This window comes from Grampus griseus, assembly GCF_964374135.1.
Source record: "Grampus griseus genome assembly, chromosome: X".
NCBI classification, from domain to species: Eukaryota; Metazoa; Chordata; class Mammalia; order Artiodactyla; family Delphinidae; genus Grampus; species Grampus griseus.
In genome coordinates this window covers 96229768-96518125 of record NC_138999.1, presented here as the reverse complement: position 1 = coordinate 96518125, position 288358 = coordinate 96229768, and the positions used below count along the sequence as shown (strand labels likewise).

Here is a 288358-nt window from a genome sequence, read left to right as displayed (position 1 = left end):
GTTGCTTTTTCAAAATACTACCTTCCTTTTTTTTCAAAATACCACCCACCTGGCCCTGCTCCCTTCCTTCCAGCCAGCTCATGGATAGGAGGCCAGTGGCACACTCAACCCTCCCTGGAGGAGCCTGGCATGCTGAAGGAGCTCAGCACGGCCAAAGGGAGGCCGACGTGCGGAACAGAATGCTCCTTGAGATTCCACGAGCCTCCGACCGACGGCAACGGGCTGTTTCATAGAGCTGATCTCTGTCATCATGACACCTGCAACCCTTTCATTATAAAAATATATGCATATCCCACAGGGCCCTACCACTTCCACCTTCCTTGAGTGGCTGCTGGGTTTTACACCCACCAGATTAGATACATTCTGACTTGTTCAGACACCGGTAGTTTAGGTCCCTTGGTCCCGGAAGCCAAGGGGATTAAGGGCCGCTGAATCAAAGGAGAAATTGGAGGCACCTTCCCAGGTGGAGGTTTCCCAAAGGCAGCCTCATCTCAGCTGATGTTAGAATCAGATTCATCGTTTTCCCCCCACTGCCTCCTTAGACGGAGCCTGTCTTTTACCCTCGTCAAATTGGGGACAGTGGCACATCCCTGCTGTAGAGGACTAAGGCCACTCTGTTTCCAGCCTGGACACTCTTCATGCTCTCCCCTGAGGGAAGTGGGTGGCTGGCTGGCCCTCTCCCAGGTAGGAAGTTTGGCTGCCAGGCTTCTCTGGTTCCACGTTTATTTCACAAACATTTATGTAACACTCACCATGTGGCAGGCGCTGTTCTAGGCGCTATGCACATAGTAACGCATCCATTATTCTCATAACAACCCTGTGCAATCTGTAGAGTTATTAAACCCATTTTACAGATGAGGAACCTGAGGCACAGAAAGATGATGTAACCCACCCAAGGTCACAGAGCTGGTAAGTGGGAGAGCTGAGATTCAACCAGGCAGTCTGGCTCCACAGCCTACTCCCTGAACTACTAGAATATCATGCCTCTGGAAGTAAGACCTTTCTAAGGGGTGAATTGGGGCAGAGGGAAGGTCAGAGGTCTTACTTAAAGGTACAGCCACTTGCAGTAAGGCTTGCGTTGGGGGGCACTAAAGACATCTGCTCTAAAATATCTCCCGCTTGCCCTGCTGAGTCAGAGTTCATACTCTGATCCCTCTTCTGAGGTATCCAAAGCCCTTCCTGAGTTGTGAATAAAACTTGGCAGGGGTTATATAGTCACCATTGGTCATGAACACCCAGGCCCAAAGCACGTTATCATAGCCAAAGCAGAGTCCCGAGAGTTTGGCTCCCTAAACAGGCAAGTTGTGAAGGTGAGGGAGGGAGTTTAGGAACTGTCTATGGCTGCCAGAGTTGCCCAGGAGAGACAGGCCTGAGAATGACCATGAGGAGGACCCCTAAGTAGCCAGGGATTTCATGTGAAAATACGGGCTACCTGGGGGCGGCAAGGCCCCACAAGAACAAACAAGCCTACATTGAAGATAGTCGTTACCTCCTCCCTGGTTTGGCCCCCAATCTGACTTCTTTAACCCCAAGTCAAAGCTGATGGGCAGCAGCAAGGCCCTCTTCCGCCAGAGCAGAGGCTCCCCCATTAACGAGCGAGGCCCCTGGTGAGTGGGTGTCCAGACTCAAAGTTGCCCCCATCGTGGCTCTGACACCAGTCAGTGAAGTCTGTGTTCAGCTCACCCACCTTGCGGCATCACTTGAGAGAACAAGGTGACAGCAAAGCATCCAGATCGGAAGGAACAAGAAAGCCCTTTAAAGGTCTGAATGAGCCAAGGCCATTGACTGTGGCAGTGACAGGCAGGTCCCCTGGGAAGGCTTACAGCCCAGACTCTCAGCTTGTGGTGGCTGTACTAAGCACACACCCTAACCACGCAGCTTCTATCATTAACATGAAGATGAATCTCCCCTTTATCAAACATCTGATTTGTACCGGACGCCATTATAGGTGTTTTACATGTATTAACTCATTTAATCTTCATAGTGACTTTATTATGTATTTATTATTATGAAGAAAACTGAGACTCCGAGAAGTTAAGTAACTGCTTAAAGGTCACATAACCACTAAGTGGCAAATGGGGGACTTTCTGTTTGTCCCCAAAGCTATCTTCTCTGTACCTAAAATACAGTGGGGTCCATGCAAAAGGAGGTGACTTTTGCATGTCCCCATCAATCTTTTATCTCTCATTTGGAAGTAGGTATAAAGGATTGTGAGTTACTTGGCAGGCCAAGGACCTAGCAGGTTGGGGATCACGGAGGAGGTGGGCTACTGCCACTCACATCATCACCAAGACACCCATCTCCTCACTTATGTCCAACCCAGGCCCTCCTCACCAGGATAAACTCATACACGACCATGTGTTTGGTGGGTTTCACCTTGGATGGAGTGGAGGGCCTACTTTCTTTGTAGGGTACCATTTGCCAGACACTTCATGAACAGGAGACAGGCAGGGAATGAATAGTAGGACGTACAGTGGCTATTTGTTGAAATTCCTCTCCCCTTAGGTCTCCCTACCACCCAGATGATTAGGCCATGTTGAGTGGACTCCTCCATTCTGGTTCTTTAATGTGGAGCTGCCCGAGCACTAGTCAACAAGTAAACCTGCCAGGCTACATTGAGACTGAGACCTCTCTCATTTCTGTGGATCCAGACTGTCCCTTGGTCAGAGTGACTTGGTTGGAGAGCAAGGCTACCAGCTATGGAACCATTCAAAGGCTTTCATTTGGGACAAGGATCACCTAGAGTGCCTCTGTGTCCTAAGGGGCAGAATAAGGGGAACAGGGCCAAGTAAATGCTGAGAACATAGGGGATGCTGTGCGTCAAGGTCACAAATCTTACACTGCCTCATCCTCTTGTACTTGGAATGACCTTCAGGATCCACGCAGACTCTTAGGCATGGAAGGAGGGAGAAGTTCTGCTGTGTACCCTCTCACTCTAATCCATGTAGGAACTCCCTTTCTAGTCCCAAGAAAGCAGACTGGAGGAGAGTTTACTTTGCCCACCTCTAGCTCCCAGGAACAAACTTTAAATAAATCTCTCTCAGGAGGGAAGCAAAACATAGCTTCATGACTCAGCGAGAAACCAAGTCCCTTATGGGACAACATCTAGCGTGAATTAAGAACATTCATACTCACCTAAACACCAAGCGTGCAGGTGGAACTGCGTAGGTTTCCAATTTCTGTCTCAAATCAGCTCCTCTATCCTGATCCTTCCATTCAGTCATCCAGACTTGATGTCAGAGTTGTCACTGAATATGGGGGGGTGAAAGAGAGAGGACCATTCATGAAATTGTGTTGCTTCTCCTTCCTAATGAGGCTTGCACTCGTTCTTTTCTTTCTATCCCCTCTACCACCACCCCAGTCCCTGACTTTATCCATACCCCGCCCCCTCTGCTATGCACTACCTTCTTGACTATCTTCCCATCTCCAGGGCTGGCCTCATGAGCATGCTACCTGTACGCTTTCATTCTGCAGTGGGCCTGCCAATTAAGTAGCCAGTCCTGTCTGTCTCTCCCCATCTAAACGCATCTCACACAGAATATTTATTGCCAGAGATTTTTTGCTAATATCAATAATAATGCCTTAATATGTCTACTGGCTCTCCAGTGTCTCTAGAATCAGACTCAAACTCCTCAGCCTGGCCTACTGTTATCTGGCCTCTGTCTAAGCGTCCATACATCCCATACAAATTCCACCCATTCCAGAATTGGGGATGGCTTTACCATTAACTAACTGTAGCAGAATGGTTAACAGCTCACATTTTAGAGTCAGACAGGCCTGGCTTAGGGTCCTGATTCTATACTTACTGGCTGTATGACTCTGGGCAAATGTCTTAACCTCTCTGATCCTCAGTATACTCATCTGTAAAGAGCGAATACCAACAGTGCCTGTCTCATAAGGCCGGCGTAAGAACTAAATGAGATAATAGAAACAAATCTCTAAGCACAGTGCCTGGCCTAAAGCTCTCAATCAATACTAGCTACTAATGTTGTTTGTTGTAATTATTACAGACAGAGCTGAGTGGTTCTAGAAGTCACCATGCCTTTGTTCCAGTCTACTCAGCCATATTGCTGACTGGGTTTCAGGTATCTCACAGTGACCTGCCGTGTTCTTCTTCCTCCCGCTATGTACACTTCCATTACCCTCCTCTGGTTGTAGATCATCATAATCTGCATGCTGTCAGTCACTAAACTCTGACGCTGCATTTTCTCATCTGTAATATATGAATCTCATAACACTTTGCAGGGTTATCACAAAGAATGAAATAAAATAATGTATGTAAATCATAAACCTGGCATGTATTAAGTGCTCAATAAATAGTTGCTATTACAAATGCATTCAAACTTTACTATTAATATCTGGTGAGATCTTGCCCAATTATCCCCTCTACCACCCACCCCAGGCAGCCTTTGCATTCTAACAACAACCTTGTCAGAGGGGGTCTCTGGGAAAACCCTCCATTTTTGGCACTTCAGCCAGAATAATCTTCTGTTTTTAAAGGGACTGACTTTCTCCTTTTAAATCCCAAGTGTATATCTGAATCAAATCTTCATGTCCTACCTTCAGTATTATGACAGTGATTCTCTGGGCTTCCTTTGCTTTTTTTAAAAAAAAATAGACTTTATTTTTTAAAGCAGTTTTAGGTTCACGTCAAAATTGAGTGGAAGGTACGAAGATTTCCCATACGCCCCTGACTCACGTACAGCCTCCCCTATAACCAACATCCCCCAATTGATGACCCTACATTGACACATTATAACCACCCAAGTCCATAGTTTACATTAGGGTTCACTCTCAGTGTTGTACATTCTGTAGATTTAGACAAATGTATAATAACGTGTACCTACCATTATATTATCATACGAAAAATCTTGTGTTCTGTTGAAACACTCCCCACTAACCTCTGGCAATCACTGATCTTTTTACTATCTCGAGTTCTGTCTTTTCGAGAATGCCATATAGCTGGAATTATACCGGAGGTAGCCTTTTCAGATTGGCTACTTTCACTTAGTAATATGCATTTACAGAATGATCTTTTCAGAATATAAATGGAATCACTTTCGTTTCTTCCTCTGCTTAAACTGTTTCCCATTGTTTTCCCCTTGCTTGTAGGACAAAACCCTAAATCCTTAAATGATCGAGAAGGCCCTTCATTCAGCAGTTCTTAACTAGGAGGTGTTTGGAAGTTTAGGGAATTTGGGGTTGTCATAAATACCAAGGGGACAGTTTGGCATTTAGTAGGCAGGGACCAGGGAGGCTAAACTTCCTGCAACCTTGCATATGCAAACTAGCACCTCCCACCCCCATGTAGAATTGTCCTGCCCCAAAGCCAATGGCATCTCCATTGAGAAACAGCCCCATCAAACTCTCCAGCTTCATCTCCCACCTCTCCCTTGCAGTCTGGACTGCAGCCACCCTGACCTCGTTTCTAGTCCACCACAGCACCTTGAGCCTGGTATTCTTTCTATTGGAATACAATTTTTTTCTGTCTCATTCGTGCCGACGGACCCTTCAAATCTCAGTTTAAGCGCTATTTCTTCAAGGAGGCCTTCATTAACTCCCTGCTAGAGTGTATATTTCCTCAGAACTGTGTTTCTAGCCTTCAGAATATTTATCTCAGTTTATAATTATATACTCATTTATGTAATTATGTAATTAATGTCTATCTCACCCGTGAGATCAGAAGCTCCAAGAAAGCAGGCCTCACATCTGTTTTTGCTCCCCATTATATGCCAGCACCTTGCCCAGTGCTTGCTTGACTAATAGTAGGCACCCATACACTCTCTCTGAAATGAACGTGCACATAATTAGTCCCTAGTCTCACTCATGTCCTAAGGGAGACGGAGCAGCTATCAACATCCTCTGTTTGTAGGGGTCTTAGAACAACTGGTTCCCACTGAGCTCTTTGCAGTAGAGGAATTATTATGCTTGCTTTCAAGCTGATTAGAATGGAGTCACAATGGTTCTATTTCCAATTTCTTCCTGCTTCCAAAATGCTACACATAGACACTCTGATTGACTGCTGGCTCCCAAACCTAATTATATTAAAACAAATGAAGGAGTATTTAAAGCATGTTGTCTACTCACTTTTTGACGTTTTCAAGACATGCCGTGTACCTGTCTAATTGGGGGAAGATTTGAAAAACACGCTGACAAGAGTCTAAGAGTCTTGAAACATGGTACTACAAGTAGTGGAGCCACGTACACCTCAACTCTCTAGTGAGCCTTGTGTTGAAAATCAAAGCAACAGGCGGCTTCAAAGCTAAGTGGTTTGGGTTGGTTTGTTTGTCTTTTTAATTCCATGGTCTAGGCAATCAGAAAGAAAGAGCAGGAGGTATATTTGGGTGTACAATGGGAAAGGAGCTGCTGAGAAGAGCAGAAACACACTTTATAGGCACTGGGCCTAAAGAACAGTGGTGCCAATCAGTGGAGAAAATGGTGACACAAGGCACACTGGCAGTCTTGCCGGATGCAGGGGAAGCTGTATCTGCGTTATGGGATGTCTACTACTCAAGGACACTTCCTGGACATCTAGGAAGTAGCATTCAGGTGAGGTCAGGTTTAGAAAACAGTTGGCCCTATTTGCTTTCCCCATCCTCACCCCCAAGCCTGAGTTCTGGGCAGCCGCCTTGCCTCTCCTCCTCAGTAGTTACAATTTGGGTCAAAAGCAAAGAAGCTGAAGGCTCTGCCCTGAATTGCTCAGTCTGGCAGCTTAGCGCTGCTCCCTGACTGTTAGCCACTGTGTGCAAAACCCCAAGAAGAGGCTCAGAGAGTTCTGGTGGACTTGTGCTTTGTAAAAGCAGAGAGCTTCCCCCTTCTCCCCACAGCTCATTGTGACTCATATGACTATATGGATTTAACATAGATGGGAAGACCAGAGACTTCCTAATTTTTAAGTCCCCTCCTCTCCAGAGCATAAATTCACAGCCCCAGGCAAAGATCTATGAATCAAACATTTTATTTGAAGCTGCAACAAACTTAAATAATCTGAAGCTTCAATAACCTTGCCAACAGCTTTTAGGTTTAAAATTTTCCTGCCGCTTGCCCACCATAAAGATTTTTTTTAAGTTAGAATGCCATCAATTTTTTAAAATACAATAGAAAGAGTTGTCATCAATTGTTATTTTCCAAGGTTTCACCCCCAAGGGGAAAAAAGTCAGAATAGAAAAGCATTCTTGTTTAAAAAGCTAATTGTTGCTCTATGTAATTAGTAATACAGAGTTATATACACGCCTGCTTGTCCCTTCCCTTGCACCCATACTCCTCTGTCAAAAAAAAAAAAAATTTCCCAGAAAGCACCATTAACAGTTTGAGTCTTTTGAAAGATGTTATTTTATAAAAATAATGGAACAGACTCTTCAGAATGATTTTTAAATACAGCCAAAGGGAGCTGACCCTCAGTACTTCTGGCCTCATGCTGGCAAGGTTTTAACTAGGCTCATAGTTAGGAAGAGTGATGCCACAATAGGATCATTGCCCCTCCAAATTTTCATCCCCAAGGCCTTTTGTTAATATTTCCTCCCCCCATGAACCCCATGTTTTCCTATATTTTGCCTACCAAACTGATCTTATCAAGAAAAGATTTATTTTTCCCACTCTCCAGTAATCAAAGGCAAATATAGCTGGCCCTGGAATGAGGTTATATAGAATATAAACTGTTCCTTAGAGTAAGAAGACTCCAGCGAGAGGCATTACTTTTTAGAGACCATTTATCCATTCATTCAACAAATAATTATTGAAGAATCAAAATATTCCAAGCACTGTCCAGGCACTGGTGATGTAGCAGTGAACAAAACTGTCCAAGTACCTTCCATGTTAGAGATGACATTTTGATGAGGCGAGACAGACAATGACTAATCAACACATACTAAATATGTCAGGTGATGATAAATGCTATGGAGAAAACTAAATCAGAGTAAGGTGGTTAGGGCATGCTAGGGATTGGGATGCTGTTTTATATAGAATGATCAGAAATGGTCTCTCTAGTGGCAATATTTAAGCAGAGAGCTGAAGGAAGTGAGGAACTAAACTAAGGGCATATCTTGGAGAAGAGCATTCCTGGCAGGACGAACAGCAAGTATGAGGATGCTGAGGCAGGAGCATGTGCCTGGTGTGTTACAGAAATTCTATTCTATTGAAATGTGCCTGGAATACTACAAGCAAGAGGGAAAGTAGTAGAAGATGAGATCAGAGAGGTAGGTAAGAGCAGATCAGGTAAAAATTTTGCCCTTTGCTGTGAATGAACTGGGAGTCACGGGAGGGTTTTGAGGAGAGGAGCAGCATGTTTAAAAGGGATCACATTGAGTGCTGTTTGAAGACAAGATTCTGGGCAGGGAGCAAGGAGGCAGGTTTTGGAGGGTAAAGAAAAAAAAAGTGAATTAGAATGCTGTTAGAATTCAAGTTAGAATGCTGTTGTGATCATTCAAGTGAAAGGAGGTGGAAGATATTAACCAGATGGTAGCAGAGAAGGCAGTGAAAACTGGTTAAATTGTAGCTGTATTATGAAAGTAGAACTAATAGATTGAATATGAGGCGTGAAAGAAAGGAAGTAAAAATTTATTCATTTATTCAACAAATATTTACCGAGCACCTTCTATGTACCAGGTGCTGTTCGGTGTGCTTGAGACAGAGCAGTGAACAAAGCAAAAAAAAAAATCCCTACCTTCGTGGAGGTTGCCTTCTTATTATTTTTTTTTAATTTTATTTATTTTTTTATACAGCAGGTTCTTATTAGTCATCCATTTTATACACATCAGTGTATACATGTCAATCCCAATCGCCCAATTCATCACACCTCCACCACCACCCCACCGCGGCTCTCCCTTGTTAGTGTCCATACGTTTGTTCACTACATCTGTGTCTCAATTTCTGCTCTGCAAACTGGTTCATCTGTACCATTTCGAGGTTCCACATATATGCGTTAATATACGATATTTGTTTTTCTCTTTCTGACTTACTTCACTCTATATGACAGTCTCTAGATCCATCCATGTCTCAACAAATGACCCAATTTCATTCCTTTTTACGGCTGAGTAATACTCCATTGTATATATGTACCACATCTTCTTTATCCATTCATCTGTCAGTGTGCATTTAGGTTGCTTCTATGACCTGGCTTTTGTAAATAGTGCTACACTGAACATTGGGGTGCATGTATCTTTTCGAATTATGGTTTTCTCTGGGCATATGCCCAGCAGTGGGATTGCTGGGTCATATGGTAATTCTATTTTAAGTTTTTTAAGGTACCTCCGTACTGTTCTCCATAGTGGCTGTATCAATTTACATTCCCACAAACAGTGCAAGAGGGTTCCCTTTTCTCCACACCCTCTCCAGCATTTGTTGTTTGTAGATTTTTTGATGAGGGCCATTCTGACTGGTGTGAGGTGATACCTCATTGTAGTTTTGATTTGCATATCTCTAATGATTAGTGATGTTGAGCAGCTTTCCATGTGCTTCTTGGCCATCTGTATGTCTTCTTTGGAGAAATGTCTATTTAGGACTTCTGCCCATTTTTGGATTGGGTTATTTGTTTTTTTAAATATTGACCTGCATGAGCTCTTTATATATTTAGGAGACGAATCCTTTGTCCATTGATTAGTTGGCAAATATTTTCTCCCATTCTGAGGGTTGTCTTTTGGTCTTGTTTATGGTTTCCATTGCTGTGCAAAAGCCTTGAAGTTTCATTAGGTCCCATTTGTTCATTTTTGTTTTTATTTCCATTACTCTAGGAGGTGGATCAAAAAAGATCTTCCTGTGATTTATGTCAGAGAGTGTTCTTCCTATGTTTTCCTCTAAGAGTTTTATGGTGTCCAGTCTTACATTTAGGTCTTTAACCAATTTTGAATTTATTTTTGTGTATGGTATTAGGGAGTGTTCTAATTTCATTCTTTTACATGTAGCTGTCCAGTTTCCCCAGCACCACTTATTAAAGAGACTGTCTTTTCTCCATTGTATATCCTTGCCTCCTTTTCATAGATTACTTGACAATAGATGTGTGGGTTTATCTCTGGGCTTTCTATCCTTTTCCATTGATCTATATTTCTGTTTTTGTGCCAGTACATTATTGTCTTGATTACTGTAGCTTTGTAGTATAGTCTGAAGTCAGGGAGTCTCATTCCTCCAGCTCTGCTTTTCTCCCTCAAGACTGCTTTGGCTATTGGGGGTCTTTTGTGTCTCCATATAAATTTTAAGATTTTTTGTTCTAGTTCCGTAAAAAATGCAATTGGTAATTTGATAGGGATTGCATTGAATCGGTAGATTGCTTTGGGTAGTATAGTCATTTTCACAATATTGATTCTTCCAATCCAAGAACATGGTATATCTCTCCATCTGTTGGTATCATCTTTAATTTCTTTCATCAGTGTCTTATAGTTTTCTGCATACAGGTCTTTTGTCTCCCTAGGTAGATTTATTCCTAGGTATTTTATTATTTTTCTGGCAATGGTAAATGGAAGTGTTTCCTTAATTTCTCTTTCATATTTTTCATCATTAGTGTATAGGAATGCAAGAGATTTCTGTGCATTAATTTTGTATCCTGCAACTTTCCCAAATTCATTGATTAGCTCTAGGCATCTTTAGGATTCTCTGTGTATAGTATCATGTCATCTGCAAACAGTGATAGTTTTACTTCTTCTTTTCCGATTTGTATTCCTTTTATTTCTTTTTCTTCTCTGATTGCCGTGGCTAGGACTTCCAAAACTATGTTGAATAATAGTGGTGAGAGTGGACCTCCTTGTCTTGTTCCTGATCTCAGAGGAAATACTTTCAGTTTTTCACCATTGAGAATGATGTTTGCTGTGGGTTTGTCATATATGGCCTTTATTATGTTGAGGTAAGTTGCCTCTATGCCCACTATCTGGAGAGTTTTTATCATAAATGGGTGTTGAATTTTGTCAAAAGCTTTTTCTGCATGTATTGAGATGATCATGTGGTTTTGATTCTTCAATTTGTTAATATGGTATATCACACTGATTGATTTGCATATATTGAAGAATCTTTGCATCCCTGGGATAAATTCCACTTGATCATGGTGTATGATCCTTTTAATGTGTTGTTGGATTCCATTTGCTAGTATTTTGTTGAGGATTTTTGCATCTATATTCATCAGTGATATTGGTCTGTAACTTTCTTTTTTTGTAGTATCTTTGTCTGGTTTTGGTATCAGATCAGGGTGATGGTGGCCTCATAAAAAGAGTTTGGGAGTTTTCCTTCCTCTGCTATATTTTGGAAGAGTTTGAGAAGGATGGGTGTTAGCTCTTCTCTAAATGTTTGATAGAATTCACCTGTGAAGCCATCTGGTGCTGGACTTTGTTGGAAGATTTTTAATCACAGTTTCAATTTCATTACTTGTGATTTCTCTGTTCCTATTTTCTATTTCTTCTTGGTTCAGTCTTGGAAGGTTACACCTTTCTAAGAGTTTGTCCATTTCTTCCAGGTTGTCCATTTTATTGACATAGAGTTGCTTGTAGTAGTCTCTTAGGATGCTTTGTATTTCTGCAGTGTCTGTTGTAACTTTTCCTTTTTCATTTCTAATTTTATTGATTTGAGTCCTCTCCCTCTTTTTCTGATCAGTCTGGCTAATGGTTTATCAATTTTGTTTATCTTCTCAAAGAATCAGCTTTTAGTTTTATTGATCTTTGCTATTGTTCTCTTTGTTTCTATTTCATTTATTTCTGCTCTGATCTTCATCATTTCTTTCCTTCTGCTAACTTTGGGTTTTGTTTGTTCTTCTTTCTCTACTTCCTTTAGGTGTAAGGTTAGATTGTTTATTTGAGATTTTTCTTGTTTCTTGAGGTAGGCTTGTATGGCTATAAACTTCCCTCTTAGAACTGCTTTTGCTGCATCCCATAGGTTTTGGATCGTCGTGTTTTCATTGTCATTTGTCTCTAGGTATTTTTTGACTTCCTCTTCGATTTTCTCAGTGATCTCTTGGTTATTTAGTAACGTATTGTTTAGCCTCCATGTGTTTGTGTTATTTACGTTTTTTTCCATGTAATTCACTTCTAATCTCATAGTGCTGTGGTCAGAAAAGATGCTTGATATGATTTCAATTTTCGTAAATTTACTGAGGCTTGATTTGTGACCCAAGATGTGATCTATCCTGGGGAATGTTCCGTGTGCACTTGAGAAGAAAGTGTAATCTGATGTTTTTGGATGGAATGCCCTATAAACATCCATTAAATCTATCTGGTCTATTGTGTCATTTAAAGCTTGTGTTTCCTTATTAATTTTCTGTTTGGATGATCTGTCCATTGGTGTAATGAGGTGTCATAGTCTCCCACTATTATTTTGTTACTGTCGATTTCCTCTTTTAGACTGTTAGCAGTTGCCTTATGTATTGAGGTGCTCCTATGTTGGGTGCCTAAATATTTACAATTGTTATATCTTCTTCTTGGATTGATCCCTTGATCATTATGTAGTGTCCTTCCTTGTCTCTTGTAACATTCTTTATTTTAAAGTCTACTTTATCTGATATGAATATTGCTACTCCAGCTTTCTTTTGATTTCCATTTGCATGGAATATCTTTATCCATCACTTCACTTTCAGTTTGTATGTGTCCCTAGGTCTGAAGTGGGTCTCTTGTAGACAGCATATATATGGGTCTTGTTTTGTATCCATTCAGGAAACCTGTGTCTTTTGGTTGGAGCATTTAATCCATTCACGTTTAAGGTAATTATTGATATGTATGTTCCTATGACCATTTTCTTAATTGTTTTGGTGTTTTTTTGTAGGTCCTTTTATTCTCTTGTGTTTCCCACTTAGAGAAGTTCCTTCAGCATTTGTTGTAGAGCTGGTTTGGTAGTGCTGAATTCTCTTAGCTTTTGCTTATCTGTAAAGCTTTTGATTTCTCCATCGAATCTGAATGAGATCCTTGCCAGGTATAGTAATCTTGGTTGTAGGTTCTTCCCTTTCATCACTTTAAGTATATCATGCCATTCCCTTCTGGCTTGTAGAGTTTCTGCTGAGAAATCAGCTGTTAACCTTATGGGAGTTCCCTTTTATGTTATTTGTTGTTTTTCCCTTGCTGCTTTCAATAATTTTTCTTCATCTTTAATTTTTACCAATTTGATTACTATGTGTTTCAGCATGTTTCTCCTTGGGTTTACCCTGCCTGGGACTCTCTGTGCTTCCTGGACTTGGGTGGCTATTTCCTTTCCCATGTTAGGGTAGTTTTCGTCTATCTTCTCTTCAAATATTTTCTCGGGTCCTTTCTCTCTCTTCTTCTTCTTCTGGGACCCCTATAATGCGAATGTTGCTACATTTAATGTTGTCCCAGAGGTCTCTTAGGCTGTCTTCATTTCTTTTCATTCTTTCTTTATTCTGTTGCGCAGCAGTGAATTCCACCATCTGTCTTCCCAGTCACTTATCAGTTCTTCTGCCTCAGTTATTCTGCTATTGAGTCCTTCTAGTGTAGTTTTCATTTCAGTTATTGTATTGTTCATCTTTGATTGTTTGTTCTTTAATTCTTCTAGGCCTTTGTTAAACATTTCTTGCATATTCTCCATCTTCGACTCCATTCTTTTTCCGAGATCCTGGATCATCTTCACTATCATTATTCTGAATTCTTTTTCTGGAAGATTGCCTATCTCCGCTTCATTTAGTTGTTTTTCTGGGGTTTTATCTTGTTCCTTCATCTGGTAATAGCCCTCTGCCTTCATCTTGTCTTATCTATCTCTCTGTGTATGTGGGGTTTTTTCCACAGGCTGTGGGATTTTAGTGCTTCCTGCTTCTGCCTTCTGCCCTCTCGTGGATGAGGCTATCTAAGAGGCTTGTGCAAGTTTCCTGATGGGGATGACTGGTGGTGGGTAGAGCTGGCTGTTGCTCTCAAGGTTGCCTTCTAATGGATAAGAATAGCTAACATTTATGAAATACTTCCTATGTTCTAAGCTCTTCACTTTCTGAACTCATTGAATCCTCACCACAATCCAATAAGATATGTTTGTATGGTATTATCTCCATCCCACAGATGAGTAAACAGAGGGGATAATTAAGTTCTTTGAAGTCTCACAGCTGATAAGTAGCAAAGCTATATTTCAAACTCAGGAAGTTCTGCTCAAGAGTCTGAGCTCAAACCGCTCCACTCCACAGCCTCTCTACCAGGCCAGTATTCCAACACCAAGAGTCAAAGCTGGACCACATGCATGCAAAGCAGGAATCCTAACTGCTAGATGACTCAAAGATTTGGCCCAGAAAACCTGCAAGATTGCTCTTTCCATTTACTTGATACTGAACATAAATTGGTAGCCTGGTGCTATGGACAGAACTGTGCCCCCCCCAAATTCATATATTGAAGCCCTAACCCCCACTGTGATATTTGGAGATGAGGCATTTAGGAGGTGATTAAGGTTAGATGAGATCATGAAGGGGTAACCCTCATGACAGGACTACTGTCCTTATGAGAGGAGATACTGGAGAGCTTGCTTCCTTTCTCCATTATGTGAGGACCCAGTGAGAAGGTGGCTGCCTAGAAAATCAGGGAGAGGGTCCTCACCAGGAACTGAATCAGCCAGCATCTTGATCTTGGACTTCCAGTCTCCAGAAATTTGAGAGAATAAATGTCTATTGTTTAAGCCACCCAATCTGTGGTATTATGTTATAGCAGCCCAAGCTAATACACCCAGGCACAGCAAGATTTGGGGCAGGGAGTACTCTCTAAAATGTCCTGTATTGTTTGACACAAAGTATTGTGTTATAAGCACCATGTAAGTGTTAGGTCTAATTACCCACTAGAATGGTTAAGCGGAATTCAAAAGGGCAGAAATCATCAGGACTGCTGAGAACCTGACACACTGCCAGGCAAATCAGGAGCATTTTGGTTAGTGAAATTGCCCTAGGATTCTTCTATGGAAATCTCCCATCGATATAGTGGAAAGAAATGTGTGGGAACAAAAGCAAAAAAGAACCCTGAGATTTAGAGATCTAACGATAGAACTTGCTTACATTTTTGTTCAATGCTTACTATATTGTAAAAATGCATTATCTCATCTAATCTTTGGTACAATCTCATTCAAGCACGTATCCCATCTCTCCCATTCATTGTATCAGCTCACTGAGGTCAGGGGGCCTGATTTGATTACCTTTTCACTTCCCAGCAGTTTCATTTATGAGGATCTGCCCACAAGTGAGGATCTAATAAAAGTAGCTGATCGACTGCCATCAATAAACTGCTTTAGGAATCTGTTGGTGATTTTGTATGCTTTCACCCAAGACCAGATTAATATCACATTTACAGGTAAACTAACCATTGTCATTTCTTTAAGGCTTAATTAATGCTCAATACTGTATTAAATGTTTTCCGTGCATTATCTCATTTAATCCTTAAAGTATGAATTAAATGCTCTCATTACAATCTGTATTTTTCAGATGGGAAACTGAGACTCAGAGAGGTTTAGAAAAACTCCTCAAAGTCACTCAGCTAATAAATGACAAAGCCACAGGCCTCTCCAACTCCAAAGCCAACTTTATTAACCATAGGGGTTAAAGTGGAAATTATGCCCTATAAGAATTTATCTCAATGAGTGTACAATTTTTAAAAATTTATTATCATCAAATTATCTTTAACAGCTTTATTGAAGTATAATTTAAATACAGTAAATACCACATATTTAAAGTGTACAACTAGATTAGTTTTGACATATGCATGCACATGTGAAACCATCACCACAATGAAGATAATGAACATATCCATCACCCCCTAAAGTTTCCATGCCCTTTGTAAGCCTTCATCCCAACTCCTATCAGCCCTCTACCCCATCCCCAAGCACAAATTATTTTTTGAATGTTCAAGGCAGTAACTTAGGAAAGGCTCTCCTTGCCCAATGATCATACTATCTCTGTCCCTAATATACTAGGTTAATTTGATTAGTGTCGCAATTTGCTGACCTGTGACTTGGGATTCTCAATGCTCAACTTCAACTTCAGGCTGACATCCAGGCTAACTAAACTAAGAAGAGTTATGGTAAATTCTCTGAGTTAGACAGCTAATCTAAGAAATCAGCTGTATTGATTGATTTCTTCTTTTTTAGACCCAAAAGATGCAGATTATTCATCAGATAGACAGAAACCCTAGGTATCCTTTTGGGCTTCTGTGTATTAGGAAAAATAAGTTTGGCATTTATAAGCTTTTGAAAAATCTCTAATTTACCCAGTAGAGACATTCCTAGGCTATGACAAAGGTAGCAGAGCCAGTCAGCAGCTAAATTCACTTTTTAAATAAAACATACCCTACCTATTTATTTGATGAATGAATCTAGAAGTGATAGATTGCCACCAAGTTCTTAGAAAATGATGCATAGTAGCCCTAAAGGGCTTTTCTTTATCAACTCGACTTATCTATCAGCTTTGCTCATTTGCTCATGTGTGTCCTCCACCCATATGTTAACCTAACATTTCCACTCTAAATGGGAAGAAAATACTGGGAGTGATGGAGGATTATGTGAACGTCTGGGCCCTAATAGACCACTGCCCTTGTTCACTATCACCCATCCATCCAATTCCCAGCCCTATTGATGAAATGGGATGATGAGCAAAGAAGATTAATAAATATTGTTTAAGTGGTGAGATAATTCGAAACAGTGTAACATAAGGATTAATTTAAATAGTACAGCTGTTATGCCACAGGAGTACAGGAAAGAGAGGTCACTGTGCACTGAAGTGGTCAGAAAAGGCTTTTTGAAGGAGCAACTGGGCATGGGCCCAGAGAAGGAAGAAGTATTCCAAAGGCATCTAGTCGCTGGGATGACTACTGGGTTAGAGGCAGGAATGAGTGTAGCAAATTCAGTAGGTATACAGGAAAAGAGAGTATCCCCAGTGTTCAGGGTTGAAGATATCTAACGGCCCTGCATTTCTGACCTAGAAGAGATAGAGACACAAGAAAGAGGAAAGAGACAGACAACTGATGGGAGTGAGAGAGTAGTTGCCAATTAGTTCTTCTGTCTTTTTACCACAATAAGTGGCAATCAGATGTCTGGGTCTTTTAATTTCAGACAAGCCCTCGTCTACTCATCAAAGATAAAGAAATTCAGCTTAGAGCAGTTTCTATTAGCAGCAACAGTTAGTGTAAAAGAAAAAGTAAGCAAAAGAAGGAAATTGTGCAGGGAAAACATTTTCCCTTGATTTTCCTTTCAAAAGATAGAAGTATTCCATGGTGGGGAAATATCCAAGACAATTTGACCTCTCTGTAACAGGACATCTGGTAGTCAAGCACTTCTGATCCTCAACTCCTACATTAAAGGCAGGACATAGTTTATGCAGGAGTCCAGAAAGCGATGAATCATTTAAGAGAGCTGAGTCCATCTTCACTTGTTTTCATAGATACTCAGTGTTGGAATAAATCTTAAAGGTGGTCTGCTCTGATCTCCCAGGGGAAATTTTAGCTAAAGTGAGGTCCGAGAGGTCATCTTGTTTATCTCCCTGTCTCAGGGCCATTTAAATATAAACCATTTATCCCAGAGAAAAGTGTGAAGCCCCATCCCATGAGAATTTTGAGTGTTGCAACCTTCCACTACTGAATTCCTCCTTTTATCTTACAGCCACAGAATTTAGAGCTTAAATGGACCTTAGGGACTACCTAGTCTAACCCTCTCCACTTAAAATATATATATATATATATTTTTTTATTTCAGAAAATTATTTAGCAAATATAAAAAATTAATAATTAATTTTTTTTAAATTTAGAGAACATTACAGATAAAACTGATGACCTCCTCCCAATCTGGGACACCTCCTTGTGCCCTCCCTTTCCCCTCAAAGGAATGAACTATTACTAGTTTATGGATTTTCCTTTCAGACCATTTTTGATACTTCTACATACATAAAAACATGTAGTATTATTTTTGTGTGTTTTAACTTGTTTAAAAAGTATCATACAGTATGCATCTGACTTTCTTCATTCAGCATTGTTTTGAGATCTACATCATTCCTCTTAACTGCAGTTCAATATTCCATTGTGTGAAAGTACCTCATGTTCTTTATCTACTTCCCTCTTGATGGACATTTACAAGTCTTCTTTATACAGAGAGAACTGAGGGTCAGAGAAGTTAGAAGATTGGCCCAATATATGTTTCTGCACAATTGGAACGAGAAGCCACGTCTTAGGTGAGGGGCAGATGAATTTCTCAACAGTTGTCTGTCCAGGCTCATTGATGACAGTCTTAGTTTGGATAGTTTTATTGCTGTGTATTCAATTTAACTAATGTTTTCTTCTTCATAATCTTATCTCTTCTTCTTCACTATTTATCTCATACAGTATAGTACTCACCTGAGACACTGTACTTCTCATTGCTAGAAGTTCAATTTCTTTTTTATATCTGCAATATCTATACTTAACTTATATCTTAAAATAGCTTTACTGAGATATAATTAATATATGGTATGCATACAAATCGCTCATTTAAAGTATTCAATTAACTGTTTTTTAATATATTCACAAATATGTACAACCATCACTACAGTAAATTTTAGAATATTTTCTTCACTTCAAAAAGCAACCACATATAATTTAGCTATCATCTGCCAAGTCCCCCATCTCTCTCAGCCCTAAGCAACCATTAATCTACTTTCTGGCTCTGTAGATTTGCCTCTTCGGAACATTTCATAAAAATGGGATCATATATTATGTGGTATTTTTTGACTGGGTTCTTTTGCTTGGCATAATGTTTCAAGGTTCATCCATGTTGTTGCATGTATCAGTACTTCATTCATTTTATGGCCGAATAATATTTTATAGTACAGCTATAACCATATTTTGTTTATCCACTCATTAGTTGATGGACATGTAGGTGGTTTCCACATTTCAGCTATGATGAGTAATGCGGCTATGAATGTTCGTGTACAAGTTTTTGTGTGAACATATGTTTTCATTTTTCTTGAGTATATACCTGGGAGTAAAATTGCTAGATCATATGGTAACTCTATTTTTAACCCTTTGAGGAACTGTCAGATTGTTTTCCAAAGTGGCTGCTCCATTTTACATTCCCAACAGCAGTGTATGAAGATTCTGAATTTTCCACATCCTCATCAACACTTCTTATTATATTACTTTTTGATTATAGCCATCATAGTGGATGGGAAGTGGTATCTCATTGTTCTTTTGATTTGCATTTCCTGATGACTAGTGATGTTGAGCATCTATTCATGTGCTTATTGGCCATTTGCATGTCCTCTTTGGAGAAATATCTATTTAACTCTTTTGCCCATTTTTTAAATGGGTTATTTGTCTTTTTATTAGTGAGTTTTGTGGTCTATATATTTTAGATACAAATCACTTAATCAGATATATGATTTACAAATATTTTCTCCCATTCTGTGGGTTATCTTTTCACTTTCTTGGTAGCAGCCTTTGAAGCATAGAAATTTTCAACTTTGACAAAGTCTAACTTATCTATTTTTCCTGCTGTTGCTTGTTCTGCAATCCTTTGCCAAATTCGAGGCTATGTAGATTTACCCCTATTTTATGTTCTGTGAATTTTATGCTTTTAGCCTTTACATTTAGGTCTTTGGTTCATTTTGAGCTTGTATTTTTTTAATTTCCAGTTGTCCCAGAGTCATTTTAAAAAAGACTATTCTATCCATATAGAATGGTCTTGACATCTCTGTCAAAAATTAATTTACCAGAGACACATGGTTTATTTCTGGAGTTACAACTATTTTCCATTGATTTATATGTCCATCCTTTTGCTGGTACCACAATTATGGTAACAATAATTCTAATTATCGTTGCCTGGTAGTAAGGCTTGAAATAAAGAAGAGTGAGTCCTCAAACTTTGTTCTTCTTTTTCAAGATGTTTTTGGGTATTCTAGGTCCCTTGCAATTCCACATAAACTTCAGAATGAGTTCACCATTTTCTACAAAGAGCCAACTGGGATTGGATAGGCATTGCATTGAATCTGTTGATCATTTTGGGAAGCATTGGCATCTTAATATAAAGTTTTCTTGTCTATAAACATGGTCTATATTTCCTTTCATGTAGGTCTTTATTTCAGAGGTGTTTTTTAGTGTACACTTCTTGAGGTTTTGTTAAATTATTCCTAAGTATTTTATTATTTTGATGTTATTATAAATGAAATTGTGTTCTTAATTTCATTTTTCAGAATGTTCATTGCTAATGTATAGAAATACAATTGATTTTGTGTATTGATCTTATATCCTGCAGACTTGCAGGTTTTGTTTATTAGTTCTAATAATTTTGTGTGTGTGAGGCTTCCTTATGAGTTTTTTTATATAAGATCATGTCATCTATGAATATAGATAGTTTTACATTTTCCTTTACAATCTATTTTTTCTTTTTCTTGCTTAATTAATTTCCCTGGCTGGAACCTCCAGTATGATGTGGAATAGAAGTGAAAAAAAATCTTGTCTTCTTTCTGACCTTAGGGAGAAAGCCATTAGCGTTTCATCATTAAATGTGGTGTTAGCCATGGTTGGTTTGTTTTTGTAGACACCCAATCCAAGCTGAGTACATTCTATTCTATTCCTAGTTTGTTGAGTGTTGTTATCATAAGAGTGTGTTGGATTTTGTCAAATGCTTTTTCTGCAACTAATGAGATGTTCATTTGCCTTTTGATCTTCATTTTATTAATATGGTATACTACATTTATTGATTTTTATATGTTAGACTAACCTTACATTCCTGGGATAAATCCCATTTGGTTATGGTATATAATCCTTTTTCTATGTTGCTGAATTCACTTTCTTAGTATTTCATATTCCTAAGGGATATTATTATGTAGTGTTCTTTCTTGTGATGTTTTTGTCTGGTGTTGGTATCAGGTTAATACTGACCTCATAAAATGAGTTGTAAAGTGTTCCCTCTTCTATTTTTGTGAAGAATTGGTGTTAATTATTCTCAAAATGTTTGGTTTGTCAATTTTGTTAAAGTTTTCATGGAATCAACTTTTGGTTTTGTTTGTTTTCTCAATGGATTTTCCATTGTCTATTTATATCCACTCTAATATTTATTATTCTCTTCCTTCTGCTTCCTTTGTGTTTATTTCCTCTTATTTTTCTAGTTCCTATGGTAGAAGTTTAGGTTATTGATTTGAGATCTTTCTTCTTTTATAATATTGTTGCTTATAGCTATAAATTTCCTTTGAGTATTACATTTATCTCAGCATGTTATATTTTCATTTTCATTCATTTCAAGATATTTTATTGCCCTTATGATTTATTCTTTGACCCATAGGTTACTTAGGAATGTTTTGTTAAGTATCAACATATTTGTGAATTTCCCAAATTTCCTTTTCTATTGATGTCTAATTGAATTCCATTGTGCTTGGAGAACATAGGTTTTATGATTTCAATCCTTTTAAATCTATTGAGTCTTGTTTTATGGTCAAGTATATGGTCTGTCCTGGATAATGCTCCATACGCATTTGTGAAAATGTGCATTCTGCTGTTGTTGTTATTTTAGGTCTAGTTTGTTTTTAGGCTTATTCAAATGTTCTATTTCTCTGTTGATATTCTTCCTCCTTGACCTATTCATCATTGAACGTGGGGTATAGTATTAATAACTCTATGATTGTTGAATTTTATATTTCTCTCTTCATTTCTGACAGTTGTTATTTCACGTATTTTGGTGCTCTGTTATTAGGCATATGTATGTTTATAATTGCTCTATCTTTATGACCCTTTCATTATAAAATGTCCCGCTTTCTCTCTAGTAACATGTTTTGTTTTAAAGCCTATTTTATCTAATATAAGTAAAACCATTCCAGCTGGTTTTCATAATTATTTGCAATGGTATATCTTTTTTAACCCTTTATTTTTCATCTATTTGTGTCTTTGAATCTAAAATGTCTCTTATAGACAGCATATAGTTAGATTTTTTCCATTCTTCCAATCACTGCCTTTTATTTGAAATATTTAATGCATTTACATTTAATGTATTTACTGATAAAGTAGAGTTTATGTCCGTCATTTTTCTATTTGTTTTCCACATGTCATACCTTTTTTATTCCTCTATTCCTCCAGTATTGCCTTTTCTGTGTTAAATAGATATTTTCTAGTCTACCACTTAAATTCTCTTTTGTGTCTTTTACTATATTTTTGAGTTATTTTATTGGTGGCTGCTATAAGGGATTTAAATCTTAACTTTAAAAAATTAACGTGGATTAGTAGCAACTTAATTTCAACAGTAATACAAACTTTCTTCCAACATACTTCTGTTCCCTCCACTCTCCTTTTCATTATTATTGTCAAACAAATTACATATGTATATGTTATTAGGCCATGGACACATTTGTGTGTGTGTGTGTGTGTGTGTGTGTGTGTGTGTATGTTAGTTTCTGCTTTATAACAAAGTCAATCAGTTATACATATACAAATGTTCCCATATCTCTTCCCTCTTGCATCTCCCTCCCTCCCACCCTCCCTATCCCACCCCTCTAGGTGGTCACAAAGCACCGAGCTGATCTCCCTGTGCTATGCGGCTGCTTCCCACTAGCTATCTACCTTACGTTTGGTAGTGTATATATGTCCATGCCACTCTCTCATTTTGTCACAACTTACCCTTCCCCCTCCCCATATCCTCAAGTCCATTCTCTAGTAGGTCTGTGTCTTTATTCCCGTCTTACCCCAGGTTCTTCATGACCTTTATTTTTTTTTCTTAAATTCTATATATATGTTAGCATACAGTATTTGTTTTTCTCTTTCTGACTTACTTCACTCTATATGACACACTCTAGGTCCATACACCTCACTACAAATAACTCAATTTCGTTTCTTTTTATGGCTGAGTAATATTCCATTGTATATATGTGTCACAACTTCTTTATCCATTCATCCGATGATGGGCACTTAGGTTGTTTCCATCTCCGGGCTATTGTAAATAGAGCTGCAATGAACATTTTGGTACATGACTCTTTTTGAATTATGGTTTTCTCAGGGTTTATGCCCAGTAGTGGGATTGCTGGGTCGTATGGTAGTTCTATTTGTAGTTTTTTAAGGAACCTTCACACTGTTCTCCATAGTGGCTGTATCAATCTACATTCCCACCAACAGTGCAAGAGGGTTCCCTTTTCTCCATACCCTCTCCAGCATTTATTGTCTCTAGATTTTTTTATGATGGCCATTCTGACTGGTGTGAGATGATATCTCATTGTAGTTTTGATTTGCATTTCTCTAATGATTAATGATGTTGAGCATTCTTTCATGTGTTTGTTGGCAATCTGTATATCTTCCTTGGAGAAATGTTTATTAAGGTCTTCTGCCCATTTTTGGATTGGGTTGTTTGATTTTTTGTTATTGAGCTGCATGAGCTGCTTGTATATTTTAGAGATAATCCTTTGTCAGTTGCTTCATTTGCAAATATTTTCTACCATTCTGAGGGTTGTCTTTTGGTCTTGTTTATGGTTTCCTTTGCTGTGCAAAAGCTTTGAAGTTTCATTACATCCCATTTGTTTATTTTTGGTTTTATTTCCATTTCTCTAGGAGGTGGGTCAAAAAGGATCTTGCTGTGACTTATATCATAGAGGGTTCTGCTTATGTTTTCCTCTAAGAGTTTGATACTTTCTGGCCTTACATTTAGGTCTTTAATCCATTTTGAGCTTATTTTTGTGTATGGTGTTAGGAAGTGTTCTAATTTCATACTTTTACATGTAGCTGTCCAGTTTTCCCAGCACCACTTATCGAAGAGGCTGTCTTTTCTCCACTGTATATTCTTGCCTCCTTTATCAAAGATAAAGGGACCATATGTGCATGGGTTTATCTCTGGGCTTTCTATTCTGTTCCATTGATCTATATTTCTGGTTTTGTGCCAGTACCATACTGTGTTGATTACTGTAACTTTGTAGTATAGTCCAAAGTCAGGGAGCCTGATACCTCCAGCTCCATTTTTCATTTTCAAGATTGCTTTGGCTATTCAGGGTCTTTTGTGTTTGCATACAAATTGTGAAATTTTTTGTTCTAGTTCTGTGAAAAATGACAGTGGTAGTTTGATAGGGATTGCATTGAATCTGTAGATTGCTTTGGGTAGTAGAGTCATTTTCACAATGTTGATTCTTCCAATCCAAGAACATGGTATATCTCTCCATCTATTTGTATCATCTTTAATTTCTTTCATCAGTGTCTTATAATTTTCTGCATACAGGTCTTTTGTCTCCTTAGGTAGGTTTATTCCTAGATATTTTATTCTTTTTGTTGCAATGGTAAATGGGAGTGTTTTCTTGATTTCACTTTCAGATTTTTCATCATTAGTGTATAGGAATGCCAGAGATTTCTGTGCATTAATTTTGTATCCTGCTACTTTACCAAATTCATTGATTAGCTCTAGTAGTTTTCTGGTAGCATCTTTAGGATTCTCTATGTATAGTATCATGTCATCTGCAAACAGTGACAGCTTTACTTCTTCTTTCCGATTTGGATTCCTTTTATTTCTTTTTCTTCTCTGATTGTTGTGGCTAAAACTTCCAAAACTATCTTGAGTAAGATTGGTGAGAGTGGGCAACCTTGTCTTGTTCCTGATCTTAGTGGAAATGCTTTCAGTTTTTCACCATTGAGGACGATGTTGGCTGTGGGTTTGTCATATATGGCCTTTATTATGTTGAGGAAAATTTCCTCTATGACTACTTTCTGCAGGGTTTTTATCATAAATGAGTGTTGAATTTTGTTGAAAGCTTTCTCTGCATCTATTGAGATGATCATATGGTTTTTCTCCTTCAATTTGTTAATATGGTGTATCACGTTGATTGATTTGCATATATTGAATAATCCTTGCATTCCTGGAATAAACCTCACTTGATCGTGGTGTATGATCCTTTTAATGTGCTGTTGGATTCTGTTTCCTAGTATTTTGTTGAGGATTTTTGCATCTATTTTCATCAGTGACATTGGCCTGTAGTTTTCTTTCTTTGTGACGTCTTCGTCTGGTTTTGGTATTAGGGTGATGGTGGCCTTGTAGAATGAGTTTGGGAGTGTTCCTCACTCTGCTGTATTTTGGAAGAGTTTGAGAAGGATAGGTGTTAGCTCTTCTCTAAATGTTTTATAGAATTCTCCTGTGAAGCCATCTGGTCCTGGGCTTTTGTTTGTTGGAAGATTTTTAATCACAGTTTCCATTTCAGTGCTTGTGATTGGTCTGTTCATATTTTCTATTTCTTCCTGGTTCAGTCTTGGCAGGTTGTGCATTTCTAAGAATTTGTCCATTTTATTGGCATAGAGTTGCTTGTAGTAATCTCTAATGATCTTTTGTATTTCTGCAGTGTCAGTTGTTACTTCTCCTTTTTCATTTCTAATTCTATTGATTTGAGTCTTCTCTCTTTTTTTCTTGATGAGTCTGGCTAATGGTTTATAAATTTTGTTTATTTTCTCAAAGAACGAGCTTTTAGTTTTATTGATCTTTGCTATCATTTCCTTTATTTCTTTTTCATTTATTTCTGATCTGATCTTTATGATTTCTTTCCTTCTGCTAACTTTGGGTTTTTTTGTTCTTCTTTCTCTAATTGCTTTAGGTGCAAGGTTAGGTTGTTTATTTGAGATGTTTCCTGTTTCTTAAGGTAGGATTGTGTTGCTATAAACTTCCGTCTTAGAACTGCTTTTTCTGCATCCCATAGGTTTTGGGTCGTCGTGTCTCCATTGTCATTTGTTTCTCGGTATTTTTTGATTTCCTCTTTGATTTCTTCAGTGATCACTTCGTTATTAAGTAGTGTATTGTTTAGCCTTCATGTGTTTGTATTTTTTACAGATCTTTTCCTGTAATTGATATCTAGTCTCATAGCGTTGTGGTCGGAAAAGATACTTGATACAATTTCAATTTTCTTAAACTTACCAAGGCTTGATTTTTGACCCAAGATAGATGTATCCTGGAGTACGTTCATGGACACATTTTTAAATCATTGATTTATGAACTTATGTTATAAATCAAAAAGGAGAAGAAAAGAGTTACAACCAACCTACATTTGTAGTATCTTTTTAAGTTACCTATATAGTTCCTTTACTGGTGTTCTTTATTTTTTTCATAAGCATTCAAGTTATTGTGTAGTATCCTTTTATTTCAGCCTGAAAGAATCCCTTTATTACTTCTTCTAGAGCAAGTCTAGTCAGTCTTTGTTCATCTGGGAATGTCTTCATATCTCCTTCATTTTTGAAGGATAGTTTTGCCGTATATAGCATTCTTTGTTGACAGTCTTTTTCTTTCAGCACCTTGAGTATATCTCCCACTACCTTCTGACCTCAACTCTTTTTTTTTTTTTTTTTTTTTTTGGCTGTGTCGAGTCTTCATTGCTGTGTGCACGCTTTCTCTAGTTGCAGTGAGCGGGGGCTACTCTTCGTTGCGGTGCGTGGGCTTCTCAGTGCGGTGGCTTCTATTGTTGCAGCACGTGGGCTCTAGGGCACATGGGCTTCAGTAGTTGTGGCATGCAGGCTCAGTAGTCATGGCTTGCAGTCTCTAGAGCGCAGGCTCAGTAGTTGCGGTACACAGGCTTAGTTGCTCCATGGCACATGGGATCTTCCTGGACCAGAGATTGAACCCATGTCCCCTGCATTGGCAGGTGGATTCTTAACCACTGTGCCACCAGGGAAGTCCCTCAGTTCTTTCTGATGATACTTTAGTTGTTAATCCTATTGAGGGAACTTTATATAATGGATTGCTTCTCTCTTGTAGCTTTCAAGATTCTCTTTGTTTTTTGATCTCTGACTGTGGTGTGTCTAGGTTCTTTCCGTTTATTCTATGTGAATTTTGTTGAGGTTCTTGGATATGTGGGTGATGTTTTCCCATAAAATTTCTGAAATTTTTGGTCATTATTTTAAAATATTTCTTCTGCCCCTTTCTCTCTCTTCTCTTTCTGAGACTATCATTATGTGTAAGTTGGTGCACTGGATGGTGTCCCACAAGTCTCTGAGGCTCTGTTCACTTTTCCACATGTTTTATTTTCTTTCTGTTCTCCATACTGGATAATTTCAATTGACCTATCCTTCAAGTTCACTGATTCTTCTTTGGTCAGCTCAAAATCTGCTGTTAAGCCCCTCTAGTGGACTTTTCATTTCAGTTAACTACACTTTTCAACTTCAAATTTTCTGGGTTTTTTTTTTAAATTTCTATCTCATTATTGATATTCATTGTTTGGTAAGACAGTGTTATCATACTTTAATTTTTAGACATGGTTTCCTTGAGTGTATTTAACATGTTTATAATAGCCAACTTAAGTCTGTGTCTAGGAGTCCAATTATGGGGCTTCCTTTGGGACATTTTCTATTGACTAGTTTTTTTTCCTATATATGGGCCATACTGTCCTGTTCCTGTGCGTGTCTAGAAATTTTTGTTGAAAACAGGACATTTCAAATAATATTTTTCGGCAGCTGTGAAAATTATATTACTCCCCTATCCAGTGTCTGATGCTGTTGTTTTTTGTTGTTTTTTTTGTTGCTGTTGTTTGTTTATTTCGTGAATTTCCTGGACTAATTCTGTAAAGTTTGTATTCTATGTTGTATGTGTCCACTGAAGTCTATGCTCAGTTAGCTTAGTGGTCAGTTAATAATTAGAGGTTTCCTTAAATGCTTTGAACTACTAATTCTCCCAGCTTTTGCCATAGGGCTCTGTGTGTGCTGGGGCAAGCCTTCAATGCCATGGGAGGCAGTTAACAATTATGCCTTAACCTTTACTTCCTAGTTGTGCAGGGCCTCAAGGTCAGTCTTATGTGAGTGGGTAGGCTTTTCTCAGGTCTTTTCTGGGCATACACACATCACTGAATGTGTATCACCTTTTAGAGTCTGAGAAAATTTTCAGAGATCTTCAAAGACCCCGATGGACATCTCATTCCCCGTATTTTACATTTGAGTTTTTGATCAGTCTTTTGTTTGCCCGAACTAACTCAGGGAAATATAGTGTTAAACAATCGCAGCTGATTTCTTTTTGACAGCCTGGGGATAGGGCTTTCCTCACTGAGAAAGCCCTGAAGTAAGGTCAAATAAAGGCAAATCCTGAGAATGGAGTTTTTCCAGAGATTTGCCAGGCAGATCAAATAGTGACAATTCTCTGGGGATGGTCATTTGGTGAGCTCCAAACCCCTTCTGTCATCTGTAATGACTACTATGCTGCTGACTTTTTCAGTTACTGCAGTTCTGAGGTTGCAGGTTTTCAAGGCTACTGTAAATGTGGAGAATGGGCAATGGGACTAGAACAAGTAAAATGCTCTCTGTTCCTATTGAGATTTAGCTGTTTTTCTGGAATAAATGCTCCTCAAATTGTTGCAAGCCTTTGATTAATTTCCAGAGCATGTCACTTTTAACATTTTTTTTTTGCCAGTGTTCTCATTGATTTTATGGATGATCATATTTTCAGAGGTTCTTACACCATCATGCCAGAAGTGCTTCGCCCATGCTAGCTACTATCATACTCCTATAAATATTCTTCAGCTTTGTTAGGGACACAGGTAGTATACACCGAAACAGAATGATCCTTTCCAGTCCTGCTTTTAAAATTTGTTATATGGTATCAGAGACTTGTTTAGTCTAGGGCTAATTATTTCTCATTACCAAGGTAAGACCTTTCTCCTCAGTGCCCCATAATATATGAAGGTTTCCAGTCTGGATAGTAGCAATAGGATCTATTCCCCTCTCTGTGTGAACACCAGGTAATGTTCCATCAACCTTTCAGGTGGTTCTTTCTCCAGCCTTGAATTGTCTTCTTATATACATGTACTGATCAGTGTTCTCCTCAATACCTATGGAGAACCCTATGCATATATTTGAAGTTCTCCTTCTCTGGAACTCTCTCTCTTGACCAGTACTCTATCCTGTGATCTCTAGCTGCCTTGCTTTCCCTGTACTCTTATCTCTATCTCATCACAGGGAGTCTACCAGGCTCTGCCTCAGTTTCCTCTCCCTATACTATGGACTGGAAACTCTCTGAAGGCAGTAATCTTGGACAATCATAGAATTCTCCTCACTTGTTTCTTATCTTCAGAGATAACTGTCCTTCACTGCTGATGTCCAGAGACCTGAAAACCATTGTGTCATATGTTTCATCTCATCTTTTGGTTGCTTCAACTGCAAGGTCAAATTCAGCCCCTGTTATTACATTTTGGCCAGAAGTAGATGTCCCTGCATGACGTATTTTTAAGTTTAACCTGCATTATTAACATTTTCTCCATCATTTCTTTTTCTTTCCAGTTATTTGAAGTATAATTAGTTATCATTTAAGTTTAGACCATCAACAAAACAATAAATCTAGCCCTGATTTATAGCATTTTGCCAATTTGCGTGGTGGTGTAAATACTCTCACTATGGCCAATTTTAAGCTACTAACGTGTAATAGTTCCACCATTGAGATAAAATAGATATAAATATCCTCAAGAGTATAGATTACACTAAAATATAGTAAAGTAACTAAGAAGTGATGAGTTTTAAGTAATAATTTGTTTTTAAAATAACTTATTTAATTGTAAGTTGATATAATTTAACTTTTAATAATAGCTATATTTAAAAACCAGCTTTCAAAATTCCTGATAATTTAACAATCAGTTCTAGTGAGATAGTATGAGCCATCTGCAGTACACTACTGCCTCTATCACTATGAAAGAGACAGATTAGAATCACTGTGAAAGCATCACTATAAAGCGGTGTGCAAGGAGCAGAATTCATCTACCTAGGAACAGGTATGCAACCTCCCTGCTCACCAAGGGTGTTAGGCCACCCTAACAAATATTGTACATAAAGCAAACCTTTTCCTCTCAAGAACAAAAATAGCTATCCTCAAAATTACATCATTAAAAGTTCATTAGTATGGGTCTTAAAGTCTTTTCAATTTCTAAGAATCCCCTTTTAAAATGGCAAGGTATTTCCTGTTAGTGGTAATGCATTAAGCCTTTTAATCAGCTAACACCTTTATGGATGTCAGGCAGCTAAGTGAGAAAAAGGCTCTGTGACATTGGCCCATAGGCTCTGTGCTTAGCACAGGTAGTGGGGTTAGATTTGAGAGAGAAATAAAAAAGGGAAAGTACAAATACCCTCCCAAACTGCCTTTTTCAGTCTTTCAGAAGGTCAGCTCCAGTGTGTCTGCATGTGGGACTGCATAAAAGACTAGCCAGTAGCTTCTCCTATCTTGGACTGACTACCTACAATACTAGCAGAGAACACTATATGAGCTGCTGACCAGTCTGTATTGCCCATCCCCTAAAGAACATTCTTATATTAGGGAAAACAAATGAAAGAAGAAAATGACAACAAAACCATCCATAAACTTCAAAGGTTTAAAATACCTTTACAAAATAAAATAAAATACCTTTACAATAGTAACCATATATCAAAGCTAGGAATGTCCAGTGGTTCATGTAAGTGAAGAAAAGAAATACTGTAATGAGAAGCCAGAGAAAAATGAGGAAGAATTTGCTATCAGAAACCAGGTTTGTCATGAAATTATCATTTTTTATTTCAGTTCAAAATAATATTTTTTCTCAGGATTAAAAAATAAAATTATAAATTATTGATGTACAATAGCTCACTAATAAACATGTAGAATATATGCAACCTTTTTAACACCTTTGAGGAGGAAGAGTACTAAGAGCAGAGGTTCAATCAAGTTGGCAGAGTAAGAGGATATGGAGCTCACCTCCCACCCTTGAACATATCAAAACTATATGCACATGTGGAACAATTCTCAATGAAAGCTAACTGGAAACTGGCAAAAACACTCCTGTACAACCAAATGTGTATAAGGATGATCCCACATAGGACCACAATAGGTAACTGTTTTACCTAAATTCATAGAGGCAGAGAAACTTAAGCAAAATGAAAAGACAGAAGAACTGCTCTTAAATGAAGGAGCAAGAGAAAAACTCCCTGAAAATATAAATAATGAAACAGAAACAAACAATTTACCTGATAAAGAATTCAAAGCATTGGTAATATGAATGTTAACTGAATTAGGAAAAAGAATAGATGAACACAGTGAGAATTTTAACAAGAAACTAGAAACTATAAAAAAGAGCCAATCAGAAATGAAGAATTCAATAACCAAAAAAAAACACATTAGAAGGAATGAATAGCACACTAAGTGATACAGCAGAATGCATAAGTGATCTGGAAGACAGAATGATGGAAATCACCTGATCAGAACAGCAAAAAGAAAAAAACAAATCTTAAAAATGAAAACAGTTTAAGAAATCTCTGGGAAAAATTGAGCCTACCAACATTCACCTTATAGGGGTCCCAAAGGAGAAGAGAGAGAGAAGGGGATTAAAATGTATTTGAGGAAATTATGTGTGAAAACTCCCCAAACCTGAAGAAGGAAACAGATATCCAGGTACAGGAATCACAGAGAGTCCCAAACAAGATGAACCCAAACAGACCCACACCAAGACATATCATAATTAAAATGGCAACATTAAAGATATAGAAAGGATTCTAAAGGCAGCAAGAGAAACACAGTCATATACAAGGGAATTCCCATAAGGTTATCAGCTGATTTTTTTCTGCAGAAGCTTTTCAGGATGGAAGGGAGTGGCATGATATATGTAAAGTGTTGAAAGGGAAAAACCTACAACTTGGGAATCTCTACCCAGCATGATTAAAATTTAGAATTGAAAGAGAGATAAAGAACTTCTCAGAGAAACAAAAACTAAGAGTTAATATTAACCTACTCTAAAAGAAATGTTAGAGTCTTCACTACATGGAAAAGAAAAGGCTATAATAAGAAGAGACTATAGGGCCTTCCCTGGTGGTGCAGTGGTTAAGAATCCGCCTGCCAATGCAGGGGACACGGGTTCGAGCCCTGGTCCGGGAAGATCCCACATGCCGCAGAGCAATGAAGCCCATGTGCCACAACTACTGAGCCTGCACTCTAGAGCCCATGAGCCACAACTACTGAAGCCTACGTGCCACAACTACTGAGCCCGTACGCCTAGAGCCCATGCTCCTCAACAAGAGAAGCCACTGCAATGAGAAGCCCGCAAACCACAATGAAGAGTAGCCCCTGCTCGCTGCAACTAGAGAAAGCCACTGTGCAGCAATGAAGACCCAATGCAGCCAAAAGTAAATAAATTAAATAAATTAATTTTAAAAAAAGTAAGAGACTATAGGAAAGGAAAAATCCCACTCATAAAGACAAATATAAAGGCTGAGGATCAACTGCTTAAATATGGCAGTAGGAAGACTAAAGGAAAAATTGTAAAGCATCTATAACTACAATAAAGAGTGAAGGAACAGACATGAAGATGTAAAATATGGTACCAAAACCAGACCTGAAACCCTGAAACTCCTAGAGGAGAACATAGGCAGAACACTCTTTGACATAAATCGTAGCAATATTTTTTGAATCTGTTTCCTAAGGCAAAAGAAATAAAAGCAAAAATAAACAAATGGGGCTGAATTAAACTTAAAAGCTTTTGCACAGGAAAGAAGACCATCGACAAAATGAAAAGATGACCTAGGGAATGGAAGAAAATATTTGCAAATGATATGACCAAAAAGGGGTTAATATCCAAAACACATAAACAAGGGAGATGCAAGAGGGAGGAAATATGGGGATATATGTATAGCTGATTCATTTTGTTATAAAGCAGAAACTAACACACCAATGTAAAGCAATTATACTCCAATAAAGATGTTAAAAAAATACATAAACAGCTCATACAATTCAACATCAAGGAAACAAAACAACCCAATTTAAAAATGGGCAGAAAACCTGAACAGACATTTTTCCAAAGAACACATACATATGGCCAACATGTACATGAAAAGATGTTCAACATTGCTATTAATCAGAGAAATGCAAATTAAAATCATAATGAGATACCACCCCACACCTGTCAGAATGGCTATCATCAAAAAGACCACAAATAACAAATGTCAGTGAGGATGTAGAAACAGCAAAACCCTTGTACACTGTTGGTAGGAATGTAAAGTGCTGCAGCCAATGTGGAAAACAGTATGGAGTTCCTAAAAAAACTAAAGATAGAACTACCATATGATCCAGAAATTCCACTCCTGGGTATATATCCAAAGAAAACAAAAACATTAATTCAAAAAGATATATGTACCCCAATGTTCATAGCAGCACTATTTACAATAGCCAAGACATGGAAGCAACCCAAGTGCCCATCAACAGATGAATGGATAAAGAAGATGTGAGATATATATATATATATATATATATATATATATATATAATGGAATATTACTCAGCCATAAAAAATAATGACATTCTACCATTTGCAGCAACATGGATGGACTTAGAGAATATTATGCTCAGTTAAATAAGTCAGACAGAGAAAGACAAATACTGTATGATATCACTTATATGTGGAATCTAAAAAATAAAACAAACAAATGTATATAGGAAACAGAAACAGACTCACAGGTATAGAAAACAAGCTAGAGGTTACCATCAGGGAGAGGGAAAGGGAAAGGGGCAAGATAGGGGTATGGGATTAAGAGATACACTATTATGTATAAGATAGATAAGCAACAAGGATATATTGTACAGCACAGGAAATTATAGCCATTATTTTGTTATAATAACTTTTAATGGAATATAATCTATAAAAATACTGAATCACTAAGTTATATACCTGAAACTAATATAATATTGTACCTCAACTATACTTTAATTTTTTAAAAAAGTGCTGAAAGCAAGATCAAGCCCCTCTCACTATAAATCAACAATTCCTGTACAAAGCTATTAGGCCCACCCACCAAGCATGCCTTGCAAATTCCCAGTCAACTACATGGAGTTTCAAGGGACAGACAGTACTGACTCCCTCCCACAATAAAAAAAATAAAGTATCACTCCCCCAAGTCACCCAATAAAGCCTCCTCATTTCCTCCTAACCCTATACCCAGGGCAACTTGTCAATGCCTACCATGAGTGGAGTCTAGTGTTAGATGTATGACTCCAGAAAGAAATACGTAGAATCTACCTATCCCCATCTGCACAGCTATTGGAATGTGAATGTCTTTTTGAGATTTTTAAATTTTTTCCGAGTTAAGAAGAAACCAAAGTGGATGTCTTAGTCAGCTCGGGCAGCCATAACAAAATACCACAGACTGGGTGACTTAAACAACAGAAATTTATTTCTCACAGCTTTGGAGGCTGAGAAGTCCAAGATCAAGGGGTTGGCCAGTTGGGTGTCTGGCAAAAGCTTTCTTTTTGGCTTGCAGGTGGTGCCTTCTCACTGTATCCTGACAGTGGAGACAGCAAGAGAACTCCCTGATGTCTCTTGTTATAAGGGCACCAATCCTATCAGGGTCCCACCCTCATGACCTCATTTAACCTGAACTACTTCCTTACTCCAAATACAGTCACCTTGGGGGTTAGGGCTTCAATATACGAATTTGGGGGAACATAATTCAGTCCACAGCAAAGAGGAAGGTTTCTGTCACTAAAAAGGTTTATAAACATGGTCCAACTTGATAAAGAGCCCAAGGGCAGAATCCTCTCTGAAGCTCAACTGAAACATGGTGGCTCTGTTCTCAAAAACAATGTGAAGTACAGCCCTGGGATGGAATGCAGAGGTAAAATTCACATGAAGGGTCTTGCTTTAATCAATGTATTTCATAGAGTATTCCTTCATTTCTCCATTTTACACTGAATGGACCAAGAAGTGGGAAAAGCACAGAACATGGAATCAGAGGACTTGGGTTATAATCCTGTCTCTGCCATTTACTAATCCTTGGGTTTTAGAGCAAATTATTAATTTCTGTGGTGTTAGAAAATATTCATCTAGTTAAAAAGGTAACAGCTCTGTGAAATAGGCAAGGGTAAGTGAAAGAATTGAATGAGATAATGTATGTAAAAGAACTTTGTAATCATAAAACCTTAGATAGATGTCAGGGACCATTAAACTAAAGGGAGAGCTTAAAAGCCTCCTGACTCAGAGACACATTTCATCTCAGAGAGATAATGCCAAGAGGGACCTTTGTAATCAGGATACTAGTATTAGAGGAAATTTGAGGATAAATAAAAGTCCCACACTGCACAGTAAGTTGAAAATATAACTTACAGAACTGCTTAGTATAAGTAGTATAGGATGACTAGTTACACAAATAACACTAAAAAAGTGTTCTGATCAACTGATGTTCATCACACTATGGTTCCACAAATCACTGATGTTCTTTAGGTGGCACCAAGGTGTTATGCTACAAAAATCAATCTGTGGCAGTCATTTATTGATTTGCAGAAACAATTTAATCCATGGGGAGAATTTTCTCCATTTCAGGTTTTTCAGTCACAAATTCCTCTTAATCCTTTACTGACTGCTGGCAGATAGCATAACAAATTAACCTGTAGCAAAAGAACACCTAGGAAAGCATATCAGGTGTCATCAATGGCTTGCTTTTATCCATTTGTGCTCATATAATTAGGTCTGCACTTTAAACTGCTAGCAAAAATTCCCTGTAGTCATATGATGGTATGAAGCACACTGTCTCAATCCCACCTGTAAAAGCCACTTTCCCACTAGGGAAATAGGTGGGGGAAAGGGCAGGAGATGCAAGACAGGGTAATTGCAACCTGAGGCAGTCTTGGAGGCAGAAAATTCTGAAAAGAAGTTGGCAGCCAAAAAGAACACAGTTCACATTAGCATTTAATCCAGAGAGCAAGGTGTGGATAGAATGGGTAGCTGGGAGAAGAGACAGCACGAGAGAACAGGGCTTGAGCTGAGTAAGGAGATGAAGGATTTGCTGAGCAGAGCTTTTGTATGTGTTAGCATGTTCCTCTATTTACATGGTGCTCAGAGCATCTTGAGGTAATGGATGCAAATTCTTAAAGAAGTTAGATTAAAGTTATGGCAATATTTTATAGGGTTCACAGAGAGCATCCTGATTTCCAGGTGATCTGCTATCCAGATCTGAGGAGCACTAAGGTTAAATTGTAAATGACAAAGCCATAGGGGATCATTAACAGGCAATAGAGATACTCTGGCAATAGTCAGTTCTTGGAAGGGGCACAATGGAGGAAAACCCTCTTCTAACAACACAGTCTTTGGAATCTCTATTAGAAGAACGGTCTTGGGCTGGTTCCCTTATGATGGAAACAATGAGGACTCATTAAGATGGCTCTCAGCAGTATAACTGTTATTTCTGGGAATCAGCCCTCAAGAGGCTGTGGGCACAGACCTCAGAAAATCAGAGGAACCCCATCTTTGGGTCCTATTCTATTCTACCTTAGGCATACAGACATATAGTATTGGGCTGACCCGAATGTCAAAGGAAGAGGTGATTCAATCTGGATTATCTAGTTTATTTCATCTATAAAAACAGACCAAACCAGTAATTTTCTCAAACTTCCTTTCTTTTAGCCTGAATCATCCTCTTGTCCTATCTTTATGGAGTAAACACATGGTTAACTGATAAATGTGCCCCTCACTTGATGCTGTATCTAACCCAGTGGTCTCTAAGTATCATGTGGCTAATACTATGTAAACATTTATTGTTTTAATACATAGTTGATTTTAGGGCTGGCATTGATCTTAGAAATCACTTTTTTTGTCTTCCTCATTTCACAGAAAAGGAAACAGACACAAAGAAGAGGAAATGTGACTTGTTCAAGTTCATACTTCAAATTAGTGGAAGAGCTGAGATTAGAATCCAGGTCTCCTAATTCCCAGGACACTACTCTTTAAACGGCACCATTTTACGCATATAGGTATGTACCATTATTTCCAGGTAAGTTCCCTGACAATTTTCATCTTTTGTTTTGAAATTGTACTCTTGTAACGTTTCAAGTCCTAATCTTGTGTGCTGGGACAAGCAGGGAGGTGGAGAACTAATCAACTTTTCAGGAAATAGATCCTTGTACAAAAGTAAAACCCTCTCAGTAACAACAAGGGTGACTTGGTCTTATAGATCCCAATATGCAAAAGGAGAAAGTTACAAAACAGTCACACTGGAGGAGATTGCATTATAAGGGGATACTCAGCAGAACTTCTTGAGTACATTTATGCACTTAAGATTACTTGGCAAAACCTTCTGGGACAGAGAAAGTTAAAATAAGAGCCAGTGCCAGATGAAGACCAAGAAGAAGGCAAAATAAGCATCTTTGAAGTAAAATGGAAGTCATGAAGAAATAGGATATGTTTGACAGAAACTCAGTTTACCATGAAAATATCATGGCCCTAGTAACCAGCCTAGTGAAAAGCCTTCCTCAATCACATGGATAGCAGCACTGCCACTTTTCTGGTCACTAAGGCTTAAACTTGGATATCATCTTGAGGTTTTTCTACACCTCACCTCCTGAAGTCTATCCATTACCAAGTCCTGTTTTTCCTTCCTTTGAAATAACTCTAAAATTCTTCTCTTCTTCTCCATTTGACTGCCAGCAATCTATTGATACATGGGACTCCATTATCTTATGGAAATACTCCCATTCTCTCCTACTCTAATTTACCATTTGTACAGCCATAGGAGTCACCTTATAACATACAGCTTTCTTGATCACATTCTGTTTAAGAACCTAGACTGACTCCCCAATGCCCATAAGATCAAGTCCTAGCTTCTCAACCATATATTCATATCCACCAACAAACGAGTCCAGTTTACCTACTCTTACATACTTCTTTCTCCTCCCAAATACTGCCATGCCCAAGACAGTGCCAATTCCCACCCTTGGCTTCTATCCCCACCCGATATGTAACAGAGGTATTCTCCCGCCTCCCACATCTGCCTGTCTAAATCCCACCCAGCCTTTAAGATTCAGCTCAGGTTCTACCTCTTCTGCATATCTTTCCTAACCACCTCACAATAATTCCAGTTAAACTTGATCTTTACAATTTTAATTAGTACCAGCTATACTCAAGGCACTGATCTCCTCGCTTCTTAAGAAATGAAAAAAAAAAAAAACTAACAGGTAAAATTTGGACCCATTTAATAAAGTCCTGCTCTGAAACAGAGAGATGGACAAATGTTCATATAGCCTTTGATGTCTGTTACTATGGAGAATGCCAAACCATCAGTTGAAGGGTTCCCCAAACTTTCTTCCTTCCAAGATGAAAGTAACATCTATTGGAACATCCAAACTGCACTTCATTCATGACACATTACCCATTTGTTACACTATGTGAGAATTTTAGAATATGTGAGAGGTAACTTTGGATCATCAATTATACATGAGAAATCTGAGGTCCATTTCTATTTCTTGTGCTTTCTGATGTTTTCTTTCCCTTTGGAAAACCACTGATGATAAATTACTAAAACAATTTTAGAAAGAAGTTCAGCAGTATGTATCTTTAAAAATGCTCCTGGCTTTTGACCCAGTAATTTGACTTCTGAGAAGTTGAGCAAATAACCTTGAATATATATATAAAAATCTTTATGTACAAAAGTATCTATCACCACTTTATTCATAACAGTAGAGATAAATGGAAAAAACCTAAGTATCCCCAACTGGAGACTATGGTATACCTGATCTGACCCAATGAAATATTATGTAGCCATTTAACATGATATTTTAACATATGATGGCATGAAACATACTGTGTCAGTGTCACCTAGCAGAGCCCCTTCCCCATGAGGGAAATTGGTGGTGGGAAGGGCAGGAGTTTTAAAAAGTGTTATTACAGATAATGATGTGTGGGGAATTCTTACAAAATATTAACTGAAGAAAACTGGATAGAAAATGTACATAAAAGATGAACTCATTTAAAATGCATGAGGGGGAAGACTGGAAATTTTTCCTTATCTTAAGCCACATTGTTTGATTTTTTATGAGAATTCATGATTTGCTGGTTTAAGTAAATTTTTTGCAATTTCTATTTTAAAATAATTTCAGACACATAGAAAAGTTGTAAGAACAGTCCAATGAACTCCTGTGTACTCTTCACCTATATTCCCTAATTGTTAGCATAAAAAACTTGTAAAGAAGTCCCTCTGCCCCATTTTAAGAGGATTTGGTCAATAAGCTCCTATGTGAACATTGCCACTTTAGATTCCAAAGTGCAGGGGTAACAGAAAGGGGACACTCATTTCTCATAGCCTATGGGATCTGGGATGAAAGCCAACCCCAAGACTAATAATCAGATGCAAGACTTTTAACCAATTACGCTGCATATTATTTGCTGTAATCAGTGTCATCCCATTCTTCCTTTCCCTTGACTACTTCAAGGAACATCATGCAGACAATGTGATAGAGTGTTGAACAACAGATTTAAACTCTCCCATGTAGCTCAGTGACTTGAGGGAGACAAATATATATTTTTCGCTTGTGTCTTCACTCTAGAGAAAATGAAAAGCATTGATTTAATCCAGCTGCCAGCGGATCTACATAACTTGCCTGGACTTTGAAGAGAAGTGAAAAAGAGTTGAAGACCTTACAAAAATAAAAACACCATGTGCCCATAGCCATCAAAATGCATTATGCAAATGAAAGTACCCATATTTTAACATAGATATTGTATATTTCTACCCAGAATTTGGAAGAATTCTCTGTATTACAGATATTTTAGAGGTGGAAGAGATATTTGGGTCATCCAGCACTGTGCAATAGAACTTCCTGTAATGATGAAGATGTTCTATATCTGTGCTGTCCAATATGGTAGCCATGAGTCACCTCTGGTTATTAAGTGCTCGAAATGTACCTGATGCAACTATAGAACTGAATTTTAATTTTATTTCATTTTAATTCATCTAAATTTAAAGAGCCACATGTAGCTAGTGACTACTGTACCAGACAGTGGAGATCTAGACCCTTTATCACTCTAAGTAGTTCCCCTCATCTTAGTGCACTTTCCCTGATAATCACATCCACTCCTAACAGCTCCAGTTACCACTTATAATGATGGTACTCAATCTTGGCTGCATGTTGCATTCACCTGGGGATCTGTTTTAAATGTCAGTGTGTATGTGGGGAGAGGTGGGGGGTATTGTGACCAAAGCATGAGTGGTTTTTAAAAGCTCCTCAAGTGATTCTAATGTGCAGCCAGTGTGGAGAACCTTTGATCAATATGCTGATGACTCCCAATTCTATATCACCAGATCCCAATGCTGTGCTCCACATGCTGACTGGATCTCTCCTTCCTGATGTCCAGAAAAATAATAAACACCTCAAACACCAACATATCAAAATAGGACACCATTACGTCCATTGCCCTCCCCCAAATCCTTCAAACTATAATTACTGGACTTACTTCTGACATTTTGCTATTTGTTTTCCATATGCCTTATATATAGTTTTTGTTCCTCAATTCATTATGGCCTTTTTTTGTGTCTGATTTTTTGTAGTGTATCATTTTGATTCACTTCTCATTTCTTATTCTATATATGTTTTTAGTTATTTTCTTAGTGGTTTGGGGATTACAATTAACATCTTCAGTTTATAGCAAGCTAGTTTGAATTAATAATAACTTAGCTTCAATAATATAAAAAATTCTTTTCCTATGCAGCTCCATCCCTCCTCCTCTATGTTGTTATTGTCACAACTTACATCTCTATATATTGTGTGCCCATTAATATGGAATTATGATTTTTGTTCTATGTATTTGTATTCTAAATCATAAAGAAAAAAAAGAAAACTTCCAAACCAAAAGTACAATAATAGTGGCTTTTATACTTAGCTATGTAGTTACCTCTACCCGTGTTCTTTATTTCTTCATATGACTTTGAATTACTATCTAGCCTGAAGGATTCCATTTAGGATTTCTTATAAGACAGGTTTACTGGCAATGAACTTCCCCAGCTTTTGTTTATCTGGGAATGTCTTAAGTTCACCTTAATTTTTAAAGGGTAGTTTTGCAGGATATCAAATTTTGGTTGAGAGGTTTTTCTTTTTTTCTTTCAACACTTTAAATATATCAACCCACTGCCTCCTGGACTCCATGGTTTCTGAAGAGAAATTGGCTGTTAATTTTTATTAGGATCCCTTGTCTGTGACCAGTTGCTTCTCTCTCTACTTTCCTGATTCTCTCTTTATCTTTGTCATTTGACAGTTTGATTATGTGTCTTGGTGTGGAATTTCTTTGAGTTTAACCTTCTTGGAATTTGTTCACCTTCTTTGAGATGTAGATTCATGTATTTCCTCAAATTTTGGAAGTATTTGGCCATTATTTCCTCAAATATATTTTCTGCCACTTTCTCTTTCTCCTCTCCCTCTAGGACTCCCATTATGCATCTGTTGGTATACTTGATAGTGTCTCACATACTTATGATGTCCTATTCATTTCTCTTCATTCTTTTTTATTTTCTGATCCTCAGAATAGAAAATTTCAATGTATATATCTTCAGTTTCATTAATTCTTTCTTCTACTTTCTCAAATCTGCTGTTCTGCATTTGGCTAACACTGCTGGGGAGGCTACTCCAACTCTGAGAAAATTCCAAGAGGTGTAAAAAAAAAAAGGCAATCCTCTGAGCTGATTCCTCTTTTTCCACAAAGAAATTCAATAACTATGTACTGACCAGTCAAAACATACAATCACAATTCTTTGAGAACAAAATCCATATTTTCCCCCTCCCAGCACCAGCAAGCCACACTAGGAATATATTGAGCCACTGTCCCCATGGCTATCCCCAAGCTAAGGAGTGGGGGATGGTAGGCAGTTCAGTAAAAATGCCACAAAACTCTCTTACCAAAATGTAGTAGCTTCTTTCTTCATTAAGCACTACTTATTATAAGTTTTTATTAGATTCCAGAGTTCAGAAAAGGTTGATTTGAACTGATGGGTTTTGCTAGGTTAATCGTTGCATTAGTGGAGAGATGGGTTTTTGAAGTTCCCTACTCTGCCAAGTTTTATAATGTTCCTTTTTTCTTAATCAAAATTTTTGTAGAATTTTTTATACATTTATCCTTTCATTTAACTCTAATTTTTTCCCAAGTGCATATAAAACCCAAATGGGATAGTTTTTGTAATTTATCTCTTAATTTGGGAAGAAGTTATACTTTTATTAGGTTGAGCCTTTCTATTCAGCAACATAGTGTACTTCCCCATTCTCTCCTTCATTAACTTCTTTTACGTGAATCCTATTCCTTTCTAGGTAAATTTACTCCTGGATGTCTTAAGATGTTGTCACTATTCTGCACTGAATTTTTCCTTTTTACTTTCTGAGTGATGATGATTATTACTGCTATAAAATTTTAAAGCTATTGATATTTGTATTTTTTTCTTGCATTATGTGACCTTACCAAAGTCTCTTCTTAGTTTTAACAGGTTTTTGTAAACTTTCTTGGGTGTTCTATTATACAATTATATTATCTGCATATAAAGGTAATTTTGTCTCCTGTATTAAATGTTTATAATATTTTCACATCCTTCTCTTATTACATTAGTCATAACCTTAAAACTGAATAATAGAGCTGATAATGGCATTCTTGATTTTAATGGTAGTGGGTCCAGTATTTCACAATTTATTATGATATTTATTATTGATTTGAGGTAAATAGTCTTTTGTGTATAGGTAGTTTACTTCTGTTCCAATTTTACTTAGTTTTTTAAATAAATAGGTGCTGAATTATATCAATTTTTTTCATCTGCTGATATAATCATGTTTTCTTTCCTTTAAGTGGTTGACTTATTTACTAAATGTATTGGAAATTTTCTCATATTGAACCCTGCTTGCACGCTTAGGATAAGTTCCACTTGGTCATAATGTATTATTCTTCAATTCACTTCTGCTTTTCATTTGCTAATATTTTATTTAGAATTTTTAGAATTATTTTCAGGGTTGAAATTGGTCTATAGTTTTCATTTTGGAGTATCATTATCAGGTTTTGGCATTAAGATTATGCTACGAGTAAAGTAAGTCATAAAGAGAAAGACAAATACCGTATGCTAACACATATATATGAAATCTAAGAAAAAAAATGTCATGAAGAACCTAGGGGTAAGACGGGAATAAAGACACAGACCCTACTGGAGAATGGACATGAGGATATGGGGAGGGGGAAGGGTAAGCTGGGACAAAGTGAGAGAGTGGCGTGGACATATATACACTACCAAACGTAAAATAGATAGCTAGTGGGAAGCAGCTGCATAGCACAGGGAGATCAGCTCGGTGCTTTGTGACCACCTAGAGGGGTGGGATAGGGAGGGTAGGAGGGAGACGCAAGAGGGATGAGATATGCGAACATATGTATATATATAACTGATTCACTTTGTTATAAAGCAGAAACTAACACACCATTGTAAAGCAATTATACTCCAATAAAGATGTAAAAAATAAAAGATTATGCTAGCTCTGTAGAATTAATTGAGGAGTGTTCTTTCTTTTTCTGTAATCTGAAAATAGTTTTAATATCAAGATAACCATTTACATTTTTTAAATTCTATATACAAATATGAAACCACTTGAGGTGAATGACTTTTACGTAATTTTTTTTAACTTATGTTTTTTACAGCAGGTTCTTATTAGTCATTCATTTTATACACATCAGTGTATACATGTCAATCCCAATCTCCCAATTCATCACACCACCACCACCCACGACTGCCACTTTCCCCCCTTGGTGTCCATAAGTTTTTCTCTACTTCTGTGTCTCAATTTCTGTTCTGCAAACCAGTTCATCTGTACCATTTTCTAGGTTCCACATATATGCATTAATATACGATATTTGTTTTTCTCTTTCTGACTTAATTCACTCTGTATGACAGTCTCTAGATGCATCCACGTCTCTACAAATGACCCAATTTCGTTCATTTTTATGGCTGAGTAATATTCCATTGTATATATGTACCACATCCTCTTTACCATTCATCTGTCGATGCGCATTTAGGTTGCTTCCATGAACTGGCTATTGTAAATAGTGCTGCAATGAATATTGGGGTGCCTGTATCTTTCTGAATTATGGTTTTCTCTGGGTATATGCCGAATAGTGGGATTGCTGGGTAATATGGTAATTCTATTTTAAGTTTTTTAAGGTACCTCCGTACTGTTCTCCATAGTGGCTGTATCAATTTACATTCCCACCAACAGTGCAAGAGGATTCCCTTTTCTCCACACCCTCTCCAGGATTTGTTGTTTGTAGATTTTCTGATGACACCCATTCTAACCGGTATAAGGTGATACCTCATTGTAGTTTTGATTTGCATATCTCTAATAATTAGTGATGTTGAGCAGCTTTCCATGTGCTTCTTGGCCATCTGTATGTCTTCTTGGAGAAATGTCTATTTAGGTCTTCTGCCCATTTTTGGATTAGGTTGTTTGTTTCTTTAATATTGACCTGCATGAGCTGTGTATATATTTTGCAGATTAATCCTTTGTCCATTGATTCGTTTGCAAATATTTTCTCCCATTCTGAGGGTTGTCTTTTCGTCTTGTTTATGGTTTCCTTTGCTGTGCAAAAGCTTTGAAGTTTCATTAGGTCCCATTTGTTTATTTTTGTTTTTATTTCCATTACTCTAGGAGATGGATGAAAAAAGAACTTGCTGTGATTTATGTCAAAGAGTGTTCCTCCTATGTTTTCCTCTAAGAGTTTTACAGTGCCCGGTCTTATATTTAGGTCTCTAATCCATTTTGTCTTTATTTTTGTGTATGGTGTTAGGGAGTGTTCTAATTTCATTCTTCTACATGTAGCTGTCCAGTTTTCCCAGCACCACTTATTGAAGAGACTGTCTTTTCTCCATTTTATATCCTTGCCTCCATTTTATATCTCCATTTTATATCCTTGTCATAGATTAGTTGACCATAGGTGCATGGGTTTATCTCTGGGCTTTCTATCCTTTTCCACTGAACTATATTTCTGTTTTTGTGCCAGTACCATATTGTCTTGATTACTGTAGCTTTGTAGTATAGTCTGAAGTCAGGGAGTCTCATTCCTCCAGTTCCGTTTTTTTCCCTCAATACTGCTTTGGCTATTCAGGGTCTTTTGTGTCTCTATACAAATTTTAAGATTTTTTGTTCTAGTTCCGTAAAAAATGCCATTGCTAATTTGATATGGATTGCATTGAATCGGTAGATTGCTTTGGGTAGTATAGTCATTTTCACAATATTGATTCTTCCAATCCAAGAACATGGTATATCTCTCCATCTGTTGGTATCATCTTTAATTTCTTTCATCAGTGTCTTATAGTTTTCTGCATACAGGTCTTTTGTCTCCCTAGGTAGGTTTACTCCTAGGTATTTTATTATTTTTTTGGCAATGGTAAATGGAAGTGTTTCCTTAATTTCCCTTTCAGATTTTTCATCATTAGTGTACAGGAATGCAAGAGATTTCTGTGCATTAATTTTGTATCCTGAAACTTTCCCAAATTCATTGATTAGCTCTAGTAGTTTTCTGGTGGCATCTTTACGATTCTCTATGTATAGTATCATGTCATTTGCAAACAGTGACAGTTTTACTTCTTCTTTTCCGATTTGTATTCCTTTTATTTCTTTTTCTTCTCTGATTGCCATGGCTAGGACTTCCAAAACTATGTTGAATAATAGTGGTGAGAGTGGACCTCCTTGTCTTGTTCCTGATCTTAGAGGAAATACTTTCAGTTTTTCACCATTGAGAAAGATGTTTGCTGTGGGTTTGTCGTATATGGCCTTTATTATGTTGAGGTAGGTTGCCTCTATGCCCACTATCTGGAGAGTTTTTATCATAAATGGTGTTGAATTTTGTCAAAAGCTTTTTCTGCATGTATTGAGGTGATCATGTGGTTTTGATTCTTCAATTTGTTAATATGGTGTATCACATTGATTGACTTGCATATATTGAAGAATCTTTGCATCTCTGAGATAAATCCCACTTGATCGTGGTGTATGATCCTTTTAATGTGTTGTTGGATTCTGTTTGCTAGTATTTTGTTGAGGATTTTGTTGCTAGTATTTTGTTGAGGATTTCAGTGATATTGGTCTGTAATTTTCTTTTTTTGTAGTATCTTTGGTTTTGGTATTCAGGGTGATGGTGGCCTCACAGAATGAGTTTGGGAGTTTTCCTTCCTCTGCAATTTTTTGGAAGAGTTTGAGAAGGATGGGTGTTAGCTCTTCTCTAAATGTTTGATAGAATTCACCTGTAAAGCCATCTGGTCCTGGACTTTTGTTTGTTGGAAGATTTTTAATCACAGTTTCAATTTCATTACCTGTGATTTGTCTGTTCATATTTTCTATTTCTTCCTGGTTCAGTCTTGGAAGGTTATACCTTTCTAAGAATTTGTTCATTTCTTCCAGGTTGTCCATTTTATTGGCATAGAGTTGCTTGTAGCAGTCTCTTAGGATGCTTTGTATTTCTGCGGTTTCTGTTGTAACTTTTCCTTTTTCATTTCTAATTTTATTGATTTGAGTCCTCTCCCTCTTTTTCTTGATCCGTCTGGCTAATTGTTTATCAGTTTTGTTTATCTTCTCAAAGAATCAGCTTTTAGTTTTATTGTTCTTTGCTATTGTTTTCTTTGTTTCTATTTCATTTATTTCTGCTCTGATCTTGATGATTTCTTTCCTTCTGCTAACTTTGGGTTTTGTTTGTTCTTCTTTCTCTAGTTCCTTTAGGTGTAAGGTTAGATTGTTTACTTGAGATTTTTCTTGTTTCTTGAGGTAGGCTTGTATGGCTGTAAACTTCCCTCTTAGAACTGCTTTCCTGCAACCCATCAGTTTTGGGTCATGGTGCTTTCATTGTCCTTTGTCTCTAGGTATTTTTTGATTTCCTCTTTGATTTCCTCAGTGATCTCTTGGTTATTCAGTAATGTACTGTTTAAACTCCATGTGTTTGTGTGTTTTTTATGTTTTTTTCCCTGTAATTCATTTCTAATCTCATGGCGTTGTGGTCAGAAAAGATGCTTGGTATAATTTCAATTTTCTTAAATATACTGAGGCTTGATTTGTGACCCAAGATGTGATCTATCATGGAGAATGTTCCATGCACACTTGAGAAGAAAGTGTAATCTGATGTTTTTGGATGGAATGCCCTATAAATATCAATTAAGTCTATCTGGTCTCTTGTGTCATTTAAAGCTTGTATTTCCTTACTAATTTTCTGTTTGGATGATCTGTCCATTGGTGTTAATGAGGTGTTAAAGTCCCCCATTATTATTGTGTTACTGTTGATTTCCTCTTTTAGAGCTGTTAGCAGTTGCCTTATGTATTGAGGTGCTCCTATGTTGGTTGCATATATATTTATAATTGTTATATCTTCTTCTTAGATTGATCCCTTGATCATTACATAATGTCCTTCCTTGTCTCTTGTAACATTCTTTATTTTAAAGTCTATTTTATCTGATACGAGTATTGCTACTCCAGCTTTCTTTTGATTTCCATTTGCATGGAATATCTTTTTCCATCCCCTCACTTTCAGTCTGTATTGTCCCTAGGTCTGAAGTGGGTCTCTTGTAGTCAGCATATATATGGGCCTTGTTTTTGTATCCATTCAGCAAGCCTGTATCTTTTGGTTGGAGCATTTAATCCATTCACGTTTAAGGTAATTATCAATATGTATGTTCCTATGACCATTTTCCTAATTGTTTTGGTTTTGTTTTTGTAGGGCCTTTTCTTCTCTTGTGTTTCCCACTTAGAGAAGTTCCTTTAGCATTTGTTGTAGAGCTGGTTTGGTGGTGCTGAATTCTCTTATCTTTGGCTTGTCTGTAAAGCTTTTAGTTTCTCCATTGAATCTGAATGAGAACCTTGCCTGGTAGAGTAATCTTGGTTGTAGGTTCTTCCCTTTCATCACTTTAAGTATATCATGCCACTCCCTTCTGGCTTGTAGAGTTTCTGCTGAGAAATCAGCTGTTAACTTTATGGGAGTTCCCTTGTATGTTATTTGTTGTTTTTCCCTTGTTGCTTTCAATAATTTTCCTTTGTCTTTAATTTTTGCCAATTTGATTACTGTGTGTCTCAGTGTGTTTCTCCTTGGGTTTGTCCTGTATGGGACTCTCTGTGCTTTCTGTACTTGGGTGCCTATTTCCTCTCCCATGTTAGGGAAGTTTTTGTCTATCATCTCTTCAAATATTTTCTCGGGTCCCTTCTCTCTCTCTTCTGCTTCTGGGACCCCTATAATGTGAACGTTGTTGAGTTTAATGTTGTCCCAGAGGTCTCTTAGGCTGTCTTCATTTCTTATGATTCTTTTTTCTTTATTCTGTTGCGCAGCAGTGAATTCCACCATTCTGTCTTCCAGGTCACTTACCCATTCTTCTGCCTCAGTTATTCTGCTATTGATTCCTTCTAGTGTAGTTTTCATTTCAGTTATTGTATTGTTCATCTGTGTTTGTTTGTTCTTTAAGTCTTCTAGGTCTTTGTTAAACATTTCTTGCATCTTCTCGATCTTTGGTTCCGTTGTTTTTCCGAGGTCCTGGATCATATTCACTCTCATAATTCTCAATTCTCTTTCTGGAAGATTGCCTATCTCCATTTCATTTAGTTGTTTTTCTGGGGTTTTATCTTGTACCTTCATCTGGTACATAGCCCTCTGCCTTTACGTCTTGTCTATCTTTCTGTGAATGTGGTTTTTGTTCCACAGGCTGCAGGATTGTAGTTCTTCTTGCTTCTGCTGTCTGCCCTCTCGTGGATGAGGCTAAGAGGCTTGTGGAAGTTTCCTGATGGGAGGAACTGGTGGTGGGCAGAGCTCAGTAAAACTTTAATCCGCTTGTCTGCTGATGGGTGGGGCTGGGTTCCCTCCCTGTTGGTTGTTTGGCCTGAGGCAACCCAACACTGGAGCCTAGCTGGGCTCTTTGGTGGAGCTAATGGTGGACTTTGGGAGGGCTCATGCCAAGGAGTACTTCCCAGAACTTCTGCTGCCAATGTCCTTGTCCTCACGGCGAGGCACAGCCACCCCCCACCTCTGCAGGAGACCCTCCAACACTAGTAGGTAGATCTGGTTCAGTCTCCTATGGGGTCACTGCTCCTTCCCCTGGGTCTCAATGCACACACTACTTTGTGTGTGCCCTCCAGGAGCGGAGTCTCTGTTTCCCCCAGTCCTGTTGAAGTCCTGCAGTCAAATCCTGCTAGCCTTCGAAGTCTGAATCTCTAGGAATTCCTCCTCCCATTGCCAGAGCCCCAGGCTCAGAAGCCTGACATGGGGTTCAGAAACTTCACTCCAGTGGGTGGACTTCTGTGGTATAAGTGTTCTCCAGTTTCTGAGTCACCCACCCAGCAGTTATGGGATTTGATATTATTGTAATTGCGCCCCTCCTACTGTCTCACTGAAGCCTCTCCTTTGTCTTTGCATGTGGGGTATCTTTTTTGGTGAGTTCCAGTGTCTTCCTGTTGATGATTGTTCAGCAGTTAGTTGTGATTCCGGTGTTCTCGAAAGAGGGAGTTCTACTTTGCCATCTTGAACCAACCTCCAGTCATTAGTCCACAGGTCCTACATTTGCTTACTCTTCTCAAGGCTTAAGGTCTCATCTCTTCAGTATCTTTTATTGCAATATTCGTTTTACTGTGGAAGCCTGGAACCAAACCCACAATATCTCCAAAGTATGCATGAATGAGAAGTCCACAGGCTGACTGGCTTCAGGTGAAGCTTGATCCTACAACACAATATGTCATCAAGGACCCGTTTATTTCCTTCCCTCTGCTGTGCTTTCCTTGGTGTGTCTTGAGGTGAATGACTTTTAATTGGTAGATATTTCAAACTATTTTAATATCCTCTATGATTATTAATATGCTCAGGTTTTCTATTTGTTTGTGGTTTAATTTTGGTAATTTTCCAGAAAATGCTATCACTTAGGTCGTGTTCACCTTCTTGTAACAGAAAAGCATGCCTAAAAGTGGGTTAACAAAAGGGGTTTTCATCTCACACAACTAGAAGTCTAGAGGTTGAGCAGCTCCCAGATTGGTTAATTCAATAGCTCAAAGACATCACAAAGGACCCAATTTATGCCATTCTCAATGTGGAGGCTGCATCTTTTAGGTTGGCTCTCTTCATAGTCCCCAGATGGCTACCAAAGTCTTTGGTGTCACATGCAAATGACAACATTCAGAGGCAAAAAGGGGAAATATTTCTTTTTTTTACATCTCTTTTTAAGAACAAAGTAACTTTTCCCAGAAGCCCTCTAGTACATCTCATTGGGTAGAATTGTACCAACTGCTCAAATCTAGGTAAATCACTGCCCAAAGAAATGGAATTACCAATATTGATTTAGTCTTAGACTAATTAAGACTCTTTCCTTGAGGTGAAAGGGTGGCTTCTTGCCTAAGCACTTGGCTGCATGGAGGGGAGGAGGTTAAACATACAAGAAAAAGTAGAGCTTGGGACTTCTCTGGCGGTCCAGTGGTTAAGACTTCATGCTTCCAACGCAGTGGGTATGGGTTCAGTCCTTGGTCAGGGAACTAAGATCCCGCATGCCGTGTGTTGTGGCAAAAAAAAAACACAGAAAAGAAAAAGCAGAGCTCTACTGACAGAGCATTCCCCCATCTCTATCCTTACCACTGTTTCATGTAGTAATTTAATACGTATCTATTGAGAGCCTACTACGTGCCAGGTTTTGTATATAGAGTAGTAAACATGACAGATAAGGTTCTTGCTACTATGGAGTTTACATTTTGTTTGGGGGAACTAGATGTTAAAACAATAAACAAAAATGTGAGTATTTCAAATAGTAATAAGTTCTTCAAGAAAATCAACTCTGTATAATAAGAAGAGGGTGACATGAAGGGACTTGCTCCATTAGAAATGTGTTCTTGGGAAGCTTACTGAAAAGATGACATTTGATCTGAAATCTACATGATAAGAAGGAAACTGAAGGTCTAGTAGAAGAGTATTATAGGCAGTGAACCAACCACATGAGCTAAGGTCCCAAGGTGATCACATGCTTGAGAGTTTTGAAGAATAGAAAGACAGCCAATGTTCTATTAAAATGAGGTGGATGGACCTAGAAACCATCATACAGAGTGAAGTAAGTCAGAAAGAGAAAAACAAATACCGTATGCCAACACATATATATGGAATCTAAAAAAAAAAAATGGTTCTGAAGAACCTAGGGGCAGGACAGGAATAAAGACGCAGACGTAGAGAACGGACTTGAGGACACAGGGAGGGGGAAGGGTAAGCTGGGACGATGTGAGTGGCATGGACTTATATACACTACCAAATGTAAAACAGATAGCTAGTGGGAAGCAGCCACATAGCACAGGGAGATCAACTCAGTGCTTCGTGTCCACCTAGAGGGGTGGGATAGGGAGGGTGGGAGGGAGACGCAAGAGGGAGGAGATATGGGGATATATGTTTACCTGATTCACTTTGTTATACAGCAGAAACTAACACACCATTGTAAAGCAATTATACTCCAATACAAATAAAATACCATTGTGTTTTATATACCCACACCTGAGCACCTGCTGTGTCCGTCATCTAGAACGACCATCCTTACGTTGCTGTCTAGCAAACTCTTACCAACCCTTTAAGACATAGCTCAAATATTTCTCTTCAATTTTCTCCCCAGGTAGAGTTAAACACTTCCTCCTACTATATAGTGTGCCTACTATATATTAGACTCCGTATCAGACCATAGTACATTTAACTTATTTTCATTTTTATCCCTCCCTCTGGATTTGGAAATGTTTGAAGACAAGGGCTATGTCATTTATATATGTATATTTGTATTCCCTACCGCCAAGTGTTCTGGCCATGACAAATACTAGTTGCATAACAAGTATTAAACTGAAACATCGAATATCTACTATTCTTGGCACTATTATAAGCATCATGGAGCATACAAAAGAATCTACCTTCATTGAAGCAGTTCAGAATGTAGACTCTAGAGTCAGAGCTTGGCTCTTAACCCCTTCCCAACACTTCCTAGCTATGTGAACTTAAGCAAATTACTTAACCTCTCTGTGCCCCAGGTTCCTTATCTGTGAGGTGGGAGATAATAATGGTAACTGCCTGAAAGTGAGGAATAATTTAAATAATGTATGTGAAGCATTTAGCACACACAATATCTGGCACATGATAAGTGCTTCATGTTAATTTATTATTTCTAAATTAATGAAATTATTGGATTGATAAGATTTATACAAATGAAAAGCATAATACTACAAACACACCACTACGCAGGATGGTCTAAAGTGCCTTTTGAAACAAGATATTATGGTGTCTTGATCTTGCTGAATGAGAAATGAAGAAAAAATCAGCGACAGTGTAATCTGTCTTGGCCTGACCATTCTAGAGAACTGTGTTCATTTCTGAGCAGCAAACTTTAAGAAAAACAAAGCACAGTATAACTAGAATCAGACCACTAGGATGCTTGTAATTCTAGAGAAGGGGAGATTCCTGGGGGCAGAGAGAAACCTGAGAGCTGAAATCAAACACGTGAAGGATTGTTATATAGAAGAAAGGAGAGCTTTGCTCAATACTGCTCTAGAGAGCAGATCTAGGGCCATGGAATAGAAGCTGTAGGTGGGTGATTTCAGCGGGACATAAACCAGCGTTTGCTGAATGTCAGCACTCACCATGAAGGTGAGAAAGTGGTGAGTTTCTCATCAGTGGAGGTGCTCATTAAGTGAACAATCACTTAACAAGGATATTGTCAAGGGGGTTTTTTCACAGGACAGGGGATTATTCTAGATGACCTTTGAGGTCCCTTGCAGGAGGCTCAAGATCTGGACCTTTCTGGGAAAGATTAGTGTTACTACATTAAAATTAGGAAGTTCTAAAAGTGGTATTCTTAAAGGAGTCAAAATGCTCTCGAAATCAACACACACACACACACACACACACGTACCTACACATAATCTTCCTCCGAGCAGCCCACCCCTGTGGCTATGTGCATGAAGTTTCCACTTTAGTCACTCATTGGATTGGGCATTCAAGGTTCTTGTTCAAATGGAATTTTTTACTAGATGAGGTATGGCTTTAAGCAACCTAGCTGTTATCATCGTCTTCTATCACAGTGCCTGGTACATATTCATTGAATGTTTATTATCCACTTGAGATTGTACAAGTTTATCAAATTAAACTGACTTTCCTTAAAGGACTCTGAAGAGATGGACAAGTAGACAGATAAGCTTGGATAAGGGCAAGACGTCACAAGGGTTTCACCATTCAAACTCAATCCTCATGGCACAGAGGGCAAGCCACACACAGATCCCATGTCCATTTTTTTAGTTACATGGGAAGCCAGGCTTTCCTTCTCACAGACAAAGTCCTGAGCTGGGCAACGATCTGGGCTGGGATTTGGTGAGAATACTTTGCATCCTGGACTTCTGCCCGGCCCATTGATGTAGCTCTTTAAATCGCATCATTTAAAACCACAAATGTCACAGATCCCATTAGACAAACTCCTCTGGCTAGCAGCACAGAAAGGAAGGAACACGATAAGCCCCCTGAGGCAGCCTGATTGACCATTCCTAATCTCTCATGCTTGGGGGACTACACTGCGAGTAGGGTTCACTCGTAGAATGGCACGAAGTGCTGGCTGGTTTCATTTCATTCAGTTAAGCATACACCTCAAGGCCAGTGCATAATGATGGGAAAGCCAGCCTCACCTCCTGGCTTAGGTTAATGGCAGATGAGTGCAGTCTGCCAAGTAGAAAGGTAAAGGCTGATGGAGGGGAAACTTCCCTATAATCCATCTTCAAGAGATGCCAGAAATTCCATCATTAGTTACTTATTCCCAGAATAATGACAGAGTAGGACTAATAGCAAGCATATGGAGAAAGAATTAGCCTCAGAGCTTGCAGCAAGGCTAAAGCCGTAAGTGAGGGTCAAATGGCGCCAGCTTTGGGGATTGGCAGAGGGCAGGAAACTAGGCAAAGTCGTTAGACATTTAAAGAAGCCTGCATGTAGACAAACTGTATAGGGAACCCATTTTTACATCACTCTCAGCGTGTAGTGTAGAGGTGGGCATGAAAACATAAAAGGCCTCTCCTTTCCCCTCCATCACATCTTTCATGTCCTACTAAACATACATCTCTTTACTCCCAAGGCCACAGCAACTTTCCTAATCAAGGAATCCACATTAAGGTGCTATTAGCTATTGGCCACATGATATATTTTTCCTTCCAGGGGTAGTTTTAGAGATGTAGTGCCTTAAAGCAAAGGAGTGACTCTCTAATAGTACATCTCAGGCAAACTTCTGGAGGAAAGATTTTTCTTCTCTACAGAGGAATACCATGAGGCTTCTCATAACACAGCCCGCTGGACACGCAATGGACCAGATTAATTTCAAATGCAAGAGGTGAAAAGTGACACTAGACTCTGAATTGACTATATATCATCCAATCATACTTACTTCAAGTCACAAATTTACAGTGATTTTACTGTCCTCTCTCTTTGCTACTGTAACCCACACATCTGGCATAGAGTGAGAGTTCAATGAATGGTACTTTTTGTTGCTTTCATTATTATTACTATTAGAAGCAGTAGTAGTATTAGTGCTGCCCCAGTACCTGGCACAGTGCCCAGGACATATTAATTATTCAGAACTGTAATAATTATTTTATTGCACTGGCTCCTGGCATAGTGCCTGGCACACAATAGGGCACCGACTGAGTTAGTTCCCTTTGTTCTCACCTTTCCCTGGGATACATTTGTCTCTGGTTTCCCCCCAAGCCGCACCTTGCTAAAGTGGGCACAGACCTTCCTGTAGCAATAATGCTTAGCCCAGCACCACAAGTGACACCATATGAGAAGACATCTAGCCTTCTCTTCCATGTTAGCCCCTTAAGTGGCAAATGGGCAACAGGTGCCTAAGGTCATTTTTTTTTATATGGGGAAAGTGAGGTTTTGAGCTATTGCCTTATAATTTTAGTTTACCTCTAGTCCCTGTATCCTATTATAGCCTTAAAAATATGCCCCCACCACTATCTCCCAACTAGGCTATGATCAATCTCACCACCTTTGTTCGTGTGGTACCTGAACTACCCTCATATTTTTACACGAAATTCATCCTCCAAGGACTGGGTAACAGCTACCTTCTCCATGAAACCTTCTCTGAGACTTCCAGCCTCACAGAGCCCTTTCTGAAATTCCAAAGCATCAAATCAGTAGCACACAATTTAGCCCTTCATTCTGCACCAACCTCCTCAGCTAGATTGTATTTGCTCGTCAAACATCCATCTGTTGAGCACCCGTCATGTTCCAGAGCCTGTGTAAGTGCTAGGAAGGCAGGAATCAAGGTACTCCTACCCGAATGGCAGGAAGACAAACACGCAGTTGAGTGACATTGGAGAAACGTGATCTGAGTGCCAGTGGGGAACTCAGAGGGAGATTGGCTAACTTTCTGAGGGTCTTGGGGGAAGGCTTCACGGAGAAGGGGACCTATGAGCAAGGTGCTGAAGTAGAGAGAAGTTAGTTAAGTGGAGAAGGTGGGATGAAGCCACATGCAAACGCATGGTCATGAAAGGGCAACTCAGAGAACATGACTCAGTACGGCTAGAACTTGGGGAGAGATGGAGAGAGATGAGAGAATATCATGGAAGGTTTACTCATTCATTCATCAAATATGTATCCAGGGTGTGGAAAACAGGACAGATGCAACTGCACTTGAGCTTTAAAGCAAATTGGGCTGAACAGACGATTACCCAGGAAGACAAAGAAATATGTCTATGTAACTAGAAATTCTGATTAGCATCAAGAAGGAAGAGAAAAGGCTCCAATGGAGAGAAGAATATGAAGGAACTACTTTATAATACAGGGTAGTTAATTAGGGCTTCTCTGAAGAGGTGGCATTTTGTTGAGGCTTGAAAGATGAAAAGAGCTGGAGAAGAGTATTCCAGGAGGTGATCCAAGGTCTTGAGGTGGGAGAAAGCTTGACATATTGGAAGAACCAAAAGAAGCTCCACAGGGCTAAAGAATAGTGGATAAGGGTGTAAGAGTGGCTTAAGATGACATTGGAGAGGCAAGCACAAGCCAAGACCTAGTAGAGCTCAGAAAGGAGTGTTGATTTCATCACAAGAGCAGCAGGATACTAACCAAGGAGAGTGAAACGGGATCAGATTTGTGGTTCACAGGATAACTTGGGGGTGGTGTGGAAGACGATCTGGACAGGGAGAGAATGGAGTCAGGATAACTAATTATAAGGAGGTGGAATGGTCCAGGTGAGAGAGAATGAAGGCAGGGACCTTTTCTTTCTTCTGTTCCAAAAGTGACTAGCTCAGTGCTAGGCACATGGAAGGCTTCCACTGTGTTCATATTGATTAATTAAATAAATATAAACTGAATTGGGTTGTTGAGTCTCTTTTCAGGAGGTCACACTGTCCCTTCTTTCTCCTCCCTTTTTTCTTTATAACGGAGACAAGGAGGCATTCTACAATTAGTATCATTAAAGTAATTTGCTGTTTAGTGACAAATGCTTCCTCTAAACGCCACTTTCCTTTAGTCATTGCTGAGTTACTTCAAAGTAGCACAAGAAAATATCAGTGCTTCTCAAGACAGCCAAGCAGCACTCTGCTCTCCTGAGAGTTGGATGTAGAGAGAAATTTGTCATTTGGGCCTGTTCAGGGCAAGAGGCAACACTAACCTTCAAATACCAACTTCCCAGAAGATCACAAGCACATGAATTGCAAATGCCACTTGGTATAATATATGCCTCTCACTCTGCCTAAGCAGAGATATAATTACCTGGAAGAGTAAGGCAAATGTTTGTGGAAGCTGCATGTCTTCATCTGCTCTTATATCCAGAAGATGAGACAAGAGGCCATTTATCACATTTCCATCTCTTTTTGCTGGCAAAACAGTTCGGTAATGAAAGACACTTAAATGGGTTCATCCAAACTCAGCCTCCAGAGGGTTCTGGAGGTCCCAAGGATGGTAGGGAAAGGAGAGTCAATCACCTAATGGGTCTGAGCCGCATCTTCTCCCATGGGGAGGGTAACCATTCCCATCTTATAGGGCTAGTAAGAGGAGTCAATGAGGAATGTGCATGAATTTAATCTGCAACCTGCAAGGCAAGAGCTCTATACTGTGATTCATCCTATGCAATTAATGGCAAAGTCTGTCTTTTATTCTTGGTCTCCCAGAGAAAGTTAAACATATTGTAGGAACTCAATAATAGGTTTTGCTTTGAAATCACTTCTGTTAAAATCTGGCTTTAGATGTGGTACATGTAAAACAGGCCGTTCACTTCTCATAATTGAATCAGACAGATTCTCATATCTGTCAGCTGCCTGGTTTAGAATCATGGAGGAGCAAAATCATGAGTGAGCAGAGGGGGTAGTGGCTTAATCTGTTGGAGTCAATACCCCTTCCCCAGTGAGCAGCAATAAGAAGAATGTTTCAGTTAGCACTACAACAGTGTTTCAGTCCAGGATCTGCATCTGGGGCAGCTGCAAATGTAATTCTACAAACTAGCACAGGCCCACAGGCCCGGGGTCCAAAGGAAACTGGCCAAAGATGAGGTCCAACTTTGCATCACCAGTCAGAAGTATTATCACGAGTATTTCCAGACAGCAGAAGGGAAGGAAGAAACTAACTTGTGCCATGTCTCAGGAGGTTTCCTCTGGGCCAGTTGCTTTAATCAGTCATTGTCTCATTTAACTCCCACAGTAGCCTTGAGATGGGAATTAGTGTTTAGTGTGGAGCCTGGCACAATTAGTATTATTAATATCGATAAGCTTAATAATAATAAACTGAAACACCATGAGCTTGAGTAACTTACCTAAGGTCGCAGACCTGGAAAAGCCAGGATTTGAACCCATGTCTTTCTGACCCAGAAGCCAGGGCTTTTTCTGCTATGCTCCTTTGTAAGAGGAGAAAGATTGTGGCTTTAAAACAGGTGAGGATTTTCCAAGTCATTAGCAAGGCTGCCTCCATAACTGGCCACTTGAGACCTGCAGGTATCTAAGAATATCTTTGGTCTCCCTCTCTCTCCTCATTCAGGTTTCTAAATTGCTATGAACCATGGCCCAGCTGTACTACAAAAGGGTCAACTACTCACCCTACAGAGACCGAATCCCCCTGCAAATTGTGAGGGCTGAGACGGAGCTCTCTGCAGAGGAGAAGGCCTTCCTCAGTGCCGTGGAGAAGGGGGACTACGCCACTGTGAAGCAGGCCCTCCAGGAGGCCGAGATCTACTACAATGTCAACATCAACTGCATGGACCCACTGGGCCGGAGCGCCCTGCTCATTGCCATTGAGAATGAGAACCTGGAGATCATGGAGCTACTGCTGAACCACAGCGTGTACGTCGGTGACGCATTGCTCTACGCCATCCGCAAGGAAGTGGTGGGCGCTGTGGAGCTTCTGCTCAGCTACAGGCGGCCCAGTGGAGAGAAGCAGGTAAGAAGCCCCTACAGCCGGGGAGGTAGCCAGGGACAACAGAGCACCGCAGGGTCAGAAGCCTTGAAACTAAGGAAGGTTATAGGCGGGCTGCAGTTGAGAAGCCCTATCATGGCAGCCCTCTGCTCTCAAGAATAGCATCAGTGATCTCAGGTGGGATCTTAGAACTACCCCGCATGGCCCACACTGAGTTTTACTCATTTGCTTTTTCCTTATTAGTACTTGCCCATATACCTTCAACACTCGACCTAAAAGCGTCTTCTCTGTTTCCAGAACAGTCAAGCTCCTTCTACCCTCCCTACCCCCTGCTCCACATCTTCATTTCCTTCCTCACTGAAAGGGGGGACAAGGAGAAACCAAACACAGACCTGAGCTTTCCCCTGCTCACCCACTCTCTCCTGAAGAAGGACAGGAGGCCTTTCAACTCGAGTGCCATGGCACAGATGCAAATGGATACAGGGGCCTACACACCTCTCCAGTTCCACTCATGTGAATGCATTCCACCCCCAGACGTTCAGGGGTTTGCCTCTGTGATTCTCCTGTCCTCTGAGGCACCTAGGTTTAACACTCTGGAGTCATCTCCGAGTCCTTCCTCTGCCCTGTCTCCATGCTCCATCCCCAAGCCCTGCGAGTTCTTCCTTCCCAATATCTTGTATTGATACATACATTCTTTCCTCTCTAGCCCAGCTCCCCAGTGACTCCAATGTCTCTTCATTAGAAGAGAAACCAGCCCATGAAGCCTAGCACTCAATACCCTTCATTAATGGTCTTTTCTAGTCCTGTCTCCCCCTTAGTCCCTTCTAAACCCCTCAAGTTAGACGGGTCTCCACTGTCTCTCTTCCTTTGGAGCACAGTAGGCGCATGTAGTAGGAACAAAGAAAATACAGCCATCAAACATGGAATACCACGATACATTAAAAAGTAGAAATAGTACAAACCAAAACCAAAATTGCAAAGTGCTTAAAAAATACCGATAATGAAAACACTCAACATCAAATCGTATGGGACATGACCAAAGCTGGGTTTAAAGGGAATTAATAGCTTTAATACTTGCCTAGTTAAACAAGAAGGAATGAAAATAAGCTAGCTGATAACTCGCAGACTAGGAATTGGAATTGATAGAGCAGAAAGCAAGGTACTAGATTAAAAGTTCCTTGGGTAAAGGGCCTGAGTCAACATTTAACACAGTGCCAAGAGAGAAGAGACCTTATCTCTCTTCTTCACTGCTGTATCCCAGCACTGGGAAAGTGCCTGCAATATCAAAGGCACTCAGTAAATATTTATTTTATGAATGAATAGTATGCATCCGCACTGTGCTAAGCATTTTACACGATTTAATCCTCTCAGCTACTCTGTTAGGCAGGCACTGTTATTACTGTCCCCATGATACTGATGAGACAAATTGAGCCACTGGATGGTTAAGTCAGTTGTTCAAGGTCACAATAAATGTCAGAGCCAGAGTTCAAACCCAGGCAGCCTAGCTCCTAACCCCACCCGCTTAACCACTAGGCTATCCTGCTCTCCTGGAAGTCTGAGTTAAGTCTGAGAACTCCCAGCACAGGAGTTCCGAGACAGGATAGATGAGTGGAGGATGGATGACCTCTCTGGAAAGGACATGCCTATAGGATTTGGATATATAGCTAAGCAGAGAGGTGTAAGCATGTTCCCTACCTAGTCCACGTCTCCATCCCCATCACAACTGATTTGTTCTGGGCCCCTTTTCCCTAGAGCCCTGCTAAGTGTCTGAGTGATTTCATGTGCTAATCTGAACTAAGGCTTACCCAGCTACTCTGCTCCATGATCTTGTCCACCTCAGATTATGTAGCCATTGGCTCTGCCCTTCACTTGACATCAATCACACACTAATACACACTACTGGTCAGCCTTACTTGTATAAATGTTTAGTCTCTGTAACTAGATTGTTTCTTAAATGTGACGCATACTCTAATGGCCAACTGTTTCCATGCATCCCCCATCAGCACCTGACCCAGCACCTAGTATATAATGGGTGATAAATTCTTGCTGATGAACAAAAAGGAGTCAAGTGTATCTCCCAGAAAAGCACATAGCTAGCTGCTTGAACAAGACATCCTGGACTTTCACATTCAATCGCATTTAGCTTCATAACTGTTTTGAAAGAGGGGAGAGCACAGAGGAAATTTGCAAAGAGGGGACTAGCAATGGCAGCCCTATCTGAGCTTTGAAAGGAGGCCAAGTCCTTATTTGATGGCCAACCCTTTCTCCCATCTTTCCCCATTGCTCTGGCAAACCCTGAGGAAGAAAGGCGCCAGGTAAAGTCACTCGAAAGTACAATCTAAGGCATGACCTCCCCTGGATAGAAGCAGTGCTTACCTCACAGAAATGAAGCATCACTGGTAGAATGTCAGGCAGATGAAACCTGGGTGAAGCTACTGGGGACAGGCTGTTTTGCACCAAGGGCCTTTCAGACTCACTGCCTCCTTTGTCCACCGTACATCATACTGAAGTCTCTTCAGCAGCCTTCTCCTCCCTTTCTCCTCTCTCCTCTCTCCTCAACTCCACCACCGGCCGCTACTAAATTGCATTTTCTTCCATTGCTCTGACAATTGCTGTGGTAAGTCATATATCAGTAACTATAACAACAGGCTGCCACAGTGCTGGAGCCCTGCCTCTCTGGGAGATAGAAACAAGATTTGTTTACCTGGGAGCAGTCAGGGATGTGAGCAAACACAGGACTCCTGAAGGACCTTGGGTCCAGCTGGGCAGGCTACTCCCAGGAAGGCACTCTTCACACACACAGAATCCAAACACCTGTCCCTTTTCATGGAGGCCCTCCCCCAGCTCGCCAAAGGATCGGGCACAGCTGACCTCCATCAATCTTGGGTGGATAAACTAGTCCCCTCTTTGGCTTTATTGAGCAAGGAGTTTGGCTTCAGGTTGGCAGTAAGACCCCCTCTGCCGTACCCTTACCCCAGCCCATCATGCTTTTCTTCCTCTTCTAGCCTATCAAAACTGCTCTCAGATAAAGACTAGAGGCTGGGTGTACATGGCTGACCCTGGCTTCAAGTATCATCACTCACATGGACACCTGCATTTTTAATAGGTACCAAATCTTAAAGTAAAAAGGGTGATGCTCTATCAGATAGAATTTCCTGCACCAGACAACAAGTAGAAGACTCCGTGCGTGTGTGCACATGTGTGTTATTCTGTGGTCTTCTTGCTACTCCAGAAAACCGACCCTCTTGGAAGCACCCACTCCCTAACCACTACAGCCTATTTCCTTAGGGTTAGATGTTGGCCACCTGTGGGATTTGTGATTCCTTGGGGAAAACACTCAAATAGTTCTCATTATTCTCTGTAGTCTCTCAAAAAATTTTGGACTACAGAAGGTTTAATACCAGCCTATTGCTTGTCCATGAAACCTACCGCCTTTGGCCCATTGACTCTTGGAAGCACTAGAGGAGCATCGTCAGCAGGGGGCGCAAATCCAGCTCCAATCCAGAGAGGAGTCTTGTGTCTGTCTATGGTCAAAACCAGCTCAAAGATGAAGCTTTGTGCATATGGAGAACTTGTCAAAATACAGATTCCTGAGCCCCAATCCATACCTACAGAATTAGAATCTTGGGGTTTGGGCCTGGAATCAGCATGTTAATAAGCCCACCCCCAACCCGTTTCTAGGTAAGAGGTCTATGTGACTCTCTGTATTCATTTCCTAGGGCTGCCATAACAAAGTACGGCGAACGGGGTGGCTTAAAAGAAATGTATTCTCACAGTTCAAGAGGCCAGAAGTCCGAAATGCAGGTGTTGACGGGCCTGGTTCCTTCTGGAGGCTCTAAGAATCTGTTCCATGCCGTGGCTTGTAGCTGCGTCACTTCATTCTCTGCCTCCGTCATTATATGGGGTTCTCCTCTGTGCCTTTCATCTGTGTGGTTGTGTCCAAATCTCCCTCTCCTATCTCTTATAAAGACACGAGCTGTTTGATTTAGGGCCCACCCTAATCCAGGACTAACTCATTTCAACTTGATTACATCTGCAAAGACCCTTTTTCCATATAAGGTCACATTCACAGGTACCAGGTGTCAAGACTTGAACATATCTTTTGTGGGGATACAGTTCAACCCACTACACTCTCGATGAGAAATACTAGCCTAGACAAGTAGTTTTCAAACATTTTCAGTAGCGGAGTCTTTCATTCAATGAAATCCTACGGAGACGTAAGACAAACAGACCCAAGCAGAGCTGCCCTAGTTTAAGTGCAGGTCAGGGCCAAAAGCCCCACTTCTTCTCACACACACACACACACACACACACACACACACACCCATAACTCCTTGGCCCTGAGAAGAAAGCATAACTGGAAAACCACTGGTCTAGAAGACAGAATGACAGACTCTAATTTGGAGTTTGAGGTGCTAGCCAGTTTGTAGCTAACAGGGTGACCTTGGGCAAGTCATAAGGTCTTTTACAAGTGTCCAGTTATAGCATCACCCTACAACTCAATTTCCTCATCTATAAAACGAAGCTCACAATGCCCACCCCTACCTAACATAGAGGGCTGTTGTGAGGAAGAAGTAAGATAAAGATATAGTAAAGTCTTCTGCAACAGAAGTTAATGCTAGACAGAGTTCAATGACTATTATCTTCAGCTCCACTCCATCAGTTTGACTTAGCCTGTCATATTGTGTGGAGAGACCAGCTGGTAAGTGGTGCTCACCACAAGGCACCGCCAGTACGGTGACGGGGAGAGCCTCTTCTCCTGCCATGACCCCACATTCATCCCTCCTTGTTCACTGGAGTCTAAGGATTTGAGCAACAGGGAGGTAGAGCTGCTGGCCTCTGCATCAACAGCCCACCCAAGGAATTTTCTTTCTTGGTCACTTGCGTCAATGCAGGGAGGTGGCAAGAGGCTAAGCCAACCTTCTCCCCATGGCCCGCCCCTCTGGGCTCTGCCGTAATTACTCATTTGTCTGTGGCAGATGGCTCCAAATTAAAATTGGTCTAACAGATGAGCTAGCGAGATTAAGTCTCAACAACACCGATAAGTGTTTGTGTTGAGATTGCAGAAAATCAGCAACAAAGCACTCCACTTACCCCTTCCCCTATCTGATCCTTGGTCCCAGGGAGAGATGGCACAGTGTAGAGGGGACACTGAGGGCCTAGGAAAAGGTGACTGGTGCAAAAAATGGGGCCTACAGTGTCTAGCCTATAAATCTCAAGTACTCAGCAAGAGAGCAGAAAGTAAGGAACAGAACTGCACAAGTCACTCTATTTACAGGCAGCCTGGAGTAGTAGAAAGAACAGAGACTTTGGAGTCTTAGCAGTTTTAGTAGATGTGCTTCCTTGCACAAGCCACTTAATCTCTCCAAACCTCAGTTTCTTCATCTGTAAATGTCAACAATAATGGAGCCTACCTCATAGAGTTCTAGTGAAAATTAAATGAAATAATCCATGTATATTACTTAGAACGGGTGCCTGACATAGTGAATACTCAATACATGGGAGGCAGTACTGTTCCTGTTCCTACTAGTTGAAGCCATGCTGAGAACTCCTGCTGGCTAATCTCATTTATTCATTTTTAAATATGTATTAAGCACCCACTAGCACATAGTGGCTAAGAGTTCAGACTGCATGACCTTAGGAAAGTTGTTTGCCCTGATTGAGCATCAGTTTCCTTATCTGTATAATGGGGTTAATATTACCCACATCATAAGTGGTTGCGAGGTTTAAATGAGAATTATTTTTTAACATTTGGTATAATTTGTGGCACATAGCATTCAATAATGATACTCATATCATTAGAATTAATACAAAATATTATTAAGTCTTTGTTACCTGAATTGCCCAATATAACAATAGGTATTTATCGCTATAGTAATCTGAGTCACAGCTTTGATTCTATGAGTTTCGTTCCAAAGTCAAAGTTCTAGGCCAAAAACATGGGTTGTGTCAATCAAGTCAAGAAAATAAATCAGCCACTTCATTGGAAGAAAATGTCAGAATGACCGCACGGCATCATATTGGCCAAACTGATAAAGTGAATTCTCTCCTCTCCTGTACCTGGGCTGACTTTTTGTAGACATGGGCTGCTTCACTCACAGAGCAGAATCATAGGGTCTAGAGATCATTTGGTCTGAAATGACATGTCCAGGGTCGCTCACCTGAGCTCGAACTGGCACAAATGCTTCCTGTCTCCCGAGCCACTATTTCTACCACCCCACACTGCCTCTGAGGAATCATCAGAAGCAGTAACACTTACAACAAAGCTGAAAATCAACAAAGCAACTACAAGTAGTGTCTATCTAAAACAACTCATTCATAACAAAGTTCCAGCAAATGATTCATTCTGTTCGGTTCTCTAAGTATGTGTGAGTACTAATCATATATATGCCTCGTGATAAAAATGAAAGATACAGTGAGTGTGCTCAAGACATTGATAGTCTCATGGGGAGAAAAGACATGCACAGGCTGTCCAACCAGTCCGCCCCCTCAGTGGGCCTGGCCTCCTGTGCTCCCAAGGGACACAAAAAACCTAAGCTAGTGATGCTTACCTTTCAGAAAGAAAAATATAATTATTTAAACTTGGTCCCAAGTAGACCAAGGGAGCTAGCTGCATAATACTTCACAAGGAGGAGACTATGAAATAATCTCAAAAGCAGGTCACTAAATAAAAACACATGAGGTTTTTTAGCCATGACTGACCCCCCCCTCCCCCTTCAGGGTTCCCACCAGCACAGGGCTTCCTTTCTGTAGCCTCATGCTTATGGTTGTATACGGCCCTGACCCACATACACATGTCCAGTTAGGGAGTTTCCTGTTCTCCTCTCCTCTGGGTAGGTGGATCACAGCTGTGTATAACAGACCCCCTCCTCCTTCACCTCACATGCGCAGTTATATAGAGGACAGCCATCTTCTGTCTCCTTTTCACCCCAGGCTGCTCATCATACTGGTTTTTTTCAACTTATGGTTCTTGTTGCAAACTCCGTTCAAGTGTGAAATATCAGTGCAAAACTCAGCACTCTCCTCCCATCTCTCCTTCCAGCTGTCCTACCCCAGAGCACCAAATGTTGCCTTGTACTGATTCCTTTCCATATGCCAACAACAAACATGGGACAGAAATAGAACGGTGCAAGGAAATATGTGTTACATTATCCAAAACGTGTGATGTGGACAATATAGAAGGCCACTCTGGTTACAAGTAGACAAAGAGCTTTCAGGGGAGGAATATTTGAGAAAAGAAATAAACTTTGAGCTGGAAAGGAAGAAAGAAGGGGACGGGACATTTGTCAGATGGAAGTGAATGAGCAATGACATGGGTAGTGGGAATGGTGGTGGCCTGTTCACAGTAGGTGCTGGAGTGAAGGGCTGGTGATGAAAGCAATGCCTGGGACTCTTGTTACCCTCATGAGGTTAACCTCATGGAGGAAGGCCCCAGATACCTGACTCAGAGTCAGGACACTGGGTGAGGTGGGCCCTGAGTCTTATCAGAAACAGTAGTTCTTGGGCTCCTGTGCTCATCTGCCCTCCCTCTTTATCCTCTGATCCCAGCTGTAGTAAAGGAGAATGAGTGTATGGCCACTGGCTGAGCAGCTCCTTAGGTGGGACCTTGGTGAACACTCTCCACTATCCCAGCTGGTTGCTACTGGTCCTCTGATTGGCAGTTGGGACAGAGAGGAGTGATGTGGGATGAAAGAAAGAAGCTGGACCCACTGATCACCCAGGGGCCTTTTGGACAGGTCTGCCCCTCAAAAAATATTTGTGAGGAGCTGACCATATTGATCTTTGACTCTCTCTCCTTTTATCTATCTTCTTCCCCAAATGGTACTCTCTCTCTCCTCTCTTCCAACACCTCCCCATACTCACGGGTACAATGTCTGTGTCCCATTTTAATCTCATTGGTTGACAACTCTCTTGGATTCCAGGATATCAAGGCTACCTGATTCCTCCTCCCTCTCTGACCACTGCCTCTTAGTCTCTTTTGTAAAATCCTTATCTTTTCTCTTGCTTCAATATCCATGCTGTCCAGAGTTCTGTGACTTTTCCTTTTCTAGCCCAATATCTATCAGAAGATCCATAATTTATTTTCAAAATTTCAGAATACATTTTAAATGTACCTCAAACATTGAAATTCCCTGTGTCAAACACTAACAAACACTAATTTAGCACTTACTAGGTGCCAGGCACCAGTACATAAACCTACATTAATTTATTCAATATTCACAACCATCCTGTGATGCAGGACATTACATTGGCCAAACAGTTCATTCGGGTTTTTCTGTACCATCTTATGGACAAACTTGAATGAAAATTTTGGCCAACCCAATACTATTATCCATTCTTACAAATGGGGACATCAAGGCACAAAGAGGTTAAATGATTTCCCCAAGCTCATACAGCTAGTAAGTGGACAAACTGGGATTCAAACCTAGGCAGTCTGGCAGCAGAGTCTGTGTTGTTAATCCTCGTGCCAGCCTCGTTTTGCCCTCCAAATCCTCTTCCTCATCCGGTGTATCCTTTCTCAGGTGATAGCACCTTTACCCTTCCATTTATCCTTTCAATTATGTAGATTTGAAACCTTACAGATGTCTTCATCTTCACTCTCTCCTTCAGCCACCCACACCCAGTTGGATACCAACTCCCTTTGAATAACTTAATTGAAGTGAAGAGGCAAACATACAATGAGTCCAAGTGTAATGCTGTGAGCGATAAGAAAGTGCTGTATATGTGGGAGCATAGGTATCTGATCACGTCACTCAAACGACCACAGTTGCTCCTTATTTCCTGTAGAATAGAGTTCAAAATACAGGCACAGGGTTGATAGTTTGAGGAAAGAGGGTTGGTTAATGACCCCTCAAACCATGCTGAATTGTCACTGATAAATCAAGCCTAGGATTGGAAGGATAGTGAAGCCACCAGACAAGACAGGATGAAAGAAGTGGCTTTTTGTATCTGCAGAAAGTCTATGGAGTCAGAAGGAAAGCCACCTTAGTGAGGGCCATCCCAGATTCAGGGACCTACCGATAAATGCACACTTTGTTACCTCTGGCAGGATTAAGTGACCCCACTCCAGCAGCCAGTCTATTCTAAGAAGTATGTCAGCCCTCTGAAGTCCTCGGTAGAGGGAAGGTAATCAGCACATGATTACCAGGGGCTTGAATGAGGCAAATTTTCCTGGTTCACCTTGCTATCAAGTGGATTGCTATTGTCTGTCCATTAGTAAAGGAGGGCTGCGAGCCAGATATTAAAAAGGCATTGAAAGAACCTTCCAAAGAAATCCAAATCAGAGAAGGAAATGAAGCCGGTCCCATGACGAATCTCTCGTGAGTCTGCCACCTTTGCCTCCTCCCCAAGAGAAGGGGAGTGATGACCCATAAAAAATACCTCTAAAGCTGGAGAGTGTCATTTCCAAATACCCCTCTGCTCTTCAAGGGCAACCTGAAGTGATTTGATGTTTGGGACATCATCAGCTCCATTATCTGTATCAGAATAGTGGATAGAACTTTGGGGCTAAAAATGACCTCTAGAAATCCTCCAATCCATACTGTCGTCATCAAATAGGCAGATAGTTGTCTCCCCACGTTCTAGTGGGCCTGCAGCGGGAAGGCTTCTATCCCCACTGAGACACCTGGTGTCTAAGACAGTTTGGGCTTTGTCTACCCAACCAAAACGAATATTTGTCATATTTACTTTCTCCCCTCCCTTATTTCTTAACTCTTAAACTGAGGTATGAAATTATTCAAGTATCAGGGTCCAAGGTCACCACCACCCTGCTCCACATCCATTTGTTTATTTTGGAGTTTTTTCTATAAAAGTAATACTATAAGAATTAAAAGAGTATAAAAGCATGTGAAGAAAAACATCCCATTTCCACTCTCACAAGTCATCACTATTAATGATATAGGTACGCCCTCCTAGGTATTTTCTATGCATATTCAAGCAGAAACAAATATACACAAACACGCACACACGGACATCTCTTCACAGATGTTCTGCAACTTGTTTTATTTTCCCTAGCAATACATTGTGGACATCGTTCCCTGTGAGGATACTCATATGTATTTTATTCTTTTTAATGACAATACTGTATTATATCATATAAATGTGCCTTATTTATTTAACCCATCCTCTATTAATGAACATTTAAATTGTTTCAAGGATATTTAGGTTTTGGTTTTTGTTTTTCTAAACAATGCTGTGATGAATATCCTTGTATATATGTCTTTGAACACTTGTGTGATTATTATCTGTAAATTCGTAGTAATAAGATTATGGAATCACAGAGTATGTGCATTATTTAATTTTGATATATATTGCCAAACTGTTCTCCTACCAACAGTATGTGAAAGTGCCTGTTTCTCACATCCTTGCAATCACAGACTGCAAAAAAAATCAATTTTAAAACATCTCTGTCAATCTGACAGGTAAAAAATACTATCTCATTATTGTTTTACATTTGAATTTCTTTTATTATAAGTGGTATTTCACATCTTTTCATATGATAAGTAATTTGTTTTATTTTTCTGTGAATCAACTGTTAATTTTTAATTAATTTTTATTGGAGTATAGTTGCTTTACAGTGTTCTGTTAGTTTCTGGTGTATAGCAAAGTGAATCAGCTATAGGTATACATGTATCCCCTCTTTTTTGGATATCCTTCCTATTTAGGTCACCACAGAGCACTGAGTAGAGTTCCCTGTGCTATACAGTAGGTCCTCATTAGTTATCTATTGTATACATAGTGGTGTATATATGTCAATCCCAATCTCCCAATTCATCCCACCACTCACTTCCCCCCTTGGTATCCATACATTTGTTCTCTACATCTGTGTCTCTACTTCTGCTTTGCAAATAAGTTCATCTGTATCATTTTTCTGGATTCCACATATAAGCAATATTATATGATATTTGTTTTCCTCTTTCTGGCTTACTTCACTATGTATGACAGCCACTAGGTCCATCCACGCCTCTGCAAATAGCACAATTTTGTTCCTGTCTATGGCTGAGTAATATTCCATTGAACATATGTACCACATCTTCTTTATCCATTCCTCTGTTGATGGACATTTAGGTTGCTTCCATATCCTGGCTATTGTAAATAGTGCTGCAATGAACATTTGGGGTGCATGTATCTTTTTGAATTATGGTTTTCTCAGGGTATATGCCCAGTAGTGGGATTGCTGGGTCGTATGGTAGTTCTATTTTTAGTTTTTTAAGGAAACCTCCATATTGTTCTCCATAGTGGCTGTATCAATTTACATTCCCACCAACAGGGCAAGAGGGTTCCCTTTTCTCCACACGCTCTCCAGCATTTACTGTTTGTAGAGTTTTTGATGATGGCCATTCTGACTGGTGTGAGATGATACCTCACTGCAGTTTGGATTTGCATTTCTCTAATGATTAGTGATGTTGAGCATCCTTTCATGTGTTTGTTGGCAATCTGTATATCTTCTTTGGAGAAATGTCTATTTAGGTCTTCTGCCCAGTTTTGGATTGGGTTGTTTTTTTAATATTGAGCTGCATGAGCTGCTTGTAAATTTTGGAGATTAATCCTTTGTCAGTTGCCTCATTTGCAAATATTTTCTCCCATTCTGAGGGTTGTCTTTTGGTCTTATTTATGGTTTCCTTTGCTGTGCAAAAGCTTTGAAGTTTCATTAGGTCCCATTTGTTTATTTTTGGTTTTATTTCCATTTCTCTAGGAGGCGAGTCGAAAAGGATCTTGCTGTGATTTATGCCATAGAGTGTTCTGCCTATGTTTTCTGCTAAGAGTTTGATAGTGTCTGGACTCACATTTAGGTCTTTAATCCATTTTGAGTTTATTTTTGTGTATGGTGTTGGGGAGTGTTCTGATTTCATTCTTTTACATGTAGCTGCCCAGTTTTCCCAGCACCACTTATTGAAGAGGCTGTCTTTTCTCCATTGTATCTACTGTTAATTTTTTACCCGTTCTTCTACTAGAATCTCCATCTTTTTCTTACAGTTTGTCTACTCTTTGTATATTAAGGTCATTAGCACTTTGTTCATTCTTTAAAAAGGTTCACCCTGATGTATTAAAAAAAACCAATGATTTACCCTGAGTTTTACAGCAAGTCTGCAGCAAAGAGCAAAGTTCATTTGTATTCTAAATCTTTTAACTTCTCTGCATAAAAGTACAGGGTTGTTTTAAGTGATGCTTTAAATGTCTTAGTGTCTCTCTCTGATGTAAGAGAGCTTGGGTGAAAGAGTATTCATGCTTCGTCATTCTTTTATCTTTAAGTTTCCAGTTTAGTGCTTAAGTATCTTCGTTAGAAGGAAAGAAAGTCTATATGGCTGTTTTAGCTAGAGTTTGCCAATGTGAAGACACATTTGTGTCTAAAAACCAAACCTATTTAGTTTGTAACCAACAGCCCCTGGCTGTTATTATGTGGTCATAATTCACAGCTTTTGCTAGCCAAATAGCCTTCCCTTGGCCTACGGAGCGGGTACGCAGTGGTAAGCCCTGACTTGACCTTGCTGTCATTAGTTTTCTACCTTCCCTGTTGGGAACATGATTTCTTTCTTCCAGTGTTAAAGTCTCCATCATTTTAATAAGAGACTGCTGATTTCTAAATTAGCTGGTTCCCACTTGTAAACCAGGAAGCCCAACAAAGTGGGCTTGCATATTCTGCCGTCATTGCTAAGCTTTTCTGGGTAATAGCTTGTCTGATTAGAATGGAAAGTGTTCTCTGGATCCTGGAACTTACTTGGGAGAAAATGCCATAGGTCTTATTTGGGGGCAGCTACTCGAATGAGCTAAGCTATCTTTAACTGGAGATCGTTCTTTGGCCATTCCCACTACTTTTACATTTAAACTACCTAGGAGGAAGCCTGAATTAATAGATTCAACTAAACAGTTCAGGTGGTAGTATCATTTCCATGCCCCTTGGTCTTCAGGATTGGAGAATTCAATCTAGCAACCAGACCGAAGACTATGGTCTAACGAGAACACTGAGCTAGCACTCTCAATCCTGAGCTGCTTCTTTAGAACCAGATTTAAATATTTCCTGAAAGACCCTTGAGCATCCGTAAGCTGGTCAGAGGAGCAAGGACACATCTGGTACCTAGAGGGAATGAACTGTAAGATAGGAAAGTATTCTTTTAACCGCACCAAGTGGCTTTGTTAGGAAAAAAAAACGGTGTCACAAAGGATTTAAGAGTTAGCATTGGCACACCCTTCTTCTTGCCAAAAGTGGGTACAACATTGATGAAGCGACAGTTGTACTACATCTGCCACTTGACCCAGCCCATCAGCATCTCCTTCTCCTCTCACCTCCCCTCCTTTTCATACTTTTTGGCCACTTTGAGAGTCTTGCTTCTCACTTTCCCAGCACAGGCCAGGGTACAATGGACTTTACCTCCAAGCACATGGCTAGCTACTTCCAGGGTGGTCAAGGTCTCCACCCCATGCTGGCCAAGGGTAGCTTCCATAGGCATGCCTGCCTGGAGCACCATTTGATTTTCCAGGGTGATGCCCTTCAGTGAGCCTCCAAGAGCCTTGATCTGAGTAACTGTCTCCTGGCTAGTCGGCTATAGGGCGTGTAGCTCCTGGACACGAACAAAGAACTGTATGTTGGCTACTGAATCCACTGCAGCCTCCACTGCCGTTGCCGCAAAGACGGAGTCAAGAAATAGGAGGGAGTACATCCTCTTAGCCTGCTGTGTACCACATCGCTACCTAGGAAAGCATTCTCGATAAAGAATTTCATACTAGAGAGAGCAGCCCAAAGGTGCTGAGGAGCGTTTGATGGGGAAGAAGGAAATGTGGCCACCCAATTTCAAAACCATGATTTCAGCAGTGGAGAGAAATGAAAACTGTTTTGAAATTGTTTTAAAACTATAAACCCACATTAAATAGGTGCTGTGCCTGACACATAACTGGTTTAGTAGAGAGGCAAGAATACAGAGCCCCAGTATATACAGAAACCACAGGGGAGTTCACTAATAACTCCACAGGGAGTGAGGCCATTGATGCATTTCTAGAATAAAACCTCTGGAGTTCTGGTAGATATCTGTTTGGCTGTGGTCCACATAATCATAGAATCATCAGGATTAATTGAAACGTAGTGGCAATCTAGTCATTCTTCTGTCACTGCAACCAATCCGAGGTATTAATCTCTAGCCTCTAAAAGAGTTCAACACCCCCATGTTAATTTGATGGAACGGAAGCTTGGCAAGGTATGAAAGAAGTCCCAACACAATTCTGTGCAAGGGTCAGTTGCCCCAAATTCTCAAATGTGTGTCTGGGGCCTCCAGAGAGTCTCGAGTTTATGAATGAACAGTATCATGAGACCACAGATGAAGGAGAGTTTGCTGGAATTAAGCCTCCTCCTTGCATACCAGATCTACTTTGCTGCTCTTTTCTGACAATAGACAAACAATCCCCTGTGTCTGCGAAGCCCTCTAAGAGCTGAGTGCTGTTTCCTCCCCAAGTAGAAATCGGGGGTAGAATAACCAAGCATCTGGGAGCCTTGACCACTACCACTCTTGCAACTTTTCGTCACTCTTTGAGATTCTTAACCCCTATTGACTGAATATGAAGGAGAAAATTAAGCAGTAGTGAATTTAGTTTGGAACTCTGTCCCTTCCAAGGCCTCCTTTCCATTAGCCCTGGCCTGCATTCCTGAAAAGGTGCTACAGAGGAAAAGACTTCCTTGCAGCACTAAGGTATCTGGTTACATGTGTCTTTCAAAGAGAGGGAAATGTTTTGCAAGTGGTTGAAAGGTTTTTTGTTTTTTTTTTTGCGGTACGCGGGTCTCTCACTTCTGCGGCCTCTCCCGATGCGGAGCACAGGCTCCGGACGCGCAGGCTCAGCGGCCATGGCTCACGGGCCCAGCCCCTCCGCGGCACGTGGGATCTTCCCGGACCGGGGCACGAACCCGTATCCCCTGCATCGGCAGGTGGACTGTCAACCACTGCGCCACCAGGGAAGCCCTGAAAGGTCATATTTACGTTGAAAATATCTTTGCCTTTCCAAGTTTCAGATTTGGGGCCTGTTTGACTTCAGGGAAATAAGGACAAGATAGCTGATGTTTTCCTAATTCAGCAGAGAGCAGCACATAGCTTACTGTTCTCAAGGGAAGATAGCAGCCCACACTTAGCATGCAAGCATACTGGGAGAAAAAGAGGCAAGAGGCAGTAGCAGTAGGGTTAGAAACCCAGAGTTGCTCTCCCTTCTCCCATCTCCAGCCAGAGGCAACCAAGCTGCTTCTCCTTTCCTTTAACACTTGGTCTGTTCTGACAAGAACAAAAGGCAATCCGCTCCAGAAGGCACGATTGACAACACAGCTGCCAGTTCAAAGGAATACAATTAAAAGTAATGTGTGAAAGAGGGAGAAATTATGGGGGGGGGGCATTTTTCTTAAGTTTTTCCTCTCGAAATGTAATAGAGGGAAAATATATGAGTAAATGCATTACATTACATGGATATTAGTAAACTTTGTCAAAGACTGTGTTTGGAAAAAAATCTTGCTTGCACTTGATGATGTCCACGTGATAGTCACGGTTTCAATCACAAAATGATTTAAGCTACTTTTCCTGTCAATCAAAAGTTACGTATTCTTTTTTAAATATGCCCCCATTTATTACTATGACCCAGGTATTTAATCCTGGCCGTTGAATACCAAAAAATCAACTTCTCATTATGATGTGTGCTGTCATGGTGCCTGCTTTTCCGCTAAAGAAGAAAGAGTCCTGCTGAGATGTCTGTGCTAGTTCAGCTTAAGCTTCTTGGCATTATCCAGGCTCAAGCTTCTTTTCTCAAAGGCTTCCCAGCTCTAGCCAAGCCCTGCTGCAGAGCAAGGGGCTCCTTGTTGCATGGGTGTTTCTGAGAGAAGCCACTCAGAAATTCCGGGTAGAGAGTTCAAGAAGAAAGAACCTAAATACAAAACTCCCCCAAGGTGCCTCCAGCAGTACCAACCAATAAAACAAGTTTCCCGCCATGAGTGTTCATTGTCGGTTTGTCTCACGTTTTCCCAAAACATCCATAACTCATGGAGTTTCCATTCTGATGATAACCAAGGGAGCTATGTTACTTCCATGAGATGCATGTGCCTTGACCCCTTTTCAGTGGTGCTGAAGATAATAGAATCATAGCACCATGCCATGGAAAGGTCATCTCCATAATGACCTGCCCAGTTTCCTGCCACTGTAGCCCTTCAGTACCACCACCCCCAGATGAAGACCCTTCATTCCCATGGGTGACTCTTCTAGTACAGGCTCTGGGACTAATCCTGTTCCTAGTCACAGAGACTCTCAGAACTGGAGGCCAGCAGCTCAGCACTTCAGTACCCAGTCAGCTAAGCTGCTGGTCCCCTCTGAATCTTGTATTTTTGGTAGCTATGCCTGAGCCCTTGCCTTGCTGCCATGTAACCAAGCCTCTGCTTTACATTCTACTTTAATGGTTCTAAACTGTGGGCAATTTTGCGCCCCAGGAGGACCGTTTGGCAATGTCTAGAGATGTTTCTGGCAACCAGCAAGGCCAGATATGCAAAATTCAACCCTGCAGATAGATGCTTTACCTCTATTTGGAGACTTGCAAAATGGAAGATAGTTGATGACCTTATAATGTTTCCTTTGCTGAAAAGATCAAGGATAGTCATGTAAAGAAAAATTAACTTCCTCCCTCCTCAGTGACTATGCCCACATTTTAAATAGCTGTTGACAATCCCACTACTGGACATATACCCAGAGAAGACCATAATTCAAAAAGACACATGCACCCCATTGTTCACTGCAGCACTATTTACAATAGCCAGGTCATGGAAGCAACCTAAATGCCCATCGACAGACGAATGGATAAAGAAGATGTGGTACAATATATACAATGGAATATTACTCAGCCATAAAAAGGAACGAAATTGGGTCATTTGTAGAGACGTGGATGGACCTAGAGACTGTCATACAGAGTGAAGTAAGTCAGAAAGAAAAAAAAACAAATATTGTATACTAACACATATATGGGAAATCTAGAAAAATGGTACAGATGAACCTGTTTGCAAGGCAGAAATAGAGACACGGATGTAGAGGACAAACGTATGGACACCAAGGGGGGAAAGGGGTGGGTGGGATGAATTGGGAGATTGGGATTGACATATATACACTAACTAATATGTATAAAATAGATAACTAGTGAGAAAAAAAGTCTAACAATTGCTAATTGTGTTTAAAGAATAAAATAAATAAATAAATAAATAAATAGCTGTTGAGCAGTAGGTAGTATTCTACTTCTGGAGGTTGGTGCCAGTTGCCTGGCTTGCCTCGGGTGTGGATAACTGAGAGAAGCAGGAAGATGGGGCTCAATAATTACTTCATGAATGTGACACAGTCTCCTCTCTCAAGCTCGTCCTCCAATCATATAACGCTTCAGTTCGATGCCTGCATATAAACTGAGCAACTTTAAAACAAAGCATCATTTCGCATGTGTATGGAGCATGAAATGAAAATCATGATTGGCAAAGGGAATACTCTTGACATTATTTAACATGAATTCTAGATTTCTGGTCTGGTTTTCTTTATACCTTTCTAAAATGTCTCTCACCTACCACTAGCTGACTTTAGGTCATTTTCTTTATTCACGTTTATCCCACACAGCTTTTGAGAATAATGGTGAAAATTACCCTTTTATAATCCTTTACAGTCTGAGAACCAACTGAGCTTAATTTGTATCACTCAAGCTCTTCTAGGCCTAAACCGGGTCTCCTGGTGATATCTACCAATTTTCAATTTACGGCAATGAACATACTTTTCAATCCTATGGCTATGAACTACTTAAAACAAAAGAGAGGTTCCCGACTCCTCTTTTTGCATGAAATACCCTCTTTGTTAATTCTGATCTTGTGTTGCTGGCAAATGTGCTCCTATCAAGATTGTTACCCACTGGAAAAAGTATACAATAATAGACCTTTATTTGTATTGAATCCTGCGATATATCTGATGTCAATCTGGTTACCCTAGCCCTCACATGGTCCTGTGCCCTGGTTGGATCACCAAGGTTTCTGCACCTGGGTTCTCAGCGCTTTCCAGAAATCTTTATCAAACTTCCACTAGTCAGGTGATAAGCAATGACATGGAAAACTCTAAATCAGCTTGGCAGCATCCTCTTTCCAGTAAAGCAATCTACAAGAGAAATTTAATTTAAAAATTACATGATGACCTATAAAAAAATGAATCAAGAACAATGGCTTTCCTAAACAGCTATATGTTTCAAGCTCCACCAGAGGGCTACCTGCAAAGCTAACTACACTCACATTGGCACACTGGGGCTCCATTCCTCTGTGCAGCCCTAGAGACACAACGACCAGACCTTTACTTCTGACATTTTTCCCATCTCCGTAATAACCTATATCCTCTGGTTTATTGTTTTTCAACTCATTGCATCATTTTCACAATTTCCTGGGAAATGGCATATCTTAACAGTACAAAGGGATCCTTCAGAGAGGGTTGGCTCCCTAAAAGCTACCCATAACGTATCCCCTTCCTACCTTGGTTTCTTTTACCTCTTCCGTTATTTCTAATAACCATCCAAACACTCACCTTACTTTTGGAGTTGATGCCCTCACCATTCATTATAACCCGTATTTTGCAAAAGAAAATGTATGGAATGGTTCATTTAATTCTTTGTGACAATCTAGATTTGAGAAAGATGGCTTTCCAGGTTTCCTACAACTAGAACTCTGAAATTATAAACCCTCACAACCTATGGAGTTAGCTATGTATTATTTTTTCATAGATTTAGCTGCTGTCTTTTGAAAAATTAAGAGCCCCCATCTGATGAGAAATCAAGAATAGTTTTGTGGGCTCCCAAACCTTGAGCTATACTATATAATATTTATCTGGGTTTAAGGTAGAACATTACCTGATGAGGTTAATTAATATCCAATATAACCTGTGATTTAATATGTCTGAATATTCAATGTTGGGACTGTAGATTTGTTTGCTGATGTAATAAATCAAATGGTTGGTCTTTTGTTGGTTGGGGGTGAAGTAGTATAGTGGTTAACAGGACAGGCTTTGGAGCCAAACTGCCTGGGTTCAAGTTCTGGTCACCCTACTTCCTAGCCATGTGACCTTGGACAAGGCACTAAGCTTCTCTATGGCTGAGTTTCCTCAGGTGTAAAGTGAGGGTAATTATTATGCCTATAGCACGGAGCCATGGTGAGGACTAAATGAGATACTCCCGCATGATGCCTAGCATATGGAAAGTGCTCAATAACCAGTAGCCATTTGTATTATATTCACCCCTGCTAATCAGGCTAATGCTGGCCATTGTTACATACATTATTTATTTTTACATGTAAATATTGACTTTTTTAAAACATCAGGTGCATTCTGTGACATTGCCCGCAAATAAGTTCTGTCCATTTTAGTCTTCCAATCTAAATTATATACACTTTGACCTTGAAATCAGCTGAGATGATCCAGGGAATCCTGATTATAATGGTTCTCTTTTTACCATAGTCTGGGAAACAAATTATTTCCCATCTGACACCAATGGCTGCTCCAAAGTATCTCATGCACCACTACTAGCTAACTGACCTTGTGGGTACAGCAGAGTGGGCAGCTGGTCATGTGACGTGATTAGATGCTAGTGTTCTTCATTTCTGAGTAATACAGAGAAATGAAATTCATTTCCAACAGTCCCTTGGACTGATGAAAAAGACTGAACATTGATTTTTATCTGGCATGTTAGGGTGGGAAGAGGAGACCCAGTAGGTGGAAAAGAGGTATTGAAATTTCACTAAATCTTGGCACAAGATGGGAGATTCATTTCCAACATGATGCTATCAGGCTAGCTGTGTGAGGAAGTACCACTCGGAGAGGTTCAGCCTATGATCAGACAGCATTGTGGGTATGAATGAGGTGGCTCCTGATAAGGGTCTGCCCATTAATTACAAATGGGGGGCTTAATTTCAGAAGCCAGTGATAAACTCCAGCAAGTGCATCTGCCTAAAGCTGGTAACAATAGGGTTCAGGAGAATTCCAATTAGCAGATTGTGTCCAATGATGAGGTTAACGGAAGTGAATGTGTCATTCGGGCCCCTTGAGAACAGTAACCTTGCAAAAGCCCTAGCCAGTCCTGGGAGTGGAAGTAGAGCATCATCTGGTCCTCTGTTGTGTCCTCTGGCAATGGAATTTAGCTGAAAATATGAAGAAGCGGGCTTTCGCTCAGTGTTCACTGTACTGCAGGTGTTTTATGCAATGAGCTCTGAGCCGAGTGACTCTGTCTCATTTTCATTAATCCAAAAGGATCCTAGCATATAAGGCCAGCTTTTCAACAGGGAGACCTAGGGCAGATCCAGGAGCAAACTCATTAAGGCCTGAATGCAAAGCCCCAGGAAGAGGCAGGCAGTGTAACTTCTTTAGTGGCCATGCACTAAGCCCACATCATTTCAAATTAAAAAATTCAATCAAGTCGGTTCATGTACCAGGTTTGTTTAGAAGTACAGTTGTAGATAATATGAACCAAATCTAATTTATTGGTGTGTTGATTTCATTCCCTTTTCTCCCCCTACCCTCACCCTTTTTTTTTTTTTTTTTTTTTTTTTTGCAGTACGCGGGACTCTCACTGTTGTGGCCGCTCCCGCTGCGGAGCACAGGCTCCGGACGCGCAGGCTCAGCGGCCATGGCTCACGGGCCCAGCCGCTCCACGGCATCCGGGATCCTCCCGGACCGGGACACGAACCCGCGTCCCCTGCATCGGCAGGCGAACTCTCAACCACTGCGCCAAAAGGGAAGCCCACCCCCACCCTTTTTTACCCTTTAAAAAAACATGATTTTTAATGGGAAGCTCAGATCGTTCAGTATAATTTTGGAGTTCAAAGTGAAGGCAAAACTTGGTAAGAAAAGAATAAAATTCAGTTTGCCACCTGTCCTCGATCTGAACACAAAATGGCTGTTGAAGGATAATTTAAAAATAAAAAAGTGGGCTTCCCTGGTGGCGCAGTGGTTGAGAGTCCGCCTGCCGATGCAGGGGACGCGGGTTCGTGCTCCGGTCCGGGAGGATCCCGCATGCCGCGGAGCGGCTGGGCCCGTGAGCCATGGCCGCTGGGCCTGCGCGTCCGGAGCCTGTGCTCCGCAACGGGAGAGGCCACAGTGGTGAGAGCCCCGCGTACCGCAAAAAATAAAAAAAAATACAAAAAATAAAAAAGTTAAATCCTGATCCTCATACAGATTTAAAGTTAACACAGGTGGATACATGTCTAATATTTTATTTCACTCATTAATTAGTGAGGAAACCAGGAGGCCAGAAGTCTGCAAACTATGACCTGCAAACCAAATCCAGCCTGTCACCTGTTTTTGTGAATAAATTTTATGGAGTACAGCCACACCCATTCCTTTTCATATTGCCTTTGACTGCTTTCTTGCTACAGTGGCAGCATTGTAAGGTCCACAAAGCGTAACATATTTACCATCTAGCCTTTTACTGAAAAAGCTTGCTAACCCTTGATATAGGCCATCAGGAATGCTGAAAGAAATTTACAAATAGATGCAAAGAAATTTGCATATAGATGCACAAATCAATCGCATTTTGCCAGGCAAGAAATATTTTCATTACAATTTGCAGAGTTGTAAAACAACTCAAAGATAATCAAAGGCATGGACAATCCAGAAAATATACTAGACCTGGGCTGTTAGGCCAGTTGTGTGAACAGAAACTCAAGACTAGGGATCCAGGGAGAAATCTTGTTTTATGAACCAGGGCACAGGTAGGGAAGAAGCTGGAATTCAGAAACTATTCAAAAGGGTAAAGTACCCTAATGCAGAGCCTTAAAGATTGGAATTTGGAATGGAGGAGGCTGAGGCTGGTCATTTGGGTACTTCCTACCTCAAGCCTTGATTGCTCTGGAAACTGGGGCAGGGCTGAGTCCTTGAGGCAGAGCGTGTGGGAGCCAAGGTGGGCAGAGGCTGACCCCGTACACTCTCTTGGTTTCAACCTACTGTTATAGGCTGAAGACGGTCATATCTATTGATACATTTTCAGCCCTGACCTTTTTCCTTCAACATTCATGCTAGAGTTATACAATTTCCTGCTACTCTCCCAATAGGTACTTCAAACTCAACATGTCTAAAATTGAACTTCTTTTAAACCCTAAACCTGCTCTTCCTCCTGTATTCACTATCTCCAACGGCGACACCACCGTTCAATCAGGCATGCGATGCAGAAACCTGACATCCTTGATTTCTTCTCCCTGCAGTACTACCTGACACATCCAATGAATGTCTTAAATCTGTTCCTTTCTATCTCTAGAATCATTGTCTAGTTTAAGATCTTGCCATCTTTTCACCTGGACTATTGATATCTTTTAAGTAGTTTTATCTTTCTGAAACTCATCCAATGGTGTGCTGGAGCTGGCTTACATCAGCTGGTGAGAACTGGTTGTGTGCATCTCTTCCCAGCTCTGTGTTCCAGCATGTCATATTGGTAGCTTGAAATTGGCCACAGTGGGAGTATTTACACCACAGAAATTGGCAAACACTACAAATCAAGGTTGTTGTTTTTGTTTTGTTTTGTTTAATGGAAAGCTGCTTGTTAAACATTTATCAGCACATATACCACTGCCAATTCTCCACACTTCGGCCAAACTGATCTTTGTAAAACACTTGTTCAGCCACACTACTCTCCTGATTAAAATTCTTCAGTGGCTCCCTATGGCCAACAGATCACATTAAGTTCCTTCTCATGGCATATGAGGCCTTTTATTACCTGGCCCCTGCCTAAATGTCCAGCTTCCTCTCCCATCCCTCCTAGCAACTTCTGTGCTAGTTCGAAGGTCACACAGTGGCCCACTCAAGCCTCAATTGCCTCATATATATACTTTGTTTGGCATGCACACTATCTTTAACTCTTTTGAGCCAACATTGAAGACTTTAGGAAATTCTACCTCCAAATCCATATTTCTGACTTTTCTTGAAAGATGACAACACTGGGTCCTCATTCATGCACATAACAGCAATTTGATCACAACAAGGGGCTGAGCAGCAGATGCCCCCTTTGAGACGGTATGTGCTCCACAGCTCACCAACGCCTACCATTTACTCATCCAAACTATGCATATGTCCCCACAGGTAGCTTTTATTTCTGTGACCTGTTATCTGTTTGGACCCTGTTGTAGACCATATTACAAAGTCCTGATTATTATCAGAAACCTCTGACCCTAATGATAGACTCTTTCTTTGGCAGTGAAGTGGCAGTGAAGTGGGGATCCACACAGGATATGCCACAAGGATATACATACAGAGAGCAGTGAATGAGGCGGGTGTGGCAATCTGTGAATGATAAGGCTGACTGGAAGAGAAAAGGTGGTCTTGGTAGGAGGACATGGTTGGGCACTGCCAACCAGTTTCTTTTGAAAAGATTTACTCTCTGGTGTCATGTATCCAGAAAGACAAATGGAGAATCAGAGGCTCCTTGTTGAGCACCAAGTCAAAGACAACAGAATCAGATGGCTCTGGAAAGCATGTCATACTCTAGGCATAGACAGCAACCTTTCAGCTCCATGACACAAATGGGGCTGAGCATTATTCACAAGTACCATTGTGTGTCTTGGACAGGTCTGTCAGCATTGACATAGAGGAGAAGAAAGAAAGAGCAGGAAAAGAAAGAGCAAGGAAGTGGGTAGAGAGAGTGGACAGGAAGAGCATCATGGTAGGGAGCAGACATGTACCTCCAGTCTAACCCAGGGAATCCTGTGCCATAAGCCATCTTCCCTCCACCCACCACCTCCGCCTCTAGATCATGACAGAGATTAAGAAATGGGGCTTCCCTGGTGGCGCAGTGGTTGAGAGTCCGCCTGCCGATGCAGGGGACACGGGTTCGTGCCCCGGTCCGGGAAGATCCCACATGCCGCAGAGCGGCTGGGCCCGTGAGCCATGGCCGCTGAGCCTGCGCGTCCGGAGCCTGCGCTCCGCAACGGGAGAGGCCACAACAATGAGAGGCCCGCGTACCGCAAAAAAAAAAAAAAAAAAAAAAAAAGAAATGCTCCTGCCCACCAAGGAGGGGCAGATTCCGGATCTGAGCTCCTTTCTTCCCAGACTATGATACATTGTTCACTTGCCATCTCTCCCACCTCTAGGCTTTATGCCGGTTGCTGTGTTTATGTTCATTACCAGGCCCACTCAGACCTACTTCTTCCTTAGCCTGCAGGTTTATGTTAATTTCTGAGATGATTCTTTCCTGTGTCCGATTTACTTTATGAGTCACTTGCTCACCTCCTGCTGCTTGTTTGTAGCTGCTCCCTCTAAATGTTTAACAGTGTTTACTCCCTGCTCCATCCAAGCAATTGATGACCAGTGTGTAGTGAACTCTCAACTATTCAGAGGATGATGTAACCACCCCGAGAAGGAAACAGATTTCTTGCAAACTTCTCCACTTTCTTCTCCTCTGCCTTTTTCCCACTCCCTGTTTTCTGGCCACTTCCCTGCTTGGGAATCCCTCATCCGAGATGGGAAGGAGGCAAAGATGATGAAAACTGTAGCTCATCCCTCCGTCAATTCACCAGCAACTGTGGGTTTCCAAAATAATTTTTTTAAGAGTAAAAAGAAACTAGCGATTAAAACAGTATTTGTCTATTCCATGAGAATCTCCATCATCCACGTTCTGCTCTCCCCAGTTAAACTGAGTATTTGGAGGTTTATTAAAAAATGTATTAAGATCAATATTTCACAGTTTCCTGGAATTTTATCCATGCTTTGAATCCTCAGCTCCACCCTCCATGAAGACTCTTCAGACTATTCCAGTTCTCCTTGTTGTCTAGCTCCAGATTCTATCACACTGAGATTCTTCTGTTGGGTGTAGCGTGTCCCAAAGGACACATTTTAAAGTCAAAAGATTTGTTTTTAATTCATTGATCAGAGTCTGCTCACTCACCCAGAACTGTATGCTCCTGCACACCCAAAGAACCCCATACCTTTCACCTACAGCTGCTGTTTACACCAAGCATTACATCATGGACATACCCATTTTTTTTTGAGTGTCAAGAGTCAATTGTTTGTGTATTTGTTACAGAGTTCAAACTCCACAGCTGAAAGTGAGCCAGTCTTTATTTGCATAATATTTATCTTGGAACAAAGTTTAGAAATAGAAACTTGAACATACCAATTTTATCAGAGGTCTTTTTGCTGTTGGTAACCTCAAGCCTGGAGGTCCTCATTTACAGAGCAATTCTTCCTGACAATAACAGATTCTCTCTACCTTGCTGGGATCTACAGGAAGTTGGAGGAACACTGTCTGGCTTTGGTCTTTGGTCCCCTGAAGTTACAGTGTCACAATTTGGGAATGTCTTCTCTTCAGCCCCCAGGGCCTGATTTAGTGGCATGGGCTTTAAGATTACCGGTTGTCTTTAGCCTTTCAAACAAATATTTCTGCAGTCTCTACTGCTCATTTGGAACTGAACACATACTCCTACTTACCAATTTATAGAAGTCTGATATACCCAACCAGATTCCAGGAAAAATGCCCTTTACTTCTCTGTACAACCCCTCATTGTGCCTCAGACAGAACTGGCATAATTTAAGGGCCAAGCTCCAGAGTCATATTGTCTGAGTTTGAATCTTGGCTCTGCACCTAAAGCTGAGTAACCTTAGGTATGTTCTTTAAACTCTGTGTGCCTCAGCTTCTTCATTTGGGGAGAATATTTACCTCATGAGGTTGTTGTGGGGATTAAGTGAGTAACTATATGTAAAGTGCTGTATGCCTGGTGTACAGTAAGCATTTCACAACTAGCTATTCTGATAAGGAGAAGAATTGACAAAAAAACTGGTGACCCCAGTTCCTGAATCATTAACATTTGATGGGCTCTATGCTCCAAGCCTTAATCCTGCCCTTTTATGTGTTTTTCATTTTCTTGTACCTAGGTCCCCACTCTGATGATGGACACCCAGTTCTCTGAGTTCACACCGGACATTACTCCCATCATGCTTGCTGCCCACACCAACAACTACGAAATCATCAAATTGCTCGTCCAAAAACGGGTCACTATCCCCCGGCCCCACCAGATCCGCTGCAACTGTGTGGAGTGTGTGTCCAGTTCAGAGGTAGACAGCCTGCGCCACTCCCGCTCCCGGTTGAACATCTATAAAGCGCTGGCAAGCCCCTCACTCATCGCCTTATCAAGCGAGGACCCCATCCTAACTGCCTTCCGCCTGGGCTGGGAGCTCAAGGAGCTCAGCAAGATGGAGAATGAGTTCAAGGCTGAGTATGAGGAGCTCTCCCAGCAGTGCAAGCTCTTTGCCAAAGACCTGCTGGACCAGGCTCGGAGCTCCCGGGAACTGGAGATCATCCTCAACCATCGAGATGACCACAGTGAAGAGCTTGACCCTCAAAAGTACCATGACCTAGCCAAGCTGAAGGTGGCCATCAAATACCATCAGAAAGAGGTAAGCTGAGCTCTTCTCTGCTTTTGGGGAAGCTTAAGCCCTCCAGAGTCCAGAGCAGGAGACCAAGAGTCAGCATTTTCCTACCACTTAGCTCTCCACCAAACAAATGGTTAGACAGGCTTCAAAAACAGTGAGGCCCATGTTTATCCAAGGCACATACAACCTCTGCGTATTTTCTTTATGGCCAGATAAGTAGGGAAAAATCTGATTCTATGATGGGAAAGCACTCATTCATTGAGCAAATCCTTATTTAGCACTGTTTTAGGGGTTTGGGATACAGAAAACAAGTATAACCCTGCCTTCACAGAGCTTACAAGCTAGTGGTGGACAGTAAGTAAATGATCACATTAGTGAATATATAATTACAAACTAACATCAGGCTCTGAGGAAGAACTTCTGAGAACACATAAAAAGGATCCTACCCTATATACCGGGGCCATGGCAATAGTGATCACAAAGGGCTTGCTGTCTGGATGCTGGTAGTTGTTGACAGAACTAAGTCCTTGGTAGTCCCTCAGCAAGAAAGCTGAGACGTACATTTGAAAGATGGAGTCACACAGAGGGTGTGTGGTTCTGCAGAAGGCTGAGTCCCCTGCATTGGCAGGCAGATTCTCAACCACTGCGCCACCAGGGAAGCCCTGTTCTATGCCGTCTTATCAAACAATTTGGGGGAGCCTTCTAGCAGGCCTCATTTAGCTCTTTAAGGAGGAAGCATGGTAGAAAGAGCAGGGACTTTGGAACCAGAGCAACTGAGGATGGAACAGCCTTCAGCTGTACGACCTGAAGAAAGTCCCTCAAATTTCAGGACATTAGTCTTCTCATAAAATGGAGATGACAATAGTTCCTCCATTTCATAGGACTATTATGAAAATAAATGTACTTTAATGTCCATTTCCATCTCTCTTCCAATGCTACCTGGAGTCAGATTCAAATGGGTTGAACCGAGAAGTGCTTGCTGTCTGAAGGGCAACGAGCAGCGCCATCCCTTCATGGGTCCAGGCTCTGAGGCAAATCACATGTGTGCTCACCTGGTCCCTTTCTCTCAGACAAGAAAAAAAAAAACTACCCCTCTGAAATGAGGCAGAAATGAGTACTGGGGCAACCTCGAAGGGGATAAAATATGACAAAAGAGCAACATGGAGATTTAACGGCTCCACTTTACATAAATTGTTATAATACTGTAAGAAAAAAAATAACAAGTATGTTTAGAATATGAATTGCTTCCAGATGACAAAATGGTTAATGGGAATAGAAGTGTTAAAAACGGATATTGCAGAATACAACTAAAGTTTGCATTCCTTCCCTCACTAGACAGCAGATAAACTCCATAATTATAGGGCCTCATCCCCCTGAAAACTGACAAAGTATTTATTTTCAAACAGTTTCATTACAATATTTCATCAATTTTGCATTGGGAGATCATCTACCAGTTACTTTATCACTTGATCCCTTCTGCTCCTATAATCATCATTTGCCAGTTTCAGTTTCTGCTCCATTTGGAAACCACTGTGATGACTTCCTCACTCTCCTGGGGATCTGCTTAGCATACGACCATGGAGTCATCCTTGGGTTCTACATTCACTGCCCTCCAGCCCTCATTAAGCTTCTCATCATTTTTTCCCTCATGTTTTAGCCCTTTTACTTTTCTAAAATTTTGTCCTCCATGTCCCTTATTTCATAATTTCTCTTATTACTGTTATTACAGAATATCTCCATGTTTCTATATGTTCATGTGATATATTTCTTATCTATCATTAGACCAACCTGAATGTTGCAAAGGTTTATATTTCCTTTTGCTCTCTCAATTAAACATCAGAGATTCCAAAGTTGGTCTCAGAGTCTATTTGCTGCGTACATTAAAGTGGAAAGGATCATTTGTTTTATTGTGGTAAACTATACATAACACAAAATTTACCATTTTAACCATTTTTAAAATATACAGTTCAGTGCCATTAAGTACATTCATGTTGTGCAATCATGACCACTATGAGTCATTTTTTTGAAGACGGGCAAGTTTTGGGGTGTCTACTTTTTCTTTCAGTAGTGAGCCCATACAATTAGAGTTTCATATTTTGCAGACCACATTATTTTCAATCCATAACACTGGCAAAGTAGCATCTTTTAGCTATTAAAATTATGGATATTCAGCAGTAATACAAAGGTAATCCAAAAAGCACTGTATTTATGCAGAGATCAACAATTTTAGGTCTGGTGGTACTCACTCATCATTGTGAATCAAATCAATGAGAACTTTGGAATTTGACAGACTGAACTGTTTCAGTCAGACCACATCAAACTTCAACTCCAGGTTTGCAGCAAATGCAGCAAGGATAATGAGTGACTGTCAACTTCAATGTCAATGATTTCATGAAAAATAGTATACCCTCATAGAGTCACATAAACTCAAATATGGCACAAAGTTTAGTCCCATGGCCAGAGACTTCAGAATTATTTTAGAATTTACATATTTAGCTCCACATTTCCTAAGACAAGTTATCTCTTTTTGTTGTTCTTGTTTTTTGTTTTTTTTGTTGTTGGTGATTATTAATATACTTTATTATTTGTTTAACATCTTTATTGGAGTATAATTGCTTTACAATGATGTGTTAGTTTCTGCTTTATAACAAAGTGAATCAGCTATACATATACCTATATCACCAAATCTCCTCCCTCTTGCGTCTCCCTCCCACCCTCCCTATCCCACCCCTTTAGGTGGTCACAAAGCACCTAGCTGATCTCCCTGTGCTATGCGGCTGCTTCCCACTAGCTATCTGTTTTACATTTGGTAGTATATATAAGTCCATGCCACTCTAACTTCGTCCCAGCTTACCCTTCCCCCTCCCCGTGTCCTCAAGTCCATTCTCTATGTCTGCATCTTTATTCCTGTCCTGCCCTTAGGTTCTTCAGAACCTTTTTTTTTTAATTCCATATATATGTGTTAGCATACGGTATTTATTTTTCTCTTTCTGACTTACTTCACTCTTTATGACAGTCTGTAGGAACAGTATGGAGGTTCCTTAAGAAACTAAAAACAGAACTACCGTACGACCCAGCAATCCCACTACTGGGCATATACCCTGAGAAAACCATAATTCAAAAAGAGTCATGTACCACAATGTTCATTAGCTCTACTTACAATAGCCAGGATATGGAAGCAACCTAAGTGTCCATCGACAGATGAATGGATAAAGAAGATGTGGTGCATATATACAATGGAATATTACCCAGCCATAAAAAGAAAAGAAATTGGGTTATTTGTAGTGAGGTGGATGGACCTAGACAAGTTATCTTAACAATGACCACAGATAAATTTTAGTTTAGTTTCTCTTCTGAATTGTAACTTCATTTCTGCTAAAGAACTCTGTAATCCTTCCCAACCTGTGAATTATAGATTTTTTAAATCTGTGGTTCCATTGAGTCTCAAATGAGTATAGTCTCTAATTTTCTCTATTCAAATCCACATGTCAAGTTTAAGACTGAATACTCTCACCTTGAACAAATCAGCAATGTCCTTATTTTAGGGGTGTTTTTGTTGTTTCAAGTTTAGTGTGTTTGGATAAGAAGCAGAGTCCTGTGAGTTACTGAGGTTCTAATAATTCAGGTATCTCTGAGCACTTCATTCTCAGAAGCTCTTGATCTAAGGAAGCAGACTGATAAGTTTTTTCAATAAATATCCATAATCTAGCCATTAAAAAAGTGAAACATACACACAGTGCTTAAGGCCACAAGCATAAAAAAGGTCATGAGCATTGATCATCAATTCTCATCATACAAACTCCTTTTGCAGAATGTGATGGACACAAATAAACAAATGAAAACTAACTTTATCCTTCTATTATATCTATAGCAAATGAACTCAGCTTTGCTACGTTAGATAAAATTCCTCAGATTCCTTGAAGGCATATACTTTATGTGTGCTTACTCATCAAGAAACATATATTCACATCTTAAGTGAGTCACACTCCAGGGTCTGGTGGAACACATTCAATTTGAGGGTTGCATGTTACGAGCCCCTAAAAAGTTGGAGACACTTTCTTAAAGGTGTCTAGACTTTTCTAGATGACCTTCAGGCCCTTAAGAAGGCTAGACAAGAATTATCTCCCAGGACCAGAATTATTCAAAGGAGAAACAACCTGTAGATGGGAATGGGACAACTAAGCAAAAACAGAAATTTTGTCTTCTTTTTCATACTTGATTACATGCTTGATTCCAGTTGGACCATGGGGGTCTATCTTCAAGAATAGATAGGTTTCTTCTCAGTGTCTATACTCAGAGCAGGAAAAAGCAGATACACCACTTCTCCACTTTCTAGTGTCATGTCTGCTGACACCCTGTTCAGTCTTCTTTCAAAGCTTGCTGTGATTCCAACAGGGCAGAAATTCCCAGTACAAAGCGAAATTTTCTCAACAGGTGGAGATATTATAAGGGAGGAACATTAGAGACTCCTTCATCAGGTGAAAGTACCCAAAGATAAGCCTGCTCACATCAAAAGTTGCAAACAGACAATATGTCTCTACGTCTCTTAAACCTTGAGCTAAAAAGCTTTATTCAAAAAAACAAAATATTTTTCTCTATAAAATGAGCTGCAACACAACTGATTTTCCAAAACTGGAAGTTAGGAGTTGCCAATATTAAAAATTTAGAAGATAATGGTTTCAAGAAAAGCCAATGTTTCCCCAAGTTTAAGTAAGAATAAAACTATTTAAAAATGATTAGTATTGCCAGAATTTATCATCTAGAGGCATGTGTATTTATGTGTTTTCAACAACAGATTTTGTTAATGGCATCTTTGATTAAAGGAATCTGAAACACTGAAGTTGTGTTTCCTACCTGTGACTCCCTAGTCTACTTTACATGAATACTTGTGTTAAATTAAAAAATACCTCTTGAGATGCTTTCAGCATTTTACTAGGGTCTTTAAGACGAAATTGTGACAAGGGGTAAAGAGTTCAGTGGTTTTCCTTACCTTGCTAAAATGCAGTTTCATTCTTCAGAGGTATAAATGGAGATCACCTTCAAAGACTCTTTATTACCCTGAAGAGATGTGACACTTGAGACCCATGTATGTTGTATCTGTCAATACAAATAGCTCCCAAATAACTTCAGGAACTAAAGGTTATTTTTTCTTTTTTTTTTTAGGGTTTTTTTGTTGGTTGGTTGGTTGGTTTGTGAGCTAAGGATTACATAGTCAGAAGAAAAACAAGTTTTAAATGAGGGGTAGGGTCCTTGAAAAAAATAAGACGTATACCCTAGGTGAAATGGCTAAATACCACTAGTCTATTAAGATATGGCTGTCAATACAAGAACACAATAGTCAGCTTTGCTGTAAAAAATAAATCTAGTTGGATAATAGTGGGTTAATAATGTGCAGAGTTACATAACTTCCTCAGGAACAAAATCTTAGCCTTAAATGGAATATAATTCACTATTTCTTGAAAGGTGGCTTTTTCATTGTTGTTTTTTCCTCATTATTATTCCTAGAAGAACTGAGTAGGCTCCCAAGAAGAAGTTAACTTGGTGGGGAAAAAAAAGCTCAAAAGAATGAAACAAAAACTGATTCCAACTATAAGTTCGACATCGAGTAAAATAAGGAAGCTCTAATCTCTTAGAAAACAGGTATAAAACTATTGGATAATCCTTACACGTCACATAGATTTTCAGGTATTTTCATATAGACATTTTTCAGCTATTCCTAAAAAGTTCTGATTTCATGTATTCTTTCCCATTGTCAGATACATCAACCAAAGTCTTTGAAAACTATATCATTTTGTGTGTTCCTTATTACCATTGAAGGTAGGCAAAAAAGTTATAACTATCATTTGACAAACAGGAAAGAACTATATTTCAGAGATGTGTTAAGACTATCTATCTGACAAAGCCAGAAGAACTTCAGATTCCTGGTATAATACTTTCTCTGAGTATATTCCACCTTCTGTTGAGAGGAGTTCTTTTATGCTGGTTTGGTAGCCTCCAAATTCACCACCAGGTAATTTAAGATGACCCCAAGTTCTTTGATTTGTGAATGAAAGTTTATTAGTTAAAATTTGTTAAAACACGTAACAATAAAATGGTATGGACCAATAGCTAATAAGGACTATATTCAGTTATAATCTAATAACTAGCAGTAATCGTCATACATAAGAATACAACTAAAAAATAATAAAAAATAAAAAAAGAATGCAACTTATGTAGTTACAACTTCCCACACATTTAGCCAAAGCACACAGGGATGAAGAATTAGATGCTTCCTAATTCACTGCAATCTACCAGCCTATCTCCCTTAGTTTTCACACCTTAAATTTGTCTTTGAATGGTGAGCCTATCCCCCTCTCTATCCCTCCATGCCATACAAGAATTGACTTTGGTGTTGTTCTCAGGAAGATCCAGAAAAGTTTGGATAAAGGACTGGAGGGGAGACACAGGATTCCAATCAGAGGTATCCAATCAGTGGACTGCCAAGTTAGTTAATCCATCTTCCTCTAACTGGGCTTTTAAGTGCATGACCTGTGTCAATTGCCAACCAATTATTTCTATCAATATTAACAACTTAGGGTTGTCTAATTTGCGTATGACAAAAACAAGGCTTGGTTCATAAATGCGATTAGGAACTAACTCTATACCATGGTTTTCCACCATAAACTGCATAACTGTTGACGACTTGTTACTTTTCTTCTCTCTCCTAAAAATACCTTCCCTACTAGCTCTTATTCCTAAGTATGTTCTTACTTCCTGCACTTATTTCTTATCACTATTAACTTTACTTTTAATTCTGTTCTGTAAGAGCAAACATACTTAATACAACAATCCATTGCTTGGAGCAAGGTAACAATCTTAACAATTCAAAAACATATAATCACACAATCAAAGCAAACATTGCAATATATTTTATCTAATCCCAAGGTGCCATTATAGTATAATCTTTCCAGGTGAACCCATCTAGCCAAGAGGCTAGATAGTTCCACATATTACACTGTTGTAGCACCTTCCCGTTTGACACCTAAGGACCATGTTGACTATTATGTGTTTTATAGGCTGGTTCAAGCTTTATCTTGTTTCAATGTCTGGAGTAGTCTCACAGATTTCTTTTGATGTATTTTGATGACTTGCTTGAGTAAGTATGGTTGATTGTGTTCTCTCATTACTACTAACAATTTTAACAGGCTCACTAATCTGTTGTGGAATTGTTATGAAGTCCATATTCTAGAGTTCTACTTGGAAGAATAGCTACCCTTCAGTATCCATCTTATTTGAGGTGTACCAGATCTTTCCATTTACAGTTAAATTGCTCATCAAATAGAATTCACAGCAGATTGATGTTCTCTCCTTGGATATGTTTCCTGATCTTGCACAAGTATTTATGCCTTGAGTTTCATTTTGACACAAAGTTATAGCCCAATTTCCTGAAGTCCAAATTTCTAGTGGAGAGTGTATATCTTCCCTGACTGTTTCTAAACCTTTAATTAAAGCATAGATTCTATCTTTTAACTTTTATCCAGGTACTCTGTTATTCTTCTTCTTGGTTGCTACATATATAGATTTCCTTATTTAACTCTAATCACTATTTTTCCTTATAAAACTGCTCCTATTGGAATGGTGGGATAAATGGTTACTTCTTGTTTTCCCACTGCTCTATTTAGGTTAATCGGCATAGTTCCTTTGCACTGCATCTATTATTTACCACTTTGGACATAGTGTACAGAGTGGCCTACCCTGGGCAAGTAAGGCCCAGTTTGTCCAGTTATTGCAGCAGTAAAGTCCCTCAATCTGCTGTCTGGTATGGCTTGTAATTATCCACAGTAGTTGCTTGTAATATAACTTTTATTTCTACTCTTTGTGTCTTTGTTCACCCCTCTAAGTCTCCTGGATCCTCACCTACTCTATCAATCTTCCCACGTAGCAGTGTACTGTGAAACTTTCTCATACTAATATTTTTCAGTAGCTCCATAAGTTCTTCTGATTTTCAAAATGGTCTCTAAAAATACAACAAACTAGTGAATATAAAAAAACAGAAGCAGACTCACAGATATAGAGTGGTTACCAGTGGGGAGATGGGAGAGGGAAGGGGCAAGATAGTGGTAGAAGAGTAAGAGGTATAAACCATTAGGTGTAAAATAAGCTACAAGGATATATTGTACAGCACAGGGAATATAGCCAATATTTTATAATATCTATAAATGGAGTATAACCTTTAAAAATTGGGAATCACTATATTGTATACCTGTAACATATAATATTGTACAGCAACTATATTTCAATTAAAAAAAATTTAAGAGTGTGTAAAAAAAAAGTAAAAAAAGGAGTCTGTAGCTTTTCTTGATACAGCAATCTTTTTTTAACTTTTATTGAAGTATAGTTGCTTTACAATGTTGTGTTAGTTTCTGGTGTACAGCAAACTGATTCAGTAATACATATATATTCTTTTTCATTACAGGTCATTACAAGATACTGAATATACTTCTCTGTTCCCTGTGCTATACAGTAGGACCTTGTTGTTTATCCATCCTATATGTAATAGTTTACATATACTAATCCCAAACTCCTAGTCCTTCCCTCCCTCATCCCCCTCCCACCACATCTTCTTTATTCATTCATCTGTCGATGGACATTTAGGTTGCTTCCATGCCTTGGCTATTAGCTATCTCTTTCTTAAATTTGTTAAATAAACTTATCCTGAAATTCAGTGGCAAAACTGACTTATGTTTCTCCTGCTACTGCTCATCCAAATAAGACCTGGTTATACAGTCTATAATTTTCCCCATTTACCTTTAAAGGTAGCTAATAATCTGTGTATGCAGAGCTCACTTAGTATTAGATGCAGCATCTGTCATGTTGGTTAGCTCTGAATCCATCTGTATTAAAAGTCTTTTTAATCCCTTTGACTATAATATACTTTAGGACTCTATGTAAATTGGTATAATCTGGTTTCCCACGAATGTGGATTGACTTCTACATGTCATTTCTTCACAATTTTCATATATCACTTTGTCTAATGGTATACTTCTATGTCTTTACCTAGTTGTTGCCCATATTGTAAGATGCAAAGGCCATTCTCTAGGAAGAAGGACCGTAATGTCCACAGGCTTGTATGAAAGGTAGCTATTCTTCCAAATGGAAGTAAGGGTACCCTATGGCATGCAATTAGTATGATCAGTGAATTTCCTGAATGTGTATTTAGTCCCTCTCTGTTTTGATATGGGGGTCTTCCAACTATTGCATTTCCCCCCTCTGGTAGCTGTAGAATTACTGTGGGTATAACCAGTCCACATTTTGTTTAAAATCATTATTGCTCCCATTTCTCAGTAGTAAAGATTTCTGTCAAGGTTGAAGCAGTTTCCCTTATAATAAGCCTATCAGCTATTCTTTATAAATGTAGTTATACCCAAGAAGGTGTACTTTATCTGCTTCTACTTGTGGACCATCATCTCTAAGCCTATGCCATAAGTGTTTGACTTTTCCATAGGCAAATAGTCCTTGTTAGGGCTTTGTCTAGCCCTTCTAGTACTAGTACTTCTCTCCGGTTGTTATTTGGTGTAACTTGCCATTTCCATTTGAGCAACAATGTTGCAGAGTAGTTGTGATATGGGTCAGCATTTGAGGGAACAGTCCTGTATTGGAACTTCCTGGCCTCAGCTTTTTCAAAGGTTTCTCCCAGGCAAAAGTTATCTGTAAAGCTTTCTGCAGTTTTATTATCTGGTAGATGGCTGATTTTTAGAATTATTTCCCCCAGTCTACTACAGCATCCTTTGGCTGACACATTCTGTCCGAAAGGCCTAGTAAGTAGTTCTATCTTTTCAAGTAAAAGTGCCCCAATATTGTCCTATTAATGTGACTGTATTCACTATACTGCCATCCTGGAGGATATTCCCCTTTTAGTTTCCACTCATTGTAGAATGGTGAAATTGGGTCCCAAGATGTGATAGAGTTCATCAGGTCTTCACTCTATTGTTAGGTAAGGAGTTTCTTTTCTTTGCTAGTGTTTGCTCCTATTATCAGGAATCCTAACAGGAGAACAAGTACAGGTAAAGAAAGAACCCTACTGCTAAAGTCAGAGCTTTTCGTATAAATAAATACAAAGAAGAAAAGAGACCAGCCTCTGCCAGAAGCCAATCAAATAGTGCTTGTTCTATAATAGATTAGTAATGAACCTGGGCAAAACTTGGAGAAAAACTGTTATTGCTAACATCCCGAAAAATTAGAATATATTTGACACAGAGAAATGATCAGTTTTCACATGCTGGTGGAGGCAAACGAGGTTTTATCTACTTAAGTCATTGTTAATACTAGAGAGTGCTTCTTCATATAATTCTGTGTCTAACATAGGTTGATCTGTATCAAAGGTTAAGTCTTCGTCTTCTCTTTGTGTAAGTATCGATTCTAAGTCTGGGAGATCAGCAAGGTCTGGTAGTGAAGCTTCCTCGGAAAGAGGTGCATCTGTTTCTATCTGTTCTGCTCTGTCATCTTGCTCTTCACAAGGAACTGGTTCTTGTGAAATCAACCGTAGAAGCTCTTCAGCTATTCTAACTAACTGGGCTACACAATCAACAAGTCCACCAACTAGTACAGGGGTTGACACAGACTCCATTCCTCTGTGCTTTCCTCAGTAGATAAAATATTACTAAAAGTTGTAGTAAATGGGCTCTTGGTGACAATGGATCCTATGGAGCTGGCAATGGTTCTGTGGTTGGTTTGGTTGAGAAATGAGGCTGTTGATATGATGATGATGATGATGATGAAGTACAGAATGAGGCCAGTGGTCCTACAGTACCTTTTGATAAATTTGGTGAACCTTCCACAAAATTTACATGTGGTTCTCTTGTTTGTGTTGGTAGTGAACTGCTATTATAATGACCATCAGACAGATTGCCACAGCCAAGAGAAAACAGAAAAGCAGATCTAATAATAGAAAAGAGAAATATAAAGTTAGTATCCTTGAGCCTTTCTCCATCATACAGTTTCTGGCTATAGGATAACGTTGAAAATGTACCCCTAGCTATTGCTCCTCGTTTTTTTCTTTTTTTTTTCTTTTTTCAGTACGCGGGCCTCTCACTGTTGTGGCCTCTCCCGTTGCGGAGCACAGGCTCCAGACGCGCAGGCTCAGCGGCCATGGCTCACAGGCCCAGCTGCTCCGCGGCATGTGGGATCCTCCGGGACCGGGGCACGAACCCGCATCCCCTGCATCGGCAGGTGGACTCTCAACCACTGCGCCACCAGGGAAGCCCTACTCCTCGTTTTTTGATGGCCTTATGAGGCTCTACTACTCATAGTCCCCTTTACACTTCTCATGGTCTTTACCTCTTATGGGATTTGAGAACAAAGTGAGCATAGGTAGTTTGTCTATCTTTCTTGAACATCTCTATTAAGGAGGATACATACACTCAGAGTCTTTCAATTAATCCTGTTTTATTAGTACCTTTGCCTCATTTCCATTTATATCTGGTGCTGCTAAGTTCTTTCTGTGTTTTTAATAATTCATTCATTAAAGTTTCCGATTGCCCCTGCAGTCTGGGGAATTTATGGTAAATGAAAGTCCCACATTCTCTGTCTTTTCCCAAATTTTATATAACTTCTGTTATAAAATTAGTTCTTTGGTCATTTCCTATCACTGCCAATATTCCATATCTAGCAGCTATTTCTCCTAAATTTGTCTAAAGCCATGGTCATACTATTCTCATCTGTATGTCTGTGTGCTCTACAAGCCCTATTCCTAAGTTTATACCTCTTTAAGGTAATATTCCTTGTTTAAAAATCTAGAGAATGGCCCAATATAATCTGCCTATCACATTTGTCTGGTTTACCATCCCCCATTCCCCTTAAAAATGAGTTTGTTGAGGCTTCAAGATTTTAGTAATTCAACATAGCTCATATTGCTTACTCATTTCTTTGATTCATAGTTTTTTTTGTCCACTCTTTCTCCTCTGCTTACCTAGAATATTCATGTCCACATGCCCTGAGCTTTCACATGCCCAGTCTGCAACCTTAAATTGAACTGAAAAGGGACCTGAGTTGAGACTTGGAGTTCCCAAGACTGCAGAGTCTGTATTAGTTTTGGCGGGGGTCAAGATTGTCTCCTCTCTTATTCTAAATAGATTATTCTGTCTTTCCATTCTGATGAGCTCGTACATGTCCTACATGAATTGCTAAATTTCTTTCATTGATTTCTTTTCATATCTCCCTTCACCAGATTGTTTTTTCCTGCAGTAAATTTCTGTAATTTTCTGTAATTCTGTAATCCTGTAATTTTCTGTTTATTAGAATATATATCTCAAGTCCACAGCTGATTAGTGTAGCTATGTTCTTTTGGCCAGTTGTTTTCTTGGGCATATATACACATTAAATTTCTAGCTAGCAGTCCTGCAAATTGAGCTGGTTTCCTCTCTCCAGCCTCAGTCAAGTTTTTCCCAGTGGAGAGTACTAGGAAGCAACCATCCACCTCCCTCTTTTAGGATACTGCCAAATCTATCTTTGCCCTGTTTCCAGCAGTTCTGACCAGAGTGGGGCCCAGCAAGCCACAAGCTTCACCACAGCGACTTGTACTCCTTAGGCCTTTACTGGAGTAGAGCAAATCATCCGCCAGATGGTCTGTGATTTTCACATGGAGCTTGCTAGTTTCCACAGGGTATGGTTTGACCCACTCAGTTATATACTATCTTCACCTAGCATAAGTCCTATCAGAACCTCACTTTTTTTTTTTCGCCCAAAATCCTGACAGTAGACATGGGGTTTGCCCTGATGATAAGGGTCCTAACCATAATAACCAGAAGGCATGATTTTGGCTGGAGGCAACTTCCATCTGAAATATGGGAGAATCGGTACTAGATGCATGGCAGTTCATTAACTCACAGGATCTCTGTTTTTGATTAGAGAAAAAGCAATCTAGTGGAAGGAAATAATGGTAAAAAATCACGAGAGGAATTTGGCATTAATGTAGAGCATGAATCAGCTCATCAGAAGAAAGACACAGAAGTAAGGTGTGTGTTAAATAGTAGTAGAGATGAGCACCATCAAACTTTTCAAAGGAAGCAATAAACTACTACAGTGCCCACAGCCCAAGGGCACAAGAGGGTAATAGGAACATACTCACACAAAACCTATTTAACTTCTGGCTTCCCTTTCACCCAGTTTCTTTTCTCAGCTTCTCTACCTCCCTCTAGGACTCTGTTATTAATCTTCTTTGTCAATACACCTCCATTTATTCACCTATGTGTTTCATTCTATTCCATTCTCTCTGTATCTCCATCTTACACTACCCCTTCCCATCATCTTTTCTTCCATCTCTCCCTAAGCTGGCCAAAATTTAGAAACAAATTATAGTCCATTAATCAAATAGATGTATTTACAGAGTTTTACAAGACACAATCTAAATGTAAAAAGCGGAGAGGTAGAACACTTCATATGTTGCTATCTTATAAAGACAAATGTAGTTATCTATTATTTATGCAACCCTTGGTTTATTTTTTCTATCTCTTGGTCACCTTTGATGGGAAAAAAACATTCCTGACCTAGCCTTAACCCTGTTGACCACTGTGTTAGCTAATCCACAATTCCTATCTTCAAAGCATCTTGGAACCTAGGAGCTGGGGATGGGGCGAGGGCAGGGAGGGTGTTGAGAAATTAGCGAGTACTGCAGTGCTAGGAAATAGTAAGAGTATAGCATCAGCTTATTCCAGTTACGATAATTTCCAAAGCAACCAAACCCTGAACCTAAGTTGTTTGCTTAAAGGTGTATTTTGGATAGTTTGCACCTAGCCCCAACTCACCTTAAGGGCCCTTTTATTAGCTGTTCCTTCTGCCTAGAATCCCTTTCCCCCAGAAAAAAAAAATGGCTTCTTGTCATTCTGGTCTCAGCTTAAATATCATCTCCTCAGATTTCAGACCCTCCAACCTGAAAAAGCCTCTTAGTCATCCCTTTCTTGTTTTGCATACAGCACATTTTTACATTATAGCACCTATAATCACCTCATATTTTCTTGTTTATTCATTTGTTTTTCTGTCTGTCACCCCACCCCACATATATATAGACTAAAATGAAGTTCCATGAGATTAGGAAGCGTGTCTGTTTTGTTTTCTGCGGTATATCCAAGGCATAGAAGAAAGGCTGCTGCATAGTAGGTAACTGGTAAGTATTGTTAAAGAAAGAAAGGAAGGGAAGAAGGGAGGGAGGAACAACTTTTAACTCTTTCATTCAGTAAATATTATCGTGTCAAATATTCACGCATAGGGCTTTCCTGGTGGCGCAGTGGTTGAGAGTCCGCCTGCCGATGCAGGGGACATGGGTTCGTGTCCCGGTCCGGGAAGATCCCACATGCCTCGGAGCAGCTAGGCCCGTGAGCCATGGCCGCTGAGCCTGCGCGTCCAGAGCCTGTGCTCTGCAACAGGAGAGGCCACAACAGTGAGAGGCCCGCATACCACACAGACACACAAAAAAAACAAAAACAAAAACAAAATATTCATGGATAGCAGGGGGTACAAAGATAAAACAATTCATCAAAACACATGGTTAATAAAATGAGCAGGCAATGCACAGACAGAGAAAATACTCACAAAAAATATATCTGACAAAGAACTTGTAACCAGAATATATAAAGAGCTCCTACAACTCAATAATAAAAAGACAAACAAACCAATTAAAAATGGGCAAAAGAGTTGAACAAACATTTCACAAAGGAAGAAAAATAAATAGCTAATAAACACATGAAAACATATTCAATATCATTAGTCATCAGGGAAATGCAAATTAACAACACAATGAGATACCACAATACACTCACTGGACTGGTTAAAATTAAAGACTGACAACATCAAAGGTTGACAAAGAGGTAGAGGAACCAGAATTCTCACACATGCTTATGGGAGTATAAAATGATACAACCTCTTTGAAAACGTCTGGCAGTTTCTTATAAAACCAGGCAAGCACCTATCCAGTCCCGGCAATTCTACTCTGAGGCATTTACCCAAGAGAAATGAAAGCTCACAGAAAGATTTTTATAAGAATGGTTATAGCAGCTTCATGCATAATAGCCAAAAAAAGTGGAAAGAGCCCAGATGTCAATCAAAAGGAGAATGGATAAACAAACTGTGATATATTCATACAATATGATACTAATCAGCAATAAAAAGAAAGCCACTACTGATAGGGATAACAACATGGATGGATATCAAAAACATTGTACTTAATGAAAGAAGCCAGACACAAAAGAATATATATTGTACGATTCTATTCATATGCAATTCTAGAAAATGCAAAATGATCTACGGTGGAAAAATCCAAATAGCAATTGCATCTAGGGGAGTGGAAACTGACTGGAAGAGGCTAAGAGAACTTTCTGAGGTGATGGTTTATACAAGATTACGCATTTTTCAAAACTCACTGAATGGTACTCTTAATATTTGTGCATCCCGCTGTATGTAAATTTTACTCACCCCCAAAAGGTGACCAAGCATGATCCCCAGCCTCAAAAACTATATATCAGATGAGATGACATGGCCTAAGTATTCTAATAAATGTTCACATTTATTGAAGATCTATTACACTTCGGGTACTTTCTTTTTTAATATTAGAACATTTAATCTACTTGATAATCCTGTGACATTACAGATGAAAAAACTGAGGAACAGAGAAATTAAATAAATTGCCCACCGCCACATGGTAAGTGAAGACACAGAATTGGAAGTCAGCCCAGGTATGATTCCTAAAGTCCTGTGCCAGAGGGCACAAATTCAGGTGCCTATAGGAGGAAAATTTGCCTTATTCAGGCCAGAGCTGACATCGCATTCTAAGCAGGAATAGAACTCAAAATGTTAATCTCATTTCCCATCCCTGGAAACTGGCTGAATTCCAAGTTGACTGTGAGTCCCAAAGCAGAGGAATGGAGAGAGCCAGCTCAGTCCCCTCAGCAATCTCCATCATCTGTGACAGGAATGTTGTGTCCATTTTACCTGCCCTTCCCCTGACCTACTGAATTGGCCCACTCATAAACTACTCACCTGTGATAGAGCCAAGATGGATGAGAGGGTCAAGGTTATGCCTATCAAATGTTTACTGGACTTTCGCTTTCAAATGGGATGTGAATGCTCCTGTCACAACTAAAAAACAACAACAAAATGATCAACTACAAAATCAATAGGTTTTAAAGATATCTGCGATCTGTGGAAACAAGGACAAGATGAACTAAAATTTCAGAGAGTGAAGAGTCTTTCGTAAGAATGCTGATAATCACAGACTTTTTTTCTTCACTGAGACATTTGCTAATTCTGGGCACAAGTTGAAGATGAGGTTTGGCACCGAGGCAGAGGGAGTCTACTGAGGAAAATGAGAAATCTGCATAAAGGTTGAGGCTAGCATAATGGATTGGAAATTTGAGAAGCCTGAAATGCAGGGCTAATTTTCCTCACCTGAAGTTAGCTGAGTTCTAGCCTAGCACATGCGTGGAAAAGTCTGAGTGAAGTCTCCCAAGCCTCGCGGTACTCTGGAGACAAATTCTCACTAGAGGGAGGGAGACTGCCACAAATACACTACTGGTCTCTCCCTCAAACAATTTTGAAGTTGAGAAGACATGGGGAGGCTAATGAATTAATAAGCTCAAAACCATCCCCAAAGGGCATTTTAGGCAAAGTGATTCTAAAATGTATAAGGATATATAAAGGGCTTAGTATAGCCAAAACATCTTAAGGAAGAACAAAATTGGAGGACATATACTACCAGATATCAAGGCTAGCTATGCAGCTACAGTTATACAACAGCATGGTACTGACACAAGAACAAACAAATAAATCAGTGGAACCATGACGCTTACCTCACACTGGATATAATAATAATAATAATAATAATAATGATAATAATTTGGAATGGACCATAGACCTAAACATGAAAGGCAAAACAGTAAATCTTCTAAATCAAACCATTGGCAAATATCTTCGTGACCTTCAGTAGTTAAAGATTTCTTATTCAACACAAAAGCATTAACTATGAAAAAAGATTGATAAATTGGATTTCATTAAAATTAAGAGCTTCAATTTATCAAAAGACACCTTAAGAGGGTGAAAAGGCCAACTACAGATTGGGAGAAAATATTCACAATACATATATTTAACAAAGGACTTGTATCTAATATGTACATATATTTTAAACTCCTTCAAATCAATAAGAAAAAAACAGTCCAGTTTTTAAAAATAGAACAAAGAATCGAATAGCACTTCACAGATGAGAACTTTCAAGTGGCCTACAAACATATGAATAGAGTTTCATCATTATTGCTCATGAGGAAAATGCAAATTACACACAAAACCCCACCAGAATAGCTAAAATTGAAAAAACAGAAAAAAAACTGACAATACCAAGCACTGAGAAGAACATGGAGCAACTGGAACTCTCATACATTATTGGTGAAAGTGTTAACTGGTACAACTTCCTTGGAACTGTTAGGCAGTATCTACTAAAACTAAACATACCTCTATTGAATGGCCTTGTCATTCTACTCCTAAGTATATAAAATAAAAGATTACAAATGTCCACAAAAATACACGTACGAGAATGTTGAAAGAAGCCAGATGCCTAAAAGTACATACCATATAATTCCATTTATATGAAATTTAAGATCAGGCAAATGTATCTGTAGAACAAAGGTGAATGTAGTAGTTACCTCTTGTGGGGGGCGGGTGGTTATTGACTGGGAAGAAATGTGAGGAAGCCTTCTGGGATGCTGGAAATATTCTGTCAGTATAATTACGTATGTTTTTTTTTTAAAGCATTCAGCTGTACCCTCAAAATTGATGTATTTCACCTTACGTATGCTATAGCTCAAAAAATTGTTCTTTTTTTAATTTTGGGTTTCCTTCCTATAAAACCAGTAAGGACAGCAAGACAGTGATGAGAGTCTTGTCAGGGTTCAGCAAGCTGGTCATCACAGAATGGAAATGGAATGGAGTCTGAAGGTACAGAGAAGGGTCCTTGGCCTACTTCATGGCAGAGCTAAGTAAAGCAAGAGACCCTTCTAGCTGGATGCAGTTGTAAATTGACAGATGAGATAAGCCACATCTTATAAGTAGCTCAGAAAGACGGCTGGGGCAGAGGCCATGCTGTCTATCTGATAACTAGAATCTTTAACCCCATAGACTTTTATTAATCTCACTCTTATAACATTTTTGTCAGCACAACTAATCAAAAGCCACCAGTTTTCTTTTAGCAGACAGTCCTACCCTGCTATTTTGTGATGCTCGTAGCTGGCAAACTGGCAATAAGTGTCTAACAGTAGGGTGGAAAAGGAGCAAAGGAATCCAAATCCTCTGGGTCTATGTTTATAGTTGATAAGTTTCTCTGCATCAGGCAAGGTAAATTAGTTCATATCCAACGGGAAGAGAGGCAGTTATATGGGAGAGATTAAAATGTGCCTTTGGTGAGTATAGGTGCCAGCTTCCTATTTACAAACAGCAAATTTTTTAACAATGCCCCATTTCTAATGCTGCAGTACCATTTGGATACATGCATTCAACACAGGTTTTTTTTAAAACACCCCCAACAATACTGTAAAGTAATTATACTACAATAAAGATATTAAATAAATAAATAAAATAAAAACACCCCCCAGACGCTACTTCTCATTGCCCTCCCCACTCCTGAGGAAACATCAAAAGGGCCTTGTTCCCAAAGGGCAAATTTTGACACAGCAGGAGCTCTCTGAGGGGCTACAATGAACAAAGCAACAGGATCCACCCTTTAAACTCTTTTTTTTTAAAGAAAAATAAAAGCTACCATCCTTTACGTTAAAAAAAATTTTTAAAACTGTGTGCAATAAGGCATTTGCCTGTTATAGGATCTGACATTTAAAATCCCCATGAACCATATTTAATTTATCAAGAAAGAAAGGAAAGAATTGTGTGGCTGAAGAGCTAAACATGGCCCCTTCTTGAAAATATATGAAAAATTCAAAACAGAAACTGAAAAAATGGAGGGTAGGAAATGTCCTTATGGTCAATTTAGACCAGATTCTACTGAATTACTTTCTTCCTCCTCCAAAGTTGTTCACTGCTGCAGAAAGAATCACAGATTCTTGCTTACCCTTCAGAAAAACAACTTCGTCACTGGAGAAAAACAGCCACTTTTGAAAATATATCTCTTGGTTATTTTCCTAGACAGACAAATAGTTTCCTCAGTCTTCAAACATGAGGACAGCAACCCCATCTTGACTTGGTGGGACTCTGCACCGGCTTGTCCCTGAATCTCGGCTATTATGAGAAACCCACAGGCTCCCAGAGAGCCTGAAAAGAGCTGTAATGCTTCCAGAAAGATTCTTGGCTTTTAAATATTACCAGTGCAGAAGGTGAGGTCTAATATAAGGGAAATAAAAACAAAACTTCGGGGCTCCCCTGGTGGCGCAGTGGTTGAGAGTCCGCCTGCCGATGCAGGGGACACGGGTTCGTGCCCCGGTCTGGGAGGATCCCACATGCGGCTGGGCCCGTGGGCCATGGCCGCTGAGCCTGCGCGTCCGGAGCCTGTGCTCCGCAACGGGAGAGGCCACAACAGTGAGAGGCCCGCGTAATGCAAAAAAAAAAAAAAAACTTCGAGGTAAAAGGAAAAGGGATTTTATTCCCGAGTCTTCCCTCAGCTTTCTGAGAGGGAAAAAGAAAATTGTTTTTGTTTGTTTGTATATTTTCTTTGGGAGACACGGTAAAATGATGCTAGTGGTTGTAATAGTAGGATCTGTGTCAAACAGATCTATATTTGAATTATAAATTTTTCACTTACTAACTAGACGTTTGCTAAACTACTCTGCCTCAGTTTCCTCATCTGTAAAATGAAGATAATAAAAGTTGTGAGAATTACGTGAGTTAACACATGCAACGAGTTTAGAATGGTGCCTGGTATATAATAAGTTCTTCATAAATGCTAGCTAATATAATTGTTCTGGAGAAAATTCTGGGATCCAGGAGACAGTGTGTGGTGCATCCTGGGTACTGACTAGTGATCCCTGGAAGGTGGAGGGGGCAGTCAGGGTGAGACAACTGCAGGCATTACAGAAACTGGAAGGAAGTACCAGAGATATGTCATCTCATAGTTAGAACCAACATGACTATACACTTGGATAAAGATGTGAGGGAGCAAGACTGTCTTGTGGCTCTAATTCACACATAACCCTTTCGGAAGACGTAAGACCAATCACGTAGGGACTCCTTGAGGATTAGTGGATCTTCCTGGCCTACTTCACTCTCCCCTTTGAAGCCCTTGCTCACTCTGGTCTGAGCTCTGGCAGGTGAAAACTGACTACACTTCAGGCTGCCCATTGGTTATTCCTCCCACACATTGCAAGCTGCATGGAGAAGGCCCTCCACTTGGTATTATGGCAAGGAATCTTTCAAAGCATTAACTAGCTATTCCTTGGAAACATCCCCCGTTGACCCTTGAACAACACTGGGGTTAATCCACCTATAACTTACAGGTGGCCCTCCACATCCGTGGTTCCTCCACATATGGCGATTCAACCAACCACAGCCCATGTAGTTCTGTAGTGTTTATAATACTATTGAAAAAATCCGCATATAAGTGAACTGTTCAAGGATCAACCGTACCTGGAAAGTAACTGGCAAGATAATGAAGGCCATGACCTCGTGTCTAGAAAGGCTTCACCTGAACCAGCCCAGATTCTCAGCTCTTCCTATGTGAATCATTTGGGTAAGAAAGGAAGCATCATACAAATACCATTGTATACTTTGTATCCCTTACCATCCTAGCCCAGATTTAGTACTGAGCTTCAAGAATACCTCTCAGAAATTTGACAAGAGCAAGACAAAGCACCTGTAGTGGCCTCCCCTCGGTTTCTGTGGCAAATGCCAGCTTGCCAGGAGAGACCCAGTTCATTTATTTTACCACCTGGAAAGAAGATCAGAAGTCATACATTTCTTCCTTCTGCCTGCAAATGTACTTACTGCTTATCCACCAAAAGAAAACTGCTTCTGTTTTTAATGGTCTCAAAATAAGATTCCATAACCTCCCTTGGTAGCTCATTCCAGTGTTTCATAGCTTCCTCCTTCTGCTAATTATATCCTCAAGTACCCTCACATACATTAACTTATTTAATCCCATAACAATCCCGCACAGCAAGGATTATCCCTATTTTACAGCTGAGGAAGTGAAGAACCAAAGAGGGTAAGAGATGTGCCAAGATTACATATCTGGTTAGTAGCAGAGCAAGAGTAAGAATCTGATTCTTCAGCCTCTCAGCCCTCTGTGCTCTCCCTTACACTGTGGTCTGCCTAGTGATGCTCTGGGAGTTCCAAATCACCAGCAGAATATGAAGCAGTGTTAAGATGTCAACAAGAACACAATACAGCTGTGGTGGGTGGCTTACCAAGTGGATTGTAGGCCACAGGCCCCCTTGAGGATAACCATTTCATTGTCCTCATCCCTCAATACTATTGTTCTCAGAGTGTACCTACAGTTAGAACGTTCTAGTAAAAAGAAAAGATACCAAAAACCTAAACGAACATTCAAATCACCTTAAGACCATATGCTGACCTATGAAAATTAAAAATAAGACAAGAGTACTTGGTCTCCTGTTTTCAAACTTCTCCATTTTTGACCTCTGAGATAAACATAATCAGAATAAATTGGAGGGAGTGAGGTAGAAAAAAATCTTTCCTAATATCCCAAAAAGAAAAATGCTTTGCCCTTGGGCATGAATTTATTGTTTCCTCTCCCTCTGAAGACTTCATTCTTTTACCTCTCAAGGTTCATAAAGAGGCCAACAGTTAGCATTTTAAGCATGGGTAAAGAGCGAACCCCATCCCCTATATGCTTAACACTCAGAAAAGCACACCAGGTTGAGGGCTTCCCTGGTGGCTCAGTGGTTGAGAGTCCGCCTACCAATGCAGGGGACACGGGTTCATGCCCCAGGCCAGGAAGATCCCACATGCCGCAGAGCGGCTGGGCCCGTGAGCAGTGGCCACTGAACCTGCGCGTCCGGAGCCTGTGCTCTGCAACGGGAGAGGCCACAACAGTGAGAGGCCCGCGTACCGCAAAAAAAAGAAAAGCACACTAGGGCCACAGCCCTGTCCTCTGGCAAGAGCCCTCCCAATAGCAGACCAGCATGCTGCTCAAGCAAAGGACTGGATGGAGTTGTCCTGATAGGATTCCTTACAGGGTTTCCTTTTTAGTATTACCTAGAGGCAGGGGATTCTCAAGGCAGTTTTGCTCAACAAGAACAAAATCTCTCATCTTTTGTGACTGATATTACCAGGTTAAATATTTCTGCTCTAAAAAATACGGTTTGTTTTTGTTTTTTTTGTTTTTTGTTTTTGCGGTACGCGGGCCTCTCACTGTTGTGGCCTCTCCCGTTGCGGAGCACAGGCTCCGGACGCGCAGGCCCAGCGGCCATGGCTCACGGGCCCAGCCGCTCCGCGGCGTGTGGGATCCTCCTGGACCGGGGCACGAACCCATGTCCCCTGCATCGGCAGGCAGACTCTCAACCACTGTGCCACCAAGGAAGCCCAAACATACGTTTAATTAAATATAATGGCCACTCCACCTAACTACCCTTGCTTGTCAAAGTTGCCAGTGACTTCCACACTACTAAATTCAGTGGTTAATTCCCAGTTCTCATCTTGCTTGTCCTACAGGCAGCATCTGACATGACCACTCTCCAAGTCCTCTTCTTTTTTGGTCTATAGTCGCTTCCTTGATGATTTCATACAGGCTGTAAATAACACCTATCTACCAATGAATCCCAAATTTATTTAGCTAGCTCAGACCCTTCTCCAGAATCTCATACTTGTGTATCTAAGTGCCTTCACAATGATTTCTGATATCTAAAACTCAGTATTTCCAAAACTGGGTCCTTGGTCTTCCCTCCAAAACCTACTCCACCTATAACCTTCTCCATCTGAAGTAGATAGCAACTCTGTCCTTCTAACTACTCAGGCTATACAAGCTTGAGTTTATCTTTGACTCTTTTCTTTTTCCCACAATCCACACCCAATCCACCAGGATACCCTGTTGGCTTTGCCTTCAGAATATATCCAAAATCTAACAACCTGTCATTGTGAGCCACCATCATCCACCTGTCACTTTAATTATTTCAACAGCCTCCTAACAGGATTCTCTTTGCCTCACTCCAGTCTCTTCTCAATACAACAGCCAGAGTGATCCCTTTAGACTGTGAGTCAGATCATGTCACTCCTCCTGTACTGTCTCTGCATTTCCTTCAGAGTAAAACCTAGATCCTTATAATGGCCTACATGGCACCCCGTGATATAATCTGCAACTTCATCTTCTACTTCTCTCTCCCTCCGTCCATTCCAGCCACCCTGGCCTCTGTCATTCCCCAAACTCAACAGGCACATTTCCTCCTTAGGTGCTTTGCACTGGCAATTCCTTCTGCCCGGAATGTTCTTTACTCAGATATCTGGATGGCTAAATCCCTCACCAACTTCAAACCCTTTCTTACATCTCACCTTTTCAATGAGAGCTACACTTAGCACAGTTTCAAAAATTGAACCTCCCCCTCCCAACCTGGCACTCCTAGGCTTCCTTATTCTGCTCTACTTTTTCAATTTTCTTGGAACTTGTCACCTTATGTACATATTATATGGTTTACTTGTTTATTATGATTATTATTTATTTTATGTCTCCCCTCTCTAGAAGGTAAGCTCCATGAAAGCAGTGATCTCTATTTTGTTCAAGTGTAAGAAGAGTGTCTGGCATGTAGTAGGTACTCAATAAATATTTGTTGAACGAATAACAGGACTAATAACTCCTTACATTTTTTATAGTGTTTTATACTTTAGTGTTTTCACATTGTATCTCATCTGATCTTCACAATTACCACATAACATGGGTAGGGCAACCCAGAGTTTATCATCTCCATTCTACATTTAGGAAAATTAACATCTAGAAAGGCAAAAAGATCTACCCAAAATCACACAGCTGGAATGTGGTAGAACCTGGAACCTAGTTCTGTGCATTCTTCCCAGAGCTGCCAACATTCTACTGCAAAGCCCGCAGTCCTTGAGGAAAGGCCTTCCAGATTTTTTGTTAGGACAGAGACACGCCTTGCTTCTGCCATTAACCCAGTGCCTTGAAGCTGAATGTGTTGCACCTGCTCATGGGAATACAAACACGTGAAGTTATCTAAAGACCTGAGTTTATGTGGGGAATAGCCATGTGAATGTCAGAGAAAATGATTCCATTTCCAAATGGTGCTCTCTCCAAGAAAGAAAGCAACATTTGACTATACCAGCTGCTCAGTGGAATAAATCATTTGTTTCTTCCTAACCAGCTCTGCCTTCCTCTTGCATTCCACACTAAACCAAATAGTTCTCCAAAGCAACTTAACCGCACAAAGGGGGAAATTACAGTCTAAGATGGCATCTGCCACGGAAGGTGCATCCTGGTGACCGCTTCCACTGCGCCACCATCTAAGCCGCTGACTGCCCATGGCGAAAGCTCTCCCCCGCTGCCGTTGCCGCACAAGAAGAGTGCAGACTGTCCCTTTAAATGTACCACTGAAGAGGAAGCTGGTGTTTACTTGGCAGGAGAGAAACAGGATACTTCATGCTTGGCATACTGCTACCATTGGCATCCAATCCAGAAGCTGCTACATTCTGCAGGGGTGGCAACTATTTTGTCCTCAGGATAACATAGTGGAAGATACAGCTATATTTACATACAGGCTTTTTAACAGAGATGCCTGTCACCCCTGGTAAGCTCACAGGAGGCAACAGAAATGGCACAGCCAGGAAAAGGCAAGCCAAGTCCTCAGTGCCTTCTGGCAGGTGAATACACGGTACCAGCGAGGGAGGCCTGGTCTCTTTCCCTGGTCCCCAGAATGTCATTATGACAGGGATGTATGTATCCCATAACCCTTCCAAGAATTACTAAGTAGATCAAGTTTGTCTTCAGTGCCCTTTTCCTTTGATCACAGCAAATCAAGAGGTTGAGGCTTGACCCTACTACCAAGTCGGCTTTGCTTCCAGGCTCAACAAACAACCCCTAATGAAACAGCAACCATCAATATAGAAACCTCAGACGGAAAACAGAAGCATCCGCTCAAGCATAGTTTACCAAATGCTTGATGGACTTCAGATAATAAATGGACACAAGCATCACTGAAACATGAAAACATACAACCTCAGCCACACAGGCATGTGCTGAAGTATTTGACACTGGGGAAGTAGGAAGGATGAAGAAAAGAGGTTATTTTTAAGGGGAAAAATATGAGATTTGGAGGCAGAGTAACTGGGTTCAAGTTTAAAAGTTTTCTTACCTTGGGCAGGTCGCTTAAGCTCACTGTGACTCACTGTGACTCACTTTCCTGATCTGAAAATAGGATGATGATAATTTCTTAAGCAAGTATTACTTTTCTGATTTAGACAATGTTTAATTATGGGGAGATGCCTGTTTAGTTTAAAAAATAGGAGCATGGCTCGTGGATTCAAACATAGATATAAACTCTACCTCTGATACTTATTCACTATATGCCATTGAGGAAGGCACTTATTCTCTCTAAACCTGAGTTTATTCGTCTATATAATGGGGATGATGATGACACCTATCTCAAATGGATGCTGCAATAATCAAATACTGTTGAAATAATGCTTTATAAACTATAAACTCCAAGGCAAAGAAAAGTTTTCTTTAAAAAGTCTTGACTAGAGTGACCAACCAATCTGGTTTGCCAGGGACCAAAGGATTTTCCAGGGCCTAGCACTTTCAGCACTAAATATGGAAAATCTTGGGCAAATTGGAAAGAGTTGGTTACCCTAAGTCTCGATTAGCCCTTAACAAAGTCAAGGGCCTGAATAGGCCTTAACTGGGAAGACTAGGCCTTAACTAGACTTAGGCCCTGGCTTAGCCTCAGCTATACTCTGACTAGGCATTAACTAGGCTTACCCCTGGTTAAGCTGTAATTACACTCTAACTAGGACATAACTAAGTTTAGCCCCTTATGGGACTTAACTGGGCTAAATAGGCTTTAAAAAGGCTCAGGCCCTTGCTACACCTTAAATGAGACTCTGATTATGCCTCCTCTAGACTTAGGTCCCAGCTAGGCCTTAAATAGTCTCTGAATAGATGTAAACTAGGCTTAGTCCCTGAGTAGGCTAAATAGGCTGTGACTAGGACTTAACTAAGCTTATGCCTGATTAGACCTTAACTGGACTGGCTAAACTTTAACTAGGATGAATAAGCCTTAAGTAAGCTTAGGCCTTGGCTATAGCTTGACAAGACTCTGGCTAAACCTTAACTCGGCTCTGACTAGGCTCTAACATGCTTAGGCCCTGGATTCTACCCCTGACTAGTTTCTGACGAAAACTTAAGTAGATTTAGGCCCTAACTGGGCTCTGACTACACGTAAACTAGGTTTGGGCCATGGCTAGTCCTTAACATACTCTGAGGCGATCTTCACCATGTTGGTTACCTTAACTGGGTTTAGGGCCTGGCTGTATTTTAAAAAGACTCTGGCTAAGCCTTAACTCAGCTCTGACTAGGCTTTAAAATGCTTAGGCTCTGGATTCTACCTCAGCTGTTTCTGACTAAAACTTAGGTGGATTTAGGCCCTAACGGCTCTGACTAAACATAAGCTAGGCTTAGGCCATGGCTAGTCCTAAACATACTCTGAACAGATTTTAACCATGCTAAGTTTTAAATGGGTTTAGGCCCTGGCTATAACTTGACAAAACTCTGGCTAAAACTTAACTTGGATCTGACTAGGTTCTAATAAGCATAGGCCCTGATTTGTACCCCAGTAAGTTTCTAAAACTTAACTATATTTAGGCCCTACCTTGCTTCTAAAAAACTAGGCTTTAAAATACTTAGGCCCTAATTTGCACCTCAGTTAGTTTCTGACTAAAACTTTACATTTAGGCTCTACCTGGCTTCTGAATAACTAGGTTTTAAAATGCTTAGGCCCTGGATTCTACCTCAGCCAGTTTCTGACTAAAACTGAAGTGGATTTAGCCCCTACCTGGCTTCTGAATAACTAGGTTTTTTTTCCTTGCTTTTTATTTTTATAATTAATTATTTTTAATTGACATTTATTATGCATTTATTTCCCAATTATACTTTCTTGGAGTCTTTTATTTATTTTTTTTTTACATCTTTATTGGAGTATAATTGCTTTACAATGGTGTGTTAGTTTCTGCTTTATAACAAAGTGAATCAGTTATACATATACATGTTTAATGTATCATTTAAAGCTTGTGTTTCCTTATTTATTTTCATTTTGGATGATCTGTCCATTGGTGAAAGTAGGGTGTTAAAGTCCCCTACTGTGAATGTGTTACTGTCGATTTCCCCTTTTATGGCTGTTAGTATTTGCCTCATGTATTGAGGTGCCCCTATGTGGGGTCCATAAATATTTACAATTGTTATATCTTCTTCTTGGATCAATCCCTTGATCATTATGTAGTTTCCTTCTTTGTCTCTTCTAATAGTCTTTAAAGCCTATTTTGTCTGATATGAGAGTTGCTACTCCAGCTTTCTTTTGGTTTCCATTTGCATGAAATATCTTTTTCCATCCCCTTACTTTCAGTCTGTATGTGTCTCTAGGTCTGAAGTGGGTCTCTTGTAGACAGCAAATATATGGGTCTTGTTTTTGTATCCATTCAGCCAATCTGTGTCTTTTGGTGGGAGCATTTAATCCATTTACATTTAAGGTAATTATCGATATGTATGTTCCTATTCCCATTTTCTTAATTGTTTTGGGTTTGTTATTGTAGGTCTTTTCCTTCTCCTTGTGTTTCTTGCCTAGAGAAGTTCCTTTAGCAGTTGTTGTAAAGCTGGTTTGGTGGTGCTGAACTCTCACAGCTTTTGCTTGTCTGTAAAGGTTTTAATTTCTCCATCAAATCTGAATGAGATCCTTGCTGGGTAGAGTAATCTTGGTTGCACGTTGTTCTCCTTCATCACTTTCAATATGTCCTGCCAGTCCCTTCTGGCTTGCAGAGTTTCTGCTGAAAGATCAGCTGTTAACCTTATGGGGATTCCCTTGTGTGTTATTTGTTGTTTTTCCCTTGGTGCTTTTAATATGTTTTCTTTGTATTTAATTTTTGACAGTTTGATTAATATGTGTCTTGGCGTATTTCTCCTTGGATTTATCCTGTATGGGACTCTCTGTGCTTCCTCGACTTGATTAACTATTTCCTTTCCCATATTAGGGAAGTTTTCAACTATAATCTCTTCAAATATTTTCTCAGTCCCTTTCTTTTTCTCTTCTTCTTCTGGAACCCCCATAATTCGAATGTTGGGGCATTTAATGTTGTCCCAGAGGTCTCTGAGACTGTCCTCAGTTCTTTTCATTCTTTTTTCTTTATTCTGCTCTGCAGTAGTTATTTCCACTATTTTATCTTCCAGGTCACTTATCCGTTCTTCTGCCTCAGTTATTCTGCTATTGATCCCATCTAGAGTATTTTTCATTTCATTTATTGTGTTGTTCTTCATTGTTTGTTTCATCTTTAGTTCTTCTAGGTCCTTGTTAAATGTTTCTTGCATTTTGTCCATTCTATTTCCAAGATTTTGGATCACCTTTACTATCATTATTCTGAATTCTTTTTCAGGTAGACTGCCTATTTCCTCTTCATTTGTTAAGTCTGATGGGTTTTTATCTTGCTCCTTCATCTGCTGTGTGTTTTTCTGTCTTCTCATTTTGCTTATCTTACTGCGTTTGGGGTCTCCTTTTTGCAGGCTGCAGGTTCGTAGTTCCTGTTGTTTTTGGTGTCTGTCCCCAGTGGCTAATGTTGGTTCAGTGGGTTGTGTAGGCTTTCTGGTGGAGGGGACTAGTGCCTGTGTCCTGGTGGATGAGGCTGGATCTTGTCTTTCTGGTGGGCAGGTCCACGTCTGGTGGTGTGTTTTGGGGTGTCTGTGGACTTATGATTTTAGGCAGCCTCTCTGCTAATGGGTGGGGGTGTGTTCCTGTCTTGCTAGTTGTTTGGCATAGGATGTCCAGCACTGTAGCTTGCTGGTCGTTGAGTGAAGCTGGGTGCTGGTGTTGAGATGGAGATCTCTGGGAGATTTTTGCCATTTGATATTATGTGGAGCTGGGAGGTCTCTTGTGGACCAGTGTCCTGAAGTTATCTCTCCCACCTCAGAGGCACAGCACTGACTCCTGACTGCAGCACCAAGAGCCTTTCATCCACATGGCTCAGAATAAAAGGGAGATAAAGTAGAAAGAAAGCATTAGTAGAAGTAGAAAGAAAGAAAGAAAGAAAGAAAGAAGGAAGGAAGGAAGGAAGAAAGAAAGAAAGAAAGAAAGAAAGAAAGAAAGGAAGGAAGGAAGGAAGGAAGGAGGGAGGGAGGGAGGGAGGAAGGAAGGAAGGAGGAAATGAAGAAAAAAAGAAAGAAAGAAGATAAAGTAAAATAAAGTAAGATAAAATATAATAAAGTTATTAAAATAAAAAATAATTATTAAGAAAAAAAACGGACGGATAGAACCCTAGGACAAATGGTGGAAGCAAAGCTATACAGACAAAATCTCACACAGAAGCATACACATACACACTCACAAAAAGAGGAAAAGGGGAAAAAATCATAAATCTTGCTCTCAAAGTCCACCTCCTCAATTTGGGATGATTCGTTGTCTATTCATGTATTCCACAGATGCAGGTACATCAAGTTGACTGTGGAGCTTTAATCCGCTGCTTCTGAGGCTGCTGGGAGAGATTTCCCTTTCTCTTCTTTGTTTTCACAGCTCCCGGGGCTCAGCTTTGGATTTGGCCCCGCCTCTGCGTGTAGGTCGCCGGAGGGCGTCTGTTGTTCGCTCGGACAGGACGGGGTTAAAGGAGCAGCTGCTTCTGGGGCTCTGGCTCACTCAGGCCGGGGCGGGGGGGTGGGGGTGGGGGGGAGGGAGGGGCACGGAGTGCGGGGCGAGCCTGCGGCGGCATTGGCCGGCGTGACGTTGCACCAGCCTGAGGCGTGCCGTGCGTTCTCCCGGGGAAGTTGTCCCTGGGTCCCGGGACCCTGGCAGTGGCGGGCTGTACAGGCTCCCCACAAGGGGGGTGTGGAGAGTGACCTGTGTTCGCACACAGGGTGGCAGCAGCAGCAGCCTTAGCGTCTCACGCCCATCTCTGGGGTCCGCGCTTTTAGCCGCGGCTCGCGCCCGTCTCTGTAGCTCCTTTAAGCAGCGCTCTTAATCCCCTCTCCTCGCGCACCAGGAAACAAAGAGGGAAGGAAAAGTCTCTTACCTCTTCGGCAGGTCCAGACTTTTCCCTGGACTCCCTCCCGGCCAGCCGTGGCGCACTAACCCCTTCAGGCTGTGTTCACGCCGCCAACCCCAGGCGTCTCCCTGCGCTCGCTCCGACCGAAGCCCGAGCCTCAGCTCCCAGCCCCGCCCACCCCGGCGGGCGAGCAGACACGCCTCTCGGGCTGGTGAGTGCCGGTCGGCCCTGATCCTCTGTGCGGAAATCTCTCGGTTTTGCCGTCTGCACGCCTGTGGCTGCGCTCTCCTCCGCGGCTCCGAAGCTTCCCCCCCTCCGCCACCCGCAGTCTCCACCCGCGAAGGGGCTTCCTAGTGTGTGTAAACCTTTCCTCCTTCACAGCTCCCTCCCACTGGTGCAGGTCCCGTCCCTATTCTTTTGTCTCTGTTTATTTTTTTCTTTTGCCCTACCCAGGTACCTGGGGGTTTTCTTGCCTTTTGGGAGGTCTGAGGTCTTCTGCCAGCGTCCAGTAGGTGTTCTGTAGGAGTTGTTCCACGTGTAGATGTATTTCTGGTGTATCTGTGGGGAGGAAGGTGATCTCCGCGTCTTACTCGTCCGCCATCTTCCTGGAAGTCCCCCTCAACTGAGTAACTAGACTTTATATAGCTTAGGCACTGGATTCTGCCTCACCCAGTTTCTGACTAAAACTGAAGTGGATTTAGCCCCTACCTGGCTTCTGAATAACTGGGCTTTAAAATGCTTAGGCCAGGGCTTCCCTGGTGGCGCAGTGGTTGGGCGTCCGCCTGCCGATGCAGGGGACACGGGTTCGTGCCCCGGTCCTGGAGGATCCCACGTGCCGCGGAGCGGCTGCGCCCGTGAGCCATGGCCGCTGAGCCTGCGCGTCCGGAGCGTGTGCTCAGCAATGGGAGAGGCCACAACAGTGAGAGGCCCGCGTACTGCAAAAAAAAAAGAATATCCTGCATTTGTAATGCAGGAGCCTCAGTTTACAATTGATAAATCTCAGTGGACGCAAAAGGTAGGCTAGGTCCATGGCTATTCCTTAACATGCTCTGAGGAGATTTTAACAATTTTGGTTAGTTAACTGGGTTTAGAGCCTGGCTGTACCCTAATAAGACTGTGGCTAAGCGTTAACTCTGCTTTGAATAGGTTTTAATAAGCTTACGCTCTGGATTCTACCTCAGCTGATTTGTGACTAGAACTTAATTAGGTTTAGGCCCTAACTGGGCTCTGACCAAACATAAGCTTAGGCTTAGGCCATGGCTAGGTGTAACGGAGTTGTAACACTTAACTAGGCTGAGGTTCTGACTTGACCTACTAGGCTTCAATTACATTTTAACTAGGCTGAGGTTCTGACTTGACCTACTAGGCTTCAATTACATTTTAACTAGGTTTAGGCCCTGCCTAAGTCTTAACTAAGCTCTGACTAGGACTAAATTTTTTTTATCCTCCTATTAGGACTTCACTAGACTATGACAGCGACTTATTTAGGCTTTGGCCCTATCTAGACCTTTACTGGGCTCTGACTTGACCTAAGGTAGGCTATGGCACTCTTTACGCTTTAACAATACCCTAATGAGGCCTTAACCAAGATAACCAGCTTTTAACTAGGCTTACATCTTGGCTCCACCTTAATAAGGTTCTGACAAGTCTAGCTATGCTTAGGCTCTGGGCAGGCCTAACTATGTCCTTGCTAGTACTTAACTACACTTAGGCCCTGACTACACCTTAACTAGACTCTGACTAGACCTTAACTATGTTTAGGCTAGGCCTTATCTGGGTTATCTAGAGTTTAACTGAGCAACTAGGCCATAAGCAGGCTCTGGCCCTGGCTGCCTCTTAACTGGGCTTACTAGCCCTTAAATAGGCTTAGCCCTAGTTTAGCCTTAACTGGGCTTTGAACCTGGCTACACTCCTGTTAGGTGTAACTAGGACTAGGCCATGGCTATAAGTTAACTGAACTTAAGCCCCAGCTAGGCCTTATCTAGCCTGACGTCCTGGATAGACTCTGGCCTTGCCTTAATTACTGTTTAGGCCTTGGCTAAATCTCAGTTACTCTTTACTAAGAGTAACCTCAATCATATATTCCTTTCAGCCTTTAGCTCACTTAGTTTGCATCTGCCATTACCTCACTTTTCCTGTAGTTTCAGGCTGCCCTCTGAGTCATAAAAAGGAAACAGACATGACCCCACTGTATCCTCACTGCAACAGGAAATAGACTACTTCTAGCTTCGTTGCAGCCAGATGTATTTATAATGTAACACAGGAAGCAACCACTGAATTCACCTCCCCCCAAGAAACCGGGGGATACTTTTTTAGGTAACACACCACCTGGAAGTACATTTCCTTTTCACCCAGTCAAGATGGTTTATATAACTCTTTCCAGGACACCTACATTTTGTAACCAGTTTTTAATAGCTAGAGAAGAAAGTGTTCCCAAGTACAGGAGCTGTACCCACAGCTTTTGCCTATAATGTGCAATTGGCAGTTAAGAAGAGAGAGAGCTGACACACTACAATTGCAGTAAAGGGAGTGTAAGCTTCACAAGGCTGAACTCTGAGCATGTGTAGACCCTGTGAACTCTCCACAGTTAGCTTATCAGGCCTAATGTGAAGAAGTAGCCAGTTTGGTGTATACTGGCTTGGACTATTAAAGGATACTGAAGTCCTCAGTTGATGACTTAAGAACAGGATGATGAATGCAGCTCAGAGCATGAACCATGAATTCCTGTCTAATGGTTTCATCAATACCCTAGAGACAAGAGACTGGTTATTGGTTCCAAAACCCTGCTATATTATTTGGTTTGGGAGTATGTGTTTGTATAATTCAATTTTTAGTAAAATACTTTTGATTCTTTCCTCATTGGGAGGTCACTTCGGCCAACTAATCATTTTTGTCATCCTTATCAGGTTCTAAGTTAAACTTAAATAGGCCTGTATAGTCCTATTAACCCCTTCAGTACAGGGTGACTCAGTATCAGCCCTGAATGAACCAAATGAAATTTGTAGGTACTATCCAGGGCAAAGCGAGTAAGTAGCCCTGCTCACTGGATAGTGCCCGAACAGGACCTGTTCCTGTAGGATGAAACCACTCCTTACATCAGGCTGTGTGCAGCCTTATGGCAATGGGGCTGATCTGGGCACCGGGACCAGGGAGTTTATGCATTCATTCACTCATCCCACAAATTTTATTTATCACCTGCTATGTGCTAGATATGGTCCTAGGTACTGGAAATATGATAGTAAGCACAAATAATCGCAGCCCTTGCCCTCATGGAGTTTTCATTCCACAAACAAAACAAAGAGAGGGTCTGCACAGTCATGAATTGAAGCCTAGATTACAACAATCTATACCCTATGGATATCACAGGGCAAAGTCAAATATAATGGGCAAAGCTCAAAAATGACAGAATAGCTTAGCAAGTAGGAGGAAAGCCTTAGGTGAATGGCCATGAGGTCGGAAAAATAGACAGCTGCAACAAATGAGTTGTTATCCTCACTTTATAAGTATGAAAACAGAGTTGCTGAAGATCACCTGGCTAGTGAGTGACAGAGATACGATATCAACCTAGAACTAATTGACTCCAGAACCCCCGTGCTTTCCAGAGCCATCACACTACAGGACTGATTTCTGGCCCTGAAAATCTCAGGAAATGAGCAAAGAGCTTTAAGCATCCTTAGATGCTGACTAAACCACTCCTCATCAGCTCAGTCCTTATTCCTCAGTTCTGCCTGCTTCTCAACACTGGGGTAGGCATAAATCAACTATATTCCAATAATTTTTTTTTAAAAAGTCATCAAAAAAAACCCAATGGAGCAGGCATATGGTTTTTTTTTACATCTTTATTGGAGTATAATTGCTTTACAATGGTGTGCTAGTTTCTGCTTTATATCAAAGTGAATCAGTTATACATACACATATGTTCCCATATCTCTTCCCTCTTGAGTCTCCCTCCCTCCCACCCCTCTAGGTGGTCACAAGGCACCGAGCTGATCTCCCTGTGCTATGCGGCTGCTTCCCACTAGCTATCGATTTTACATTTGGTAGTGTAGGCATATGGTTTTGATGGGGAGGGAGGCATGAAAATCTGGTGACAGGCCTCCAGGAGTGTGGTGTGGGCAATGGCTGAAAAGAAAGAGATGGTTACAACTGTATAAAACCTCTGGGCTATGACCACTTTTGTGGGAAAACAAACAAACAAAAAAGACTACTTCATGAGGATTCTTTTACAGTAAATTATTGAGAGGGGGTGAAAATAACCAGGAGGTTTAGGACTTATCCAATGTAACAAAATTCTCTGAGGATTTACAGTAATCCCTGGGGTTGTAAGGAATGCTAATGCTTAATAGTCCGTAGTCTGCCAATAAAACAGCAAATTCTTGCATGTAAATAGACTGTCTATATCAGGCAAAAGTAAAATTTAGTTTCTTGGAAGCAAGAGACTAGCCCCATCCCTCTGATTAGTCACCTTGATCCAATGACGGGAGGGAGTTCATTGCACAATGGTATCTAGGGGAAGTCCTGTTGAGAATAGGAAGCCAATCTGCTTCAAGGCCAAGGAACTCCCAAGGTTGTTCAGTACTGCCACCATCACTCAGTTAAATCTTGGAAAATACCAATTAGTTCTGCATCTCTTCTCATACCCCCCCTCAAAGTGTCTCAGAAGCAACTTAGTAATGCTATAGCAAGCTTCTTTTTTATGGCAGCTGGATTCTCTAGCCCAGTTCCCTGGTCAAAGCATATATATTCTTTGGTCTCCTCCATCTCCCTGGAAGATCCCACAGGGATGCAGTGTACTCCCCACTCAAAGCCTGCTGGCAGGCTAAGTATGACTAATGGTCTTCAATGTCCATTGGGAAAGAAAATGGCTCTATCGTTTGATTTGTCTGTACCACAGAATCCAGAAATTCAATATCACACAATTAATGACAGACTGCTTTTTCTAGTTCTTCAATTATTTCCCAGAATGAGAAGTATCTTGTCTTCTGAACTAGAAAGAATGTGGTAGGTAGAAAAAACATGCAGTATAAGGAAGGAAGTGTGTTTTCTAGCTTCTCCCTCTGCTCTTTACGCCTACCATCGCCACTACCACCACCACACCATCCTAAGCAAGTCATTTATACTTTCTGGTCCTCAGTTCTTCTTTCTATAAAATGCAGTAAATTACCCACTTGAAAAAGGGGGAAAGTGGACTAGATAAATGAATCATATCAGCATAGTGGATAAGAGCACAGGGTGTGGAGTTATACAGATCAGGGTCTGAATCACAGCTCTGTCACCTTGTCGCTGTAAGCCCTTGGCATGGCATTTAACCTCGCTGAGCTTCACACTTCCTTCTCTGTAAAAAGGGGGTGGAGAGTAATAATACCTATTTCACGGGCTGTTATGGGGCCAAAATCCAAGACTACTTGGAAGATGCTTAGTTCAATAAATAAACATGACCCTTGTGCAACCTCACTCCTTTTATTTGCATCACTTTTGGGTGTCTTAAGAGTATTTAGCAGGCACTTGATTAAAATGTACTGACTGGTATATCGGACTTGCCCGTAGGGCACTAGGGAGGTTCGTAGGGCACTACCAAGGAACCTCAGAAGCCTGGAACAGGGTGAAAGAACAGGACGAGATATTAGTTTTTCTTTATCCTCACCGCCCCCCCCCCCCCAGCTGAGCTCAACCCACATATAGTCATTGCTTTGAACTACAACAAAGAAGTGTCTTCCCGGAACCATAGGCCCCACTGGGATAACTAAAAGTGTCAGGGAGACACTTCAGGTTTAGCCTAAAGAATGAGAGCCAAGGACTCCTGGGTTCTTTGCTCTGCTGGGGCACTGAAACCTTCTGTACCTTTATTTTATACATTCCCTCTTTCTCTGATTTCTCCAACCTCTGGCCAATCTCTGAGGAGGCTACATTCAATATACTTGAAACATACTTTGAAAAGAAAAATATTGAATGTTATTAACTACTAGTTGGACTTTGCAAACAAATTAATAAATGCTTCCCTTACAGTTGCAGAAATGCTACAAACCCCTGCTGTAATTAAATCTCTCTCCAGCTTTGCTTTGATAGTCTGGATCCTAGGGGAAGTATGTTGACACCGTTTCAGCACTTTGTGTTTCAGTGCAAGTACTGAGCCATTCATTCACTCCAGGGAAGAGACAGAGAAAAGAATGAGTGTAAGGGTCTCAGAACTGAAAGCAAGTAACCAAGGAAGAAGATCCGTCCCTTTCTGGAGGCTGTGAACTGGACACCAATGTTTCTCAATGGGAGATGGCTTTGGATTGCCCCTGCTGAAGTACGAGAGAAATAAATAAGCTAGGCCCAACTCACCTAGAGCAATGGGTTTCAACTGAGTCAGTTTCCCCCCACCCCAGGGGACATTTGTCACTATCTGGAAATACTTTTGGTTGTCACAACTATTGGAGGCCGGAAGGGAGGTGCCACTGGCACTTAGTCGGTTAAGCCAGGGATACTGCTAAACATCCTACAGTGCACAGGATAGTCTCCCAGAACAAAGACCTACCCAACCCAAAATGTAAATAGTGTCGAGAGTGAGAAAATCTACACTAGAAAATCTTTCTATCCTTCCTATCCTAATAACTAGCAAATATTCTTGAAAGCCTTTCTTGGCACTGTGGGAGATATAAGACATGGTCTCTGCCCTAAGGAAGCTTAGACTCAAATATGGAGACTAACCAAGCACAATGAAGCTACCAGAAAATAAAGAAGTACATCACATAGCTATTTTTTCCTACATAGTATGGTCTAGCCCCCAGATACTAAAGGAACTTTCAGGAGAAGAGCAGGAGGCATGGCAATCATTCAGGAAAATGCAAGAAGAGTTGAATCTTGAGTTGGTGTTCGATGGAGAAAATTACTCTTGTTGTTAGGAGAAAGATGAGTCTATGCTCACTACCCATACTTCCTTTCTTCCCATTCTCCATTTAATTAGCATCTTGTAATCTGATTTCAGGACTCCACACACTGGAGGACTCCACAGAAAATGTTCTCTTGTAGGTGACCAGTAACATGTTAATCACCAGACCCAATCACCTATCCTCAATATTTATCTTCCTTGACTCCCACCTTTTTGAAATTCTCTTCCTCCTTGGCTTCTATGAAATCATCATCTTGTTCCCTTTAGATCTCTTGGGGCTCAGCCTCTTTCTTTCTATAGCTAACCTCAACAGGTAGGTGGGCCTCAAACTCCAGTCTGCTGTCTTCTTCTCATTCACTGTTTTCTCTTCGTTAATTATTTTATTCATTCATTTATATCCACAAGGATATAGATATAATTCCACAAGGGATTTGAGGTAGTTATAATATCATGCTCTGTATTTTCCCTTAATTCTCATACCCATTCCTACGGTTTCACCCATCATCTCTACATCAGCAACTCTCCAAACTACACCTCTGACTCTGATGTCCTTTCTACACACCACTCCTCCATACCCAACCACCTCTGGGCCACTGTCTGCAGACGCTTCAAATCCAGCATATCTTAAATTTAGAGTAACCAAATAGTCCTGGTTTGCCCAGGACTTTCCCGGTGTTAGCACTGAAATTCCCCACATCCCGAGAATTCCCTCAACAGCAGACCAACCAGATGTATCTGAAATGAATTCATCACATTTATCCCAAATCCAGTTCTCGTCCTGATCTCCTGATTCCCATATACCGTTTAATAGCAGAGTATCCTCAACTCCTCATTACCTTCCACCCCAACACACAATTTATTACCAAATATTGTCAATTCTATCTCCAAAATATCTCTGTCACCATCGCCTCCTTTCAACTCCCACTGCTCTAATTCAGGCCCTTATTGCCTCTCACCTGGAAAGTTACAAAAGACTCCTACTCAGTCCCCTCCCTCCCATCCCCTTTGCCAATTCACCTTCCGTACAGCCAAGATGGATCATTCTGAAACACAAGTCTGATCGTGCATACGTAATCATCTCATCAACATGGAAGTCTTACAGACTGAACCCCCAAAACAGTATTAAACCTAGGCTCTGGGGTATTCAAGCATGACGACTACACGGTGTAATACCTTAGAAATGTTGCCATGACTGACTAAAATGCACCGAGTAATAATATAAGCTGTAAGTGAAAGGGAAAAGCAAAACAAAACCAACCACCATAGTCTTTAGAAGCCAAGAATTTTGAGTCTGTCGGTTACAGTTTTGCATCTTCTCACTTTTTCAGAGAAGTATATGACAGCCACAGTTAAGGTAAGTTAAGTACTGCCAGGGAACTCCGGATAGTATAGACCAGTTATGGCCTTGATATTCATCTGACATAGAATCAACTGGAAGTTACGTTATGCAGAAACTAAGACAGTCTGTGAGAGAATACATTTGCACCCTTAGGCTAAGTTTTAACTTGTCTGTGGCCCGACTTTCAAGTCACCCCCCCATACAAGAGCTATAGGCTTTCCATCCAGCCTGACGAGAAAAAGGAGAATTTGCTTGAGTGACGTTTACAACAGTGTCAGGAAATATGTGTCCCATTTGAATAATGATGGGGGGCAACCAAATTTAGATTATGAGAGTGAAAACTGCCAGATAAAGAAAAAGCCAAATGTTCTCCCTAGAGGGGAAAGAGAGCTCATCCCTCCCTCCCTCCCTCCCTCCCTCCGCAAAACAAAACTGTCCTCTGTCTCCTCTCAGACACTTGCAGGTGGTAAATTGTTTACAAAGGAACTCACCTTGGGAGTGAAAAGCTGACCTTCACAAAGGCATTAGAAAAAGATGGCTATGAGAAAAAGCAGTGTCATAACCCAACGGTTTACCTCCCTAACATAGGAATTTCCATCGCATTGTAGGTAACTTCCTCGTCCATCTAGGTAAGTAAGAGATGTAGCCGCCCATCAGAAGAAGGCTCCCCCCAGCTAGGGTCCCACCTTTCGTTTTTTGTTTTTTCTTTTTTGGGGGGCCCTTTTTTTTTTCTAGTTTTTCCATCACTTAATGGGGCATTGAAACATTAACACATTTCATTCATCTCCCAAAGACCTTGCTTCTGAAATTCATTCTCCCTTCTCCATCAGGGACCTCCCTAGTCAGGAACACACACGCATACATCATGAACAAATATATATTCCTTCATCATTTAATAGCAGCAACACAACTTCTCAACCGGGGCATTATAAGCCAAGGTCTCTGCCCTACAGGCGTTTAGAGTCTAATCAGGGAGACCAATAAGCACGATTAACAGCAAGGAAGTAGATTGCATAGTCATTTTTTTCTATAGTTGCTATAGTAACTTGGACAAATAACACTGGAATCTTTAAGAAAACTTCAAAAAAATAAAGGAGCATGAGGGAATAATTTTAGGGTGATGAAGATGAACTCAAACTGCAGTAATTGATCTGTACACTTAAAATAGCTGCTTTTTTATTGTAAATTATATCTCAATAAAGTTGATTTTTAAAGTGCAAAAAAAGAGAAAACTTTAAATTTTTCAAAGAATGGAATTAGAGTTCATTCAGGTGTAACACAGGGAGAGAGGTTTTGAAGGTACGAGAAAAAAAATTCACAGAGTTGGGACTTGCTTTCTGTCTCTCTCTCTCACACTCACATACACCACACACACACACACACACACACACACACACACACGCACACACACACACCCCTTGCTTTTGTCATATAATATGGTTCAAGCTTATTTAGGCTTAAAGCATTAAACAGCTCGTTCCAGAGTAAATCCTCTGCTGTCAGCTCCCCTCTAGGCCAAAACCACTATGTTCACTGCCCTGCTGATTCCCACACCTCTACCTTCAGCTCTAAACTTCAGTCTTTTTTCAGCATTCCAAAGCCCTAGCAAATCAGCAAGAATAAGACAAGTACGACTATTTGGTATTTAAGTGAACACTCACTCTGTGCCTAGCACAGAGCTAACTTTTGTCTATCTGTTGTCGTTAATACTCCAAATAATCCAGCTACCGCTTTTTAAAGAATTGACTATGTGCAAGGCATCCAGACACTGTGTCAATGACTTTTCATGTGGAGTATCTCATTTAATCCTCACAACAGTCCTAGGAGACAGGCAATATTATTATTTCCATTTACAGATAAGGAAACTGTGAATTAAAAGGACTTGTCCAAGGGCACACTGTGAATACATGGCCAAGCCAGAGTGTGACCTCAGCTCTAACTCCAAAGTCTACATACCGGAGACTGTGTTGTATGATGGTTAGAGCCGCAGGTTAGCAAATTTTTTCTGTAAAGGCCAGATAGCAAATATTTTAGGCAGCATAGGTCATAGGTCTCTGTTGTAATTACTCAACTCTGCCAATGTAAAAAATAAGCGTGGCTATATTGCAACAAAACTTTATTTACGCAAACAGGAGACAGGCTCCATTTGGCCCCCAGTTTGATGGCCCCTGGGTTAGAGCATCAGTGGTGTACTCAGACCTGGGCTCAAGACTTGTTCTTTAGTCTCTCTGTGGCCCAGATTCTTCATCTGTAGAATAGTAATAATACCTCCTTCATACAGTCATCATGAGGAATAAGGATTAAAGGAATGAACAAAAATACAAAGTACCTGGCACACAGTAGAGTGCTCATTAAGTCATGATTAAAAGCCCACCATAAGGCTGGCCCCTAGAAGGAAGGAGAAAGGAAATGGGTTAGGATAGGTACTGCTCTCTTTAAAATTAAGCCACCAGGCTCCAATAGTCTTGATAGTCGGCAGCAATAATTACTCCCTCAGAATGCCAGCTAATTCTATGCTCCCACCAGCTACACAAACCTTGTTCTTTTTTGAGTTTACATTCCTATTTTAGTCATTAGTGAGAGTCTCGTGGTTTCAAGGGAGGGCAGGAATATGATTTTGTCATTATTTGCTAGGTGTTTCCTTCAGGAATGAGATTCTGGTCACTGGAGTCGTGTCTGGCACAGAGTAGGTGCTCAGTAAATGTTGCTGGCTTGATTGAACTGGCTTTGGAGTGGTACTTCCTGGAAGCAGAAGGAAAGTGACTTCCTAAAAGCCCTCAAAGCACTGAGGACTCATGTTTTCTTTGCCCATGTGAGCACGCCTGCGTGTGTGTGTGTGTGTGTGTGTGTGTGTGTGAGAGAGAGAGAGAGAGAGAGAGAGAGGGAGAGAGGGAGAGAGGGAGAGAGAAGGGGGGGAAGGAGAGGTGTAGGAGTATGGGGGGGGTTACATTAAGCACACAGGAGCCAAGCTCCGTTGGTCTCTCTAAGCCTTGCTCCGGAATAATCACCCAGTGAAAGCCACTCGGAGCAAGTTTTTTTTGCTTTGAGCCAAAACCATACTCTTGGAATCTTCCATCGTGGCTTTAAAGAACCTCCTGAGATACTATAGCTTGTTAGCCAGCCCCGAAAAAGCCATTCTTCCTGCAATCCTGACTTGCCAGTCTTTCTCAATGAAAAATTCTCTCCTTTACCTACCAAGCTGTCTCTCATCCTCTCAGATGCCTTGCATAACAATCCAGTTTTCATTCTGGAGTTTGTTAGAGGTATTTATAGGATCTGACTGTACAATGAGGACGGTACTGACTCCAACTGGATGTACTTCTCCAATGCACTATTCCTCCCCACCTCCCCTCCCTAACCCTGCTACCGCCGCCATCAGTCTCCTTTCCAGAATTCCAAGTCAGTAACTGGCATGATAGAACACACCCTCAGAACATTCAGAGGAGCTGATCATAGAAGCAGTGCTGATGTGTGCCAACTGTCTAGGCAAAGACTGTGTCAGGTCACATATATAAGTCACTTCAAGACTATCCATCCAAGAAGCAACAGTTCTGCATCTCATGATAATAACAATAGCCATAATGTTGAAAATAGCTAACATTGTTGAATGCTTCCTCATCTAATTCTCACAATGGTTTAGTGCTCTATGCTTTGATATTTTTATTCCTTGAGGTATTTCCCCTTCCAGCCTCTCGATTTAAACCAGTAGGATCGCAACTCCCAGCTGACCCCCAACCACATCCTGTCTGATTTTTTTTTTTTTGGAGTAGAGTTGATTTACAATGTTGTGTTAGTTTCAGGTGTACAGCAAAGTGAATCAGTTATACATATACACATATCTATTCTTTTTTAGATTCTTTTCCCATATAGATCATTACAGATTATTGAGTAGAGTTCCCTGCACTATACAGTACTGTCTGACTTCGTATTTGGTTTTTAGTGGGTTTCCAGGCTCTCTTCATCAACTGCCCTGACACACTAGGTCACTTGCTCCCTCCCAGGTGAGCCGTTTTCCCATGTAGGCTCCCTTTCTAGAACTTCCCTCTTTGGAGTAGGAAGTGAGCACCCATCACCCTCTGCTGCCATCTCATGGCTAGAACAAACCATTGCATTGGATTTAATTCCACAGCACTAGATGCTTTCAGAGCCCCTTACCTCCAACACAGGAGAACTATAACAGCTACCAGGAAATCCCATTTAGCTAATTCTGACTGCTGTGTATACTTGCAAATGGAAAATTATATATTTTTAAAATGTGTTCTAAAACAGAGTTTTCAGCATCTAGCTCACTTTCCTCCATTTAGTTCAAATTAGTGAAGTTTAGCTGTAGCTTGAAATTAGAGGTGTGACTGCCAGTTGACTTATTTTGTGCGTCTGCACCTGCGTTGCCATTGCTGTTGGGAGCCCAGCTCGGGAACCAAGTTGACTAGCTAAGTGCAACGACAGCCAGCTGAGTCCCAAATGTCTCCGTAACCCCTGGGTAAGCACACAGCTCCTTTCTTTCAGAAAAAAAAATCATCACCATGGATTAGTGATCTTAACAGATAAATAGCAAATTGTGTTAGACAGAGACTACATGTAAAATGTAGGGGCTACTCCGCATCATAATCTGGAACTAAACTACTTGCCAAAACCTCTTTCTTCATCTCAAATTTCTGCTGCGGTGGTAAAAAAAAGCAGAACCGCTTAATGAAAGTACAGCTCAGCAAGCTCCCGCACTGGTGAGGGAAGGAAGGTGTTTTGAACGTTTCTCCCTCTTTGGGAAATCTTGCATTGCTACCGATTTCCTTTGTGAGCATTTTTTCTCCTCAACGGAGCCCAGCTTGATTGGCAACTACAAAACAAACCAACAAAAGTCGTTCTATCTCGGGTCATTTCTGCTGGCTTTTTAAATACACTTTTATACACAACTAGACTATTTTCTGAAGAACTGACATCTGAGGCAATGAAAGTTGGGCCTATTCCAACGTGCAGCCATTTGCTGAGGGAGCAGAAGAAGATTCTTGAAGATCAGTAGACTTTTTCAAACCACCGAGAAAGGCCCTTTATCTCAGATCTTGCTATGGCCAGGAACTTGATTTTTCTTCCCAAACCTGATCGTCTCCCCTGGGGCGGGGGGAGCCACTCATTCTCACCTTTTAGATTTTCTTTTCCTCCAAATGAACTAAAGGAAGAAGTGTTTGCAGCTGTGGATCCCCCAGCTTGAAGTCAGCTGATCCCTTTTAGGAAACACAAAGATAACTCACTGCCAATTACTTCAGAGAACAACAGGCCCAGACTGCCTTCCAAACCCCTGAATGTGAAACATATGTCAAGGTGACCTTCCTTCCAGCCTCACCTATTGCACTTTTGTACACACCCAACAATTTAAAATCATCTGACAATAACCAGTTAGGTGACACAAACGTGGGACTGACTTGTTTGATCCTGATCTAATTTTTCTCTTGCTGACAGCCTCCATGGCAGGCGACATGGTAGATGGCGGGAGTTAAGAAAGACTTTTCTCCACTAAAGGTTCACTGCTACTGGCTTTTTTTTCTCTGCCTCATAGCCTGGCTTACTTCTCAAGACCCCACCCCCCACCCCACATCCTCTGCTCCTACCGGGGGACTTTCCCTCATTTTCCATTATCTCCGCAAAGTGGGGACTCAATCAATAACCAGGGAAGTCTGTCCCTAGCTCACTACTCTTAAACGAGCTCTAACTACAGTGCCTGACACAGAGTAGGCACTCAGATGTTAATTGTTGTTGTTGTTACTATTTAACCTCTCTGAGCCTCAATTTTCTCATCTGTAAAATGGGTGTAAATACAGTACCAACCTCCTGGGCTTAGTCAATATATAGAAAATGCTTTTAAAAGTATCCAAAACAAAGGAAGTTCTGTATACATCTAATCTGTGACGGTTATGACTACTACTAATGCCTTGAGAGCACACAGAATGTGAGGTGAAAAGAGAAACGTGTGTGTGTGTTGGGGGTACTTTGGGGGAAAAGAGTTCTGTTTGGGTTATGCATTTGAAATGCCCACTGCGCAGTTGAACATTTAGGTCTGAAGTTTAGCAGGGAGGCAGAGAGGAAATTTTCTCACTTTAACGAATATAGTAAATGCCTGTAAAGCCCCTGGGGATGTGAAATGTTACATAACATACACGATTGTTCCTCCCCTTCAGAAGCTTACCGTTGTAAGAAGGCCAAGTCAAGGGTTCTAGGTATAAATGTAACATGAGGTAATCTCTAAGTGATACCACAAGGAAGAAGCAAGGTGGTCTGGGCTCAAGATGGAGGGATTGCCTCTGGCTGGGGCAATCAGGGAAGGCTTCCAAAAGGAAGTGATGTTCTCTGATTTAATAATTCTCTGTAGCCTTTCCTTATGACTCTAAGTGCCTGCTGATTTGTCCTGTAAATGCCCTGAGTGCCTACGTTGTGGTGCCTCATAACAAAGTCATGAGCTTTTCCTAACGCTAAATGGATCTGATTTGAATGACTAGACTTTATTCTGACTTTTCTTTTTATAAAATGGTGGTAACAGAAGATCAAAGGGGCATAGGTTTTTTTCTTTTTTTTTTCATGTCCTTACTTGGCAAAATAATCTGGATTTGGAGGGGAGTGGCCTTCACTGGTCTGTTGAGAGCCAGCCATCTGGGAACCTGACACCTTTACCATCTGTAGCGCTTGTGCAGGAGTCTGAACACAAACCTTATCGTCCCGTTACTTCTTTCACGTGAGTTTGGCTGGCCTCTCAGTGGGATCCTGCAGGCAGAATCACTGTCACTCTCTCCTGTTGGGACCCTCTCCCCTTGTGCGCCACACAGAACCGGGCACAGCACGTGTACAGAGCTACTTGTTAAAATGCCTGAACTGAATCACGTGGACCTTGCATCCCCTTGGCTATGAGCAAGTCAGATTCTGTTCTGCCTTGGGTTCAGCATGGGAATCAGGCACTAAAGTCAGGTGATTATTTAGACAGCTGGCAGGTAGGTCCCTTATAGCTAGATAACTGGCTGATATGAGGTACTCACTTTATTTTATTTTATTTTTTTTTGAGGTACTCACTTTAAACTGTTAAGGGTGGTTAGTAGTTTTACATATTACCACTTCTTACAAACATGAATATAACTTCAAGGCCTTAACCCAAAGCAACAAATGATGTGGGCATTTCAGTCACTGTGGCAAGGCCAATGGGGAAGCTACTGGAAAATTCAGCTTTCTGCAGGCCTCAGCTCATACCATCCAGAGATTGATAGAGTACAGTGTTTAAGAGCTTAGTCTATGGTCAGCCAAGCGAGGGCTCCCATCCTGGCTCCACTACTTACTAAGAATGTGAGCTTGGGCTCAGTCTCATCGTCTATAAAATGGGTATGACACTGATATCTGCCTTTAGGGTTGCTGTGAGATGATCTGTGTGAAAATCTGGTACAGTGTCTGGCACACTATAAGAGCTCATTGTATGGTAGTTAATCTATGTTAAGAATAGCTCCTAGTTGCAACTCCTAAGGGACTTGACTTACCTATCAGACTTCACCCCCTACATACACTGAGGGCAAAACTTCCCAAATTGTTCTACAGGTTCAAGGCAATTGCTATTAAAAACCCAGGTTCCTTTTTTGCATAAATTGACAAGAAGATCATAAAATTCACATGAAATGCAATGGAGGCAGAATAGCCAAAACAATTTTGAAAAAGAGCGAAGAATTTAGAAGATTCGTGCTTCTCAATTTCAAAAGTTACTACAGAGCTACTGTAATCAAGACAGCGGGGTACTGGCATAAGGATACATTTACTGATAAATGGAATAGAATTAAGAATCCAAAAATAAACCCTCATATTTATGGTTAGTTGATTTTCAACCAGGGTACCAAAATGATTTAATGGGGAAATAGTAGTCTTTTCAAAAAATGGTGCTGGGACTGATCTTGGGTGGCCTCGGCCTGTACTGGCTTGAAGCAGGGTTTCGATTCCCCAGCCAGAGATTGAAGTCAGGCCTCAGCAGTGAGAACACTGAATCCAATCATTAGACCATCAGGGACAGTAGCCAGTGACAAGGCCCTGGCCTGTCGGCTTTGCAGAAATGAATTTCCACAAAGAGACGGAAAGTGGTGAAACAAGTGTTTATTAGGAGGAAAAAGAGTACGTGTGAATAGACACACGGGCAGGCTCAGAGACAGAGTTACACCACGTGGTAGTTTGAATCACTTAAATGGGGCATTTCTTCCGGGTTTCCTGTGGCCAATCACCTCGCTTTGCCTGGCTCTGAGTCTGCATTTGGTCTATCTCAGGGTTCTCCCCTGTATGCGAGCACACCTCTTAACCAAGATGGATTCTAGCGAAGAGGTCTATGGGTAGGTTGACATCACTTACTATGGGGTGGCGCCTCCTCCCTTTTTGACCCCCCCAAGGAGCCTTTCTGCACTCGTGTAGTTGGGAAGGTCTCCTTGACCTCGAGAATGAGAAATATATGGTCTCTTTATCTGTTATCTGGGCAGGGCTTAGCTCCTCCTCGCTCCTGCTATTATCTTTGTCTTGGAGTATCTGTCCACGGGGGACGGACTCTAGCTGCTCAGCCTGGGGTCCATCTATCTCCTGCCTCAGGACAAAGTGAATATCCACAGGCAAATAAATGAAGTCGGACCCCTTCCTCATACAATATGCAAAACTTAATTTAAAATGGATTAAAGACCTAAGTATAAGAGGTAAAGCTATCAAACTCAGAGACAAACACATAGGTGTAAATCTTTGTGACCTTGGATTGAGCGATGTTTCTTATATATGGCTGCAACAGCACAAGCAACAAAAGAAAACATGAAATGGACTTCATCAAAACTAAAAACTGTTGCTCTAGGCTCTGTACAGTTCGGCCTTTATAGTGCGGTCAAGCATACAACACACGGGCACTGCTGTTTTTCCTGCAGTCCCTCTTTGTGAGGCATTCTCGAAATCCACTAGAGATCGATTAAATAGACTCAAATTGGAACTTCAATATGCGAGCAGGAATTAGGATTGTGCTTTCAAAGCTCACAGATGTGTCTGGATTAGATACTACGTGGTGGCTTGAGACAAGTTTGTTTTGTAATATTCTAATTGCAGTTTGTTCTGCCAGAGTCCATACCACCCTATACTACTCTTGTCAGATATAAAAATAGAAAATAAAAACCTGTTCAACTTTAAAGTTATTATGTTCAGCCAAATCGAAACTCAGAGCAGAGGCATTGAACGTAAAGGTTGGGTGGTCATATCCACTATTAAAAGAAGTTTCACATCCGCATTTTTGCTTTAGGAGAGAGGGATTTCTTGGGTCAGAGTTATTGGGGATACACAAGGAGAAGAAGTCCTAGGAGACCATAAAGACCGTGGCAAAGTGGTCCAAATATCTGGTTCTGGCAGCAGCTGGGGGACAATACTGTAGAACAGCAAACTACAAATTGCTGCCTGTTTTGTTAATAAAGTTTTATTGGCACACAACTACACCCATTCATTTACATACTATGTATCGCTGAGTTTGTGCTGAAACAGCTGAATTGAGTCTTTGCAAAAGGGATGATATGGTCTGCGAAGTCCCAAATACTTACTATCTGGCCCTTTACAGAAAAAGTTTGCTGACCCCTGCTGTGTAACACCAGTACTACAGTCTGGATATCTCCATTTAGATGTCCCACAGACAAATCTAACTCAGCAGGTATAAAAATGCATGCATCTCCGTAACTTGCTCCAGCTTCAGTGTTCCCACTCTCGATTAATGGCACTACTGTCCACCAATTCACCCAAAAGAGAAGCCTCCCTCCCTTTTACCCTCTCACCCTATATATTACTTCACTTCCCACCCATCACCACATCCTGCCAATTCTACCTCCTCACTATATTTTGAATCTGAGCACATCTCTTCATTTCCACTGCCATTACCTTAGTCTGAGTCACGATCATTTTGTACAACATTGACAACAGCTTTCTGACTGGTCTTCCTGCCCCTAGTTCTGCCCACCCTCTGCCCCCAATCCATTTTCTACTCAATAATCATAGGATCTTTCTAATGTCTAAATCTGATTCTGGCACACGCATAATGATACATGCAGCTAAGATTTAATGATCCCTTACTATTTGCGACACATAGTTCTAAGTGCTTCATGTATAGTAACTGATCTTAATCCTCACATGAATCCTATATGGCAGATGTTGTTATTAACTCCATTCTTTAGATGAAGACTTTGAAGAGCAGAGAGAACCAGTGCAATCTAGCTCGAGTGTCTATAGTCTTAACTACTCTACTATACTGCTCTACACACACACACACACACACACACACACACACACACACACACACACACGAACCTATCATTTATGGCTTCTCATTGCTCTTAAAATGAATCATACTATTTATAATGGCCAAAGACTATCATTTTTTTTGAGTTGTGTAGCCCTTTATTAGCGACTAAAACATAAGGCATCTGTTGTACAACACGGGTAGTAATTGACTATAACTGGAGATTTTTATATTCTAATACAGATCATTTATAAATGCAATTTCTTTATTAAAAAGCTTCCACCCTTTTTGTTTGTGTACAATTTGCAAAACTATTCTGAAAGCGGAGTATATGTGTACAAGTCTGCAAGGAGTGCAAATTCAGGATATGGTAAATGTTTCACAAGTTACTTTCCAAAAACTGACTGCCACAACTGTGCCAAAGACTATCATTTTGATCTCCTGTAGCCCCTGCCTACCTCTCCAGCCTCATCGCTTGCCATCCGCAGCCTTGCAGTTCAAGCAGCAGTCTCCCCAGACGGCTCTACCTCCCCATACCAGTAACGCTCTTTTTCACCTCCATGCCTTTAGTCATGTTATCCCCGCTACTCTGGCTGTTTTCTCTCTTCCCATGTCCTTCACTACACCTAGCCAGCTTCTACACATCCTTCAATGCTCCACTCAGGTCTTACCTGCTCCAGGAAGCCTTTGCAGAGCAGTCCGAATTTGCCCTTCCTTTGTGCTCCCATTACGCCTTGTGTTCCTATCCATTTCCATGCCCTCACTAGACTGTTTCATAACTGTCTTTTTATATATGTGTCTCCCTCACTAGACTGGGTGCTTCCAGTGCTTCTCCCGTTGCATCCAAATATTTTGCTTTACCCTCCTACTTTTCTATACTTTTTTTTCTAGGACCTTTTCGTCCCAGCCTTTGGCATAAGCTATAATGCCAAGAAGAGTAGAAAGGGACTGTATGGGATTTTGTCTTTTGTGTGTAAATGTGTGAAAAGGAGATGTGAGGACATAAGGGGGATGGTGAACATCTTTGGAGAAAATGAGATCACATGATAAAAAGACTTTAGAGCTTTTTTTTTTTGTCATCTAGTAATAGTAACCTGCTTTAGGGTAGGCTAGTCCCTAAAACGGATAATGGCTCAAACACAATAGAATTATCTCAGTCATGTAACTGTCCAAGACAGATATTCTTGGTCAACAAGATAGTTCTCCTCCACATAGTCACTGAAGGACACGGGCTGACAGAAGCCCCTAGGCCACCCTGAGCTACCACACCCCACTCAGCAAGAAGGGGGAGAGAACATGGAGGAGCACACATGGGGGACATATATAGTCCAGGCCTCGAGGTGCCACTCATCATTTCTCCTCACATTCCATTATTGAGAACTTGGTCATGTGGCCACACCTCACTGCAAGGGAGCCTGGGAGACGTAGTCCAGCCTGTGCTCAAGGAAGAAAGAATGGTTTTGGTGGGAAGCTAGTGACCTTCACAGATATACTGACAGTAAAATTGGGCTAGTTTACCTCGGGTGTTAGGTAAATGATGGAAGAATTTTATTTCCTTTGTACTAGTAAGCTGTATGGTGCAGTGCTGTTTAACCTTTCCCATGGGAAGCTGGAGTAATCAGATAGAGGCAATCTTTAAAATCATTGCTGACAGTTGAGCTCCCTATTGAGTTGCTTACCAGGAAGTAACAGCCGGAGGGTGACTTGCAATGCTGATGATCTCTTAACTATTAATCACTGACACTCTGTAGATTGCCTTTAAGTAAAATCCCAGCTGAGTTAGACACTGTCGTATAATATTGGCCCCCAAATAGCTTTGCCTCCTTTGCATGTCTAGACTAGGGAGCGTGTTAAATAAATGGCAAAGTAGCAACCTGATTCTTTGCTAGCCAACCAAGAGGTGCTCAGAACCAAAAGGGAAAAAAGAAAACGTCAAAAAGGGAACTCATTTCCATTCCAAACCACAGCCACAGGCATGAGCTTATTTGCTGCCAGTTCGTGTTTGCCCAGAGTACACATTTGTTGATGACCTCATGTAAGCTAGGGGAATGAGTAAAAGTGAATCCGTCTGAAATGAAACATCCCCATGATTCTCTGCTAAGAGGCATGTACATTCCCGGGAGAACTTTGTAAAACAGCTGCCCACGCTCTACTCCCCGGGGAGGCTCATTTAGTGGGCTGTGGTGTGACTTGGGAATTGGGATTTTTTTTCATGTTCCCTGGATGATTCTGACGCAGAGCCAGGTTCGGGGAAGCATCTCTCTAACACAATGGGAGGGGAACTAGGGGGCCACGCCAAAGCACAAACCAGAGTGATTGATTCTGTTTAATGTATGAAACAGATAATCAACCCTAAGGAAGATCCAGTCTCCTAGCTTGACATGCAGAGCTGTCTCTGAGGTTAGACCCACGCATGGGAGCCTGGAGATCAGGCCTCCTCTGGGGATTGGCCGTGCAGCTGGCTATAAACTAGGAGAGCTATTATGAATGTAGACTTCCACCTGGACACCCCAGATGCCTGACTTGTTCTCTTCTTTTCCCAGTTTGTGGCCCAGCCCAACTGCCAACAGTTGCTTGCCACTCTGTGGTACGATGGCTTCCCTGGATGGCGGCGGAAACACTGGGTAGTCAAGCTTCTGACGTGCATGACCATTGGGTTCCTGTTTCCCATGCTGTCTATTGCTTATCTGATCTCACCCAGGAGCAACCTTGGGCTGTTCATCAAGAAACCCTTTATCAAGTTTATCTGCCACACAGCCTCATATCTGACCTTCCTCTTCATGCTTCTCCTGGCTTCTCAGCACATCATCAGGACGGACCTCCATGTGCAGGGGCCTCCCCCGACTGTAGTGGAATGGATGATATTGCCTTGGGTTCTCGGTGAGTCAAAGAGACCAGGAGCTATGGCCAGACTGCCTGCTGGTCCTGTCTAAAGAAACTACTGGAATAGGCAGTTGGACTGGCCCTGAATTCGGGCACCTTCCCTCTGTGCAGTGGGGTTGTCCTTTGTTGGGAGTGTCAGAAATGTGGTTCCTTCCTCCCCAGGCCCTGGCCGCTCAGCACCACAGGGTTCACCGTGAGATTGACAGTGTACCCAAGGCTTGTTTCAGCTAACCTAACATCATCAAGGACAAGGAAGTTGTCTGTCAGTTGATTTAGAGGGAAAGCCAAGTGTTAAGTCAGGACAGGTTCAGGTAAGCTAGGCAGGGCAAGTGCTGGTCAGTCTATTCAATGCCTTCTTTCCCATAACTGGGGTTGGGGGGCAGGGGTGGCACTCGGATCTGCTGCTTTCTTGTGACTACTCCACATAATCCCACTACTTATTCAGGGTCCACATCCTATTTAGATACTGATTTCACAACCAGAGGGAAACCTTGGGAAATTCACACAAGTCATGGTTAAAGCAGCCTTACCAGAAGCCTCCAGGCATAATTCCATTGCATTGGACCCTCCAATGCATTTCCATCCTCCAAGTCCTTGCTGCTCGAACTGTGGTCCCCAAACCAGCAACGTCAGCATCATCTGGGAACCTGTGAGACAGAATCTCAAGTCTCACCCTGGGTCTGTGGAATCAGAATCTGCATGATCTCCGGTAGATTCCCGCGTATTTTAAAGTCTGAGACTCACTGCTTTAGACCACAGCCACACCTTTTACTGCTTTCCACATTCCAAGGCTAAAGAAACATCTATGCCATCAGGCAGAATTCCATGAAACCCACACGCAATGAGAGGAGAGAGGAGAAAAGAGGATTCTAAATTATTCTGGGCCCCATAGCCTAGCTCCAGTCCCAACATCCAGTACTTTGGACCATGGCCAGCTTTTGCTCACCTCAAAGCTCATTGAGAAGTTTTCCCTCTAGCACATAGTGGAAACTAAGGACTATGGGATAATATTGACCTAATTAATTCATTGATGAAATTACCCCTACTCTAAAATGGGAAGAGGGTAGAATCAGACGCCCTGAATTGCAACAACATTCCAGTAACTGTGGTAACGATGTAAAAGTGAGTAGTATCCAGAAAATTATAACATATAGACATCTTTAGGTAAAGCCTATCTTGGCGAGTTCAAGACAGGGAGGTGAGGTAGTAAAGAAAGAAGAAAGTTATTACTATCTCTAGGGGCTCCACTGACCCCCAATTCATTCATTGATTTCCTCTTTCTTCATTTGGGAGAATCCTGCTATGATGTCTAGTCTGACGCTGTGAAGAAATAAACCTTTTGCCTCCATTCTTCAGGTTTCATTTGGGGGGAGATTAAGGAAATGTGGGATGGTGGATTTACTGAATACATCCATGATTGGTGGAACCTGATGGATTTTGCAATGAACTCACTCTACCTGGCAACTATTTCCCTGAAGATCGTGGCCTATGTCAAGGTAACTTTGAATGTTCGCCATTTTTCTTAAACAATGATTTTGGTTACATTAAGCTTTAGCTGTGGGAGCATAAAAAGTTTAGGAGGAAAGTGCTGATGACAGTTCAGTCCGTGTGGAAAAGTACCATAAAACAGACATTCTTTCAGTGGTTTGTAAGCAGTGTCCACCTAACCAAAGAAAGTGGAGAATGGAGCAATTTGCAAATGAATTCTTAGCTTCTTCAACTCTGACAGTCACCCATCTCAATTAGCGTTTACGTCCTTTCTACAATGTCCTCGCCAAGAAGATGGCCCACTGATGCTTGCACAGGGCAGAGACTAGGAAATTCACTGAATTTCCAGAAGCCTCTCTCAATACTTGTCACTTCATTAAAAAGTGCTACTTTGTATTTTTCTAATATTATTCTCCCTGTGACACATCCATTAGTAATCCTTCCTCCCTATAGGGTCAAACGGAACGGGGCTGTTCCTTCTCCATAAAGGGCTTCCCATACGAAGTCATCTCTCCCTAACCCGCTGAGCTGTCTCTTCCCAGAGCTAAATATTCACACTTCCCTCAAGTGTGCTTCATTGGATAGGGAGCAGAACCCTAGAATCACATCACTTCCACCACCAGGATGATCATTCAAGCTGTTATGAATCCCGCCTTTCGAGTATCACCCAATCTATGTCTCTCTACGAATCTAGATCACACACACACACACACACACACCACCTTGATGTTGTCCCTGCACAATGTACAGCCTGAATTATCCTGAAAAACAGCTTCACGTCCAACACCTCATGCTGGGTAGTCACAGGCTCTGAGTTCGAGTTTGGTGCTCATTAGATAATGGAATGGCTGTGCTCCCTATACCCTGAATTGAACTGCTCCAGCGTGAGAAAGGCTGACAATCCCATCTCCAAGATTGTCTAGTCAGTCATGCTTTTTGGCACTAAATCCCACATGAAGGAGTTTTAGAATGGGAATATGGCTGTCCCCCAAATCGCCAACTTAGTTTATTTTTATATCCCTAATATGCATATTGCATAAATTTTAAGACCTTTGGAGTTAGTTACATGGAGCGTGAATATTGAATGCAGTCCTGAAACATTTTTGAAAGCCTAAGAGTATGCTTTCACTGGTGGTGATCGTTTAACACATACTTACAACTTCGTTACAAGAAAAAGCTGGTAAGGAAAATGTTTGAATCTATGGTTAATGTGCCTGGATGACTAAGTAACACTGTTTGCCTAAAAAAAAAAATTCTTCGTTTGGCAGTGGTATTTATATCCTGAAGGGACAATAAATTATCAATCTAGAAATTGGTGGGTTCTGCTTAAACAGGAAAGTTTAGAATAAATGATCAAAAGGATTAACCCTTGGGGATGTGAAAATGTGTCAACAGATGCCCAACGTTAGTTAATCACATAACCTGTCCAATTTCACTGGCAAGCCTTCCAAGGACCAGATACTTCCCCACCATAGACTGTAAGGATAAATCAGCTCCACTAAGCTGAGTAAATGCCCCTCAACTGACATTGAACGCAAAAAAAGACATTTGCCAAGAAGTTAGAGTCCTTCTCAAGAAAGGAGAATTTACCAAGCAAGACATTCCACGTGCAGATTGGATTTGCACTGAGAAACTATCAATGGGCAGTCTGGTCCACGCTTGCACAGAGGCACACCAGTCTGAAATGAACTTCTCCAAGTAGGCTGAGCCAACCTCTACGAGGTAAAGACACAGGGCTGGTCCCCAGGCCCTTTGAAAAATTTCAGGTCACTATTGTACTGAGGCAGTACAGAAGCACCATGGCATAAACTGGCCTTAAGAAAATCCTTCATTAGCGTGAAAAACTAGTCAACAGTATATATACTCCACCTCACATTATTTTGCTTTTGAGCTCACCCCCCTTTGAAAAGCGTAGAGGCCAATTTTCAAGCTGCATTCCATCCCAAAGAATATAAGAAAACTCACCTGCCTCCCAATGTCACTAACTCAAGAGTCAGGAAACGTAAATGTAGTCCCTGCTCTGATATTTAGGAGCTAGATTAGCTGGATTACCACAGGCCATCCTTCTACCTCTCTGAGCCTCAGACACTGCCTCTGAAAAATAAAACTGGACTAGATCAATGGATTTCAGGCTTTGAATTGTTTTCCATGGAACCACATCTTGAAATTAAAACTTATGCAGAACTTGAGTATATTAAGGAGCTCAAAGGAATGAATTTGAATCGAGGAATGAATCTTCCAGGCCTCCTCTTTGGTTTCCACAGTAGCCACCAGGTGCTTCCACTGAACCCTCAGGCTTGAAGGAACGCAATTTGAAAACCATTTGCGTTTGATCAGGGGTCAGCAAACTATGATCTGCAGGCCAAACTGGGGCCACTGCCTCATCTGTTTATGTATTGCCTGTTAGTTCTAGAAGGAAAGAGTTGAGTAGTTGTCACAGGGACCATATAGTCCACAAAGCCAAAAATATGTACTATCTGGCCCTTGTCAGAAAAAGTCTGCTGACCTCTACGTAGGCTAAACGAGCTCCAAGTTTATTCCCTGCTATCATATTCTATAATATCTTTCTCCAAAAATATACATGCAAAGAATAGATTTGCCACGAGAATCACCTTTCACACTTTTGACTGTCCTGCAAATCCAAACTCACCAGCCCATGGGCAGAAGACTTCCCTGTGGTTACAGGTGTGCCTGTGGAGAGAGAAAACCCTAAATTGAGTTATGCATGTTCCAGTTGAGAGTACCTAGTTTTAAAATATAGGTCTGTTTTGTTATCAGCAAAGAATCTGCATCTTTCACATAGACCACCAAACCTGTAAAGGCCTATCTAACGTATGTGCTGTGATATCAACTATCATATATGTAATATTTAACGGAAATAGTGCTAGACTGAGTGTGCAGAGACCCGAGTTTTGGTCCTGGCTCTGCCACCAACTTGCTGTGTGACCTTAAGCAACTCACTCTGCCTCTCTGGATTTCAGCTCCTCCACTTGTAAAACAGGCATAACAATGTCCACCCCTCACAACGATGCAGCAAATGTTTTCTTTAGAAAGAAAAACAGAGAGATACAAGATTTGGCCAAGAGTGTGTAAGACCAATTGGCCACCCCAAGTCTATTTGAAACAGAAGCAAGTTTTCTCCAAACTCCTCTGACAGTGAAGAATATTGGATACACACAATGATTTTAACAACACCAGTTTCCTCAGTTGTTGGAAGCGAAGCACATTTTAGAAATGCTAACAATATAATTTGGCCCTCGATGCAACATTTTCTCAGGAAAGTTGTTTACATTTAGTCCTGAGAAATTGTGATATTTAGATGAGTGCTCAAGGCAATATGCTTCTGATTGAATTCCAGGCAAAATCTACTTCTGTCTTGGGGAAGGTAAAAAGCAATTTCTTATATTTCCATAACACCTCCCCTTATGGAGTACACAGACGTTCACATATGGATACATAATCACAGACATGTGCAGTGGGTAGGAGTAGATATTATCCTCATTCTCTGGTGAAATTGAGAGAGAGAGAGGCAGTTTTAAGCGACAAAGCCCAAATTGGAGCTCAGACCTCACGTCGAAGCCATCTTTCCACGAGGCGACCTCTAATATTCCAGGAGCTGAAAGCTCAGGCAAGACTGAAAAATGGGCAGCCAACCCCAGAAATCCGGGCTCTTCCCCTTCTTCAACCCCTGGTTCTTCATTTGTGCTAGAGGGACATTGCAATTTGTCAGACTGTCAAAGGAACAATAAAATACATCCATACACCACTGTGCGGACAGTACTAAATTTACTACCTGGAAGGTTGACGTGCCATTTGTAATAGTATGGGAGAAAAGCGTATTGGCAGAAAACTCTGAGTAATGACCCTCTAAGGATGCTCTATCAGCCCCAAACTGCAGTCAGCAGGGAAGTCAACATGAACACTGCACACGGAGGAGACTGAACCTGTCGCTTGTCCTTCAGTAACTACAAGTCGTCTGCAGTGCTCAGAACAAAATGGGGGATTGGGTAGGAAAGTTGATTTGAAATCTCATTAGGAAGCAGAGCGATTTGGGCATACCTGTGGCTCTGTTCCAGGGACACTTCTCAACAATCTGGTCAACTCACACTTCAAAAATGTCTGTTGATAAACTACAGGTGGTTACTCCAGATAATTGCTCTGAAATTCATTTTTCTACATCTATGTGCTGGGTATATATTTCGATGAGGGTGGGAGGACGAGTGTTATTCGCATCATGTATTGATTGGGTGGGAAAAAAAGACAAATAGTGCCAATCACGGGGGGAGCTGTTGTATAAATGAATGCTTGATGCTTACTTTCGTGGCTTTATTTGGGTGCAGAAGGGAGAAAAGAGGGGAAAGTTTTCTAAATGCTCGCTGTACCTCTCATCTTGTGCACTTGTTGTTTCTTCCAGTATAATGGTTCTCGTCCAAGGGAAGAATGGGAAATGTGGCACCCAACTCTGATTGCAGAAGCTCTCTTTGCGATATCCAACATTTTAAGTTCGTTGCGTCTCATATCCCTCTTCACAGCCAACTCCCACTTAGGGCCTCTGCAGATCTCTTTGGGGCGCATGTTGCTTGATATCCTCAAATTCCTCTTTATCTACTGCCTGGTACTGCTGGCTTTTGCCAATGGATTGAACCAGCTTTACTTTTATTATGAGACCAGAGCAATCGATGAGCCCAACAACTGCAAGGGGATCCGATGCGAGAAACAGAACAATGCCTTCTCCACGTAAGACTCCCAGCTTTCCTCTTCTGCCTTTTGTCTGCTTTCTCCTTCTTTGCCCTATTTTCCGTCCACAGCTTCATCACTGCCCCTTGACAGTGCATGCAGAGCTCACTTATGGATCAACCCGAAGGGTCTGAAGTGAAGGAAGGTTCTTCCCTCCCTGCAGGGGACCAGGACGGGAAGTAGAGTTAGGTGAGGGAGGAAAGAGACAAACACACAGGGGCTCCCAGGAACTCATCTAAAGGGTTAGTTCTGAACTATTTTGGTCACATCCCATGTTTTTAAAGGAATTCATGGGAAGGGGTAAATAATTCCTCTCTCTAAAAAGCATCACTAACCAAGGAAATGAAGCGGCAAGGCTATACCTCCCAACAAGTGATTGCCAAAGCGAATGTAACTGTTCTGAATCAAGAACAAAGAAAAAGGGAGAGCGCAAAATTACCTGAATGCACCTTGTGATATTGTGATTAATAATAAGAAATATGTATTTGCTCTTTGTCTCCATTTCTGGCACAGAGCTCCGAAAAGCCTTGGAATTTCCTAAGCGATGAGAACAACAAAGGTCTCTTTGGCTGTGTTAACAAAGTGACTTTTGGACCTCACCTAAGGATGGGGGCCGGTTACCCCCATGTGATTAGAGGGTTGGAACATTCAGTCTCACCCCTGCACCTTCAAGGGAGGGGAGAGGGACTGGAAATTGAGTTCAGTTACCAATGGCCAATGATTTAATCAACCGTGACTATGTAATGAACCCTCCATAAAAACCCAAAAGGACAGGGTTCAGAGAGCTTCCAAGTTGGTGAGCACGTGGAGATTTGGGGAGAGTGGGTGATCAGAGAGGGCAGGGAAGCTCTGCAACCCCGCCCATACCTTGCCGTATGCCTGTTCTATCTGGCTGTTTCTGAGTTGTATCCTTTTATAATAAACCAGTAATCTAGTCATTTCAATGTTTCTCTGAGTTTTGTGAGGTACTCAAAGCCAAGGAGAGGGCTGTGGGAAGCTCTGATCTATAGCCAGCTGGTCAGAAGCACAGGGGACAACCTGGACTTGTAATTAGCATCTGGGAATGGGGGAAAGGGGAGCGGTCTTGTGGGACTGAGCTCTGAATCCATGGAATCTGACGTTATCTCCCAGTGGTGTCAGAATTGAGTTGACTTGTAGGACACCCAACTGGTGTCAGAGAATTGGTGATATGGGGGGAAAATATCTCCCCATACCCAAAGGCTGGAATTGAGTTAAGACCGCTTAGATGGTGTCAGAGCAATGGGATTTGCTAGAACAGCCCTGGCTCACGGACACATGTGGTTTGGGAAGAGAAAAATAAATAAGAGGGCAGGGGGATGACGAATCTTTGATTCCTAGATGCAAAAGAGACAGGCTAAAAGTAAGATGAGAGTCAGCTCAACTTCTGGGGTTAAATTAAGGTTTCAGGTGGGCCAAAAGGCACCAAGCAGTGACTGGAAATGTCTCCTTTTCCCACTTGGGACACAGGAGACAGCTCATGACTCTCTGTCCATGAGTCCACTGCCTCTGGACCTATGGAACCCCTGTGCCTTTTCTTTGTAAACCCAACACCTACTTCTCTAGGACCTTTAAGCTTCCAGAATGGCTTTTATTTTCTCACAAGTCACTGTTAGGGGAAGCAGACAAGAGAAAGAAAATAAGCACATGTCAGGAAAAGTGTTGGGTTCCGGGAGCAGTCCTGAGCTTACCCCGGACTCAGTGTCCTACACCTTATCCATCTCTAGCCCCTGTTCTGGAGAGAGCCAGTCATCTGGTAATCACAGCAATTACCCCAAGGTCGTGAGAGATTCTTAGTCATTAAATTGAGATACAATTTTCCCCCTTAACTCTATAAACTAGGGCAGATCAATGGACTCAGACATTCTCGAAATGTGTTAAGTAACAAAGGCCAGGGGGAAAAAAAGGGTTTCTGCCTGACCCCAAGTTGCACCAATAGAGAGGGGAAAAAGCAAGGCAATGAGCCTACCCTTATTATTTGCCTCTAGCGGCATTTCCTAAAATAGATGACAGATAACCACAGTTCACAGGGATATGAATAGACATGAAAACAAGATCTCTGATCAAGTGAGTTTTGGAAATGCTGGGACAAATTTAAGAAGGTTTCTCTACTGCAGGGCTTCTCAGAGATTTTCCATTGTGAATCTACAGTAAAGGGAGAGGTTTTCCCAAATGTATTGACCAAGATGCTCTTCCCGTGAATAAAGTTTGGAAAATGTTGCCTCGCCGCGTTGCCCATTTTATAGCACCCACCCCCTCCACTAGGCAACACTCCCTCCCTCTCCTCCCAGAACTCAGGGCAAAATCTTGGATGGGGAAACCAGACTTATGTGAAAGGGGGAAAGAGGCCAAAATGGGACGACAAAGAGATAGTGCCGTTTTGGTGAAGCCAACCAGGAGTGGACAAAGGCAACTGGTCACCTCGCTAATGCCTCTTGACTAGGAACTGCTTCCTCTCCGGCATTAGTCTAGAGACAGAACTCACATCAACCTGTTTTCAATACAAAGAGCAATTTTGTAGTGGCTTGAGCACCAGGAGACCGTATCTGTTCCCATCAAAGCATTCAACAGAATCGCACACCTGAATGCAAGGCGCCTTCCGGGAGGCCAGGTCCCTGCCAATTACCCTCTCACATGAACTCTGCTGAGGAAGTTTATGAAATGCCTCCTTGTAAGTCTGTAGTGATTATTAACACCCCTGTTGCCAACTGACATTGGTTCTCATCACTTGCCCAGCAGGGACAATTGACAAGAATGGGCACCTGCAGTACATGAAGTTATCTCTTGGGGTGTCAGGTATAAAGAAGCATTGTCATGCTGGGGGCAGATCAGCAGTAATGTTACCTTAACTTCCCTTCTAGGTGTTGATTTCTTTTTTCCTCCACAGAAGTCTGACTCAGATTTATGTTTTCCTTTAAATGCCTCAACTCAGGCATTTATAATACCTGCTAAAATACATGCTACTTAGAGCGTCAGAAAGACTCTGTTTTTAGAGAAGGGGAAAAGGGAGCTTGTTAACAGATCTGACGTAAACTATGGCATCTGCTTGCTGTCACCCTTTTCCTTCTGATTCTCCAGAGATGTCATTGCTATTCTCCTGCTTAAAAAAGAAAAATTTTTCTGGGCACACAATTCAGGGGGACCTTGTTATCCTTGCTGACAAGCACATGACAGTACTGTGGGTGGTTTGAGTTCAGTATTCAATACTGGCCTTCATCCACTGTTGAGAGCAATGGGGAAGGCATCCTTCGGCGGGCACGGGGCTTGGGAAGAAACAGGGCGGAAGTGGCAAAAAGCTAACTTGGTGGTGCTGTTTCTCCTTCTGAGGTCCTGACCCTCAACTCCAGATGCCTCCTGAACACACCTGGCTGTGCCGCAGGCCTCTCAAACACAACATCCACAACTAAATTCCTTATCTCTATAGCCCCACCCCAAACCCACTTCCGTCTTAATTCCTCATCTCATTCAATGACACCAGGCAGACTCCTAGGAGTCATCTGGGACTCTCCCCCTCTCCCCCACTCCCCCAAGCAACACATCCTGTCTCACACTCACTTCCTAAATATCTCTTAAACCCATCCTCTGTACACACACACACACACACACCCCACTGTCTTGATTCAGGCCTAAACCATCTCTCCCCAAAACTGCTGGGTCTTAAGTGGTCTTAAGTGGTCTCCCTGCCTCCAGTCTTGTTGCCCCCGCAAACGATTTGCCACCCACCACACAGAAGTTTCTAAATACTAGTCTTACCTTGTCGCCCCCTGGTCTCATGCCTGCCTGGTATCTGTATATTCTCCAGCAGAAAATTCTCCTCTTTCCTATAGCTCACAGGGCCTGGGAATCTGGAGCCCGCCTCTCACGCCTGTCACTCCTCTCCTCCATAGTCAATGTCTTGCTCTTCCCAACTTCAGGAGAGCATCTCGGCCCTACAGGCCCTTGTATACGACACGCCACTCCCTCTTCCTGGAATGCCCAACCCCACCTGGCCAGCCTGGACCACTCTCATGCATCCTTCAAGCATCTGCCAAAGCCTCACCTGCTGTTTTAAGGTTTTTCTTACCCACTCCGACCCCACTCTCAGATACAGTCTCCTTGTGTGTCTCCCATGGCATTCTAAGTCCATCTCCATTATAATAGATAACGTATAATAATAGAGGTACTAGTAATAATAATAATGTAATAGATAACATATTTTAGTCATTTGTTGTCTCTTACCCACCAGACTGAGACCCCCATTTTAGAGGCCTTGCTCCTACCATAGACATAAAGGGGTTCAACATGCCCATTGAACAACTGAATGAAAGGATGAATTCTAGTAGCAATCCTATCTTTAGTTCTAGAAGATTCACTTCTGCTTCTGCCCCCTCACATAGCTAAAGTATCTAGCCAGCTCTGTCACTCTACTGATCCACTTGCTGTCAGAGAAAACCCTTGGCCTTTCTCCTACCTCCCTCATCCTGTACGTGGGCACTTGGCCAGAGAACAAAGGTCTACATTGATCCCTACTAAACTTCATCGTGTTAGTTCCAGCCCCTTGCTCCAAGCTGTTGAAATCTTGCTGAATCTTGATTCTGTCGTCCACTCTATCAGCTGTCTCTCCCAGTCTTGTATCGTCTGAAGATCTAAAAAGCTTGCCACCTATTCTCATCCAAAGCATTGATAAAACTGTCATTCAGGCTTGGTATTCGCTGGGTGGAATATTGGGTGGCTATTAAAATTACATTTATGAAATGTGTGATTTTTAACACATTTTTGACCGGAGATGTATTACGACCCCAGGTGTTAGTTTCTGCAAAAATGCCCCGGTCAATAATGGGTTCAAAACACAAAAATTGTACACACTATGATTGCAACTAACATAACTGCAACTAGATACGCAAATGAGTGACCATCTACAAAGGCAATAAAGAAACGTGAAACAACAAGGTTGGATTTAGGTGGGAGGTTAATAAAAGTCATAAAAATAGCATATTTGCTGAGTGCTAGGTCCAGGCACTATTAAAAAAATAAGCCTGACATGAATTAACTCATTTAATTCTCACAATCATGCTCTGAGGTAGGCACTATTATTATTGCCCATTTTACAGATTGAGAAATTAGGGTACAAAGCAGTTAAGCAGACTGCTCCCAGTCACAAAGGTGATAGTGACAGAGTCAGGATTTCAATCCAGGCATACAAGTTCCAGTCTGTGCTTGTATCCAGGGTGCAAGTGTGAGACTGATTTTGTAAAGGTATGCAAAATTAGTTGTGTGAAGTTGCAATAATCGTGAATATACGTAAAGCTGAAGAGGACAGAGCCATGACCTAGCAGATCACTTGGGACCTCCTTGTAAACCATCACCATTCATTTGTGGCTATTCCTACTTAACCAATGGTGATTTCTCTACCCAACATTCAGCCCATATTTTCCCATCTTATTTATATGGATACAAACTCAGTCCCCATCAAAGGCTCTTCTTTTTGTTCTGACCAGGTTTTAAAGGTCCTTATTGAGTATCTCAGCTTTTTCTCCTAATTTCAGCTCATAGCCTTCCTGCTGTTGTTATCACGGGAAGGGTGCCACTCATTCATACTTTCCTTACTTATGTGCTTCTATAATCTTTTATAGATTTATTCAACATTTACTCAGCAACTCCTATGTGCCAGGCAATGAGGATACTGAGTAAATGGCATCCTTATCCTCAAGAAGTTCATAGTCTAATGGAGAACACAAGTGAACAATTAGAATAGCCACATTTTTAATGCTTACTATATGCCAAGCACTGTGCCGAGTGTGTTACATGCAGTACTTTATGTGATTAAAAAAAAAAAAAAAGGTGGTTAAGTGTTTGGACTCCAGAGTCAGAAGAGCTGGGTATAAATCCTACCTCTGCCATTTTCTGCCTGTGTGACCACTCTGTGCCTCAGTTTCTCATCTGAAAAAAAAAAAGAATAGTAGCTACTTCATAGGGTTATTTTGAGAATCAAATATTACAATGTGTGCCTGGCACATAGTAAGAGCACAATAAATGATAACAGTTAGTATTTATCCTACAAATGACCATTTTAGAGATGAGGAACTTGAAGTTTAAAGAGGCTGTGCCACTTTCCCAAAGTCATATGGTTAATAAGTAAAGGTGTCTAAAGTTTGCTCTTAGCCACTCGCCTCTCTTGCCTCTACAGCATGACATGTGCCTTTATGGACTAAGGCTGGGCTGCCATGGGAGAATAAAAGAGGATCATCTAACCCCACCTTGTAGGAAAGGAGTCAGGGGAAACTTCTAGAGGAGGTGGGGCTTCAGCTGAGCCTGGCAGGTCAAACAAGAGTTGGGCAGAGAAGGAGACAGGACGGAAGTAGAGACTAGAGGTTGGGAGTAGGGTGGGAGCACTCCAACCAGAGTTAGAAGCTTGTCAAAGGCAGGATGAAATGAGAAATTGCAGGTCTGGGGAACTGCAAAATGGGTAGGGATAACCAAAGAGATGACCATGCCTTTGCTCCATGTGTGTTATCAGCACAACTTGTGAAAGGATGATAGCACTGCTTTCTCCCAAGGAGCCTTTCTCTTCTGGTACATCCTCCAGTTCTTCACTGGTCAGAATGAAGTCCAGAGGGGTAAATCTTCTCCATACTCCTGCTACCTTTTTTTCTTTTTTTTTTTTTTTAATATTTATTTGTTTATTTTAGTTTTGGCTGCATTGGGTCTTCATTGCTGCGTGCTGGCTTTCTCTAGTTGCGGTGAGCGGGGTCTACTCTTCGTTGTGGTGCGCGGGCTTCTCATTGCAGTGGCTTCTCTTGTTGCAGAGCACGGGCTCTAGGCATGCTGGCTTCAGTAGTTGTGGCTCGTGGGCTCTAGAGCGCAGGCTCAGTAGTTGTGGCGCATGGGCTTATTTGCTTTGCGGCTTGTGGGATCTTCCCGGACCAGGGCTCGAACCCGTGTCCCCTGCATTGGCAGGCGGATTCTTAACCACTGCACCACCAGGGAAGTCCCTCCTGCTACCTTTTGAAAGATTAAGTCCTCATCTCAAAGACAAGACTTTCTGCAAGGGACATGAGAACTACAGTTCCCATCTCTATTCTACTGAGCAGCTCTTAGCTTTGTGATCTATTTATGGATGGCTCCCAACATGCACAAATCCCCCTTAACCAGATGGTATGGATTTGTCTTCCCAACAGTTAATATCAAGTCTTCTTGAATCTTTGTATCTTCACTTTGTGCCCCTTGTTGAGCTAGCAAGTTCCATGTTTGCTGACTCTCTGCTAAATAAAAATGGACTGATTGTTTTCTCTCAGGTCATCTCCTTTAAAATCAAAATAATATTCCTTTGGCATTAGGGTCTGCATTTAGGTCAACAAGTCTTTCTATCCCTGTGATAATTGTATTATGGACCCGACCACCAAGTACCCCTAGGTAATGGCCCTTTCCCTGTGAATTCAACTGAGTCTAGAAGCCTAGAAGACAGAGCTTCCTATAGATGTTTCATCAGACGTGCTTATCTACCCCAAATGTCAGTCACTCATTTTATCCGGTCATGCCTTTCAATAAACCAGATTCTCCTAATGGCCAGACTATGTTGTAACATTTTGTGCCTCATGTCAAGGGCATTCTCACTATCAACCGCCAAAACTGAGGAACAATCTTTACCCCTTTTCTTATCTCTTGTACAGTTATACCTGTAGGGTCTCCCTAACTAGAATATCACCACAGTTTAGGGCAGATTTTAAATGCCCGGACTTTCACTTTTAGGAATCTTTGTATCAGTCATTGGAATGGCTAGCATTAAACTCTACACTCAAGCGTTAACCACTGCAATCTTCATTGTTACGGGGCTGGGGGTGAAGGAATGTAACTTCATCCATTCTGGAGAAGCAACTGATGAAGTAAGACCCTGCCAACATATTGATGACATACTTGCCCTGGCTTGTGGCCTTGTTGTCTGTCATGCAGTCAAGAAACACCTAATGAATGCTTTCTATATTCAGGGCCACTCAACTTCCAGCGACTCTGGTTCTTCAGTGTCATTCCTACTTGCTGCATCTGCTTTCTGTTTTTCTGAACGACATATTCCCTGGCTTTTGTTTATCCAGCTGCTGGGCTAGCTTCTTGTGCCGTTGCCGGCCTCCTGCCTGCCCTGACATCAAACGGACACGGCCAGGTCCTAGATAGGCCTTCCTAACAGAACCAGACTCTTGAACCCTATATCTGCCCCATTTTTGAAACTCTGCCTGTATCTGGGATGCATTGTATTGCCTGGCCCTGACTTGTAGAATCTCCTGGAAATTCAGATCCTGTGATAGGTCTGACTTGCCATATTCTGGTTCTTGTTCCCTGGCCCTTGAAGTCCAGACTCTCATCTTACTGTTGATTCTCAAATGTTTCACCATCTGGCGCTTACTTTCATCAAACAAAAAACAGATTTCTTCCTTCTTGGCTAGCTCTCAAGTAATGTGATACTGAAAAGACAGTGGAAGCTATCCACAATGATTAGAGAAGAGCCATTTAACAGGTTGAAAAGGGCCATGTGCACGTTGCCCAGGCAGCCCCGAAGGAGGCCCCCTGAGAATTAGGCCACTGCAGAGCACAACCTTCATCAAAATGAACTAACACTCACTGTGCAGCCTACTGAATGTGCAATTGTCAATGGGTTTGGAATCTTCTAGACCTTAATCCAGTGATAACTGTAATAGTAATATGTCTTCATTCATTTATTCAATGAATATTATTGAGTGCCTATTACGTGCCAGGTACATAGTAGCTGTATGTCTGTCTCTTTCCTCATAGAGCTTACATTCTAGTGGGGATGAACAGAAAATCAACATTTAAACAAAAATTTACTAAATAATATAATTTTAGAGTTTTAAGTGCTACCAAAAAACTGAAACAAGACAACAGGATAGAGAATAACCAGTGAAGCCACTTTAGGTAGAGTGACCCTGGGGACCCTGTCTGAGGGAGTGACATTTGAACTGAGACCTTAATGATGATAAGGAGACAGCCATGCAGAGATCAGGGGTAAGACCACTCCCAGACAGAGGAAATCTTTAAAACACTGTCCATACATACCCCTGAAATGAACCCAAGAACCAATCCCTCAGCCTCTCAAACTATATTGGGCTATAAAAACAACACATTTTGAGCAATTGAAAAGTTACATCTATTCTTTTTTTTTTTTTTTTTTTGGTACACGGGCCTCTCACTTTTGTGGCCTCTCCCGTTGCGCAGCACAGGCTCCGGACACACAGGCCCAGCGGCCATGGCTCACGGGCCCAGCCGCTCCGCGGCACGCGGGATCTTCCCGGACCGGGGTATGAACCCGCGTCCCCTGCATCGGCAGGCAGACTCCCAACCACTGCGCCACCAGGGAAGCCCCCTACATCTATTCTTAAAGTAGCATTTCTTAACTTCTATGCCTCTTCCGTGTGCTTGGGAAAAGGTTCGTTTGTGCCACCCAGGAGCTGGCTGCACTGTATTGCTGTATGCACAGATTTCTGAATATGATGCAAAAGAAACCCTGGACCCCCAAAATATATCATTGCAAAAGTTATATATTTGGATGTGGAGACTCTGAGAGGAAACCATAATTTGTGAAGCCACCTAATGTAGAATAATGCAGTGGTTTGGGGAGGTCAGAAGAACCTGGATTTGAATTCCGGCTCAGCACATATAAATCATATAAATGGGTGACCTTGGGCAAGTTATTCAATCTCTGAACCTCTGTTTCCACAGCAGTAACAATAAAGTTTTTATAAGGATCATAATGTTAATGTATGTAAAGTGCCTAGTATGCTTATATAGTAAGTCCTCAATAATTGTTAGTTAATATATCATTAAAAATAATTCATATAAATGTTCATTCAAGAATCCTTAAGCTCCTCCACTGAGCTTAGCTCCATTCTGGGCCCTGTGGGAACCACAAAAGAAGTATCAGAAATGGTTTAAGTTGCTCATGTTCACTCAGCTGGCAAGTGTCAGAGCTGAGTTTTTAACCTAGGGCAATCTAATCCAAGCACCATATTCTTAGCCACTGCACTTACTGCCTCTATGTAATTAGAAAGGTGGTAAAACACATGGTCTGAAGATGAAGGAGAAAGTTTGGTGTAGGAAGTAGCCCTTGAAATAAATCTTGGAAAATTATAGGCTCTGCATAGATTGAGAAGAGGAAGATGGTATTCCAGGTGGAAAGGCAAAGCATAAGACATAGAAGTGGGAACAAACAAACTGACCTGGCTGGTTCGTGTTGGGGAAGAGACCAAAATACGTGAGATCATGAGTCTACCTGTTGGGATGCAAATCAGGCAGCCTCCTTATTAATTAAGCAAATCACCTCATGTTTTTGCTCTTTTCTTGCTCCTCCTAGAGAATTAACTAACCTATTCTTTGATCTCTTTTAGGCTCTTTGAAACCCTTCAGTCACTCTTCTGGTCTGTATTCGGCCTTTTGAATCTCTATGTTACCAATGTAAAAGCCAGACACGAGTTCACAGAGTTTGTGGGAGCGACCATGTTTGGGACGTACAATGTCATCTCCCTGGTAGTGCTGCTGAACATGCTGATCGCCATGATGAACAACTCCTACCAGCTTATTGCCGTGAGTAGCTTTGCTCTATAAGGGCGGTTACCTTGGTTTCAGGAGTGGTGACAGTGGCCTGGAGCCCATTGGAAACCCAATGATATAGTCTGTCTGCCTTAGTTATTTTACATTAGCTTTTCCAGCTATTAGATTGAATTATCTTTCCAAGGTAACTCAGTTTGGACTCAGTCCATTGGACCGCAGTAGTCTAGAAGATGTTCTAGTTAATAAGACTTTTTGGTTACCTGTTAAAATTATGTTTAAATCTCTGAATCCATTTTCTTGCCTTAGTAAGGAGAGCTCAGGAGGTATGAGCAGTTTGGCTACAACATATCCCCTCACTAATCTCCAGGGTTGATTGAGCTGATCCAGTTCTCTAGGTGGGAGGGCTTTATCTCCATCTTCACTGCAGACATCTCCCTCCCAAAACTGAGCAGTCCATTGCCAAGGACAACCTTCTCAGAGAGTGGCTTTTTTTTTTTTATCAACCATGTATGAGTAACTGCAGTCCACTGTGGCATGCTCTTAAGTAGAGTCTATCGCTGAATCTTTGACCACCATGTTATCGTTTAGATCAGTAGCGTTTATTACTCTAAACTAGAAATGGCGAAGGTATAGGATATGGGATCAGTCCAAGCTCTGTCCTGGTTTTTGATGTCAAAATGAACATCTAAACTTAGCTTATTTTCTTATGATCTAACTATCATTTCTAGAAATGGAGTATTAGCAAAGAAGTTCTGGCTATCTGAGGTCCTGCATACTTGAGTATCAGTGAATTTGTATCTTTAGTTGTGTACGTGTATATATATACCATATTTTCCTTACCCATACTTTCTTTATCCATCCATCGATGGATACTTAGGTTGTTTGCATGTCTTGTCTATTGTGAATAATACTGCACTGAATATGGTGGTGCAGATATCTGTTCAAGACAGTGATTTCATTTCCTTCAGATAAATACCCAGAAGTGCAATTTCTGGGCCATATGGCAGCTCTACTTTTAATTTTTTAAGGAACCTCCATGCTGTTTTCCATAGTGGCTGCACTAGTTTTCATTCCCACCAACAGTGCACCAGGCTTCCCTTTTCTCCATACCCTCACCACAACTTATCTTTTATCGTTTTTATAATAGGCATTCTAACAGGTATGAGGTGATATCTCATTGTAATTTTGATTTACATGTACCTGTTGGTCATTTGTGTGTCTGACTCGATGGTCTTTAATATCCTTGCCAGCTCTGATATCCTATGAGTCTGAGTGTCTACAGATGAATAGGATAGGCTCTCAAGGTCCCTTCTAGGTTGAAATTCTATCTATCTGTTGCTTTTGAAATGGAATATAGTTCAATTTCTTTCTCTCTCTCTCTCCTTCAAACCCAACTAGGCCAACAACTCTGAAACACTCTATGCTCACTCCTAGCCTGTCTTTATAAGGGGGAAAGGCATAGAATTTCAGGGGCTTATATTTCCACCACTATGCCTACCAGCCAAACGCCCTACTCCTACCGAAGATGGCAATATTCATGCTGAGGCATTTGCCATTTTCTCCCTGGTTGTCTTGCAGCTGACTGTTCCTAATGGCAGAGGAAAAGGGAGATAGGGCTGTAGCGTCTCCTACTGAGCTCAGTGACATTTTGCTAGGAAGGGTAGAAATCTTCAACTCCAGCTCTCTCACTTGCTGTTAATAAGTTGTGTTTGCATGCTACCTACTGTTGCACCTGAAGAAAACACCTCAGCTTGAGAGAGAGCTAGGGGGTGGGGTTTGCAGAGACATGACCTTAATAGGGTCTATAGCACATCACACATCTAGAGTCATGACCAACCATCCTGAATACTACCCGCTGCTTTGGGATCCTCTGTTAATGTGTCTTTACCATTTGGAATCGGATCCAGTGGGATCCTGATATTGGGCAACCTGATTCCAAAAATATCTGGTTCTGCTTACATGGCAAAGACCAGCAAGTAGATTTGATTCCACTTGCAACATCTCCACTTCAGTATTAATGCAGTTTTTAGAAAGGCCCAGGTATGAGGGAAAGGTTACAGGAAGGGAAGCCACTGAAGACAAAAATCTCTCCTACTTCAAAAGGTACCACAGGCTGACTCAGTCTAAGCAGAGACTCAGTTACTGACAGGCTTCACTGTGAATCTGTTCACCTGTGCTCTGTGGTCCCCGCCAACATCAGCAGGTGAAGCTGGCCATATTGTATATGATTATTAGTGTTGTTTGCAATTAGCAGTGATTTACTCTCCTCCCTTTACCCTTTACATCTCCCTCAAGCTGCTTATTTCCCTCTGTGACACTTCTTTCAACACATCCACCTTGTCTCTGTCGTTCCTGATGTGTATGCTCCCAGTTCCATCACGTGAAGCTGCCCTTGATACCATTTTAATCAAATTCACCCATATATAAATATTAGGTGGGAGAAACAGACCAGTCCCAGAAAAGTCATTTAACTCAGGCCCTCTTCCTACCCCAACTCACCCACAAAGGGCATCTCTGTTGCCTGAGATCGGTCCTCAGAAAACATGAGGGTCATGATGATCTGTGGTCAAGCTTCACTAAGCAAGTTAATAAGAACCCTCGGTTTCTTTGGCTGCTGTGAAGTGTTCACGCTAATGCTGAGAGCAAGTAAACGGCGCTTGCCTCACTAAGCCGCATCTGCTGGATGGCTTGGGGAGAGGCCATATATGTAGGACTGGTTGTCTCCCTTGAGGTGGCGGCATTTGGAGGCTCAGATGATGGATGGACTCTCCCACTGCGTAAGACAACCATGCAAATGAAGACATTCTTCAGAAAAATACCTGGCGCCGCAAAAACAGCAGGCAAGGCTGGAAGGGGCCACTGCACACCATGGAAGTGCCAAGGAGGGCAGGTGGTCTCCCCGCCTTCCCCTAGTCATCCAGGACCAACCTCAGACTCTCAAAGCTCAGAGAAGAAGGCAGCACTTCACACGCTACACCATGATTTGTAACTAGATAAACAACTGCTATGCACTATTACAGTCCCTGGTGGTTAAAATATTTTCATACTTGGGGCTCCCCTGGTGGCGCAGTGGTTGAGAGTCCGCCTGCCGATGCAGGGGACACGGGTTCATGCCCCGGTCCGGGAAGACCCCACATGCCGCGGAGCAGCTGGGCCCGTGAGCCATGGCCGCTGAGCCTGCGCGTCCGGAGCCTGTGCTCCGCAACGGGAGAGGCCACGACAGTGAGAGGCCCGCGTACCGCAAAAAAATAAATAAATAAAAAATATATTCATACCAGTTGGTAAATAGCTGCCACTCCGGCTGTTGCCTCTGGGACACCTCCAGGTCACCTCACAATCCAGCAAGTAAAGTGTAACACCTGGAGCAGCAGGTATTATCCACGCCCCTGCTCCAGTGCTATTGTTGGCGTACATTCTGATTGGTCAGTTTCTCAGTCTGACTATTACTGTGGCGGGTACAGTGCTAAAATGCTCCCCCAAGATTTCCCGCCCTAATCATTAGGACTGTGAATATGATGAGATAGCACACTTGTGATTACGTTGCATTACATGGCAAAAGGGGTTTTGCAGATATAATTAAGGTTACTACTCAGGGAAATTATCCAGGTGGGCCTAATCTGATCACACAAGTCTTTTAAAAGCGGAGTTTTCTCCAGCTGGTAGCAGAAGAGAATGTCAGAGATTTGAAGCACATGGAGGATTTGATGTGTCATTGCTGGCTTGAAGATGGAGTCATGTGGTAAAAAAAATATGGGCAGCCTCTAGGAGTTGAGAATGGCCCCCAGCTGACAGCCTGCATGGAAGTGGGGACCTCAGTCCTACTACCACAAGGAAATGAATTCTGCCAACAACATAAATGAACTTGAAACAGATTCTTCTCCGGAGTCTCTAGATAACAGCTGAGTTATGCTGACACCTTGATTTCAGTCTTGGGAAGGCCAGTGTGACTGAAGTGGAGTACGCAAAGGGGAGAGAAGTAAGAGATGAGGTCAGAGAGGTAATGGGGGTGAGGGACAGATCATGTAGGGCCGGATAGACCTTTGTGAAGACTTTGGCTTCTTCTCTGAGTGAAATGGGGAGCTGTGGGTTTTAAGCAGAGGAGGTACATGATCTAACTGGCATTTTAATAAGATTGTTGTGGCTGATTGAAAAAAGATGGAATGGTACTGGGACAGAGACAAATTATGAGACCATTACATTGACCCAGACAAGACCTGTTGGTGGCTTAGACAAGGGTGGTCATGAAGGACACAATGAGAAATGGTCAGGTTCTAGATGTATTTCAAAACTAGATCCAGTTTGCTGATGGAGATGTGGGGTGTGAACAAAAGAGAGGAGTCAAGGATGGCACCATGATTTGGGGCCTTGAGTAACTGCAAGGGTGGATTCATCCCTTACTGAGTTGGGGAAGAGTGGGAAAGGAACAGGCTTGGGAGGGGGCAGAGATCCAGAGTTGGGTTTTAGACATGTAGAGTGAGAAATGCCTATTAGACATCTGAGTGGAGATGTTGGGTAGGCAGTGGTTTACAGGTCCAGCAGAGAGGCTGGAGACAGAGATTTGGGAGTCGCAGTATGTGCACAGTATTTAAAACCATGGGACTTGGAGAGATCACAACAGGAGTGACTGTGCATAGAAAAGACATCCAAAAATGAGGCCCAGGGTACTCCAATGTTTAGAGGTTGGAAAGACAGAATTGATCATGCAAAGAAACTGAGAAAGAACAACCAGAGAGGTAGGAGAAAAACCAGAGTAGTGGACTGTATTACAATATGTATGGTTCCCCAGTATACTGGTAAAGCCATATGCTGGAGAGTGGTAGAGCCTAGATTTGAACTGAGGTAGTCTAACACCAAGGCCCATGCACAGAACCACTATCCTATCACATTGACACTTACCTTGAGGCCAAGATGCACTGGAAATGCACTTTCACTACAAGGTCTCTAACACATCTTCTTTCCTGCCCCAGTTATACCACCATTCTGAACTGTCCGATCACCTTGTCCTACCAGTTCCTGTGCCTGTAGATTTCATTTAGATAGGAATCACTGACACTTCTTCCAACATAACTGAGTACTCTTAGTACCCAAGACCTGTTGCTTAATAAAACAGAATAAAACATAAACACTGCCGGCTAAGTCATCTAAGGGATAGTATATCCTCTTCCCAAGTGAAGGAGCTGCTCAATTCAAGTTGTAGAAATTTTATGACATTGGAGCCAAGCCATTTCAAATTTTAATAACTGTCTCTTCCCTTTGGGATGCCCTCAAGCAATCTAGATACCGATTTTTCTCATTGCCGCTTAGACTTTTCCCTGTTGCCAAACCATTGTCTGGAATCTGATCAGAAATTGCTACATTTCACTAACACGAAAACGAACATTCAGAATGGCAGAGGACATTTTCATAGTCCCCTCCACTCACCCCAGATTATGGGGAACCTATGAAAACCTGCTGATAATCCCATTTCAGTCAAAAATCTACATTTTCTGGTAGGTTCGGAAAAATCCACAAAACCTAGGTGCTATAAATGATATAAAGGTAAAGACACAGTAGATGCCTTCAGGGAGCTTTAAATCTAGAGGGAAGAGTCTGCCTTGAGTAAAATAACAATAGTGCTCTTACCGTGAGTATATAATAGTAGTGATTACAGACAGCATGGGCTCAGGAGTAGTCAGACTGCCTGGATTTGAAACCTGGACTGCCACTTAGTGTAGTTTGGGGCAACTTAACCTCTTTCTGCCTCATTTGACTCCTCTGTAAAATGGGGATGGATAATTAGGCTTTTCATCTGCTGCTTACTCTCAGATCCATTCCCTGTTCATTTCCTGCTCTGCTCTGTATCAGGGAACTACATTCCCCGCAGTCCCTTGCCATTTGTTTCTGTGTGGGTTTGACCAACCAGAAGGTATGAAGAAGAGAGAAGCTAGGATATTTCTTCCCCATCGCCAACCTCACTTTTTGTGGCAACTCCAGCAGCAGCTGTGTTTCCTACATGGCTCACCTCCAGCTACCACCAGGCATCCCACCCCTCCTTGGCCCCAGCTTCTGCAGGGCAGCCCCATCTTGGCTTGAGCTCCCACCAGATAGCCCCAGTCTACAAGCTCTGGAAACACCACTCACCACGTCTTCCAGTCGTCCCTCCAACTCCAGGGATAAAAGGGGCTTCCTGTTGCTGCTAATCTCTGAGTTGCCTCACTGCCCTCTTCTTGGTTTCTCAGCTCTTCCATCACCTGTGACTACCCTCTGTATTAAATCTCCATGTTTGAAAGGCTTAAAGTGATTTCTGTTTTTCTGGCTACCCCCCAAGCAGTACCTGTCTGATTGCGTTGTTGTGAGTTTGATTTAGAAATTACACATTGAGCTGAGCCTTGAGGTCAAATCTGGAAAGACAGAAAAGTGAGGCTGGCTTTCAGATCTCATTTCTGGCAGGGAAATAGCTTGCACACCAGCAAGGACTGGCCTGGTGTTTATGGGGGGGCAGTAAGAGTGTAGGAGCTGGCCTCGCTCCTTTCTACCTCCGATTCTTTGATTCCGCATGAAAATATCTTCAGATGGGAAGGAAGTCTTTCCTGTGCCAACAGGAAACATGTCCCAGCAAGGAGGAGAAGCATGAAGCAGAGTTACATCTCTAGGAGCTGGATGATGAAGTTTAGAGCCTGCCTTTAGAAAAATAATTTTTAAAGATGGGATCTGCTTTTGTGGCTTCCCACATCCCCATGCTGAGCCCTCATGCTGCTGTCTACCTGGCTTAGCACAGCACCCCGGGTTGACTGCCTTACCTTACCCAGACCTTACCTGGACAAGCCCCTTGCCTCTACCTCTAGTCCCAAGCTGAGGTCTTTCTCAGTTTCCTAAGGCTTAGAAAAATCAGTAACAAGAATACAGTGAATATCTGGCATAGATACAAGCCTTTATTAAATCCCAGGCACCTTCTATCTCATATCATTATAACTACTATAAAAAATGGTTCTGAAGAACCTAGAAGCAGGACAGGAATAAAGATGCAGACATAGAGAATGGACTTGAGGGCATGGGGAAGGGGAAGGGTGAGCTGGGCTGAAGTGAGAGAGTGGCATGGACATATATACACTACCAAATGTAAAATCGATAGCTAGTGGGAAACAGCCGCATAGCACAGGGAGATCAGCTCGGTGCTTTGTGACCACCTAGAGGGGTGGGATAGGAAGGGTGGGAGGGAGGGAGATGCAAGAGGGAAGGGATATGGGGATATATGTATACATATAGCTGATTCACTTTGTTATACAGCAGAAACTAACACACCATTGTAAAGCAATTATACTCCAATAAAGATGTTTAAAAAAATAATAACTACCATTTATTGAGCACTTATAATGTGCCAGACACGATACAAAGCACTTTTCATGAATATTTTCTCATTAAATCCTTACAACTACCTGAGGTAGGTACTATTAACAATTCAATTTTATAGGTGAGGAAACTGAGGCACAGAGGTCAAAGTGACTGGCCCAAGGGCACACTCTTCATAAGGGCCCCAGCAGGTCTGTCTGATCCAAAGTAATAATGAAACCATACCTCCTCCTTTCCTGCCTGCATCCCAACCCCTCAGGCCCTGGTGCAAGCCTTCCACACAACCTCAGACTCCCCCCAGCTTCACCCTTCTACTTGGTTCACTGACTCACAAACTCTCCCCTGTCTTCTAACCAGAGGGATCCTCTAAGGAGACTTCTCCTTGTTTCTGGAGACTAAGTGACTTATTCTGTTTTCCTCAGCTGAGATTTCCTGCCCCCCAGCCCCCAACACAGACACACACACACACACACACACACACACTAGGTCTCCTTTTCTTTCCTTTTTTTTTTTGCCCACCAGACTTCAAATTTCTGGTTTCTTCTTAGTTCTGTCCCTAATACCCCCAGCCTCCCCAAATGAACAGACAACCCACCTGAAATCATCACACCCACAGAGGGTAAAAAGTTCAGAGCTACGAAGCTTATTGGCATGACAAGAACTCCTCGTTCAACTTACACATCCTGCCTTGGGCCCTCTCAGCTCTGTTCCTTCCCAGACAGCTCTTGGATGCTTGAAAGCCTCACTTGAAATTATATCCACACCAGCAAATGGACTGACTATCCACCCTCCAGCTTCAGGGGAGGAGAGAGGAGCATTCTCTCCGCAAACGCTGCAGGGGGCGCCAAAGGCTGACTTTTCAGACTTCCAGCCCTGCCTGGGCCTGGCCCTCCCCCTGGTGGTCTAACACAGAAATGGATTCCTGTTGATTCTCATCAACACCCACTCGTGGTTTTGTCAGCAAGCTGTCTGAGAGCCCGCATCTGCTGGGGATGAGAGCACTCTGCCTCAGAATAGTGAGGGTTATACTTTGGCAGGTCTCTGCTGAGCCCTGGATGCCTGCCTGCTGCTGCCTGGTAATGATTTTGGTGCCCGACAAAGATGCAAGTGGAAACGGGAAGAGGACAAGTGAAGGGAAGTGGGTTTTCTTTCCCTGTGCTAAAGGACAACCAAACAGGGCAGATGCCTGGGCTGCTTCTCTGCATCCCAGACTCACCTGTCCTGGATCTTCATCAGGAACATCAGTAGTTGTCATGGAGACTCTATCTTGGGTAACTCAAACAGAAACAGGACCAACTATGTAAGTGATGGGTAGGGTCTAATGTCCAAAGAATACCTCTGCTCTTCTGCCAGCTGATTCCTTTACTCCTTCATCCATTCACTTAACAGTAACTATCTCTTGGATGGATAAATGAACGAATTTAACAAATGATTATTGAGAGACTACCATGTACTCTACTACGTTCTTGGCACTGGGGATACAGTAGGTAACAGGGGAGCAAGAAAGATGTGGTCCCTGTTCTCATGGGGTTGACAGTCATGGAACTGCAGTTTCAAGTTTCACTATTTGCATTTCAATTCTTTACTTTAAGACGGCACTTTACCTTTTTCAGGTCATGGATTGCTTTGATAATCTGATGAAGCAAAACATGCATACAATTTAGCATAAATCTCAGAGGACTCATAGACATCCTCCCACTGTCCTGCTGAAATCCCTCACCTTAGGACCTTGTCCCCAGTTATAATGCAAATATGTTTTAAGTTGTTAGTAGGTGACTTATGACTCAGGGTGAGTTCAATCCCTTACTGAGATCAGGTTTTCACGGGGAGCCAAGCGAGTGAGGAAAATGTACCTGAAGAAGACTGGAGATAGGACACCAATAAGAGAAAGAGATTGGAGGCACTGGAGGAAAATGTCACCATCATCACAATTTTGCAAAGGATCAGGTCTGTGCAACAGTCCCCAAGCCAAAGGTGCCTTCAACCACTACATAAAATAACAACTATGGATGGACAACATGGAAACAAGCTGAGAAGACCTGGCCTTCCTATGGATTGGTCTCTGAATGTTCTCTTCATAGGCTACAGATAATATTGGTGGAAAAGTCAAATGTCCGTGGCCCAAAGGCCATGGTTGAGGAATGTGTTCTTCTTGGCTTCTGCCTTGATCCTTGTTCTGGGCACCAAGAATCAATTGACTGGAAAGCTATCTGATACAAATGTTCTTTAATTTCTGAGCAGCTTGAGGTTTAGAAACTAAACATGAGATCTGAGTGATTAATATTAATTAGGTCTCTCTCTTGCTGTGGTCACCAGAGCCCTGTGTTGTAGCCCGGTTCAGCGTGAGAGACAGCCTGGGCCAGGAGGTGGCCTTTAGCTACAACACAGAAGCCAAAATACCCCAGAGGAGCCTCGGAGGTTACGACCTACTGCAATACTCTGCTTTTTACTTGAGATCTGACAGCAAAATTACATTATGTCAGCTGTCAAGGTAAATCTGCCTTTGTTTAAAAGAGGAACATAGAAGCGATCTAAGAGTAGAAATGGGGTGAGGGGAGGTAATTATATTTCTCTTTCTTATTCTCCTTTCTTCCATCATAGGATTATCTTGCTTTTTCCTCTGTTCTCTTTCCCAATTTCCCCTGTTTGAACTTTTAGAAGTACCTGGGCCTATAAAACTGTGAACTAATCACAAAGTCTCGATGAGAAATATATTTATCTCAAAGCTGCTCTTAATAAATGTGGCATATTGGGAATCACCCAGAGTGAAAGGAAAGTACGATAGGCCTTCTCATTCATTAGAAAATCAGCGCCAATTATTAAAGAAGTCTTGAATGACTGGAATTAGAATCCTCTCACTGACTCCATCAGAGTTCCCATTGGCCTAGCCCTCCAGACTTCCGGAAGCACAGAGAAGTTTCCATCACCCGATGAATCTTCTAGGAGGTTATGCCACAGTGTTTTTCTCTTGATACTAATGCAGAGATACTTTATACTGGAGTCCCTCCAGTCTTAACCAGGATACATGGTCTGACACATAGTAGGCTCTCACTTAATATCTATTGAATAAATGAACAAAGTAATGATTTTTTTCTAATTCTTTTCTTTATTTTTGGCCATGCCACACGGCTTGTGGGATCTTAGTTCCCCGACCAGGGATCAAACCCGGGCCCCCGGCAGTGGAAGTGCAGAGTCCTAACCACTGGACCGCCAGGGAATTCCCAAAATTAATGAATCTTTAATGCATATGACTTCCCAGAACATTTTAAAGTGTGAAAATAGAGCAACTGACAAGCTGACCAAACGTAAGCTTATTGTCCTCTAGCTTAGGGGTTGACGTTTTTTTCTCTAAAGGGGCAGATAGTGAATATTTTAGGCCTTGTGAACTGTAAGACCACTGTCACCACTATCCAATGCTGTTCTTAAAATGCAGAAGAAGCCATAGAAAATACATTAAAAAGTGGGCATGGCTCTGTGCCAATAAAACTTTATTTATGGGCCCTGAAATTGGAAATTCATATAATTTTTGTCTCAAAAAATTTTTTTTTAAAGATTTAATTTTAGTTTTGGCTGCGTTGGGTCTTCGTTGCTGCACGCGTGGGCATTCTCTAGTTGCGGTAAGTGGGCTCAGTAGTTGTGGTGCGGGCTCTAGAGCGCAGGCTCAGTAGTTGTGGCGCACGGGCTTCATTGCTCCACAGCATGTGGGATCTTTCTGGACCAGGGATGAAACCCATGTCCCCTGCATTGGCAGGCGGATTCTTATCCACTGCGCCACCAGGGAAGTCCCTGTCTCAAAGAATATTATTCTAACTTTTGATTTTTATTCAACCATTTAAAAATGTAACAACCATTCCTAGCACGCAGGCTATCCAAAACCAAGTGGCAGGCCGACCATGGTTTGCCAACTTCTACTCTAGTTATTTCAAAATATGTCTCTTTCTACCTTTGTAGACCGAAGCTCTGTGAAGACAGGGGCTTTGCTTTAGGTTTTCTTTACATTCGCCTGATGCCTAGTAAAATGTGGGACACATAGTAGGTACCCAACACATACTTCTTCACTAATTGATAGGGAGAAGCTTGGGAAAATCTCTGATCTATAGTTTGTCAACCATGTTTTAAAAAATACATAATGTGAGTTTATATCCTTTGCAAGTGTTTAGTGTTTGGAGTTGAATAAATTGTATGGCAATGGGGAGGGGCATTATCTAACTGAAAGGAAATCTGCCTAGATGATGGATTTCATAATTATAGTTAATACCTTGCTTTATACTTTACTAAGCACACTTGCGTATAGTGTCTTGTTTGATCCTCACAAGAACTCTGTGAATGTACGCACGACTATCTGCATGTTACAGGTGAGGAAACGGGTTTCCAAAGGTTGAGACTTGCCCAGGGTTCCACGGCAAGTTTGTTCATTCGTTAATTCATTCTTTCTACAAGGACTTGAGCATCTGCTATGCGTAAGGAGTTAGGTCAGGGTGAACTCAGGCCCAGTGACTCCTCAGGAGGTGATATTTACAAGAAATCTAAAAGCTAGAAGTATGGCCTGGGAGGTTAAAAGGAAGCTCCCGATCAGTGAGGCGGGAAGTTAGACGGCACATGCTATGACAATCTGAGTACGTGAGACCAGTAATAATCCCACATGGGGACAGACCTGTAGATTTTTCCACAATTTTTCCGCAGGTGATAAGACACACCTCTCACTTCTTCCCAGGCTCAGAAATGGAAGCCCTGATGGGCTTAGTCTCCGTTATTTCTGAAAACTGCTGGGTGAGCTCAGCAAATCCCCATGCTCACCACCATCTGACTGCCTCTGTCCTCCCAAAGGAAAAGCTTCCTCACTCCCCAACTGCAAGATGCAGGCAGGCAGAACAATCTGTGCCTGCTTGACTGAAAGGTTCTATTTACCTTTCTGGAGACGCCCAGAAAAGGTGACAAGCAGTTCAGTGGGTTTCAGGACTGCCACATCTGCTATGAATGGCGCTACCAGAATTGTGCAGTGTCTGACCTGCAGTGCTGAAAGCAAGAACACTGCAAATGTCACTTCTGTAGCAGAGAAACTGAAGGAAACAAGCAGGAGAGAAACCGGGGCAGACAGAGGCCCGGCCAAGTGTATACAGAGGGATCTGTTTGTCAAAATCTCGGAACCGTGGTCAGGCTCCGTTTCTGTTTCTGTCATGTAGGAGAAAACATGCTGCTCGTTGTGAAATCCCACTCAGTGCACTTCCCCAAGCGACAGTGTACCTGAGCACTTAAGAGCTTTGGTTCTAGAGTCAACTCAATCCAGATTTGAATTGCGGACCACCAGTTTCTAGCTGTGTGTCCTTAGACAAATGTCTTCACTCTGGTGAGCCTTATTGATCAAATGGAAATAGTAACAGAACCTACCTCAGCAGGCTGTTGTGAAGATGAAATAAGATGATATACTTGAAAACCGATACATAATATTACTGATGCTCCCTTCACTTCATATCTGCCTTTGGCTCTCCAATTCATTCCTTCTACAAAAATCTATTGTACACCTGCTCCACGCCAGGCTTTAGGACTGCAGAACTGAAAAGGACAAAATGCCTAATTTCAGTGGAATTTTCTTCTAGTGGGGAGCCTAAGAATAAGCAAACATAGGCGAAACAATTCAGGTGATTTGTGGCAATTGGTATGAGAGAAGAGAACAGGGCGCTGTGAGATAGAGTAACGAAGGCACCCGCCCTAAATTGGTGGCTCAGGGAAGGTCTCTTTGAGGAGATGATATTTGAGCTGAGGACTAAGAGATAAGAACAAGCCAGCGCTCTTCTCCTATCTAGGAAAAACACAGCAATTAAAATATAAAAGGGAAAAAATTTCCCCTAATCCTTCATGCCTTCCTTCACTCTAGGGAGGCTCTTGGAGGAGGAAAGCGTTGAGTTGCAATTTAATTGGGGACGTGAGAGAGGGCACGAGGAGCGTTTGTTTCGGGGTATTGGTGAGCCCAGACCAAGGCAGGAGAGTGAGGAACAGACACAGGGATTTGAATGAGGATGCGGAGAAGGTCAGGCTCCCTAGAGCTCCTGATGGGGGAGGGGGTGTAGCAGGATGTCAAAGACAGCTTGAGCTTTCCAGGCGTTAGCCCACTGAATCCTGTGAGGGAAGCTCCTGTTTGAGCACTATACCCATAGATAGTAAGTGAACCAAGTGAGTGGCAGATCTGAGTGGAAGCTAGGGTCAGAAGACTTGGAATCTAGAGCTGCTTTACCACGAACTAGATGTGTGACCCTCAAGAAGCAATTTCTCTCTCCAGACCTCAGTTGCCACATCTGCACTGGATAATCGATGTCCTGACAACTTCGCAGGTGGGTGTGAGAATCAAATGAGAGAAAGTATGTTAAAGTGCTTGGGAAAGCGTAAAGCTCTAGATAAACATAAAGAACTAGCTGTCTGATGTCCCATTCCCAGAGGCAAGCTAAGAGGTTGAACATTTGGCATTTCATTTTCTGGTCCATTATGTTTGAAACTGGCCAGAAAGGCACTCATGTAGAGAAGACAGTAGCTCCAGAAAGCACTTAGAGAGTCCCCATCCCATGACGGCCAGCACCCCTGGTCAGGAGGGAGGGAGGACAATTCTTTCACCACGTGAGCTCACTGTGGCCTGGGAGTCCAATTAGAGCTTATTTCCTTTGAGAACCACTGAGATATCACAGGAATATTTGTTTGCAGTGACAGAGTGGAGGCCTACAGAAAGCAACATGGTTTATTTCCAAGTCTGAACTAGGATATACTTCTTTTATGTTACCCAGAAGCTTCTACAGTGCTGTTCCTTCTGACCTTGCATAGGCTACGGCATCCTGCTCCCAGCTTCGCTCTTCATCCTATTCCTCAGTCAAAACTTACCCATACTGTGCTCTACTGAGGCGCCACCTTCCTCGTATAACCATGGAGAGTGGCGGTGTCTACTGGGAGAGAACCACATTTTAAAATTTGTATCATCCAATCTCCCTGAGGCCTTTTTTTCTTCCCCCCACACTCCCAGCCCACCTTGTAGTAAGACAGGGAAGACAAGAAGAGGAGAAAGGCTGAAACTCTTCTGCATGACTACAGATGACGTAGTGAGGGACTGAAGAAGCACTGTGATCCTATTGGTTGATTTCATGAGAAATTATGAATTAAAAACTGCCCAAATTTCATTCTGACTCTCAGAAAGTCGATGATTTATTTGAAGGCAACAGAGTGGGTCAGAGGTGGAGTGCGGAGGAGGGAATTCCGGGGATCCAGTGCCCTCACTGATTTGTTTCCTACTTTTCCTGCCACGTCCCTTGGAATCAGAGTGGGAAAGATAATTAAGCTCTATTGTTTATAACCTGTGTTGTTTTCATGAGCACACTGTGTTCCACACCCTAAATGGTCTCTAAAGAAAACCCAGACTACTTGTGAGGACTTTGCAGGACCATTTTAGAAGATGGAAAGCAGATCCTTCTGCGTCTCAGGGACCTAAGGCACTGGATCGATTTGCAGTTGTCTTTTGTTCTGCCACTTTCATTGTCCTCAGTACGAGACAGCCTGCTAAAGACAACATGGATGGGTCTGGAGGACGTTATACTGAGTGAAATAAGTCAGAGAAAGACAAATACTGCATGATCTCACTTATATGTGGAATCTTAAAAAAGAAAAAAAAAGAAACTCATAGAAAAAGAGATAGGATTTGTGGTGACCAGAGGCAAGGGGTGGAGGGGAGGGGGAATTGGATGAAGGTGGTCAAAAGATACAAACTTCCAGTTGTAAGATAAGTCCTGGGGATGTAATGTACAAATGACAACTGTAGTTAACACCACCGTATGGTATATTTGACAACTGCTAAGAGAGTAGATCCTAAAAAGTTTGCACCGCAAGGTATCTATATGAGGTGACGGATGTTCACCAAACTTATTGTGGTAATCGTGATGTATATAAGTCATTATGCTGTATACCTTAAATTTCTACAGTGCTGTATGTCAATTACATCTGACTGAAACAGAAAGAAAAAAATAAATTCTGCAGAGAATGTTAAATAAACATGATCACAGCATCCCCCCCAAAGAAAGACCAGAGAGTGCCAAGCCTGAGTAACCACCAGGCAACCCCTCCCTTCCCATTCACTAGTTGAAAGGTCATCTCTTTGGCTGTTCAGTGCACACGTTAAGAATGCCTAGGGAGACTATCAGTTACTAATTCTGCCTTTGTTCCTCCTTCCTTCCCCTGTCATCTCTCCATAGTAGCCCAGTAAGCCAGTTTTTTTCATATTGCTGGGCGGCCTAACAACATTATCTTCAGGGGTGCACAAATTATACCTTCTACCCACTGTCCCAATGACAGAGGGATGTTAGGGGTTGGCCGTGGGAAGACAGGGACAGGTAGGAATGAGGAAGACCTGCTGTTTCATTGCTTTGGCCTGCTGAATACATCTGGACCAGCAGGCGGAATCCCAGAATTAGTGTTTCTGAAAGGATGGTTAACCATCACCTGTGTCAAAATCACCCAAAGAAGCTTGTGAAACAGTGTAGATTCTCGAGCCCCCCCCATCCCCACAGCATCAGTTTCTGCAGGTCTGAGGTGAGACCCAGGCATCTGCATTTTCGCAAGCACCCCAGGCGAGTCTAATAGCCCCTGAAATGTGAGAACTGCTAATGTAAATAAATCTTGAGTAGTTCATTCGACTTCAATGACTACGCTCAACCTCTCTACTCTTTCTGACTTTTCTTACTATTGCCTCTCGGGGGAAAGTTTTTCTCCCTCCATCTCTGCCTGGAGAAATCCTGCCACTCTCTCCAGGCCCAGCTCAAATACAACCTCTTTTGTCGCTCCTTCCCTGCTCTCTGGTCTCTGTCTGCAAACAGCTGGGATTGCTCATGAAGCAAGGAGACGGGGGACTGGTCGGTATCAGTAATGAAATGTGAGGGGAGTTGGGACCCTGAGGATGGGAGGGCTGGGTGGAGCTAGTGTGTGGGTTCTGAGCTTTGCCCTGAGGTTTAGCACCCGAATTTGTGCACTGGAGCTGAGGTTGTTACAGGGTCTGGAAACTTTGTAACCAGTAAAAAAGTAACACCAAGTCCTTGAGAGATCAGAGCGGCAGTTTCAACCACCTAGCAACATAATTGGGGGAGGGATTAGTGGCCGTTTTATTCCTCGCGGTGGGGCAGGAGGCAGACATAATGGCGGCTCAAAGGACGACTGCAAGTCGTCAGGAGGAAGGAGGACCTGTTTGTAACATCCACTGAGGGGTCTCTTGCAGTCTGGGGCTATTGGGGGCCATCAGTACTAGGGTACAGGAAGTGTTGGGGGCAATGGATGGGCAGGGAGCTGAAGCTGGAGGGAGGGCTCTCTTTTTGACCTTTATGTTTTGCAGCTGAGTTTGTGTGCTTGGATTGAAGTTACCACAGGGCTCTAAACGAGATAAACCAATATCAAAGTAATTCCCAGGAGGCCCCAGAATGATTAAAACAGGAAATTCTAACCACCTAGCAGCCTTGGGGAAGAGAGGCAGGTTGCTGACTACAGCAACTGGCTCGGCGCTAGACCACTGCACATGCGCACTAAGTTGGAGGCGAGAGCATGGCGGGGGATGGTAATTCTCGCTGAGGGCACTTTCTCTACTGCAGGGCCTCCAAGAGGTTGTGGGAGGTCTGGACCACTTCAATATTTTGAAGATCCCTTTCTAATGTTTAAGTGAATGAAAACAAAAATGGAGTTACAAAAACGATGATATATTTTAAATGCTTACATCTTTTTAAAATTGCCCTGAGGCAAAACCACAATACAGTATATGTCTAGGGAGGTCCAGAAATCTGCATTTTTAACAAATGCCCCATATGATTCTGATGCACACCAACATTTGAGAAGCATGCCCTGAATTCCAACAGAAGAAAGCAATCCAAAGTGAGGCAGACTTCTGTTGAGATGCCAGGGAAATGTATTGTCTCACCTCAACATAGAGTGTGTGTGTCATGGCAATTCGTATTGCTTTCCCATCATAGGGAAACAGAGTTAGTCTTATGCCCAGATGAACTAAGCAGCTACTAGTTAATGGGAAGGATGCCAAAATATCCCCCTCCTCAATATACACCTCCAACCAGCCTGCCAGTGGGCCCAAGCCTCCTGGAAGTAGCTTTCCTCCTTAAAGGCTCTGCTCTGCTGTGTCTCTGCCTGTCACTCTTCCTTTGCATTATGTTTTAAAGCTTTCCAATTTGCTAGGACAAGATGGTTGCTGGCAGGAGATCTGAGAGAGTGCATAAGAATTTATCAAAAGCTGGTAGGAAATTGGCCTTGTAGTTTGATTGCAAGAAAAATAACCTTGAGCTCGGATTTGCTGAGGAATGTGAAATTGAACAGACATGTTCACTTGACCTAGCTGCAGCCATGTGTTCAGGATCTGAGCAAGTCAACAACATTTGAGGGTATGATCTATAGTCACAGTACATTACACTGGCACTGCAAAAGGAGCTAAATAGAAGCTCTCGCCTGCTCTATAGGAGCTGACATTATCAAAGGCAATGCAGGACACACACATGATTAGAACATATATGTAAGGCTATGTGTCATTAAGGTCACATCATGGTAGCACGAAAGTCCTGAAAATTTTGGAAACTTGGAAGAGGAAGAACCACAGGCTATGATTGTGTAGGTTATATCTTATACAAAAGCACCCAGGCAGGCGCTGATGATCTCGGAGAATGTTCAAAAGTCATAGCTGGGTATAGAGGGTAGGGCAGAGTGTGGGAAAGGGCATCATCACCAAACAGTGAACATTTTAAAAAGTCAATGTCGGATTTGTCTAACATATAAGGCGAAAGGCTAGCTCCATATGGATGAATGAAAATCTCTTGGGCATCATACATTTAGTGAAGTTTTAGACAACTATGACTACAAAAACCACATCTGTAATCTTACGATTCAAAGTAGATCAAGGGTTGAAAAGAAAACAGATTTCCACATTCCAAATTATAATGTTGTCCATATTATGCACTGCTAAAATCCCAACACCTCTCGCCTAGCAGGCAGTCAATATATACTGTTCGAATGAAAGAACGTCTGAATGAATAAGTATCTTATTCATCACTTTACAGCTCACACTGTTTAACCAGTCCTGCCAGGTGGGCTGTTATTTCCCAGTCTTCAGGATTCAGGTGCTACCTCTGTATTCGAATTGTGTTCTGTGTGGTATTCCCACCACCATTAGAGGACAGTCATTTTGCTATACCCAGCATCTAGCAGAGTACCTGCAACATACTAGTTGTTCAACACAAGAATAAAAAAGTGAATGGTGAGGGCTTCCCTGGTGGTGCAGTGGTTAAGAATCTGCCTGCCAATGCAGGGGACACGGGTTCGAGCCCCGGTCCAGGAAGATCCCACATGCCGCAGAGCAACTAAGCCCGTGTGCCACAACTACTGAGCCTGTGCTCTAGAGCCCGCGAGCCACAACTACTGAGCCCATGCACCACATCTACTGAAGCCCGCACACCTAGAGCCCGTGCTCCACAACAAGAGAAGCCACTGCAATGAGAAGCCCGCGCACTGCAACGAAGAGTAGCCCCTGCTCGCCGCAACTAGAGAAAGCCCGCGTGCAGCAACGAAGACACAACACAGCCAAAAATAAATTAATTTAAAAAAATGAATGGTGGGAATGTAAATTGGTGCAGCTACTATGGAGAACAGTATGGAAGCTCCTTAAAAAACTAAAAATAGAGTTACTATATGATCCAGCAATCCCACTCCTGGGTATATATCCAGAAAAGACAAAAGCTCTAATTTGAAAAGATACATGCACCCCAATGTTCATAGCAGCACTCTTTACAATAGCCAAGACATGGAAGCAACCTAAATGTCCATCAATGGATAAGTGGTAAAAGAAGACGTGGTGTATATAAACAATGGAATATTACTCAGCCATAAAAAAGAATGAAATAATGCCATTGGCAGCAACATGGATGGACCTAGAGATAATCACACTAAGTGAAGTAATTCAGACAGAGAAAGACAAATATTATATATCACTTATATGTGGAATCTAAAAATAGTACAAATTAACTTATTCACAAAACAGAAACAGACTCATGGACATAGAAAACAAACTTACAGTTACCAAAGGGGAAGGGAGAACAGGGGTATATGGGGAGTGTGGGATTAACAGAGGCACACTACTATATATAAAATAGAGGAACAAGAAGGGTCTACTGTATAACACAGGGAGCTATATTCAATATCTTGTAATAAACTATAATGGAAAAGAATCAATAAAAGAATATAGACATATACATATATATATATGTATAACCAAATCACTTTGCTGTACACCTGAAATGAGCACAATATTGTAAATCAATTATACTTCAATAAAAGTAAAAATTTTTTAAATTTTAAAAATGAATGGATAGGTAGACAATGACTTGATACATGATAAATGAGTGGGAAAAGACTTTTGAGAGGATAATTTGCAATAACTTCTCTGCTAATTATTTACATAGTAAATCCCAATCTGAGGTCACCTGAGCACAAGGGGAATAGAATGGTATCACCTGGGGTTCTTGAGCTGTTTTTTTTTTTTAAATGTTTAGCCAAAATCATATCTTTACCTGATTTGAGTAAGTGCAATGAGTGGGCACCAGAAAGCCTCTTAAGCTAAAAAAGAAAACAAAAAAAAAACCAACTATGGTTTACAACTTGGCCCATTGCATGTTTCTATTCTTTGTCAAAATCAGTTAGAAAACTATTTTTTAAAGGACCTAACTGCTTATTGTTTAAAACACATACAAACAAACAAAAAGCTAACTCACACAGGGATTTTAAAAAATTAAAAGCAGTGAGACCATTTCCAGATACCAGGACATCCAGCCCAATTTATTAGAAAATAGCTGAATACGCATAGGAGCTATATCATCATTCTCCCTTTTGAACTTGTCTAGAGATGACAAGAATCTAAAGACCCTGTGTTTAAAAATGTGACTCACTTCATTTTAAGAAATACTTATCAAATACCAACTTTATTTCAAGAGCTAGAGAAACATTCCACAGATGAAAGACTGGCTATTCTGGGCCATCAACGGGTAAAATGAAAATTCAAAGTTCGTTTCCGGTATTATAGGCTCAGAAATGTAGGAGAAGGGATCAACAGCTATATAGCTCTTACTATGTACCAGGCAGTAGCCCAGGCATTTTACATTGACTTCTACAACAAATCAGTGTGATAGAGATTTTCCTTTATTTTAACAGCTGAGAAAACCATGACTCAGATTTTGATTGACTGCTCTGAGGACACACAGCTGATAAGTAGCAGAGCAGTACTTCAAACCCTGTTTTGTTTGACTCCAAAACCCCTGCTCTTTCCACAATGGCAGGCTGCATCTCACTATTTCATATTGCCCTTGCCTCCTATCTTCCTCTGCATTACAAGTTGCCTACAACAACATTGTCTCCCAAGGCAGGATTTTAGGGCAGTGATATTTACTAGAGCCATAAGTGTGTCTTAGTTCAAGGTCTTATCAAGGGCATTCAGACCTTTTGCAGGCACACCCTCTAATCAATTTGTAGAGAAAAAAAATCTATGTATCTTATATATTCTTAGGTTGACATCTAGATTATTCATCATAAGTTTAAACAGTTGCAAAGGATGTAATTTCTGGAATATGGTAAATATTGACATTTAAAATAAAACTATCCAATTACTCATTTAAACGTATCCAATGGAATCTGAATACCATAGTGATTTGTTACTCATAACCATGTATTTAAAAAATAAATGGCTAAACTCTTCTTTCTTTAAGGGCAGAGAGTTTACACCATTCCTTGCTCTCCTTGAATTCTTATTTGCATTCCACATCCCCACAGGATTTTACCCTAACGTTATAAATTTTTTGTGTTTTAAAGTCTTTATAAATTATTGATTACCTTATATTTCTTCATAACAAAAGTATAAATTGAATTTTAATTTTTTATTTTCTGTGGCCAGAAGGTAATAAATGTTGAAACATTTCTTCTGAATACCGTTATTATTCAATTATTAGCAGTACAAAACTGCTCAAAAGAACACAAATATAATACAAATTTTGATAAATAACAATTAAGCATAAAAATACATTTTTACTGGAAATGAATGCATTTCTTAAAGATGTTAGTGGGGCTTTTCTTCCAGCTAGTTATTATAGCCACAGAATATTGAGTAATATTCAGGAACAAGATTCAGCATCAATTATATATTTAGTTTCCATTTTTATAAAAGCACTAAGAAAACTTTTTCATATCAATAAGCATATGTGAATGAATACAGTTTTATTATGTCATTGTCACTCAATTTCCTTGAACTCTGAGTTAATGTCAAAAAGTTATACAATGATTTTTCATAATATTTTTAGGGAATTCCCTGGAGGTCCAGTGGTTAGGACTCTGAACTTTCACTACTGAGGGCCCAGGTTCAATCCCTGGTAAGGGAATTAAGATCCCACAAGCCACATGGTGCAGGCAAAAAAGCTTAAAATAAAAAAATAATATTTTTAGGGACTTCCCTGGTGGTCCAGTAGTTAAGACCCCGCACTCCCAACGCAGGGGGCCCGGGTTCCGTCCGTGGTCAGGGAACTAGATCCCGCATGCCGCAACTAAGAGTTTGCCTACTGCAACTAAAGATCCCGCATGCCACAAGGAAGATCCCACACGTGGCAGTGAAGATCCCGTGCCACAACTAAGACCCAGCAGAGGCAAATTAATTAATTAATTAAAAATAAAAAGATTGGTTCAACCTCATTAAAAATAATAATATTTTTAACAATCTGAAAACTTGCTTCGGTTCTCTTTAAACTTTATTGAAGGCAAGTAATTAGAAACCACATGACTTAGAAAAGGATTTTTACCCAAGATTACAGTCATTCAGTTTCTCAATTCCTGGAAAGTAATACTGTGGTAGGAAGCTTCTGAGATGGCCCCCAATGATACCCACTTCCTGATATTTGAATCCTATGCAGTATTCTCCCCTTGAGTGTGGGCTAGACCTATGGACGCCTAACAAATAGATTATGGCAAAAGTGATGTCACTTGAGAGATTAGGTTATAACAATGGCTTTTCTCTCTCACATCCTCGGAGGGAAGCATGCTGCCATTTTATGAGCTGGCTGATGGAGAGGCCCACTCCAGAAAGAACTGAGAGAGGTCTCTGGCCAATATGCCAGCAATGGACTATGGTCCTCAGTCCAACAGCCCACAAGGAACTGAATCCTGTCAACAACCATACAACCATGCAAGCGAGCTTGGAACAGAATACTCTCTCAGTTCACGCTTCTGATGAGACCCCACCTCTGGCCAACAACTGGATTATACCATTGTAAGAGATCTTGAGCCAGAGGCACACAACTTGCCACACCCAGATTCCTGACCCACAAAAACTGTAAGATAATAAATATTTGTTGATTTAAGGTGCTAAATTTGGGGACAAAACCAAAAAGTCTTTACTAAGACTTGCCAAATAATTATTAAATGTACCAGTTACTGTTTTACCTAGAGGCACTTTGTTTAACCCAACATACTAAACAGAGTTCATGGAATGAAAAATAGAAATTTTATGAATTTTAATACAGCTTAACCAATAGAGCATTCTTTATGACATGCTTTTTTCTTATCACATTTTAAATATAATTTTACCAAAATTTTGGAGCTTCAGATTTAGCAATTGATAAAAAAGATCTGTCATATAACCTAACTAGCAAAGCCAGTCATCATTTCCAAATCAACTGGATAAATCATATTTCTTTTGTCTCAAAAAGGATGACTTGGGCTTCCCTGGTGGCTCAGTGGTTAAGAATCCACCTGCCAATGCAAGGGACACGGGTTCGAGCCCTGGTTCAGGAAGATCCCACATGCCACGGAGCAACTAAGCCCATGCGCCACAACTACTGAGCCTGCGCTCTAGAGCCCGTGAGCCACAACTACTGAAGCCCACGTGCCTACAGCCTGTGCTCCGCAACAAGAGAAGCCACCGCAATGAGAAGCCCCCGCACCACAACGAAGAGTAGACCCCGCTCGCCGCAACTAGAGAAAGCCCATGTGCAGCAACGAAGACCCAACGCAGCCAAAAATAAATAAATTAATTTTTAAGAAAAGGATGACTTCATTTTTCAATTCAATAAGTATATCAATACTTATTCCTATGATGATCATTTCACTTGTAAATTCTAACACTAGGATGGACAAATTAAAAGATAGGTAGATGGATAGATAGATAGATAGATAGATAGATAGATAGATAGATAGATAGATAGATAGATGGTAGCTAGAGCATGCAGGCTTCTTATGAGTTTGTCATCTGGATGAAATAAAGTGAGTTCAGTATTTCTTTTAGCCCTACCTTTTTGCTTTACTTTCACAGAATTCTCTCTGAGTGATTTATTTATTTTTTTTTATCTTTGACAATAGCTGGAGAATGGAGAGGTGAGGTTGTTAAAACTGTCATCACTCCTGCCATCCCAGTATAAATGACCTCAAAACTCCAACATCAGCCTGTTTCTAATGCCAAGCCTCACTCTTAGTTTTTTTTTAAAATAAATTTATTTACTTGTTTGTTTTTATTTTTGGCTGTGTTGGGTCTTCATTGCTGCGTGCGGGCTTTCTCTAGTTGTGGTGAGCAGGGGCTACTCTTCGTTGCGGTGCACAGGCTTCTCATTGTCGTGGCTTCTCTTGTTGTGGAGCGCGGGCTCTAGGCACCCGGGCTTCAGTAGTTGTGGCTCGCAGGCTCTAGAGCGCAGGCTCAGTAGTTGTGGCGCATGGGCTTAGTTGCTCCATGGCATGTGGAGTCTTCCTGGGCCAGGGATTGAACCCGTGTCCCCTACATTGGCAGGAGGATTTTTAACCACTGCATCACCAGGGAGGCCCCCCACTCTTAATTCTTAAATAGGCAAAATATATGAATCAACATTTCTCCAAATAAGATACACAAATGGCTGATGAGCACATGATAACATGCTCAATGTCATTCAGCATTAAGGAAATGTAAATCAAAACCAGAATGAGATACAACGTCATACCCACTTGCATGACTACAAAAAAAAACATGAACTGTGACAAGTTTTGGTGAGGATGTGGAAAAATCGGAACTCTTATACATTGCTGGTGGGAATGTAAAATGGTGCAGCCACTTTAAAAAATAGTGTGACAATTCCTCATAAAGTTAAAAGTAGGGTTAGTATATAACTGAGCAATTCCACTCCTAGGTATGTCCCCAAGAGAATTAAAAATATATATCCACACAAAAACTTGCACACAAATATTCATAGCAGCATTATTCATAATAGCAAAGTGGAAACAACCCAAATGACCATCAACTGATGAACAGATTAAAAAGATGTAGTATATCCATACAATGAAATATAATATTATTCAACCATAGGAAAGAATGAAGTATTGACAGATGCTACAACATGGATGAACCTTGAAAACATGCTAAGAGAAAGAATCCACACACAAAGGACAAATATTATATAATTCATTTATATGAAATGTTCAAAATAGACAAATCCGCAGAAACAAAAGTAGATTAGTGGTTGATAGGGGCTCTGGAGAGGGGAGGGAGTGCTGGGAATTGACTGCTAATGGATACAGGGTCTTTTAGGAGTGATAAAAATGTTCTAGAATAGACAGAGGTGACGGTTTCTCAACTCTGTAAATGTATTCAAAACTACTGAATTGTATGCTTTAAAAGATGAGGACAGCAACATTGTTATCTGTGATATCTAAGAAACCACTGCCTAACATAAGGTCATGAAAATTATTCCTATGTATTCTTCTGAGAGTTTATTTTATGGTAACAGCTTTATTGAGATATAATCCAGATACCATAAAATTCATTTTTAAAAGCATACAATTCATGTTGTTTAAGGGTACAAACTTGCAACTAGTAGTAAGTCCTAGAGATCTAATGCACAAATATTTTTGATAACTGTATTGTAATAAATATTACCATGTTTTAACTGTATTGTAATAAATATTACCATGTTTTAAAAATATTTTTGATAACTGTATTGTAATATAATTTCTTTCTATGGTAATTCCATATATTTTGTTTTCATGTAGCCCAATTTATCTTTGAACTACTTGAAATTATTTAACTAACAGGAACGCTAAAGAGAGGATGAGTGTTAGCGCTCTTTGTTATATATTCATTTTATATATTTAAAGTAGAGTTATGTGTGCATATAAAATTTATTACTCTAATCATTGCAGCAACTCTTCCAATTCTCAAGTAACTTTGGGAGGAATTTATAATTTTACAATGCCTTAATAAAAGATGTTTCAACATCTCAAAAAAATGGTAATATATGTGCTTCTTTATTAACTCATGAAATAACAAAATCTAGCATTGAGTCTAATAAGTACCTTAAATTCAACCTAGAGCTTCGTTTTCCTTTTGAACTTGTTACTCACTTAACCCAAAGCCATTTAGTCCCTCCTAGAGAACATAGAGGTATCCCTGATTTATCCATTAAGAGCTGGCTAACAGCTGTTCAGATTCAGGCAATGGGCATCTCAGAAATCAACAGAATCCTCTACTTCAGTGGTTCTTTACCATTTGGGGGAGGGCAGATTCCTTTGAGAATATGATGAAAGCCCAGAAAAATGCAAAACACCCAATATTTCACATACAATTTTAATACATTTATTGACTTTGTTAACTTCATCCATAGAACCAGGTTTAAAAATCCCTATTCTGTGTGGTGCTGTTTTTGAACATGATCTGCTAATCCTTTAATATCATAGCTAAGCACTGCTACATTGGAGAGCAAAGTGAAAGTCTTCATAGAATATCTGAAAGGGCAAGGAGCAAATTCTAGGTTTCACTGACTGAATGTTCACTCAAAAACCACCCCAAGACAAATACTGTAAGGCATAGCTCTCCTTTTTAAGATCTCATGTGCTAGTAAAGAAATATTTTTTTCTCCCTTACACTGTGCACTTTTGACAGTGGAGACTATATTGTCTAACCCTCTTATTTGGCATTGTTTTAAGTTAAAAGTTTGTGGATATAAGTCACAAGTTAATGTGGCCTCTGAAACAAAGCTCTTACTGCTGTATACATATGATGGGGCCCAAGAATTTATTTTTAGAACATTTGAAAGTAAATTACCAATATCACACATTTCACACAAATATTGTCATATATATTCAACTACATTATCACAGTACCATATCTCACTCAAGAAATTTAACATTGATACACTATAATTATAATTTGGAGTCCATATTTAAATTTCCCTTGTCTTTTCAAATGTGTCATTTACAGATGATAAACTGCAAGAACATTGAAGATGTGTCACTATGCACACACAGAGCCACTAGCAAAGAGTGAGAGACTTACTGATTCAAGGCATTTAATGAAATCCCTGTGCAATCATTATCTGACTACGAGGCTAACAGAGACTTCAATGGCTGCACATAACAAAGAATACAGATTTTACAAAATCAGTCAAGGATAGTCACTAAACAAACACTAAAAACCGAACTCTAGAAGAAGGGGATCAGATTTCCAGAGTAATCATATTAAATTGTTTAAAATGTCTAGTTTCAGCAAAAAACTACAAAACATACACACACACACAGAAAGTATGGTCTGTACACAGGAAAAAAGATGTCATAGAAACAGTCCTTGAGGAAGCCCAGATGTTGGCTTTGGTAAAGACTGAACCAGCTATTTTAAATATCTTCAAATAACTAAAGGAAAACATCTAAAGAATTAAAGGAAAGTATGAGAATGATGTCTCACCAAATAGAGAATATTAATAAAGTGACAGAAATTATTTAAGAAAAGAATCAAATTGAATTTCTGGATTTGAAAAGTGCTATAACAGAATGAAAAATTCACTAGAAGGGCCTAACAGCAGATTTGAGCTGGCAGAAAGGATTAGCAAACTTGAAGATAATTCAATTACCATTGTCTAGACTGAGGATCAGAAGAAAAAACAGGATGAATAAAAATGAACAGAGCTTAAGAGACCTGTGAGACACCATTAAATGGCCAACATACACATAATGGGAGTCTCAGAAGTAGAAAAGAGAAAAAAAGAACAGAAAGGATATTTGAAGAAATAATGAGTAAAAACTTCTCAAAAATAGTCTACATATCCAAGAGCTCAAATATTTCCTAATAGGATAAACACAAAAAAATTCACTTCTTAGTCAACCTCTCAAAGACAAAGAAAAAATCTTGAAAGCAGGAAAATTAAAAGATAACTGATTTCCCATCAGAAACAATGGGCACTAGAAGTCAGTGTGATGACATATACAAAATGTTTAAAGCAAAAGACTGACAACCAAGAATTCTTTATCCAGCAAAAATATCCTTAAATGAGGGAAAAATAGACATTGTCAAGTACACAAAGACTGAGAGAAATAATGGCCAGAAGACCAGTCCTACAAGAAATGCTAAAAAGAGTTCTTCAGGCTGAAATGAAAGAACACTAGAGAGTAGGAAGAAAGAAAGAAAGAAAGAAAGAAAGAAAGAAAGAAAGAAAGAAAGAAAGAAAGAGCACCAGAAAAGGTAATTGCATAGATAAATATAAAAGACAACACAAATCTTATTTGGGGGGAACTTTTTTTTCTCTCTAACTTGAAAGATAACTGCATAATTCAATAATTATACGAGTGTTTTGATGGGGTTATAATGTATAATATATAAAGGAACAGTTTGTATATCAGTAATAGCACAAAGGAGGAGGGAAGGAATGGAGCTATATGGTTGCAAAGTTTTTACATATGATTGGAGTCAGGTTGGTATTAATCCAAAGCAGATTGTATTTTAAGATGTCAATTGTAATCCCTGAGCCAAGCACTAAGAAAATAATTATTTAATATAGTAAATTAAACAAGAGAATTAAAAGGTATATTAGAAAATATCTATTAACACAAAAGAAATCAATAATGGAGGAATAGAGGAACAAAAAAGACATGCAACATATAGAAAATGGCAAAATGGCAGATGTAAATCCTACTTTATCAGTAATTACTTTAAATGTAACTAGATTAAGCAAATCAGTTAAAAGGCAGAGATTGCCAGACTCTGTATAAGAGACACACATGTTCTAACTGTATGCTGTCTACAAGAGACACATTTTAGATTCAAAGATACAAATAGAATGTAAGTAAGAGTGGGAAAAGATATATGATGCAAACAGTGACCAAAAGAGAGCTAAGTGGCTATAATAATTATCAGACAAAATAGAACTTAAGACAAAATTTGTTACTAGAGAAAACAAAGGACATTTTATAACTATAAAAAGGTGAATCTATCATGAATATTTAACAATTATTAACACATTTCCACCTATCTACAGAGCTGAAAAATACATGAAGCAAAAACTGACAGAACTGAAGGGAGAAATAGAAATTTAACAATAACAGTTGAAGAATTTATTACCCCACTTTCAGTAACAGACAGAACTAGATAAATGACCAAAAAGGAAATAGAATACTTGGACAACACTATAAGCCAACTAGACCTAATGGACATCTATTTATAGAACATGTCATACAACAACAGCAGAATATATGTTCTTCTGAACTGCACATGGAATATTCTCCAGGATAGATTATATGTTAGCTCATAAAATAAACCTCCCTAATTTTTTTAAAGGATTGAAATAATAAAAAGTATGTTCTGCAAACATACTTGGGAATATAATGAAATTAAATTAGATATCAAAAACAAAATAAAACTTCAGAAATTCACACATAAATGGATAGTAGAGAAGACACTGCAAAATAACCACTAGTTCAAAGAAGAAATCACAAAGGAAGTTAGAAAATACTTTGAGATGAATGAAAGGGAGAGTACAGTATATGCCAAGCTTCCTCAGAAACATTTATAATTGTAAATCTTATGTTAAAAAGGAAATAAGATTTCAAATCAATAACTTAAATTTCCACCTTTATGAAACTAGAAAAAGAACAGCAAACTAAGTTCAAAGCAAGCAGAAAGAAAAACATAGTAAATTGTTTATTAGTAAAATATTTATAGATTTAGCTCTCCATATTTAAGTCATGACTCATTTTGAGTTAACTTTTGTATTTGTGTGAAGTAAGGATCAAGATTCTTTTTCTTTTCTTCTTGTGGAAGTCCAACTATTCCAAGACAATTTGTCGAAAAGAAAAGATTATCCTTTCCAAGTTGAATTGCCTTGACACCTTTCTTGAAAGTCAATTGTATATATGCATATGCATGCATTTATTTCTGGACTGTCTTGTTTTGTTCCATTGATCTTCAATGCCAATTTGTTCTTTTTCAAAATTAACTACTTTACATCTTTTGTATTTATATATAAATTTGAGAAGCAGCTTGTCAATTTCTTCAAAAATGCCAACTGAGATTTGACTGAAATTGTATTGAATCTCTAAATCAATTTGGAAAGAATTGCCATCCTAACTATATTTAGTCTTCCAATTCATGAATATGCCGTATCTCTATATTTATTTAAGTCTTCTTTAATTTATCTCAGTAATCTTTCACAGTTTTCAGTGTTAAAAAACATGTATATTTTTGTCATACTTATTCCTAAGGATTTTATATTTTAAATGAAACTGTTTTTAAATTAATATTTCCTCATTGTTTATTGCTGCTATATAGAATATGACTGATTTGTAACTGGTTCTGTTTGATAGATTTTTTTCTTCTCATTATGTGTCATATTTTCCTGCTTCTTGGCATTTGTGATAAATTTTTATTGGATACCAGACATTGTGAATTTTACCTTATTGGGTGCTGGCTATTTTTGTAGTGTTTTAAATATTCTTGAGCTTTATTCTGGAAATAGTTTGATCCCACTGAGGCTTGCTTTTAAGCTTTGTTTGGCAGAACTAAATACACCTTTAGTCTAGGGCAGTTCTGTACAATAAAAATTTTATGCAAGTCACAAATATGTGCCACATATGTTACATTTTCTAGTAGCCACATTAAAATATAGTGAAGAGAAACTGGTAAAATTAATTTTAATTATATATAAATACATTACATATATATTATTTTGATACCCAAACCAGAAAAAACAGTACAGAAAATTAAAAGTTATAGACCAATATCTTTTATGAACATAGACATGGAAATCCTCAACAAAGCATTAGCATATTGAATCCAGCAATGTATAAAAAGAACACACCATAACCAAATGGGATTTATCCCAGGAATGCAAAGTAATCCATTATATTAATAGTCAAAAGAAGCAAAACCCTATGATCACATCAATTGATGCAGAAAAAGTGTCTGACAAACTTCAACATACATTTATGATTTTTTTTTAAAAATGTCTTGGCAAACTTGGAATAGAATGTAACTTGCACAACCTGAACCACAGAACCTACAGCTGACTAAATGGTGAAAGATTGAAGGCTTTCTAAGATCAATTAAAAATGTATATCTGCTTTCAGTACTTCTATCCCACATTGTACTGGAGATCCTAGACAATGCAATAAGGGAAGGAAAAACATTAAAGCCATACAGATTGGAAAGGAAGAATAAAACTATCTCATGATTCTGTATAAAGAAAACCCTAAAGAATCTATTAAAAACTTGATAGAATAAAAAAATGAATTTAGCAAGGCCACAGACTACAAGGTCAATACACAAAAATCAACCATATACTAACAATAAACAATTGGAAAGAAATTTTAAAAGACAGTACCATTGTAAATTGTTGCAAAGGAAATGTAATACTTAGGTATAAGCTTAACAAATCATTACAGGACTTACACAGTAAAAACTACAAAACATGGATGAAAGAAATGACATACTCTGTTCATGGATTGGAAGATTCAGCAGAATAAATATGCTTTCACTCAGCATAAGGTTTTCAAGGTTCATCCATGTTGTGGTATGTATCAATACTTCATTCCTTTTTAAGGCTGGATAATAATAATAATGTACCACATTTTGTTTACCCTTTTATCAGTTGATGAATATTTGGGTTGTTTCTACTCTTTGGCTATTATGAATAATGCTGCTGAACATTTGTGTACAATTCTTTGTGTAGAATGTGTTTTCATTTCTCTTGGGTATGTAGCAAGGAGTGCAATTGCTGGGTCGTATGGTAACTCTATGTTTAACCATTTGAGGAATTGCCATATTGTTTTCCAAAGTAGCTGCACCATTTCACATTCCCACAAGCAGTATGTGGATCTACAGATCCTCACCTACACTGGTTATTATTTGTCTTTTTAAAATTATTATATCTATCCTAGCAAGTATAAAATGGTATCTCATTGTGGTTTTGATTTGAGTATACCTAATGACCAATGATGTTGGGCATCTTTTCATGTGCTTGTTGGCCATTTGTATGTCTTCTTTCTGGAAATGTCTATTCAAGTGCTTTGCCCATTTTTAAATTGGTTTATTTGTATTTTTATTGTTGAATTATAATTGTTTTTTATAAAGGCACAAGTCCCTTACCAGACATATGATATTTAATTACTTTCTCTTATTCTGTGGGTTTTCTCTTCATTTTCTTCATGGTGTCCTTTGAAGTACAAAGTTTTTAACTTTGATTAAGTCCAATTTGACAATTTTTTTCCTTTTGTTCCTTGGCTTTTGGTGTCATCTCTAAGAAACCATTGTTTTACCCAAGGTCATGAGGATTTACTCCTAAATTTTCTTCTTAAAGTTTTATAGTTTTTATCTATTAAATTTAGTTCTGTGATTCATTCTGAGTTGAATTTTGTATGTGGTATGAGGTAGGAGTCCAACTTCATTCTTTTGAATGTGGATGGACAGTAGTCCCAGCAAGCCCAACTGATTGCCAAAGGTGCAAAAGCAACTCAGTGGAAGAACAATAGCCTTTTCAGCAAATGGCAAATAGATACCCACAGGCAAAACAAACAAACAAACAAACAAAAAATCCTCCATGTAAACTTCACTCCTTAAGCAAAAATGAGCTCAAAGTTGATCATAGAGCTAAATGCAAATCTTACAACTATAAAACTTGAAGAGGAAAACATAAGAGAAATCTTCATGACCTCGGGTTAGGTAAAGAGTTCTTAGACATAATACCAAAAGCATAATCCATTAAAAATTTGATAAATTTGACTTCATTGAAATTAAGACACTTTGCTCTATGAAAGACACCATTAAGGAAATGAAAAGATAACACGCAAACTGAGAGAACACATTTGCAATTTACATTCCTGACAAAGAGCTAGTATCCAGAATATATTTTAAAACTATCTAAGTCCACCTGTAAGCAAGCAAAGTACCCAATAAAAATGGGCAAAGGATCTGAACAGACACCTCACCACAGAGGATATCTATATAGCACATAAGCATATGAAAAGATGCTCAACTTCATTCTAATTTGGGAAATGCAAATTAAAATCATAATGAGATACCACTACTTAATCTGTTAGAATAGTTAAACTTTAAAAAACTTGACAAATGCTAAGAAGGATACAGAGCAAGTGGTGAGAATGAAAGATGGTATAGCCACTCTGGAAAAGAGTTTGGCAGTTTATTATAAAGTTAAATGTACACTTACTTCATGATCCAGCAATATCACTCCTAGATATTTAAGCCAGGGGAATTAAACTTATGTTCACAGAAAGACCTGTACATGAATGTTCACAGCAGCTTTATTCACAATTATTAAAAACTGGAAACAACCCAAATGTTCTTTAATGGGTGAATGAATAAGCAAACTGTGGTACATCCACACAACAAAAAACTACTCAGCGATAAAAGGGAATAGATTATCGATACATACAAAACCAGATGAATCTCGAAGATATTAATGCTGAGTGAAATAAGCCAGTCCCAGAAGGTTACCTACTGTATGATTCCATTTATATGACATTTTGGAAAAAGTAAACTAAAGGAATGGAGAATGGAGCAGTGGTTGCCAGGGGGGGTTCGAGAGAGTTTGATTACAAAGGGACAACATTATGGAATTTGGGGTGTTGATGGAACTGTTGTGTATCCTGATTGTGGTGGTGATTACATTAGTCCTTCCAGGTCTTAAAAATCCTAGAAATGTATGCCTGTGTGTGTGTGTGTGTGTGTGTGTGTGTGTGTATCTTAACTATGACAGTGCTTACACGGGTATATACACTCATCAAAACTCATTGAACACTTAAAATAGATGAATTTTACTCTGTGTAAATCATACCTCAATAATGTTGATTTTTAAAAAAAACAAAGTCTCTCCACACCAATCCTACTCCTTAAAAATAACTACTAATGACAATTTAGCGTGTACCTCTCTAGAACATGTAAGCATGTAATATAAAGGGGTTTTCAGTTGGATAAAGGGTATCATTTTACACAATATATATTGCTCTTTATCTTGCTTTTTTCACTTAGAGGTCTTATAAATATATGGACAAATGCATATATATGATATGTGTTTCTACATATAAAATGTTGATAGAGCTACTATATTTTTTAATAGTTTGATTATAAGTCATTTTGTGGATGTGACATCATTTATTTAAGCAGTCTCCCACTGTTGGATATTTAGGTTGTTGCCAGTTGTTTTGCTCTTACAAGCTGCAGTGCTAGCGGACAGCCCTGCGCATACATCTTTTTGCAAGTATATGGATAAGATAAATTTCTAATTGTAGGATTACTGCATCGTAAGGTAAGTGTAATTTGGATTTTTATAGCTACTGACAGATTGCCCTCTGTAGAAGCAAGTAGAACTTTGAGAATGAGTCAGGGGTGCATTTTGCATTTTCCCATCCCAAATCACTGAACTTCTCTCTTTCATAGGATCATGCCGATATTGAGTGGAAGTTTGCAAGGACGAAGCTCTGGATGAGTTACTTCGATGAAGGCGGCACCTTGCCACCTCCTTTCAACATCATCCCCAGCCCCAAGTCATTTCTATACCTTGGTAACTGGTTCAACAACACCTTCTGCCCCCAAAGAGACCCTGATGGTAGACGGAGAAGGCACAACTTGAGAAGCTTCACAGTAAGGCTTTTAAAAATTATGTTTCTTTGTAAACACAACTGTTTTCTCCTTTTCCTCCTTTGTAACATTCCCTATCTTGAACATCTTAAAACTACTCCAACCTACAGATGCTTTGGGGGTTTTTCAGGCAGTAGCTCCTGTGTCATGTTCCAGTCCTAACGTTTAGAAATATATTCGAGTGGAAGGGCTGCTGGGAGACTGCTGATGTAACCTCTCTTGTCCGTTTTCAATGACAGGAACGCCATGCTGACAGCCTGATACAGAATCAACATTACCAGGTAAAGCTTCTTCATAGGGACTAAGCACAATAGTTCTTGGTCAGTTGTGTGAACTTGGACAAATCACTTACCCTCACTGATCCTCAGTTTCCTCGTCTGTAAAATAAGGATGATAAAACTTAAACTGTAGTTGTGAGAACTGAGTGGCGAGTATGTATATATGGTTGTGTGTTTGTGTGTGTGTGTGTGTGTGTGTGTGTGTGTGTGTGTCCTGGCACAGTGCCTGACACATTGCATTAAGTGGTAGCTATCATCATCACCATTACTAACACAAAGCAGGGTGACTATGTGTATACCATTCCCAGAGGCTAAGTTAAAAGAGGCCACCCCTGTAAAGGAGAAGTATAGATTGCCTCTAAGAAAAAGTATCTTGATTATGTAATTAGTGGACATTGAAATCATCAGACTCTGTGACACTGAAGACTGACTTTCTCAACTTTATAAAAGGAAGAAAAACTCTCATCTTACTAGGAAGGTTCAAGTTTAATCTAGCCTAGAGGGAAAGGATATTGACGTGACCATTCAAGTATTATTCTGCTCTCATTATTCCATGAATGTGTATCCCTGTTTACCTTATGCTTGGGTGGAAAATTTTCCTTTCGGGTAACTTTGATCTCACTGGCCCACTCTGCCACCAAATTTGGACACATAATAAATTCTTCATTTATCCAATGGACTTAACTGGGGGGTTTTGTAGAAAATGCCTGGATCCTGTGAGGATTTTCCAATGCAAAGACAGTCTAAGCGTATTTTATTTCCTGTGTATGTTTCTTATTTTACTGAGAGTCCAAGAAGGAAACTGAATGCTTCTTCATGTTTTTGTTTAAATTCCAGGAAGTTATCAGGAATTTAGTCAAAAGATATGTGGCAGCTATGATAAGAAATTCCAAAACAAATGAGGGACTCACAGAAGAAAATTTTAAGGTAATTTGATCATAAAGTGGTTTAATTCTTCATTCACATTTCTTAAGCATCATTTAATCTTCACAGTGTTTGAGGTTTCTGCTGATGGAATTTCAACAGCCTGTAATACAGCAAAACCAGCTACAATTCTTATTCTCTCTCTTAGAATAGTCTGTCATCCAGTAGATGGATAGATTTTTACCAATGTCTGTCACACCACAATCAGCTTTATGAATAATAAAAATATACATTCTTTTAATATTCTGGGTTTTTCTCAGTATGGGAATTGAGTGCTTTAAATGATATGGCATGGGTGTGTGATGAGAAGAAAGATAGTGAAGGGAAGATGCCTAGAGATTTAAAGGCCTTCTTTAAATAAGATAAAGACAAAAATTCTATTATTAAATCTAACATTTATGAAACCCTACCATTACACATTTTTGGCTGTCACATTGGGATGCTATTGGCATCTAGTGAGTAGAGACCAGGGTTGTTGCTAAAAATCCTACAATGCACAGGACAGCTCCCTACAGCGAAGAATTACCACACTCAACATGTCAATTGGTTGAGAAACCCTATCCTAGAACACATATCTGTTTTCTAAGGAACATAAGAAGGCTGTTATCCTAATCCATAGACATAACTCATCAATTGAGGGCCTGCTATATGCCAAACACTCTGCTAGGTGCTGGGGCACAGTCATGAGCAAGATATAACCAGCCCCTACTCTCTCGTGGAGTCACACACAATAATAATAGAGGCGAATGACTGAGTATTCTAACAGGATCAACACAGGGTGCTGTAGAGACATAGAAATGGGGGGACACCCAACTGGGACTTGGGGATTCGAGGCAGGCTTTCCAGAGGAAGCCATGTTTAAGCTGAGGTTTGAAGGAAGAGCCAGATAAAACAGTTGGGGAGAAGAGTGTTCCAGACAGAGAAAACAGCACGTGCAAAGGCCCAGAGGCAAGAGAGAATATGTCCATACAGGTGGACAGTAAAAAGCCTGGGGAAAGAGCAGGAAGGAATGAAATGGGAGAGATAGACATGTACCAGACCTTGAAAAACCTTGTAGTCTGTGGTATGGCATTTTTCCTTTTTCCTAAGGTCAGCGACAAGTTACTAAAAAGTGTTAAGCAAGAGGACGACATGATCAGATATAAACTTTTCAAAGATGGTTTTTAAAAGCGTGATCTAGTATCTAGGCAGCCAGTTAGAGACAGAAGACATTTCACAGGCACTTGAATAAACAAGGTCCCCTGGCCCAAAACAGCAGTCTCATCTCCTGACATTCCACTTCCCTAGTTTTATTCCTGAGAGTCCTAAAAGCTTTTTCCTCTTCAGTAGTACTTTTTTTTTTACATCTTTATTGGAGTATAATTGCTTTACAATGGCGTGTTAGTTTCTGCTTTATAACAAAGTGAATCAGTTATACATATACATATGTTCCCATATCTCTTCCCTCTTGCGTCTCCCTCCCTCCCATTTAGATTCCAATGAGAGCCCTGCTCTAATACCCTCATTGTTGGTTACCACTTCAGTCTGTTGGCGTGCTCCTGATAGGTTCTGAAATCAACTTTACCAACTGCACATTTTTTTCCCAATGGCCCGCTCTGCCCACAGCATTGTTAATATGTTCTTCTTGTGCTTGAATAATGTGAGATTCTTCTGGTAGCTCATGTACCTTGTGATTTGCAGTGAGGCAAAACCTGGAACATTCCGAAGGATGCCCAATGTGCCTATTTTGAACTAAAGACCAAGCTTCTTAACATAACGTGTCTTCTCTCTTGCCCTAGGAATTAAAGCAGGACATTTCCAGCTTTCGATATGAAGTGCTTGACCTCTTAGGAAACAGGAAGCACCAAAGGAGAAGTTTTTCCACTAGCAGCACTGAACCCTCTCAGAGAGATGATACCAATGATGGCAGTGGCGGGGCTCGGGCCAAATCCAAGAGTGTCTCTTTCAATTTAGGCTGCAAGAAAAAAGCCTGCCATGGGCCACCTCTCATCAGGACCATGCCAAGAGTTGGTGGTGCCCAAGGGAAGTCAAAAGCTGAGTCATCAAGCAAACGCTCCTTCATGGGTCCCTCTCTCAAGAAACTGGGTCTCCTATTCTCCAAGTTTAATGGTCATATGTCTGAACCCAGTTCAGAGCCGATGTACACAATTTCTGATGGAATCGTTCAGCCGCACTATATGTGGCAGGACATCAAATATTCTCAGATGGAGAAAGGGAAAGCAGAGTCCTGTTCTCAAAGTGAAATTAACCTCAGTGAGGTAGAATTAGGTGAAGCCCGGGGCGCTGCTCAGAGCAGTGAATGCCCTCTAGCCTGTTCCAGCTCTCTTCACTGCGCATCCAGCATCTGCTCCTCAAATTCTAAACTTTTAGACTCCTCAGAGGATGTATTTGAAACTTGGGGAGAGGCTTGTGACCTGCTCATGCACAAATGGGGTGACGGACAGGAAGAACAAGTTACAACTCGGCTCTAAGTCAAGCCAGTATCACCTGTTCTGGAACTCAGAAAATTTCTAATTTCTTTGCTCTCAGAGGTGACATAGAATATGATTCCCTCACTGCCCCCCACTAGACAGGAGAGTGAAACTCCTCTTGTTTTCACCATCTTTTATAGCCACATTCTTCATTTTTTGTTCTTGTTATTATTATTACTATTATTTGCTTTTTTATACCTACAAACACTAAGTCCATTTCAAAACCAACTGAAGGGGTGTTTGCCCCTAATCAGCAGAGGTGCAGTCGGGTGCTTAACCCTTTGGCTTTGCTTTTCTTACCCTTGCTTCCTTGAAGCTCCAGGTGCCACTTTGCTACTGTCGCTGCCGCACAGATTCCTGACCTTCCTCAGGATCTCACACCATTTCCCCACAGGGCTGAGGGCTGTGCTCAGCAGTCCCCACCAGCTATCAGATAAGGCAAACTAACTTGCCTATCTTTGTTGCCCTTCAGTGCTCCATGCTGCCCATTCTGGTTCAATGAACAGCATCAAAGGGAAACTGAATAGACTCCAAAGAACTGTCAGCTTGTGGTTTCTAGGTATAACTGGACTTCGTGTTGTTTTTGCTTTTAAATACTACAACTTCTCCTTATCATGGGGGCTGTTGAATTTGTTTCTTAAAGATTTGTGAGTTTCCTAATGTATGCCAATGAATATTTACCCCATAGTATATGTCATATCTAATAAGTTAGTGAATTCCTTTCCTGTGTTTGTGTGTTTCAGTTAGCTTACTACATTTTAAAATTTGATAGTATCGAGATTAGTATTTAGGATATGTACTGTTTTTTAAAAACTTCTACTGTACTCTAATCAACAGTCACTACATCTCATACATTGGCAAGAAAAAATAATTAGCTGGTATATTTATAGGGTCCTATCTACTGTTGATAGTTTTAATCATCACTGCTATCAAAAGCATTTCTAAGATAAAAGCCTGGATTTGAAAATATTTTTTTAACAGAAAAATGACATCTTGTTGAGGTGTCAGAATCTGAAAACAGCACCTTCATTTTAATTAATTGCTTTCTGATAAAACAACAACAACAAAAAAACCAATTTTAGGTCTAGATAACTTGGTTCAAGTTGCAGTTTTAATGTTCAGTGGGGGAAGTGGAATTGCGTGTGTAAACTCATGTTAGACATACAACATAACAACCCTAGTGAATTCATGGAACTATAGACATGATCCAAATTCTACTGTCTTCAAAGAAAATTGCATTATACATCAAAACAAATTATTTTCCACAGCTTAGGAGTACCTCATCAGAACACATAGGTAAATGTTAAAAAATGAAGCCCATAATGCATATGGTCACCATGTTAGATCCAGTAACCATCAACTGATTACCTGCTAAACAAGGGCGGTTCTTCCCAATGTTAGCACAAAGGTATCCCCAACTTACACAATAACACATGACCTGAAATAGCCCAAGGTCTGGGTCCTGGTGATTAAATTAACGGGTAGCTCAAAAAAGTAAGAAACTTAATTAGTTGTCACCCTGTTCTTGTATTCAATAAATGTCAACAGTAATAGGAAACCATCTAAATTCACGTGTATACTTTCTGGCAAAATTAAGTGAAATGAAGCTTTCTCAAACAATGCAAATATGCTTCCAAAATAGTTTTTGACAGTGTAGTTTCTGTTATTTGAATTGATTCCCATTCTAGCCCTAACTTTGGTGACTAACAAAATATTCTACATGAAAAAGACACAAACTAGGGATGATGGGGAAACAAGAGGAGGTGTTGAAGAACAAAGCTCAGATCCAAGAAAAAGTGATCAAGAGAACAAGCTGCATCAGGACCCATTTGGTAAGACATTATCACAAAATAATTCCTCGATCATGCCTAACGTGATCATTTACTCAAATCCAACTTCTCTCCTGCTTCTCTAAGTGGGACTATCATAAGTGGCCCTGACATCAGTAACAGGTTACTTTCCAGAAGGAAGGTTTCTAAAGTTACAGAGTCAACTTTCTCAACTGTCAAATTCACTTTGAATAATAAATAGCACCTGGGCTACATCCCTAACTCATACTGATGGCACCAGAAACCAATACATGGCCCTATTTCATCAAAAAAAAAAAAAAGTATGTCTTTCTCACAAATGCATGTACTTGTGATGACCTAGGTTTCATTGTTCCGGCAGTTACTTTATCGATTTGTTGGAAAACAAGGGTAGCCAGAGATAGAGCCATGGTCCAAAATACACTCTTCTCTCAGTTATGTTCTAAAGAGAGAATATGTGTCAATCATAATAGCCAATCTCTACTACTGAAAGAAACCAGTGTCATATTTCATGGGCAGTACATTCCTTTTCAGATCTTCTCAGGGTTACTGTCTTTATGACTCGGGCTTAAGATTTCACTAGCTGTGCTGAGGCCTAGCTATGTTGGGGATTGAAGCCAGTTAGCTGTTAAAGCTAATCAGCTATTGTCCTAACTTCCGTGATGGTGACACCAACATTTTTATTAACTCTAACTCTAGTAGAAAGTAGGAAGGGAAGGAGATTTGTGTTCACCTCTCTAACCTCTGGATCAGCTACTATCAATAAAGATATTTCAAATCAAATGTTTAAGTATGTTCTCTGACCCCAGAGAAGGTATAAGCCAACTTGAGAGTAAATTTATAAACATAAAAGAGCTAAAAGAGAAACTTAGTGAGGATCTACTCAATTCTATCATCTTATTTTACAAATACAAAAAAAAAAAAAAGGAGGTCCAGAGAAGGATAATGACTTGCTCAAGGTCACAGAACCAGTCAATAAACCCAAATCTTCTAGATTATGGAAACAAGACATTTATTATTAAGCACACATATTATGTTATACATAGGAGATGTGGAAATGGATTGGCCACTATAGATATCTTTTTGTTCATTTGCCCAAAATGCCACGAACTCCACAAATTTCAGACTGACATATTTATACGTAAAGTTAAAAATGTGTTCCAAAGTCAAATACAATTATAAATGGTACAAGAATCATTTACTTTTTGTCTAAGTATCTATACCATGGTTCACCTCCATTACAGGTGAATTTCTTATCATTTCTGGCCACCTATTTTATTTGTTTGATTCCATCATAATTACATTAAAGCCTCCCTGATCATTAGTAAGGGTAAAAATATTATTGAATACAAAGAAAATGTCTGAATTATATTCAGAAATGGCCATTGTTGAAGTATGTCCTCCACTTCTAGCTTTAAATCCAGTGAAGTACAAAGAAAAAGGAATGATTCAAAATCATCATTTTTGGAAGATGCCAAATTTTATAGGCATATAAATCTCCAGGTTATACTTCTGTCCACTTATATGGAAATACTTGAAATTTTCTGGTTCTTTCTGCCTCTCATAGTAATTTTTCATTCCACTCTGACCTGATTTAGGAAATTTCAGCTAAGTCCAAAATATCTAAACATCTGTCTGCAATTTGATTAAAGACACACACACACACACACACAAACCCTACAGCCTCTACGTTTTGAATGACTTAAATAATGAACAAATACTTTTTCAATAAGAACTTTATAGTTATTATGGCAGTGTAAAACCTCCTCTGCAAATTTCATTGGGGACTTCACTGAAAAATATGAGTCGATACCTTAGCCAGATAATATAAATAACCATCTGATGTTCATATTGCCTTGTGGGTAAGACTCAAGTGGTGTTTTAACTAACAGTTTAAGTGGCCCAGACCTTGGTTTGTTCAACCATCAGGTGAAAAGTACTTGAAGTTAGGCAGACATTCTTTCTTGTTTAAAAGTACACAAGAAAAACTGATCGTGTTATTTTGGTAATCACATTTTCAAAACAGTGTTAATAGATAGCATGTATAGACACAGCCAACGTAAGTGGATGTAATTGTTTGGATCATTTAAAATACTCTTCACACCTACTTCTCAGCTCCCTCCAACCCCGAACCCTGTGGCTTTGCCTCAAACCTGTGTGTATTTTAGATTCTTTGGCTTGCTTTATCTAGATAATTGTTCCAAATATCCACTTTGTCGGTGTAGAACTAGGCATTGGGAACAGAGTACCCCAATTCAGTGTGAGCATTACTTTAGTACAGAGAAATGCTATTTCTACTGTATTTCCAATGACCCTTTCCATCACTTTTTCCAACAGATGTGCGTTTTGGCTTGCACTGTTTTGGGGATGTTTGTAAAAGTGAGAAGAACCTTGTCTGTGCACACACACACATGCAATGAAACTTAATAGCGTTTGATCGCTCTGGCTTGGCCTTTCATCCTTTTTTGGTAATTACTAAATCATTTTGAAGGGAGGGGGAGCAGGGAGAACTTCAATGGAAAGAAAATTCCTGAGATGTGATGAGGAATTGCTAAAATGAACTGCCAAAGCAGCATCCACTGTAGTACAACTGTTAATATTGAGAGCTCTCAGGATTTGGGGTTTCTGGTTTGAAGAATAAAGCTTGTAGGTCAGAAGAAAGAACCTACCTGTAAAAATAAAAATATATATTTTTGGTGAATTAAGTAAGTCTGTATACTTCGGATTTACTGCATACTTGAGATATGACTATTCATATGTTGATATGTGGCCTAGGATTTTCATCTGTATGCTGCATGGTGGTCCAGAGAAGAAGGTGCTGGTAGGCGGTTTTGAGAGCTTTAAGAAATGGAATGTTTATTAAGAAACAAAGGAGCTGATTGCTGGAATGATACAGGCAGCTGGCTAGTAGTATTTTTAAGCTCTGGAGTAGATTTATATCTTTTTTTTAACATCTTTATTGGAGTATAATTGCTTTACATTGTTGTGTTAGTTTCTGCTATATGTGTACATCTATCCCCATATCCCCTCCCTCTTGCGTCTCCCTCCCACCCTCCCTATCCCATCCCTCTAGGTGGTCACAAAGCACCAAGCCGCTGTTTCCCACTAGCTAGCTATTTTCCATTTGGTAGTGTATATATGTCAATGCTACTTGTTTACTGGATCTGAGTTGTGGTCTTTTCCTAAAGATATACCATCAGTGCTTGTGGTACTTGAGAGACATGTACATATTAAGAATTATTAATGTTTAAATATAAAATTAAGTGGAATGCCCTTATGCCAAAAGCTTATCTGATGTGAAAGTTGTGACAGCTCTGTAGAAACTTCCCATTGCTACACAAATGAAAGGCAATTTGTATAGTAACAAAAAGAGCCGGCAACTTTTGATCATCGTAATCAACCTTCATAAATCCATGACTGTGGCACGCATCTGCCCTAACCTCATCCCTCACCCTCAAAAAGAAAAGCCTTCTTTACAATGCCAAATGACTTGATAGAACCACAGAAGACTAAATGAAGAAATAATGGTCTACAGCGTGAATGCCATTTTCAGCAACGTGCAGAGTATTTTGCCCTTTGACTTTATCTATGAGCAGGTTCCAGAGCAACCTAACATCCCAGGATGTTCAACACATGCACATACTAAGACATCACCCTTGGTGGCAGTGTGCCTTTTATTTTGGCCTATGGTAGCCAACCATCTGCAAGTACAGTTAAGCTGGGCTTGGCCACTGTGTCTTTTGCCACAATGTTCAACATACCCCACAATATTCATTGCGACAGATTGCCTTCCAACCTAGAAACCCTCTTGACAGTTCTCTGGTCTTATACAACCTTTAAAACTGACCCTTGGATGACAAGACAAAAAAGAGGCTTTGGATTTTTGTGGGGAGTGCTTGAGGTACTTAGATGGTGTGGTAAAGAGCAAACGGAAAAGCTTTCAAAGCACGGACTAGTACGGATAAGCACTTTAAAATGTAGGGCTAAATCACCATACTGTCAAACTTTCTAGATAACCAAATTGAGGTGGCGTTCCCCGATTCTTTTTTTTAAAATGTAGTTTCTGGATTAAAACATCATCATTTCTCCCTCAACAAAATCCAGAAGTGCAACAGTATATGAAAACTAGCTCTGAACAAACTGTAAATCATTTTTCAAAGGTTGAGTTATATTTCGGTTGAATTTCAGATCATAGCACATTCTCACCTTGTGACCACTGTATTCTTAAATTTGACACATCAGACTCATAGTAAGGTTACATTTTAAATTGTGCAATATCACTGACTGGCTTTTATAAATATGCGCTTATGACCAATTACTGGAAGGACTGATTTCCCCAAATTTTACCTAAGAAATAAAATGAATTTGCCAAAACCCTACAGAAAAGAGAAATAAAAGGTAAAAGTGGGAGAGGGTAGTATGGAAGAACGCTAGATTCTATACCTGATGTCATATTTTAGTCTCAAAAATTTAGAACATATAAAGTGAGATTATAAAATGAGACTGATATTTTCATAAACATGGCAGAATTAATGTGCCCAAATTAATGTTGTTCTTCAAAGCAGTCACCTTAAGCTGCACCCATATTCGAATGCTGATATTACTCAAACCATTGTGGACTTCTGCTTTTGGGAGGATGGTCAAAATCCACAATACAACCTCTCAATACCCTCAATGGTAGAAAATCATAATCTTGTAAGATTAAATTCTTAGAAACAGTCAAAACTAACTTTAGATCCATATTTGGTAAAAATTGGGGCAATCAAGCTGAGTTCTACTTTTTCTGGTAAAAAAATATTTTTCAAGTGCTATCACACAATAGGCACCTTGATAGGCACAATTATAAAATACCAAGACAGTTTCTTGTGGGGTTTGTGAAGTGACCTGAAACTGCTCTTTGGAATCTAGTTTTTTCCTTATCAACGTTGAGGAATAATTTGTGTACAACTACCTGCATCCATTTAAAGTGTACAATTCAGTGAGTCTTCACTGTTGTATACACCGCTAGGACCACCACCAAAATCAAGATACAAAAATTTCCATCACCCCCAAATGAGGCCTTGTTCCTCTTTCAATTCTGGAATCTATTATAGTTTCAAACATGATTGGAACAGCGGCAGCCTTATTGGAATAAGTTTACAGCCTCCCAAGGAGGAAACATTAAAGAACACCATATTTAGATATAGAATCTCCACTGATTTGGGAACAACCATGACTTAACCCTTGAAATATCTGTGTTTAAACAGTAAAACACATTCCAACTTCCAATGGCTTATGTTGTAAGTAAACTCAGTATTGGCTTCCCAAACCTTATTTGATCCATAAGAAATCACACTTTATAATACAGAGGCTCTGACAACTAGACTGTTAGCAGGAAGAAAGGGCAGTAAGGAAAAGCCCTGGCCTGCCCAGGAAATTGAGGGGAGGTTTTGGATTCAGGAGGAGCTCTGGTAACAGAAGTAGGAGGCGGCTCTAATGGGAGGATGGCAACAGCTAGCTGAATTTTCAGGTCATTTGAAAATCACATGTTCACACTAGGTAGTTCCTGTATAAGATCCAGTCATATTATTTGAAGTACAGATTCATCCATTTTTGGTCACATGTCATAGGACTTCCTTTTACAACATATATTAAGCAATCAGTTTAAATAACCAAAGCAATGTAGCTTGTAGTCCAATAAGCAGAGTGATAACTGTGTTTAGTATACTTGGGCAGGAGAAGCAGTCAGAATTCTTGAGTGTCTAGTAGGATTCATTGGAACGAATGGCACTAAAATGAATGTTGTGGGAGCTCATGAGGAAACCTCTAAACCCAAAGGGTTAACACATTAGTCTGTATTTTTCTTAATGTTAAAGGCAATCCAATTTGATAAATTAACTTAAAATTTTTAACTGGTCAAATTACTCTTCTAACATAGTACAAGTCAACCCATATGTTCTCTTATTTCAACTATAAAGACAAAGACCTTCTCAAGGACATTTCAGTTCAGATAGGGATAAACATCCTTCTCAAGTGAAAGCATTTTAATTTGTCTGTTTCTTATAACATAGGAATGCATACCAGTGGTAGGATTCAAGAATCACTATTTAAACTCTTCACAGGATTCAAGAGTTCTCAAAAACAGGTTGAAATTGAGGATGAAGAATTTCTACCTATTCAGAACAATGAATGTAGTTTGGAGCCAACATTTCCTAGACAATAAAGAATACTTTTAGAAAACAGGCAGTGTTTAATTCACTTTCTTAGCCTAGTTGGAGGCCCCAATCACACATCACCATACAGAAAATGTATGCATTGAACTTAAGGTTAAAATTGTATCTCCCGAGCTTAATCACAAAAAGGGGAAATTCCAAATGTGTTTGTGTAAATGGCATTTGGCTTTGCAGACTACTATTTTAAAAGCTAAAGCCTCCTTAAGTAACTATTACTTTTATTTAAATATTTTCTGTAGGAAGTGCAAAGTTACTGTCATTAAATGTGTTAAAAAGAATCTTGTACAATAAAATGATTTTGTGTCTTTAGCTTCAGTATAAACAAAAATAAAGCATTTACTTTTTTCCTCCAAAATGTATGGCTGCTCAGATTTAAGGTGACTGTTCCTCCCTTTTCCAACATAATCATTTATAGCCATCTATTATTAATAAACATTTGTGAACAACAGTGGATCTTACACTATCATTTAACCAGCAGACACACTTAAGGGAGACCTCCACAGTCCAATATATTTTGAAAAGTTCATGACTGAGAATAAACATTATTACTATCATTCTTTTATATTTCCCATTAAACAAAGCTGTATTAAATATTTAGAAAATTGAATAAGCATTCATAAAGAACTTTGAGATGATGACATGAAGGGACCAATACAGCTATAAAGCTATGGTGTACGACACTGACAAACCTTACTGGCCTTATCCTGAAAACTTCTGAGTAACCAAAGAATGATACATGTCGTACAGAGCAGTTTCAATCTGTGGGTCAGTGAGAAGACACATAACTTGAGGTTAAGCTGGTCATTATTCAGCCAGTATAATCTGAGTACATTTGGGTAATATTTTCTGAAGTTATCAGTTGACATTTCTTTTAAAGTTTTTTCTGTAGTCATGGACTTTTCAGCAATTAACTTTCCCCTAATTAATTCAGATTCCTGAAGTTTTGTCTTTTATTTTAATTAACTTTTAGGCCACCAGAACACCGGTTAGCATACCAGAACAGCTTCACTTTCAGCCAAGTAACTCAGTTGCAAGTCCTGGCCTTTTTTTTTAAGTCATGTTTTTTTTTTTACATCTTTATTGCAGTATAATTGCTTTACAATGGTGTGGTAGTTTCTGTTTTATAACAAAGTGAATCAATTATACATATACATATGTTCCCATATCTCTTCCCTCTTGTGTCTCCCTCCCTCCCACCCTCCCTATCCCACCCCTCTAGGTGGTCACAAAGCACCGAGCTGATCTCCCTGTGCTATGCAGCTGCTTCCCACTAGCTATCTACCTTACGTTTGGTAGTGTATATATGTCCATGTCACTCTCGCACTTTGTCACAGCTTACCCTTCCCCCTCCCCATATCCTCAAGTCCATTCTCTAGTAGGTCTCTGTCTCTATTCCCGTCTTGCCCCTAGGTTCTTCATGACCTTTTTTTTCCTTAGATTCCATATATATGTGTTAGCATAAGGTATTTGTCTTTCTCTTTCTGACTTACTTCACTCTGTATGACAGACACTAGGTCCATCCACCTCACTACAAATAACTCAATTTGTTTCTTTTTATGGCTGAGTAATATTCCATTGTATATATGTGCCACATCTTCTTTATCCATTCATCTGTTGATGGACACTTAGGTTGCTTGCATGCCCTGGCTACTGTAAATAGAGCTGCAATGAACATTTTGGTACATGACTCTTTGAATTATGGTTTTCTCAGGGTATATGCCCAGTAGTGGGATTGCTGGGTCGTATGGTAGTTCTATTTTTAGTTTTTTGAGGAACCTCCATACTGTTCTCCATAGTGGCTATATCAATTTACATTCCCACCAACAGTGCAAGAGGGTTCCCTTTTCTCCACACCCTCTCCAGCACTTATTGTTTCTAGATTTTTTGATGATGGCCATTCTGACCAGTGTGAGATGATATCTCATTGTAGTTTTGATTAGCATTTCTCTAATGATGATGTTGAGCAGTCTTTCATGTGTATGTTGGCAATGTGTATATCTTCTTTGGAGAAATGTCTATTTAGGTCTTCTGCCCATTTTTGGATTGTGTTTTTTTTTTTTTTTTTTTTTTGTGGTACGCGGGCCTCTCACTGTTGTGGCCTCTCCCGTTGTGGAGCACAGGCTCCAGACGCACAGGCTCAGCAGCCATGGCTCACGGGCCCAGCCGCTCCACGGCATGTGGGATCTTCCTGGACTGGGGCACGAACCCGTGTTCCCTGCATCGGCAGGCGGACTCTCAACCACTGTGCCACCAGGGAAGCCCTGGGTTGTGTTTTTGATATTGAGCTGCGTGAGCTGCTTGTAAATTTTGGAGATTAATCCTTTGTCAATTGCTTCATTTGCAAATATTTTCTCCCATTCTGAGGGTTGTCCTTTGGTCTTGTTTATGGTTTTCTTTGCTGTGCAAAAGCTTTGAAATTTCATTAGGTCCCATTTGTTTATTTTTGCTTTTATTTCCATTTCTCTAGGAGGTGGGTCAACAAGGATCATGCTGTGATTTATGTCGGAGTGTTCTGCCTATGTTTTCCTCTAAGAGTTTGATAGTGTCTGGCCTTACATTTAGCTCTTTAATCCATTTTGAGTTTATTTTTGTGTATGGTGTTAGGGAGTGTTCTAATTTCATACTTTTACATGTACCTGTCCAGTTTTCCCAGCACCACTTATTGAAGAGGCTGTCCTTTCTCCACTGTATATTCTTGCCTCCTTTATCAAAGATAAGGTGACCATATGTGCATGGGTTTATCTCTGGGCTTTCTATCCTGTTCCATTGATCTATGTTTCTGTTTTTGTGCCAGTACCATACTGTCTTGATTACTGTAGCTTTGTAGTATAGTCTGAAGTCAGGGAGCCTGATTCTTCCAGCTCCATTTTTCGTTCTCAAGATTTCTTTGGCTATTCGGGGTCTTTTGTGTTTCCATACAAATTGTGAAATTTTTTGTTCTAGTTCTGTGAAAAATATGGCCTTTTTAAAAAATAAATTTATTTTTGGCCACGTTGGGTTTTCATTGCTGCACGCGGGCTTGCTCTAGTTGTGGTGAGCAGGGGTACTCTTTGTTGCGGTGCATGGGCTTCTCATTGTGGTGGCTTCTCTTGTTGCAGGGCACAGGCTCTAGGTGCGCAGGCTTCAGTAGTTGTGGCACACGGTCTCAGGAATTGTGGCTTGTGGGCTCTAGAGCGCAGGCTCACTAGTTGTGGCACACGGGCTTAGCTGCTCTGCGGCACGTGGGATCTTCCCGGACCAGGGCTCAAACCCATGTCCCCTGCATTGGTAGGCAGATTCTTAACCACTGCACCACCAGGGAAGCCCTGGCCTAATTATTTTAAGTGTGATTGGGTGTATAACATTTATACATTGGTTAGATAAAACAATCTGAAAAGCAGTAATATATCTGGAAAAGATGTGCAACCAGTATAAGCAAATTCCAACAACTCAATAATAAAAACACAATTTGAACGCATTTCAAAAAGGAATATATACAACTAGCAAATAAGCACGTGAAGAGGTGTTAAACATAATCATAGGGAAATGCAAATTAAAACCACAATGAGATACCACTTACTACCAAACCCACCAGAATGGCTACAATCAAAAAGACCAATACCACCAAATGCTGACGGGGATGAACAATTGGAATTCTCATATACTGCTGGTGGAGTATAAAATGGTACAATCACTTTGGAAAAATCTCCTTCATTTCCATACTAAACATATACCTAACCTATGACCCAGTAATTCCAAGAGGAATGAAAACAAATGCTCAAAAGACTTGTACAAAAATGTTCACAGCAGCTTCACGCGTATCTAAAAACTAGAAATGGCTCAGGTATCCATCAACAGGAGAATGGCATTTTTGTACAATGAAATGCTGCTCAGCAATAAAAAGAACTATTGACACATACAACATGGATGAATCCCAAATACCTTATGTTGAAGAATCCTTACACAAAGGAGCACATACTCTGATTCATTTATACACAGTTTAAAAAACAAACTATGATAGGAGAAAAATCAGAAGAAAAAGCGGTTGCCTAGGGGACGGGGATCGGGTAAGCAGGGACTGACTGGGAAAAGCATGAGAGAATTTTCTGGAGTGATGAAAATGCTATCTTGATAAAGGTTTGGGTTTCACAGATGTGTGATTTGTCAAAATTCATTGCATCAAACACTTAAGATTTGTGCATTTCATCACATGTAAACTTTACCTCAAAAAGAAAAGAACCTTTAAAAAAGAACCTTTAACAAATACTGAACTCTAGTTAACAATATCCATGCTGAGATGTTTAGGGGTGAGGTGCATTTAAGTCTGCAATTTTCTTTGTAATCATCAAAAAATAGGATTTATAGATGGTTATGTGAAAAGGTTAAGTGTAGTAAAATGTTAATTATATGATCTAGGTAGTGGATATACAGATATACATTGCACACTTATTTCAACTTTCATGTTTAAAATTTTTCATAATAAAATGTTGGAAAAAAATAAGCAGTGAGTAAAAGAACAGAACTAGGTTAACAAAAGCCAAATCTATACCGTGCTTCAAAACAAGTAGGAGGAAGAAAACTTCTTGAGGAGCTGAAGCTCTTTTAGCAGAGCTAAAAGAATGAAAGAAAATTAAAACAAAGTTCAACTGCTGATGCAAGCAAAGCAACTGAATATAAAATAGTTTGTTTTTCCGTGGGACTATATATGTGGTAGAACTTTTATTTCTTTTATTGTGGTAAGAACATTTACCATGAGATTACCCTCTTAAGAGATTTTTAAGCGTAAAATACAGTATTGTTATCTACAGGCACAAAGTTGTAGAACAGATCTCTGGAACTTTTCTTGCATAACTGAAATTTATCAAGATAAAAATTGTTACTCTGATCTCTTTAATACACCAGCAAGGAAATAAAAGGTTTTTTAAGTCAAGAACTTTAATACCCTAGTATTAGGGTAGAATTCTTTTTCTATAATTCTGCAAATGATTTGAAAAAGCTGTACTATATAGTTTAGAAAAAGCCATAAGATCTGCAAGAAAAGGTTTGTTAGTTGATTAGGTGAAGGGACTGATCACCTATATAACACCAATACATCAATAACTATTATTAATATTTGGCTAAAATGATCTTAACATTTTATTCATTGACTGGCCTGAATTCATAAGAATTGATTCAGTTTAATCTCAATATTGTAGAATTACTCTCCACCCCTCCTCTCATAAAAGGTTTAGCCAGTGGCAGGAGCCACCTACCAGACAAAAAAAAAAAAAAGCTCTTCAACACTAAAGGATTCCTGGTTTCCAAGCTCCCCTCTGGCAGCCATAAGGAGAAAAGTGAACTCAGAAGTGGTAGTGGTGGTGATTATTAGAAAACAATGAAGCAGTTAAACCTGAAGTGGTTCACTCAGCTCAATTAGTTTCAACTATAAATAAATGTCATGGTTTAATATAATTTAGTTTTACATGTAGCTAGTGAATATTCTTGAGAATTACAGGACTTTAAGAATCAGTTGCCTATACTATAGGCTTCCCCCAACCCCCAGATAGCTTAACAAGGGTACCTATGAACCTTATGTGACAGTGTCTCTAAGATCTTGTTTCTTTTCAGGATTCAAGGCAAAATGTTTAAAAACCTGAACTTTTACTAACTTTATAAACATTACCTCTCCAGATGGCCAGTTACCAAGGTAGTTTTTCTTCAACTATTATGAAAGATTTCAAACACAAAAGTAGAGGGAATAGCACAATGAACTCAATCTTCAACAGTTATTATTCAACAGTTACAAACATGCAGCTTATCTTCATCTATAAACCCCACCCCCCAGATTATTTTGAGATGATACCCAGATTTATCATTCTAAAGCAGTTTTAGTCACTCAGTAGGGTAGTTACCTAAACTCAGGTCCATCCTTTCCTGAAGCTCCATCTTTCCACATACAGGCACCCCACACATCCCTGAAACTGCCTTTGATGACTGAGGCAGGAGAGAAGACAAGTGTTCTAAATCAAGTTGCTCCAACTGAAATTTAACATTCTAGCTAAGATGGGGGAAACAAGAGGTTGCCTTTTGCTGTATTAGTTCTTCTGAATTCTTTTTATTATAAATGGAAATATAAATGGCCTCAAAGAGATTTCATGTAAAATGGACAAAATTTGACCCAGATTTAGAAAAATCTAGATTAAGTTCATGTCCTACCCTTCTCCAATGGACTATTTCATTATTCATGGAGATTTATGTCTGAATTAAGTTCTGAATGTATGGTGTTCGCATAAAAAAATCATGATTTGTTTATACTTTTACTTCCAAAGCTAATTAAAAGGTTATGCCTTGATTATAGGCTCTAAGGAAATGAAAGATGTTTTAAATTCACAAGTCTTGAATTTCAACAGTAAAACAGATTCAATATTTTCATCTGCTCTTAATCAAGGCAGAAAACCACAATTAGTTTTGAGAATAAATATACACAGCATAAAAATGAATTCTAATTGTTCTTCCTCACTATGGAAATGATCCAGCTTTCTACCTTTGGTGTAAACCAGATTTATCTCAGGAAGGCGGTGAAAGTAAAGGGTCCAGAACAAACCACAGTGCCTTTATATCCTCCTTCCCCCAACAATTCTCAATGGTTGAAAGTTGGGTATAACAACAGAAAAAAAGACAAAGATGTCTTTTGTAATATCAAAAGCAACTACAGAGGTTATATGTAAAAAGTCTACCACTGTGCTTATACTATAGGTTGATTAAACATGTTAAGTCTTAGGTTTTTTGTTTTTTGTTTTTTACCAGAAAGACCACTTTGTTTTTAACCCAGAAGCTGCCTTCAAAAACCACTGCAGGGCTTCCCTGGTGGCGCAGTGGTTGAGAGTCCGCCTGCCGATGCAGGGGACACGGGTTCGTGCCCCAGTCCGGGAAGATCCCACATGCCGCGGAGCGGCTGGGCCCCATGAGCCATGGCCGCTGAGCCTGCACGTCTGGAGCCTGTGCTCCGCAGCGGGAGAGGCCACAACAGTGAGAGGCCCGCGTACCCCCCCCCCCAAAAAAAAACCCGCTGCAGACTTCTGCTGCAGTACAGGTTACCTTCACCCTCCCAACTCACAAAACAATAGGAGGGTCAGGGCTCACTCCTTGATTATTTCTTAGAGAAGTGTGACTGTAAAGCATAAACAAGTGGACTAGTATGATTTAAACAGACCATTCATACCATTAATTTCAACACTGGTAACAACAATTAGGTTGATCCTGGGTTTTTAAGTTAATAATAAGCATCTCATTAAACTGCATTAAATTAGTAATGGAAATCAAGGCAAGGCAGCAACCTACAAGTTTAAAAAATAAACAAATCAACGGGAAGCCTAAGGCAAATGTACTTATCTCAAAACCACACAATTTCCAGATCCACATTCTCAAGATAGACTACAACCTTCTAAAACACTGCTTAGAAGCTAATTAGTGAACCACTGACAGTTGAAGATACAGGACAATCACTTGCTGTGAGTTATGTACATTTCAGAAATGCTGGCATATTTGAAAAATGTTGGAGAGGGGTTGTTCCATGTTTCAAACTTGACTAAAATAAACCTTTGAACATAAAACAATCTGCAGGCTGCACAAATTGAGAACCCAGGAGGTTAGCAGAAAAAAAGCTGAAACATTAATACAGAGGTTGTTAGAAAGATCAGTGCACTGTTGCCCATCTTTCTTTATTAAAGTTGTCAGATGCCAACTTGTAGAGCAAGGACTTGTAAAGATCCAGGATGCAAAACCGAAACACTACCAGTTCCATGTCTATTACGAAGCAGAAGCCTTAACTAATACACTGACTGATTTGAAGCTCATTGTTATCAATCATCTTGAGAACAGTATACTGAAGACAGGATATCTTCTTTGCAATGGATTCCACTCTAGTTCTTTAACCTGTTCAAGCACCTTGAGCCCTGAGTCTCAATTGGTTCTTTTTGCCTGGGGTATAGCTGAAAGGTGGGAAAGAACAGAATGGTTCACAAGCATAAATAACTTTTAAAGGAGGCAATATAAGTAGGTTTTGCGGCAACCAAAGAACACTTTTAAAATAGCTATTTGTAGGTGAGACAGAGCAAAGCATTCATGATGAATTACCCCTCAGAGGAGAACTGAATGAATAGAGAAAATCTTGTAGTCTTTGAGTAGATGAAAGAGAGAGAAGGGAGAAGGCAGAAGGGCTTATAAAATGTGTCTCACAGAAAGCTGAAGACAAGGCAGGCCTGAAGAGATACAAGATAAATCTAAACAACAATTTAAAGATTCAACAACCATTAGAAATATAGGACAATGAGAAAGTAAGTCTAGATTAAAGTTCCCTAAGAGAATTAACAGATTTTTTTTTAAAAAACAGAAACACAACTTAAAGGGACATTCTTTAGGGAAAAGAACTGGATATGGTAGTATGCATTGCAATGTCTTGAGATTAAATAACATTTCAACTGACCCTGCCAATCCATGCTATAAATTCACATTTTCTGGCAACCAAAATACTAGGGGGAAAACATATGGGAACAATCAAATGTCTGGTACTCTTTGCTGCCATGAAAAAGCAAAAGAAAATCTCACTCATTTTAGCAATTTTAAATGCTAATTTTTATTTACTGCTAAATGTGCAAAGGACATCAATACTGTGCAGGAAAATGGTTACATAAATCCAATATTAAACAACAGCACATGGGATAAATCTAAAGCAGAGCACCATGTGCCTTCAGAACTAATTAATATCATAGAACACAACTCAGATCAGACAATTCTTAAGAAACCTGAAGAGCACTCTCACTTAATATTAAGCTAGTTACCCAGAAGCAAATGCTCTTGGTTTTGTTGTTTCATTTTCTAGGAAAAAGTAGTTTTTCCAATTTTGCATGGTTTAATATTATGTGTGACATCGGAACCAAGGCAATAGTTTGTAAGATTTACTCCATTTATCAATTGGTACCATCAGCTAATACAAAGTTGACAAGCTGGCTGACAGGAAAACAGCTGAATACAATGAAATATGCTCAGATATGGGGCTAGTTGTACATTCACCTCAATGTCCTTATTCACAACCCAAAGAAATATTCCTTTATTTTAAAGTACTATTTTAAATCAAAAGGTAAAATAATCTTAAAGACAGATACAACAGTAACCACTCTAAATCACTTAAACACTAACATAAAACACTTTTTAAAAACCAAACAATAAGAAAAATGGCAGTGCAAGAACACACCATACTGCTGAATCTTACATATTCTGAGGTACACAATGAGAAGGTGAGGGAGGTGAAGCAATATAGGCAAGTGGCCCAGGACTCATAGCACCACGAATTTGAGAACCAACATATGCTGCACTGACTGGATGCCAGGGGGCAACACAGGGATAATCTGGCACAACAGGAAGGCAGGAATCAAAACCTGGCAAAGGTCGCTGCCCACAGGGATCTGACATCACTGGATAATAGAATGTTCCATGAGGGACAGATGCAGGGTCAGCATTTGGAAAAGTACCTGAAACAAAGAAAGCATACAGTACACTTCATATACAAAGATTCATTAACATCAACATAAATGGATGTTCTTACAGGTAAAAATGAAATTTAGCATTAACTCCAAGAAAGATCATAGCAATTGCAGCAGGAGCACTTTAGATATGAACATTAGTGACTAAAACAGGCTACTAAAAGATAATATGAAAATTTTCTAACTAAAAAAATTAAATATAGGAAGATGGCAGAAGAGTAGGATGCAGAGATCACCTTCCTCCCCACAGATACATCAGAAATACATCTACACCAGTGGGAGGGAGATGTGAAGGAACAAAGGTTTCCACACACTAGGAAGCCCCTTCGGGGGTGGAGACTGCAGGTGGCGGAGGGGGAAGTTTCGGAGTCGGGGAGGAGAGCGCAGCAACAGGAGTGCGGAGGGCAAAGCGGGGAGATTCCCGCACAGAGGATCGGTGCCGACCAGCACTCACAAGCCCGAGAGGCTTGTCTGCTCACCCGCCGGGGTGGGCGGGGCTGGGAGCTGAGGCTTGGGCTTCGGTCGGAGCGCCGGGAGAGGACTGGGGTTGGCGGCGTGAACACAGCCTGAAGGGGGTTAGTGCGCCACGGCTGGCCGGGAGGGAGGGAGTCCGGGGAAAAGTCTGGACCTGCCGAAGAGGCGAGAGACTTTTTCTTCCCTGTTTGTTTCCTGGTGTGTGAGGAGAGGGGATTAAGAGCGCTGCTTAAAGGAGCTCCAGAGATGGGCGCGAGCCGAGGCTATCAGCGCGGACCACAGAGACAGGCATGAGACGCTAAGGCCGCTGCTGCAGCCACCAAGAAGCCTGTGTGCGAGCACAGGTCACGATACACACCTGCCCTCCCGGGAGCCTGTGCAGCCCGCCACTGCCAGGGTCCCATGATCCAAGGACAACTCCCCCGGGAGAATGCACGGCACGCCTCAGGCTGGTGCAACGTCATGCCGGTCTCTGCCGACGAAGGCTCGCCCCGCACTCCATGCCCCTCCCGCCCCCCCCCCACCCCGGCCAGAGCAAGCCAGAGCCCCCAGATCAGCGACTCCTTTAACCCCGTCCTGTCTGAGCGAAGAACAGACGCCCTCCAGCGACCTACACGCAGAGGCGGGGCCAAATCCAAACCTGAGCCCCGGGAGCTGTGCGAACAAAGAAGAGAAAGGGAAATTTTGCCCAGCAGCCTCAGGAGCAGCTGATTAAATCTCCACAATCAACTTGATGTACCCTGCATCTGCGGAACACCTGAATAGACAACGAATCATCCCATATTGAGGAGGTGGACGTTGAGAGCAAGATATATTATTTTGCCCCTTTTCCACTTTTTTGTGAGTATGTGTATGCTTCTCTGTGAGATTTTGTCTGTAGAGCTTTCCTTTCACCATCTGTCCTACGGTTCTGTCCATCGGTTTTTTTTGTTTTGTTTTACTTTAAAAATTGTTTTCTCTTAATAATTATTTTTTATTTTAATAACTATTTTATCTTACTTTATCTTACCCTCTCTTTCTTTCTACTTTTTCTCCCTTTTATTCTGAGCCATGTGGATGAAAGGCTCTTGGTGCTGCAGTCAGGAGTCAGTGCTGTGCCTCTGAGGTGGGAGAGCCAACTTCAGGACACTGGTCCACAAAAGACCTCCCAGCTCCACGTACTATCAAACAGCAAAAATCTCCCAGAGATCTCCATCTCAACACCAACACCCAGCTTCATTCAACGACCAGCAAGCTACAGTGCGGGACACCCTATGCCAAAAAACTAGCAACACAGGAACACAACCCCACCCATTAGCAGAGAGGCTGGCTGCCTAAAATCATAAGTCCACAGACACCCCAAAACACACCACCAGACGGGGATGTGCCACCAGAAAGACAAGCTCCAGCCTCATCCACCAGAACACAGGCACCAGTCCCCTCCACCAGGAAGCCTACACAACCCATTGAACCAACCTTAGCCACTGGGGACAGACACCAAAAACAACGGGAACTAAGAACCTGCAGCCTGCAAAAAGGAGACCCCAAACACAGTAAGATAAGCAAAATGAGAAGACAGAAAAACACACAGCAGATGAACGAGCAAGATAAAAACCCACCAGACCTAACAAATGAAGAGGAAATAGGCAGTCTACCTGAAAAAGAATTCAGAATAATGATAGTAAAGATGATCCAAAATCTTGGAAACAGAATAGAGAAAATGCAAGAAACATTTAACAAGGACCTAGAAGAACTAAAGAGGAAACAAGCAACGAGGAACAACACAATAAATGAAATTAAAAGTACTCTAGAAGGGATCAATAGCAGAATAACTGAGGCAGAAGAACGGATAAGTGACCTGGAAGATAAAATAGTAGAAATAACTACTGCAGAGCAGAATAAAGAAAAAAGAATGAAAAGAACTGAGGACAGTCTCAGAGACCTCTGGGACAACATTAAACACACCAACATTCGGAGTACAGGGGTCCCAGAAGAAGAAGAGAAAAAGAAAGGGACTGAGAAAATATTTGAAGAGATTATAGTTGAAAACTTCCCTAATATGGGAGAGGAAATAGTTAATCAAGTCGAGGAAGCACAGAGGGTCCCACAGAGGATAAATCCAAGGAGAAACACGCCAAGACACATATTAATCAAACTGTCAAAAATTAAATACAAAGAAAACATATTAAAAGCACCAAAGGAAAAACAACAAATAACACACAAGGGAATCCCCATAAGGTTAACACCTGATCTTTCAGCAGAAACTCTGCAAGCCAGAAGGGAGTAGCAGGACATATTTAAAGTGATGAAGGAGAACAACGTGCAACCAAGATTACTCTACCCAGCAAGGATCTCATTCAGATTTGATGGAGAAAGTAAAACCTTTGCAGACAAGGAAAAGCTGAGAGAGTTCAGCATCACCAAACCAGCTTTACAACAAACGCTAAAGGAACTTCTCGAGGCAAGAAACACAAGAGAAGGAAAAGACCTACAATAACAAACCCAAAACAATTAAGAAAATGGGAATAGGAACGTACATATCGATGATTACCTTAAATGTAAATGGATTAAATGCTCCCACCAAAAGACACAGACTGGCTGAATGGATACAAAAACAAGACCCATATATATGCTGTCTACAAGAGACCCACTTCAGACCTAGAGACACATACACACTGAAAGTGAGGGGATAGAAAAAGATATTCCATGCAAATGGAAACCAAAAGAGAGCTGGAGTATCAATTCTCATATTAGACAAAATAGACTTTAAAATAAAGACTATTACAAGAGACAAAGAAGGACACTACATAATGATCAAGGGATCAATCCAAGAAGATGATATAACAACTGTAAGTATTTATGCACCCAACATAGGAGCACCTCAATACATAAGGCAAATACTAACAGCCATAAAAGGGGAAATCGACAGTAACACATTCAGAGTAGGGGACTTTAACACCCCACTTTCACCAATGGACAGATCATCCAAAATGAAAATAAATAAGGAAACACAAGCTTTAAATGATACATTAAACAAGATGGACTTAATTGATATTTATAGGACATTCCATCCAAAACAACAGAATACACATTTTTCTCAAGTGCTCATGGAATATTCTCCAGGATAGATCATATCTTGGGTCACAAATCAAGCCTTGGTAAATTTAAGAAAATTGAAATTGTATCAAGTTTCTTTTCCGACCACAACGCTATGAGACTAGGTATCAATTACAGGAAAAGATCTGTAAAAAATACAAACACATAGAAGCTAAACAATACACTACTTAATAACGAAGTGATCACAGAAGAAATCAAAGAGGAAATAAAAAAAATACCAAGAAACAAATGACAATGGAGACACGAAGACCCAAAACCTATGGGATGCAGCAAAAGCAGTTCTAAGAGGGAAGTTTAGAGCAATATAATCCTACCTTAGGAAACAGGAGACATCTCGAATAAACAACCTAACCTTGCACCTCAAGCAATTAGAGAAAGAAGAACAAAAAAACCCCAAAGTTAGCAGAAGGAAGGAAATCATAAATATCAGATCAGAAATAAATGAAAAAGAAATGAAGAAAACGATAGCAAACATCAATAAAACTAAAAACTGGTTCTTTGAGAAGATAAACAAAATTGATAAACCATTAGCAAGACTCATCAAGAAAAAAAGGGAGAAGACTCAAAGCAATAGAATTAGAAATGAAAAAGGAGAAGTAACAATTGACACTGCAGAAATGCAAAAGATCATGAGAGATTACTACAAGCAACTGTATGCCAATAAAATGAACAACTTCTTAGAAATGCACAACCTGCCTAGACTGAATCAGGAAGAAAAACAAAATATGAACAGACCAATCAAAAGTAATGAAATTGAAACTGTGATTAAAAATCTTGCAACAAACAAAAGCCCAGGACCAGATGGCTTCACAGGCGAACTCTATCAAACATTTAGAGACCAGCTAAAACCCATCCTTCTCAAGCTTTTCCAAAATATAGCAGAGGGAGAAACACTCCCAAACTCATTCTACGGGACCACCGTCACGTTGATACCAAAACCAGGTAAGGAATGTCACAAAGAAAGAAAACTACAGGCCAATATCACTGATGAACATAGATGCAAAAGTCCTCAACAAAATACTAGCAAACAGAATCCAACAGCACATTAAAAGGATCATACACCATGATCAAGTGGGGTTTATTCCAGGAATGCAAGGATTCTTCAATATACACAAATCAATCAACGTGATACACCATATTAACAAATTGAAGGAGAAAAACCATATGATCAACTCAATAGATGCAGAGAAAGCTTTTGACAAAATTCAACACCCCTTTACCATAAAAACCCTCTAGAAAGTAGGCATACAGGGAACTTTCCTTAACATAATAAAGGCCATATATGACAAACCCACAGCCAACATCGTCCTCAATGGTGAAAAACTGAAAGCATTTCCACTAACATCAGGAACAAGACAAGGTTGCCCACTCTCACCACTCTTATTCAACATAGTTTTGGAAGCTTTAGCCACAGCAATCAGAGAAGAAACGGAAATAAAAGGAATCCAAATCGGATTAGAAGAAGTAAAGCTTCACTGTTTGCAGATGACATGATACTATACATAGAGAATCCTAAAGATGCTACCAGAAAACTACGAGAGCTAATCAATGAATTTGGTAAAGTAGCAGGATACAAAATTAATGCACAGAAATCTCTGGCATTCTTATACACTAATGATGAAAAATCTGAAAGTGAAATCAAGAAAACACTCCCATTTACCATTGCAACAAAAAGAATAAAATATCTAGGAATACACCTACCTAAGGAGACAAAAGATCTGTATGCAGAAAATTATAAGACACTGATGAAAGAAATTAAAGATGATACAAATAGATGGAGAGATATACCATGTTCTTGGATTGGAAGAATCAACATTGTGAAAATGACTCTACTACCCAAGGCAATCTACAGATTCAATGCAATCCCTATCAAACTACCACTGGCATTTTTCACAGAACTAGAACAAAAAAATTTCACAATTTGTATGGAAACACAAAAGACCCCGAATAGCCAAAGCAATCTTGAGAATGAAAAACAGAGCTGGAGGAATCAGGCTCCCTGACTTCAGACTACACTACAAACCTACAGTAATCAAGACAGTATGGTACTGGCACAAAAACAGAAACATAGAATACGGTCACCTTATCTTTGATAAAGGAGGCAGGAAGGTACAGTGGAGAAAGGACAGCCTCTTCAATAAGTGGTGCTGGGAAAACTGGACAGCTACATGTAAAAGTATGAGATTAGATCACTCCCTAACACCATACACAAAAATAAGCTCAAAATGGATTAAAGACCTAACTGTAAGGCCAGAAACTATCAAACTCTTAGAGGAAAACATAGGCAGAACACTCTATGACATAAATCACAGCAAGATCCTTTTTGACCCACCCCCTAGAGAAATAGAAATAAAAACAAAAATAAACAAATGGGACCTAATGAAACTTCAAAGCTTTTGTACAGCATAGGAAACCATAAACAAGACCAAAAGACAACCCTCAGAATGGGAGAAAATATTTGCAAATGAAGCAACTGACAAAGGATTAATCTCCAAAATTTATAAGCAGCACGTGCAGCTCAATGACAAAAAAACAAACAATCCATTCCAAAAATGGGCAGAAGACCTATACAGACATTTCTCCAAAGAAGATATACAAACTGCCAACAAACACATGAAAGAATGCCCAACATCGTGATTAGAGAAATGCAAATCAAAACTACAATGAGATATCATCTCACACCAGTCAGAATGGCCATCATCAAAAAATCTAGAAACAATAAATGCTGGAGAGGGTGTGGAGAAAAGGGAACACCCTTGCACTGCTGGTGGGAATGTGAATTGGTACAGCCACTATGGAGAACAGTATGGAGGTTCCTTAGAAAACTACAAATAGAACTACCATATGACCCAGCAATCCCACTACTGGGCATATACCCTGAGAAAACCATAATTCAAAACGAATCATGTACCAAAATGTTCACTGCAGCTCTATATACAATAGCCAGGAGATGGAAACAACCTAAGTGTCCATCATCGGATGAATGGATAAAGAAGATGTGGCACATACATACAATGGAATATTACTCAGCCATAAAAGGAAACGAACTTGAGCTATTTGTAATGAGGTGGATAGACCTAGAGTCTGTCATACAGAGTGAAGTAAGCCAGAAAGACAAAGACAAATACCGTATGCTAACACATATATATGGAATTTAAGAAAAAAAATGTCATGAAGAACCTAGGGGTAAGACAGGAATAAAGACACAGACCTACTACAGAATGGACTTGAGGTTATGGGGAGGAGGAAGGGCAAGCTGTGACAAAGCGAGAGAGAGGCATGGACATAAATACACTACCAAACGTAAGGTAGATAGCTAGTGGGAAGCAGCTGCATAGCACAGGGAGATCAGCTCGGTGCTTTGTGACCGCCTGTAGGGGTGGGACACGGAGGGTGGGAGGGAGGGAGACGTAAGAGGGAAGAGATATGGGAAAATATGTCTATGTATAACTGATTCACTTGGTTATAAAGCAGAAACTAAGACACCACTGTAAAGCAATTATACTCCAATAAAGATGTAAAAAAAAAAAACCTACCTAAGGAGACAAAAGACCTGTATGCAGAAAATTATAAGACACTGATGAAAGAAATTAAAGATGATACAAATAGATGGAGAGATATACCATGTTCTTGGATTGGAAGAATCAACATTGTGAAAATGACTCTACTACCCAAAGCAATCAACAGATTCAATGCAATCCCTATCAAACTACCACTGGAATTTTTCACAGAACTAGAACAAAAAATTTCACAATTTGTATGGAAAAACAAAAGACCCAGAATAGCCAAAGCAATCTTGAGAATGAAAAACAGAGCTGGAGGAATCAGGCTCCCTAACTTCAGACTATACTACAAAGCTACAGTAATCAAGACAGTATGGTACTGGCAAAAAACAGAAATATAGATCAGTGGAACAGGACAGAAAGCCCAGAGATAAACCCACGCACATATGGTCACCTTATCTTTTTTTTTTTTTGTGGTACGCGGGCCTCTCACTGTTGTGGCCTCTCCCGTTGTGGAGCAAAGGCTCCGGATGCGCAGGCTCAGTGGCCATGGCTCACGGGCCCAGCCGCTCCGCAGCATGTGGGATCTTCCCAGACCGGGGCACGAACCCATATCCCCTGCATCGGCAGGCGGACTCTCAACAACTGCGCCATCAGGGAAGCCCCAGTCACCTTATCTTTGATAAAGGAGGCAGGAATGTACAGTGTAGAAAGGACAGCCTCTTCAATAAGTGGTGCTGCTAAAACTGGACAGGTACATGTAAAAGTATGAGATTAGAACACTCTCTAACACCGTACACAAAAATAAGGTCAAAATGGATCAAAGACCTAAATGTAAGGCCAGAAACTATCAAACTCTTTGAGGAAAACAGAGGCAGGACACTCTATGACATAAATCACAGCAAGATCCTTTTTGACCCACCTGCTAGAGAAATGGAAATAAAAACAAAAATAAACAAATGGGACCTAATGAAACTTCAAAGCTTTTGCACAACAAAGGAAACCATAAACGAGACCAAAAGACAACCCTCAGTTGGGAGAAAATATTTGCAAATGAAGCAACTGACAAAAGATTAATCTCCAAAATATACAAGCAGCTCATGTAGCTCAATAACAAAAAAACAAAGAACCCAAACCAAAAATGGGCAGAAGACCTAAACAGACATTTATCCAAAGAAGATATACAGACTGCCCACAAACACATGAAAGACTGCTCAACATCATTAATCATTAAAGAAATGCAAATCAAAACTACAGTGAGGTATCATCTCACACCAGTCAGAATGGCCATCATCAAAAAATCTAGAAACAATAATTGCTGGAGAGGGTGTGCAGGAAAGGGAACCCTCTTGCACTGTTGGTGGGAATGTAAATTGATACAGCCACCATGGAGAACAGTATGGAGGTTCCTCAAAAAACTAAAAATAGAACTACAATACGACCCAGCAATCCCACTACTGGGCATATACCCTGAGAAAACCATAATTCAAAAAGAGTCATGTACCACAATGTTCATTGCAGCTCTATTTACAATAGCCAGGACATGCAAGCAACCTAAGTGTCCATCAACAGATGAATGGATAAAGAAGATGTGGCACATATATACAATGGAATATTACTCAGCCATAAAAAGAAACAAATTGAGTTATTTGTAGTGAGGTGGATGGACCTAGAGTCTGTCATACAGAGTGAAGTAAGTCAGAAAGAGAAAGACAAATACTGTACACTAACACATATATATGGAATCTAAGAAAAAAAAAAAGGTCATGAAGAACCTAGGGGTAAGACGGGAATAAAGACACAGACCTACTAGAGAATGGACTTGAGGATATGGGGAGGGGGAAGGGTAAGCTGGGACAAAGTGAGAGAGTTGCATGGCCATATATACACTACCAAACATAAGGTAGATAGCTAGTGGGAAGCAGCCGCATAGCACAGGGAGATCAGCTCGGTGCTTTGTGACCACCTAGAGGGGTAGGATAGGGAGGGCGGGAGGGAGGGAGACGCAAGAGGGAAGAGATATGGGAACATATGTATGGGAACATATGTATATGTATAACTGATTCACTTTGTTATAAAGCAGAAACTAACACACCACTGTAAAGCAATGATACTCCAATACAGATGTTAAAAAAAAGTAAAAATGAAAAATTAAATATATAAATGTATGTACAATGTGTCAAATGTATTCTACCTGGAGAGAGCTATGTTCCTGGGATGATTTAGATATCAACAGACTACACTAAGAAACGTTCTCTAGAGTCATTCTTGTCAATTCAGTTTTTATAAGAGTTTGTCACAATTACGTTTTCTAATAGTTTTGCAGTATAACACACACCATCCAAATAACCATTTTGTATTATTTTAGCAATTAAAAACTCAGGTGTTTTTACAGTCTTGTCTATACTTGAAGGCAAAACTCTGAAGACCATCCCAAAAGACCAAACTTTTAAGTGTCATCTCTTGAATGTCATGAACACGCTAGCATCATTTAAAATTTACAGCACTTTCACTACCATGCACCAGTTTCAATGGAAATAAATAGATGCTGTTCTGACCTTATTATAGTAACTATATAAATATTTTAAAAAAGGAGTCCCTCATTACTTGGGATAACTTACGTTCGTTTTGTGAAGTAAAGACTGGCACTGTCTCATGTTTACTACAATAAAAATAGTTCTATAAAAGGTACATGGAACAAAAATGTAATAAAGGTTGATACTTTCATTTTTATTACCATGGGCCACATCACACCACCACATGAAGAATAAGATTCTATAGTGCTAATATTCTAAAACTATTAATACTCTTTAAGGGAGGAGAGAAAGAAAATTCACATTCCTCACATGCACCAGAACAGTATACTTATACATATAAGGTTTCATATAGTTCTTATAACAACACTGGAAAATCATAAAATACATTATTTCCCACTTTACACAAAATCAGGCTTAGGGAGGTTAAGTAACTTAGCCAAAATCACAACCATCAAGTAGCAGTTGCTGGAATGGAAAACAGATTTGGTTAGGTTAGTCCACATCGTTTCTTCTACCTCCTGCTGATTCTAAGAAGGGCAGTCCAAAGATCCTACTCTAAATCCTTGAAAATGCCTCCCCATCTATATTATACTGTGAACTTATAGACAAAGCAACCATCCTTATGGTCTGGCACAGAGGTCTCAAACTTTTTGGTCTCAGGATCCCTTTACACTCTTAAAAATTGAGGATCCCAAATAGCTTTTGTTTATGTGGGTTCTATCTATCAATATTTACCACATTAGGAATTAATCTAAGTTAAAAATATTATCTCATGTAAAAATAAACCCATTATGTTAAACTCATTTTCCATAAAAATTTGTATTTTCCCCCCCAAAAATTGTGAGACCAGTGGCATTGTTTTACACTTGTGCAATCTCTAATGTATGGCTTAAGAGAAGACAGCTGGATTCTCATATCTGCTCCTGTATTTTATCTATTATGATACATTTAGTTTGAAATATATTAAGAAAATCTGGCTTCATACAGATATGTAGCTGGAAAAGAGAGAAGTCTTAATAATTAGGCTTTTCAGATAATTGTAGATATTCTTTGATGCTACACCACAACTAGGTAAGTGGTAATTTCTTAGAAGTCAGTAGCAATGTGGACTTTTCATACTTTGTTAACATTAAAATCCATTGTTTTATCTTGCATCTTGGATAGATATTTTACTAAATCATGCACAGGTAAGATTATACATTGGTAATTGGGAAAATATTATTTCACTGAGTTATACAGATCTACCAAATGTTGACACATTTCATTATACAATGTAAAACACCACATTCATTAATAGCCCCCCACCATCTATTTTATTAGAAGAGTTAATGAAGTATTGGAAGCTGTCAAGCTCATGGTGGTAGATAAAAATTAGAATTTTGGATAACATGTATTTGAGTGCTGGAATTTTTCTCTTTGACAAAAAATACTATCCGTTGCTTTTCTCGAAGTGATAAGGCTTAGGTGTTCATTTGAGAAAATGTCTGCCGGATCCCCAAGTCTGAATAACCATAGTCTGTCTATCACTCTTTCAAGTAGAAATAGTGTTCCATGAAAAGTCAGCTAGTTTAGCTCGAAACTCAAGCTTACAACCCTTTTCTTTAAAGTTAATCACTATACGTCAGTATGCAGAGAGCTTTATGAACACTTCCTATTTTGTCATACAGAATACTAAGTACAATTATTGAAAGAATAAAAATTTAGTAAAATAAGAATGTCTTTGATCAAACACAAAATAAATAAAACTGGCATTTTTATATCATGAGTGTGAAGACACTAAGTATTAGCACAGTTTGGTGCCCCTGCCTTGATTTGTGCTTAGGTGCCAGCTATTCTACCTGCCACTGATTTTTGCACCCTTAATACAAATCTAACACAGCAAAAAGGGACAAAATCCGTGTATTATGATGAATACTTTTAGCCTCATGGATCCCTTGAAAGGGTCTCAGGGACCCCAAAAGGTTCACATACCATGCTTTAAGAAATGCTGGTCTAGTATAATATCTGAAGGCTATTATTAAATTACACACAATAAAATCCAATTGTCTTTCTTGCAGGGAATCTCATTACATACTTACCATGTGCTGATACATCTGCCTGTGTGCCATCTCGTCTCCCCACCTCACTGTATAATTGAGGAATGGTTTGATTCACCAGAGGTGACGGCTCAGTACAGACTGGATAATTCTCTACATGAAGCTGCTGCTGTTCCTGCATCTGTGGCATACAGACCATGGAGTGCCACAAGCTGTGGTGATAGCACTTGGGCAAGAAAGGGAAAAAACACTTTACTATTCCTTTTCTTAAACTAGTACCATTCTTCACTGAAAAAAAAAGTTGGGCCATGATTTCCAGGTGGGATAACAATGACTTTTGAACTAAATGATATGACATTTAGAAAATCTGTTCTCTATAACAACTTTAAGATCTTTCGCAGCCTCTGTATCTCATACGTGGACCTAGGAATTATTTTAGGAAAGCACCCTAAGGAAATTAGAGATATACACAATGATCTGTATACAAAGGTGTCTGTTATAGCATTGTTTTTAAAGGCAAAAAAAATTAACGACCTAAATATTCAACAACAAGAAACTGGATGAATGAATTATGATATATCCATGATGGAATAAAATACAGGCAGTAAAAAAAATCATGGTGTCAAATATTTAAGGAAAAAGTGTTCATATTGTTTAACTTAAAAGTTTACAAAATTACACAGTATAGTCCATATTTTATAAAATAAATAAATAAGCTGTAAGGAAATATACCAAAGTATACAGTGATTATACAGGTGATTTTGGTTTTCTTTACACATTAGTATTTTCCATATGCACCATAATGGATGCTATTACTTTTAATATTAGAAAATATTAAAATATCTATTCTACAATTCCTTGTATTCCCATGATGTAAAATATAGGAGACTATATTGTACAACACGGGGAATACAGCCAATATTTTATAATAACTATAAATGGAGCATAACCTTTAAAAATTGTGAATCACTATACTGTACACCCGTAACGTATAATGTTGTACAACTATACTTAAATTTAAAACAAACAAAAATACTAAAAATAAACAAATAATAAACTGCCTCCACCTTGTTTCCACAGGTGACTATAATAAACAAACATAACTGAAGGGGCAAGCACTTTATTTTTTCAATTCTTGAAACTGCATTTAGGAAATATAGTCTCAGAGAACAAAAACCCACTCTACTACTCTTAAATTATAAATGTGTGCCAGTCAGTAAAGATAGTTTTCTGGAAATGATATGTCCAATATTTTAGGGAAATCAGTGTCTTGGAAAATCTGAGTATTATCCAGGAGACTATCTGGTTTACTATGTCATATGCCAAATCTTAAGATGCATCATTTCTTTTCAGAAAATGTGTCATCTTATTATATCAGAAGTGTATTTCAGGGGGAAAATGATCCCTGAAAGTATAAAGTAAAAGGGCTCTTACCTGAAATCAGAGACACCTTTCAGTGATATTAAGATATCTGTCAGTACTCCCTTTCTACAACTCAGGGAAGTGGTAAAAATCAGTGTTTGGCAAATATCTATGAACACATGAGTGCTTTAAAAATAATACTGCTCTTTAAATGTCTTTGAATTAGTCGGATTACTTTTCACATAAAATGCAGAAATAGCCACAAAAATGTTTTAAGTAAACAGGATAAATAATCCATTTGTTATTTCGAGATAGAAAAACATAGTGAAGGGTTGGCATATGATGTTAAATATGGAGGCCAATATATGCTGAAGTTGTACTTCATAGGGCCCCCACTCATGACAGTTTACAACTCTTTTATAAGAGAAACTGAAGTATTGGGAGGTTAAAGTAGAAAACTGACCTGTGTCATCTTCAGAGATATAAAGACAGAAATAAATCTTTTAGGTCCCTCATAGTGTTCTTGGGTTTTAAGGTTCAAGAGTCTGATTATCAAAACGGCTTATGTTTTTAAGTTAGAGGTTTGTTTTTTTTTTTAATCAAAGCAATTTTAACAGGACTCTTACCTGCAATCCCAGATTGAAATAGTACTGCAAAACTTTAGCATCTAAAATTAAAAATTTAAATCTTAGTGACTAGATGACATAAACAATTAAAACTTACCATTTAAAAGCTCTTCTCCTTCAGTATTAAGGTAGATACAACAAATGTTGTCTTCCCACATCAACACTACCCTCAATTCTACCTTATAGTAAATGACCATTTACCTACCACTATAGCTAAGATCGTTTTCTGAGCCAAGAAGGTTTAATCAACAAATACAGATTTTATTTCTATTCTTAATATTAGACAGATGTTACAGGAATACTACTCTGCAAATATTTAGAGAGACTCTAGTAAAGGCATTTTCTTGCTTGTCTCAAGACTAAAATTTTACTTTAATACAAATCTACTACAAAAGCAATCATGTTGGTCTTCAGAGCTAATACATAGTACAAACTAATGTTCTACAAATGCCAAGATTAGTGATGTCTACTAAGATAACTAGCACTGTTTGAAACAATTCACCTTGTCTTTATTTAACATGACTAACATACCACCACTAGGACTCCAAAAAGAGGAGGCAATGAGCAAGGTAACTCGAAATAAGTTATACCGTAAGGGGATAAAATTTCTTCAGACACAAAACTTTAAAGTACTTTACAAATGAACAAAATGTAGATGTATGAGAGAAGAGGGAATAGCCTTAGCATTTCAAGTATATCTCTAAATATATTTTTATTGATTGACCTGGGATTCACATATATTCTTATAAATAAGATAATGTAACTTGATTCCACTAACAAAAACTCTCAGAAAACCCCTCTTTCTTAAGTTGGAGACTCCCAATACATACAAATGTATTTACTGCCACTTTAAAAGAATGAGCTTGTATTTTGACTATTACGTGGGAATACAGTATAAAGCGTAATGCTCAAGCTAAAGAATATGAAAAGATGACAGCAGGAAGTAAATCCACAAATGGCATGGGATTCCACCCCTTGGTATTCACATACATCCACACAAAAAATCCATAGCAGTATTATTCTCAATAGCAAAAATGTGGAAACAACTCAAATGCCCATCAACTAATAGATAATAAAATATGGTATATCTATATAATGGAATGTTATTCAGCTGAAAAAAAGAATGAAATACTGACACATGTTACAACATGGATGAACCTTGAAAACATTATGCCAAATGAAAGAAGCCAGCCTACAAAAGACCACATATTGTATGACTCCATCTACATGAAATGTCCAGAACAGGCAAATCTATAGAGAATAGTAAAAAAAAAAAAAAAAAAAAAAAAACAAAGCAGAATAATAGTTGCCAGGGTCAGAGAGAATGAGGAGTAACTGCTAATGGGTACAGGGTTTCTTTTTGGGGTGATGAAAATATTTTGGAATTAGACAGTGGTGATGGTTGTACAAATTTGTGAATATACTAAAAAGCACTGAATTATACACTTTACATGGATGACTTGCATGGTATATGAATTATATCTCAAGCTGTTAAAAAAAAGTGGCAGGTAAGGACTATAAGAACTCAAAAACATCACTTTGAAATGCAACTGGGGGGTGGGATCATGAAAATGATAGGATTTAAATAGGAAGTTAGATGGAAGAGTAGAGGGGGAGAGAATTTGAGTAGAATCACCATGACAGCAAAGGCTTAGAAGTAGAAAACCAGATGCATGGAGTTCTTGTAAAAGTAGAAGGAGATAAGGTACAGTTTTGGAAAAATGACCAGCAATTTCTTACAAAACTAAACACACACCTATCTAGGCCCATCAATTCCACTCCTAGATATTTTCCCAAGGGAAATGAAAACACATGTTCACAAAGACTTTTACAAGCATGTTCATAGCAGCTTTATCATAACTGATCCAAACTAGAATATAGTCCACGTGTCCCTCAACAGGAGAACGGACAATCAACAGGAGAATGGACAAACTGTAGAGTACCCATACGACGAAATACTCAGCAATAAAAGCAAATAGACTACTGATAATATGCAGCAACATGGAAGAATCTCAAAAAACATTACATTGAGGTTAAGAAGCCTTTCATAAAGAGTACATACTGTATGATTATATTCACATGAAATTCTAAAACAGGTAAAACTAGGGCAGAAAAATATCAGAACAGTGGTTGTCTCTGGGGGGAAGTAGAGATGGGGTAGGGAAAGACTGGGAAGGGGCATGAAGGAACTTTGTGGGATAATGATGTTTTATAACTTGATGGGGATTTGGGTTACACAGGTGCATGTACGCATCTGTCAAAACTCAGCAAGTGTACATTTAAGATTTGTTCATTTCGGGCTTCTCTGGTGGCACAGTGGTTGAGAGTCCGCCTGCCGATGCAGGGGACACGGGTTCGTGCCCCAGTCCAGGAAGATCCCACATGCCGCGGAGCGGCTGGGCCTGTGAGCCACGGCCGCTGAGCCTGCGCGTCCGGAGCCTGTGCTCCGCAACGGGAGAGGCCACAACATGAGAGGCCTGCGTACCGCAAAAAAAAAAAAAAAAGATTTGTTCATTTCATTATATGTAAACTTTACATCAAAAGAAAAAATAGGGCTTCCCTGGTGGCGCAGTGGTTGAGAGTCCGCCTGCCGATGCAGGGGACGCGAGTTCGTGCCCCGGTCCAGGAGGGTCCCACATGCCGCGGAGCGGCTGGGCCTGTGGGCCATGGCCGCTGGGCCTGCGCGTCCGGAGCCTGTGCTCCGCAGCGGGAGAGTCCACAGCAGTGAGAGGCCCGCGTACAGCAAAAAAACCCCCAAAAAACGAAAAAATAAATACCAAACTCTAGTTAATGATATGAATGTTCAAGTTTTTAATGGGGAAGAATGATGTCTACAATTTACTTTGAAATGCACCAAAAAGATGGATTAATTGATGGACAGAGAGATGGATGGAGGAAAAGATGGAGAAATGCATGCTAATGCAAGTATAGTTAACTGTTAACAACAGAATATAGGTGGTGGATATATGAATATTCATTTTAAAATTCAAATTTCATGTATGTCTAAACATTTTCAAAATAAAATGCTGGAAAATGCAAAATCAGCATTATGTGCTGAGAAGATCTTGGGCAGGGGTAGGTAGGTGAGGGGAGAGGAGTAAAGGGATCATTGTTCAATGATACATTATTAATAAAATAGAAAACCAAGGAAAAGAGTCAATGTTTTGCATGGCCTAAAGAGAAGAAAGAAGGGAGATGAAGATGAGGAATTTCACTGTAGACAGACTGAGTCTGAAATAAAAGTAAGAAAGCCAAGTGAAAATGTCTAGCAAGTAGGTAGAAGCCAAGGCCAGATAGATTTAGAAATCATCCACATAAAGTTGATAATCAAGTTTTAAGGAAGGGAAGAAGAACAGAATGGAGTTGAAGATCCTGGTGACTACCTTAGGGGCTGAAAAAACCCAAAATAGAATAGAAAAGCAGCTAGAAAAATCAAGGGAATGTTACAGGAAAAAAAAAAGGTATGAATAAGCTACAAACAACTTTCGACTACAATTCTCTTTTGAGATACACTGCTAAACTGAGGGGTAACAAAAGACTTCCAATGGAAAGCTACTCAGTTTAATTAAGGAAACAACACATGGCTGAAATCCAAGGCAGATCAGAGCCCCCCCCACCCCAATTCCTCCCCCCAAAACCTTTTCCAATTCTTCAAAATTCAGTTGGAATCTTAAATATCAAGAATGCAACAATTTCATGCACTTGTGGTAGGCATTAAATAAAAGAAATGGAGAAAATTGTGTTATCAACTCCTGCTTTTCAAGAGAAATTATTGAGAGCAGATATCCAGTTGAGAATCTTCTTCAGGGCAGACATGTAGCTACCTTAGAAAAGCAGCGTGAGTCAGTTCAACCATACACTTCTTGATTATGCAGAAGATATTCTCAGCTTTCAGTTCCTTCTTTCCTTAGTCATTTACCTAGCATTATGCTCTCAAGTCAATTTCCGTTTGGTCCACCACCCTACCCTCATTGGTCAACCAAAGAGAGATATGCTCTAAAATTTAAAATTAAAAAACCAAAAAAAAGACCAGACCTAAATAACTCTCACCCAAGTCTCAAAATCTACTTACCTTGAGGCAGATCACTGCCACATGGATCACAGGAATAAGGTGGAGGTAGTGATGGTAAGTTTGAAGTGTCTGTCACCTCAAGAGAAGAAGGAGGAGGAGGTGGTGGTGGAGGAGGTGGAGGTGGTAGAGAGGCAGCCACAGCAGGAATAGGAGCAGCCAGGTATGGATAGGATGCTGAAGCAATGACTAAAAAGGAAACAAAACAAAGTAGCAATGTACAGCTGTAACATCTTATAAGCAGTAGCTCGTCCTCTATTTCTTTTGTGTTCCCAATATGGTCAAGCAACTCTGGGTCTTATGGTTTGACTTAAAAACAAAAACTTAGGGCTTCCCAGGTGGCGCAGTGGTTGAGAGTCCGCCTGCCGATGCAGGGGACACGGGTTCGTGCCCCGGTCCGGGAAGATCCCACGTGCCGCGGAGGGGCTGGGCCCGTGAGCCATGGCTGCTGAGCCTGTGCGTCCGGAGCCTGTGCTCCGCAATGGGAGAGGCCACAACAGTGAGAGGCCCGTGTACCGCAAAAAAAAAAAAAAAAAAAAGAAGGTAAATTGCACATATTCTTTTAGACATGCCAGTTGAAAAGTAGGAGTTCATTACAAGTTATTTTGAGTTAAGGAAATTACTTGACATTAAAAAGGAAAAACAACTGTAAACTACAGAGGCTTGACTACCAAGATTTTGAACATCAGCTAACATGTACATAAATAAATACTACTAAAGCAAAATTTTTACTGAGCTTAATACAAAGTTAAGGATGTTTTCAGCCATCTGCCAAATCACAAGATGTAGAAGCTAATAAGAGAGACTAAATTGCACAGATTACAGATTTAAGCAGTCCTTGAAGGTTTCTACTTGGTAGCATCAGAGGAATATAGAGAACTCTAAATCGTAACAGTTCCATTTCTAAGGACCTACAGAATCTAAAACAGACAGGCTAGATGAACTATCTTATCCCTTTAACTTTCTATAACTCTTACTATAGTTTAAAAACCACAGTCACTTAGGAGTTTCACAGTTTTTGACATAAGAAATTCAAATACAATTATGTTTAAATATCAATACATTCCTCTATGATGATAAAGGCAGCAATGTGGTTCCAACCTAGTGAATATAAATTATCTCCACATATACATACTATGTTACATAAATTTGTTAAATTTTTTGATACCAACCCTTCAAGTTTAATTGAACATTTTAGCTGACTTAGAAATTCCAGTACTCAATTTTATCACTGTGTTGCCTGCATTATAATTTTACCCCTGAGAAGTATAGAAAGTTTGGGCTCATTGTTCAATAAAGGTTTAAATTTGGAGTTTTAGAACACTTAGTTTAGTAAAAGAACAGTCCACACAAGCTGAATTTGTTATTCTGGTAATTTAGCAAGAGGAATTTAAGGCCAAGTATTACAAGTAATCCACATTGCTTTCATTCACCAACAAATATACTAACAACACATTTATTTATACCCTTTATACAACTACAGGCTAATAGTAATAGGAAATCTAAATCTTAGGGTGATTTAAAACTTGATAACCAACTCTTTTGCGGTGATGAAACTGTTCTCTTGATTGTGGTGGTAGTTACACAATGTTATGCATTGTTAAAACTCATAGAACAGGGCACCAAAAAAAAATTTTACTGTATCTAAATTAAACAGTAAATTTAAAAAATTTGCTCAAATAACTTTCGAGTTTTGGAGTTTTGTCATGCATGTAGAAATCTCCACTTTTACAGCTTTAGAAGAGGATTCAATTTTTAGAACACTTCCAAATGCTCTAAAGATTCATGGGTTTGTTTTCTATAAAATAATGGTTTCAACAAAGCCACACTCTTATTCCTTTTAAACTAGCACTCAAATCACACCATTTTTTTCAAAAACAACTGGAATAAGTTCAATTAGCTAAAAATAGTAGAATGTGATTACGATTACAAGGTAAAAACCAAATACTAGACATAGAGGTAGCTAAGTAAGTTCTCCTGGGCCTGAGAGAATCAAGGACGGAAGAAATTTGGAGGTTACTTTGAACTCAACTTTTTTTTTTTTTTGATAACTTAAATTACATTAAAATTAAGAATTTCTCTTCATCAAAAGGTACCACAGGAAAAATGAAAATATCAACAAAGTGAGAGAAAATATTTACAATACATATAACTGGTAACATATTAGCATCTAGGACAAACCTCCGGTTTCATTTGTCATGATTAACATATTGGGCGCAATAATTCTTTGTTGTGGAGGCTGTTTTAGCATCATCCCTGGCCTCAACTTATTAGATGCCAGTAGCTCTCCCCTGCCAAATTGTAGGACCACTGAAAATGTCTGCAGAAATTGTCAAATGTTTCCTAAGGGGCAAATTCTCCTCCAGTTGAGAATCACAGATGTAAACTAAGTGAAAAATGAAATAAGTCAGACAAAGACAGATACCCTACATCAGGGGTCCCCAACCGGTCGCGGCCTGTTAGGAACCGGGCTACAGCAGGAAGTGAGCAGCGGTCGAGCGAGCGAAGCTTCATCTGCCGCTCCCCATCGCTCCCCATCACTCGCGTTACCACCTGAAGCGCCCCCCCACCCTCACCCCCATCTGTGGAAAAACTGTCTTCCGTGAAACCGGTCCCCGGTGCCAAAAACGTTAGGGGCCAATGCTCTACATTATCACTTGTATGTGGAATCTAAAAAATAAAACAAATGATTATAAAAAAAAAGAAACAGATTCAGATATAGAGAACTAGTGGTTGGTTACCCGTGGGGAGAGTGAAGAGGGGCAAAAAAGGGGTAGGGGATTAAGAGATACAAACTACTATGTATAAATTAATCAACAAGGATATATTGTACAGCACAGGGAAATACAGCCATTATTTAGTAATTGAACTCAACTTTTTTTTTTTTTTTTTTTTTTTTGCGGTACGCAGGCCTCTCACTGTTGTGGCCTCTCCCATTGCGGAGCACAGGCTCCGGACGCACAGGCTCAGCGGCCATGGCTCACGGGCCCAGCCGCTCGGCGGCATGTGGGATCTTCCCGGACCGGGGCGTGAACCCATGTCCCCTGCATCAGCAGGCGGACTCTCAATCACTGTGCCACCAGGGAAGCCCTCAACTTTCTTTTAAAATGCATATTATAATACGTTCCATAAGAAAAAGCTTTTAAAACTTCCAGTTGCTCTAGAGATGCATGAGCATCTAATTCGCAGACTTAAAAGGGCTCTATGGGCTTACCAGGTACAGTTCAAGTGATGCACCCAGAACAATGGAAGCAAACTTTTCTAAAAGTGAATGGAAACCAATGAAATTCATTCAAAAAGCTTATTTCCTTGTCCATGCAGCTGCAGTCTGCTTCAGGACATTTCAGAAGAGAACGTGAATATACACAGTAAGACTCAGCTTCTCTAGAGATCAAAGGGCAGGGCCAGTACTAAAGTGCAGTGAGGTGCAAAATTTAAAGGGCCACCAAATTAAAGCAAAAAAAAAAATTCATGATGACTAAAATACCAAAATTATAAAAGATATGATCTAAGCTTGCACTTGCATGACCACAAGAGTGAGTGCCTCACTCACCTCACCCTAAGCCTGGCCCACAGTTCCTATCTTTTAAAAAAACTTTGATACTTTGTTTATCATGGATTCTTTTTTTGCATTAGTTTTGTTTTTTTTTAATAGTGCATTAAAGTATTATTTATCTTTATCACTGTGGGGTTTTTTTTTGATACTCCCTTAAATTTTGTACCCAGAGCAGGTAAGTCACTAGCTCTGGCCCTGACAAAAGACTTGGAAACAGTTACCAAAAAACTCAGTTAACAGGATTTAATGCCTATGAAGACAATCATAATAAAAGCAATCATGGCATCTAGTTACCTGGCAGATAGGAAGTGACTTAAACGAGGATGGGATGGGGCTGCCAGACAGACACATGAATAACAATGAGAAACCTGAGTTGTATCTAGAGGACAGGAACGACAAAGAGCAACTAAAAAGCAGCCATTACTTATTAGAGTTATAGTTGAGGTTCACAAGTGGCTCAACAAAAAGTAAAATGAAGGCCATATACATTTTTAGAAGTATCTACAAAAAAACATAAATCTGGCATTTAAAGGGTAATCTTTCAATGATTCTACATAAATGGGGTATTACAATGCTTGATTTCACCTGTCACTTGTTTTTTAAGCTCAGACATCTGCTGGAAGCAGATAGCCAACGTGTTCCCCTACAATTAGCACAAGTAGTAAAACCAGTATCTCCATTAACATTTCCAATGAAAAATTTCTGTGGTCATTAATGAACATATATTGCATGTTTTGTTCCAGGCACAGTGGCTAAGTACTTAATTTTTACATTATAAATAAAACAGATACAAAAAACAAATCAAACGAATTATTTTCAGGTGGTCACTATCCTTCAGGTGGACACTATCCAGGTTAAGAAAGAAAACTTTGCCAGCCATTTCAGAAAACTTCCATGCACTCCATCACAATCACCACCCTCTTACCCCCACCATAATCAACCACTATCCTGACTTTCATAGTAATCACTTCTTTGTAGTTTTAAGTGTTTTGTCACCCAAATGTGCATCCCTACACAGTTTTTAAAAACTGTATCTTGAACCTCTTTTAATCTATAGGTCCTTTCTCCATCCCTGTCATTTCCTTTCAATTTGTCTTTTGAAGACCCCTTGACCTGTTGAGTTTCCCAGTCTGAGTTTTGCTGATTACATACTCATGGTGCATTTCAATGTGTTCTTGTATTTCCTGCAAATAGGCAGCTAGATCCAGAAGACTAGATCAGACTCAGGATTGATTCCTTTGGTAGTCTATAGGTAATGTCTCACTATCTTTGCAATCTTAGCAGCTATTGCTGTTTAATATGCATCCATTCAGTAACGACTGCAAAATGATTACATTCTGCCACTTCTTTTTCACTGATTAGAATACTAATATATAGAAATATTTCCCCTCATCTACTATTTGGTTACCCCGTATTATAGTTCATATAAGAAAGGCAGCATAAATACTTGATTCTTTCACTTTACTGTCCCGTTTTCAAGAACGTAAACTGGTTTCCTAACATCCTCTTAAGAGAACCAATTCTTTTTTCAGTTATGTATTCTTTTCAGATTATTTTCCATTATATGTTATTATTAGATATTGATTACAGTTCCCTGTGCTATACAGTAAATCCTTGTTTTTTAATCTATTTTATGTATAGTTGTGTATATATATATAGATAGATAGATAGATAGATAGATAGTTGTTAATCCCAAGGGAACCAATTTTTAAAATATCATCAGGAACTTTTAAATATATTTGACATGTTCCAATCTATTGCAATTATCATTGTTGAAGCTCAAACTGTTCCATCTTTGGCCAGTGGGAACCTCTTCAAGATGGCTCGTGAGTCCTTTTGACACGACCCCCAGTACCTGTTGATAGCTTCCTTGCTATCTAGCATGACAAGATGATCCAGGCTAATCCTGAACATTTTCTGCCCAGACCTGGAACCAGAAATTTCTCCAAAAAGCTGTTTGTTTCTGTTTAAGTGAGAAGCAGCATTTCAACGTCACAAACTGAGTGCTAAAGATACTCATTGTTTCTGAGCCTTTTCAGTGGACAGAGCTAGGAAATACACAAATTTAAACATAAAATACCTCAAGTTCATACTGATACTTCTAATTCAAATGTGATACCATAAAAGTTTCTCCTTAGCCTTTTTTAGTACATGTGTATTACCTTTCTTCCATACTAAGATCCCAGTTTGCAAGGACACAGAGGGATAAAACTGGAATATCCCATACTCATTTGTTTTAGCCAACATTATAGTCTCTGAATAACAATCTAAGTATCTAGATAAAAGAACCTGATGTGTTTATTGAAAGCATTAAAAAATGCTTGGCACATGGTCTCTCAATTCTCCCATTTTTAAAAATAGCTATACTGTAGCTATATTGTTCAAATATAAGGCTTTACATAGTATGTCATCAACCTCTCAGCCCTCATTTTGTGTTAAGTATATATTTAATACTTACAATCAGGTCTTAAGCTAATGTCTTTTATTGTTTTGGTGGTCTAAAAGTCAAAATCATTCTCCAATACACTCTGTTCCTCCAATACAACTTCCTGTGATGGCAGAAATATTCTGTATCTGTGCTGTCCAATACAGTAGCCACTAGCCACGTGTGGCTTTGAGCACCTGGCATGTGGTTAGTGTGACCGAGCAACTGAAGACTTATTTTACTTAACTGTAATTAATTAAAATTTAAAGTGTCATATGTGGCTAGCAATTACCTTACTTGACAGCGTATCTTTATTAGATTCTTCAAGAAGGGCTCATGAAAATAATATTCTCTGAATTCTTATACATTACCCTTTAAGCCTGAAAATGTTTGACTGGATATAAAATCTTTGGTTCACATATCCTTTCATTATCTTAAATGTTACTCCATTTTCTTGTAGCATGAAGCATTGCTGTCAAAGTTTGACGATTATCATTTTATTTCCTTTATACTCCATAGGCTCTTTTTCTTTAAAGCCCAGTTGTTTTACTAGAATATCCTGGTGTTGGTTGCTCTGGCTCAATATTCTGCAGAGCACTGTTTCAGTATGTAGTTTTAAAGTTTTTTAATTTCAGGAAATTTTTCTGAATTATAGTTTTTAGTATTTATTCTTTTCCCTTACTTTGGTTTTCTTCTTTAGGAACTTCTATCAGTGTTGGATATCCTTTGCCTAACTTCAATATGTCACTTTTGAATCTTTCTCTTCGTTTTTTTCATTTTAGATTCCCCCCTTTCTTACATCTTTCTCTTAAAGCATTATCTGTTGTACATACTTGGTCATGTTCTTTATAGTTTAGTCTTCATTACCGAAATGCCTTTCTTCTATTTCTAATGCTTTCCTGAGTTCTGTCACCTCATCCGAGTTTTTCTAATCCTGATTTGTTATTTTTAACATTTTGTGTTATTTTATTAATGTCTTTACCTCATTTTGAAATAGTTGTTGGTTTAGTTTAAGTTCTGTTTAGTGTGCACATTCTGACATGCTTTTACTGTCTAACAGGGATACTATTCTGTTTTCCTCTTAAAACACCTTTGTATGCAAACTTAGTGCTTTTCTTTCATTCATTTTTTTTAACATCTTTATTGGAGTAGAATTTCTTTACAATGGTGTGTTAGTTTCTGCTTTATAACAAAGTGAATCAGCAATACATATACATTCATTTTTATGTGAAATTATTTTTTATGAACTCTAGAACGAGATGAAATACAAGAAAGCGTTTCTAACTTCTTAGGGATCTCTATTGTTTTTGTAGTGTTTAAAAACATGACTGCTTTCCAGGATTCCTTGGCTCTGTTCTCTCAGCTTTAGTCTGGACCTGCTCTTTCCCTATCCTCATCAACTTTGATTCCACTCCCAGCAGTTTCTACCCAGTGAGGAATATTATCCTAAAAGGTAGCCCTGCCAGGTCAGTTTTCAGAGTTCTTAGGGGCAAAACTGTTCCACGTCCTTTAGTCCCTTTACCATGTACCCAAAGCACTCACCTAGTATTGGAGAGGTCAAATCCCTTCCCAGTCTTAGCTGTTCCTTCCAAATTGGCTGCCCCACTGTCCAGTGAATTCTTATTAGTTCTTTTGGGGTTCTTCTGTTCTCAGGTCCATCAGACAACATCCCCGATGCTTCTGTCTTATTGCTCCCACATTGACCCTGACAGCATGCAGGTCTTGTGACTGATGGTTTGTCCCTACCTGCTTAAATTCTGGGGTTCATGGGGAGACCTTGTCCCCTAGTTTTGTTGTTAAACATTGTCCCATGGGTATTGGTTTTGCTATTTCCATTTTTATTTGGGGACGCAGACTGAAAAGCTATGCTGTTGCTGCCACCACGTCCCCAGAATTCTGCTGAAAATTTTAAATTATATTAACTCAGTGGAATTTCACAACCACTTCATAAATTGGTACTATCAGTACCTCCAAGCTCACAGATAAGAAAGGTTCAATAATTTGTCCAAAATTACATAGCTAGTAAGTTGTAAAACCAAGATTCTAACCTGGATCTCTTAAATTCTAGAGCCAAACTTTTCAGGAATTAATTCTGTGAAGTGTGAAATACCTTTACCTTAATTTCTGTATAATAAAACTTAACTTGAAGTTTAAGAAACTAGTACAAGTCCTCTAAATTTTCAATGGGGTTAGCAAAACAATAGCTATGAAATCATACCAAAGCTAAATTTGCAAGAAAAAAAATTGAAATTTAATACTGGAGATTAAAGTAATCTTATCTAATCACTAGAATTGTTGTATGGGCATGTTCATGAATAGAAAAAGAGGCTTCCAAAGTAAGGAACCACTAATAACCTACCTGGCCTGCCTTGTGTAGGCGGAGATACAAATAGAGGCTGTATAGCATTCTGTGAGGAAATTGAAGTGGTACTACTAGCTTGATTAGCTGCTGCACAGTTAGGTAAGACTGGAGCTGGAACAATATTTGCACAGGAAGCTGCAACTGCTGCAGAATTCACCATCACCACCTGTAAGTGTGGAAGAAAGTTTAGAACTCTAAGTTTGGTTTCACAAACAATATTGGTCTCTTATCTGATCCTAAACTTCAGGAAATAGTATTCTAATAACTAAAACACCAAGAAGCCAATATTTATGTAAACCTAATACAGGAAGGTTATTTCTTTTAGAAGACCCCAGATGACTTTGAGAGATTTACTTTTTTATTTTAATATTTTTCTGGAAAGGTAATACATTAATATGATTCAAAAACCAAGTATAAAATTGTATACAATGAAAAGTTTCCTCCAACCCCTGTCCTCCATCTGCCTAGTTCCTCTCTCCACAAACAAGTAACCTCTGGGTTTCCTGAATACTATCCAGGAATTTATAGTACATATTTATTTTTACATACATCTATGTTTCCCCACACACACTTAAAAAAAAAAAACAAACAGAAAATGTTCTTTGCTTATTTTTTTTTTTAACTTCGTGAGACTGCAACTTGTTTCTCTGATTAGGCCACAGCATCCAATACAGGGCTGTGCACAGAAAGATGTTCAATAAATGGTAACAGATTCTTCTTCATGAACACCCTGTCCTCACCGTAGTCTCCATTTTCTTATTACCCACTGCAATGTGGCTGCTACCCTCTCTGGTTCTCAGAAACTGTATTCAAAGTCACAGTGGTCTCCATGGCAACAAATCATAGTAGACTCTTGTTAGTCCTTATGTTGCTTTACGGCTTGGCAGCAACTGACACTTGACTATTCCTTGAAACATTCTCTTCCTGGGGCTTCCATAATAATACACTCTCCTGCTTTTCCTCCCTCCTTGGCTATTCCTTCTCTACCCATTTTCTAAATGGTGATGCACAGGCTCTGTTCTAGATGCTGTTCTCAATCTCTTCCTTTTTCCAGGATGATCTTATTTACTCCTACGGTTTCAGCTACCTTTCTGATGCCAGCTTCCCATTCTATAAGAAAGCTTTACATTTTAAGTTTCAGGAAATGGCACAGACTTGACAGGTAATTTATATTAACTCACTCATTATATAAGAGGTTCAGAGTAGACTGAGTAGTCCAATGCCAGCACACAGAACAGTGTCTGGAACACAGCAGATGCTCCATCAATTTGTTAATAAATTTACTAATTCTTGTGCCAGGCACCAGGAAGTACAATAACAATTAACATAAGAATATAAGCAGCTTCTTTGAAGTATGATGAAGGGCAGAGAACAAAAAGAAAAAATTCATTTTCTTCTGTTTAGGCCACTGCAACTGACTGTAAAATAAAACTATAAAGATTACCTTCTGGGGGTAGTTGTATGAGGTAACTGTATCATGAGGAGACATAGGACATGGTCTTCTATCCTGAAGAGACTTTAATGAATACAGAAGTACAAATAAGGGGAAATCAAGAAATTAAACAATACATCAATAAAAGATCTGCTTTGTTTCAACATCTCCTAAAGATAAGTGAAAGTGATCTGTCCTAAAAGTATTCAAATTTGGAGGTGGCTACTATGATAATGCTCCAAAAGATATCACCCTAGTGCCTGACTTAGGTGGCTGTTCTATTTCCCGTCTACAGAAATCCTGACCATATCCAACTCTAGTCCCAATGTAGATACTAAAATGTAATGGAGAATTGTAATTTAAACACTATCTCAGTGTCCTCTCTTGCCTTAAAAAGCTCAAAATCAGTAGGGCCAGCAACAGTGTTGCTAAAAGAAAGCATTCCATCAAAAGGAACAACTTGGGACAAGGGTGGATAACTGGTTGGTCAGCTGCATCCTACCTAAGCAGGATGTAGTATAATCCAAACACCATTCCCCTTTGGCTCAAGACCTTGTCTTTGTGAAAGTAACAATGATTTTAAAAGGCTCAGAATTATGCATGACAGACTGTCATGACAGAAAAATAAACTAGCAGCAGAAGCTGGTAATAAGGACACAGAGGAAATCAGGTGAAACAATCACAGGAAACAAGAGGAACCACATTGGGACAAAGACAAGCCCAACTTAACATGGACCTAAGAGTGCATGTTTCGAAAGTCTGTGTTGAAGTACAGCCCAAGTACCGGCCAAAAAGCAAACTTTAGCCCTGGCTCAGAAGGCCCAGTGTGAATTCTAAACAATTCTAGAGAAGGATTTAGGCGAGAGTTGGGCGTGGAATTAAGAAGAAAAAATGTTCATAGTTTCTTAGAAGGTTCTGTGCCTGGAAATCTTTAAGTCCTGCATTGCTCTTCTCCCCTCAGAATGCTGTGAAAAAATTACTTAGAAAAATTACTTAGAAACTTGGTGACTGGAGAGTGGGAGTGGAGCATGTCATGAAGAGATTGAAACCTACTGGGGATGTATGATAAAGTAAGTTCAGAACAAAAAGGAACACGTGACAAGTGAGATTAAAGGGACAGAAAGAAAGTGTCTACTCCTGTCATCCCTGAAGGCGAGATTTTTACTTGCTTTTTCAACTTGGGTGGCTATTTCAAGAAATGGTGTAAAAAGCATGTGATATGAGAATAGTAATGACAGACTGAGAGGAAAAACTATTTCTCTAGCAGGGGCAAAGGAAGGAAAGGAGAAATAATGGGAAGAGAATAATACATCACAGTTTTCATCACCTTCCTAAGATGTATTGCCTAAACAGTAAAAACAAAAATTCAGTACATGAAGCTATCAAAGTTAAGATTAATCACAGAGAATAGAGGGTAGTCATTCAACTTCCTCACAAATATTCCAGCTCTCCTCCTAGGTACATGGGTAGGTTGCTCTTCCCGGCCTCATCTAATTAGGTACGGGCACATGACTTGTTTGGACAATGAAATATGAGCAGAAATATTGAGAGCCAGTATTTAAATTCCCTATCTTCAGCTCTGTCAAGGTGACTGTGAAAGTACATGTCCATCAGCCTGGGTTCCTGAGTGACTCTGATGAACAAAGGCCTGCTACCAACCTGCACTGGACCTATAACATTAGCAAGAACAGCTGTGTTAAGCCGCTGAGATTTTGGTGGACTGTTGCTGCAGCGTAACCTAGCTTGACCAAAACAGTAATTGGTAACTAAAATTAGGGTGCTGCTGTAACAAAAACCTAACTTGAGAAGGAGATTATGAATTTGTAGCTCTTAAGGGAAGAGGTTTGGAAAACAGAATGTTAGTTTTGTGTTTTGATTACTGCTGGCAGAGTTTAGCAAGGTATTTTAAGACAGATGTGTACAGAAAAGTAGTTTGTAGGCAGGAATGAAAGGGAATAGAGTCCTTGATACTAGGACTTGTAGGGTTTGGAGAGGCAACCGCTTCAACTCAAAACTCTAAAAGATAAAACTGATAAATGCTTTGAACAACAAAGAGAAGGTAAAACTCGGCCTTGAAGGAAGACTCAAATCATTGTTAAAATATGATTGCACTAAAGTATCTCAAAGCAAGAGTCCCATTAAGGATATAACACCCAATGAATCCTTGCAGTTGGACAAAATGGCTCATGGAAAAGTATTCAAAGGTATGGCTCTTTCATCAATGCCTGATAAGCTAAAGGTATTTGCAATCAAGTAGAGACAGGGATAAGAATGCAAAGAATTACAGCAAATCTAAGTAGTATATTTATAAAAAAGAATTGTCAGTATGGCTACTGGCAAATGAAACTAATAGGAATCAGAGAAGCTGCACAATAAGTTACTCACATAGCCAAAGACACCATGAGCAGAACTAAAACTATCCAACTGAGATAAAACCACCCTTGGGCCCTCAATTTTCAATGAGTAAGAAGCAGGCTGAGAAAGCTGCTCAGTTGCCAAGAGGGATTATTCTCCAATGCCTACTTCAAATATAGCCAAGGAAGGAAGGGCCTTGGAGTACTCAAGAGCCCCAGAAAACAACGAACCAGGGAGCCTCTCCAGGGAACAGTCCCCATGCCTAGGTTGGGGGCCCTCAAAATGTCTGTCCAGCATGATGTCAGAATTGCTATGGGCCAGTAACTGTTTCTCCCATTCTGCCTGCATCTGAATGGGAAGTTCTACTGCAATTTTTCAGTCCCTGCTCTACCACTGGAGATCGGGTGTGTAGGGGGTAAATAACTTTGTAGATTTGGTTTAGGCCTCCAGATCAAGAGGATCCACATCTGGACCAATACAAAGAGTACTACACACTTCCCAGAAACCCTGGGCTCTGAGCTTAATCACACTGAAGGGGATTTTGGGGTTGCCTCTCGTGAGGTGGAAGGAAGTATTTTGCCTGTGGGAGTTTCCACTGAATGTTGTAATCCTTAGTGCTGTTAAAATATTTCCAACTTTTTGACTTCTAGGCACAGAGAAGTTAGAGCCTTCAAGAGAAACATGCTCTGGCCGATGAAAAAGAAATGGAGGGCTTCCCTGGTGGCGCAGTGGTTGGGAGTCCGCCTGCCGGTGCAGGGGACACGGGTTCGTGCCCCGGTCCGGGAGGATCCCGCGTGCCGCAGAGCGGCTGGGCCTGTGAGCCATGGCCGCTGAGCCTGCGCGTCCGGAGCCTGTGCTCCGCAATGGGAGAGGCCACAGCAGTGAGAGGCCCGCGTACCGCAAAAAAAAAGAAATGGAAAAGAAAGTGATACGTGTCATCTCCAGGTAGAAACTGTAAGAGCCAGTGCACCATTCACTACCTTTTGTTTCCTGCCTTAGCAATCATGGATGGAGCTTCCATCAGCTTAAGTCCCTAAGCAGAGTCCTCCTGCAGACCTCCACTACACATGTAGCATAACCAAGAAGTAAACTCTTGTTATATTAAGTACCTGAGATTTATGGCCCATTGTTACTCTGTTAGAAAGATCATGATAAAATCCTCTAAAAAAATCATCATCGCCAATGTTCAAATTTCCTCTTGTATCAACACATATTCGGAACATCTCTATGATAATTTCTAGAAGGGGTGTGATCTCGGATGAGTTAATTTCTGGGCCTCAATTTCTTTATCTACAAAATGGGAATGATACCCTAATACCTCATAGGATTGTTCTGATTTAAATACATTTATATGTATAGCACTCAGAACAGTGTTCTAGTACACAGGAGCTATATGTGTTTGTCATTATTATTAAATACCTACCAAGTTTGCTGTAGATTCAGTTGTGCTGTAAACACCTGAAGTTTCATAGTCTTGTTCTAGAGGATACAGCCAAAGTAAAAATAATGAGCACTATTCTATAGTTTGAAATTTTATAAATAATGAGTATCAGATTTTACCTAGATCTCACTGACCTGAAGGATAAATATATTCTTCATGATATCCCCCTAGAAAAAAAAGACAGAAAAAGTGTGTTTATGTAGGAATTCTTGCTCAGAGAACCAGATGGCCAGCACTTGCTTCTTCTCAAGTTTTATGGATATATGTTCAAAACTAAAATGTATACATCCTTGAAACAAGTGATTTGAGCTTTCATACTACTCAACAGATATTAAAGCCAGAGACTGGCTGTAAACAGTACAAATTTCTCCTTTGAAAATTCCCTTAGTTCTTAAGAGTTCAGACAGACGTGAAAAACCCACTTGCGTCCAATTCTGGTGGTAGAGTATGGTGATTAACTTCACTGGCTCTGGAGTTAGGACTGTCTAGATTTGAATCCTGATTAACTATATCACTTTAGGCAGGTTATTTAATCTTTCTGTCTTAATTTCTTCACTGTAAAACAGGGTTAACAGTACCTAGCTCACAGTGGGGTGAAAAGAACACAGCATGATGCTTGGCATATAGTAAATGGTGATTATAAAGTAATCTGAGTATAATAACCAGTAGTTTGCTTAGGTGAAAGTTAAAGGAATATGGCACGCTTCATCAGTTTTTCAGCCTGATTCAGGTAAATAATACATTTACAATCAGTTTGTTCTCAAAATATGGCTTAGAGGACTGAAGTACTTTGCTCTAAGATTGCTACACCATTGAAATTCAGAGAAAGTCAATCTTCAACTGGATAGTTTTCCAGCAAATAACACCCCAAAGGTCAAAACTGGATTGATTCTTAAACATGTCACTTATCCAACACACATGCAGGTAACCCTCCAGACAACGGGATTTAAGGTGAGAATGAATATTTGGTTACTCTGAATATGCCACTATAGGTGAACAGTACATATGAAGATACCCACTGTGCTAAAAGGAAAAGTAAAAGGGTCATCCTGAGTAAAAGAGCAGAGAATACGCATACTCAGGCACATGCATGCACACTAAGTTCTTAGAAATATCTATTTTCTCCAACATAAGTAGCAGAAAGAATATCACAAGAAAATACATTGACCAGTAAGTCAAATCATTCAGACTGCCTCTTACCTCCTTAATCCACCCAATTCCTCCAGAATTGTTTCAGTAGGCATATTTCATTTTACAGAAAAGTGGTAAAAAAAAAATAAGCACACCCAATGATGAGAGGCACTCTAACAACTATAAAGGTTATGTATACATGCTTTAGAGTCAGATAAACCCAAATTCAAAATTGATCTCTGCCAGTCACAAAGGACCACATATTGCATGATTCCTTTTATATGAAATGTCCAGAATAGGCAAATCCATTAAGACAGAAAGCAGACTGATGGTTACCTACCACTAGGGGCAGAGGGAGGGGATGCTGGGGGGATAATGAGGAATGACGGCTAATGAGTACAGGGTTTCTTTTTCTAAAATTGATTGTGGTGATGTATGCAACTTTGTGACTATACTAAAAACCACTGAATTGCACTTTAAACATTGAATTGTACACGTTAGGTTAATTGTATAGTATGTAGATTATATCTAAATAAAACTGTTATAAAAAAGATTAAATCTCTGCCACTTACCAGAAGTATGACTTTGGCCATGTCATTTACCCTCTGAACCTCAATTTCCTCATATAAAAAATAAAGAAGGGCTTCCCTAGTGGGAAGAATTGGTTAAGAATCCCCCTGCCAATGCAGGGGACAAGGGTTTGAGCCCTGGTCCAGGAAGATCCCACATGCTGCAGAGCAACTAAGCCCATGCGCCCCAACTACTGAGCCTGCACTCTAGAGCCCGCGCGCACCAACTACTGAGCCTGCGCCCCAGAGCCCGTGCGCCCCAACTACTGAAGCCCGCACACCTAGAGCCCGTGCTCCACAAGAGAAGCCACCGCAATGAGAAGCCCATGCACCATAACGAAGAGTAGCCCCAGCTCGCCGCAACTAGAGAAAGCCCGCACGCAGCAATAAAGACCCAATGCAGCCAAAAATAAATAAAAATAAATTTATTAAAAAATTTTTAATAAAAAAATAATAAAATAAAGATACCATATTCCTCAGAGTGATAAAATATTATATTGCTTAGTACAGCACATGGCCATTAGAACTCAATGAATAGTAATGTTTATAGATCAAGTAGATTTCTTTGGGCAACGAAATTATTTCACAGCAGTCTTGTAAAATAAGAGTCACATGAAAAGCCTAAAATAGTTATACAAATGGCGAGGACAACATGAATAGTTCCTCACTAATAAGGAACAGATATTTTCCATACTGAAATCTCACCAAATCAAAACTCACTGAAGACCTATGCAGAGAGCTGAAAGTTTTAACAATGTAGTGGCCTACAGAAATAGAAGTCTGTCTTTCTGAAAAATACCAAGACATCTTCAAAAACCTAGCAAGTTCTGATACAAGAACTGATAACTCTTTCAAAATGAGTTGCCAGACAGAGTGAGACCACCCCCCCAAACCAAAACTTTAGCCTTGTTGTGCTAATACCACAAGAATCATCTTTTAAAAAAATATTTAACTGGAACTGACTCACCATTGTCATTCTGGCCATCACCTTCCTCTGAATTCAGAGTCTGTTTGCCTGAGCTATGTCCTCGCCTTGCAACATGGTATCTCGAAGTAGCAGGAACCATTGTAGAGGGCCCTCCATGATTCTGTACCAAAGAAATACACACATACACATGCAGTTCTCCCTATATAGTCAGAGAAAAAGCTATAAATATTTTAAATTTACTTTAGAATCAAAAATATGTGAGGAAATAATGATCAAGAAAACAGAAGATTTTAGCCCATACTTATATAGGCAAGATTATTTGTCCACCTCTACTCCTCCTCTATAAGAACAGCTTAAAAACACATTCTCTGCAATTTTTAAAAGCTCTAGGATGAAAACTCATGTTTTCCAGGAGGGGCTTTATTTGGTCATTTGTAAAACAGCTAAAATGTATCCATATTACCTTCACTTAAAAAAGTACAATAAAAAAAGTAAATAGCTTTTTGAGTAAAATTTTGACCTACTTACAGGTAAAGTTGGATAAGCAGTCTCATCCCCTTCTTCAACTTCATAAAAAGTAATGGTTTCTTCCAAGCCCCTGGGTATCTGTCCATTCTCTGGAACAAAGCTAAACTGGCACTCCTTATTCATACAATGCATCTGGCGGTGACTACGTCTAAAGGAACTTAAGTAGTTTGCAGAGTGAGAAGGGGAAAAAAAGATAAAGTATGGTAGTAACTTGTTTCTAATTTCTAAATAACAGTTCAAACATCTCAATGTTGACACTTTAAATTTTAGTCCATATATTTACTGCACAGCAACAAAGTCAGACTCACTCATTTTCTCTTTCAACACTTAAAATTCACTTACCGAGATCTATAAGAGAAGTTATCATAGCTCTGGCAGCACCTTTTACCTGGGCCAGGGTAAAAAGCAACTTTAGGGCTTGCCATGTTGTGCCTGTTTATAAAGCGAGGTGAATCTCTAAGAATAAAGGGGGAAAAAAACCAGAACTCTTTATTTACTAGTGCTTGAGTAGTCAGTCTTTGTAGTTAAATAGAATTAACATATCCTTCTAAAAATGACCACATAGAAAGAGCTTTGTTTTCCTCACTACTGACATTAGGCCTATTCATTTTTTTTAAATTGCAGTATAGTTGCTTGACAATGTTGCGTTAATTTCTGCTGTACAGCAAAGTGATTCAGTTATACATATACATACATTCTTTTTTTATATTCTTTCCCATTACGGTTTGGCCTATTCGTTATTGACAGACACAGTGCCATATACATGGCACTCAGCTTGATGGCATTCTATCTTCTAGGATCTCTTCAACTGCTCCATCGTATTTTCCTAGACTATGAGAATACAAATCTTCAATAAATTTGACAAGAATTTAAGTATACATCAGTTCCATCCGTTACGCTCCCTTCAGGCAGAGATTATAAAAGAAATCTAAACTATTAAGATATTTCTAAATTCTACTGTAATTCTGCCCAGGAATTATTTCCAATGTCTAAACAGAGATGTACATTATCTTGAAAGTCAGTTAAGACCTACCTGGGCATGCCATATCCCCGACCTTGTCCCTGAGATGAATGTTGAGGATGAAAATGTTCATTAGACGTAACACCGCCAGCTGTCTGTGAGTAGTGCATTGGAGAATCATGCCCATAACGCATACTGTGCTGAAGCCTGGGTGGGAGGAGGGGGTCTCCCCTGCTGTAAGCCATAGTCATATAAACCTCTTTCCCTCTAATTTTCTTGAACATCTTCCTCCGTTGTTTCACGTCCATCTCTGACATAGCTTTCAAGCAAACAAAGAAGCAATAAGCTTCAAAACCAAAGCAAAAGGTCCAGTGTCTCCCACAAATGTCTAAGACTCTCAGATGTTTTACTTAGGAAAACCATATGAATACAGGGAAGGAACTTCTGTATTTTCAAAGGATGTACTAGGTTTTTCATTCAGAAGGGCAAAACCAGCAAGTAACTTCTGTATCAATGGACATCTCAGCACTACCTTTAGTATAGGCAACTTTGGTCATCAAAACATAGAGTCGGTCATCCAGTCATCTACGTTACTGTTATCCAAAAAATTATATCTATTAATAGACATATTAAGACGGCTGCTTCCAGCGTCTCTGGCTGCTTCTATGAGGTGTTTTCCTAGTTCTTTGAGAAATCTTTTCCTTCAAGTTTTAGAAATTAAAAGCCACTCCACCTTAAGCTTAAACAAAGTCACCTAAACAGTAGTTCTCAGCCAGGGACAATTTTGCCCCTCCCTTTCTTGAGGCACATTTGGCAATGTCTGGAGACATTTTTGGTTGTCCTAACTTGGAGAAGGATGCTGCTGGCATCTAGTAGATAGAGACCAGGGATGCTAAGCATCCTACAATGCACAGGACAGCTCCCTACAACGAAGTATTATCCACCCTAAAAAGTCAGTAGTGCTGAAGCTGAGAAACTCTAACCCAGAATAAGACTTAATGTTCCAGCTTTTTTTTTTTAAGTGCAATGTAGGTAAATACAAGAGGAAAATAATAAAACCTTCAGCATACAAACCCATTTCTGGGACACAGCCCCAGGAAATTTTCTGGTAACCTCTTCCTTTCCTACTGGGTATAACATTCCCGGCAGGACCAGGTGTCACTTGTGTAACTGGTTTTAAGTTAGCCAGTGGAACAACATACCTTAAACGTAAAGATACCACCATTAAGCCATTGCAACACAGACTTAATTCTCATTTGATACATATACCTGATCCCTCCTGCTTCATTTTCAAGTGTTTTCTACTTAAACCTGTTAACACTAGCTTCCTCATTGAGGTTTTCTTTTTATGTTAAAAAACCTAAGAGCAGTTTGTACAATTTCACAGCTGTCTGTAGCACATATCATGCTCAGGAGGAAAGACTGTGGTAGACTAATTTACAAATATTTGTTGCCTCTCCTTGAAGAAGGATTATATTTTCTCACCCCATTGACTTTAGGCTTAGTTATGTAACCTATTTTGGCCAGGAAAATTTGAGCAGGTGCTTTAAAAACCAGCACACAGTTCGTCATGTTTTCATTTTTTCCCTGCCTGTGATCCTGGCAGCATATGTCTGGATAGAGCCATTGTCAACCTGGGTCCCCTTTGCTGACCTACTATGAACATGCTAAATGAGCAAGAAATGAACTTTTAAGTTGCCAAGAGTCTTTGGTTGTTAGGGCAGCATTACCTACTTTAATGGTTCTCAAAGTGGACCAACAGCATTAGCATCACCTGGAAACTTGTTAGAAGTTCAAATTCTTGGGCCCCACCACAAACTTACTAAATCAAACTTTGGGGGTGGAGCTCATCAATCTGTATTTTAACAAGCTCTCCCGGTAATTCTGGGGTATGTTAAAGTTTGAGAACAGATGGACTAGCCTATCTTGATATTGGCAGAGGCTCAGTTAGCAAACTAGCTTTCCAGTTAGTATAGTTTTATATCAGAATTCTGCTGTACTTAGTATTTCTAATAAGTTGGCTATTACCCAGGATTCTGAAACTTATGCATAGGTATACTGAAATTTCACACTTCACCATATGCTTTTACAACTGACGATAAGTCACCTTAGGCCAGTACCAGATATAACTTTGGTTCTCTTACTAGCATCCTGGTAACTCTCAATATTACAAAAAGGCATCAAAAGCCAAAGATTTTAGTAATTCAACAAATTATTATATCCTTACTTGTCTGCCAATTCTTCAATGAAGACTGTTACAGAATTGCTTTCATTTCCAACTTCCTGAATATGAGCATTATAATATCTTCCGCCTGATTCCAAATGAACCTGAAAGAGGGGAAGAGACAGTAAGAAAACATCTAGTCTCGAGTCAGATCTGGCTTTTGCCAAACAAAAACACTACTTCTCCTCCCAAGTGAAGTTCAGTATCTACTTATTAAGGCAGTTGATAATCAACACTGCCAGTCCAGTTCAATGGAGGCTGCACATGCTGAAACAGTGTTACATCTAATCACAAGTTTGTAATTAAAATTTAACCAAACATTAAAAAAATCCTAGCATTTTGTAAATTAGTTTTGTTGAACTCATATTAATGACTAAAACCACAATCTCAGAAAAACAAATTACTGATTCTTTAAAGAAGGAACTAACCTGACATTTGTCTCCCAAATAGTACTGTCTCCCAGCATACTCCATGTAATCAGATTTTTGAAGTTCTATGAAAGAAAATGAAGATTCAAGCTCAATCGAACTGGTTCCTTTGCTGTTTTACATCATTTCATTTTCTTATTTACTTTTACCACAGTGTTTTTGACAATGCTACCACTGTAAGCTAAAATCTGGAGGGAAAATGTCCTAAAGGGTCATTCTGTCACTCTTGATGGGTTATTCTTGTGGTCAATCTAAGGAGACCTGCCAGAATAGTTTTGTGCTATAAAACACAAACAGGTGGAAATTGGGAGGTTGTAATCTTAGAGTTGGTCATATACCAACAAGGTACAGTTTGAAAGTAACACACTTCAATTTTTAAAAAAAAGGAAAAAAAAACCACTGTGTAGCTTCTTCAAAGCAATACAGTTTACCCTTGAACAGCACGGGTTTAAACTGCATGTATCCACTCATATGTGGATTTTTTTCAATAGTACTACAAGTACCAAGGTTGTTGAATCTGAGGATGTAGAACTGAGAATACAGAGGAACTGGGAATGCTGAAGGCTGACTACAAATTATATCTGGATTTTCAACTGCTTAGGGGGTCAGCAGCCCTAACCCCCACATTGTTCAAGGATCAACTGTGTTTTCATTGTGTTCCACAAGGTATTAACCTCATTCTAGATTATTAACTATACCTAGGTTCACCGCCGAAGTTCAAGGAGTTGAATATGAAACATTAAAGGCTACCTTGATGGCAGAACTTTAAGACCTACTTTGATCAACTTAGTTATCTTATAAGGGGAGAGAAACAATTACTTATTTCAAGGGTTGGCAAACTTTCTCTGTAAAGAGCCATATAGTAAATATTTTACAGTTTGTGGGCCATGGGCTTCCCTGGTGGCGCAGTGGTTGAGAGTCCGCCTGCCGATGCAGGGGACGTGGGTTCGTGTCCCGGTCTGGGAAGATCCCACATGCCGCGGAGTGGCTGGGCCCGTGAGCCATGGCCGCTGAGCCTGCGCGTCCGGAGCCTGTGCTCCGCAACGGGGGAGGCCACAACAGTGAGAGGCCCGCATACCGCAAAAAAAATAAAATAAAATAAATTAAAAAAAATAAAGTTTGTGGGCCATACAGACTCTTGCAATTATTCAAGTCTGTCATAAAACTTTATGGACACTTAAAATTGAATTTCATATAATTTTCATGTATCACAATACACTGTTCTTTTAATTTTTCCCTGACACTTAAAATATAAAAACCATTCTTAGCTCACAGACCATACAAAAACAGGTGGCAGACTGGATTTGATTCACAGGTCATAGTTTGCCAACACCTGACCTATTCATCTATCAGTGAGGGCAGTCTTGACACATTAAACTTAAGATGAACTTATTTCCACTTACAAGTTTCTGGTACTCTTAAAGTTATCTAAAGACACACAGTCTTTGCACAGTTGAAGTCCCTGATGAACATCAGACTCTAAAAGATCCCTCCCCAGTTCTAAACCTATTTGTTTCCTCCTTTGGATGTAAATCATGTATTGAGTAGGCTAAAAAGTACCATATAAACATATAAAAGTGGGTTTTTTTTAATAACAGTGGTTTGAAAACACCTCTTATTAAAAAAATTTGCAAAATTATTCTAGATCTGTCAGGATTCAAAAATATCCTGTTGATGTTTCATTACCTTTTCTGCTGTCCAGCCAAACATCAAATTCTACATTACGATAGATTTCTGGATCCAGGGCTTTGAGCACCTTATAAGGGAAGAGCATCTTTGATGGATTTTCTGGAGTCTAAAACAAAAATAATCATGCTACAAACTCACCATCCTTAAGTCTTCATTTTATGAAGAAGGAAGAAATAAGGTTCTTTTCTTCCTTTTTTAAAACTATGTACATATAGGCCTTTCCTTCTTTATTAAAAGAAATAGGACTTCCCTGGTGGCACAGTGGTTAAGAATCCACCTGCCAATGCAGAGGACATGGGTTCGAGCCCTGGTCCGGGAAGATCCCACATGCATCGGAGCAGCTAAGCACGTGCACCACAACTACTGAAGCCCGCACACCTGGAGCCCGTGCTCCGCAACAAGAGAAGCCCCAGCAATGAGAAGACTGAGCACCGCAATGAAGAGTAGCCCCGCTCACCACAACTAGAGAAAGCCCGCGCACTGCAACGAAGACCCAACATAGCCTAAATAAATAAATAAACCTTCATTAAAAAAAAAAGAAAAGCCACAATAAATTTTACTGTATTTTTTAAAAATCAGGAGTCTAAATAAGCAATATGCAGAAATCTAAAAGGTTATAGATGGCAGAAGGGAAATACTGTCTAAAGCAGCCAATAACTCAGGAGATACATAAATCAATGCAACACAGACCAGAATTAAAGATTCAGTCAGGGCTATTCAACAAGTCTCATCTTAATATGCATACAGAGGTGCAAGTGTTTCTGTACCCTAGACACCTAGACAAATCTGAAAAGGTTACTTCATTTTGGTCAAAATCTGCTACAATTTCCAAAAGAATTATCTTTTTCTTCTGCTTTCCTAGAATTTCATGGTATTCCATACTGTTTCCAAATTACCAGCACTTGGGGGCATACACAGAGATTGTTCTAGTAGTATTTGCCCTATTTAGCTAGTCTCAAACTGAAGGTCTGCTTGATATTAGACCTATACAGGTGGTAAAATTCCTCCTGTTTCTCCAACTAGGATTACTACCTATTTTCTGAGTAAAATAGGAATAAACCTTACTCTCTTTAATGACAAAAAGAAACCTCAGCATCAGAAGACTGATTACAAACTAAATATCTATTGGGTTTCTAATTTACTTTAACTTGAAAACAACAGCTTCTGAAATTTCTCAAGTGTTCAGAGTTAAATTTGAAAAAAATTTACAATTCCATAGGAACAAAAATTCAGAGAACATTAAGCACACATTTTACATTTCAGATCAAGACTTACACGAAGGAAAACATCAGCTCTTCCCCCACCCCATATAACTAAAATGGACCATCTGACATTAACTAGTTTAAGTTATGATACTGCAAGCCAAGATTATGAAAATTCTTTGCCCTAGAAGATCTCAAACCTTTGCTTCTTCTGTTCCTTGATTGTACCCCTCTGGTATATTTTCAACATTGCAGCAGGCACCCCACTCTTCAGTCCTAATTGAAAAGATTTAGAACAAAGAGCTTTATATAAATGCAGGAGCTAAGTCGTAAGTCTAATGACTATACCACCATCTAGTGGTAAAGTAGCTCAGTTCTAAAAATGAGGCAAATACATTTTCATCCCAGCATTTACATTTATGCTTTTTTTTTTAAGTACGTGCTACAAATACCTCCTATATATTTCATACCTCCTGTGGGGACACAATCTTAAGATGGTCACTATGATCCCCACCTCTTGGTGTTCACACTCTTGTATGATTTCCCTCCAAGTTTGCGTCTAACCAATAGACAGGATGTATATCATTACACTATGTAAGAATGTAGTGCCTGTCTTGCTGATCTCTCTCTCTTGCTGACTATAAGGAAGCAAGCAGACATGTTCACCAACCCCATGTGGCAAGGAGCTGAGGGTTATTCTGGCTGACAGCCAGCAAAAAGCTGAAGTTCTCAGTCCTACAGCTGCAAGGAATTGAATACTACCAAGAGCCATGTGGATCCTTCCCCAAAGCTCCAGATGAGAACTCAATCTTGGCTAAAACCCTCATTACATTCTTGTGAGATCCTAAGGAGAAGACCCAGATAAGCTGGGCCCAGATTCGTAACCCACATAAATTCTGAGATAAGAATGTTGTTTTAAGCTGCCAAGTTTGTGGAAATACTGTTATGCAGCAACAGGTAACTAATACACCCTGCCTTCCTACTACTTTAGTTTCTGTAAGCCTCAAGTTCTTAATACAAATCATCAGTGCAGAATGAAGCAACTTCTACCCTGATATATATGGTTGCCATCCCCCCCCCCCGCATTCCTTAATACAGTCATCCCTCGGTATCCATGAGGGATTGGGTCCAGGACCCCTGGTAGATATCAAAATCCTCAAGTTTCTCAAGTCCCTCACGGTCAGCCTTCCACCACCCTAGGTTCTGCATGTGGATCGGGAGGGCCAATTGTAAGTTTTAAAAAACCCTCTTTATCAAAAAAAAAAAAAGCATTAAACATTCAAGAAATAGAACTGCAAGACAACAAAAAGACAAGGTTATATCTGACTAGCACCAAGCCTATCTGAATTTCCAGACAGAAGAATCAGGGAGAAATATAAGACAACACCTACTTTATTATCTCAAAGTTTTTGACTAAATCTGTTCAATAATAGCTGCTTCCTCAGAGGCCACAATGTATACTCCTAGTGAGTACCAAAGGCAGACACTAAAAGCTCCTAAAACTCCCCTTTAGCCTGAGAGATTCTTTTCTACTAGCTGGATGTATGTGTCAAGTAACCACTTTGAACCTCAGTTACCATCTACAAAATGATGGTGCTGGTTTAGAATCAGGTTTTTTTCCCTCAAAGTGTGGTCCATGGCCTACCTCTATCAGAATACCTGGGTGTACTTGTTTAAAAAGTAGATCCCTGGCCCTACTCTGACCTCCAATTTTGAAGGGAGGCCCCAAAATCTGCCTAACAAGCGCCCTAAGTAATTCATATATAAGTTTGAGAATCATGCGATTATAGTTCCAAAGTCTCTTCTAGCAATTAAAGAACTGATTCTGGAGTCAGACTTGAGATATGTGTCAGGAGGGGGAAATTTCCCCCCTACCCGTCTTAAGTTCTTGTGGCTGGACTAATAATAAAATTGACACAAGACAGGTTAACAGGAGAAAAACAAATTTAAAACTGATTCTGACTTGGACCAAACCCCCAAAGCCTGAGCATTTCGCAATGCAACATATCTTTTGGTAAAACTTCTCTTCCCCCATTAAAAAACGTATATCCCTGCACATACAAGCATACATACATACATACATGTGTGTGTATATACAGTTGGCCCCTTCATTTCAGCAGGTTCCACATCCACAGATTCAACCAGCCACGGATGGAATTGGTTGAATCTGTGGACGCAGAACCCATGGATATGGAGAGGGCCAACTGCACATACTACACTGTTTTATACAAGGGACTTGAGCATCAAGCATTTTGGTGTTTGCAGGGGTCCTGGCACCAATCCTCCACAAATGCCAAGAGATGACTGTGTATAAATACACTAAGTCATAAGCTTGCCAGGTCCCTTCCACTTTCAAATGATACACAGAAACATGATGATCTTGTAGTTGACATCCCCTTTCCCTTTATTACCTATCCTGAGTTGAACTCTTGTAGTTAATATGGACATCCCCACTGCTAGTCACAGCACTGTTCCTGTTCTTCTTGGAACCACTTCGAAACAACTTAACTGCAGTCTTCAACTCTTCTTCATCCACAACAAACACATCTTTATAGAGAATTTCATACAATACAGCTAAAGGAAAAAATGACCAAAACTCCAATTGTCAAAATAAGAATTTTTATAACAATGTGAAAATAGCTATAACCCAGTATATGAATTCAATAGGTACCAACAAAGTTTTAAAAGAGCTATTTATGGTGGGCCACTCAATTTAAAGATCGGCAACAAATCATCTGAAAGCACACCCAAACATTTATAAAGCCTTCACATGCCTTGACAAACAGCTGCACTTGACTGAAATTGTTTTGAGTACACTGAATCGTAATGACCATTACTTGAACAGCAGAGTAGAATCTGAAGAAAAGAAAAACACATAGAACAATTAAGTGAATATTAGATATCTTACAACCATGAAATACTTCAAATTAAGTTGCTAATCAGAAATTGATAAACTAAATGAATTTGCTTTTTAAAAAAAGTGACTTTCAGATTCTACATATGTGATATCATACAGTATTTGTCTTTCTCTGTTTGACTTATTTCACTTAGCATACATGTCAATCAAATCTCAGTAAGGCTGGGGAAAAAGTGAGTTTAGAATCCAAATACAGATAAATGAAAGCTGTATGCCACAAACAGATTTTCTTGACAGTGAGTTTTATTTTTTTTAATTTTTTTAATAAGCGAAAAGAATCTGAAAAATATATATATATGTACAACTAAATTACCCTGCTGCACACCTGCAATTAACATAACACTGCAAACTAACCACACTTCAATTTTTTAAAAAAGACATTTTCCAAAATGGTTGTGCAATTTATACTCATACTAGCAGTATATTAGAGTTTTAGTTACTCCAGGTTCTTGACACAATTTTTCATCCTTTTTTATTTTTGTTCATTGTTTGGAGTTGTTTTTGTAGTTCTTTTTTGTTCCTTTCTTCTTCTTCTGCTCTCTTACGAGTTGATAACTTTCTTTAGTGTTACATTTGGATTCTTTTCTCTATTATGTGTGTGTATCTACTACAGATTTCTAGTTTGTGGTTAGCATGAGATTTATATATAGCAATCTCTATATATATATATATATTTACACATGATTATTTTAAACTGCTGATCTCTTAATTTCAAATGCATTTTATCAACCCTGTATTTTTACTCTCCTTCCCTCATGATTACTGTTTTTGACATCATATTTTACATCTTTTTTGTGTATCCCTTAATGCTTATTGTGGATATAGATATTTTATTACTTTTGTCTTTTAACCTTCTTACCATCTTTGTATGTGGTTGACTTCCAAAAAGATGTGGTACATATATACAATGGAATATTACTCAGCCATAAAAAAAGAATGAAATAATGCCATTTGCAGCAACATGAATGGACCTAGAGATTATCATGCTAAGGGAGGTAAGACAGTGACTTTTAAATGTCAAGATTAAAATCACTGCTAAGGCAACACTGTGAGCCTCAATCACATTCCTGATAATATACCAAACAAGTCCCGATTTACGAATTTGCAAAAGATGGGAACTTTTACAAATTGAGCAAATAGAATAGGAAGCCTAACAGAAGTCAAACGACCCAGCTGAACTTCTAAAAATGGAGAAAACAGGTCAAATATCCCAAATTTAGACTATGGGGGGAGGAATTTCATTCAATTTATTCAAAATGTTATCCACTATATTGAATAGCAATATATCAATATGCTATATGGGAGCCTTCCTTAAAGAACTGAGGCACTGTGATGGCTATAAAATGAGTTAATCTCTTAGCTGATTCCTTCAATATCTAGTTTTTTCGAACAACATTCAGAGGTGAGGCTTACTAACCAAATTATTTCAGTAAAAATGCTCCCTGGCTCCATGTGATGAAATCTGTTTATATAACAGGTCCAAAACCTTTTTGAATTTTTCTTCAAAAACCTCTGTCTTGTGTAAAGGATGTAATCCCTAGTGATTAAGTCTATTTTATTTTGAAGCCATCTCTGCAAACAACCTGAGGTAATAAAGACAATTCTCTGTGATCTATGAGAGGATAGTGCCACCAAGTTTCCTTGGCAGAAAATTATCGTAAGCACTCTTTTTTTCTACTTTCCTACACTACCCTGGGCTAACTTCTCCCAATGAACAAGTTCTCTGACCGCAGGTCTATTATTCTTCCCTAGTCTTTTTTTGCAATCACAACTCTATCAGTATAATCCATTTCAAAGTACTGAGAGGGAGTATCAAGCTAAAGTAACCCACAATAAAGTTTAAGTTGCAAAGTTTCACCCACCCCCAAGGGGTATTTGAATTTAAGAGGAGTTCATTAATCTAAAAGAACAGTGAGCAGATTTTGAGCTGAGAAGCCTTTTGTACTTTGGACTAGAATAACTGGAAACTCCAACAAAGAAAGGTTAATAACCAGAGGCAGTTAGTAAGGATTAGTTAAAGGAACCCAGCTAACCAGAACTGATGACTAAATAAGCAGGAAAGAAAACAAAGATGAGTATACAATTTCTCTATTGAAGTGGCAAGAAGTTCTATTTTGATTGGAAGAGGCAAAACTAAGCATGATGGCTTTTATGTTCCTGGTGGTATCTCAACATAAAATAATAATTTTCTCATACATACTTGTGGGTGGTGTGTTTGTTGGGGGTGGGAAGGTGGGATGTAATGGCAGTAAACTAGTTAAAAATGAGGCAGATCTAGATCACTGATGGGGATAAATATCTGAAAAGAACAAGTGACAGAATGTTAAGTATGAGCCCATCTACATAAAAACTAATAAATGAATAAATACATAGAGAATGAAATTGGGATACCCACCCAAACTTAATAGCTGTTACTTTGAAGCACATGAGATTGAAAAGCATGAACAGAAACTTGACTTTTCACTCTACATTTCCAGATACACGTTTCACTTTGTTTTAAATATAGTGTTTTTCTATTCTTTCTAGATAGAACAAATTGGCTGAGTGAAAATGGCTAGTTTCCAGTAGCATTCACTTTGACACTGGATAACTATGTAAAATGCAGAATTAAGTCAGCTAAAAAGGTGAAAGGTACTAGGGTGAACATTAGGTATTTATTTCTTCAAAAATGTGCTCTAAAATATATTTTATGCAAAGCTTATTAATAATGTTCACTGCTTTTAATAAAGTCATTTTTGAAAATACAAACAATTCAAATATAAATCTTAGGAGCCTGAACTGATACAGCAACTAAGTTTTAGGCAAAGCAAGGTGTCACACAACAAAAGTACCCTGCTGCCACCTGGCTCTTCCATACTTAAATTTCAATACAAACTAACATTCACTTTATACATTCCCAAATCAGACATATATACAGTATCCTGTGCAATGCAAATACCCAACTGCTGTTAAGTGTTGGCTCTATATATATGTATGGATGAGACTTACACATGATATTCTCATGGCTGCACACACTAAAAAGGTCTTACATTTCTGTATTCTTATGGTTCCCAATGGGTGATGTTTTCCCCTTAATTAGCTCAAAAATATCTCTGTAAAATGTATAAGACTCATTTGAAAACAGAGCTGTATAATTATAGGAACTAGGTGGTAGGAATATGGATGTTCACTATACAAATCTTATAATTTCTCTCTGTATGAAAATTTTCAGAATAAAATGTTGGAGAAAAAAAATAACTGCAGGTTTAAAGGTTCCTGGTAAAGATCTAACTGTCTAAATCTCATCTCAGACAATGCTGTGTACAGTTGCTAAAACACAATAGCTAACACGCCTCTTCCTCAAACAAGTCTGATTATGTCACACCTTTGCTTAAAAACTCTGAATTGAGTGTTTAGGGACAATTATACTAATGTCTGAATTTACTTTGAAAGACATCAAAACTTAAGATGGATTGATGAATGGATAGAGGGGTGGTTAGATATGTGACAAAACAAGGATATTAAATATTAGCAGTGGACTAAGTGGTGGGCGTATGGATGCTCAATGTAAAATTCTTTTCGCTTTTCTGTATGTTTGAAAAACCTTCATAATAAAATACTGGAAAAAAGCTTCAATTGTCTATTCTGTACAATGAAAAGCCAAATTATTGGCACAGCCTACTACATCCCTCTAGCCTATCTTTTCAGCACTGTCTTCCCCCCATCCAGCTACTTGGCCTCAAAGGGTCTCTTGCTTCTATGCCTTTGTATATAGTGTTTCCTCTGAAGAGACTGCCCTTTATACTTGTTAAACTCATTTTTTTTAATACTCCACTTAAATGTCACAACCACCATGAAACTTTCTAAACTCCCTAAAGCACAGTGAAGGGCTTTTTCTTATATGCTCTTTGCATATAGTTGTATTATAAAACATATCACTTCACTGTAGTTATTTACATGTCTGTCTTCATAGCCTCTTGAGCCCTTAGAGGGCAAGGATTTTGCTGTATTAACTGTGGTATCCCCAAAACCTAGTAAACTGCCTGGTACACTACAGGGGCTTAATGTTTACTGAACAAATTGGCAGTACCATCAGTAAAATAATTAACATGCCCCAATTTATACTTATGTTCTAAGTTATCTCTTGCATCCTATTCAGTCTTTTCTATTCCTAACGCCACTTGCCTAGTTCAGGCCTTCTGTCTAGATTACTGTAATATTCTAACAGTTCTACCAGTATCTAGTCTTATCTTACCATCAAAATGCTGCCTGAATTTTGCTCCATGGTATGAAACAAGACAAAACTCAAATACTGTGTAATCTACATTCACTAATCAAATCATCTGGATAGAAGGCTTTTCTTAAAAACTTTTTGGAAGAAAAACTGTATGCTAAAAAACAATCTGTTTACCTGCTGAGAGTTCTCAACCAACTAAACAACCTCCTACTATTTTCCAAGCACCTTACTAGACAGTAGTAGCACATTGTCCCTGCACTTAAGAAACTTTCAGACTAATGAGAGAAACAGACATGAAAACATATACAAGGTGATAAACACTATACTTACCTGGGTGATGCTAGGGGAACAAAAAGGGAGGAAATAACTCCAGGGAAGGTGGTAAAGTTTCAAAGGAATTAACATTTGAGATACAAAGGAAAAGAGCATGAAAGTTGGACTCTCTGGACACATGATGTACTAAGGTTGAAGTACAATGAAGCTAGAAAGAAGGTTTGGGACCCTTTAGGTTACTGAATGTCTAGCTTCAGAGTTTGATCCTTATCTTCTAGTCAATGGAGAGTCAATTAGGGTTTTGGGTGGTTTTTTTCCTATTACAGAGGAGTGACAAGATCAGGTTTGTTCAGAAAGATAGCTAACAATACTTAGGCTGACTAACTGGAGAGGAAAAGGCTAGTTGTAGAAAAGCTTGGCTTTTAGACTGTGCTTATTTTTTCATTAATTAGGTTTAAAAGGATGATTTCTTAATGATAAGCTGGCAGCATCGTTCAATTTTTTATTTTAGTAAACATTCACTTATCTTCTTACCTTGTCTTCATAGCCATTATCTGTGACATGAGTTGGAGGCCTGCCAGGATAGCGATAAAGAATGAAATCCCGACTACATGGGTAGAAAACAAAGATGGATGAGAAGAGACAATTCAGTATATGCAAGAAATAGTTATAAGAACAAAGATTTGTGCTTTTAAACTGCCTACCTTATTCATCTAAAATAACCTAAATGTTTAAGAGGATAAATATTAATTCAACATAGACAGCTAACTGTCCCTAAAGTCCTATGCATTTTTAAAATGTATCTTAATTTGAGGAGAGGAGGAATAAAGAAAATAAATTGCCAATTGTATGAATGTAAGTTTTGGAGGCTCCCATTTATTTAAAGCAGGTGTTGGCAAATTTTTCTTGGTAAAAGACCAGATAACAAACATGGTTTTTGCAGGCCATATGATTTGCTCAACTTCGACTTTGTAGCCTGAAAGCAGCCATAGGCAATGCATAAACAAATGTACGTGAAAGCTTTATTTATGGACACTGAAACTGAATTTTATATAATTTTCATATGCCATGAAATATTATTCTTTTGATTCTTTTTAACCATCTAAAAATTTTTAAAAAGCATTCTTAGCCAAGAGCCATACAAAATAACAAAAAGCAGGCCAATTCAAAAGGTTGTCCCTGATTTAAAAGCAACAACTGATTAGCTGCCTGCTCCATGCCTCTTCTGTACTACTTCTTGCTGGATTTAGTGAGGGATGAGCAGACTGCCAAACAGTAACTTGAACAAGTCCCCACACAAGAGGGTTCTGATTCTATCAAGGTATATGCTATCTCACCATCCTAAGAACTGTGAAGGAGTCTTATACAGATCCAACTCCTTAAATGAACAAGATTCCCACTAGCCTCTAACCCACATTATATAACCTAGTGCTTTCAGAAATGCCACTTTCGCAGTTTTAAAGACCAAAACAGAACTTCCAAAGCAGTAGGGCAGTGTTTTTCAAATTTTTCCACCATTACTGCCTCTCTAAAGAGCCTTTAAAAAAAATACGTTTCTTAATTTCCCTATAAAATTTTAATACTACAGATATACTGTATATCTGTTTTCATACTGTGACCCTTTGAAGGATCATAAACCAATGTAATATCTAATATTTGTTGTCCTCAGGAAACAATTTCTACCCTCTTGGAAGTGATATTGCCCCAATGAGCACACATGTACAAAAGGCACAAAGTTAAATACACAAAAATTCTAAGATAAGTATTCCGATTTTCTACAGGAATAGTACTAGCAGTTCTTAAAGCCCTTTATTCTTCCATTCAAACGGACACAAATGTAGAAGTTCTCCACCCCAAAATTACGCCATTGACTTTGCTTAGACCACTTCATTTGACTATCAGTACATCAAATCTCAAATATTCCCAATCCTAAAGGGACTTTATTAGAAACCTTACACACACACACACACACACACACACACACACACACATGCTTTCTCTCTTAAAAAAAAAAAAAAGAGATCCAACTTACTTATAAATTAGAGAAAGAGCTCTTATTTCCAGATGGCCAGCACTTTCCTAAACATAAACAGTGCATAAAGTTTTTAAAAGCATTCTGTATCTAGGAGGTAAAAGTTTTCTCAAGTTCAACAATTGTTTTTTTAGATGCTTAGCACTGTTGTAGGTGAAGAATTTGTACAACACACTATAACTTGCTTTGAGGCTTGGGATACTGTGATAGTTACTTATTAACATAAACTTATTCTGAGAAAAAATTGGACCTAAAGATCTTCTTAGTTAGCTATTAAGTAACAAGGACAGGAATATGGGAGATTTAAAAGACACAATAAAAATGTAATTAGTGTAAGAATACGAAGTTAGCAGGGTATTTAGTAAATGTGTTAAGTCCAGAACTATGGAATTAATTTAATCACATAAAATTATTTTTAATATGTTTAGGAATCTTACTCCCACATAAAAGAAGGATAACTACAAATCAGGATAATTGTTTAATAAAAAAAATAATGACCTAGTAACATTCATTGCCACCCCCCTCCCCCATTAAAGTGAAAAGGCTTGGGTTAGTCCTGTTCCCAAGTAGTGTATACTCTTTCACTAGTCTATAGATGATAAAATTGTTAACACACAATTTTCAATATTCAACACAAAACAACAGGTCAATTCCCAGCCTCTAAACTTTTGCAAGAACTATTTGATTCAACACAGCTGGTTACTTAAGAAAATAGACTGGGCCTAGCTAAAGTGACACAGCTGAATGATACTTAGGCTACTATTCCAAATACTCTGAAAAGATTAAACCCCCATATTTGATCTTACCTTGGGATCTCCCAACCGTTCCAGGTATTTCTCAAAAGATCCCTCCACATACTTCAAAAATAAAACAAACTTGACTTAACCAAATACATAGCATTACTGAAATCTGATTATATTGCTGTTGTTCAGCTGAACAATTATGGTATTAAATGACTACTTTGCACAGCACCTCAAGAAGATTTGTACATACACAAAAGTTAGTGGAGAAAAGCTGGACTATAAGACTATCTCAGGAACTGCTCCTGGCTTATCCACATACCAGTGCATTTCATCAAACAGTATGCCTTTGGAGTTTCTTTTGAAATGCCAACTTAAGTAACGACAATTTTCATAAATCAAGCAAGCACAATAATTATAAGGATTTCAAATTTGACAGCAGACATGCATTTACAAAGTTAAACTGAGGAACTTTAAAAGGAATTTCACTAGTTTCAAACAAAGCACAGGCAACAAGGGAACTTTTTGGGTGATGGAAATATTTTGTATCTTGACTGCAGTAGCAGTTGCTTGACTATATTATTGCCAAAACTTAAAACACTAAACTTACAATGGTGAATTTTATGATATGTAAAATATACCTCAATAAAAATTAAACTCAGGAAATATGATATACATTTAGTTCCATGCATGTATATCACTAGACTTAAAAAACTATGTTAATTTTTCTCAGTTTCCTTTTTAAACAGTTTTGAGGCATAACTGACATACAATAAGCACACATATTTAAATGGCACAAATAAGTTGACTTACGTATGCACCCATGAAACCATCATGACAATCGTGATAGTGAATATATCCATCACCCCCGTAAGTTTCCTTGTGCCCCTCTATAACTTCACTAACCCCCAAGCAACCACTGATCTGCTTTCTGCCACTACAGATTGACTTGTATTTTCTAGAGTTTTATATAAAGGAAATCATACAGTATGTACTTTTTTGGGGAGGTCTGGCTTCTTTCACTCTGCATAATTAATCTGAGATTCATCCATGTGGTTTTAAAATTTTACAGACATCTTTGTTACTCAAAATGTGGTCCTTGAACAACAGCAAGCATCACTCAGGAATTTAACTGCTGAAATCTGGGGCCCCAGCTCAGATCTAGTGAATCAGAATTGTTTTTTTAACAAGATCCCCAGGTGATTTGTATGCACAAAAATACTTGAGATGCACTGCTTTACACCATGGTCTTGCATTTGAAGTAATTTCACAAATAATCCTTTCCCCAGGTGTGGTGACCACTAATTAACTTCAAGGTAATAAGCTTTAAAATCAAGAAGGCTTCATATAGTTTTAAAATTCACAGAAACCTGTTGAGAAAATTAAGAGTAAACCTCGAACAGCAGGCAAATACCCATAATATAGTCAGGAGAACAAATAGTACTGGAAGGGCTAGGAATGTTTAAAACAACAAAAAAACAAACAACAAAAAAAACAACAGCCACAGGAAAGGGCGCACTTCAAATCAGATCTTGATAAAACCTTATTTTGTTAACAAGAATTCAAATACTTCAACGTATACGAAGATGCCTTCTAAAAGTTGTTTTAAAGTTAATCATTAGTGGCAGAGCTCCAATTACCAGTTTGTCACATGAAAAAGACATGTTCAGGAATAAGTTGTTTCCTTAGAGTTAAGTTTTACAAGATTCTTCAAGTTGACTGGCTGACAATCACTGTGCATAGAATTAAGAAAGAACACAAGGGGTTCCCATTTATACAAATTTAAAAAAATACACATTTAAAAATATTAACATAGCCAAACCCCTCGTGAACTGATTACTTGTTTAAGAGAACTGTGATATGGATAACAGTCACAATGTGACTTTTTGGGTGTGGGGGTGAATAAATAGTGGGAAGGATAAAGATTAACTTTCTTAATTTTTAATTAAAGTACAAAACAATCTAATTCTGGGAGAAGATCCAGAAGCATGCTACTAGCTAGGAGGAAGGAAGTCAACTGAAAATTAAATATTTGCTATTGAGAGGAGATTGCGGGATATAATATTCATGCGTAGGTACTCAAAATTCATTTCCTACCTGCTACATATTCTATGAGCAACTCTCCCTTGGGTATGTATTCTACTTACAGACTCAAACGTTTGTTGATTTTCTCTCATATATGAGACACAAGCCTTCCTGATTTCCAAGTGATGGACCTGGCTGCAAAACAACTAAAAAGAAGAGAAAGACCAGCTCACTGTCAGCAGTTATTTGAAACAGAAGCTTCTAAGTTAAGACTATGAACTGGACACTCAAGTCCTCCCCTTATTCAGAACATACGTGGGAAACTGGGAAATTAAGTCCTGATCTTACTAAAATCTGTTTTTGTCATCTTTAGCGATACAGAAGAGGTATGATTCTGTCATGCCCCCCCTTTCTACTACTATAAATTTTTCCTTAGGCATAAAATTTAGGGGAAGAAGGTGCTGCTTATAAAGGATCAAGATACATTTCAAAGTTTTCTTTAACCCCATTACTTTACCTCTTACATTCCAAAGTGGCATTTAGAAAACAGAGAAGATAGCAAAGGCACAGCAATATATTTGAACTAATCAGCAAAGGCATGCACCAAGCTAATAAGTAGAGAGACCCTGATGTTTTAAATAGGGAAAAGGGAATTTCTGTTGTTCTGTTTGGGTGGGCTACAGGTCTTCTAGCTACAGAACTGTGCCAAATCTCAAACCCCAAAAACTCAGCATAGAGAAGATGTATTTGTTTTCCTTTTACCTGCTCCGAAATAGCCCGAAAGAGGCAAGAGGCATCCTTGGCAGTCAGCTTTCGAAACAGCCCTAAGCTGCCTAAGTATTCATCCATTGATGCCTCATTCAGAGACTTCTGGCCGCAGTACTTTTTCCATCCTTTATGCATTGTGCACAGGGGGTGGAGTTGGGGAGGGGGAGAAAGTAACACAGGTGTGGCAAGAAGGAAAAAGCAGGGTGCAGGTAGGAATGGGTAGCAGTAACAGGGCTTGCTTATGCAGGTATCCAGAAAGCAGCCCAAAGTCTAGGCACGAGAAGGCAGTTGGAGTCAGCGCTGCACAATCTTGGCACTTCTCAGGAGCAGGAGAAGCAAAGGGCTGGCCCAGGATAAGTCGGGACCCTGTGAAAAGAAGAGGAAGAGCCGATGCTCCTAGGAATAGAGAACTTGACTTGAGAAGGAGACGTGGGAGCGAGAAGGAACTTGCAGAGTTACCTTGTTGGGGAAGGGTGGGATTAACCCAACCAGCCCAAGGTTGAGAGAAGTATGCACAAGCAGCTGAGCTTCGGGACCAAAAGGAAGCCGAGTCTGCAGCTTAACTCAAGGCAACTGCTGCACGAGGTTGCAAAGGGACTGCAATAAGGCTCAGGTGTGTATGATGCAGCCCAACCCACATTACATTGCTTTAAGATCTCTGCCCGAATTTTCAACCAGTCTCTGCCCAAGTTCCCTGCTCCCATCATAGTTTCATGTAGATGAGAGGAAAAAAAACTCGGAACATAATTAACTGAGTAAGCGTTTGTGTTAAGACTACCTTAAGAAACAAAGAAAATGGGAGGGAGAGGGGGACTCCCTTGATCTAAAAGGGCAGAGGTCACAGTTCAAGCAAAGTAAAGGGCCAAAGCAAGTTATCTGGATATTTCAGGTATGATGTTTAAGTAATCTCATTTATTTCTCCTAAATAATAATAACCCTCTGCTGGGACCACAGAAATTAAATCCATTAGTTATGCTAGAAAACACTAATACAATTCTTGACTAATGTCTCCAAACTACCGTACAACATTTACAGAAAGAGAAATTGCAAAAAGTGTCTTTCTCTGAAAATGCAAACAATGAAAATTTAAAATGAAGCTTAATGGAAGAAATATCTTACCCACAAACTTGCTAATAGGCTACATTTAAAATGCTGTGGCACCACACTAGAGGTGTTGGACATGAGAGGCATGTTTCAATGTTTAGGGCACTTTTCTGGAAAAACTGCTCTTAATTCTGAGAAAACCAAAGTAAATACGACTGTACTTTTTGTAAGGTTCAAAAACGGCACTGGTCACTTGTATTACTTGATTTCACTGTCAAGTGTTATTTAAATGCCAAAATCCAATTCCGTTCTTACTTTTTCTAAGTGTTTTAAGAAATAAATAGATCTAAAGCTGGCTTTGGAGAAGCTGCAAAATTAAGCTGCTTTCAGAATTGTTTTTCTGGTATCTGTGGCTCCAGTAGTAATCATGACTGCCTCCAACAGGAAAAGCATCAATAATCAATTTTACAATTTAGGAATGAAATAAAAGCATGGTAGAAAAAATAAAATCTTGACTTTCTTTAGCATGCCAATTTGAAATTACCTTGACTAATTTATTTTTCAAAGAAACCGAAACACTGGTGCAGAAGTTCTGAAACATGGTTTGGGAAGAGGGATCACCATCTTTCTTTAAGACCATAAATTCACTGAGAAAAACTGAACTATAGTGAAAAAGTTAATTCATTTTTGGCATTTTTTACTTGTAGAGAAAAATGTAAATTCTTCATATTTATTGCTATTTATACTAAAAATATGGTATATAAAGCTTCAATCAATATTAACCCATACACTTCATTTTGAAAAAGGGAATAGAAGAAGGGAAAACTGGGAGAGGGAGAGAGAATCAGAAAATAGGTGAAAGAGCAGGAAACAAAAGAGAAGAAAAATTAGAGGCAGGAAGACAAAGAGAGATAGAGGAAAGGGAAAGTAAACACACAAAGAAAACACACAGAAGAGACCCATACAAATTCAGTCAATTGATTTTTGACAAAGGTGCAAAAGCAGCTCAATAGAGAAAATAGTGTTTTTATCAAATGCTGCTGGAACACCTGACATCCATATGCAAAATAAGAACAATGATCCTCAAACTATACCTCACATCTTCTACAATAATTAACTCAAAATGGATCAAAGATCTAAATGTAGAACAAAACTTCAAAACTTTTAGACGACAGCATAGGAGAAAATCTTCAAGACCTTGAGTTGGGAAAAGAGAACTTAGATATGATATAATAAAAGAAAAATTGATTAATTGGACTTTATCAAAATTCAGAACTTTTGCTCCGCAAATGACACTATTAGGAGAGTGAAAACACAAGCCACAGACTGGAAGATACATGTCTGACAAAAAAACTTTGTATCAAAAATATATAAAAGAACTCAAAAGTCAACAATAAGAAAAGAACAATACAATTTAAAATGGGCAAAGATCTGACTACACATTTCACCAAAGATATAGGAGCGCCTAATAAGCACGTAAGAAGGTGTTTAACGTCATTAGGAAAATGCAAATTAAAACCACAATGAGGGCTTCCCTGGTGGCGCAGTGGTTGAGCGTCCGCCTGCCGATGCAGGGTATACGGGTTCGTGCCCCGATCTGGGAAGATCCCACAAGCCGTGGAGCGGCTGGGCCCGTGAGCCATGGCCGCTGGGCCTGCGCGTCCGGAGCCTGTGCTCCGCAACGGGAGAGGCCACAACAGTGAGAGGCCCGCGTACCGCGCAAAAAAAAAAAAACAAAAAAAAAACACAATGAGACATCACTACACACCTACTAGGGTGGCTATGATAAATAGTACAGACAATAACAAGTGTTAGCAAGGACGTGGAGAAACTGGATCCTAAGTAAAAGCAGCCAGATGCAAAAGGGGCATGATTCCAAAAGATATGATTCCATCTATATGAAATATACCAAAAGAACAAATCTACAGAGAAAGAAAGCAGGTTAGTGGTTGCCTAGGGTTGAGATGGGAATAGGTACTAAATGCAAACAGGCACAAAGGATCTTTTTGATGGATAAAAATGTTATAAAACTCTTTTGTGGTGACGTTTGCACAACTTTGCATAATCACTAAGAATTACTGAACTGTACACTTAAAACTGGTGATCTTTTAATAGCTTTATAACATAGTTCACATACCATACAATTCACTCACTTAAAAGGTGAATTTCAATGGTTTTTTAGTATATTTACAGTTGTATGTCCATCACAATTTTACATTACCCCAAAATGAAACTCCACATCCCACAACCATCAGCCTCCAATCCTCCTATCCCCACCAACTCCATGCAACCACCAATTTACTTTCTGTCTCTACATATTTGCCTATTCCGCACACTTCAAATAAATGGAATACAATATACAGTTCTGTGTAACTGACTTCTTTCACTTAGCATGATGTTTTCAAGGAGCACCTATGTATCAGTATTTCAATCCTTTGTATAGTTAAGGCAGATTTTATTTATCCATTCATCAGTTGACAGACATTTGGGTTGTTTTCATTTTTTGACTATCATGACTAAGGATGTTATAAACATTCGTGTCCAAGTTTTCGTTTGGACATTTCTATTCTCTTGGGTAATACCCAGGAATGGAGTTGCTGGATCATATGGTAACTCTATGTTTAACCATTTGAGGAACTGTCACCACTTTCCACAGCAGCTGCACTATTTTCATTCTCATCAGTAGTGTATGAGGATTCCCGATTCACATCCTATCAACACTTACTGTCCATCTCTTAGATTATAGCCATCCTATGTGGGTATGAAGTGGTATCTTGCTGTGGTTTTGTTTTGCATTCCCCTGATGGCTAATAATGTTGAGCAGCATCTCTTCATGTGCCTATTGGCCATTTGTATATCTTTAATGAGATACTACTACATACATCTTAGAATGACTAAAATAATTTTTTTTTAATGACAATACCAAGTGTTGACAAAGATGCAGAGCAACTGAAACTCTCGTATGTTGCTGGTAGGAATATAAAATAGTACAGCCACTCTGGAAAAATAGTTTAGCAGATTCTTATAAAATAAAAAAGTTGCCATATGACACAGCAACCCCACTTCTGGGTAAATATTCAAGAGAAATGAAAACTTAAGTTCACACAAAAACCTGTACATGAATATTTATAGAAGCTTTATTCATAATCATGATTCCTCCCAAACTGGAAACAATCCAAACATCCTTCAACTGGTGAATGGACAAACTGTGGTACATCCATACAACAGAATACTCCTCAACAATAAAAAATAATGAATTATGGATATATACAAGAACATGTGTGAATCGCAGATGCATTGTGCTAAGTAAAAGGAGAGATTCAGAAGGCTACATACTGTATGACTGCATTTATATGACATACTGGAAAAGACAAAACCATAGGAAGGAAAAACAGATCGGTTGCTGCCAGTAGTTAGCATTGTAGGAAAGGGTTGACTACAAAGGGATGACAGGAGCGGATTTATGGGTGTGGTGGAAGAGTTCTGTATCTTGATTGTAGTGGTGCTTACATGATTATGCATTTTTCAAAATTTATAGAACTGTACATGAAAAATGCTAATTTTGCTGTATTTAAATTTAAAAATAAATAAAACAAAAATAGTAGAAGGAACAGAATTTACAGTTGAGGAGCTCACAAAACAGACAAGGTTGGAGAGAAAAAACAAGAAAATTAGAGGATCAATTCAGGAAAGCCAATATCTAACTAACAGGAGTCTCAAAATGAGATGAAGAAAGCGGAGAGGAAGAAATAATGATGATGATGTATGGAAAATTCTAGCACTGCAGGATATGACTGTCTATATTTAGATTGAAAAGGTCCATGAAGTAGCCAGAACAATGAAAGCAAAAAAGATGATCTGCAATGCATATAACAACATTCTAAAGCTTTCTGAGAGGAAAAACAGGTCTTAAAAGATCACACATATGAATAGCAATAAACTTCTCATCAGAAGAACTAGAAGCTAGAAAACAATGAAGTTCAATATATGAGGGGAAATTATTTCCAACCTTGAACTCTATACACCAAGCTATCAATCAGATGGAAGAGTAGAAGGCATTTTCAAACTTGAAAGATTTAAAAAAATGCGCCTTACTGTCAGAAAGCTAGTGGAGGATATCTGAAACCAAAACAAAGAAGTTAAACCACAAAAAGGGGTGGGGCACATAGAATCCTGGAAACAGAAGATTCAACACAAGAGAAGCAAAAGGAATTTTTAAGATAAGGATAAAGGGGAAATCCCAGGAGGACAGACTTTTAAGCAGGACTAGATAGAGAACAACCAGTTCAGGTAAAAGAAAAGAGAACTCCAGCACAGACATAGTAAAACATAAATAATAATAAAAGTCATAGATAACCTAGCATATTTAAACATACTAGGAAAGATGGCCACCTCTGTTGGAGTTTGGGAATAGTTCTATAGAAAACTGAGCAAATGAAAAAACAGAAATGAGGTAAACAGTTTTATAGAAATGTAATCAATCAACACTTACTACATGGCTCATATGTGAATACTGTACTCAAAGAATCATAATAATGTCAACACTGAAAACAGATCTCACCATAACTGATAAACTAAATTTGTTTTTGTTTTTTAAATTTAAATATCACCTGTAGACTTCCCACTGTGGAAGCAAGGGAGGAGGGAGATAAAGCCTCTCTTCCACAGTAGGAAGTCTACAGATGATATTTAAATTTAAAAAACAAGTTCGAAAATATCACTTATAAAACATATAAAATAATGTAATATGGTTACCTACAGGAAGCAGGATTAGAGATGGGGAGGAATGGGACATAGAACTTCTGTTTCTTGTTATAAGCCTTGTAGAACTAGTTAAAATTTTATATATTTACATGTATTAAGAAATAATAAAATTAAAAATTCAATAAAGTGAGCAAGAAACAGACTGGCATAATAAATTGGGAAAATAAATGATAAGTAGAATGTTACAGCTAAAAGGGACCTCTTATTTTACAGATGAAGAAACGGGTTTCAAATAATTATAAGCCTTACCCAAGTTTTCACATCCAATTGGCAATAGTACTAGGACTAGAACTACATATTGTCTCCTGATTCTTGTATAATTATTATAAAGAGGAACTGCATACTAAAGAAGAAAAGATATGAACAAGGACTCAGAGATGGTTAAGTACAAGTCATGTTCCCCAAATTAGTACAATAGGACTTTTTAAAAAAGACCTGTGGGACAATACTAGAATTCATCCTGTATATAACAGAAAGCAATTTCATAGTATTTAATAGTGTCCTTTGAAATATCTATTGCATTGAAATCCAAACTGGCTATTTTTCCACAGCAAACTACTCCAATCCTGCAAACCTCTAGAACAGTGGTTGGTTCTTAAGTGAAGGGCTTGAAAAAGGATTACCCCATGCCCAGAAATTCTGATTCAGCCAGGTCTGGGGTGGGTCCCAAGAATTTGCATTTCTAACAAGTTCTCAGGAGATGCTGATGCTGCTAGCCCAGGACCACACTTTGGGAACCAGTGCTCTAGAACAAGGTGTTCCACAAGTTATTAAGTATTCCTAAGAAGAGAGTTTCAAGGCCACCTACCATAATCCTGTCTTTGAGGTTCATATGCCCATTAGCAATATTGAAGGAGTCAAGGAATGCTAAAGTTACCTGCTTAACTTTGACCTGGTCTTTCCCGTAAGGGGAAAAATGGTTTAGGAAAAGGCCAAGTCAAAGTTAAACAGGTAACTTTAGCATTCAAGTTACTAATGGTTTTTAATGCGCTACAGCTACTGCTTTCAAATTTTCAAAGTTTAAAAAAAAAAAAAATTTTCAAAGTTTGAGAAATGTTACTCCAGGAATTTTTCTGTGGTCTAAATCTAAGGTTGTTGGAATAATTACATAAGATACTGCATGTCAAGTGCGTAGCACATAAGTGTTTAAGTACTGACTGCTGTTAACTGCTACCTGCCAAATAAAGTGGTTCACTAAGAAATTATTCTTTGGTCAAAAAAAGAAAAAAATATGGTAAGAACCAGAACAATTTCACCTAAATTCTTGAAAATAATGGGAAGAAAAATAATTGCCTTAAAGACCTTTTAAGCACTGTACTGTGGGTACAGATTAAAATAAAACAAATGGAAGAAGATTAAAATAATTTAAAATAATTATCATTTGACCTGTCATAAAATTGACGTGCTTTAATTTTACAACTACTTTCCATACTGTAATTCAACTTGAAAATGGGATTTGTTGTTTTAACTGGAATTGCCTATTTCTTCTTTCACTGATGAAGTAGGGAAATTCTTTGAAGTACAACATATAAATACTGATAGTTTTAATTCTAAGATAACACTCCTTCATGTCGCAACCAATTATATGAGGTATATGCCGGGAATTTTTTTTTAACAGCATACATTGTCTGTGACAATGTGTGTATATGGTATAGTTGCAAATGTATAATTGTAAATGTATAAAAATGATGCTTCTGAGTTATTTTAATTTCTAAGAGACAATATGGTACCGTGAAAAGAATATTATGAACTTTGTTATGCCACTTTAATCTCTGCATCAGTTTCCTTATCTGTAAAATAAAGGAGATGGGCTGTATGATCTCTAAGCTCTCTTTCCGGTCTAAGGAACTGTGATTCTCTGTGATTCAGTGGTGGGTAACAGATTTGCCCTCCCTTTAGATGATCAAATTTGTGATCAACATTAACCATAAAAATAGCTTATAGGGGGATTAACATATCATCCTGGCAAATTGTGAGGCTGTGGCCCACATAAAAATGCATGATAAATCTTACCTTATCAAACGAAATAAACAGACCTACGTTTTTAAAGGTAACAAAATTTGTAACTATATGTGGTGATGGATGTTAACTAAACTTATTGTGGTAACCATTTTTCACTATATACATACATCAAATCATTATGATATACAAGTTAAACAATGTTACATGTCAATTATATCTCAACAAAGCTGAAAAAATTAACAATAGATACATGTATATAAGGACTTGTAACAACCTGCTGAAAAGGCAATTAGTATTTTTTTAAAAACATAATACTAAATCATTTAACTATTTTTAGTACCAAATAACATGGGGGCAATGGGGGAAATTGCTCTGCAACTCTACAGAACCTTTTTAAGGTCTTTCATTACTGAAAAATATAATGGTAAACTGTCTTTTTTTAAAACATGTTTTAACAGCACTCTGAAACTAGAACCTGTCACTTCCTTTCATGGTGAACATTTAAACAGAACTAGCAAAGCAAGGTTAATGAGGAAAAGAAATACAATGGTCCCAAAACAAAATTTGGCCAATACGGCCCTATTCAACCTCCTCAAGGAGACAATAAAGAAAAAGAACTGATTTCCCAGAGCAGTTATCCTTGCTCAGATATGCAAAACAGAAGAAACATTACCAAGAACCACTTGCTTTCATTTCCCTCTCTTCCCTACTTCCACCTGAAGCATTCTAATACAGATTAGAAAAAAAGGAAAACAGTATTCTTTAAAAATATATCATCTTGACACAGAAATACTGAAGGTTGCTTTCTGTTTTTTTTTTAAGCTACTTGCAGTGTCCAATCTGTCTATAGACAGACAGGGGATTGAAGAAAGGGAGAATAAAGACCAGAACATTCTTTTCTTTGTTTTGATGCACTGAAAAGACTCGGGCACTTAAACCTCTAAGTAAACTTCAATTCTCTAACTACAACCCCAACTAGAGACTGAATGTGAATTTAAATATGAAATTCAATGAAGATTTTGCCTTCTGTATCATTTAGGACAATATACTGTGAATTCTAGGAAAATATCTCTAAGCCTATTCCTACTTCTTAAAACAAAAACTCTAACCAAGAGAAAATGTCTTATTTCAACATTTTTTATTTTCAAATATGCCACACAATTGTTTTTATGTCTTAGAAATCACCTATGAGGAAAGCTAGTTTTACTAATTCACAAATGGAAAAACTGAAATCCAGAAAATTACTTAGGCTGAAAATTTAGGAATGGTTTTCACTCCTAAATTTGGGGAGTGTATTATCCACCCACTTCATACAGTAGTGGAAAAACCACCACCATGTTCTGGACAAAAGGGGAAATGAACAGTAACAAAGATGCAATATATGGCCTCTCACAGACATCATTCTAACAGTGACTATCAGTTCAGCAAATACTTTAGAAGCACACTTAACAGTAAGTGAGTAAATTACAACACTGTATTGCTTTACCAGATAGCCCAATGTAATATATCCTAAAATAATTACTACAAACGAAAATAATTTTCATTTAGTTCCTTTTATCAATTAGAAACAGTACTACACAAGACATTATGGGTTATAGATACTGAGTTAAAGTATTAAGGTTAGTGTCAAAATGTGTTGTTTGGCATGTTTTAAACGAAGAGAAAAATTTATAATTTGTGTTGTATTATAAAAACTGGAAATTACTAAACTTAAATGTATTTAATCAGAGGGTTTAATTATAAAGGAGTCTAACAGTTACCATCAAATATTAATGAACAATGACCAAGGAATTACTGAAGTTGGCTTCCGTCTAGGGATTCTTAACCTGGGGCGGCCTCAAGGTACCTGTAAATTCCCTGAAATTCATAGCAAAATATGTATATGTGTGAGTAGAGAGAGAAGCAATAGTTTTAAGTATTTTGAAGGGTTTCATGACCCCAAAAAAGCTTAAGAACTACTGCCTCAGAAAGCAGGACTGTAGCCATCAAAATAAAATCATGACACTGGAATTCCCTGGCAGTCCAGTGGTTAAGACTCCGCACTTCCAACGCAGGGCACACAGGGAGGACATAAAAAAAGGAAAATTCATGACAGAGTGTCAATCATAATAGATAATTTCAGCCAGGATACAGTAAAAATTCATAAAGACAATAAGGATCTAGAAGTGAAATACTAAAATAGATGAGACATGATGGTATAAAAACCCCTCAAAATATTTTTTAAGAATCAATATCAATGTCAAGAAACATGTATTTTACTTTCCCGTTTGAAGCTAGATTGTTTTGCTCACCTTTTACCTAGCCACCAACAAAAATCATATGAATTCAAAGAACTATACAAGACTGTGCTAGAATATTCATGTAAGGAATTAACCATTTAACAAGGAGTTAAGTGTGATTTGGTGGTTATCCTAAACCTTTCTCCATATAATCTTTTACTGGAAAACACTATAGCTACTGCTGTTTATAAAACTCTGATTTTTAACACCATGTTTGTCCGAAAATCCCCAACAGGTAACCGTTCTTTGACAGACCCTTAAATACCATTAGAACATTACATAGGATCAGCACTACTATGTTTTAGATGCCATTCCTATAGATGCTTGATCCTACAAACTTCACCATATAATGCGATGGTCACATCTTTCTCTTGAACAAGAGACATACTAGATATTTTGAAGTCAAGTCAAAGAGAGTAGGAAATGAATGTGTGCATGACAATGTTTCCTAGACCCAATACCTAACCAAGATGAGAAAAGAATACTAAGTTACAGAAGTGCGTTTATCATTTACGGATAACCAACTGTTTTTCAGGCAGAGGATACATGAATGTATAGTTCCTCCTCAACTATACTTAAGAGTTCCTCCAGAGCAGGAATCATGTCTTGAGTCCTGCTGATGTAAAAAGTAGATTCTTATCATGCACTTATGTTTAAAAAAAAAACTAAGAAAACAAATAAATGGGCTTGAGCCATTTAGGAAGTAAAGCTGAGAGTACCTGGTGACCAATCATATATAAAGGGTTGGAGCTGTAAGAATTAAAGCCTGGAAGACTGACTAAATGGTGACACCATTAACAGAGATAAGGATCTCAGAAGGATGAAAAGGAGAAATATGATTTTAGTTTGGGGCATATCAAGTTTAGGGTGCTTAAGAGAATTAACAGAGTGACATGACCTATAAGCAACTGGAAATACCATGCAGAAGCTCAAATCACAGTTGGGGGATGGATAGGGGAGTCAACAGTAGAAACCCTGGGAGTGATGAAAATACCAAGAAAAAAATATACAAGGAGGACCAAAAATAGAGCCCCAAACACAAACATTTACAGAGAAAACAAAAGAGCTGGTAAGTAAGTTGCAAACAGGTAAATGACTGGGAGTTTCTCCACAGGAGTTTTATGAGTAGTGATCAGTATGCTTTTAAATAGCAATGTAAAAACTGAAATAGGTTACATACCCATGGCTACCATACAATCTAAATTTTTTGGAATAGTCCCCTGATTTCAAATATACAGTCCTCCTGTCCCCATAAATGATGGAAACATACTGGAATTCAGTGTTCCAATTACAATTCCCAGACCATCTTTTGGATACTTCAGTAGCGTAACTCCTTTCCCCCCTCCCCCCGCCCCGGGTACGCAGGCCTCTCACTGTTGTGGCCTCTCCCGTTGCGAAGCACAGGCTCCGGAGGCACAGGCTCAGCAGCCATGGCTCACGGGCCCAGCCGCTCGGTGGCATGTGGGATCTTCCCGGACCGGGGCATGAACCCTTGTCCCCTGCATCGGCAGGTGGACTCTCAACCACTGCGCCACCAGGGAAGCCCAGTGTTAACTCCTTTTTCACATTATGCTCTGAACTCAGTTTCCTCATCTGCAAAATGCAACAACAGTAACTATTTCATAGAGTTATACTGTAAAGATTAAATGAGTTCATTTGTGTAAAATATTTCAAACAGTACATGATACACACTAAGCAGGCAAGGGTGTTAACTGTTACTGTTATTTTTCATTCCCCACTCCCCCATAAAAATACGGTACTAATTGCTCAGCAGAAAATTGATTACCACACAGCTATCAGGACCACCGTGTCCAAATCTTTCCCAAAAATACAATTTCAAGTAATCTGGCCATACATCCCATTTCTCAGACCACATGAAGATTTTTGGTCATCTCTGATAATTTCCTATTTTTAATAAATCACAGGAATTAAGTGCTTATACTATAATAAAGAACCAAGAAAAATATCTATATTACTGTTAGTCATTCCTGACATCCTTAGTCTTGGAAAATTTCCTCAAATTATCAAAGTGGTATACATTTTTATATTGCCCTTTGTGTCCACATGATTTGCCTTTAAAAGCATACAAAGCAGTGCTCTAATACAGGTTCTTGGTGTCTAGAATCACTTGATAATCCTTTTTGAGATGACTATTTTTCAATGTTACAGAACTGTGCATCAAGTTCATCAGTTGTACTATCTTACCTAACACCAAATCCTACTCTTTCCTTCCAAATTATAAGCATGTAGTCATCTAAAATCCTTACTTCCCAAGCATACTATAACTTCACATCACTTTTCACCTACTCCAACATCAATCAACTTTCTATTACCTGTCCACCTTTGCACATACCAATGATGTGAATTTCTCAAACTACTAAACTTTCTCTTTCACTTCCTCATCCCTGGATATCTAAATACCTCTCAACAGAAAACTGCTACATAAACTGCATTGCACTTATACACTGATTTCAAACATCTGAAGCCCTGTCAGGTAATGAAACTAAACAAATTTTATTGGGTAAATATTTCAAATAGAATTTTGATTACCATGAATTTTTTCTTAAGGACCAATTAGAAATACCCTTCTAATTGGGCAATTAATTTATCCTAGCCTCTTTCCTCATCTGTAAAATGAATGGTTTGCACTAGGTATTTTTAAAATTCTCTACCAATTCCCAAAATCTACAATTCTTTGTCTTAAAGTCTTTATTTGTTCAATCTAGTAGCAATGCTATACCGTGGCATTTTGCTAGATTCCAAAAACTCAGGAATCACCGGTTTCTAAGTCCCAGCTAAGGTTGCAATACACCAAAGGAAAACCCAATTTAGTGAACTGTGAAATTCCTTCTAAAATAATTAAACTTCTGAAAATGAAGAAAATCTCCCTCGGAAGGGATTAAAGTAACTAAAATAAATACGAGGCAAACAAATATAAAGAAACAAAAAGCTTACAACATATATTATGGTATGGTAGAAAGAGCACAGGACTGAGAGTCAAGAAGTTGCTTCTAGTGGCAGCTCTGCCAAAGGCTGTTATTTTAGACAAGTTGTAACCTCTGGCCTTCTTCCTCATCTGTGAAATGAAGGGATTGGACTACATGATCTTGAGGATTCCTGCCAAATCAAAATGGTTCTAAGATATCCTTTGATTTTTAAACCCCACAAGTGATATAAAATTTTACAAAGGTATAGTCAAGAGATGTCACTACACACAACTGACACCACTGGCTTAAGCCTCTGCTAAATGAAATAATGGAATCTGGGTTATGTGCTCTTGTGGGAAAGAAGCAGAGGATTTGGGGCCCTATGCTGCTCTTTAGTTGTCTAATGTTTGAGTAGACCCTTTCATTTGTTTCTGATTCTCTATGGTTAATCCTTCATGACATAAGATAATTAAAGACTGAGTGATCAACATAAATTTTAAGCCACATTTTTTCTCAAACTAGAGAAACATATTTAAAAGAGAGGCCAGAAAAGTGAAATTCTCTCTATGGATTTGAATAGGGCCTTTCCTACAGCATTAGGTTAACATTAATATACAATTATGATTATGGTGCTATGAATTCTCAACTGTGTATATTACTCACTTTTTAGGTTATTCTCAGCAAAATTTAATCCAAGTTGGTATCCTCCTGCTACCCGGCCGGAGTACTTCTCAGCCACCACCTTCTACCATTAGTAAGAATTTATTTTAATATTAGCCTAAGTAAAACACAATCAGGAAAATAAATCTACAGAAACATTATATAATGCATCCCAAGTAAAATGTTTAGAATATTCAACATTTTGGGATAATGCAATCAAAAATGAATCTTTATAGTGAATGCTCTATTTTTATGGATAAATTATATCTAAACTTTCTACCAGAAAACTATCAATACTTATGTATAATCTAGTTTATTTTATAGATCTTGAAACCACTCACCATAATCAGAATTTCATAAAGTATCTATTTTGAGTTATGTGAATTTTAAAACCATATATTTAGGCCATTACACACATCAGATCATTTATTCATTTGTAAAACTAACTTTATAAGGGCATAAATTCCTCTATGATGCTACAGTAAATGTTTCCACACCACTGTGGGGGGGGGGGTCCTTAAAAAATAACAGCAAGTCCTATTGGCACAAGTGCTTTTTGATTTACTCTTCTCAAACCAGTAAAGCTTTGACATTGGACAAGTTTATTTTTGTCACTTTCTATTCATATTTTACAGGAAAACAGTGAACACATCCACTCCACTCTATTCTTCACGATAACAGTAGTTTCTCGAAGTACAACAGATCAACTGACTTGATAGTTAATCTTTTTAAGGTAATTATTGAGCTTTTTATTTCACAGAACACAATCCATCATTTTTTTTTTTAATTTGGCTCCTTGGATTATGAAGCTAAAGATTCTGACTCAAATTTTTTTTACAAGTTTGTTACTGTTTCATTTTTTACTCTAATATCAAATTAACTACATTTGAGGTTTTTGTCAAAGTTTTCATATTTAATTCATTTTTTTCATGATTCCAAATCCATTTGGGATTCTAGAATAAAACGTGTGAATGCTCACTACATATTTCTTTTACTAAAACATTGAAGAATAAGGAAAAATCTAATAAATTTGTGAAACTGCAATTAGAATCTGGACCCAAATGCTAACATTCACACCATAAAATTTTCTATACATTCTACAGATGTAGGAGACTTATTAATTTATATTATTCTACAAATATATACTCTATATTTAATTTGATTTAACCACATTTCATAAGTTGAATTTGAGGGGTGTTTTTAAAGCTTTGAGAGTTTAGTGTTTAGTTTGAGTGTTTAGTGTTTATTTTTGTAATCCAACAACTTTATCCAAAAATGCAGAAAATTTTTCTGGCTGGCCAGGAGGAAAACATTTCAGTGTTGAAAAGTCCATTGACTGTAACAGCCCAGGAAGCATGCTAAAACAAAAGAAGAAAAATATTAGGTAATATGGGAGAAAATTCCATAATTCAATGCTGCCCACTTGATGACTGAATCTAACTTCCAAGAATATTGTGATGGTTCTCAACCTGTATATGTGAATTTCAATGTATTTTAATATTATAGGTATACACAATAATAATAAAATAATACAAAGCGCATTACATGTCAATAGCAATTCAACATTTTATCTTTTACATCAACTGAAATATTTCAGAAATGGTATTTCATGAAAGATGTGGTCACATGGCTTTGGAACACTTCTCATGACTGGGCAGATATAACTTGAAGCAAACTCAATTTATGAAAACAGAATAAATGAAACCAAAAGTAACAGCTGCAAGACAAGAACAATAAGCTGGGGAGACTACTAGACCATGCATGAAGATTGTGAAATAATTTTTGCTAGTAATTTACTACCATAAATCCATATATAACTAAGCAACATACAATCGCTATGCACGTTGGAAATAAGGTTCAGACCCACAACATAAAACTATTACTTCAGAAATTTAATTAAACCAGCCACTTAAATTAGAACAGACAATCATCCAGCCTACATTTGGGGCAAATAAATGATATACCTAAAATAAAAATACAACTAATTATTGATTCTCCTTATGGCATCCACGTGTGCAACTTTCTTGAAACTAATACAAGAAAAAAAGAATTCTAAAACTGAAAAAAAAATAAATAAATTGGAGATTTGTACAGCTCCTTTTTCAGCCTGAGTAGAGAGTCAGGATGTGTCTATGAAATCAATGTTTTCCCCTTTTTAATGTACTAACATAAAAATCGAAGCTGATTTAATGTTTAGAATGAAAATACTCATCAAAAGTGTCTGGAAAAATTGACTTGCATAAACCAAGGAAGATGAACATTGATTCCTCTTCAAAAATGGTATTAACCCCTAACAATCTCAACTACCTAAGGACAGATATGCCCATTATCTGAAGCCCACATAATTCTGATTATCTAGCTTCTCCCCTGACTCACAATATTTTAAGAATCGCTTCTATATTACAAAGCCACCCTGACATTCCCTCTCCTCCATCATTATGGGGATTAGGACACCAACCATTGCTCCTGGAACAATCAATGAATCTGTCTCCTCTCAATGAGAATAGGAAACTTTGTCTGTTTTTGTTCACTGATGATGCCAAGTACCTAGAATAATGCCTGGCACACAGTATGTGCCCAATAAATAATGAATAAACAAGTATTTACTGAGTGCCTAAGACACAGAAGCAGTAATATTAAAAGAAAAGCTTATGTTCTAACCAGTTTTTTCTAAGGTTTATTTTCAAATTAATTTCAATTTATTATAACATAAGAAATATTCATTTTGTAATACTTCTATGAGGTCTTTTCTTTTTAAAACATCAAATTAGGATAGCTTTTAAAGTCCAACAATTGGGAATTACTGACCTGACCCTTTGGCAAGCTTCTAGTGTCTGAAGAAAAATTAATAGAAAACCAGCAATTTTCTTCATCCTTCTATTGTGATGTTGATCAGTTCTTGCTGAATTCTAATATACTTCTAGAAAATAATACTCCTTACCATAAAGCAATTCCTCTGCTTAAAATACTCCCATGGCTTCTTATTAAACACAGAATAAAATCAGAACTCTTCTGTGAACTATCCCCACCCAGCTTCATCTTCATACTACATTCTCTCCCTTGCTTACTGTACTCCTGCCACACTAACCCTCTGTTCCTCAAACACACCAAACTCCAAGCTCATTCCCAACTTAGGGCCTTTGCAATTGCTGCTGTTCCTTCTGCCTCTACAGCTTCACATGAGTGGCTCTTCCTGGTTATTCAGGTCTCAGCTCAAATGTCATATACCCAGTTATGCCTTCCCCGACCATTCTAATTAGTCTTCACCCCAGCTATCACATCACCCTGCCCTATTTTCTTCATAACACATTTCACCATATGAAATTATCTCGACTGCTTATTTATGAACTGTTTACTGTCTATCTCCCACCACTAGAACATAAGCACCATGAAAGCAGGGACTTTACATCATGTTTAGCACTGTTATCCACAGCACCAAAAACAATGCCTGCCATGTATTAGATATAGTTGAATGAATGAATGAGTAAATTTAATTTAGGGATTCCAGTGGATTTACTGAAGGCAAAACCTTAATTAAAAATAAGCAAATGCCTTCCTTAAATAATGAAAAATAATGAACACAAAAGTTTATATTCTCAGAGACCTGCACACCCAGATGAATACACACAGATACGTGCACACACACACATTCAGATATTCACATGCAATGAAATAAGCATAGACACTGAAAGAAATACAACACAGATATCACCAAGTAGAAGACAAATGATCAGGTTTTACAGGTGAGAAAATCAAAATGTTTGCTAAGTGGGAGAAGGTAAGAGATCAAAGATACAGGCGGGTTAGGCAGGTGGGTAAGAATAGCTAGGAAGGAATTAAGAGGTCAAATAATCAGTCTCTAGTATACCTGCAGGTACAGTAAAAGAGATGCCCGTCTTTGTGTAGCTGCTTTGCCAATTCCAGCTGATGATTGTTCATCAACTTCTCATTTATAACCACTATGAGTGGCTTTCTTTCTTCCAGAGTCTCCAAACAGCTTCCTGCACCTACAAAAATATACCAAATTTGTTAACACAGTTTAAAAAAAAGTTAGTGATTCACCAGGCCTTATAACTAGAACTCAAAAGATGAAAAATTTAGTTGGCAATACTACAAATCAAGCCTTTTAATTATACATCCAAAATGACAAAAAACAGTTATGAGTGGTCTCTAGTGTTACAAACCTGACTTGAAAAACACATTCTTTATCACTGCCAACAATATCAGTGCTTTGCAACTTGCCCTCTAGTAGTATGCCCTGGGCATGGGCCTTGAATCCAAATAAGATTCAGGTTCAACATACTGTACATGAAGCCATACTGCACTTCTATTCAAACACAAGTAAAAAAGCAAGCCTTCAGTAGTGACAAGCACGAATAAAGGAAAACTTTGACCACTCCTTATGAGTCTGCTTGTCAAAAGAGTCAAGGATAAATCTCCACAAACATGCATATATACAATATTTGGGTCAATTCAACTTTTAACTCTAAACTCATTTAGATAATTTAAATGGGAGCGAGGGGACTGCTAAGTGAGCAGACAAATCCTTTTTGGGTAGACGATACCAGCACCAGACTGTTATCTGCGTGCCGCTTACTGACTGGACAAATTACTTAACCTTTTAATAGAAATGTAAAAAATCTTCCAAAGCCAAATTCTCAATGACCAATCCGACCAATCAGATGGCTGAACGTTCCTGCAGACCTAAGCCCAGATACTAATTCCCACTGACAACTCTTGACACATGTCATTGGATAACTTATTTTGCTTGTGTTTAGGGTTTCTGTAAACCCTAAAGTTTACAGTTCTGTAAACTGTAAAGCTGGCCTTCAGTGATTGATTTCCCATTTTTCTATCACCCAGAATTATAAATTCTCTCCAATAATGTTCCCGACTGCTATATTGCAATCAGTATTTTATTCAAAATGGCTACCGGTGAGTTACCCTAGTGATTTTATTTTACATCAGAAAGGTTCGAGTTTCTGTTCTTATTTGTTGTCTATCAAAAACCAAACCGGACAGTTCTACGGCACTTTACCGGCGTGACTAATAACAAGATCTGCTTTCTGAAGGTCTTCTTTCAATGAATCCTTGTATCTGTAAACATCCAGAATAAATGACTCCGTACTGAATGGTTCAGGTACCACCTTTCCTCTACCTATTTGTAGGACAAGTCGGTTGTAACCGAGGCTCTGGATTATCTGAAACGGGAAAAAAGAAAAAGCGGGCCTTTTAAACAGGCTACTGTAAAAACAGTAATATCGACAACAAACTACCCAATCGGAGCACGAGCTGCCGAATAAATAGTCGAACTGGAGCCCGTTAGTTTTTCAAATGGCTCCTTTTCCCCCCGTCCCGGGCCCCGACTTGGCACCTCACTAGCCCTAAGGGACCTAAACGCCCCAGCTCATCCCGTCGTGACAGAAATGGCCCAGCAAGAACTTGGAGACCAACGCAAAGACTCTGAAAAAGGCGTCGCAAACTAGGGAGGGAGAGCAAGGAACAGCGTCGTCGTAGCACACGGCTGGGACTGCGCGAACCACGAGCCCTAAGGAGAGGGCGCGCTCGGGGGATGCCGCGCCGCGCGTGGACGCCGGCCGCGAGGGTGCCTGAGCCGGAAGTAAGGCACGGCGGCCTCGGCCCGAGCGCGGCGGGGCAGGGCGCCGAGCGGACCGGCCGGGTCGGGCAGGGCAGAGCCCGACGGAGCGCGTCGACCGCGCGGCCCCAAGGGGCCAGCGAGGCGGGCACAGGCACGGGCCCGGGAGGCGGGCCGGAACCCCGGCTCGGAGAGGCGGAGCCGCTGGAAGGAGAGGCTAAGCCGGAAGAGAGGCGGAGGCGGAGAATCCGCGGAGAAAATCCGGGAGAAAGGAGGAACCGGAAAAAGGACGGGGAGGAGCGGCCCGGCAAGGCTATAGGAAACGGGAAGAGGAGGCGGAGGACCCCAAACACCGGGGGAGCTGGAGGAAGGCCCAGTCAGGCGCGGGGAGGAGCCAGCTGATGGGCGGCGGCACCAGAGATTGAGCTGCCAGGGATTCTTCCCGAGTGCAACCGTCAGGCAAGGTTACCGAGGTTAGCGGTCAGGCTGGTGGCGGCGAGCGGCGAGCTCAGCGCGGGGAGCCCAGCCGCCGCTCGCCTGCCTCCCGCTTGCCTCCCGCTCGCCTCCCGCTCGCCTTCCCCACTCACTTGCAAACTGTCGGGCGCCGACACACATGCAATAAGGTCGTCAAAGCTGGTGGTCCCTACAGTAACAAACACGCACTTCATCGCGCGTGACCCACAACCACGAATATCAAGGGCCGGACGTGACGTAGCGGACACCACGTGGACGCCGCAACGGCTCTAGGTGCGGGAGGCGGAAGTCGGGCGTGGCCGCCAGGGGGCAGCAGCCACCTGAACTGTGTCGCCGGGGATGAGTTGGGAGCAAAGAATGCTCCTGGCCTATGTGCGGGGCACTGTTGTAAGCCCTTTGCGTGTAGAAGCTCATGGGACCCTCACAGTTAAGGAGGTGGGCAATTGACAAATATATTTTTTTCAAAAGTGGGGTTTAAAAAAATAATCATGAAGCCTCACACCCTTGTGTTTGCATCCTTGCTCGGGTACCACAGCTCTTTTAATGATATAGAAGTTTGGGATTCTTTAGCCAAGATACATTTGAGAGATGGTTTTACTTCAAGTCTGTTGAGGGCATCTGAAAAAAAAGTGCCTTTTAAAAATCGCTCATCAACCTGGGCTCTTCTTCCAGCTGTGGTTCTCAAGAAACCAGAGCCCTACAGAGTCTTGGAAGCTGCAGAGAAACAGTAAGCTCCATTAGCAAGCATTGTGTGTAAAATAGAGGCTTTTTTTTTAACATCTTTATTGGAGTATAATTGCTTTACAATGGTGTGTCAGCCTCAGCCTTACAACAAAATAAATCAGTTATACATATGTTCCCATATCTCTTCCCTCCTGCGTCTCCCTCCCTCCCACCCTCCCTATCCCACCTCTCTAGGTGGACACAAAGCACCGAGCTGATCTCCCTGTGCTATGCGGCTGCTTCCCACTAGCTATTGATTTTACGTTTGGTAGTGTATGTATGTCCATGCCACTCACTCACTTTGTCACAGCTTACCCTTCCCCCTCCCCATATCCTCAAGTCCATTCTCTAAGAAAAAAAAAAAAGAGAGGCTTTAAGGCCTGAAGCCTACATCTCTGTCATTGAACCCATCCATTGAACCATTTAAAACGTAGAATTACCATAAATTTAAATTATAATAAAATGTAAAATTATACATTAGCATGAATAAATACCACATATATATTATACTTAGGCAATCAGGTACGGGAGAGGCGATTTCTCAAGACTCCTCTTCTTTGTCCTCCCACCATTACTAAGATCATTGCCTGCTTTATCTCATTCTAATGTTTTCTGTATTTCCTACTTAAAATTTCAGTTTAGCTAATATGGATGTTTTGCTCTGCCTGGTTAAATACAGAAGGGAAGGTATGAGAAGAAACTCTTAACACGAGAAGGATTAGAGGTGAATTAAGCCTAGAACATGGGCTAAAAAAACCTATTAAGCCTATTTCTAACAAGACTGTTTCTCTAAATCTTGTAGCTTGAGTACATGTCTTTTTGAGGGGTGGTATGCTCTACCCCTTTCTTGATACCAAATTTCATGAATTAATAAAACTAGTTTCATAATAACAATAAATGTAGAAAGATCATGGTTAAATAATAAAATATAAGCATATTTTCTGCCCAATAAGAGGAATAAAGTATGAATATTTATTGGAATATAAAGACAAAAAATATTCCAAAATATTCTGTAATTCAGAAAGATCTTGTGTCTATGATATCTTTTCCTATATCTGGAAGATATAAATTAAAGGAGCACTGTTCTGATGAGCTCATAGAGAGAATAAGCACATACAGAAATTGAATAGTCTTAAATTTCCAGAAAATAAGAAAATTGAATATCTGATGAAACTGAGCCCCGCTAAAACAGTTTCCTTACCGAGTTAATGATTAATCTCTCTATTCAAAACTTTTTTCCCTTTCTTGTGCCCTCTGACCTCAATCCTATGCTAACTGAACACTAACCAACCAGCGTCAGGTGACTAAAGTTGCTGTTGTTATAGATATCATCATTACCTTAAAAACTCAGGCTGTTTCTCCAGGGCAAGATGAGCTCACAGACCCCTGAGCCATGGACCACATGGCCAGAGAATCCTAAACCAGAGACATCTTGACTCATGAAATCATGCTTAAGAAATGTCACAGAAATATCACAAGACAATGATTAATTCCAGTTTCTTTGTTCTTCCCCTTCAAAACATCTCCAACTCAGAGACCAAGATGGAGTGAATCTGAGACTTGTATCCCACTCCCTTGCTTGGTGCCCTGCAAATAAACCCTTACTTTGCTGCAAACTCCCACTGTCAGAGTTTGGCTTCCTGTGGCATGGGCCCACAAGCCCTTGCTTGGTTACATTAATACTTTAAATGTTCTAGACTTTACTAAAACATCTTCTTGCAGAAATTGATCCAGAAACGATTTAAGAACCCAAGATTACATAATTGATATAAAATTTTGGTAATTAAGTCTTTTCTCTGTTTTGTCAGTGTTAAGTATGCATTTTATTTTACTTGGGTGTGTTTTTCCTAAACTTACACAGGCTTACTTATCAAATAAGTTAACATTATTTCTAAAAATGTTTATGATTATGAAAAACGTAAATTTCTTTTCAACTACATTAAATCAGCATTCTGACAAACTTTATTTCAACAGTAACTATGCTTCCTGGTATGCCAGCTTGAAGATAATATCCAGGATCTTTAAGCACCTTTTAAAAAAGTGTGTACTGGGCTTATTGGTGGCGCAGTGGTTGGGAGTCCGCCTGCCAATGCAGGGGACACAGGTTCGTGCCCCAGTGCGGGAGGATCCCACGTGCCGCAGAGCGGCTGGGCCCGTGAGCCATGGCCGCTGGGCCTGCGCGTCCGGAGCCTGTGCTCCGCAACGGGAGAGGCCGCAGTTTAGATGGGGTTGTTTCCTTTATTTAGTAATTAATGGTTCCACCTACGATTTGAAAGATTATTCTTTACCTTACATGTAATCTGCCTAAATAGCAAAGATTCTGTGTCTTACAAGAATAATCTTCTATCGCGTAAGTTGTCTTTTTGTGTCCCTGATTATTTAAGGGGAAAATACCCATAGAACGCGACTCTTCACTTACATTGTGTTACATTGTGTAACATTGTGTTACATTATGTAAATAGTGTTACATTGTATTTTTTTTAAACGCATTATTTGTACTTGGATTAAATAGGAAGGGAAGCATTGTTTCTCAGTCACTCATGATCCTACCTAATCAAGTGACCAAATCTCCTCCGACAACCCTTAATTTTGTCTTCCCAAAATCAGTTCCTAAATTTAGGACACATAAAATAAAATTTTCAGAATATATTACATACATAAAACTAAAACTTTTATGCGTAAAACCTCTAAGACTTCTCAGAGGGCCTTTGGAATCACAAAGATTTGCGCTGCCACCATATAAAAAAAGATACTGGAAATAATTAGGTTTGTTTAATTTGTTACTATAGTAAAGTTGCATGGGAAAAGTTGTCAGATCAGAAGGGACATTCAGCCTTTCCTAAATTACGTTTGTTTGGTAAAACATTAGTATAAAAATTTCAGAAATTGCATGCTTTACGGGAAGTCCCCAGCAATTTGTCAGTGCCCTCCATGATGGATGTGCCCTCCATAATACTGTTTTACCTTCAGGAATAACCCTCATCAAAACTCCTATGAAATAGTTACATACTGGACTCCAATACGGCTCCTCTATTTTGATAGAATTGGCAATAGTAATAAATTAACCACAGCCATTAAATCTCTTAATGTTCTTGTTTTACTCTAAAGCTTACCCGAAGATTCTACTACAGGCTAGAATTTGTATCTTCAACAAAGAAGAACAATCTCAGAGCCTCATGGAAAAGGACCTTACCAGGTACTTCACATGATTGCCACTTCAAAGAATAGACTTCTGAGTTGACATCACTTAGATAACTTTCAGACAGCACCAGTGGACTGAGGCAAGATTTCCAGGACTCTTTCTAATCCAATGAAAGGCTCAGAACACTACAGAGTCAGATAACCAGGAAGGATGTACTAGGCAATGCCCAGCCTTCTGTAAGCTACCCAGTAATCCTTTTCTTCCCCCCCTTTCAAAATCTTTCAGTTTTTCATGACATATGAAACCCAGGTTTTCTGACATGCATTTTAGAAGAAATATCGTATATACTTGCCCAATAAAATAAACACAGAGCTATTGCTGAGAATCTAAAGGAAATATGGAAAATAAAGTAGCATTAGTTATCCTTATGGTTAGGGTGGTTTCATATTGGTTTTACATAAATGAGGATCTATTTTATTTTATTTTTTTTCTCTATTTTATTTTTTAAATAATTCAGAATGAAATTGTGATGAATGTTTGCCATATTAATTTATTCATATTCTTTTTATATTTTTCTGTTTCTGCTCTTGCTGTTTCCTCTCCCTCCCCATCAGTATGGTTAGCTAATCCTTCAAGATTCAGCAGAGGTGCAAGTTCCTCCAGGAAGCCCTTCTCTGACCCTTGTAAGGTATGTGCATTATGTGCAAATATTGTTCTTGCCTACCTCTGTCATAATTCTTGATGTTTAAATTACCTGTATACTTTTTTCTTCCTCTGGAACGTAATATCCTGAAAGAGTGGAGACCGTGTCTAAGTCATCTCTGAATTTCCAGAATTTAGTGCTGTCCCTGGAACCTAGGGACATAAAATAAATGTTTATTGAACTAAAAAAGAGTTACATTATTAGGTACCATGCTAGGCCCTGTGGGGAATACAACAATAAATAAAACATAGTGCCTTTTCTATCTCAAGAATATATGGTTTTGTTCATAGGCTGATCAAAGTTTTGTGGACTTATTTTTTTTTTAATTAATTTTATTTATTTATTTATTTATTTTTGGCTGTGTTGGGTCTTCATTGTTGCGCACGGGCTTTCTCTAGTTGCAGTGAGCGGGGGCTACTCTTTGTTGCAGTGCACGGGCTTCTCATTGCAGTGGCTTCTCTTGTTGTGGATCACGGGCTCTAAGTGTGGGGGCTTTAGTAGTTGTGGCACGCGGGCTCAGTAGTTGTGGCTCGCAGGCTCTAGAGAGCAGGCTTAGTAGTTGTGGCGCACGAGCTTAGTTGCTCCATGACATGTGGGATCTTCCTGGACCAGGGATCGAACCCGTGTCCCCTGCATTGGCAGGCGGATTCTTAACCACTGCACCACGAGGGCAGTCCTGTGAACTTTTAGAATTAAGAAACCATGGAATTCATTGGTTTTATTTTATGGACAGGAAACAGAGATTCAAATAGATTGTGATTTTTTCCCAAGATAATAATAGCAGAGGGTTGAATCCAACCCTCCAGATGCTTGTCAAGGCATACTATGCTGACTTATCCTTTAATGATGAGCCTACAGTATTGGTATCTATATTATAGTATAAAGTAATAACAGCAATATGACTTTTAAAGTCTGAAAAACCAGCAATGTTTCTTCTTAATCTTTTAAACACAGCACGTTATAGAATCCTTGAGCTGCCTAACTATTGTGTTTAGATTTATTTCTTTAATTTTTCATCATTCATCAGAAGTTTCTATATATCCTTTATTATTAAAGTAAATGTCTTTTATCAAAGCTGAGAAGTTGCATATTATAAAACATTTGTTTTTAATCTCTGCTTTGTGGATCCATTGTGTTCTTGAAGAGTTGCCAGAACTTGACTCTCCCTTTGCTCCTCCCCCTTCCAAATATTATTGATGGTAATTGTCTTACTGTTAGGGACACAAAAATAATTATTTCTTGCCTACACTGGTCACATCAAAATTTTACTATAATAGAGTCAATTTTTGGAGAACCATAAAGAAAATTGTTTAATTTTAAAGAGCTAGCAGAATATGCTACTGCAAAATATGGCACGTTGACATAAGAATTATTTTGAGCTGAAGGCAATTGAGAAGAAGCAGATACAAGAAAAACTTTCTGCCCTACCCTTATTTGCCTAAAAGTGGTAGTTGTAAGGGTATGCACCTCCCCTCTGTACCAGGAAGGACAGAAGTTAACCACCAGAGACAGCTCTAGACCCTTACAGCCTGGAATCAGCATCAGAGGAACCTACATAACAAACTTTACTAACTAGCTCTTATGATCCGTTAGTTCCCCCATATATTTACCTTCTCCCAATTTGCCACCCCAAAAACTCAAAGTCCATTTCCTTTGTCTTGTCAGCCCTCTAAGACTTTTTTGTTATTTTAAGCTGCTGTATTAGGTCAAGCTCTAACCACCCCTTTCAGTTACTCATTATTGAGTACCTGTAGCGTATGCCTGATGCACATGTTAGTAAACTTCTGTTTGTTGTTCTCTTGTTAATCTGTCTTTTGTCAGTCTAATTTACAAGGCCCCACCTGGGGAAGGGTAGAGGGACAAAAAAGATTTTTTTTCCTCCTCTACAGTTTACTAATAGATATTTTTCTTTCAACCATGTTTAAAAGATTCCAACTAGGTTTCCTAGTTTCTTCAAGATCCTAGTGAGTAGAATGAAATAATTCATTTACCCAAGAGTGTGCAAGAGAGCTGATAAAATCAAGATTCAAAAGGATACCCAAAAAAAGATATGAAAGAAAATATGAAGAAGCAGAAACAATGAGTTCAAATAAATCAGATCAGGGTCTTTGGCTTAGGTTAAAAAAACACAAG

At 39.7% G+C, this 288358-nt stretch overlaps 3 protein-coding genes across 3 annotated transcripts; 1 reads left to right on the top strand and 2 right to left on the bottom strand.

The window, feature by feature from the left end:
* Positions 1–57598: 57598 nt before the first annotated feature.
* TRPC5 (transient receptor potential cation channel subfamily C member 5) lies at positions 57599–190526 on the top strand (the record flags this gene model as incomplete). The annotated part of the gene is made up of 10 exons (XM_082681725.1): positions 57599–57976; positions 83818–84339; positions 135486–135822; positions 137182–137321; positions 141728–142050; positions 152442–152637; positions 186653–186856; positions 187093–187134; positions 187969–188058; positions 189834–190526. The coding sequence occupies 10 exons, from the start codon at positions 57599–57601 to the stop codon at positions 190524–190526; spliced, it is 2925 nt and encodes a 974-aa protein (XP_082537851.1).
* Positions 94595–94921, bottom strand: TRPC5OS (TRPC5 opposite strand; the record flags this gene model as incomplete). The annotated part of the gene is made up of 1 exon (XM_082680867.1): positions 94595–94921. The coding sequence occupies one exon, from the start codon at positions 94919–94921 to the stop codon at positions 94595–94597; it is 327 nt and encodes a 108-aa protein (XP_082536993.1).
* A 16626-nt stretch (positions 190527–207152) lies between the features above and the next one.
* On the bottom strand, positions 207153–281894 carry ALG13 (ALG13 UDP-N-acetylglucosaminyltransferase subunit). Its single transcript, XM_082680739.1, is given in 30 exon segments — positions 207153–208034; positions 219735–219918; positions 221681–221721; positions 225753–225938; positions 234090–234258; positions 235537–235608; positions 239303–239358; positions 239455–239487; positions 241988–242108; positions 242477–242633; positions 242819–242932; positions 243510–243756; positions 244512–244639; positions 245665–245765; positions 246090–246154; positions 247776–247884; positions 249181–249256; positions 251392–251554; positions 251755–251836; positions 256921–256993; positions 258419–258465; positions 259225–259275; positions 261306–261389; positions 261946–262095; positions 262098–262177; positions 262180–262301; positions 262303–262317; positions 279456–279594; positions 280626–280788; positions 281771–281894. Coding segments are annotated over 30 exon segments (3372 nt in total). The 5' UTR covers positions 281852–281894; the 3' UTR covers positions 207153–207771.
* Between the last annotated feature and the right edge of the window lie 6464 nt (positions 281895–288358).